Here is a 286,146-nt window from a genome sequence, read left to right as displayed (position 1 = left end):
AGATGACCTTATGATCTATCAATCCCACTTCTAGATATATATCCGAAAGAACTAAAAGCAGTGACTCAAACAAATATTGTTTGTATGTTTATTGCTATATGTTCATAGCATTATTCACAAGAGCTAAGAGGTGGAAGCAACCCAGATGTCCATCAACACATGAATGGATAAACAAAATATGGTATAAAAATACAAAGGAATATTACTCAGCCTCAAAAAAGAAAGTCAGACACGTGCCACAACTTGGATGAATCTTGAGGACATTACGCTAAGTGTAATGAGCCAGTCATGAAAAGATAAATACTGTATGATTCCACTTATATGTGATATCCTAAATAATCAAATTCTTAGAAACAGAAAGTAGAATGGTGGTTGCCAGGGGCTGGGGTAGGGGCAGGGGGGACGAGAGAGGAACAGTGAGCTGATGTTCAATGGATACAGACTTTGACTTGCAAGATGTAAAAGTTCTGGAGCTCTATTTCATAACAATGTAAATATACTTAACACTGCTCAACTGTACACTTAAAAACGGTTAAGACGGTAAAATTTACGTGTTTTATGCCACAATAAAAAATCTATGAATGTACAACTGAAACTAATACAACATTGTAAATCAACTATACTTCAAGAAAAAGTTGTTTGTTTTGAAAAAAAATTTGTTAATGCTTTAAAAGAGAAAGAAAGAAATCTCTGGGATATCTTTAAAATGTTCATGCTCTGTGACTCAGCTACTCCACTTCTTAGCAAGTAGGGGGAAAACCTATACAATTATTTAAGCATCAACAGTTCAAGGTGGATTTATTTATATTTATATTAGCATAAAATTGAAAACAACCCCAATGTCTAGAAATGGAAGCGTAGTTGAAGAACTATGGCATCCCCAGTCATAGAAAAATAATGAAGACATTTTAAAAATGCACAAGAAAAAATGCTTACAGAGAATTTATGAACACGGAGAAAGCAAACTTATAATTAATGAAAAAAGAGGAATCAAAATGTTAGGTACCATGCTACGTCAAACCAAAAAAGATCTTCGTAGACACACACACACGGAGGAAATGACAGCAAAGTGCTCACAGCATAATCTTCAGGCATAAGATTACAGGGGATTGTTTTTCTTCCTTTCCTCTTGGTCTTTCTCAGTTTCCAAAAGTTAGCATACAATTTTTTATCATGAAAAATCCCCCACTTGTGGGTAAACAAACTATGGTGCCTCCAGACAGTGGAATATTATTCAGCTCTACCCATTATGCCCTCAAATGACAGGGAGGATTCTGAAAGGCGTATGCTGAGTGAAAGAACCCAGTCTGAAAAGGCCACACTTTTTTAGTTGTATGATTCCAACTACAGGACATTCTGGAAAAGGCAAAAAAATGATGGAGACAATAAAACGATGATCAGTTGCCAGAGGTTAGGAGGGAAGGGAAGAATGAATAGGTGGGATGTTTAGGGCAGTGAAACTACTCTGTATGACCCTGTGATGGAGGCTACATGTCAATGCATTTGTCCAAACCCACAGAGTGTGCAGCACCTGTGAGCTCTATGGGGAGTCGCTGTGTAACGGGTACAGAGTTTCTGATTGAGAGATGGATAGTGGTGATGGTTGCAGAAGAGCATGAAAGCATTTTATGTCACTGAGCTGTACACTTGAAAATGGTTAGAATAGTGAATTCTGTGTTATGTGTATTTTACCACAACTAAAAAAAAATCGTGAACCCTGTAAACTCTAGACTTTAGGAATAATAATTCACTGATTGTGACAAATGTGCCACACGAATGCAAGGGGTTTGTAGGGGAAACTGAGAGGTGGGGAGGCAGGGGCTCTATGAGAGCTCTCTGTACTTTCTGCTAAATTTTTCTGTAAACTTAAAATTGCTCTAAAAAAAATAAAGTCTATTCATTAAAAAAAAAAATCCTCACTTTGCTTTTCATTAAAACCACAGCCTGGATTTTGTCAACAGCCGTCTTGCAGGCTGTATGTCTTCCCGGTGGATCTGGACAGGCTCTTGTGCCGGGAGAGAGGGGTCAGCTATGAATCACTCCTTGAATTGGAGAGGTGACCAGTCTCAGCCTGGCCTTGAGAGCAGCCATTTGTCATCCTGGTGGGACACTGCTCTCTCCAGGGACGCTCACGGGACGGGGGACACTTGTGAGTGTCGCCTCCCCTGGGGAGGTCAGTTCTCAGGCAGTGTCAGAGCGTGGTGGGGGGCGTGTGAGGGTGAGGGGATGTTCCTGGCCGTCAGGTGCAGGGGTGGAGGGACAGAGACCATGAAGCCACCCCTCCCCCTGCACTGGGGTTCCAATTCCAGCCTCCGGACCTCAGTCACCTCGTCTGCAAATGGGACAATAAACTTCCTTTGCTCCCCACTCCTGCCAAACCTCCTGGGTCTCTGGGGCACCTAGAGGGGTACAGCCCTGTGCTGGATGCTACATACATCCTTGCCCCAATCCACAGGGGAGAAGGCAGAGGCCACGCAGAGGGCCAGTGATCTGCTTCAGGGCACGGCCTCCATCCGCTTTGGTGGGACTGGGCTTTGGGCATACTGATGTACTCTGACGATTGCCTGGAGTGATTTATTGGGGCTTAAGGTAACCTTGAACCTTTTTCCAGAATGATCCTGTACCCAAGGGCCCTGAGATAAAGGCTGCTCTTTTCCTGCTTTGTATTTATTGTTTTTAAATAATTTACCATTGTTTTTAAGTAATTGCATTTGTTGTAAATAATTTACCAGAAAACGAATCAATGTTCTGTGTGGAACATTTAGACCATACAGATAGAGAGAAGAAAATTAAGATTGCTTCTATTCACACCACCCAGAAATACGGCTCTGGACATTGTGAAGGACACCCTTTTGGTCCCTTTTCCTAGGGCTCTTTACTCGTTCATTATGCAAACTCTTATTACCACTTCCTGGTTGTCAGGCACTGTCCTAGGCTCTAGGAACACAGTATGACAAATAAGATTTGGTTTCTGACCTCAAGGAGATTTAAATGGAGACACACACGCGTGCAACACGCACACACACACTCTCTCTCTCTCTCTCTCAGTTGGTTTGGCTTTGGTACTCAACATAATGATCATCAGGAACAGGATGTCTTGGGACCATTTTTCCCCACTTAATTTATTATGAACACTTTCCCAAGTGATTAAATATGGTTCCACAGAATCATCTAAATGGCTACATAGTGTTTCATTCTGTGGATGTGCCATCGTTTATTTAACCTGTCTATTGTTGAACGTTTAATGCTTCAGTGAAAAGCTTTTATAGCTGTATCTTTGTGCACAGCAATGGTTCTTTCTTTAGGCTAACTACCTAGAAGAGGAATTGCTGGGTCAAGTCATGTTGCTATTTATTGTCTAACTCTCCTCCAGAACACGGAACTGGCTTTCTCTCCCTTTGGCAGGACAATAGTTCTCATGTCCTCCTGCCGGCACTGAGCATTGTCAAGCCTTCTAAGCTTTTTTTTTTCACTTTTTGGTATAATTTCAGGTTTACAGAAAGATTGTAAGAATAGTGCAAAGAACTTCCCCCTTACCCAGATTTACCAAGTGCTAACATTACCCCCATTTGCTCGTCTTCTCCCTTTTTTCTGAACAATTTGAGACTACGTTGCAGGTATCATGACTCTTTACCCCAAGTATTTCACTGTGTTTCCTAACAACCTCTTACGTAATCACTGGACAATGATAAAAAAATCAGTAATTTAGCCTTGATACAATACTACTATTTTCTAATCCATAGTCCATATTCAAAATTTACCAATTATTCTAATAATGTCCCTCCTGTCCAGGATCCAAATGCAGGATTGATTATACACTGGGTTTAGTTGTCACTTCTCTATGGTCACCTATAACCTGGAGCATTATACATTTTTAATACCTTTGCCAACGTGACAGGTCCAAATAGTATCCTGTTGTAATAATGTTCATGTCCTTGATTTCTGGTGAATTGTTCATTTGTCTATCTCCTTTTATGCACTGCCTGCTGGTATCTCTGTGTCCCCCCGTAGGGGGGGATGTCCTCTTTCTCTCATGGATTTATACCAGTACTTTAGGAATCAGACGTGGTTCCTGGAAAAAGGGCTGACCGGTTACCGCCCCCGCCCCCGGATCCTCCCGGTGTCCTGTCTCCAGGTCGGCCTTTGGCCAGGGTTTTGAAAGAGCACAGTTGTCTGATCGGACCAAGGACACCCATCCTTCCTTCTAAACTCTGGGGAGGATGAATGTGATTCCTGTTGGGTTTGACATTTCCTGTGGGATCTGACCCTCTGCCAAGCTGGGCTCTGTTTCCGAGAGGCCACCTGCTGAGTTTCAGCGGCCCCCAAGGTTGCTACTGATCAATGGCTCCTGGCAACCAAGGCCGGTCTGTGTCCTGGGAGGAGGGATTGTGCGCAATGGAAAGCCCCCCAGGGCGCACCGCAGGGCTGCACCTGGGCCAGCACGGGCCTGCACCTGCCTAAGATGGACAAGCCCTTAACCCATCTGAGCCCTTTTGTCTTCCAGGAAGATGGAAAATGCCAAGGTTCACAGACTCTGAGACACCAGCTGGGATGCAACTGTCAATGCCGGCACCACTCCGCATTATCTTATCACTTATAAGTGTTATTTTGTATATAGATTTTATTAAATCAGTTATCACTCTTTTGTGCAATCATAAAAAGCAAACTATAAAAAAAGGAAACTTCAGTAGTCACAATCTGACTCTTCTGAATCACATTTTTTTTCCTTCTCTCATGTCTTAATTTTTTCTAATAAGGGAAAATTTAAATACACAAAAGTTAGTGGAAATAGGGTAATGAATTCCCAGGTAATTGTCATCATCTCTGGTCTTATCCACAACCCCCTTCCCGGATTAGTATACAGTAGACTTCAAGACATCATATAATTTCCCCTGTGAACAGTTCAGGTTTTGTCTGCAAAATATAAGGTCCTTTTGTTTTCAGCATCATCCTAATATCACATCACGCCTAAAAAATAACGTGGGCTTCCTTGGTGGCGCAGCGGTTAAGAATCCGCCTGCCAATGCAGGGAACACGGGTTCGAGCCCTGATCTGGGAAGATCACACATGCTGCGGAGCAACTAAGCCCGTGTACCACAACTACTGAGCCACTGAGCCTGTGCTCTAGAGCCCGTGAGCCACAACTACTGAGCCCATGTGCCACAACTACTGAGCCTGCACTCTAGAGCCCGTGCTCCATAACAAGAGAAGCCACCACAATGAGAAGCCCGCACACCACAACGAAGAGTTGCCCCTGCTGGCCACAACTAGAGAAAGCCCACGTGCAGCAACGAAGACCCAACCCAGAAAGAGAGAAAGGAAGAAAGAAAGAAAGGAAGGAAGGAAGAAAGAAAAAGGTAGATGTTAAAAAAAAGAAATCACGTTATTATTTTTTTAATTTATTTTATTTATTTATTTTTGGCTGTGTTGGGTCTCTGTTGCCGTGCATGGGCTTTTTCTAGTTGCGGTGAGCAGGGGCTACTCTTCGTTACGGTACGCGGGCTTCTCTTTGTTGTGGCTTCTCTTGTTGCGGAGCACGGGATCTAGGTGTGCAGGCTTCAGTAGCTGTGGCACGCGGGCTCAGTAGTTGTGGCTCATGGGCTCTAGAGCACAGGCTCAGTAATTGTGGCGCACAGGCTTAGTTGCTCCGTGGCTTGTGGGATCTTCCCGGACCAGGGCTCGAACCCATGTTCCCTGCATTGGCAGGTGGATTCTTAACCACTGTGCCACCAGGGAAGTCCCTATAATGTGATTTCTTAATACCATGAAAAAATCAAGTCCATGTTAAATGTTCTTATTTTTCTATAGTTGGTTTGTAATGGCCTTCGTGTAAGTCTCTATTTTGTTGATACACCTCTTAAGTCTCTCTGTTATCCCTCCCTCATTTTTCTCCCCTTACAATTTGTTTGTGGAAGAAACTGGGTCATTTGTTCTGCAGAGATTTTCCATTTTGGATTTTTCTGATTGCATTTTACAGTGTCATTTAGCATTCCTCTGTCCCCTGTATTTCCTGCAAGCTGGCAGTTAGAGGGTTTTTTAGACAATCAAGAGGAGAAATTATCCCAGGTGCCTCTCTTGGTCAATGTGAATTTCCCTTAAAGGGGGTTTGGAAAAGCGTTAGAAATGACTGAAGATGTTGGGACGGTGGGAATGGGACCCGCTGGGTAAGCAGTTTGGGGTGGGACACGTCCCCCTCTGGGTCTCCTCTCGGCCGAGGAGCTGAGCGTTGCCTCACTGCCCCTCCCTGGTGCTGACTTTCTGGAATCATTTGGGTAAGAAGGCCTCCGGGGTGCATCACTGATTGGCAACAATGAGCTTGGCCCCAGCTTCTCCAGCCTGAGAACTGAAGGCAGCTGATTCACCTGGTACCAGGCGACCTCAGCTTCCTGTGCAGGCACCGTCAGACCCTTGAACGTGGTGCCCAGGAGTGGGGGCTGGGAAGCCGGCCTGCTTGCAGACGTCCCAGTGGTGTCTAGAGCCACGCTCCTCCTGGTCACATTTACTGGAACATTTACTTCCAAGGTCCCCTGAGTGCTGCTCCTTCCTTAAATAACCCAGAGGGGGCGCCAGTGGGTCTCCTCGTGCACAAGTCACAGTTCCTAGAAACAGTTCCAAAGGTTTCTTCCCTTCTGTTTTCTTTTCTTTTTTTTTCCTTTTCTTCCTTCCTTCTCTCCCCCTACCTCCTTCCTACTCTCTCTGGTTTTTTTCCCTCCTCTTTTTTTTTTGTTGTTAATTGTTATTGGACTACAGTTGATTTACAATGTTGTCTTAGTTTCTGCTGTACAGCAAAGTGAATCAGTTATACACGTATACACGTTATTTTTTAGATTCTATTCCCATATAGGCCATTACAGAGTATTGAGTAGAGTTCCCTGTGCTATACAGTAGGTTCTTATTAGTTATCTATTTTATATACAGCAGTGTGTACACGTCAATCCCAACCTCCCAATTTATCCCTCCCCCCACCTTTCCCCCTCTTTAATGACCAACTCAGTCATTTTTCAGTGCCCTAAGGGGAGCTGCTATTTAACAAAACCTGCAGCAGGTAGGGGATTGCGTGAAGCTGAGTTGCATGAAGCAGGGCCGGCCCCATGGAATTGGCCTTAGTACCCACACAACACAGATGAGGGGTCGGGAGGTCCGGGTTCAAGTCCTGCTTCTGCCGTCAGCTGTGGAAGACCTCCCTTCCCTCCTCCTCCAATGGTCCTACATCCCGACCCTGCCACTTAGCCGCTGTGTGAACTTGGGCAAGTTGCCTGACCTCTCTGAGCTTTCCTCACAAGTAATATAAGGCAGGTAGTGGATCCCTACATCACGGGATTAAATAAGGTGACGGTCTGAACACAGAGCCTGGTGCACAGTAAGCGCTCCATAGCGTTATTACTTATAAAGACAAGGTCAGGCTCAGGAACTGCTTTCCCTCTCGGGTCTGAGAAATGCTAGTCTATTCATGATTACAACCTGTGAGCCTACACGGTTGGGGGATGTCGTTTCATTGTGGGTTGAAGTTTTACTTTCCCCCATAAAGTGGCCTCCTCCTCCCCAGGTGATGCAGACCCCAACTGGCCCCTGCAAGGTGGCTCTGATCTTCTGCTAGGGCAGGATTATCCCGGGGCCTGCTCCCCACGTGGCTCCATGGGCCACACTGGGTCCCTGGCTGGTCCTTTCAGCAGTGGAGGGAGGCAGTGAGCAGACTAAGTGATGGCCTCTAAGTTGAGGCCCGACCCCAAGTGTCTGATGGAAACAGGGTCTGGTTTCCAGGCAGGCTCGGAGTGCCTGGATGTAGGGGTCCCTGTGGGCTCCTGTGGGTGGGGCCCTAGGCCACAAGTTTGGGGGAACAGCAGTGACAGCAAACAGGCCTGAGTGCCCGGCCCTAACTTGAGTAAACCAAGAGGAACCGGTCTGTGTGGCAGGGCCTGTGCTTCCCTCGGCCTCACGCCAATGGGTTCTGATGTTTCCATCAGCATAGGAAGAATGGGGCTCAGGTGGCCTTTGTCACGCCTCCAGAGGAACATTTTGCCTCAGTCTCCCTTGGGGCTGGGACCTTCTGAGTCCACCCCATAGGCCAGGTTTGAGGCAGCTTGGAAGAAGAGGTCTCATCTCCTGCTTCTGGAGTCTTCCCTTGAACCCAGAGCAGGATCCGGGCTTCTCAGGAGCTGCTGGCATATCAGGGCTGGGCTTGGAGACCTCACCCTGCCTGAGGGGAGTGACTGGCGAAGGCAGTTTGTGGGCAGGGAGGATGCTCATCTTCATACAATGGGAATATCTTCTCCATCAGGAAAAGACGATGATGGGGGAGACGTAACGGTGGAAGAAATAACAGCTGAGAATTTTCCATCATAGATGAAAGCTATAAATCCTTAAGTTGAAGAAGCACAAGGAGTCTTGAGCAGGGTTAAAATAAATGACTCCACAAATGGACACACTGCAGATAAACTTCAGGACCCTAAAGTAGAAGAAAAGATCTTAGAAGCTCAGAGAGAAAAGACAAACTGCTTACAAAGGAACAACAGACTATTAACCACAGCAATGGAATCTAGAAGATAATGACATGCTATTTTAATAATAGTTTGAAGTGCTGGGGGAAATACAAGCATCAATTTAAGAATGAGGGAGATACAGAGACTGAGAGAGTTATCACTACCGTGTGTTGAAGGCTCCTAAAGAAAGAATAAAACCCAGTCACAGAGGAAGAATGCATTATAAGAAGGAACCTTGATCAAATCAGTTCGGAAACACGGATACATTTAAACAAATATTCACTGTAGGAAACAACAATCATAAAAATGACTAATTTGAGGAAGCTAAAAAATAAAAATACTGATCAATAAAGACATGTAAGGCAACATGTAGGGCAGAATTGGAGAAAAATACTTGAAGGTTTTTTTATTATTTGGGATAAAAGAGAGATCCTGACAAACCTTAGAATTTATTATATCAAGTGGGTTAAAAATTTAAGAGTAACCTCTAAAGGAAGGAAAATAGAATGTATGACTTCATACCAGTAGAAGAGCAAAGGGGATAAAGAAAATTTCATCAATCCAATGAAAGACACCAAAGAAGGAAAAAAGATGAAATAGACAGGTAAATAGAAAACTGGAAATAAAGGGTTATATATAAGTCTAAACCATCACTATTCACAATAAATGTAAATGAACTAAATTGCCATTTAAAAGGTAAGGATTTTCAGACTGTATTTCAGAGAAATCCACTGCCTGCTGGTAATAAGAACTCAGACTCTTCTTAATTTCACAGACTCAGACCCTGACTCCAAGATATTTGTCATTTGTTATGAGCACTTTTTTCTTTTCCAACATTTAAAATGCTTTTGTCATCTTCCAACAATCAGATATGATTATACCATTTATACAGTTGAGGAAATCAAGGCTGTGATAAATTTCATAACATCCCAGTTTCCTCAGCTAGTGTGTTGTAGGATTTCAACCCAGGTCAAGAGGACTCCAAGTTTAATGCCCTTTAAAGCCCTAAATCTGCACTTCCTTCTTCTTCCCCTGTTCAAGTGTCTCCCTTGGGTCCCTTATAGCTACAGATCATCCATTAGAGTCACTTCAGTAACATCTGTTCAGGCCATTGATCTGTTTACTCCCTTGCACGGTACAACATTGTCTTAATTCTTGTCCTTTTATACTTTCATACTAGGTAAGGCTCATTTCTCTTTCAACTTTTTTAAACTGTATTTTTACATTAATTTTCCTATGCTAACTTTAAAATAATTATGCCAAAATTTAAAGACACAGAACTTTACTGGTATTCCATTCAATTTGTTCAATATTCACATTTTCTTGTATTTCCCTCTTTCATCAATCTTAAATGACATTTATTCTCCAGAGGTTCTGCAATAATTTTCTAAGGAGGTCCCACCCTCACAGAGATTCACTGAACTTGGGTTTTCTAAGTAATTAAATTATACCTTCTTCAGATAATGTTACTGTGTTTATTCCTTTCTGGGAGTTATAATTCTTATTCCTGTTTTCTGTCTTTTTGCATTGGTCAGAACCTCCAAAGCACTATCAAATAATAATGGTGACTGTGGCAGACCTTGTGAATTGTCTACCCCAACCTCCATTCTCTCTTTCCTATTTAATTACAGAATCCTGATTTTTAGCTGGGTACATTGCTATTCAGCATTCTTTGCAGCTACATGGGGCTACATGTCTAAATTCTGATCAATGAGATATAAGTGTTAGTGTTATGTGGGACTTCTTCAAAGTTCCTGTCCTCTGCTCCCTTCTACCTCCTGCTGTCTGGAAAAGTTGATATGATGGCTAGGACTTTAGGTGCCATCTTGGATCACTTGTTAGACAGAATATTGACCCTCAAAGATGTCCATGTCCTAATCCTTAGAACTTGTGAATTTGTTAGTTACTTGGCAAAAAGAATTTTGCTTGTGTGATTAATTTAAAGATCTTGAGATGGGAAGATTATCCTGGTTTATCAAGATGCACTCAATCATAATTACCAGGGTGCTTATAAAGAAAAGAGGAAGGGCACTTCCCTGGCGGTCCAGTGGTTAAGACTCCGCACTTCCACTGCAGGGGGCTCCAGTTCGATCACCGGTCAGGGAACTAAGATCCCACATGCTGCGTGGCATGGCCAAAAAAGACAAAAAAGAAAAAGAAAAGAGGAAAGCTGGAGAGTCAGATGAAAGAAAGCAATGTGGAAAAGGCAAGGAAATGGATTCTCCCCTAAAGCCTCCAGAGGGAACACAGCTCTGCCGACACATTGATTTGTGCCCAGTGAGACTCTTTAGGACTTCTGACCTCCAGAACCACAAGATCATAAATTTGTGTTGTAAGGGTGGAAGGCAAGCACTAGGATGGTGGGAAATATAGCAGAAATTTTGTTCCACAATGACAAGGGAGTTGCCCTGGATTTCCTACCTCCAGATTTCTTTTGCCTGATGGAAAATTTTTTTTCTTGTATGAGACATTATTTTTCAGGTCTTTGTTAATTCATAATATTAATATTTGATACAGGGATAGAGACCACCTCATTTTAATCTTGATTTTAATGAGAATTAGTCTAGTCTTCCATCATAAAATGTGATACAAACACGTAAGTTGAGATACTTATTCTTTATTGTGTTAAGACAATCTCCTTATACTTTTAATTTTTAGTTTCTAAAATAAAGATGAATTTTTATTGAATGCTTTTGGAGAATCTACTGAGATAATTGTATGCTTTTTCTTGTATGAATTTAATACTTATAAACTTTATTTGTAGCTTTCCATTCTTTTTTTTTTTTAAATCTTATTAATTACAAGTGAATTTTTTTTTAATTTTTATTTATTTATTCATTTATTTATTTATGGCTGTGTTGGATCTTCGTTTCTGTGCGAGGGCTTTCTCTAGTTGTGGCAAGCGGGGGCCACTCTTCATCGCGGTGCGCAGGCCTCTCACTATCACGGCCTCTCTTGTTGCAGAGCACAGGCTCCAGACGCGCAGGCTCAGTAGTTGTGGCTCACGGGCCCAGCTGCTCTGCGGCATGTGGGATCTTCCCAGATCAGGGCTCGAACCCGTGTCCCCTGCATTGGCAGGCAGATTCTCAACCACTGCGCCACCAGGGAAGCCCCCCATTCTTGAAATAAATCCTACTTGGTTATGTCATAGTATTCTTTTAATATATAATTGAATCCTAACTACTGAGAAATGTAGACATTTATTCCAGACATCAATGTGATCAACTAGAAATCTGTTATGAAGAGGGGAGGAAAAATGAATATAGTTCTCTCTGTATTCATGACCAGTCTATAGGGTTTGCTCTGTCAACTTCAGATATCATCTAGGGTTATGTTAGATTTGTAAAATAAATTGTGTAGCTCTCTCTATTTTTCTATGTCTCCAACAAGTGTAAATATTTCTTGGGATTATTTGTTCCTTGAAAGTTTGAAAGAATTCATCCATAAAAACATCTGAGTTGAAAGCATTTTTAAAAAATAATAACTTGGCCAGTTTCTTTCATGGCCATTACTCCACTCAAATTCTCTATTTCTTGAGTGGAAAGTGTTGAGCTTGGAGTCCTGAATTTGGGTACGGACTTTACCACTTACTGGCTGTCTCTGTTCATTCATTCATTCATTCATTCCATTACTGCCTTTCAACACTAATGCCAAGAGCTGTGCTGAGCACTGGAGATAACAGTGGTAGACAAAATAGTTAGGGTCTCTGCCCTCAAGGCCCTCAAGGTCTTCAGGGGGAGAGAGACCACAAATAGGCAAAGAAAAAGAAAATAAAATGCAAGTGGTTATTGAAAGAAAGAGAGAAAGAGAGAAAGAAAGAAAGAAAGAAAGAAAGAAAGAAAGAAAGAAAGAAAGAAAGAAAGAAAGAAAGAAAGAAGAAAGAAAGAAAGAAAGAAAGAAAAAGAAAGAAAGAAAGAAAAGGAAGGAAGGAAGGAAGGAAAGAAGGAAAGAAGGAAGAAAGAAAGAAAGAAAGAAAGGGAGAGAGAGAGGGAGAGAGAGAGGGAGGGAGGGAGGAAGGTAGGAAAAAAAGGGGCTGAGACTATGAATAAGGGGAAAGCCTCTGAGTGGATGGGTGGTTGAAGATGACCTCTTGGGCAGACACTGTGCCCAGATGCCCTCAGATCCCATCAGCTGGTTCTGTGGCCCATCCCCCTGCGTCAGCTCTTCTTCTCAGGGCTCACACCTGCTTCCTTTAGTGAACTGCTCTTGGGTTATTGGAGTGGGAAGTGCCTGAGGTTTAGGTTCCTCCCCCCGGGGACCGGTAGCCACAACTGACCAATGCAGGGGTACAAAGCCCCGGCAGGCCCCTTGCCTGGAGTCAAGGAAAACTCCAAGCAATAAATTACTCTCCAGTGCTCCCCGTGGGGTCAGGCCTGAGATCACACACTTGCTCAGTGTCTCCCCTTTGCCTGTCCTGCATCCCAGCTCCCTTCAGTCTCCCTTCCCCACTCCAGCATTGCTTAGTTAATCACTCAATCATGCCTCCCTGTCTCAGGGTTTGCTTTATGTGAACCTGACCTATGATAACCTCTGTGAGGAGATGATCCTAAAGCTGAGATGTAAAGTATGAGAAGTAGCCAGTTAGGGGAAGAGCCAGAGAGGGTCCGGGCGAGAGAAGCTGGATTTGGTGGAAAAGAGAATAACATGTGCAAAGACCCTGAGGTAGAAAGGGGCTTGCTAAATTTGAGACTTGAAAGTGAGTGTTTTGTTTGGGAAATGGTGAGTAGGTGGGAGGGAAGACAGGGCAGCGTCCTGCACCAACATCCTTAGATTTTATCCTGCAGATGGTGGGGGCCAAAGAAAAATTCTGAGCCAGGGAGAGGCAGGACGAGGGCTATGTGCTACGCTGTGAACCTGGGAGCTGAGTAATGCAGCAGAAACGTAGAGGACATCAAGACTTGGGACAGAGAGATCATAGGGGCGGGTGGGGGTTGGCAATGATTTTGGCACAAAGTTATGTGGGCCTGAACTTGGTGGCTGGGGGCTGGGGGAGGGGAGCAAATTGTGGAGAGAGATTAGGAGATAAAATGGAAGAAACTCAGTAGGCTGAGTAGTATAATGGAAAAAATTTCAATTACAAAAGTAATACGTGAAGATATAGTTATTAAGAAATGATTCCAATAAATAAGAAGCGACGGCTTGGGAATAAAGCATTCTTGGATTTGAACTCAAGTGAGGAAGTTCACCTCTCTGGGCGGCAGTTTCAGCATCTGGGAGATGAAGGTGTGCCTAGGCCCCAAGGATTGTTGGGAGGAATAGATGAGAAACATAGAATTCATCACTTACCCCCTCTCTCATCCCTTCAAAACGAAAGGGCTGAACCAGAAAGACATTACCGGAGCTGCCTTTCAGCTCTGACATTCTGTAGTTTTTAACATTCTACAAAACAGGAGCTGAGAGTACAAAAGCCCTGTGTTTGAAGAAGTGTGCTTTCCAAGTAAGCAGAGCACGATGGCAGTCAAAGGCGTTAAGTGGTTTCTGAACGGCTTCAGTGTGATTAAATTCACCACTTAACCAAATTGCTTTCTATTGCCTTGATGGATGCAATTGCAAGGAGGTGAAGGGGCTTAAAGTGCAAAGCTCGGCTTGCCTGCCTGACTAATGAATTAACTGTTCCCTCCCCCTGCAGCCTCCTGCCTGCTGGCACCCAGCTTGCTTGCCTGCCCCAGCCATTCCCCTGGGCAGAGGTCTCTGGTGTCATAGATCACCACGAGGATGGCCAGCATGGTGTCATCATTGTGTGAAGTCCTGGCCCTGGCATTCCCCCCCATTAGCATTTTCTCCCCAGAGCTGACAATGGTCACAGTAGTCTTTCAGAAAAGAGACAGCATGGTAGGGTAAGAAGACTACTTACTCAAAGGTAGGCTCTGGGACCAGCTCCCCTACTTACTAGTGTGGGACCTCCAGCAAGTTACCTAATCATCGAGAGCGCCAGGTCCTAAGCACTTACATGCAACAAGAGCCTTGCTGGATGCTTTCCCACACTATCCCTTTACACTTCCCCTTCCTCAAGGCTATCAGCAGCTCCAAGCGTGGATGTTCTGTTGATCTCTGCATCCCCAGCTCCAAGTCCAGGGTCTGGTGTACAGCAGAGTCTCAGGAAATGATCTGTGTAAAGTGATGAATGTAAGAAAGAATGAATAATTGAGGAAATGATTGGATGAATGAAGGGATGGAGGATAAATGAGTGGAAAGGTGGATGGATTGACAGATGGAAAGAAGAAAGGATAAGTGGATAGAGAGTGAAAAGATGGATGGATAATGGATAGAAGGATGCATGATGGCTGGGTGGAAGGATAGATGGATGGAAGGAAGAATGAAAGTATGGATGCATGGATGGATGGATGGATGAACGAAAGGATGGATGGGTGGATGGATAGAAGGATGCATGATGGTTGGGTGGAAGGAAGGATGGATGGATGGAAGGAAGAATGAAAGGATGGATGAAAGGATGGAAGAATTAAAGGGTGGGTGGAAGGATGACAGGGTTGAAAGATGGATGGATGCCTGCGGACTGTTCCTCAGAGGGAGGTACCAATCTGAGAGGTCAGACCCCAATTTTTTTGTCCAAAGCCATTCAACATGTGCCTAGAAGTGACCAGGAGTCTTGAACTTAAGTATCTCTCATCCCCACCTATAAAATAACGGGTTAGACTAGCTGATCTCTAAGGTCTTCATTTTAATTCCTGCCCTTGGGAACTTAATTCTTAAGAGAAGTGGGAAAATGATAATATTCAACATTTACAGTTTGAAAGAACATTCACTCACAAACATCATTTCGTGATGATGCCTCAAACAACCTGTGAGAAGGGCAGGGCGGCTATAGTATAATATTATCTTCCCCATTTGACAGACGGAGACACTGAGGTTCAGAATAGTAGCACCTGGTATTTAGAACACATACTCTGGAGTCAGACAGCCTAGATTCAAATCTAGGACCGGAGTGACCAGGGATGACTTAATTAACCTCTCTGTGTTTCTGCGTCCTCATCCAAAAAATAATGGGGAGGGCATGGCAAGGATTAATAAAATCATTCATTCATTCATACACACTTATAAGGACACATGTGCTGTGTCCTGTTCTAGGCACTGAAGATGCAGCAGGGAACAAAAGTTCCCAACCTCTACCCTTATGGAGCTAATATGCTAACGGATGGAGAAAACAACAAATAAACATGTGAGTAAGTTATAAAGTGAGGCAGCTGCAGTAAGTGATGTGGAGAACAGTGGCGCAGGGAAGGGGGAGCGAGTGTTGTCAGTGGGGCCGGGGCTGCAGTTTTAAATTGGGTGACCAGGAAAGGCCTCACTAAGAAGGTGACATTCGGGTGCAGACATAAGGAGGCGAAGGAATGAGCCAGGTGGTACCTGGAGCCCTGCACTCCAGGCAGAAGGAGCCGTACACGCAAATCCTGTGATCGGGAGCAGACCTGGCATGTTTGAGGAGTAGCATGGAGGCAACAAGGGAGGACTAGTTGGGATGAGGTCAGAGAAGTAAGCGGGGAAGGTGCACAGATCCCACAGAGCCTTGGGGCCATTGTGGAGACCTCAACCCTCAGAAGCCCCTGGGAGTTTCTGCACAGAGAAGTGACATGATCTGAACTAAGTTTTCAACGGATCGCTCTGGCTGCTGGGTCAAGAGTAGACAGAAAGGGATTAAGGGCAATAGTGGGAGGAATTGTTAGAGGGCAAGGGCTGGGAGGGGGGACTTGAGTCAGAGGGGTAGCTGTGGAGGAGGTGAGAAGTGGCTGGATGCTGAACACGTGTTGAAGGCAGAGCCAGCAGGGTACTGACAAGCTGGGTGTGGGTGAAAAAGGAGTCGTGGGGATGGACCTAGAGAAGATTCTGCTTAGTGAAATAAGTCAGAGAGACAAATGTTGTATGACATCACATATGTGGAATCTAAAAAATAATACAAATGAGTGTATATGCAAAACAGAAACAGACTCACAGATATTGTGGTTACCAAAGGGGAGGGGGACAAATTAGGGGTATGGGATTAAGAGATACAAACTATTATGTATAAAATAGATAAGCAACAAGGAAATACTATAGTGGAGAGAATTATAGCCATTATCTTGTAATAACCCATAATGGAGTATAATCTGCAAAAACACTGAAACGTTGCTGTTTCAGCTGTACAACTGTGCAGCTGAAACGAACACAATATTGAAAAGCAGCTATAGTTTAATTAAAAAAAAAGATCTTTGGCCTGAGCACCTGGAAGGACGTCATTGCCGTTTCTTCAGATGGGGAGGTTGCAAAAGGATCACATGTGGTCAGGGAATTTGCCATGAAAATAATGAGATCATCAAGGGAGTTATACTAGATGGAGGGAGTCCAAGGCCTAAGGTGGGGGAGACAGAGGAGCCAGCAGTTGAGACTGGGAAGGAGAAGTCAGTGGAGTAAGAGGAAAACCAGGAGAGTAAGGTTCCTGGAAGCCAAGAGAAGAACGTGTTTAAAAGAAAGAAGGTGTGTCGAATGTTGTGAAAGGTCAATAAGCTGATGACTGAGAACTGACCGCTAGATTTAGCAATGTGGAGGTCATCGGCGACTGTGTCCAACAATAGAGCAGTGAAAGCCTGATTGAGTGGGTGCATGAGAGTATAAGAGGTGAAGAAATGGAGGCTGGTGTGGTGGACAAGTCTAAAGGAACTTTGATATAAAAGGAAGGAGGGGTGTGGGATTGAGGGGGCTTTTTGTTCTGTTCTTAAGAGGGAGAAATTACATGTTCATATATTGAAAGGAACAATCCTTCATCCATCATCCACCCCCCCATCCATCCATCCACCCACTCATCCATCCATCCATCCATCCATCCATCCATCCATCCATCCATCCACTCATCCATCTATCCACCTTCCACCCACCCATCCATCCCACCAGCACTTCCTGAGTGCCTCCATGTGCTGGCCCTGAGCTGGGAGCTGGGATACATAAGCCATCTGCCCTCAAGAGCTCACAAGCTGAGAACGGGGGACACAGTCAAAATTGGTAACTGTGGAGTGTAACAAATGCTGTGAACAGGAATATAAAAAAGATAATGGGAGCAAAAAAATATGGAATGCCTGGAGTATTTAGAAGGCTTCACCATGGAGATTGATCTTTGGGCTGGATCTTAAAGGAAACATAGGAGTTTGTCATGTAGACAAAGGAAGGGTAGCTTTGTAGACACACACAGAGAGAGGAACCCCGTGCAAGGAAGTGGGGAGGGCTTGGGTTGGAGCCAGGTTTGAAGGGCTTTGCATGTTCTTTGCAGACACAAGGGAGCCCATGAAAGATCTTGGGCGAGGGAGTGACATGTTGAAGCATAGCTTTTAGGAAGGGGGGGGCAGCCTGGCGGGTGGGCTCAGGTGTGGATAGGACGGCAAGGTCCGTGTCCAGGAGGGGGTCGAAGGCACGGGTGTGAATGAGACCACCAAGAAGGGCGTAGAGTGCAAAGCTAAGAGGGCCCCGAGGCGATGCCAGCCTGGAGAGGGGATGAGGGAGAGGAGTGGTTAAAGGAGGCTGGACCCTCTGCTACCCTTGATCTCGGTCCAGCTGGTCTCAGTTTGATGTCCACACCCTGCCTGTCCCAAGTGAATTGCTTCTATCTCCCCACTTCCTGGAACCCAGGAAGTATCTGGCTCACCCTCCATCACTGCAGGGACCCCCGCACCTCCAGCATCCAGCTTCAGCCTGGACCATCTCCCCCGACCCCCAAACCCTGCCGGGAGATCAGAAAGGGGAACTGACTACCTGGGAGGGTCTCATTGCCCTGGGGGGAGTGTCGGTCTCCTTTCCCCTCCTGCTCCCCTGCTCTGCCCCGGCCTCGCCCTTGCTGACCAAGGATTCTCTACCCCCTTGGGCCTTCGAGGGCCCCTGGGCCCCAGAGTCGGAATTCTCCATTTGCAAAAAGAAATGACGTTCATCATTTTTGTTTTTCAGATTGAAAAAGGAACAAATGCTTGTTTTATTTTTTAAATCAGATAATCCAGAAAGATAGAAAGGAAATTTAAATTATATACAATTCTATTTCCCAGAGAAAATCACTGTTACCATTTTGCTGTGTATCCTACCAGAATGTTTTCTTTGATAGGCCCAAGTGGGTGTCCACACACACCTTTTTGTGAAACAATAACAGCAGCGCACTCTACACTGTTCTGTGACCTGCTTGTTATTTTTCACTTACATGGTGAGACCAGTCAGCACACCTAGATCTCCAACATTGTTTCTTCTTAGCTGAAGAATATTCTGTGGTGAGAAAGGGCCTTGACTGAATCCCATCCCTCTGCATTTAGGGTCACCTCCTCCAAAACACGTTTCCCGTATAAACAATGCTCTGTGTACATCTTTGTCCATAAAGCTTTGAGCAAGAAAATGGGGCTGTTCAAACTTGGGGGTTAATATGGCCCCTCCTACTCACATCATGGAGGAAATTGATTTTTATTTTCAAAGTCTGTGGCGATTAAATGAACAATGGTTGCCAGGCAACCCGTGAGTGGGGCCTCAGAGTGGAGGCCAGAGCAAACAGCAGCCTCCACCCTGCCCCCGGGGCTCAGAGCATCTCAGGCTCGCTTCTAGGTAATAAGCCCCCTCCCACCCTGTCCAGAGCCCCCAGCCCCAGCCATGGCCCCCATCCCATCATTTCCCCTCCCAAACCGACTCCAGTGGGTCACCAAACATTTGCTTAAAACAACCCATGTGCAGGGCGGTGTCGGGTGAGGCTGCTGGGATGCACATAATACCCCATGTCTTGGTCAGAGGTAAGCCTCACGCACTCTTGAGAGGCTTAGGAATTTGGGGGTGTCATCCTACAGAGTCTACAGTGTACACCAGCCATTTTCAAGGTATTTCTTTTTTCTTGTTCTGCCTCGGGTTACCCGGTGGGTAGGACCCACTCCCATCAGTAATGAGGTATCCAAAGGGCAGGGGTGGGGTGGGAATATCAGTCTCTGAGGAGCCAAGTGGAGTCTGAAAAAGGCCCCTCCCCCACGCCCACAGCTGGGGGACCTGGTGTAGCTTCCCAGGGCAGGGGGCACGCCTTTGACCAGGAGGAGCCTGAAGGATTCTGCGCAGGGCCGGGGAACAGAAAAAAATCAATAATGTTGTACTTCTCCCTCCATGAAGTAGGATTGTTGGTGGGTCTGGAGGCCCAGCCTCCATCACGAAGAGGGACCGCTGGGCCCGCCTGGGCTCTGGGAGTGGCGTGGAAAAGAGCAGAGAGAGGCAGGAGGCCGCAGGGACGGCACCCAGGGAAGGGGGTGGGGTGCTGAGGGAGGAGGAAAGGACCCCCCCCTGCAGCCCCAGGGGACCGTGTGGGAGAGGGAAGGAAGCGGGTCAGCAGAAGCGACTTCCAGTCCTGTCCCTCTTACTCCATCCCTCCCTGCTGTGTAGGAACCCCTGCCCTTCCTCACCCAGACAGAAGCTTAACAGCCATAGGTACAAGGAAGGCACCTTCAGTGTCAGTGTGCGCTGGGACATCACCCACGTTTTCTTCTTCAGCACTAGAGTTGGGCACTCTTATTTCCTCCATTTCACAGATGCAGAAATTGAGGATGAGAACATTTGGTTGTCTTGGCCAAGGGAGAAGAGCCAGTATCAGAACCTGTCTGGCCCACAGCCCCTGCTCCCTCCTACACCACTTTCTTTAAATATGATTTTTTAAAAACAGCTCTTGTTCCTGCACATTTGCTGTTAGAAGTCGCTTTGTGCTAGAAAGAGTAGCTTTGGCCCATGTCCCATCACATGTGGCTCCAACCCTGCCCCTCTGGTCTAACACCTGTCATGGCTCATGACACCCATGACAGAGAAGAAAACCAAAGAATCCACCACAGTTATAATCATACCCTCCAGTGGGCTATCACTGTGCCTTCTGCACTCAAGGCGAAGGGAGAAGCAGATGAGCCCACTGCCATGGTGTTAACCTTGGGCCTGAGGCTGTTCTCAGGGTCCTCCTGGCCATGGTTCTGGGGTGGGGTGGGGGGTGGAGCCACCTACAGGGGTGGGAGAGATGGTGCTACTTTCCTTCTGGATGAGATTCTCTCATGCAGGGTTTCTCTCCAGAATGGCAGGGGTGCTTAGGAAGGTGCCTTAGTCGCAGCCACTAGGTGGTCCAGTTCGGCACCCCCCCAAAGTGGCCCCCAATAATCCTCACCTGCATTTGTAGACCTCCCTACGCTGAGTAGGGCTGACCTACATGAACCACAGGACATTGCAGAAGGGACAGTGAATGGCTTCTGAGGCCAGGTCATGATGGGAAGCCAGCTGTGTGTCATGAGCACACTCAAGCAGCCCTGTGAGAAGCCCGTGGAGTGAGGAATTGAGGCCTCCTACCAACAGCCAGCACCAGTTTTCCATTCGTGTGAAGGAGCCACCTTGGAAGCAGATCCTTCAACTCCCATTAAGCCTTCAGATAAGACTGCTGCCCTGGTCGCCATCTTGTCTGCAACCTCACGAGACCCTGAGCCAGAACCATTCTGGGATTCCTAACCCTCAGACACTGTGGGACAATAAAGGTTTATTGTTGTTTTAAGCCAGCTACATGTTGAGGTAATTAGTTACACAGTAATAGATGACTAATACTAACAGAATACCTTAGGGAAACTGGTGAAGCCTGAGGACTGTGTCTGGGTGATTCTGGAAAAATCTTTATTTATTTATTAATTAAAGATGATTTATTTGTTTGTTTTTAATTTTTTGGCCATGCCAGGCAGAATGTGGGATCCTAGTTCCCTGACCAGGAATTGTACCCGCACCCCTTGCACTGGAAGCGTGGAGTCTCAACCACTGGACCACCAGGGAGGTCCCTGGAAAAATCTTTGAAACAAAGTTTTCACATCAGGATTCAAGAATGGCGCCCAAGAGACGTTCGCCACGGTAGATGTATTAGTGAGAATTCTTTCTGTTACAAAAGACAGAAACTTAACTCATGAGCTTAAGCAAATAAAAAAATGTAAGGGAGGACTTATCCTATCACTAGACTGTGTAACTTGGAAGGATGGGGTGGAGTTAGCTGTAGGCATGGTGGGATTTGGGTTTACATAATTCCAGGCTCCCAGAAGTGCAAGGGCATGCGCTGGGAGTGGGCTGAGGAGAGGGCTGAGGGTCAGCAGGACTGGAATCCCCAGCATCCTCTGCGCTCTGAATAGGATGGAACGCTGGTGTCAGAGGCTCATCTCCAAGGTCAGGAGAGCAGAGGGTTCCAACATCCCTGTGGGCTGTTCCCCACCTGTTCCCTATATCTCAGTGTCCCCAAGCTTCCGCTCTCCACCCTCCCAGGCCTCACTCCACCCCTCCCCCTTCAGCATCAATACCTCCCGGGTCCAGTACCTCTGGACATTGCCACCTGGCCCAGGGCCACTGGCCCTTACCCTCGCCACGGCCAACACTGCCCTCAGTTACCCCAGCCTTCTGGATTGCAGCAGCAGGCTGCACCATCCACCTGACCACCTGAGTCTGAATCTTCACTTCATCCCCACTCCTCCCTCTCCCTCCATCCCCACCCCCACTGCCCTCTAACAAGCCCCCAGATCCGTCCACAACTGTCTGTCCCACCACCTCCATCCTGCTCCAAGCCATCACCACTTCTCCCCCGGATTACAGTAACCATCTCCCAATTGGTCTCCCTGCTGCCTGTCTTACCTCCCCACCTCTTCCCTCTCCCCACCACCCACCACTCTGCCGTCTCTTACTTCTACCTCGGCATCACTTGGCCAGGGCTGTGCACTCCACCTGAAGTTTAATTTCCCACTCTCATCTGCCAGCTGAACTCCCCTTTATCCTTTAGATCTCCGCTCTGGTGTCCCCTCCTCCAAGAAGCCGTCCTGGATGCCCCAGAGCTCATCATTCCCTCCTCGGTGCTGTTGTTGAACCTACCACACTCTGGTTTGTAGAGTGGTTATAAATATGGGGTCCTGAGTCAGAAATGGGATGTTAGCGTTGCCACTCACCAGCTGTAGGACAACCTGGACAGGGACAGAGTGGGGCCAGCAGCCAGGGAAAGCTCTGGCAATAGGAAAAAGAAGGAGTTCCCCACTTTAGGCAACAGAGAGGGAGAGAAGTGCAGGCAGGGTGTGGGTGGAGAGTAAGGCTGGCCCGGAGTGGAGGGCTGGGGCAGGGATCGGACACTCGTGGGGCACCTGCCTGTGCCTCTCTACATCACCTCGCTTAATCTTTGTAACAAGAGGTGAGTACTATTGTGCACATTTTTACACATTTAGAAAGTGAAGCTCAGGGAGTTTGTGACTTGCTCAGTGTCACGTAGTTATGAAGAACAGAGACAGAATCCAAACTCCAGGTCTGTCGGACTCCAAAGCCTTTCAGCTCTGACACAGAGTCTGTGTAGACCTGGTTGGAGGGTCCTGGGCTTCTCAAGAGGGGAACAAAATGAGAGCTTAGTCAGCCTGGCCCATGGTGGAATATCCCCTCCATTGTGTTGGGTGATAGACTTCTAGTAATACACTCAACGATGGCCCTGGCTTTGAGGTTTCCTCTTCCCAGTTGTTGAATCAGTACAATCCTGCTAACCTCTAGGTCAAAACAGGACACCTTCCCTCATCCAGAGCCTACTCTCCATATCATACCTTGAAATTATCTTGTAATTGCAACATAAGTCCCAATTTATCCCGCCCACCCCTCCACTTCCGCTGGTGCAACATGAGGATGGCCATGGCCAACAGCTCACAGCTCCTGGTGTTGGGTGAAGGGTGTGAAACGGGATGGGGGTAGTCTTCCCTTTCTGGGGATAATTTCGTTTTGTTTCTCTGCTCAGCTCATCTCAGCAGCCAGCCACCTTCAGCCTCCCCAGCTAATTAACCCTTCACTTTCCATCAGCTCTGATTAGATTTTTCTGAGCCGCCAGTCTGAGCAACAGGAAGTCTGGCTTGGACTCCACCTAGGAGGGGAAGTGGCTGACTCAAGGAGGTGGAGGAGGTGTAGAGCTATTGGCAGCGGGAAATCGATGGACTCCCTGGAACTTTCATCCCTTGGAAGCCACATAGGACAAGTTTAATCATTCAATAAATATTTAGTGAGCACCTACCGTGTCCCACCTCTGTTCTCAACATGGCGGTGAACAAGACAGATGAGGTCCCCACCTGTCCTCATGGAGCTGATGTTCTAGATAAACAAATAGAAAACATTGTTTGCTGTGATAAACGCAGTGATGGAAAATAATGTCTGATCCATCTCCTTGTTAGAGTCTCACGGAGTTTTGAAGCCGGCTCTCATCCCCACTCTGAATTTCTCCTGCAGGCAAAAGCCCCCACCCTTCCCTCTTCCACTCCTCACGTGGCACATTTTTTATTATGGCCTGTCACCTGCTTAGCACGGTGCTGGCCTGGCTCTCAACTGTTTGCTATTATTCTTTTACAGAAAAGGAAGCTGAGCCACACAGTGAGAGAGTGATGGAGCTGAGATTAGAGACCATGTTCTTCACCCTGCCCGTGGAGAGGGGATGAAACTGACAGCTAAAGGGGAGGCTCTGTGTTTCGCTGACCCATCAGGAGCCACGTGGGGATCTGGTGGCTCACACACCCTGGACACACAGGCCATGTCCACAGAAAGTGTCCTCTTTGTACCGTTCTCACTGGAGATCTGAGGATGGCTGGGAGTCAGGAATGTGGGCCCTGGAATTTTACACTTGGACAGAGTTGGGCGGAGATAGATCAATTAAGGTGTCTGCAGGTAAAGTGCCCTCATCCTGAAGGCACAGATCATCCAGCCTGCATTTATCAAACTGCTATCAATGGATCCTCTCTAATGTGAAAACCTCCAAAAGCAAAACAGACACCAGAGGAGCTGCTTTGTTTGAAGCAGGAAGACAGAGCATGGCCAGTGTCCACCAGCCCCAACCCATGACACGTCTGTGCAGCCAGGGCCTCTGCAGAGTACAGTTTCAGAACCACTGAGCTCGTCCAACCTCTTCTTTGGAGAAATGGGTGACCCGAGGCCAGATGGTGGATTAGGGACAGAACCTTTAAGGAGCTCACTTGAGATTGGCCAAGTGGAATATAATGGAAATGGCCACCCTTTTGGCCACACCGCCCTGCTTTCAAACATAGGGAAGTGAGTAGAGGCCTCTATCAGGGACAAGAGTTACCTGGACTGAGAAGAAATGCCTGGATTCCAGGCTTCCAGCCCAGTTCTGGGCTTGGTTTGTGTATCAGTCAGGATGACTGCAGGTTATGCTGCAGTAACAAGCATCCCCCCAAATCTCTGCTTGAAACAACAAAAGTTTCTCTCTCTCTCTTTCTCTCTCTCTCTCTCTCTCCCTCTCTCTCTCTCTCTCTCACACACACACACACACACACACACACACACACACACACACAAATTCACTGCCAGTCTGGGCAACTCCAGGGTCACCATCCCCTGTGAGCTGACCCAGCAACCAAGCTAACCAAGCTGCTTTAATCTTCTGGCACTTACTTCTCAACACTCAGCTTCAGGGTTGGCCAGGGCGGGGAAGGGAACAGGGAGTATCTGGTCCCATACTGCTTTCATCCAGAAGTAAAACACATCACTTCTGCTCACATTTCTTTGGCCAAAGAAAGTCACACGGTCACACAATTCAAGAAGGGGGGCTGGGATCATTGGTAGATGACAGTGCATGTCCAGAAATGGTTGGCAAGCCCTAAACCTGCCAATCACTGTTTCCAAATCAGCAAAATAGGCAAAGTAATGTCTACCATCATGCCTTCACTCATTCATACATTTACGTATTCAACACACTAATTTTTACTGGGAAAGGTGCTGGCGAAACAGTGACGTAGGGTTGGAACTCGGGTCTCCTGGTTTCTGAGCCAGGGCTTCACCCTCCTCCTACTCATGCTCTCTGCCAGCCTGGCTCACATTTTGGTCTTAGTTTGGCTTCTCCCTAAGGCAGAGCCTGAGACAAGGATTTGGGGGCAGGGAGTTTACTTGGGAGGTGAGCCTGGGAGGCTACAGTGAGGGAGCGAGAAAGAGAGAGACAGGGCAGGAGGGATGCCAACCACGTGCACATGAGTGAGCTGGTCACTGACATGGGCAACCGGGGCTCCATCCCACCAGGGATCCTCTGAGGAACTGTGTAAAACACACCTCAGAACCGTCCTGAGTGAGGGGAGGCTTGGGCTTGGAGACCCACTGACCACCACCGCCCCGCTGACAGAGGGAGGGCTGTTCCTGCGGAAGTGAATCCCCCAGTTCACTGGGGACAGTGCTGCTGCTGAGGTCCAATGGGGGCTGTGGGATGAGGTGCAGGGCACCAATAGCATCCACTATAGATGCTGACGGAAAAGCCATGTCCGTCACGAAGCCATATGGAAACCCAACACAAAACAGCCCTGCATTGGCCAAACAATGTGGGCGAGCATGTCTCGGGCCAGCTGCTGAGATATTTTCTTCTAACCTCCTTTCCCAATTTGGAAGGAGGTAACTCCTCCACATGACAACAACGAGGGGAAACAGCAGCACTGTGGTGCCAACTGACTCGGGCGCGGGGAAAGGAGGGCGGGCAGCCACAGGTGCCCCAGGGACAGGTTTCATGCTGGCCTGGACACAGCCTGTCCAGAGGTCAGAAAAATGTGAATGGGACACAACAAGGACACAGAGACCGGTCTATCGGGGCACCTCCTGCGGTCAGCATGTCCGGGAGTCAGAAGACACCACCCCCGTGTTTGGAGCCTCCAGCCCCTTCGAGAACCTTCCATGGTAAGAGGCAGCACGGTGCAGATGGAAGAGTTCCAGCCAAGGAAGCAGATGCTCTGGGTTCAAGTCTTGACACCGCCACTAACTGCACACCCACCAAGGCTGATAGATCAGGAGGTTGTGTGTGAAGCACACAGTGGGAGCGGTCACTGATCCTCACGGCCAGAGCAAGGCTCGGTCCCCACTGTACAGAGGAGGCAACTGAGATCAGAAAGCCCCAGATCTCGTCCTTCAGAGCATCAGAGCAGGCCCCCCTGCGTCCCTCTGAATCCAAAGCTCCTCTGATCCCACGTTTCTGGAACGAACCCAAAGTCAGCTCTCCAGGTGGGGACACCACAGGAAGACCTCTGCACTGGCGATATGACCCCAGGACGAGGTGAGGCAGGAGGGATGATCACATGACCAGGCCATGTTCCTGGAAAAGTGCAGGAGACTCGCAGGGTCTCAGAAGGAGCCAGGGAGTGAGTTGGGGTCACAAAGGGCACAAGGAGTCTTGTTCTTTGGCTGGTCTTGATTTTTCCATCAAGGTGGGCTTTAGGGCCCTTTTGGAGTCAATGATCTTATTGTCAACGAGTTCTGACAGGTCAGTGAGGGCGGGAGAGTCAGGGGAGGTTCCAAGGGGAGCTGACATTTGGGGTTGGACGGGTCGGGGGGAGGGAAGGCATCCTTGTCCCCCGGGCTCTCACGAAACTAGAACAAATGAATAGAGTCCAGGCTTATTTCAGAAGCGAGGACCCACTGGCTCCTTCCTCTCACTCCCACCACATCTGGATGAGAAGTAGGATTTCCTGGCACCCCGTCCTGCTCACTTCCCATGACCAACTCAGCATCTACCTTCCATACGATGTGTAGGAGGGAAGGGGTGTGGTGGGTGATGGGACAAGGCTGGAGGGGAAAGGCGTCGCATGTCTACCCTGAATGTTTCTCAGGGACCTCCTCCCGTCCTGGGGCTGCTGGGCGGTCCCATAGTCCCATGCACCTCGATCCTGAGCATTTAGTCCAGATAGGCCTATGCCTTGGAGCCAACCTGTGAGCCCTGGGCCAAGGGACCCATGCTTGTTCTCATGGAGCCTTATATAAAGCACACAAGGATGTGAAAGATTGATGCTGGAGCCAGGGACCAGGGAGAGCAAGAGGTGACCTGCCCTGGGGGGAGGGTCTTAACTCTCAGATCAGGTCATATCTGGATCACCCAGAGATCCAGTGATGACTGATAGCTGTCCAGTACCATCTTCAGTGCACAAAACCCTCATCCTTCCTCTGTCTCCGTTTCCTCATCCTATACAGGGAACAATAACAGTACCTTCCTCGCAAGGCTGTCGTGGGGTGAATGAATGAATAATGTGGCGTGCTTAGAACAGTGCCTAGCACATAATAAATTCTCAATGAATGTCAGCTATTTTTTGGTGGTTGTTGTTATGATGATGATTATTCATACATTCATTCAAGTCCAGAACCTTATAGGTAAGGGTTTGTGTTGGATGAATGATTGAAATAAATGCAAGTGGATAAAATGTTGGCAGCAAATGACATCAAAGATTGAAATAGACACTTGATTTGCACTTGATTTGGTCGGATTAGTTATTATGATCTGGTATCCTGGGAAACTGCTGAATAGTGCGGCTCAGAATAGACAGTTTTCCTCTGTACTGAGTACACCAAGGTACACATGGGGCTTCTGCACTTTGCAACCCACAAAGTGGGCAGATTCCCTACCCATTTTGCTCATGTCTCTCCTTACTAGACAGTAAACTCTTCCAAGGCAAGGACCATGACTTACGGGCACTCCGAAACCAAGTGTCAACATGGCTGCGGGGACAGAGCATGTGCTTACAAATTTGTATTGAATGAATGAATGAATGAATGAATATTGTCTGATTGACTCAGAAAATGACAGGACTGATCGTTCGATAAAGGACCTCAGAGCCTTGGCCTGTGAGGGGCTGGGGAATCGGGGGTTAATTATTACCCCTTGAATTGGATTAGATTAGATGTTCACCATTCACTGAAATCGGATTAGGCTGTGTCCAGTTCCAAAGGGGTGAAGAGCTTGGACTTTGGGGTCCATCAAGTCTGGGAGGAAATGTTGTCTCAGCCATGCCCCAGCTTTGTAAACTTAGGCAAGTTATTTAATTTCTCTGGGCCTCAGTTTCAGCATCTATAAACTAGACTTGATGATATTTGCTTCTCAGGGATGCTGTGTAAACAAAATTGTCCAAGGTGTGTAAAGCCATTTGCCCCCCAGGGAGGGAGCCATATATTTTTTTTCCCCTTTAAAATTGTTTTATTCAATACAAATTATGTCAGTAGTATAAACTGTTAAAAGAAACGAGTTTTGAGTGAATTGGTCAATTTGCCAAATTGGCTATTTGGCAAAATGATTGTTAGCAAGTTGATTTTTGGCAAAGTAGACCTAGTGTTATCTTACCCCCATCACCATCTCTGCCAGGGCTGGAGGCAATGAAACTTCATCATAGATTCTATGAAGTGGGGATGATAGCAGCCCTCTCCTCTCTCAAGGGATTTGGAACCACTTATGGTGGTGTAAGTGATGGAAGAGTTCTTTGTAAACTGTAGAGTGAGGTGCACATGTGAGGATCATGAGGACGGCTGGAGTAGCAGAGAGAACTCGAACCTGGAGCCCAGCTGGAGTAAACCTCTCAGCCGGGGGGACAGGACTCGGAAAAGACCCAGAAACCCAGTGGCGAGCTTCATCCACAAGGCCGTGGACTCAGGAGTCAGACTGCCTGGGTTCAAGGCCTGCCTCTGCCTCTCGCTACTGTCTGTATCCCTGGGCAGTGACTTAATGTCACAAGGCCTGAATGCCCTTGCTGGTGAGGTAGCATTACAGTGAGTACTTGGTGGGGCTGGGGGTTAGGACAAGCCTGTGAAGTGCTCAGTCCGGCTCCTGAGACACATTAGCACCCAGTAAATGCGGCTGCTCCCGGTTCTCCACAACCTCACTCTCCCACCCACTCTCAAGGGGCAGCAAGACCTCCTGCCTCAGCTGGTCCAGTCTTGGGTTTGCACAGTATGAGGAGAAAATAAACCAGAAGGACAGCAAGGGAAGGGGAAGCAGGGTGACCCACCTTACAGGGGAGGTCATTATCGTAGGAGGCAGGGACCATCATGACCCCCATTTCACAGGTGGGGTCACTGAGGCGCTGCTGGCACCAGGCCTCACATCCAGGCCTGTTCGTGCTCAAGGCCGGTGCTCATTCAGCTCAACCAGGATCCCTCTGTGGCGCTGACTCCAGACACCGTGTGGGGCCCTGGGGCCGGAGGAGAACACACGGACAGAAACCAAGCGGGTGCTTGGCCCAGCCCAGCACCCCATCCCCACCCCGACTCCGACTCCTCCCTCGTCGCTTCCACCCCCTAACTATGCCCTCGTGCCCCGGGGTGCTCTCCTGGGCTGGTGTCCCTGTCGGCCTCTCCAGGATGCTGGGACAGGGTCAGGAATCACCAGCTTGGCCTGTGTCCTTCTCTGCCACAGATAACAGGTAATTGCTTTTGTCCCTTATCTCACTCTTTATTACTTCCCTGGGGAGATGCTATAACCATGGCCTCTCTGCAAATTAGGCCAGTCTCCCGGCTGCAAGCACGAGCCGAGGGGCCACTGTCAGGGAGGAGTGAGCTGTGGAGGGGAGATTATATCTTCCGGTGGCAGGGACACACTGTCCCTTGGCTCAGGACGTGCCGACAGGCCATGGACGACCCCTGGGAGCATAGCCAGCGCCCTGCTGAAGAAGTGCTGGGTCCAGAGGTAGAAGTGTGAATCTTGTCGTGGGCTCTGCCCTAGGCTTGTTGTACGACCTCAGGCCCAGCACTTAACCTCTCTGGGTTCTAGGTTTTTCTTGGGTCAGAGGGGGACGATAACTCTTTCCCATGATAATCGAGCCAGCTTGGAACTGGGAGACATCAATTCTGTGTATTCTCAGTGTGTTCTAGATTCTTGCGGCAGCTTCTTTCTTTAAAATAGCTTTATTCACATACATTTGCACATATTTAAAATGTACAATTTGGTAAGTTTTGACATATGTGTACCCCTGGGATGCCATCACCACAATCAAGATAGTGAACACAGGGCTTCCCTGGTAGCACAGTGCTTAAGAATCCGCCTGCCAATGCAGGGGACACGGGTTCCAGCCCTGGTCCAGGAAGATCCCATATGCCGCAGAGCAACTAAGCCCGTGCGCCACAACTACTGAGCCTGCGCTCTAGAGCCCGTGCCCTACAACAAGAGAAGCCACCGCAATGAGAAGCCCGCGCACCGCAACAAAGAGTAGCCCCCTCTCTCCGCAACTAGAGAAAGCCCGCGTGCAGCAACGAAGACCCAATGCAGCCAAAAATAAATAAATAAAATTAATTAATTAAAAAAAAAAAAAAGATAGTGAACACATCCATTCCCTCCCCACATTTCCTCTTGGTCCTTTGTGATCCCTCCTTCCCCTCCCCACCTCCACATTCCAGGCAACCCACCGCTCATCTGCCTCCTGCCACTATAGATTCATTTGCATGTCCTAGAATTTTATACAAACGGAATTATACACTATGTATTTTTTTTGTCTGGCTTCTATTTTGAGATTCATCCATATTGTGTATTTCAACAGTACATTTCTCTTTATTGCTAAGTCAGCGCCCATTAATGGATATGCTACAACATTTTTATTCATTTATCTGTTGATAGATACTTGAGTTGTTTCCAGTTTGGGGTGATTACAAATAAAGCTGCTATGAATATTCATGTACAAGTATTGGATGCTTTCATTTCTCTTTGGTAAATACCTAGGAGTGGAATGGCTAGGCATATGGTATAGGTGTTTGTTTAATTTTTCAAGAAATGAAAAATTGTTTTCCAAAATAGTTGTACCATTTTACATTCCCACCAACAGTGTATGAGTTCAAGTTCCTCCACATCTTCACAAACACTTGACACAATCAGTCTTTTTAATTTTAGATGTTCCAATAGGCACGTGGTGGTATCTCTTTGCAGTGCTTCTTCAGAGAAGCACGTGGGTGTCCACACCCCCTGCCCAAGGCCAGGTTGTCTTTCTTAATTAGGAGTTGAGGCAGGGCATAGGGACCCCTGGAGTTCTCTGGGTGCATCTTTCACTCTTTCCTTCTGCTACTGGAGAGGCTGTTGGGGACACAAGGTGACCTCCCAAGTACCTTTCCTGCCTTGGGATTTTGGGACAAATGCACTTGAGACCAAGCTTTCACCTTTGGTAAAAATTCTCTTGCCTCTCAATATCATTGCCCTATGTCCACTTGGGCATTTAATATTTACTGGCATTCAATGCCTTGGGAATAAGATCTCTCTCTGGGATCCCAGGGTAAGGTGGTGGAGTAGCCTGAACCACCTGGCCTGGAGCTGGGAGCCAAGAGGACTGGGTCTGGGGTGGGACCCATGGCTTCTTCAGAGCACCATCATCAGGGGAATGACAGCAGCTGAAGGCCTCAGAGGCCCTCCAAGCTGGGAGGCTCCCTGGTTCTGAGGCCAAGTCATTGGGCTTTTGCCCCCCAAACCTTCTGTCCAGTCACAGATCTTCTCCAGAAGAGCTGGCACGCACGGAAAAAAATTCGTTGTTTACATTTAGGACCAAATGCTTCTCACCATGTGTCTTCCGCCAGAGAAAGCTGAGATACGGTTAAAGTCACCTGGAAGTAAGAGTGGAAGAATGGGTGTTTCAAATGTCCTTCTAAGATGCAGTGGGTATCACAGGCTGAGCCCTCCCATTATCGGAAGTGAGGCCACCCACAAAAAAACTGTCTTGAGTTTCATGTGGGAAATGTCCTAGATTTTTTTGTTTATCTTAAAGAGCTTGGGAGGAAGGATTCATGGAGATGTGGGAGACATGGCCAGTGACTCAGGAGGCATGATTTCAGCAAAGAAAGGGACCGCTCAGAAAATCAAGTCCAAAGCCCTTCTTCCATCATTTCAACCATTTCTAAAGGAAAAAATTCAGGTCCAGAAAGGTGAACAGACCTGCCCCAGGTCATCCAGTCATTATGAGATAGAGCTGGGACAATGTCTCTAAAATGAGGCAAGACATGGGGCTGCACTAGTTCCCATGAAGGAAGGAGGGTCCTTAACCACAAAAATATCATTGTGAGGGACTTGATGGAGTAGGCACACGACTCCCCTACCATCCAACTTCTCAGAGGTGGAACATGTCTAACTCTTTGGAAATAAGATGCCATGAAATAAAACAGCTACATCAACTTAGAAACAAAACCACAATTCTAATTATTCTATAATTATCTTAAAATTTCAAAAGTTTGAACAAGCTTGGGGGAAAAAAAAAAGATATTAAAAACTATGGCCCCTGGGACCTGTCAGACAAAAATCACTAACCAGTGTCCTGGGTTCCCTGGAGGGAGGTGACGGTTCAGAACCGTAGACAGCGGCCCATGAAGCCGCCCTTAATCTTGTTTCATCTGTGCCTCTAGGGGAGCACTGCCTTCCCCTACAGCCACAGAGTAAATCAGAGAGTTTGTGGAGCGTCATTTGAGCTCAATTGCCTCTACACGAAGAGCCAGGGCGAGTATATTCACAGGGTGACATAACATCTATAGGGTTCTGAAAGCACCCAGGTCCCCCAGACATCTCCCCGACCAGTATCCCACCTTGTGAGAAATTCCACCATCGTTCTTGTATTTGGGTTAAGCTATTTTCATCTCCGTGAAAAAACACAGGTCATGTTCCTATGACTGTAGGGTTGAGGATGATTTGAAGCAATGTCCTTCTCCCCCAAAGGCTTGAAATCTAGTTGAGCAGATAGAATATTTACATATGAGGTCAATGCCCAGGCTAATATGGTAGCTGATGATGGTCAAATAGTTAAGGGCTAAAAGATCTCTGAGGATAGTGAGATCTGAGTGGTGTGGGCTGGTCAGAAAGCCTTTCTGCAGTGGAAGGTGTCGAGAGGAGTTGATCTGAGCCTTAAAGTTTGAGGGAAACAAGCAAAAGCAGAAGGCATTCTTGGCAGGGGGCACATGAGAAAGGTTTGGGGGCAGGAGTGTGTGCGACAATATGTATGACACAGGGGAGGCGGGGAGGGGTGAGGACAGTAATTAGTGTGGTATGGCTGATGGGGGCGGGAGTGGAATAATAGGAGAGGAGGCCAAAGAAATAGGAGGGGACCGTTCTGAGGGGGCGAATTCCTCCCTTTGCTGGAGGGTGAACCTGTGGCACACCCTCACACTCTAGCTCCTCTTGCCCCTGAGTAATACTTCCCCACCTCCCTGTGCCTGGTGCCCCGTCACCCCACTCCCGTGGGTCCCCCATACTGTAGAGTAAACGCCTGACAGAGCCGAGACTGTGGCACCTCCTCCTGGGGGTGCAGGTGGGAGAGCAGAGCCTTGACCTCAGCAAAGAAGCACGGAAGCAGAGTCCAGTCCGAGAAGGAAGAGGAACATTCTGGGGCAGGTGGACAAAGCCGAGGACACCAGGGTGGCACCTGGACTTAGGTCTCGGTAGGAGGGAAGGTCCATGATTAAACCCCGCCCAGTCCAGGATTTTCTGCCGGCTCCTGCAGGGCGGGGACACAGGAGGAGAAGGGTAGCCCACGTGGCTCGTGGTCTCTGAGCCCGGGGGCTGGGGGAGGAGGGGAGAGAACAGCCTGTTCTTCGGGGGAGAAGGCTGCCCAGCTAACTGGCTCTGAAAGCATTTGGCAGGAGAGAAGATGCTCGAGTGGCCTGCAGGCCCCTGCCGGCTAGGAGCTCCCCGTGCATCCATCCAGGCCGGCGCTCCCCAGAGCCCTTCTACCTGTGCCCCCGGCCCCCAGCTGGGCTGCCTGGGGAGGGGCAGGGCCTGGCGCTGGAAGAATTGCTCACCACCTGCCCATCTGTGGAGAGCAGATCAGCACCACTCGGGTCTCCAGCGCCCCACCCCTAACATCCCTTTTCCGGGCCCCCACTTTGCAGGGCACTAGATGCAGCTGTGAGGAGCTTGAACATCAGAGATACTCAGTCACCTGAAGGAAAACCACATCCCAAAGTTACTACAATGACAGGCAGAGTGACTTGCCACTCACTGTGGGCAGGCCCTGTGTCAAAGCACCCAACTGTACAGCAACTCCTTTTTTTTAAAAATTAATTAATTTATTTTTGGGACTGTGTTGTGTCTTCGTTGCTGCGTGTGGGCTTTCTCTAGTTGCGGCGAGCAGGGGCGCAGGCTTCTCATTGCGGTGGCCTCTCTTGTTGCGGAGCACAGGCTCTAGGCACACAGGCTCAGTAGTTGTGGCTCGCGGGCTCTAGAGTGCAGGCTCAGTAGCTGTGGCGCATGGGCTTAGTTGCTCCACGGCCTGTGGGATCTTCCCGGACCAGGGCTCGAACCCATGTCCCCTGCACTGGCAGGCAGATTCTTAACCACTGCGCCAACAGGGAAGTAGCCCCAGGAGGTAAGTAGTATCATCAACACCCCCCATTTTACAGATGAGAAAACGGAGGCACTCCCAGACATTGAGCTGCCCAGCCCTGCTGATGCTGAAGAGTGAAGGACGTGGCTCGTTAGTCAGTCCAATACAAGATGGACCACACGAGCCAAATGCTCCACCAGGGGACAGAGCCTGAGGGAGAGAGGGCAGGGAGAGAGCTACGACAGCCACCTGGGACACCCAGGAACTGTGCTGGAGCTTTCCCTCCTGTTATCAGCTCCCGAGACGCCCCAGACATACTTGGAACTGACAGATGATGGTGACTGAATTCTCTCAGTTCAATTCATAGAAATCATGCAAAAAATTATTTTGGCCATTTCGTAGAATAGGAACAGAGGCTCAGAAAGGTTCAGTGACTTTTGCAAGGTGACACAGTAGTACCAGGAAGAGCCAGGATTCAAACCCAGGCCAGACTCCAAAGTGCAGCCCTTTTCACCATCCTAAGTGGCTTCTGCCAGCTGGTCGGGGGCTCTGGGGACCAGGATCGCCCTGAAATCACCTGAAGACTCTTCCCTGGGAGGCTCTGGAGGCCAGCCTTTTGGGGGCCCGTAGAACTGAGAGGCTGGGGTCCGGGTCGGGTGTGGGGTCCCGTCTCCCTCGGAGTCCTGGCCGCGGGGCCCCATTCCAGAAGCCCCCTGCGTTGCTTTGACCCTGTTGGGAGGGCAGGGGTGCCTCCCGCCTCTCTCCCTACCGCAGTGCCTCGGCCAAACAGTCAGGCCAGCTCCTCTACTCTCCTCTGCCCTGAGCCTGCCTCTCACCCATCCTCTCTCCCCCAGACCCCTGGTTTCCCGCGTCTGGTCTCCTTGGCCTGACTTTGGGGTTGCACGCCACAAAGCAGTTCTTCCACAGTATTGTCTCTATGGAGCTTCTGCAGATCCACCACCCAGGTGATCTCCTCCTTGGATCCAGAAGTTTCTGACCCAGAGGTGTCTCCCTAGAAAAGACATCCTGCTTGGGAGTGAAGAGCCGCTGTGGCCCCCTGTGGGAATCTGGCTGCAGGAAGGAGGAAGAGAGGTGGGTTATGGGGAAGACCTCTCATGTCGCAGTTTGGCCCAGGCCGGGTCCTTCTTTCCAATCTGCTGTGCCTCGAGCCCCCGTGAGCTCGCCTCTGCGTCCAGGACTTGGCACCCATGGCAACCTCCCCCTACCTCTCCCGCCACCCTCCTGGGCTGGGGCCCACCGAAGCCCTTGTCCGCCCACTGAGGCCTGTAAACCGCTTTATTAGATTAAAGCAAACATCTGCGAAAGAAGAAAAGCAAAACCTTAATTGGAGGCCCCTGGGGATGTTTGCAGAGACAGATGGGAGAGGATCTAATGAAATCACCTCGTACAACCTCTGTGCAGACCTCGCAGATAAAACACCATTGCCCAGCAACGGAGCTTTGCTACCTGGAGGCCCGATAAGGGGCTTAGAGGAGCTGTGTGTTTGGAAAACGTGATTTTGCAGGCAGGGCCAAGGGTATGTTGACTCTGCCCGGTGCCCTGGGCTCCCCCATCACATGAGCAGCTGCCACTTTCTCTGGGGTACAGGCACAAAGCTGCTGCGAAGGACCCCCCTGGCAGGGACTCCCCACGTGGAGGTGTCCTGAGCCCCACAGCCAGAGGAGCAGCGGTTCACTCCCTGGGATCTGGTGCTCCCCAAAGGGGACATTTCAGGGCACCTGGGGCAGTGGTGGCAAAGGCTTCCTCTTCTCTCCCTGGCTCCTGGTTCAGAAGCATCTCTGCAGGCCCTCTGGAATGAAGTGGGGTGTTCGGGCTGCTGGGAGCTAGCTAGGCCTGATGGGCACATCTATACAACACCTTGTAGCCTCTGGGTTCCTCCCACCTTCTGCTGCCCGTCTTCTCCCAGTGATTCCTGTTTTCTTCAAAGTAAAAGCCAAAGTCCTCACCAAGGCCCACGAGGCCCTACCTGGTCTGGCCCAATATTGTCTTATCCCCGACTAATCTCTGCCTCACTCACTCTTTTCCAGCCACCTTGGTCTTTTTAATCTGCCTCAAATCTGCCAGGTGTAGTCCTGTCCCACGGCCTTTGCACTGACTGTTCATTCTGCCTGGAATGTTCTCCCAGATGTCCACATGGCTCTCTCCCTTGACCCTTCTCAATGGGGCCCTACCCTGACCACCTGTTTGATGAGGTCACAACTTCCCACCCAGCTATTCTCAGGCCCCTCACTCTGTTCTGCTCCTTCTTTTTTCCCAACATCACCACCTTCTGACCTACTGTATAATGTGCTTATTTATTAGGTTTTATTGGGTTTTTTAACCATTTTTAAAATTGAAGTATAGTTAATTTACAGTGTGTTAGCTTCAGGTGTACAGCAAAGTGATTCAATGATCTATCTACCTATCTATCATCTATTTTTCAGATTCTTTTCCGTTATAGGTTATTATAAGATATTGAATAGAGTTCCCTGTGCTATACAGTAGTTCCTTGTTGTTTATCTATTTTATACATAGTAGTGTGTATATGTAAAACTCCTAATTTATCTCTCTCCCTGCCCCCACTACCTGCTTTGATAACCATAAGTTTGTTTTCTATGTCTGTGAGTCTATTTCTGTTTTGTAAATAAGTTCATTTGTATCATTTTTTTAGATTCCACATATAAGTGATACCATATGATATTTGTCTTTCTCTGTCTTATGTTTTATTGTTTATTGCCTGTCTCCTCAGCCTCCAAGAAGGCAGGGGTCTTGCTTCTTTTCTTCACAAGCATACTCCAAGCATTGAGAACAAAGTCTGGAACACAGTAGGTGCTCAATAAATGTTTGTTGAATGAAGGTCTCCCCTTCCCTGTCCCCTAACAGCTTTGGTAGAACTGGGGAGAAAGAGGCTGGGTCCAGAGAGGCCAGAGTGCACCTCCCGAGGTAACTGTGCACCCCTGGGGAAGGCCTGGGGCAGCCCTCCCCGCATAGCCCCACTACTAGCAACCTCAGGGGGAGGGGAAGGCGGTCTTGTCCAGGAAGGAAAACCCAAGGCTGGGCACCAGGAGCACTTGGCTCCCATTACAGCCCTGTGTGACTCGGGACAAGGCGCTGCCCATCTCTGAGTCTCAATTTACTGTCAGATGATATTAACATTTACCTTCTTTATCTAAAAGCAGTAAACTTCCACATTACGGCTTTCCACACGACAGCCTGAGGTCGACTCCTGCCTCTGCCACTCACCAGGCTGTGTGGTATTAGGCAGGTTTGTGACCTCTCTGAACCTCCACCTCCTGATATTAATGAGGATAATGATAGGGTTTCATCACAGGTGTGTGAAGCAGTCACTACGTGCTAAAGGGTCAGGTGCTGCGGTTCAGATCTCATTTACACTCAGCACAACTGTGTGTCCTGCATCTTCACAGCCATGTTTCAGGTGGGGACGCTGAGGCAGAGAGTAGGAAACGAACCAGGGTCACTTGGCGACTCGCTGGTAGCTCCTGGGTAGACTTTGCATCTGGCTCCAGGGCTCTTTCCACCCCCTCATTCCAGCGCTGTAGCTTGCCTGATGCAACGTCCGCTCCCCAACCCAGTGGATTCTGGCCTTGGCCCTTCCTCACCATCGGGACCTCACCTTGGTCAGAGGCCTGGAAGTGGTCTAGCGCTGACAAGATACTTCCTGGGTAGGACAGGAGTCTAAAGAGCCACCCTCCAAATTAATGCGAAGAACAATAAAGCTCCAGAGCCAGGGATGGAAGGAAATCTGTCAGGGTCCAGAAGGGCTGGAGTCTTAGGCACTGAGCTCCACGTGGCTCAGGACGGAGGACCATCAAGGGATCGAGAGATGGATGCTGTCAGACCACCCACACCCCACACAGAGCACGGGGGGAGCGGGGGAAGGGGCAGTCAGCATCTTGGCGTGGGTTCTGCAAGTGAAGGGTCAAGGATTCGCGGAATCGTGGTGGAGGGGTGGGAAGGAAGCGGGGGTGGAGGGTAGGGGGCGAGGAGAGGAAAGGAAATCAATAAAGAGTGTGCTAGCAATAGTGTGTGCAGGCAAGCCCGACCCCAGGGTGAGGAACCAGCTGAATTCCTCAGGGAGCCAATGAGAAGCTGTACAAAAAACCCCTCCTTGGAATAGCGCCCAGGGGTGAGGAAGGTGGGGTGCTTCTAAATGAACCTCTGACACTTGTCTTCCATTGGCTTCCCCCCAAATATTTACCTTCCCATATTTTGACACCCCTGGAAGCCTAAAATCCTTTTCCTTTCTCTTGTCACTTCTCTACAAACTTATTTGTTAAGATGCTATATAAGCCCAAGTTCTAACCATCCCTTTGAGTTACTCATCACCGAGATTTCTCCTGTGTGAGGTGCACCACATGCATTAATAAACTATTTTTCTCTTGTTGAAAACATAAATAAATGAACATCTGAGGGCAAGTCCCTGAGCTTTCAGCTTCCGGTGAATGCGAGCAGAGCAGACTTCTGGGTTTCTGTGAAAACCCTGTGGGCACCAAGGGGTAGATCCTGGCAGTGGGAGGTGGCCCAGGACCCTGAGAGGCCCAAGAGACATGGGCAGGGCTTGGACTGCATCTGGTAGAGTTAGGCTCACCGGCTTGAGGGGAGCAACTGGGGCTGCAGCCAGCCCTGAGCCTGCCGCGCCCCATGGGCACAGAGAGGCAGCCTCTGGGGTCTCCCTTGGTGGTGTATAGTGAGGGACTGCACTTCTGTGAGAACCACCTCCGAAGTCCTGGGAGACCAGCTCTGGTGGGGGCTCTGGTGCCCCTCCCCAGTGGGCGCCCCCAGCAGGACGCCCACTCCCCCAGCTTAGAGCCCGGAGCGCTCCCAGGGACGCTAGCTGGGGGGCAGCTTCTGCCCCACAGAGGGACTAGGATGCTGATTCTGGCCCCCTGCTCTCACCCCTCAGAGTAGAAGGCAGCCACCTTCATGCAGCCAGCGCCCTCCCACAGCAGTGGCCATAGAGAGTGCCTTCAAACTTTTCATCGTGGTAAAATACACAGAACATAAAGTTTACCATTTTAGCCATTTTTAGGTGCACAGCTCAGTGGCATTAAGTACCTTCACATTGTTGCACAACCATCACCATCTATCCCCATAATTTTTTATCTTCTCCAACAGAAATGCTGCTCCCATAATGCAAGCCCCCCCATCCCCCCCTCCCCAGCCCCTGCTCCTGGCAACCTCCATTCTATTTTCTGTCTCTGAATTTGACTAAAGAGTGATTTTTTAAAAAGCATTTCAGTGTAGTTCTCACTGCCCAAATCTGCTTTCTGGTCTCTCCTCCTCCCCACCAACCCCAGGTTGGCCCTTGGACTCTGGAGTTAGGGGGTAGCATTTTGGCTGCCAGTCCCATACCTCTTTCATCCATTTCTTCACTCTTTTCAGTCACTGAAGCAGTGGAACAATTGAGGGCCAGGAGAACCAGTTCTGGCTCTTACAACTTGCTGTGTGATCTTAGGTAAGTGCCTTTCCATCTCTGAACCGCAGGAATGGGACTAGAATCTTGGCAATACCAGTGTCACTCACTGAGTTTCTTATAGACCTGGAAACTGATCATTTTAAGGCATTAGTTCAGACAACTGCCCATTAACCAGGAGATTTCTATGCCCGTGATCAAACCCTGAAGTGTTGACATCCTATATAAAGCCTGCATGGTTTGAATGAATTTGAATGGTGTTGTCTGTGATACGGAAATAAATAGTGCCTGGCATTGAGTAGTCCTTTTCCTTTGACATAGTGACAAGGGGTCTATAAACACTCCGACCATCAGCACCCTATTCACCTGGACACCCTCCACCCCAGTGTTGCTGTTTGCTGTCAGAACTGTTCACTGTCCTTACTGGCTATTTCCTTGTTTCATTTGGGGTTCAAGTGCAGAAAGCAGGATAGTAAACGATTTACAGAATCACTGGGAGGACTGAAGAAGTTGACTGTAGTGTGTTTCCAGAAACAGCTCACAAAGCCACACACCAGAACTGAGCTGCCACGGGAGCTGCCCATGCCAGGATCAGGAAACTTCTTGCCAAGTCAGAACGCTGCCACCACAGCCGCTGACTCCGGAGCCACCCACCTCTGCCATGTCCACAGGAGCAACATATTGGCTCTGCACCCTGTCTCGCTCCACACAGTTCCTGAGCAAGTACCTCTGATTGGTGGAACCTAAATCACATCCAAGTCTTCAGCTGCAAGGGATTCTGGGAAATGTAGTTTTTAGTTTTCCTACTTCTGCCCACCTGGAGAGGGTTGGAATGGAGGTTGAACAATCAAATCCACAGTGTCCTCCATATACTCACAAGGTAAAGAGCTCCTGACTTTGCTTTGCCCCCTGCCTCCTGCTCTTGGTGAGCTATGCTATAGCTCCCACCACCTACTCAGCTCAATGCTTCATCTAACATACAAAACCAAGGCAGTATATATACTTAGCTATAATCATAACACATTCTGTGCGTGGATCAAAATTTGGCAGTAGATCTGGGAAACTGTCAGGGGGAGCCATGAGGAGTGGGTAGACTGAGAAATACTGGTTCCCTAGTACTCTAACATGATCCTAAGATGGGCTGCTAAGCCCACCTTCAGAGCAGACCGTCCTTCTCTCTGATTCCTCTTACTGCATAATTGATGGAGAGCTAACCACATCTTGGCCTTAGGATTTTGCATTTCGGCAGGAGTGATTCACAGAAAGAACATTTGTCTGGGAGGAAAAAAAACCCAACCAAACAAACAAAAAAGAAACAAGGACCTGACCATGGGCACCAGATGAGAGGTATTTGCTTTAAGCAGAAGTGGCTCCAGAATGTCAAGACAAGAGGAGCTTAGGGGCAGTGACCTGATTAGAAATGGGGGTTAGAGAACTTTTTCAAAACTTTATATATAAAGCCAGGACATGGCTTTTTATGAAGATTGCCTGTATAGACTTGGAGCAATAAATAGAGCCTTTCACCATGTTTCATCCACCTAAAGCTGGAAAAACATCAATTGTCTTTCTCAGAGATGAGAAACCTTAGAAAGCCTGAAGGCAGTAGTTTTGGATGGGCGTTGATGATGAAGATCAGTTAAACATAAGGCTGGTGGAGGACGTAAGGCATGGGAAACGGAGGGGGGTGACACAGACATGACTGGTCCCCCACTCCACCGTTTCCTAGCTGTGTGACCTTGGAAGAGTTCCTCCATCTCTCTGAGCTTTGGCTTCTGCATATGAGAAACAGAGATGTTGCTATCTTAGGCACAGGTTTATTGTAAAGATGAAATAAAACAACATGTATAAAGCCCTGTAGCAGAGGTCAGTGTTCCACCTATGTCCCCTTGCACCACCTCGGAGGTTACCTGTAGACAGTTCCCATACATGCCAACAGCTTCCAGTGTTTCTCTGTCTGAGGGTACTCTCTGGCAGTGGGAGTTTGCTTGGCCCTTTCACAGAGCAGACAGGAAGTGCGGGGAAATCAACTTCTTCAGGTGAGACCCTCAATGAGGGAAAGGAATCGACAGGTAAGTATCCCAGCATCCTCGCTCCAGTAGAAAAATCCCGAGGTGTGTCCTACACAGTTTCTCAGTAAGTCCCAGCTAGACTGAGTCTCCACTGCCCTCAGTGGTAACTTGCTTATCAATACACATTTCGTTGGTTCTTTTCTTTTCCTTGTCTCACTTTCCTACTCCCTTGCTGATGGAATAACTTCCAAATGAAGCACTCCCAAATCCTCGCTTAGGGTCTGCTTTTGGGGAAACCCAATCACAGACAAGCATCTGGGGCTTCCCTGGTGGCGCAGTGGTTAAGAATCCGCCTGCCAGTGCAGGGGACACGGGTTCGAGCCCTGGTCCGGGAAGATCCCACATGCCGCGGAGCAACTAAGCCCGTGCACCACAACTACTGAGCCTGCGCTCTAGAGCCTGCGAGCCACAACTACTGAAGTCCGCACGCCTAGAACCTGTGCTCTGCAACAAGGGAAGCCACCGCAATGAGAAGCCCGCGCACTGCAACGAAGAGTAGCTGCCGCTCGCCACAACTAGAGAAAGCCCGTGCACAGCAACGAAGACCCAACACAGCCAAAAATAAATAAATAAAATGAATAAATTTATTAAAAACAAGACAAGCATCTAACCCAATGCCTGGCTCCTTAAAAGGGACCCATCAACAGCACCATACAGGGTTCCTCATCAGAACCATAACGCAGAAATTATTTGAGTGGCTAGTTTTTCAGTTCTCCCAAGAATGGTGCATAATTCGTACCATTCTAGATGCATGCAAGAGACACTCATTCATGATGAATGCCTTAGGGTATTGGGCTTCATTCTCTTGTAAAACTGCATCCGTAAACAAGTATAATAATTGTGTCTACCTCATAGGGCTGTATTGTAACTCTTAGAACAGTGCCTGGTTCTTAGCAAGTTTTCCACAAGGGTTAGTTGTGGCATCACCCCCATGGGTTGTGTGGTACAGAATGCACATCGTCCTCCAGTATCCCGTCTTCCTTTAGTAATCAGAACCTCCCCGTGGCTGCCCAGTCTCCCTTACAGCTAGGTGTGTCCATGTGCTTAAGTCCTAGCCAGTGGGCTGTGAGAAGTGTTGCAGGCAAGGTCTGCATCAGAACCTTACAGAGAAGCTGCTTGGTCTCCATCTACCCTTTGCCCCCTTTGAGATGGTTGAGAAATGGTGGCAACCAGAATAGCTGCCTTGATATCAAAGGTGGAGAATGTTTGTTGGGGATGACAGAGCCGCCCCATGAATCCAAACTGTTCACTCTGGGACTGTTGTGGAAGAGATAAATAAGACCCCATCTTATTTCCCTGTATTTTAGGGTCTTTCGTTCCAGTGGCTTATCCTTACCTAACCTATCCAGCCCAAAGCCAAAGATGGGATCAATGGATGTGAGTTTTCTCCTTCTTTCAATTTTCCATTGTGCCGACCACGTGCCCAGCACTATGCCAGAAACTGAAGTCGAAAGATGAGCAGGATGCAGACCAAATCCCAAGGAGCTCAAAGTGTAACGAGATAGAACGATCTAGAGGCAAAAAATTCCAACCACGTGTGATAAATGCTCACACAAATGTTGTGGAGGCAGAGAGGAGGGAGCAATTACCTCAGGTCCTAAAAAGGATGGAAGCATTTGCCAGGCTATAGGGGAGGGAGTGGTATGATAATGAGAGGCATTCCAGGGAGCGGTAACAGCATGTGAGAAATCATGAGATGGGGGGAACCATGGACATTTGAGCAAAACAAGCTCTAGGTCCAACTTTACCATTCACTGGCCATGTGGCATCTTGGAAGCTCATGTTAACATCCTGGGTCTCAGTTTCCAAATCTGCAAAGTAGAATAAGACAATCCTGCTCTAATTTAGGCTGAGGATTACCGTAAGGGCTCAGTGATGGAACATTCTGAAGAGCCGTACAGCGTGGTGTAAGTGCTAGTTACTGGCATCGTCACTTGTAAAGCCTAGTCTGGGACATTTTTGCCGGTTGGTTAAGCTCAGTTTCACGGAGCAAACAGGATCAGGCTTCTGGAGAACTAGTGCTCCCGGGAAGGTGGCAGGCGCTCTGAAACTTCCCAGGAGAAAAATCCACTCGGCTTGGAAAGTGGTTCAACTTTCTTCACGGCAGTTGGGCAATGCACAAGTGTCTTAAAATGTCCATTTTCTTCGACTGAGGAGTTCACCTACTGTTATATGAAATGACATGAAAGAATTGCAAATGCTACAGAGGTTTGCGTACAAGGCTGTACGTTGCAAACCTTTGCACCACGTTCAGGATGACCCACATCAGAAGGGCGCTTATGTTTTCAGTGTTTGGCTGAAGTTTTTCACTGGGAACTGTCCTTTACTAAGGGAGCCACCTCCACAAAGACTATAGAACATACACTTTAAAATGATCAGTACTTCTCTCTGGGTTGTGTGAGTACAGGTGATGTTCTGCATTTCTGTGCATTTCCAAGTTTTTCAGACAGACTCCATGTTACTGTTCAGCTCTATTCTCCAGGCCGTTTTCCCTCTACCTCCTTACTGAACACGCCAGGCACATTCCTCCCTCTGGGCGTCTGCACTTGCCGTCCCTCTGCCCCTGGACACATGCAACCCCCTCCCCCAGCAACTTCAGGTGACTTGCTAAAATGTCACTTCCTTCGTGAGGCCTCCTTAGATCCACCCTCTTTACAATATAACCCAACCCCTTCCCCCAGCACACCCATCCCCCTTCCCTGCTTCATTTTTGTCCGTAGCACTTGTCCCCACCTGACATACCGTGCACACCTACAGCAGCTAAGTGCTGTCCTAAGCACATAGTAGGTGATTAACAAACAGTGGTTAAATGAATGAATACCTGCATGAACAGGACCTTTTTAGTCTCTTCTGAGCCTCTGCCAGCTTTTCCTTTAGGGGCGGGAAGTGGGAAGTAGCAGCAGCAGATGGGAGGGGACGGTTACAGGAAGAAGGAGGGGCTCTTGGACGATGCCAGCTGATGCCAAACTGTTGCCCAGATACCCGCTTCACTATGACAGCGGGGTCAGGTGGCAAAGGGTGAGAGCAGTAATGTGGCCGGAGCATAAGGGCCTCAGGGCAGAGAGAAACAAACCAGGAAACCAGCCTTACACACAAACCATCCAGGTTTTGAGAACACTCAAGAGGAGGTGAGAGCTGTTCTCAAACACACAAATGGGTTATCAGCCACAAGAAGGTGATCCTAGGGGCTGAACGAGGTCTAATACGTACAAGTTACAAGGACCTCTATTTCGGTTTGATATCAAGAACTGTCCCCTGCTCCTCCCTCCCCACCCCCCATGAGCGCTGTCCAACAATGGCCAAGGCCCAGGATTCACTCATCTGTGGGTTGAACTTTCAATCAGTACATTCAACAGTTATCAGTTAAGGGCATTTACTCTGTCAGGTGCCCTGCTCAGGACCGTGAAAGCAATGAAGACTAAACGTTATTCAAATAAGTAAATGCATATTAGAAATCGTGAAAGCACAAAGCTCGGTTCAGAGAGAGAGGCCTGATTCAGACAAGGGCTCGGGGACCTCTAGACGGCCTCCTAGATATTTGAGGGAGCCCTGAATGGTGAGCATGCCTCCAGCCAGTGGGATCAAGGAAGCAAGACCCCCTCAAGAGGGACCGTCAGGAGCAAGGAGTGGTGCGCTAGAATTGGCAGGGACCTCAGCGCACTTTGGCGGCACACGAGGTCCAGAGACTGGAGGTGACTTGCCCACGGACACACAGCAAATCGGTGGAGCCGTCGAGGGGTGGACGGTCAGCTGGGTCCCCCGTGCCACCTCCTGGAAGCCAGATATCCGCCTCGCTGCCTCACCCAAGAGCTGTGTGAGGCGGTGGCCATCGGCAACAGCCGTGAGGCTGGGGGTGGAGCGAACTGCGGCCAGACCCCCGGAGGGATGGGAAAAGGGGGTAGGGGCGGGTCCGATGACGTCATTTCCGGGGTCCGGGGTGTATATAAGTGGGGCGCGAGGGTACCGCTGCTGCAGTGCCCGAGCCCAGTGGGGAAAGGCGGTGGGCGGGTCGACAGGCGGACGCACACAGAGACCTTGCGACCCCCCATCCCCGCGCCTGCGTCGCCGGGGCCGCCCGGAGCGACCAGTCCAGCCACCCCTCGCCCCAGTGCGCGCCGCGCCCGGCCCCAGACCGCCAGCTGCTCGGCGCCCCGGGTTCGCCATGCGCTCCGCCGCGGTCCTGGCGCTGCTACTCTGCGCCGGGCAAGGTGAGCGAGCGCGGGGCCTTGGGGGAGAGGGTCCCGGGCGCCCCTGCCTGCTCTTGCCCTGCCTGCCCTGAGGTCTGGGCCCCGCGCAGCGCCGTGCGCTCCTCCATGCCTTCCCTCCGGCGCGGCGAGTTTTCAGCGCCACGGACAGCGCCTCGCCTCCCACCCGACCTCGCAAAGGGGCCCGGGAGCTGATCCCGCAGGCCTGGCTCTTTGACTCGGACTCCCGACCCCGCGGGGCAGGGTCCCCTGACGTCCCCCACCCCGTGTCTGGGCTGCTTCGGGGCCGGCGCCGGCTCTGCGTCGTGGCTGGCCAAGGTCATCGGGGTAGGTGGGAGGACGGCTGCGGGCTCCCCACTGGCCTGCCTCCCCCTGCATCCTCCCTCTCCCCGCGTCTGGCTGCCCTTGACTTCTGCCTCTCCCTCCCCTGTCGCAGTCCTGCTCTTCCATCTCTTCCGCTCACCTCACCCTCTTTTTTGTCACCTCTGGGGTCTCTCTGCCTCTCCCTCATCCTCCCCCACCCCAATCCCACTCAGCCGTTGGCCTGTTTTCACCGCTCTTGCTTTCAGCTCACACACCCCCACCAGAGCACGAGCTTTCCCACGGGGAAGGGTTAGGGCTCTCAGCGCAGCCTCTGGGAGCCACCTCCGTGCGGGCAGCAGCTGGGGAAGGGAAATAAAATCAGTTCAGCGTCTCATTTGGGTGGAGGTGGTCTTAAGAGGGAGCGCCCCTGATGGAACCAGTCTGGAAGGACCGCGTTCTCCCCTCGGAGCAGAGGAGTGACCCCAGCTCTCTCTTTCTCTTCCTAGTCATTGCCCTCCCTGTGAACAGCCCTATGAATAAAGGGGACACTGAGGTAAGAGGGGGTGCGGGGATGCCCCGGGATGGGGGGCCGGAGCAGAAAGCCAAGAGCCAGCACTGCGGCTGCTGAGCCTGGGGACAGCTTCGCCAGAAGAAGACATCGAAGTCTGCTAGATTTCCCTGCTCTCCTCCTGTGGGGCCTTCCCCGGCCTCCTCTGAGTTGGGTGTGCAGCCCGATGGGGCCTGTGTCTTACCCGCGGGGCCCAGGTGCCAGGCCCACTGTCCTGAACACTCCGAATCTCACAGGCCCACCACGGGCTGGCGGGGGTGACTTCTCTGAGGCTGTGGTTGTCCACCGACCTGCGGGAACAGTCTTCATCTGCCTGGCTCTGGCCTCCCGCTTTGCTCTTCCCCAGAGCCCTGCCAGCAACACACCCGCCCCGTCCCCCAGTCACTAAAGCCCTGGCTGTCTCTCCCAAAGGGCCACAGTGAAAACACTCTTGATCATGGCTCCTGCACCCAGGGTCCCAGCCAGTTGGGGCTGCTGGTGGAGGTCACCCAGGAAAGGGCCTTAGAAGACACTGGTGGGGGCTTCTGTGGCCAGCAAAAGACACTCTATGTTGGGTGTACGCTCGAAATTTATTCATGTCTGAGTTGGGGCTGTTTTTCCAGTCTCTGATGTTCACAGATACCTCCACTTGGGAGTCAGAAATTTCTACTCCCTGCCTTTTCAGGAGCTGTTTTCTTCTATTCCAGAGAGGCTGTAGTTGAAACCCAAAACATCAAAGAGATTTCAACCTCAGTTTGCTCATTTATATTTCCTATTCATTAGTTATAGACAGGCCTAAATTTAAACCTGTACCACTCATTGTAGCTGTGTGATGTTGGGAAGATTCCTTAACTTTTCTGAGCTTCCCCTTTTCCTGTCTATAATATTTCCTTTGAGGGGAGTTGTAAGGAATTGGAATCGTGTGAAGTACCTGGCACATAGTTGGTCCTCAGTAAATAAGCATTTTTATTCCTAGAGCTTCCTTTCATGACCTCCCCATCACTCTTGGGACCCATACCCAATTCCTCTCTCCCAGAATCTGTCCTCATGGAGTGGTGGTTATCTGATATTCCCAGTGCAAGACTTTTGGTTGCAGGGAGATATAGGGTGCAGGCTATAAGCTCCTCCCTGCCAGGTCCCTTATGGGAGACACTTTGTATTCAGCAGCCTGGGGTCAGAGACACCGGAGCAGCTGGTGAAGACCTGCATGTTTTAACCTAGGATGCCATGACTACCGCAGAGCCTGTTTGCCGGTTTGCCATCCTGGATCTTTGGATGGGTTGCCTTGGCATCCCGTAAACACAGCCTTCCACCCCCTCACTCCCCACCAGTGTTGCCTATTGCCTGTCTGATACCTCCTGCTCCTCTGCCCAGCTCTAGGCAGCTGAAGCAGGTTGGGAGTCGTGAATCCCTCCCTGGGTGTGTGTGGCACTTCATGCATTATAGAGTATTTTCCCATCTGTGCCTCATCACCCTGGGAGGGGAGTTGGGAAGGTCTTCTCACTCCCATTTTACAAATGAGGAAATTGAGGCTCACAGAGGTCAAGTCGCTTGCCCAAGATCACACAGCTAGGATATCACACTACAGTTGGCACCATCTTCAGATATCATTCACTTATTGGCTGCCTGATTATCCATAGCACCTTGCTGGGCGCTAGATAAGACTTTCAGAGATATGGCTGCTGTCGGCCTGGGATGGACACCCAGATGTAGCAGATAGATGTGTGCCCACATCCAGCCAGGGGATTCACCTGGTGGGTGACTATGGAGCCAGACTGTGAGGCTGTCACTCCCCGCATGTGACAACACCATGGATATCTAGAGACAGTTTTCCAAGTCTTGTTTCCAGACAGGGTAGAGCCAGGAAAGGTCTTTGCTCTCCACTGGGTGGTCCAGAAAGGCTTCCTGGAGATAGCTGACCTTTTGGGCATCTGCAAGACTAAAGTACTTTTGCAAGACACACCTCTAATGCCCAGGAGCATTCCCCATCTTCAGAGAAACACTTGGGATGAGAGGGTACAGGGTACCCACCCCCACCTTAGAGGGGCTCCTGCCGGCCTGGTGATTGGAGCGCCTGGCACTTGGTAAGCACTGTGTAAGGTTTTTTGGTTTTGTTTTTAATTATTACTATTGCTGTGACTATGTAGCTAAGAAAGCAGAGCTGTGCCCCTGAGCTAGGCGTCCCTGGACTCCTAAAGACACAAGAGAATGTCCTTATGTCCTCCGTAGAAATTTACCCTGGAACTTCAGGGAACTGAGCCCCACGCCCAAACCAGCCCCAGCCTGCCCCGCTCTCTTCCCAGGTGATGAAGTGCATCGTGGAGGTCATTTCTGACACGCTCTCCAAGCCCAGCCCCATGCCTGTCAGCCAGGAGTGTTTCGAGACACTCCGAGGAGGTATGAACCAGGCTTGGGGTGAGGGGCTGCTGCCTGCTGGGCTGGGGGGCAAGGACATGGGTGTGTGGTTTTTGATGGAATTCAGTGACTTAGTTCAGTAGTCACTGACCAAGTGCCTGCCTTAGCCAGGCCTGTGCTGGGTGGTATAGAGAGATGAAGGGCTCACAGCCCCTGTGAGCCCAGAGCTTACAGACTAGCAGAAGGGACAGATATGAACACAATTAACCAGAATTCTGGGCAGAATGAAACCAGGGTTGGAACAGCAAGCCACCAGAATGTGAGCTCCCTGTGGACAAAGACTTTGTGTGCTGTATCCCCAGTGCCGAGAACAGCCACTGGCACCTGGTAGATACCCTATAGATGTATGATGACTAAAAGAACACTATGGGTGGGTGGGCATGAGAAGGACAGAGCTTTCCAAGCAGGCAGTCAATGTTGGATAGATCCAACATTAGCATTGGGGTTGGGCTTTAAGATAAAAGTTGAAAATCAGTAAGTAGAAAAATGAAAAAAGAGTACCCCAGGTGGCATGGACAACACAGGCAAAGGCGTGGAGATGAGAAAACATGTTGTGTTTAGAGACACCCCTGCATCACCTCATGGGCTGCCATCTCTTGGCGAAGGTCTGGGTGCAGGGACTGTGGCTGACCTTTCTGATATAATGGCAAATGGAGTGATACCTTGGAAAGGAGGTCATTTCAGAAGTGTTATCTCAAGACCCAATCTTGCTGCTACCACCCAGCTTTTGAGTTTCCAGAATAAATTCCTTGTGCTCAGCTGAAAATATTGATGGCAATCTCTTTCTGGGCTGTTCTCTGGAAACCACCCGTAACGACTCTTCTTCATTGCAGATGAACGGATCCTCTCAATCCTGCGACATCAGAATTTGCTGAAAGAGCTCCAAGACCTCGCTCTCCAAGGTATTTTCCAACCGCTGCACGCGAATCTGAGTAAATTCCAGTAACTGAGAGTCAGAAAATCATGGTGGAAGGTTGAGCAAGGTCTTGTTTCTGATAGTTATTGCCTTTCAATTATAGGGTGGCAAGGTGGGGTCCTCTGTACCACCTGGTCCGGTCTATAATTAATGTAATTAAAGAGATCAAGGCCCAGAGAGGTTGAGTGACTTGTCCAAGGTCACATAGTAAGTTAAGGACATCCCAAGACCAGATGCAGCTCTTCTAATACCCTATGGTCTCTGGAGTTCAGCCATTTTAGAGGGGACACTTTCAAGACTAGGTTGCAGAGAGGATCCCTTTTCTCTGTTAACGGAAAAGAAAACTGGTCTCCAGGAGAGAGGAGGGGCCCCTTTGCCCTTGTGAGCTTCTGCTCAAGGGGGAGATGGGAGAAGCAGGGTCTTGCTTGCCCCAAAACACAGACCAGACGTGCAGTGTGCTTTCAGAGCGAGACATGGCTTTCTCCAAGAGGTTAAGAAAATCGACTGATGCTCTTGGGAATGGAGTGATTTTGTGAGGTAGTGAGCTCCTTGTCACTGAGGATGTTCAAGCAGAGCCTGGATAGGATGCTGGGAACGAGGGTTAGGCTGATGTCATCCCACAGAGTTAGCTGCTCTGCCCAACCCCAGGCTCCCCCTTGGGTTCATGTGAGGCACAGAGGACTCCCTGGCAAATTGGAAACAACGGGTTCTGGCCCTGCATCTGCCCCAGGCTGACTCCCTGTGGGAAGTGGCTTTTATTTGGGGCAGAGCCATAGGCACCCTTGTGCCTCTCCCTGAGAATGGCCCTCAAGCATGAATCTTGCGTCTCCCTCCAAAGAAAGTGAGAGCCCATCTTTAGGGCTGGGCTTGTGTCTTGGATGGGGTAGGGTGGAGGGCATGAAAGCTGCTGGGGCTCAGGGCAGGCCCCCACTCTGAGGCTTCTGGGGCAGACTGGGCCACGTGTGAGAATGGAGAGCGATTTGGGGAGGTGGCAAGTGAAAATAACCACAGCAGGAGGGCTCCCTGAGACCCTCCCCAAGTTAGCGTGCCATTCTTTCTCTCACTCGCTCGTGCTCCTGGAAGACAAACATCCACTGCATATCGTTGCTAGGAGGGCAATATGATAATTTTTAAATTAAGTATTGAATGACTGACTTACTGCATTTAAATAATTAAATATAATGTCAATGGAGACTACTATAGGGGATGTGTCCTGAAACATCTGTTTACACACACACACACACATATATGTGTGTGTATCTAATATAAACAGTGTCCAATATACAGGTACATTATTATTTTCTATTAAAAGAGTATGGGATAGATCTATATGTCTGTCTTTCCATCCATCCATCCATCCATCCATCCATCCATCCATCCACTCATCCGCCCACTCCCTCTTCTGTACTCTCATGTCTTCTGCACGCCTCTAACCTAGCATTTACCATGCAGCAACCCTGTTTTATAGATGAGCAACCAGGTCTTGGATCGCCCAAGTCACCCAAGGTCACAGAGCAAGGAATTAACCAGGAAGTGTGAACCCCAGTCGGCCGGGGGCCAGATCTGGACATACCCCCGGCCCACAGCCCCCATGTCAGCCTGCTCTGGCCACCCCAGAAATTCTCATCATGGGAAAAAATCACCACCAGCTGCAGAGTTGGCCTGGCCCGGGCCACCATCAAGAACCAGGGATGGGTGGAGACAGAGCAGACAGCATAGCCTGGGGCTGATGCAGGGAGAAGGGTCTCTGGTGCTGACCCTGGGCTTGGATGCAGACAAGAGCTCAGCCTGGGCTTATGGGGTCCAGGGGGAACAGGGGTTGCCTGAATCAAGAGCCCCCATGAGGGGACAAGCAGTCACTATTACCTCTTGCTGCAGGATCCCCTAGCTACCAGCCAGGTCCTGAGGGCCCTCCACTCTCTGCTTCTGCCCCTGGGACCATCTGCTCCATCTGCGCCTTTATTGCTCCATGAGCCGGCAGGCAGGGCTTGTTCTTATTTCCTAGGTGAGAAATGGAGTCTGGAGAGGTGATGGGGCCGGGAGGGGGCAGCCAGCCCTCACCACCCCCCACCAGCTCCTGCCCCCTCAGTCTCTCACTGGGCAAGCCCAGAACATGATGTGCCCACTTTACAGATGAGGAAACAGAGGCCTTCCCTCTCATAGACAAATATGCAGAGCTCAGACCAAATGGGACTTTTTTCTCCATTTTTCATACAGGAGCCAAGGAGAGGGCACATCAGCAGAAGAAACACAGCAGTTATGAGGATGAACTCTCAGAGGTTCTTGAGAAGCAGAATGACCAGGCCGAGCTGAAGGGTCAGTGCCGACCAGCCTGGCCAGAGACCAGGGGAGGGAGGATGAAAATAACAGTAGTTATGATAGATCGAGGGTTCCTGGGAGTCAGAAGCCCCTCCTTTAGGCCCTGTAAGGTAGCTCATATTTCCTTCTCTTTACAAATGGGGAAACTGAGTCCCAGGGAGGTTGAAGTACCTTCCCAAGGCATAATTGGAGATGTGAATCTGGATCTGTCTCACTCCAAAGCCCTTGATCGGTCCCATCTGCCCACTGCAGGGACTGACACTCCCGGGCAGGAAGTCTCTGGCCTGGCAGATGGGCAGCTTCGACTCTTCCCAGTGGCCACCGCAGCAGGGTCCCCACCCCTAGCGCCTGCCCTCCCGGGAATTAGTGGTGCCTTAGCATAGCCTAGTGGCAGCAGGATCCCAGCAGGGGTAGGTTTGAAACACTAAATGAACCTGGATCATCTTTCTGGAAACCAGAGAGCTTTTAGGGGTCACGGATCATGGCTTAGGTCAAGGGGATGCTCTGTTACTCACCTTTCTGCCTAGAAACAGCCACACACTTGCCCCTGCAGCCCTGCTCTTTGCATGTGGAAGGTGAGTGAATAGGGCCAGTTCCTAAGAGCGGGGATCTCGGTGGTCTTCCGTCGGGGCTGAGAGGGGAAGCCTGCTGGTGTGGCCGAGGTGCCCTCGCATTGGCCAGGGCTGTCACCCTAGTGGCTGCTTGGGGCACAGCAGGGACTCCCACATTTTGGCTCCATGGAAATGAGTGTCTGGTTGACTCTGGATGTCTGCCATGGGCTGTAGGAGGGGAATAGTGTAGCATTAATGGGGGTGGCAGCCACATGTCAGTGCAAAGAGCACCCGGTACTTGGCATTTGGAAGCTTGGGTTCGAGGCTCAGCTCTGCTGACTGTGAGCACAGACAGGTCACCTTACCTTTCTGAGGATCGGTTTGAGTTTCTGTCAAATGGGCATGGGAGCTCTTCCACCTGGAGTCCTGGAGTCAAATGATGGAATGTACTTGGTAGTGTCTTGTTCAACAGTGATCATTCTAGCAGTGGGAGGGATTTTTACTAGTTAGAAGGCTGTCTTCAAAGCAGCTACAAGAAAATACCTTTTAATGAAACCTGACAAACATTGAGGAATTGAGCACTTTCACAGGATGCTCAAGACAGAATACCTGCACAGAGGGGAGAATGCAGTTGCGGTCATGGTGCCTCTTACACAGAGAGGTTAAGGAACTTGCCCAAGATCACACAGCAATTCAACTGCTGTCTTAATTTTAAATTCAGGGCTCTATCTTCTGGGGTCATTTTCAAGGTCTTTTTAGAAAAAAAAAAAATCACATCCTGCTTCGAGAGGTAGAATTACAGAGAAAGAAGCATAATCCAGTTGTGCTCAGGTCAAACCCAGACATGGAGAGGGCAACCCTAATTCTCTCATGGGTGTCTTGGGCTGGGCTTACTGGAAGCCAAGAGATACAGTGACTAAGATATGAAATTGGGCCCTGGGGAGATCCCACGTGCAGCCTGGTCCTCAGGGCCTGACTTTGCTCTGTTGTTTCTGTAGAGGGGACAGAAGAGGCGTCCTCCAAGGATGCTACGGAAAAAAGAGGAGATTCTAAAGAGGTGGAGAGGAATGGTGAAGATGCGGACGGAGCCAGGCCTCAGGCCGCCCCGGAGCTTGGGCAGGGGTCCAAGGTTGAGGAGGACAACCAGGCCCCAGGGGAGGAGGAGGCCTCCTCCAATACCCACCCCCTAGCCAGCCTCTCCAGCCAGAAACACCCAGGCCCACAGGCCGAGGAGGACAGCGAGGGCCCCTCCCAGGGTCCAGTGGGCAGAGAGAAGGGCCTGAGTGCCGAGCAAGGGCAGCAGGCAAAGAGAGAAGAGGAGGAGGAGGAGGAGGAGGAGGCAGAGGCTGGAGAGAAGGCTGTCCCGGAGGAAGAAAGCCCCCCCACCGCAGCATTTAACCCCCACCCGAGCCTCGGCTACAAGGAGATGCAGAGGGGTGAGAGTATGTATGATGTCTGAGACGTCAACAAATGTGTCGGGGAGAGGGGGATGGGATGGAGGGGGGGCCTCATCCATAATCTCATTCCACCTTCACAACAGCCCTGAAAGGTAGGTATTCTCTCCATTTGCCTGATGGGAAACCAAGGCTCAGAGAGGTTAAGTAATTTGCCCATGGTCACACAGCTAATTTGTGTAAAAGCTGAGATTCCAACCCAGGCTCGTCTGATTCCAAAACCCTGCATCTCCCACTGTCCCACATAGCCCCTCCCCAGCCCCACCCCTCCTGAGGGGAGAGGGACTTTGCAGCGTGGGTGGGTGGGCTTTGGGAATAGAGGGACAGCATGACAGGTGGGAACAGGCTGGTCTGGGGACACTGTTAGCTTCACCCAGGGTTTAGGAAAGCCCCTGGCTCCTCGTGAGGCCCTGGTCAGGGTCTTTCCTCCCTCCCCAGCTGGGTGACCCCCAGGTCAGGGCTTCTGGGGTGAGAGGGCCGAAGGAAGAGGCAGGCTCTGGCCAACCCACCCCTCAGAGCTTTAGTGGGTCTTGTAAAGCATGGCGTCAAGATGGCTTTTCCCTCCAAGTGGAATCCGTTGTGAGGGGCTGAGCTGGACCCCGCATACGGGGTCTGTGGTCCCAACCGTGGCCACAGAGAGGCCCCGGGGCGTGGCAGGGACCGGGGAAAGTGGCAGTCCCTCCCTCATTCTCCTGCTCTTGTCCACCACCTGCTCCAGGTTGGCCCGAGGCTGTGGCTGTGGATGGAGCCGGGAAGACTGGGGCTGAGGAGGCTCAGTCCCCCAAGGGGAAGGGGGAGCGGGAGCACCCCCAGCAGCAGGAGGAGGAGGAGGAGGAGGTGGCAGGGGCCCCTCAAGGCCTCTTCCGGGGCGGGAAGAGCGGGGCGCCGGAGCAGGAGGAGGAGGAGGAGCGGCTCTCCACGGAGTGGGAGGACGCCAAGCGATGGAGCAAGATGGACCAGCTGGCCACGGAGCTGACAGCCGAGAAGCGGCTGGAGGGGCAGGAGGACGAGGGAGACCCGGACCGTGCCACGAAGCTCTCCTTCCGGGCCCGGGGCTACGACTTCGGGGGTCCTGGGCTGCAGCTGCGACGAGGCTGGAGGCCATCCTCCCGGGAGGACAGCGTCGAGGCGGGCCTGCCCCTCCAGGTGCGTGGCTACCCGGAGGAGAAGAAAGAGGAGGAGGGCAGCGCCAACCGCAGACCAGAGGTTGGTATGGGGTGGGAGCCGGCCCTGGGCCAGGCCCCGGGAGCATGGGCCCAGCTGGGGGTCAGCTGCAGCCAGACATGTGGCCCCTGCACCACTGAGGGGACACTGTCCCCCTCGGAGTCTGGGGCTGGAGGGGCACTCAGACAGGGGGCTCTTGGGAAACCGGGAAGGGACAGGGGAAAGGGTGTGTCAGGCAGGGGGGCAAGTGAACCCCAGCTCATGGAGGGGGGCACCCAGGAAAGCTGGCGGACAGGAGACAGAAGCGTTCAGGTCAGCGCGCAGAAGCTGGAGGGCTGGTGAGTTAAGCCCGTTCCCAGAGGTGCTGGGCGGGGACTTTGTCCTGAAGGCAATAGGGAACCTCTGCAGGTTTGGGAGCAGGACAAAGGAGTGACCGGTGGAGCTTGGAGCTTTGGATGGAGAGAGCTTGGAAACTAAAAACACCTGGCAGGGACCGGCCTGGGGAGGGCTACTTGCTGCCTGGGGGATCCAGGCTCAGGGCAGCATTGGCCTTGAGAGCTGGGAGGGCACGGCAGGAGGGGACACTGAGGCATCCTGGGGAGGCCCTACTGTTGGTCCAGCCATGTCCTCTCCTGGCCCCCGTGCAGCCCAACCACACCCTCCTCCCAGGTTCAGGCCCTGCCTCCCACCCCGATGGCAAAGGCAGCAGGGGCAGGGCCAGCTGGACCTCAGGGCCTGGTGGTGATGGGTGGGGAAGGCACGGACATGTGCCAGAAGACCTGGGCCCTGCCTCCTAGCTGGGTGACCTTGGGCCAGTCACTCCCCTTCTCTGAGCCTCATCGGTTCCCCCATTTGTGAAATGGGGGTAAGAAGTCCTTTCTGCTCACCTCATTATCATGATCAGAATGCACACGAGCTTTGAAAACCTGGCCATGCCCAGGGCTACTTGGGAAGCTCAGTGGGGTGCAGGGACATGGTCCCATAGGAGGGGATGGGATGGGACTTTGGGGCAGGCTGGCGACACCACCTTGGGGCTGGAGGAGGCCTTGGGGGGTCTGCAGGCCTCAGTGCCCAGGTGGGAATCGGGGCCTTATGGGGGGTGGGACATGTTCAAGGCTCTGGCCCCAGTGCTCTTCTCTGCCCACCCAGAAGAGGATGTGGTCCCTTCCTTGGGTCCCCAAGCCATTCTCTGGGCCTGGGACCAGGGTCCCAGCAGCCTGAGAGGAAGAAGCCTCGTTCCTGGGAGCTGGCGCTAAGAGAGGTCACCTGCCTATGTCTCCAAGGACTGAGGGGACGGGGCTGCAGGAAGCAGCAGCCTGCCCCCCACCCCTCCCCAAGGCTGGGCACCTTTGATCGTTGCCTTCCCCACCCACAGAAGCTGGACAGAGCCAGGTGCCCTGGGGCACCCTCCAGCTTCCCTTCTCCACAGGCAGAGGGAGCCTTGGACCGCAGGGCGGAGAAACGGGGACCCCTGAGTCCTGTGGACAGGACAGAGCAGGGCCCCGTCCACTCAGCCCAAAGATCTTAGAAACGGCCCCAGAATCACAGAACTCCTGCCCGGGGGCTACTCCAAGATGGGGGCCTCTGGGGTCCCTGTTTCCATGGCAACCATCATCCGTCTGTTCTGACGGGGCCCCAGGTGGGTGCCCTCTGCTTGGCATCAGGCAGGGACCCCAGGAAGACCACCCTTCTCAGGTCAAAGCTGGGGCATGGCCTTCCCTGACTCCTGCTCTGAGTCTGAGGGCATGCTCTTGTGGGTGTCAGTCCCAGAGGGTCCCCTGCTGCCCTGGACCACCCTGGCAGCTGGAGCTCGGGGACCCAGTGACTGGGACTGAGGATGCAAGCCCAGCCCTAGGCAGCTCTCACGTCCTGAAACCTGGGCCACAGACCGCTGACCCCTCAGGTAGGAAGGCCTGTGGCAGACAGGAAACCCAGGCACGGCCTCACCCAGGAAGCCATCGTCACAGTCTAGGCCTTGGGGTTGGGGCAGTGGAAGGAGCTCTGAAGGGCACCCGGGGCTTCGTTTTCCACGTGCCCGCGCAGAGCCATTCAGGAGGCGGCGGGCCTGAGTCCCCCTGGCACATTTCTGCACCCAGTGCTCCTGAGAGCAGCCCGGCAGGGTGGCACCACTGTCCCCATGGAACAGATGAGGCCCTTGAGACTCAGAAAGGCAAAGCCACCTGTCCAAGGCCACACAGCTAACCCGGGCACAACCAGTCTGTCTGCACGCCCCATGCTGCTGGCACAGGCTCCCTGGGCCAGTCCCTGTGTGACTCTTCACATTCTCTCCCAGGACCAGGAGCTGGAGAGCCTGTCGGCCATCGAGGCGGAGTTGGAGAAGGTGGCCCACGAGCTGCAGGAGCTGCGGCGGGGCTGAGGCGCCGGCTGGCCCCACCAGCCAGGGCCCCGAGGCACCCTGTGGTCCTGGCTCTGTTGTCCCCTTTGCAGGTCTTGGCCAGATGGCCCGGGCGCTGCTTCCGGTAGGGAGGCCGCCCCCAGCCTGCCCAAGCCCAAGCCACCCTGTTGCCCCTACGCTCCTTTCCTCCTGCTCCTGACCCCTGCCCCAGTGCGGCCCCCTGCAGGGCGGACCCCTGACTTTAAACAATTTTCCTCTCTCTGAACACGGGCAGCTTTCTCGAAGTTTCCCTTCCACCATTAGAGCCACTGGGCACAACTGCAATAACTTCTGACTTTTTGGTGAAAGCTGAGAACTCCTGACTCTAACATATTCTGTACAAAATTTATCTAAGGATAAATAAATCTGCTCTGGGCTCTTTCCTGTTTCTTTGAACCTTCCCCCGCCTTGACTCCAAGTGGGGTGGGATGGACTGGATTTCAGGCAAAAGGACAAGGGGAGGTTCACTTCCCCTGGGGTGGCTCTGGGCCACTTTCCAGTCAGGGGATCGTGGGTAAGTGACATTGCTGCTTGAAGCATCAGTTTCCTCATCTGTAAAATGGTGCTGACACCTGCCCCAAAGCATGTGTGGGATTAAATAACACTCTTCCCCTATCTCCCAGCCACACATGAACTGGGCCATGCAGGGGCGGGGCCACTTTGGGAAACAGCCTCTGTTCTCTCTCTGCTGGGTAGAAGCCCCGACAGCCCTGGTTTAGTGCCTGTCACCAAGGCCACAGGCCCCAGCCAGCTCTGGGCTTCCTGACCTGGGCCTCTGAGCTGCAGGCCCCCCTCGGCATCAATCTGTCATCCCCTCTGACCTGATACGTGCACAGGACTCGGGGGCGTCTGACGTTCTTGAACTTAATGGTTCACTATAGCATGGCAGTCTTAGTCGCAGTTTTGAGAACGAGGAAACTGAGGCTCACAGGGTGAGATGACTCATCGACGTCACCGGCAGGAGTGATGCCCAAAACATTTAACCACGGGGGCTGCAGGATTACGCAACCAGAACAGACAGGCTGGTGTGCTGGACCAGTGTGGACCAGTTGAATATCAGGGCCGATCATTCAGTCATTCAACAAACACCCGTGTGCAGCTGCTATGGGCCCGGCAGGCCTGGGCACACAGAAATGGCCCGGACAAGCCCTGACTTCAAGAAACACACTGCCCAGAGAATGTGGGCCTGGAATCCCCAGCCTAGCTGTAGAGCTTGGACAAGCATTCCTGGTGCTCTTGGAGCCTCACCTATAAGATGGGGGCAATACTTATGACCTCCTCACCAGATCATGGTGAGGATTCGAGGGTCTAGACAGCCTGGACCAGAAAACCATTACAATGGCGATACAAGTCGCTTGAGGGGCCTTGGCAAGTCTGGGCCTCTCCTGAGTCTGGCGAGGGGGCTGCTGCCGCCGCTCATCCCCTGAAGCACAGAGGGACACCCTCCAAAGAGCTGGCGCCATAAGGTGTTCATTCACATGTTTCAAAGGGACAGGTTTACACCCCATCCCCAACAATTACCGAAATAACAAACACAGCACTAACTGTATTCCACTAGTCAGCTATCAGGACACCCACCACCAAGACCACTTAGCAAATAAAGAACACGGGACACCCTGTCCCTGAGATACCCCATCCCAGAGATGGGCCACCTGTGTTGCCATAAACACACGGGGCAGAAGTGCAACCAAGTCAAAAGAGCCAGGGGTTCTTGGTTTTTACAGAAGCCGTGATTTTACATATAGCACATATAGATTCATATAAACATTATATACATGTATGCACACAAATTAAGTACAAGCCAGCTTGGGGTTCTGGCAAACGTGGCTCGTGAACAGGATTGAAACAAACATTTGTCACAAAGCACAGGTGCCAGCGCCGAAACTGGAACTGCCAACGTCTTGGTGAAATCACTGTGGGAGAAGCTTTTCGAAAGAGAAAGCAAGCTTCAAAGAAGTGGGATCCACACCCAGCCCCAGAAGCCGAGGTTGGTCTGGCTGTGGGAAAGAGAGTCCCTCCAAGTCGCCAGGTCATGGGCAACTCTGGAAGTAGAGGGGAAATGCAGCCATTTCTGGAAAAGGCCCCAGGTGGTGTGGGTGGGGCCTGGTGGTCGGAACCAGAAGGAAAAGGGCCCGGGTGCTTCCATGCCAACAGTCGGCTCTCCAGTAAACAGCATGTGGGTGGAGGGCCATTCCAAGATCACACTGGCAAGGCTGTGCAGAGAAGGGGCAGAGGCACAGAGCCTTGCTCACGGAGGGTAGGACCGACAGGAGAACCGCCTGTCTGGAGGCCTCAGCCACAGCATCTCACACTCAGGCTCTGGCACGGGCAGGGCGGTGTGTGCGGCATCAGGGCGTGGCCAGGCTCACCGAGGAGGCCAGAACCTTCGTCAAGGGTGGATGCACTCCTCTACCTCGTGGTAAGCCACGTGCAGGGGCCATGCTCCTTCAAGACGGCCAGCATGCCGCTCAAGGTCTCTGGAGCTCAGGGGCCCTTGAGCCATGGCCCGGGAAGGGAGATGAGGTGTCGGGGATCCCGCTGGGTGAAGGGTCAGTTTCTAGGGGGGGAGAGGGGAGCGCAGATGCAAACCCCAGGGGCACCAGTGAAGCCATTCAACGGTCCTCTGTGGCCAGCGGCGTGCGAGTCCCTGAGCTGAGGACCAGTCTTCCAGCAAGGACAGGGCGCCGCAGTGTCCCTCGGTCCTAGAGGGGCTGCATGGCAGACAACAGCTGCTCTTCCCAGTTGGCTTAAAGGACGGCTTTCTGCCAGGGTCCTTCAACCTTCCATACAGCGCACTTGGCAGTTCTCTGGGTAAAGAGGAATCCTTTCTCAAGTTTGTTTTCTCTCTCACTGATGGCATTAACTCAGACAATGCCCCATATAAACTCTCCGGGGACTCCAGCTGCGTCCGTCTCCTGCAGGTGATGCTGCAGGATCTCTGGTCCAGCCCGACCCACCCGGCGCTGCAAACCCACGCTGCCAAGGGCAACCCCCCCGCCCCCAGGCTCTCGTGGGGAGGAGGCATCCAGCTCCTATACTCAGTTGGGGCTTAGTGCTTGTGGAACCACATCATGATATAACCTGCAAGCAGAGGCCGGCCCGCAGCCTCTGCTCCAGGCTGCCCAGGGCAGAGACTTTGCAAGTGACCCTCAGAACCTACCCAAGGCCTCAGGCAAAACGTGGCCCCGCCACTTGCTCCTGGAGCCCTTCGGCAGCCCCAGCCACTGACCACCACCCAGATGCTGCAGGGCACGGCCCCCAACAGGCAAAACAGCTTGGGGAGGAGAGTCCCAACTGCCCCCGGGATGCCAGCAGGGCCGGCTCCAGGCACCACACGTGTACACCACAGCAGGCCCTTCCCACGGGCCCTCGACGGTGCTGAGTGACCAGAGGCAGCAGCACCAAGCCCTGGGGAAGAAGAGACCGCAAAGGCTGAGGGCCTTGCGGGGGTCTGTCTTCCCCTGATGCGGAAGCCCCAGGGCCAGGGACACGGAGACCTAAGAGGAGACCGACTCCATGGCCAGTGTCCGGGGACCCGGTCAGCATGCACCAGGTGACACTGAGGGTGGGGGTCGCTCGGTGAGGCCTCATTGCTGCTCACAACCCCCTGCCCGTCTACGCTCCTGGACATGGCTCCCTCCGCCCCTGCAAAGACGGCCGCTGTCTGCTGGGCCCGGGGAGAGGCCCGCACACCCTCAAGCACGGCCTGTCCCTTCCCCACCGCCGCGCAGCTCCTGGGCCTTTATGAAGCCTAACCCCACCCCTCGGTTTCCCCACCCTGCTGGCCACCCGCATCGAGGCTGGTGGAAAGTGCCACGTCGCTGCAAAACAGTTACTTGATATCTGGGCCCTTGGACGCTAACGTGTGAGACCCGGAGGGGAGGCATCGATTAAACAGGACACGACGTGGCCAGGGGCCCCACCTGGCACCGGGTCACCCTGCACTCCCGACCTGTCCTGACTCGGATCAGGACTGGAATTTTACTCAAAAAGGTAAAGCTGTTTTATTAAAAGACTGGAGGACGGCATAAGCTTTGAGCAACATTTTGTAAACACGTGTGAAATGCAGTTTGATTTCAGTAGTTTATTCTGGAGACAAAGCAGTGCAAGAGGCCGGCCACGCTTTCCTGTTCCCCCGGCGCTTGGGGTTAGGCTAGGAAAGGTGACGTACAGACATTATAATCAGGGTTCAACACTCAAGTCGTGTAAACACGGTGGTCGGAGGGCCCGTGGTTTCTAGGACAGCTGGGCAGTTCTGACGGCAGCCGCCCCCCACGCCAGCCCTTCCTTTCCCAAAGTGGACGACCGCCACGCCCCTGCTGACCAGGCCTGAAGGTGTCTCTGAGCGCCCAGCTCCGCAGCCGCTCTCAATCCATCCTCCCTGGACCACGCAGGATGGCCCAGAGGCCTGTTCCTCTTCCTCAAGAGTGACGGATAGCTGAAGACACAAGGCCATGCTCAGGGGGTCCTATGCATCCCGCCGGACGGTCACACCGTCCGAGGATTGACAAAGCCCCTCACTGATCCCCTTCTCTGCAAAGGGGGCTGCCGGCCTGCCTGGACCTCGGGATTGGACTGACCAGCTGGTGGTCTGTCGGCTGCCATCAGGGGCTGGGGTGACCCTAATAGGAGAAGCGGGTAATGTGCTTTCTCACCTCTGGGGCTGCAAGCCCCCTCGCACCTGGCTGGCTGAGTGCTTGGGGCTGGCAGTGAGCACGAAAGGGGCGGATCAGGCCTTCTGGGCAGGCGTGGAGCAACGCGCAGCCTCCTTCTGCCTGGAGGGAGAGCCCCAAATCGCCTCGATGCCAAGGAGACGCTCATCTGCGTTGACGTCACGGAGACGCAGGCCGCACTGTAGGAGCCAGGGCGTCAAGCCTGCCCTTGAGTTTCCTGGTCATGGCCGCCCGGCGACTCTTGGAATGATTGGCCCAAAGTCACAGCACAAATCCTTGGCACAAGCAGGATCAGCCCGGAGGCTCCCAACCAGGCAGGCTCCTCCCGGGTCCAGGGAGCAGCGGCGCGTGGTCAGGGAAGGAGGCCCCGTTGCAGGGCTGCGTGGGACACGTGCTGACGGGCCGAGCGGACTCCAGGGAGCTGGACGTGGAGAGAGGCAGCCGACCCAGGGCTGTGGCCTTCCCGGGGAAGCCTCCTCCTCCTCTGCTTTCGTGAGTGGGCAGCAGGTGGACCACAGCCCAGACTCCCTGCGTGGAATCCCCGAGGAAGTGGTAGCTGGGGCCTCCTGCTGCCCCTGGCTCCTGCTTTCGGGAGGGGCAGCTGCACACCGGATGGGGCTTTAAGCCAGCGGTAAGAGAAACGGGGCCGGGCCCGGCGTGGCGGCTCGGAGAGAAGAGAGACGGGCAACCGTTTGCTGGCTCTGCTCAGCCGCCGACAGCCTGACCAGGGATGGCCTGCTCCAGGGTCCCCGAGGCCTGGGCCACAGCAGCCATTGAGAAGAACAGACGTGGACGTGCTCGGACACTCACACACGCATGGCGACCACGCACACGCACACACACGCACACACGCACGCACACCCCACCTCACATTCAGACCTAGTGTTGAAAACACAAGCGTGTGTAAACTCAGTGGAGAGATCTGCACAGCAGGAATCAGGCGGGATTGTCCCTCTTCCGCGAGGCTGGACCACTTGGGGTTCTCTTCCGTCCCCACCCCCACCCCTCATGTAGATCATGACATCAGAGAATCAGGTTAAAAATTAAAAAAAAAAAAAAAAAAAAGGAGGAGGAGAAGGAGAATCAGATCCTTGGGAATTCTTAGTAGTAGCGTCACGGTCGGGAGCTGCTCGCCCAGCGTGTGTGTTCTGCATCCCGCGCCGCCCCTCAGGGTCCCGGGCCCCGTGGCTACTGGGAGGAGGCCTTGGTGGCCAGCGAGGCCACGCAGTGCTGCTGGAAGCTGGGCGACACGGCGGCGGTGCAGCCGAGTCTCTGGTGCGGCAGCTTGGAGGCACTGCCCGCGCCCACGCCGCCCACGTCGGCCTCGGCCGTCCAGGGCGGCTCCTGGCCCATCATGCTGCTGCAGCAGCCGGGGCTGGCGCTGCACGTCCGCTCGGCCGCCAGGCCGCCCGCCTGCTCCGCCAGGAGCCTGCTGTGCCTCAGCGGGGCCACGTCCCCCGTGCCTGCCGCGGCCGCGCTCTGGCCCTGCAGCACGGTGGTGATGTGGTTCAGGAGGTCCGTGAAGAACTCGCTCACGCCCTCGTAGCCTGGGGGTGGGAGAGACAGACAGCACGCTGAGCTAGGTGGGTGCGGGGGGCGCGAAGGGGCTCCCGGACCCACGAGGGCTGGTCGAGCGCACACAGCCTGGACTCCAAGCCCGGTGCGTGTGGCCCCAAGGGGCCAGTCCTTGAATTCGGCTGCCCCCGGAGGGTGAGAAGCCGCTGAGAAAGCGCCCTGTCCCTGCTGAGCACAGCTTCGGCATCTCATTTAATCACCCCCCCCTCCCCACGTGGTCGGATGCCATCATGCGGGGGAGGTGGAGTGGCCAGAGGTGGCAGCACAGAAGGCCCGCTCCTCCAGCTCTGAATCAGAAACACCCCTCCCCTCCACGTGGCCCGGCTCCAGCTTCCCTGTGTGTAAGCTGAGGACGGGGGAAGGGGGGCTCCTGTGGGCAGGACTGGGAGGGGCTGGAACGTGGGTGAGGCCTGATCAACAGCAGCTGCTCCTGGAACTGAGTCCATTTCCCTCTCAGCCCTCAAAGTGTCAATACCTGCAAGGAGGCCCGCCATGCTGCGTACTCTGCGCAGCAAAGCCAAGAGATGGAGACTGGGCACCCCCCCAGCAAGGCCACCACGCTAACACCGCTTCCCTAACAAGCGGGCCCAGATCTCCGGAACAGAAACCACCGGTACCCACCTGGGGCCTGCGTTTCCCATCACAGATGCAATTGCGAATGTCAGCAAACAGTCCTCGGAGCCACCCATCGAGCAAATTTCGGATCTAGCTCGAGGATTTTGCTGACTTCTGAAAGCTGCTTCGAAAGAAATTCGACACGGGGTGGGTGCCCCCGCCCCCGCCCCCGCCTGCCTGAACCAATTTACAGCGATGAGAACCGGGCACACGGCTGCAAGAACAATGACCGGGACAGGAGGCAGGTCCCCAAAAAGGCACAGTGTGCCTGCATCGGGAGGGGGCCCAGGTACCACCCCCTGCCCCGGGATGTGACCCCATCGCTGACACCAGGCCTGGTGCTGAGAGGTACCGACCCCTCGCACGTCCTCTGGGATGGTCTTCACAGCCGTTGGCACGAGCTGCAGGAGAATGAAGGTTCGGACTTGGGCAGGTGCGTTAGCGCGTACAGAAAAGTATGCCCAGGGGCCAGGCAGATGGGGCTGCCCCACTGTCCGCGCTCTTATGTGTCCACCAAACAGTGCTGTGGTTTTGAGGGAGCCCGAGGCTGAGAGGGGCAAGCGGAGGTGCCCAGAGTAAAAACAAAACTGGGTATATATTGGCATGCACAGCACTTGCCCTGCTCAACACTCCCTCTCTTGATCATCGCAACCCTCTGTCCCCATTTTCCAGATGAGGAAATGGAGGCACAGAGTTAAGCAACCAGCCCCAAACACCAAAAGAGCTATCAGCAGGTGGACACGTGTTCACTGTGAGGGTGAGTATGGTGACAATGTCCACGGCTAGCGTTCATCCAGGCTCACCAAGTGCTGGCCCCCGGCTACATGCTTCACATTCCTCGCTCGTGGCATCCTTATAGCCCCCGGGGAGTGGGACCTGAGGGTCATCTCCACTGTACAGATGAGGACACGAAGCTCTAAGCAGCAGCACTGGCATCTGAACCAGGCCCTTCGGTGCCACCCGTGCCTTGAATACATGTGGTGCGGGGTGCCCCACTCTAGGCCTGGGGGCTTCCTCGGCCCTGGGGCTGGGGGTGAAGGGCAGGGCAGTCACGGGCCATCGGCAGACGTGCTGCTGGGTTTCCAGGGCAGAGATGCAAGCAGGGGAGAAGAGCTGAGATCCGCTGACGGGCCACCAAGGAACATAAGCTGTTCCCTCAGCGACAGCGCTGCCGTCCCCAGACGAGGCCCGGCCCACGGCTCCACGCGGCCTGGGGAGGGCGGGCTGAGGCGTGAAGGAGCAGTGCAGGGCAGGCACTGAGCACACGCCATCTCCTCTGCTAGGACGGGAGAAGTGCTCCCACTGTGCACGAGCGAACACTGAGGCTGCCCCCTCAGGAGGTTCGCCTCAGCAGACGGTGAGGGCAGCCAGGATCTGAACCCACGACTCAGGCTAAGAAGCAGGCAGCCTCAGGTCAGGGGCCCAGGGCCCAGGCGCAGCCCCACTACCTGGTAGCCATATGACCTTGGACGTGTCACCCAGCCCCCTGGCCCCACGTGCCCGGCAGTAAATGGACATCCTGATGGTCCCTTGCACGCTGTGTGGTTGTGAGGATGAAATGAAACCCTGGGGGTAAAGGTCCCCAGGCAGGCTGGGCACCACTGGTGGCCACTGCTGTCACCGCTGCCCAGAGCCCAGCACACAGGCTGTCTGGTGGGGCTGCTACCGGACACCCATGGCCCGAGGTACAGGGTGAGGGGGCCCAGGACCATGAGCACTCCAGATCCAGGCCCGTAAATCAAGCAGGGAGAGAACGGGGCCCCAGGCGGCCGTCTCCTGGACACCGCCTCCTCTGGGGCCCCAAGCCCCATGCGCTCCCGGGGCCTAACTCAGCACCGGGTTCCCTCACAGTCTCCTCGGGGCTCAGCTCCATCACTCAGGCTTGGCCCGCCGGGGGCCTCCTCTTGGCTTCCCCCGTCCACGCTGGCTCACAGTGGCCGTCCCTTCTCTGAACACCCGGGACGCCCTCAGAATGCCCGGCCTGAGTCGCACAGGTGCTGGCTGGGCGGGGCCAACTCAGGACCCAGCACAAATCCGTAGCTCAGTTGCAGAGTTCCTCCCCCTCTCCATCCTTCTAGAACCTCCACCCCAACAGCCGGGCATTGCCCTGCCCGGTCCCCCCAACCCACTGACTCGGCCACCTTTTCGCTGTCGCTCCCTCCACGTCCTCCCTGATTTAGATCCTCTGATTTATTATAATTGTTCCCCTGATGCAGCCTCAATTCCCCTGTGCTCTCTCATTCCGTCACCCTCGCTCATCAAAAACCCACCTCTCCGTCCAGGCTGCACCCACGGTGACTACAGAAAAATAGGCCATTGTCCCAAAGGGTCTCAATTTCTATTCACGAACACAGACCTCAGATGGCCGCGCCACCTTGCTCAGAGTGAACGGCAACACGGTGGGCTCCCCTCTGACCTCTGACCTCCCTGCTGCACGAGGCCTCGGGCCACAGGCCCCCCTCCGCAGGCCCTGCCCGGGATCCTTAGAGGTGGCTCCCTCCCTTCTTGCCAGGCCCTGCTCCCACTCCCGCTTCACAGAGGAGCCCCTGGCACCCCCGTCCCCCGAGGGCAGGGCCCCCGCCGCCCCCACTGTCTGCAGCAGCTGGGGAATGCAGTGGGCCTTCGACAAACTGCATGACAGAGACAGGAGGGGCCTCCCCCGAACCTGGGTTTCCTTGGCTGTGAATCGTGGTGCTGGCCGGGCCTGGCCCGCATGCTCTCAGTGCAGGGGACACGCGTCAAGCATCCAGCCTGGTGCCCCATGAGTGCTCCCCAAGCACAGGGGCTTCCTGCTCCCTGCGCACGCCCACTGAGCAGTGCCCTCCTGCAAGCAGGGCTCTCACGTGAGATGCTAGCCTCCCCGAGGGTGGGAACCGCTTCCTCTCTTCATATCCACTGAGCAGTGACGATGGCTCTACCTCCAGGGCAGGTGCTTAATAAAGGCAAGAGCCACGGCCTTGAGACGGAGATGCCCACCGAGAGGGTAAGCGCCCAGGCTGCTCTGGGCCACAGGGAGCGACGCAGCACTCTGTCCCTGACCTGCCGTGAAGATGGGGAGTCGCTTGGCCTCAGCACGTGTCTCTGTGAAGTAGCTCAGCCCAGGGCCACCACCACCATCACTGCTGAAGTTAACGGTCCCCTTGAGGGTTCTTTGGTGATGTCTCCCGCTGAGCCCCTCCCTGAGTTGGGATCCGAGGGGTGCAGGGCAGAGCCTGGTGGGGCAGCAGGCCCGGCGGTGCTTCCCGCCTCAGGGCTGCCGCAGACAGCACGGAGCAGGCACCCCAGCTGCGGGGAGCTGGCTGGATCCGAGCGTGTCCCCAGCATGGTGGCTCAGGGCGGGGGAAGGAGCACGGCCTTGCCACCACCCTGCAGTATGACCTGGGACAACTTCTCCCTCCCTCCCTGCGTGTAAACTAGGGTTTATATGCCCTCCAGTGTCCTTTCAGCTCTCTAAACCTACAAGGGCCCAAGAGGTCAGCTGAGATTTGGCCCAGAAAGGCTACTACTGATGGCACCGGGCCAGGAGAGGCAGGGGAAAGAACACGCGTTTAGCTGCAGGCCCACTACGCGCCCTGTAAACCCACTGGCTGGTGGGGCTGAGGCTGAGCGGGGGGCTGCTCTGACTCCGGGCCCCAGACAGTGAGGGATGGAGCTGGTCAGCCCGACTCTCCGGTCCCTGCCATCCGCCCAAGGCCGCCAGTCTACAGACTGGTGAAGGCGGCGCCCGGCCCCACCGCTCACCTGGGAAGGCGTTGATGTCGATGACAGCGTGCTGCCCTGTCTGGTTGTTGATGATGATGTCGATCCCGAAGAGCGACACGCCCAGCGCCTGCCGCAGGGCCCGGGACAGCTCCCGGATGACCTCGTCACTCGGCCGCTCGAAGACACCCTCGATCTTGTCCAGCTGCCAACACACACACACACACACACACACACACACACACACACACACACACACGAGTCAGGCCTTGGGTGGGGAGGCTCCACACCTCGTCACACACAGAGACCCCCCCAGTGAGGTGGCACAAGCCGGGCCTTACCTGCAGGCAAGAGGCAGGACAGACCCACCAGAGTTGGCACGAGGATGGCCATTTCCAAGTCCTGCCACGGGCTGGGCAGGTGCTGGGTATACAGCGTACGTGACCTCCAGTCCTCATAACCACCAGGGAGGCGAGCGAGCACCATTATCAGCATTTTATACACAGGGGAGCTGAAGCTCAGAGAGGGTCAGGGGCCGGTCCAGGGCCACACAGCTCAGGGCTGGATTTGCACCCAGGCATTTAAGCCTGTAAAACCCAAGCCTCTTAGCAAGGAGGAAGGGGATGGAGAGTCTGTTGTGAACCCAGGAAGACTGTGTGGTTCAGGGAGCCTGTGAGCTGGACCTTGAAGATGGGGAGGATTGAGGGGGGCGGGGGGAAGGGACCCAGGTGAGAGCACAGTGGAAGCAAAGGTGCAGAGGCAGGAACCCACAGGAGAGAGCTGGGAGCAGCTGGAACGGTTAGGGCAGAGGCGGGCAGCGGGGGGAATTTCTGTCAGCATCACCGCACTGGCCCACCATTGCCGGAGCCTCAAGGCTGTGAGGTGATGGGTTCCGTGGACCGGCCTTCATTTACTGGCCAGAACTGGGCAGGGGCGGGTGGTGGTCACAGGGCTCCTGGGTGGGGCTCACAATTCTCCCCTTCCGGATGAGTCGCTAACTCTGGCGTGTCCACACTAACTCATGCTCAGTGGGCTTCCCCAAAGAGTCTACTCTGCTGCGCCTGCGCAACTCCTGGGTCCAAGTTCAGCTTCTGGCGAAGCTCCCACAGGGCTTGTGGGGCCGTCCCCTGGACTCCCGCTGACACCGCTCACTTTCTGCTCTAATCACAGCTGGCCTAGGACAGGCACACAAGTCTTCATGGGCTCAAGCGTGGCCCCTGGCCCGGGCCTCCAAGGAAGTAGAACACCGCCCTGGGAAGGACTGAAGTCCGAGGGATCTGGATTTGAATCCTGACTGTGACTTCCTAGCTCTGTGGTCTTAGGGGGAAGTACTTGGCCTCTGTGTGCGTCAGCCTGCTCATCTGCAAAACAGGGCCAACGAGGCCTCCATCGCAGACTACTGGGAGGAATCACAAGGTCATTGATGTGATGGGGACAGCACATGCCTGGCTGGAGGAGCCGCTCCACTTGCATTTCAGGGCATGGACGGCAGCATGTCAGCCGGAACAGGGCTCACGTGTGGTGCTCAGGAGATACCAGAGTCCTGTGGACTGTGGGCTCGGGGCCAAAGGGGAAGCACAGGAGCTCATCCATCAGAAATAGAAAAGAAGCTGGGTCAAAAAGCTAAATGGAGAATTACCATGTGACCCAGCAATTCCACCCCAGGTGTGTAACTTGTATGCCACTGCTCAGAGCTGCATTATGCACAATAGGCAAAAGGTAGAAACAACCCAAATGTCCATCAACAGATGACTGGATGAACAAAATGGGTTACCCACACAATGGAATATTGTTCTCACAATGCTACCACGTGGATGAACCTTGAAAATATCAGGCTATGTGAAAAAAGCCAGACACAATAGGTCACATACTGTACGGTTCCATTAATATGAAAGGTCCAGAATAGGTAAATCCACAGAGGCAAAAAAGCAGATTAGTTGGGAGGAGGGGGAATGAGGAGTGACACTTAATGGGTACAGGATTCTCTTTTGGGTGATGCAAATGCTTTGGAACTAGACAGAGGTGGCAGTTGCACGACATTGTGAATGTACTTAACGCCACTGAACAGTTCACATTAAAACGACTAATGTTAACAAGAAGTGAGGCTGGGTCAGGTGGGCTGGGGACAGAGCCCTGGGCACCCAGGACACATGGTGCTTACCCCCAGCTCAGGAAGCCGAATGGCTGATGGGGAACTTCCAGACACGTGCAGTGCAGGGACCCCACAACCGGGCACCGTCGTGCGCTACTGTGAAAGCCACCTCCACCGGCTCTGCATAGCAGGTGGCGACCCCCAAAAGCGCCCATGACCCCACTGCCTCGGCGTCTCGTCCAGGGGAGACGCTTTCTAAGCGGCTGCGTTAGCTTCGCCGTGACAGGCACCTGCCTGAGCCCAGGTCAGCATCCTGGCCACTGGTCCTGCGGCCCGGGTCCCTCACCGAGTCAGAGCCCTGGGAGGACGCCTGGCATTGCCCAGTCCCTGCTGCGTGCCCTGAGCCATAGCGGGCCCTGCCGTGTCTTGTTTTCTCACCCCAGGAAACGGGGTAATAAAAACACCCCCGCCGCCACGGGCCTGTGGCTCAGGCCTGGCAGCAAGGGGACCAATGGCCGCTGCTTTGTTACAAAGCCTCGTGACCCCGCTGTTTATAAAAGCACTTTCTCGGCTCAGCTAAGGAATCTCAGAAGTCCTTCTGGAGCCCTTTGATTGTCTGAAACAAGGAGGCGATGGAGGCGGTAAGAGGTGCTCAGGTGGACCCCCCGGGTCCCCCGTCACCAGTCACAGCTGACACTGACTGAGCACCTACAGCACACCCGGCACTGCCATGGTGCTTTTCATCTAGGGACTCCCTGAACACCACCACCACCCTACAGGGTGGGACAGGGAACCCGAGGCTCAGAGAGGCAATGTGACTTGCCCGAGGCCACACAGCTGGAAGGTTGTGGAGCTTTGGTCTGACCCCAGGCAGTCTCGTCAGTGTCACACTCTTAACCAATACCCTGTACCCGTGTCTGCGGGGGCTGCCAGTTGGGTGTGGGAGCTGCGTCCACCCTTGGGAGCATCCGGCCAGGGAGGGAGGAGGGGCTTCAAGGCCAGGGCAGGGCTCCCGACACCTGCACGAGGCCGAGATGGAGACTGGAGGGACCCCAGCGAGCAGGAGGTTGCTAAGGGGCTTGTCTGGACACCCAGGTCTGGGAATGGACTTGTCTGTGCAGGTGGGCCTGACATCCCGAGTGGAAAGGGGACGGCTGACTGCATTTCCCTTTTCTCTTTCCCACGTTGCCAGCCCTGGGGGAATCCCCACACAGCAGTCATGAGCTGAGGGGAAGGGGGAGACGGCAGCGAGGACTAAAGGTGGAGAGAAGGCCCCGCAGTGTCTCCAGGCCGACCTTTCCCACGTGGCAGATGGAGACGCAGGCTGAATGGTAGGTGGGTGATTAGCCAGGAAGGTGACTTTGCTTCTGGCCCTCACAGTGACCCTCTGGCATCAGTTAACAGCCCAGTGGTGACTAGAGCTGCGCTGTGCCAGGGGAGTGGCAGGGACAGCCTCTTGGCAAGTCCGCGGAATGCCAACCCCCTCCAAGAGTCACAGGCCGAATAAGGTCTGAGAGCCTCGCAGGGAAGACGCCCTGCGGAGCTGGGCCAGCCTGAAGTTTCTACAGCTTTTATGAGACCAGAACGTTTTCTAGCACAGAACGCCTATTTACGTCTTATAATGTGCACAGCCAGGCGCTGAGGGGTTCTGTTTAAAATCTGGTTGTTCTCCAAGCATCCTTGACCGCAAAGCTTGTTCCCGGGGAATGTCTATTAACATCTGGAGGGACGCTGGTGTTCCTTCCAGGTCCCTTCCACGCCTGTGCTCTGTCGAACCCTCAGCACACAGCTGGCTCCTCAAAGGAACCAGAAACAAACAAGAAAAGCACAGGCGGCCTCGGTCGGGGGACAGGAGGCCCGAACCTGGAACGAGGTGGGGTGAGGCCCAGAGGTGGGGGTCTGCTGTGGAGGGGACACTGGCAAACCCTCCGAGCATGGCCAGGAGGGGAGCAGGAGAGCTGGCAGAGGGCTCATTTCCGCGGCAGTGGCGGCAGAGACCCCTGGCTCTCAGGACACACGGAGGAACAGCAGAGGGTGGCCCAGTGCTGACTTCTAACTGCTCAGCAGTTGCCAGGGAGATAAGAAATCCCAAATTCCCGGAAGACCCAGCTTCGGCATCAGACTAATCTGGGGTCAAATCTCATCTCTGTCCCTGAGTGAGGAGCCCTGTGAATCTGGCTGAGCACAGCCCTCCCGCCTCAGGAAAGTGGGGATGTCTGGCCACCCCTGCAAGGCTGTTTTGGGCCGCAGGGCATCGAGGATGGAGCCTGACACACAGCGATATTCGCTGAACAGCAGTCCCGAGCCCATTACCCACCGTGAACTACCCCAGCAGCCCCAGATGTACACGGCAGGCTCTTAACAAACGCTCACTGGACTCACATGGGCAAGGAAAGAAAAAGGAAAATTGAGGTGGTGCTGTCTCCTGCTCCCTTTTCTTAAATCAGGCAAAAGGCAGATTAGAAAGCAGGGCTTCAAATTCCTCACGGCTGGGGGGATTTCCTCATGTAGGAGGAGAGTTCGAAAATCATCCACTTGGAGTAGCCTAGCGACGAGCGGGCGTGGCTGTGATGACCACTGGCGCGAAGGCCCGAGGCAAGCAAGGAAGAGGGGTCTCTGGAACCTCCCTGGGCCCCTGGCCTGCGGGGAAGGTCCTGCCACCCTGCCCCGCTGGAGAGCCAAAAGCACCCCACACCCAGCGCTCGGCGGGAGGGACATACCGCGGTCAGGACCGATGACGACTCTGGCTTGGACACGTTGTGGCTGTTGAAGAAGATGGACTCACGGTCTGAAAAAGCAAAGACAGGAAGAAGCCGGAGTTAGAAGCTCGAGGCGGGGACGGTGATTCCAGCACCCGACACCAGGGGACAGCACCACCCCAGCCATAGGCCACAGTGGCCTTCAGGCTCAGCATCCAGCGGCAGCCACCTGGGCCTCCCTACCCAGCCCAAGAAGACATGACGCCACGGAGGGACGCACGCCCAGGCAGGGCCCCTGTTTCCATTTTTCTTCCTGTATAAGAATGAATGGCTTGATGAGCGCACCTCTGCCTCTGCTCTCGTCTTACAGAACCATACCTGATTTTCCCCAATACCTGAGGCCCCCCTCCCCAAAGTGTGTCTAGAGTGTCTTACGGACATGGCACCAGAAAGGGGGCTAAGTGAGTGGGAAATGCTGCATATGTGAATATCAAAGGTCCAGAGTAAAGAGGTCAACTGATGCCATTTAATCCAGCATTCCCCTCCCGGTTCTGCCCACGGAACGCCTTTTCAGGGTAGCAGTTGAGAAACGGCTAGGCTGCCACTTGGCACGTGAGTATTTAAAATACAAAGGGTTTTACTGTTTCCCCACTATTTAAGGAAAAAATAGGAAATCAGAGCATGGGCTTCTGTAGGACCCATCCAAGAAAGCATACAGAATAACTTCTGTTTGGCTTTGGAAGTTAGCACAGCCCCATGAAATACCCTCCACATCTCCCACCCCCTCCCTCCCTGCTCCCACTGCCCCCTGGGCCCCCTCGGTCCCATGGGGGCGCCCGAGAGGCAGATCAATCCCAAGGTCATTGAGAGTGGTGAGCAGGTGGTTTGTTCATTCAGCCCCAGGAGAGTAAAGGCAGGTCAGTCGGTCAGAAACATGTTCTCCAGCAGCTGGAAGTGTGGCGCACAATTGCACGAATCACAAAACCATGAGCCTCGGGATTGAGATCTAGTAAAGGCCATCATCACACTATGATCCCCCCACCCCAAGAATGGCCCGGGCCACGAGCCCCGACGTGGCCCCAGCACCCTCTGCTTTAGTCCTTCCTGGCAGGGCGTTATGGCTCCCGTCCCCCAGGACACATTGCTCATCCCTGGGACCCAGGCCCCTAAGCGCCGGCCAGGAAGGGCCCTGGCTGAGCACCGCTGTGTGCCAGGGGCCAGACCGAGAAGGCACCTGCTCTGGCTGCCAACGCCCGCCCTCCCACCTCCAGGATTACAGCGCTGCAACAATCATGCATGAGGAAGTGATTCGGGCGGAGGCTGAGCAGGCAGGCGCTGAGATGTACCTGGCATCTTTCCCGCTAGCGGGGCATGCAGGCCCCTTGCCGCCCCGGTGTGCCCGACAGTCCTCCTACCGCTCCGACCAGAGCCAGTCCAGACGGGGGGCACGAGAGACAGTCCTGGGGAGGAGCCTGGGGAAAATAAACACCCTGCAGGACTGGTGCCAAGCAGCCCCACCGACCTTGACTCCTGGGCGCCGACAGCCAAGAAGAGTGAGCCTTCGGAGGGTGGCAAGCCCCACGGGCCAGAGCCCGGAGCAGGGCTCGAGCAGCTGGGATGGGCGTTCCGGCCTTCTGCAGGCACTGCCCACCTTCTCAGCCTGTAGCCCAGCCTGGCCCAGTCCTACTGAGCTCAGGGCGCCTCCCACCCACCCTGCAGGACCCAAGGGCAACCGCCAGGATGGCAGAGCAGGCCTGGGGAGAGAAAGGCCACCCAGAGCAGGTGCACACAGCCAAGTTCAGGGAGGCTGGGAAGCCTGCAAGAGCCACAGGGAACACCATGGGTGCTTAGCTATGCCAGGAAGGGAAGGAAGTGGGTGCTCGGAGGGGTGTACCCAGTGCCCACTGAATGGGACAGACCATGTCACCCAACAGCTTCTTGTGGCAAGATCGAAAGTGTGGACCATTTCAAAGGAGACTCGTTTCTCCTCCTGGCTAACGCTGACCTGGGAGCCCTGGCCAGAGGACTGTTCAGCAGGGAGGGGAGAGCTGCTCTTTACTCAGATCCTCCCCATGTGCGGCCTGAGCAGGGGCCGGACAGAGTGGGAGCGGCTTCCGGCCATTTGATGAACCAGGAGACTGTGGAAGCCGAGACGGGTCAGAAAGGGTCAGAGCATCCCTTGGTGCCAGTTTCCTTGGGCAGCTTCAGGATACCGAGTTCCCTAAAGATAAGCCTGGCTGGGCCCTTGCACCTTGATCACAGGTGCACCCTGGATTGGGGGGGCCCATCCCCTCTCTGTTCCTGGACTAGTCCCGAGTCACACGGAGCCCCATGAAGAACCACCAAGAACGCCCAAAGGAGAGGGGAGGCAATAAGAGGAATATGGGTATTTTTGTCCCCAATTTACAGACAAGAAAAAGAGGTTCAAAAGAAGCAGAGTAAGTGACAAGTTTAGCATCCAAATATCCCAGTGAGTCTGAGGTGCAGCTGTGAGCTGTGGCCACACCTTCTTCAGCTTCATTTGCTTAATCTTCACATCTCTGGCGGGGGGGGGGGGGGAGATGTGAAGATTTCTTCACATGTCATGGCGCTGCAGACGGTGGCCCAGGTCTCCTCCCAGATCCCATGCAAGCATCAGCTCTGCAGAGGGGCCAGCCCTGGCTGCCCTGCCCGAGTGGCTCCCCTCACCCAGCGGTGTCCCAGGACCCACTGTTTCCTCTGGGGTCCCTCATCTGTGCTGCTACAATTCGTCCTTTCCTTACTTCTTCCCTGGTGTGTAGTTTCTCCCACTAGAAGATGAGCACACGAGGGCAGGACACTTGGCTGATTATCTAGTTCCCTGCTGGATCCCAGGGCTGAGCGCCTGGCAGGTTCAAGGAAACAGGGCATTTGTTACACCTGAGGGCCTCTCGATGCAAGATCACCAAATCTGGCCCACCACCTGTGTTTGTAAATAAAGGTTTATTGGAACGCAGCCACGCCCATTCGCTTACATGTTGTCTACAGCTGCTCTCAGGCAACAACAGCAGCATTAAATAATTATGACAGAGCTGGAAACATTTACTCTGGACTTTTGCAGAAAAAGCCTGCTGACCCTTGCTCTATGTGGTAAGTGGTGTCGTTCCTTTATATACATACCCCTAAGGAAAAAAAGGCCCACGTGCAGAGTATAACAAAGGCGCTGTGCCCACAGAGGAAAAGAAACAGAAATAAACCCACTGCACAGAAAGGGGAGCAGAGAAACACGCCCACTGCGACTCTGGAACTAGTGGGGAGAGGGAAGCAGTCTCCCCAAGACCGTGGACCAAGGGCAGAGAACATGTCTTCCTGGGGCTGGCACAGGCCAACCTCAACCCTCTCCGTAAAAACGTGACTTCAGTTCCAGCAGAGGCAACTGCAAGAGGCCTGTGGCCGTAAGACACACCTGACTTCAGAGATGCTTAACAGGTGAAAACCGAAAGTACATCTGAGAATCAAAAGAACACAGTAGTTGTGGAGGGAAAGCTGGTGTCCTCATCGCCACTGCAGGTCAAAAGAATCCCACTCAAGGAGCCCCCATCTCCCTGCATGGACAGGGGAGGCCGGGGGGCCCGCCACGCAGGGCCATGGGAACCAGAAGGCTGGGAGGGGGCTGGAAAGACGCCAGAGCCCTGAAGTCCCCTGCTCAATTGGTCCAGCTTAAAGAGCCGCTGTCACACTGCGCTTCTCATCCAGAAAGAGAACACACGTGTGAAAAGAACGATGAGCTGGTGTGATGCCCTGAAGACAGTGGACACAGAATCAGTTTCGGAGATGGAGGGACGGACACAGTGAAAATCACTCAGCTCGCCTGGGCATAATAAACACTTCTCCGTTAGCTCTGTGTTTCTCCACTGATTCACTCGGCCCCAGCCTGCATATTATGGTAAACTGGCAACCTGGAATGGCCATGAGAAGACACAGATGCGGAGCCCTTGTCCTCAGACACAGGACACAGAGCCCACGCCCAGCCACTAGTGGTTCCCAGATGGAAACTGGCCCAGGCCTTTGCAACCAGGAGAAAAAGGGGAGGAAAAGAGGGACACTTCTCATGTGGAAAGGAAGGAAACCAGGTGGTATATTTCTTTTAGAGATGGAGTGATTGTTGGTAAAATAAATAAAAAGCTATACCTACTCTTCCCTTAATACATTTCGCGTAGACTTAAAGAACATATTTTTAAAAATCAGGAAACAATATAAACAGGCTTAGAAAAATATCAGCCCCATCCTGCCCACAATTGATAAGAATGCCTCTTGCCAGTACACAGTCACATACAAAAAGACCCCTCCTGACATCGGTCCCCCACCCCCAGATCATTCCATCAGCCCAGTGGGTAGAGGCAAGGACAAGTGTGAGGACCGGATGCCCTGCAAGCCCCGCCAGCACTCAGAAGGGCAGTGGAAAGAGACACAATTTCCACAGTGTCTGCTCTCTGGGTTGTGTTAATGGGAAGAACGGCTGAGAGAGGACGGGAACAGCTGGACTTCATTCAAGAGGCGTGGCCTGGGGCTTCCCTGGTGGCGCAGTGGTTAAGAATCCGCCTGCCAATGCAGGGGACACGGGTTCCAGCCCTGGTCCGGGAAGATCCCACATGCCGCGGAGCAACTGGGCCCGTGAGCCACAACTACTGAGTCTGCGCTCTAGAGCCCGCGAGCCACAACTACTGACCCCGCATGCCACAACTACTGAAGCCCGGGCACCTAGAGCCTGTGCTCCGCTACAAGAGAAGCCACTGCAATGAGAAGCCCGTGCACCACAACGAAGAGTAGCCCCTGCTCGCCTCAACTAGAGAAAGCCCGCGCGCAGCAACGAAGACCCAATACAGCCATAAATAAATAAATAAATTTATTTAAAAAAAAAAAAAAAAAAAAGAGGAGTGGCTTGAAGCCATGAGGAGCGGATGGTGAGAGGCAGTCCCAGCAGACGGATTTTAGGAAGACACATCTGTTTGCTCAGAGGGAAATAACGCAGCCTGGGCATTTCATCTGGTGATGGCGGGTTTCCCGTCCAGAGAGAAACACACAGTGAGTGAGAGCAAACCACACAAGGGCAACCAGACATCCTCTGAGGGGTCCTCTTGGAAGACCGTGCTTATTCCAGAGACACTGCCACTGTTCCAAAGGTTTCCGGAACTTGCCTTAGAGATGCCTCCAGAACCACTAGAACAGTCTTTTAAGCAGCCCCAATACCAGCAAATCCTTGTCTTAGTGTCAGTTTTTGAAACGGCCAAGGGTCACCTGGAGCTGGTGAGCAGCTGAAGAAAAGCTGAGCGCGTGGAGCCCCTCAGCCTCCCTAGAGGACCCCCTCAGATGCCCCGATGCTGGCAGAACCCTGCAAATGCCACCACTGTGTGACATCTGAGGGACACGGAGGACCATCATCCACTGATCCAAAACACGCTCACCGATGCGTTCCTCAGCCCTGTGGGGGACCCGGCAGGCTGACTGTGCCCACTCCTGACCTGCCCGGGGTCCCGCAGCTGGGAAGTCCTGTGCCCTGTGCGCTAACTCCGAAGAGAGCATGCGTCCACCTCAGCGGCTGCAGAAGCAGCAGGGAACTCAGTGTTTCCCAGTTGGAAAAAGGAGACGTGATAAAGCAGCCAGCACTCTGGTCCTCAAAGTATGAGGGGCCCCTCCCTCCCTATCCCTCCCTGGCTTCGCTGAAGGGACCATCATCCATTCCAGCGTGTTCCCTGTGAGCCTCATTATCGCATGGGGCCCCGGGAAGCGGCCTGGGTGCAGAAAGCTTTCAGGTTCTTCCTGGAATTTATGGCAGTTGAGACAGACGGAGCCCTTACAATGACCTGGCGTGCCCCAAGACCTCTTTACCTACTGGACACAACTCTTCCAACCTTCAGATCACCTCTCCCCACTCCAGAAACTGGCGGCTAGTGCCGTGCTCCAGCCGTGCCCCTGAGCTCAGGGCATCCAGAGATGGCGCGAGGCTCAGTTACCTGATGTGCCCGCAGAGAAGTTCTTCAGCGAGGGCCTCTGGACCACGGTATAGGACTCGCCGACCACAAACACCTTGTACAGGACGGCGTTGTGGTTGATGAAATTCTGGACCACGCAGGGCAGCTGGATGGCGCTCAGGCCCTCCTGGTTGAACACGATGGCCATCTGGGGAGACAGGGGGCCAAGGGCTTGGTCAGAGTGCACTACCTCCTCAGCCCCAGACACGGGGTGTGTCACCTGTCCGGAGCACTGCCACCAAGGCCCACCCCTGGTCCTGTAGCACAAGGGTTCCCCAAGAAGAGTCTCAAGCAGGGTGAGTGGAGTGGGACTTGAGAAGAACACCTGGGGATCAATCCACTCCTGCTATGGGGGTTTGGACATCCTGTACCATCAGGCCCGCCATGTAAGGCTGAGCTGGCTGTGCACTGCACAATTCCACTACTCACACTGCATCCAGGGAATAGGACCCCCTGGGTTGTGTACTACTTAACCCTTATGACCTCCTAGAGGTTCCTCCACAAAGTCTTTGGTCAGGGGTGGGGGGGGGGGGCGCGGGTGGCACAGCCAGGAAGTGGAAGACAATGGATCAGGGTTTGGGAGGCCTTGGGTCCAAGCCTGCATAACGACAAGCGCTGACTTTTGAGCACTCATGACACACCTGGCCCTGTTCTAACCACTTTACATGAATCACCTGGTGTTTCCCTCACAATGTACCCCCGAGGTGGGCACTGACACCACGCCCCTTTTACAGATGAGGAAACTGAGGCCCTGCGGCACTTAGTGGCTGCTGGAAAGTGACAGAGCCCAGAATGGGCTGGGGTCCAACAGCCCCCAGCCTTGCCGTCTTGGACACTGAGTGAGCCACACGAGCACTTGAGGAATGGGAACATGCCGCTCCCCGTCCCTGAATCCTCTGGGGACAAAGGCCTCCAACAGGAGGGTCTGGCAGGGGACTGAGGTCGAGATGGGAAGAGGGGCGGCGGGAGAAAGCCTGCCCGCTTTGGCTGAGGCAGGGCCCACTGCAGCCAGCTGCCAGTGCCGGGGCCATGGCTAATGCTTTGTTCAAGGCTACGGGGCCCCAGGAAGGAGCCACCAGATGCCCAGAGCTGCTGGGAGAGGTAACGGGGCTGGAAAGCTGGCCACCACACTGGCTGTTGCCTCCCACATCAACTGTCACAGAGCACGACCACAACGTGCCTGGTGCTCAGCCGGGTGGGGCAGACGTAGAGATCCAGGTCACACGGGGAAACAAAAGGTGGGGGGGGGGTGTGTGTGTTTGTGTGTGTGTGTGTGTGTGTGTGCGTGCGTGCGTGTGTGCGCGCGCGCGCGCGCCGCAGTGAGTTATCTCCTTAGCCATCTGATGAAAGTAAGAGAGCCATACATGGGTTCAAGACCCAGCCCTGGCGCTTGCTGCATAAGCCCTGTTTAAGCTCCATTTTCCTCACCTGTAAAATACCATCAGTAACCACCATGGTGGGGCTTCCCTGGCGGTCCAGTGGTTAAGACTCCGCACTTCCACTGCAGGGGGCAGGGGTTCGATCCCTGGTCAGGGAACTAAGATCCCGCATGTCGTGCAGTGTGGCCAAAAAAATTAAAAATAAATAAATAAAATAACCACCATGGGGTAGCTTCGGGGTCCTCCGAGCTTTTGACTCAGTGGGGGTTTTTTTTGCCTTTTTTTTTAAAGGAGGGGACGTGGTATTCCACTGTGGAGCAAATTTGTGTGCTTACACCAGCTTAAAGCCAAGACAGGAGCCCAAACCATCGTGTGAACATAAGATGAAAACAAACTAGTCCCGACTTCAGTTGAGGGAGGGACCAGGGAATCAGAGGTAGGGCTCGGGCAGACTGGGGTACAGGTGAGGACCCCGGTCAGAAAGCCCCCTTTCCTGTGTAAAGCTAATCACGTGCACAGAGATGCCCTCCCTCCTCGCTGCACTCAGCATCCCCGGGCACCCCTGAGGGGGGTGACGAGCCTCGGCGTCCCACCCCCAGGCTCAGGCCACGGAGGGCACCCCGCCAGAGGGGGCGTCCCTCTGATGCTAACAGCCTCCCAGGAGGCAGACGGCCCGCGGCACACAAGCCCCCTGGGAATCTGCAACAGCCCAGACCCCAATCTCAGGGCTCTGTCCCTGACCCCCACCCAGCAGAGGAGCCCCTCCCGGAAACAGTGCACGGCAGGCTGGGGGAGCCCCAGGGGTGGGGAAGTGGGGGGGGACGTGGCTCACACCTTGGAGCCAGACTTGGATAACTGGACTGAGGAGTGAAGTAGCCTCCCCTGAAGGCGCTTGACCCCATGGAGTCAAGACTCCCCCGGAGGAGGGTGGCCACCTCGATCCGGAACCCCTGCCCCGTCAGCAATGACCCAGCGGGCTCCAGGGCAACTGGTTCCACGACAGCGTATCAAACACTCCCTGGGCCAGGCCCCATGGCACCACATGCAGCAACTCCCTTATCCTTACAACAGCCACCATATCCCCAGTTACAAGTGTGGGACGGAAACTCAGAGAGGCTGGGTAATCTGCCCGAAGTCACACAGCTGGTGGTGCTCAGAACCAGACCTGGTCCCAGGCTGGTGTGATTCCAAAGTTCTTACATCAACAGCAGAAGCGGTTCCTTCCTGGCAGGCTGACCTATTCTGCATTAGGCTGGTCTAATTACACTAACGACTGCAGTTGCCTTTCTGTCCTGAAAACCCCGAGGCACTGACCAACAGAGGAACCGTTTGGTGGTGAAAAGGGCCAGGTGGAAGGTCGGGGAGCAGGTGCTGGTGCCAGCGAGGGGAGCGTGGGTTCCAGGGACACGATTCTGGCTGCTCTGAAGCCTTCCTGCTCCCTCCCGGGGCCCAGCCCAGGCGCACACCCCTGGCCCGGAGCCCAGGCAGGCCTGGACAGGGAAGGTTCCATGAGGGCTCCTGACCTTAGGAGACAGCTGACCTTTGCTACAGGCCAGGATTTCCTGCCCTCACGTTCCCTCCCACAAGCAAAGGGACCCCCTCAGCCTTGCAGCCCCATCATGGCATGTACCACACCACAGGGACACATCTGTTCACAGACATTTCCCCATAAATGCATGCCAGGGATAAAGACACTACATACATCTTCTCCAGGGCGCACTGCCGGGGTTGTCCATGTTTAGTCATAGGCCTTGGGGGAGCATTTCTGACGGCGGGGCTGCCCGGGACAGACTCTCTCACAGGGCCTTCTGGGTGGGTCAAATGTCTACAGCCCAGGGTGTCCTCCCATGCACCTAATGAGGGGGTCCCCAGGCTGGGCTGTGCCCCTGAAGACAATATCCCAGGCATGGTTCTTAAGGACGGCGACAGACCCAGCAGAGCCCCTGCCTGGCCATTAGCTCCTCTTGCCCCCAAAAGGCTTCCTCCGCTCAGTCTCCCAACCACACCCCGCTGGTGCCCTCCGCCTCCGGGACTCTGTGCTCCCCGCCAGGGCAGGACTCACATCTTACGCATCCTTCCCGCGGCACCCAAGGCCGGGAATGACCACTGGGTGAACACAGGAATGAATGAGAGGGTGGGGCAATCACGTACACGGCAGGTAGGGTACTCCTTCCGCCTCTCACCCCCTTCCCAAATTCAGCAGGACTGGCAGATCGCTGTGGGCAGCGATGGCATCTTTTCAGCGGGGCCCAGGCCAGTGCCCGGCACAGAGCAGGAAGTGACTGACACCGACGGGCCAAAGGACTGGTCAGACGGAGGCCTGGCTCGCCCGGGCACAAAGGGGGCAGGCACAGACATCGCGGCCTCGGGGACAGGACAGGCACAGGGTGTGGGTGTGGGTGGAGACAGCGTACAAAGCCGCGACCATCAGGAGCAGGACACGGAGCGGGATCCAGCAGCAGGCCTGGCGGGCTCCCAGAGAGACACCGCGAGCTGAAGGGATCGGGGGCAGGGGGACGGCAGGGGTGGGGAGGCGGGGCACAGGGCAGTCAAGTCGTCACATCTCCCACTCACCTCGTGAGAGCTGGTGCCATGAGCCACTCTGGTTTTGCAAACTGTGGGTGGGGGAGAGAAAAACAGAGGGGTTAGCGAGGTTATTCACCCACAAAGCCCAGCCTTGCAGGTACAGGAAGAAACTCCTGACAACTCCCGCAGCCCCTCAGGGGAGGGGCAGGTGGGAGCCGGAGGGCGGCGCGGACTCGACCAGGGCCAGCACCTGCCCACGGGTGAGCTGGACGGACGCCGCCGGGCCAGGCCCTCACCACCCAGGAACCCAGGGACCCGGGGCCATGCCCTCCCCGGCGGCCGAGGCCTGCCTGCACCCTCGGGAAGTTGAAGGCCCACCCGGCCCCCACGCGGCACGCTCAGGGCGCGGTACGCACTGAACGGGAAGGCCAGGCCATTCTCCTCCAGGAGCCGCATGGTGTCATCTCCGCCCAGGCTCGTGAGCTCCATGAAGGGTGGTGAGCAGATCCTGTCATCTGGGGGTGGAGGAGAAGCCCAAGTCAGCACCGCCCTCTCCTCGGGGCGCCCTCAGCGCCCCTGCCCACCCCATCTGACGGCCCATACGCTGCAGTCACCCACACGCCCCAGGAATGAGAGCACAGACTTTCATTACATTTTCTAATAGCATTTCTGTAATGACGGAACCAATACATGATAACGGCAAAGGCTGAAGATCAACTAAAAGTGAAAACCAGACCCAGTCACAGATACGACTGCGATTACCTCCTAGCCCGCACTTGGGCATGTGACACACACACACAGCTCCCCAACGAGGTACTCAACAAAACTCAATTTGAGTTTTGTAACTCAAATTTTCACTCAATCAACTATGAACTCTGTTCTGGGGCAATGAAGACTTCCCCCTCCAAAGGGTAAGCTGGGACGAAGTGAGAGAGTGGCATGGACTTATATACACTACCAAATGTAAAATAGATAGCTAGCGGGAAGCAGCCGCATAGCACAGGGAGATCAGCTCAGTGCTTTGTGACCACGTAGAGGGGTGGGATAGGGAGGGTGGGAGGGAGACGCAAGAGGGAGGAGATATGGGGATGTATGTATATGTATAGCTGATTCACTTTGTTACACAGCAGAAACTAACACACCATTGCAAAGCAATTATACTCCAATAAAGATGTTAAAAAAAAAAAAAGACTTCCCCCTCCATATGCAGTATCAGCTTAATGATAATCACAGGAACGACACCAGCCCTTCAGCTCTTACCCCGGGTCTAGCGCTGCCAAGGGCTTTACGTACATCACCTCTGAAGTCTGCAAATAATCCCGTGGGGAGGATGCTGAGGCTGGGGTGGGGGGATTAAAGAGCGGCTCGCAGTCACACAGGGACCCCTGGCATGCAGCCTCTCGCCATCTAACAGAGGCGGCTCCCGACCCCTCTGTCACCCCGACGGGCCACACGCAAGCACAGGCACCGCCCTCCTCCTGCCACCACACTCCAGCCCCGGCCCCACCCCCCACGCCGCTGCTTTCCTGAGTCCCCGCTCTTGCAGGGGTGCGCGCTCACCCTGTGGGTTCCAGGCGTGTTTGGTTTTCTGAGAAGCTCTGGGAGCTGGGTGTGCTCTGTTCGTCAGGACGCTCCTGGTGCCAGACACCGAGTGAGGGCAAAACAGATTATTCGTGGGAAAACAAAGTGTATTCTGAATCTCTCTACTGATTGTTAAATTGCATGACTGGTTTGTTATTACTACTCAGTCTACCTCCATCCCCACTCAGGGCACCAGCTCCCAGGAGGTAAGACCACCCTGTATTTCTGGGCACAGGAGCTGGGAAAGGCTGAGCATCAGTGGGATGGGGGTGACACCCCCATCCCTGCCACAAACTTGGAAACCAAACCGAAAGCAAACAATAAAGCAGCTTGTCTCCAACAGCTTCTACTACTTGGCTGGCTAAGAGGTCAGTACATTAAAACGTTGAAACCAAGGTAAGATCCAGCTTCACATATCTCATAAAAGCCAGTGCCAAGAATTACACAGGGAACATTAAAAGTGTTCTAATTTCCCTCCCCGCCCCCCGCCCCCACCAGCAAAGTCCAAACTCCAAAGAGGCGCAGAGTGATGGCAGGTTCTCGGGGACCCAGGGAGGGTGGAGCCCTGGCAGACGGCGAGGCAGGCCCTCTGCACGGAGCACTCATATTCCTCAGGGACAGATGCTGAAACAGAGGCCCAAAGAGGCAGTCTTTGCCCAAGATCACTTGACAGCCACGTACAGAGCCAGGACAAGGAGCCAGGCTCACATGGCAGGCCAGGAGAAGAGAAGCCAGGGACATCAGAGCAGGGAGGTAGGGTTGGGGCGGGGGGAGGGTGTCCTGGCTCTCAGCTGTAAGCCATTGTCTAAACAGGGCCCCATTTCTGCACCCCCTGCCCAGGGTCAGAGCCGGGGTGGAAACACGGGTGAGGGGCTGGCAGGCTGTGGAAGGAGGAAGCGCCCTGCGCAAAGGCTCCTTGCTGCAGCCCCTCCAGCCCAGCCCTAACAGGGCGTGACACTCCAGGCCAAACAAACTGGAGAGTGTGGCAGCAGGCCGGCTTGCAGCAGTTGCCCACCTGGCCTGGCAGGGGGTCCACCCTGGACCCAGCCCTCCCATGGGAAGACTCGGAGATCCCTGGAGTCAAACAGACCACCTCCGGTCAGAGCTTCCGGAGTTTTCGGAGCAGGTGAATCTGCCTGGCTTTTAGATCCGCCTTCAATGCCCTTCCCACCACCCCAGCCCAAAGCTTTCAAGTCATGTCACGGCTAACGGCCAACAGTCAATAAACCCCACTTGTTATGTGCCAGACACTGTTCCACACAGCCTGCAAAGCAATCATCTACCCTCACAAGAACCCCACAAAGAGGTGCTGTCACCCCCATTTTACAGATAAAGAAAATGGGGCACAGAGAGGTGAAGTGCCCTGTCCAGAGTCACACAGTGAGTAAGGGGTGCAGCTGGGGGCTCATCCCCGGGCAGCTGGCTCCCAAGTCCATGCTACTGACCACGGCCTCCCTAGTAGAAAAAGTGCCCGCTCCATATCAACAGAATAAAGGACAAAACCCACACGATCCTATCAATAGATGCAGAAAAAGCATTTGAGCTAAAACTATAAAATGCTTAGAAGAACACACAGGTGTAAATCTTTATGACCTTGGATTAGACATGGTTTCTTAGATACCAAAAGCACAAGCAACCGAAGTAAAAACAGACACATCTGAAGTCATCAAAATTTAAAACTTGTGTGCTTCAAAGGACACTATCAAGAAAGTGAAAGAAAACCCACAGAATGGGGGGAAATATTTGCAAATCATATATCTGATAAGGGTCTAGTATCCAAAATATATGAAGAACTATTAACAACCAAACAATTAAAAGACCAGTAACCCAATTTAAAAAATGGGCAAAGGATCTGAAACGGACAGTTCTCAAAATAGGACGTACGAATAGCCAATAAGCATGGGAAAGGATGCTCAACATCATTAGCCATCAGAGGAATGAAGATCAAAACCACACCTATTAGGTTGGCTACAACCAAAAAGACAGACAATAACAAGTGTCCTGACATTGCCGGTGGGAATGTAAAATGGTCCAGCTGCTTTGAGAAACGGTCTGGCAGTTCTTCAAACAGTCAAACATAGTTCCAGTGTGACCCAGCAGTCCACTCCTAGCTATACAACCAAGAGGACAGAAACATATGTCCACAAAAAAACCTGTCCAGGAATGTTCATAACAGCGTTATTCATCACAGCCAAAGTGTGGCAACAACCCAAATGTCAATCAACTGATGAGTGGGTAAACAAAACGTGATATATCCATGCAGTGGAATATATCCAGCCATAAAAAGCTCTGATTCATGCTACAACGTAGATAAACCTTGAAAACATTCTGCTAAGTGAAGGAAGCCAGTTAGAAAAGCCACCAAATATATGACTTTATCCCAAATGTCCAGAATGGGCCGATCCATAGAGACAGAAAGGAGACTGGTGGTTGCCAGGGCCTGGGGGGCAGGTGGAATGCGGAGTGAGTGCAAATGGGTACATTCCTTTTTGGGGTGATGAAAATGTTCTGGGATTAGATAATGGTGATGGTTGTACAACTCTGTGAAAATATTCAAACCTACTGAACTGTATCTACACTTTAAAAAGGTGGATTTTATGGTATGTGGTGGCTTATACCAATTGAAAAAGAAAAATAAGGAAAAAACCCCAGCGGCAGCAGCTGCCATCCAGCGAGCACTCGCTCTCTGTGGGAAACTGGGCTAAATAAATGCTTCGGGTACAGTGTCTCCTTCGATCCTCCAGAAAACCTGCAGAGACCCATCCCCCAGCCCCGCCCCTGCCAAGGCCAGGGTGAACCAGAGAAGGATGAGGAGTGCTCTCCCGGAGATATCTGGGGTCCAGATGAAATGCAGAGACGAGACACTTCCAACGAACAGGCCGCATCCAGCATTAGGCCAGACACCCACACCTTTCCGAAATCTCAGGCTCTGGTGTCTGAGGTGGTAGCCTGGGTGGTGGCAGGACCCAGCAGAGGTGGCCAAGGACCGAGTGTGACAAGAAAGAGGGGCCCAGGCACAGCGTCATGCTCTTCTTCCTTTATCCTAACTTGGAGCTTGTTGACCATACCCTGAGAAACAGGCACTACCAGCTGCAAACCCCGCGCCCTCTCCAGGGTGGGCCTGGGACCGAGACCTCCCTGATCATGCGGCCTGAAAGGCCCACAGACCAAGCTCAGTCTGTGGGGGTCAGCCTTGGGGGAAGGCAGTCCTGTGCCCGCAGGGCAGAGGCTGGAAAGGAACCTGTGTCCCTCACTGGGCTGCAGGCTGCCCCACGCCCGGGGCCTGTCCCAACGCTGGACTCGGGTACAGCAGACCACCATGACTCTACTGCTTGTAGCCAAAATCATCCTGCCACGCCTGTGAAATCACAGTAAATTAGAAACTACTACTGTTTCTATTTTGGTTTCAACAACCGGTCACCAACAAAAAAATGTGTTGTATCCCTGGAGCCAGACACCCAGCAATGAAGGAACACAGGCAACGCTGCCTCGTGGAGCTGACATTCCAGGTGCAGGGACCGGACAATAAGCCCGATGGATGAGTAAAAGGGACAGCTAGATGGTGCTGGTGGGTGACACGGGGAGCGCGAGGGGGCTGCCAGTGGAGGTGGAGGTGTGATCGGGATATGCCTCGCTGAGCGAAGGCACAGGAAGGCGAGCAGTCAGCCTGGGCATCTGGGGGAAACGCGCTCCTGGCAGACGGAACGGCCAGTGCAAAGGCCTTGCTTGAGGACACGCTGCCGTCTGGTCATACAAACGGACCCAGCCTTTGAGATGAAGACGGTGACATCAGTCTAGCTCGTGGACACAAAGGTCACCTGAGTGGGAGGGTCGAGGAAGCAGCCGCGCCCTGCAGCGGTGGAGCCAGCGCCTTGGTGGCAGCAGACAGGCCGGCCCCGCCCCATGTGAGGGACAGCGACAGCAGAGTTCCCTCCAGCTCCGCCCTGGGAAAATCACAACAGTGCCAACAGCTCTTCTCCCCCAAATAGAATAAGACTCTTTCTATCAGTCAGCACTGGGCGCTATTTCTGGTTCCCGGAAAAAGGCTACTGCTGCTTATTTATCTGTCGTCTTTATTTCTGGATGGGAGTTGGAAAGAGGGTTTTTTTTAGTCAGATGGTGGGTTGTGTTCTGTTAAGAGCTGAAATATTAGCCCCTGGGAACCTGAAACACCCGCTCTTCCCTCTCTGCTACCCTCATCAGAGAACGTGAAGCCAGAGGTCCTCGGAGATGGCAAGTCCTATCAAGTCCAGAGAGGGGAAGAGAATAGTTCAAGACCATACACAAGTCACAGGCAGGCCCAGGGTGAGAATCCAGGTGTCCAAGTCACATCACTGCCCTGTCCACTCTGGCAGGAGGCCATGCTCCCATGCAACTGGTGGCAGCTGATACACAACTAGCAAGAGGACAAAAGACAATGACAAACAGGTGTTACAAGAGGACAACTAGGGGTAGGGGAGAGGTGGAGACAGCACTTTGAAGGTGCAGATTTGAAGCCTGACTTTGAACCTGGGGTAAACTAGCTGTAACCTTTGGCAAATGACTGAACAATGCTGGGCCTTGCTCTTTTCATCTGTAAAATGGGAGCGATGCCTCCCTAGAGGGTTGTTGGGAGGCCTTGGCACCTAACAGGCACATAGCGGTGGCTGCTATTTCTATTACTACACTGGGCAAGGCCACCTGGGCTGCCCACAGGAGAGTGGGTAGGTTCTGAATCGTGGCCACCGGTCCATGTCCAGCTACCGGGGATGTTGGGCCCTGGGCCTCACCCTCCTTGGCTCCCTGGCTGTGCCCAGCATGGTGCCAGCAGAGCAGGCCCTCTGCACACAGATGCGAAGGAAGCCTTGGCAGGGCTCCGGTGAAGCGGGGCCTGGGGAGAGCTGTGACAAGACTCTGCTTCAGTTCTTTTCTCCCAGACAGGTATAACTTCTTCACCCAGATGATACCCAGTGGAAACAAAACCTGGGGCAGGGACAGTCCCCAAGAACATGCAGAGTGGGAATCCTTTGCAGGGCCGGGCCCCAGAGAATGACACCCACGAGTGAGGGCTGTACTGAGGCGAGAGGAGCTGCAGACAGACCAGAGAAGTGGCTCCGAGGGCCTGGAGCCCGCTGCGTGCTCCTAGGCAACGGGGAGGACTCACCTGGGACGTGCCAGGGGGAGGAGTTACTACATTCGAGGGCTCTGTCTCCCTCTCTAGAACATTGATTCCATGAGGGCAGGGGCTGGTGGGTTTATTCACTGCTGTGGGCCCAGTGCCTAGAACACTGAGGTACACAGTAGGTGCTCAACAAGTCCTTGTTGAGTGAAGGGACTGATCTTCGACAGCGCCCTACGCACAAGGCCGGCTCCTCGGGCATCTAGGCCACATCCGGACAGACGCAGAGCCTATGGTCAGTGTGCTTGGGCGCCGATGTCCCACATTCCAGGCCGCCTGCCTGCTACCCGCGCCCTCGGGCCACCGCTGCACCCTCACACTCCGCTCCCCCGAGGCCTGCCCACCCAGGTCTGTTCCGTCTGAAAAGACGACAGCTGTCACAGCTGTGCCCTCTCAGCCTGGCCGCTGGCTTCTCTGGAGGACTTTCCCCTGCAGAAGCATCTTGTTTATCTACTTTGCTACGACTCTGACTGGACTTTCCTTTTTAATTGTTTTTACTGAATGCTGTTGCCACCAGTATTTTCCTGTGATTTTGCATTTCCTGGTCACCCGACTGGTGACATTTCCCCTCAGGTCAGACATTCATGTTTGTGCCAATCTTCCTCCGCCATGGGCTGAACACCTCTCATGCATGATAAGGCTCTGGGCTTGTGATGAGTCATTTCCACAGGCCGCATTCCCAGGAGGGGGTCCGCGCTCCACCGCCATCAACGTTTCTATGTTTCTTGCCACAGGGTCATGCTGCTTCCCAAAGGGACGGCGGCAGTTTCCTGGGGCACCAGCAATGCAGGGTCTTGACCGTGCCTTCCCAGCCCCAGGCAGTCCCTTTTTCAGAAATCTGGGCAGTACTTTCATGAGGGAGGATGACGGGTGACACAGTGAATGGTCCAACCCCCGCATACAGGGTCACTCAGGGTCGAGCAGGCCCCGCAGCACAGGGAGCGAGGCCCGGAGACACCGGCTGGCGTGGGGGGCTGGGGGCAAGGCCCGTGCATGACCCAGTGAGTGAAAGCCCTGGACGGGGGCCCGGAGACCTGCATGCAAGTTCCGGCAGCTCCCCTGGGCCCAGGCGAGCCACGTGGCCTTTCAGGTCTTGGGCTCCTATCAGTAGACCGGGGATCATAATTAATCACTCCTGTCTACTTGCTGGAGTTGAAAGGATGAGGAAAAAGTGCTGCGAAATGCCAGCTGAAGAAGCCAGCTCCCCCTTGGCGGGGATGGGGGTGCAGGGAGTGCGGTGGGCAAGGGCCTGGAGTTGCCATCTGTTCACACGCCCCACCCCCCAACGACACGACAGGGGAGCCTCTGGGCTCACAGGTGCCACCGGGAGGCGGGTGGTGGCGAAGGGCCCCTCACCCGGCTCCCAACAGGTGCACCCCAAGCCCTGCGTGCTGAAGGCAGCGCCGAGGGAGCGTGTGACTCAGGTACGAGCCAGCAGACCGACCCCCAGGAGAGCAGGGCTGCGCTAGGGAGCACGTGCAGACTTCTAACTGCATCCTGGAGAGACCAGGGAGGGCTCCTCGGGGGGAGGCGACATCCCGGTGGGCCTCGGTGAAGGCCGGAAATTTCAGTCCATGCAAACCCTCCCTCCTCCGTCAGAGAGCTGCTGCCTCGACTTGGGGCTCCACCTTTCAGGCAGAATGTGGGCTCCGTGAAGGCAGGGGCCTTGTCTACCGTGTTCATGGCTGCATTCCCAACAAACAAGTGCATGAGTGAATGAACGAAGCACCGGCCTGGGCTCCCACCTCACCTGGCCGGAGGGAGGTGGCCCTTATCAAAAGGCAGGTTCCCTCACACCTCGGCCCAGGACCCCCCAGCTGGGGGCACCAGATGCTGCCTCTAAGAGCCGGTCTCGGCCCTGCTTCCCTGGGCCACTCCCCATTCCCCGGGGCCTGGGCTGTATGGCAGGACAGAGCCTTATTCAGGAGGGGACAGTGAGGAGATCCACTGTGTCACTGACAGCAGGCACGGGAGCGGGGAGGCGTGGGCAGGGTCCGGGCTGTCACTCAATCTTCTGAGAGTTGAGAAAACTAACACCCTGATTTCACAGGCCCTGGAGCCTCTGCACATGCTGGTCCCTCGGCCCTGCAAGCCCCTTCTTGCAGCTCCTTCCTGGCCTGGGAAGCTCCTGCTCGTGCCCCAAGCCCTGGGTCAGGCCACCTCCCTCCTCTGAGCACCCGCTTCTCCCACGCCTCGGGGAGGCCTCTCCTGTGGGCTCACCAGGGCCCGGTGTGCCTGGCTTTGAATCCCGGCTCCACCTCGTATCAGCTGTGCCACGCTGGCCAAGTAACTTCACTTCGGCCTCAGCTTCCTCGCGGGAAAGAGGACAACAAAAACAGTACCGACTTCACAGGGTTGTCTCCCACTCCCCCACGTTTACAAAACGTATTTTAAAATTATGAAACAGTTCCCTCCAGGAAGGGCAGCTGCACCCCAGCATCTGGGTAGCTGTAGTGGCCCCAGCCTGCCCAGCACGACCCATCCCAGGTTCAACCCTTGGATGATCCGCCGGGACAGACAGAACAAGTGTGGTGGCCCAGGGCTGGGGCTTCTTCCCAGCTGCTGGCATTTGTTAACCAAGGAACCCCCTTCTTGGTACCCTCACCCCAGAACCATCTTCTCCCCACTGTGGCTGCAATACCCACAAACCACTGGATTCCTGGCATCCTGACCGCCTCAGCTACCATCCAGCGCAAACTACACACAGCGGCTGGATCCCGGATCACCTTCCTAAAGCTCCGACCTAGATATTGAAGCAGCTCTCAGCTCAATAATTGTCCAAGGCTGATGTGCGTGAAGAGCCTTTCCAGGCTCCTGCAACATGATTCTGTTTGCCTTCCCATTATGGGCTGCAATGTGTCCCCCCAAATTCATATGCTGAAGGCCCAACCCTCAGGACCTCAGAATGTGGCTATTATTTGGAGATAGGGCCTTTAAAGAGGGGATTAAGTTAAAACGAGGTCACATGGGGGCCCTAATCCAACTGACTCATGTCCTTAAGAAGAGGAGACAGGAGACAGAGGGAAGACCATGACAAGACACAGGGAGAAGACAGCCACCTACAAGCCAAGGAGAGAAGCCTCAGAGGAAACCAGCCCTGCCAGCACCTTGATCTTGGACTTCCAGTCTCCAGAAATGTGAGAAAATTAACTTCTGTGATTTAAGCCGCCCAGTCTGTGGCGCTTTGTTGTAGCAGCGCTGGCAATCTAACTCACTTCCCAGCTGCTCTCAGATGCAGAACCAAGATCATTCCCAGCCAAAGCCCGGCTCCACGCGGAGTGGTCTCCTCATCATTCCCCACACACGCCTCTGGACTCCCCTCCTCCCACCAGTCGGCAACAACCCGCTCAGCCGGTGTCACTCAATTTCCCCTAAGCCCCTGGGAACAAGCTGTCTCCTAACAATGACACCTCCCCTGCATCTTCTACTGGCAGTCTCACCTGTTCCACTACCATCTGTCTCCTGCATCGCTACCTTGTTTGCTTGCTCACTTCTGGTCCCCTAGTAAATTTCCACACATTTGGGTTCTGACTGTGCAACCAGGCGGTACGTTCCTTGGGGTTAGGACCTGGCCTGACCCCTAGCCCAGTGCTGCTCAGAGAAGGCAGCCGTCAGTAAAAACTCTCTGACAAGTGCACATGTGTGAGATGAACTGAATAAGTGTGAGCTGTGAGCCCGGAAACAAAAGGAGAAAGGGGAGCATGGAGGAGCACAACTGACCAGCACAGGGAAAGACAGGAGGCGGCCTGCAACTCCTTGACTGGCCACCAGGCAGCGCTGTTGCTCTGGCGCAGCCCTAGTGACTGCGGCCATGGGGCTTGAGTGCTGGCCTGGCCTGCCAACCTGCAGACTCCAGTGTTCATGACTCGTCTGGTGCCTGATCGTCCAAAGTCACCTGCCCCCTGCCGTCATCCTGTTAGGGGGCAGGAGCCATGTGTTCTCGAATCCTAGACAGGGAAAGACGTTCTGTGTATCCTGGGCAAACCAAGTCTTAGCCTGACAGCCCCTCTGAAGACAACTGAGTGGCTTTTTGGCTCGTGGTGATGGTAGCCACCCAGTAATTCAGAACAGACAAGTTGGGGAGGGACAGCAGCCGCAGGCCTGGATCAGGAGGAGGCAGCCAGGAAGGGCTCGGATGACAAGCCCACGGGACAAGAAGAGATGCAAGTGGGAAGCGGTCTCTGAAGTGGAGCCGGGCCTGGGCGTGAGGAGGGCGCTTCCCGTCCGCACCTTGACTCTCCTGCTCCCCCTGTCCACAGTATAATGTCCCGCCCACCAGCCTGGCCACGGAAGGGCTCCCCAAGGCAGTGCTCCGCCCTCGCCTCCCCACTCTCCTCAGGAGGCACCTTCCTGGGATGCCCCCAAGCCGCCCCGCCCCACCTCGATGAGTCAGAATCTCTGCTGGTTCCCCCCAGCGACACTCAGGAACTGTCCCCTGCTCTGACCCCGCACGCCCCCTAGCACCAGCTTCCAGTTCACTCTGCATTCCCTTTATGGAAGGTGACTCATCTCTCCCTATAGCCCGAGGCCCCCTGGAGGCAGAGGCTGGATTTGTGGGGGGATTTGTGTCGGGCTTCAAAAGGGCGGAAACGATTGGAAGACGGTGACATCATCCTGTCTCTTCAGACCCATTCACAGCCCCAGATGACATGAAACTGAAATAATATGTTTTGTTTTGTTTAAGTCATTAAAGTTCCAGCCCTTGAAGCTGCATGCCCTGGAGATGTGGGGACTGGGGAGCCTGACTCATGGGAACCACCTGGAAATCTGCCAGGGCTTTGGGTTGATCCCGGGAGAGGCCGATCCTCATCCTCGTAGCCTCTCGTAGGCCATGGGTGTACGTAGTGGTGGGCTGGGTGCCTGGGTTCCGATCCCAGGTCCACTGTCTCACCCTGGGCTGGCCGCCTCTCTCTGTGCCTCTGTTTCCACATCTGCAAGATGGGGGTAACACCGGCTCCTACACCCTAGGCTCCTTGTGAGGATGTGAGGACTAGATGAGTCACCGTGAGTGGCCGTGCAGGGGGAAGCACCACGTAAGGCTTGGCTGCCTTCAGTTGGCATTGGGTCTGCTCCTCCTTGCGCGCTGAGGCCCAGTCTACAACCTGGGCATCCATTCTGAACCCACGATGGGGTGGAGGGCTCCCCAGGAGCTAGGACTGTCTCATGAGTATCAGGCTTAGGACACAGGGGGCCCTTGAGGTACTCCCTCCGGGAAAAGGGAGGAGAGAAGGCCCTGCCCGCTGCTCAGGTACCAAGGGGCTCAGACGGAGTCAGAGGCTGAGAGAGGCCGAAAGTGAAGGGTGTACGGGAGCTGGGTGCTGAGGCAACCTGGGGCGAGCCTTCCCCAGGCACGACTGGGCACTCACTGCTCACCGTCCAGTTCACCCACGGCGTCTGAGGGGAAGAAGGGCCTGACACCTCAGAAGGTCACGTGAGGACAGTGGATGTGAGGAGAGGCCAGGGTTCCATCCACCCAGGCCCACGGCCACACAGACCAGGCGGTGAACCTGGAGGCCTCAGGGCCCAGGAGCCAGCCTGGATGGTGCTCCTCCCCAGGACCCCGAGGGGAGGCAGAGAGAAGTGGCACTTCCTGAGTGCCGACAGGCTCACGCTGTGTCCCTGCCGCTCACATGGTGAGGGAGGGCTCGGCAGGGGTGCCGTGCAGAGGCCCAGCCTGGTGCTGCCTGAGGCACAGGGAGGGCCGGACAGCCTTTGCTGGCTTGAAGATGGAGGGGCCCATGAGAAGAATATGGGGGCTCTAAGAGCAGAGGGTGGCCCCTTGCTGACAGCCAGCAGGGAAACTGGGACCTCAGTCCTACAGCCACAAGGAAGTGATTCCTGCCAATAAGCATGAGCCTGGGAGCGGGTTCTTCCTCGGGGCCTTCGGATGAGAACTCAGCCCAGCTGACACCTTGATTCCCATCTGAGACACCCTGAGACCAGAAACCAGCCACGCCAGGTAGACTTCTGACCTACTGAACTGTGAGATAACAAAGGGGGGATGTTGAAAGCCACTCAGTTTGTAGTTACCTGTTATGCAGCAATAGGAAACTAATAGGCTTGGTTATTATGAGTTTTCAAAGGGGGACCGTGACTCTGTTATTTGGGGACACTGGGTAGGGGGGTGGGGACATTTCAGCAGTGGCTGCAGCCCCTACCCTGCTCCCTGGAGGCTTCTGAGGGGCCCCCCTAAGGCCCTGCTACCAGCCTGATCCTCAGCTCCCCAGCTACAGGCGTGCTGTTGGGGAAAATACTGGAAGGTGGGGAACCAGCCTGAAATTGGGGGAGGGGTGGCTTCTGGGCAGGAACAGAGGGGAACAAAGGCCACAGGTCTGACAGTCCCCAGTCTGACATGGCCCTGGTCAGCTGGACCAGCTTCCATCCAGTCTGACTCAGCTAAGGACCTGTTTCTTCTCGAGGGGACAGAGTACTATCTGCACCCAGTGTGCTCGAGGCCAGGAGCGTGGAAGTCAGACACTGGCCCCGGTGGAGACAGGGACATTTCTGAGTCCCATTCCAGCTTATGGAAACGGCTGCTGGAAACGCGGATTAACTCTGTGGCTGCTGTTTGCACTGATTTATGGCCCCTTCCGGACCCAAAGGCTCACTGCTCCACTCGGCTCCAACTCCCAAAACGCAGCAGCCTTTGCTGTTTTCAAGACGTTTTAAAAAATAATATTTGAAGTGCTCTCTCTGGTCATACATATTCTACAAGCAGAATAGAAAACGTTAGCTTGGTCCAGTGCAAAGATGAAGCTTCCAGCAACGAAACAGTCCATATTTGTAAACAATACGACAATCTCCTTAACCCCAAAAGGGGCTCTAACCAATCAATAAGAAAAAGACCAACAACCCAAGAGAAAAATGGGCAACTAACATGAAAAAATTCATACACAGAAGAAATGCAAAGGGGCAACAGACACAAGAAGAAATGCGTAATCTTGTCAATAATGGAAGAAATACAAATGAAGGTAAGTCAGTTATCATTTCTCCAGCAGCCATGTACTCTAAGGAGTAAAATTTGTTCAAACCTTTTGAAGAACAATCCAGCAATACCTGCAAAGTGAGAAACGTTTATAATGGTCTTTGGGCAATTCCACTTCTAGGGATTAATTTTACAGACCTATGCAAAGACCTGTGTTTACTGCAGCTTAGTTATAAGAAAAAATCCAGATCAAACTGGAATGACTTTATGAGCCCCATATAATTGAGTAAATTATGGGTTTTTTTTCATTCACATGCTGAAATCTTATGTTGTCATCAAAAAGGGCAGATCAGACCTAGTCTTCCTCATCTTCGTGGGCTGACATGGAAAGAAGCCAAGACATATGTTCAGTGGAGAAAAAGCAAGTTATAGGAGAACACAAGTAGTAGGACACTGTTTCCTTTCTTTCTTTTTTTTTTTTTAAGCCCACATGTATTTGTACATGTACGAGAAGAGCCTGGAAGGATGGATTCCATACTTAAGAGCGGCTGCCTCTGGGAAGAGAGGTGCGGGCTAAACAGATTTGAGCCACTGGCAATCAGGGCCCTGCCTGCTGACAGAGGGACTTCAGGACCAGATCTGAGCAGGGCTGGGGGTGAGCGGCCCTCAGGAGGCATCCAGTCCAGCAATTCCTGAGGTGTGCTGGGTGGACCAGGCCTCTTACCATAAGCGCAACAAAAACGAGAGGGGGGACCCATAACTGATTAGGTGGAAAAGGCTAAATATTGCTGTATTTCATCAATTCTAGGGCGTGGGTTTTGTTTTGTTTTGTTTTCTTCATTTTCCATCTCTGAAGTTGAGATGTGGCTCATCATTTATGGTGTGCCACAATTTAATTAGCATTTTTTTCTTTATTTGTAAATATAAGCTATCAGCGCAACTTCCACCAGTGGTAAAATTCAGTTTGCCTGCCTCTGAGAGACTGAAGATTCATATTAGCACATAAAGGCTCTGAAAAGTCCTGCAGCAAAGAAACGTGTCTACTCCCGATTTCTCCACCACATCTGACACAACCCCCAACTTTTCCTTTTCCTTCTTAATTCTCATCTTTGCCTTTCCCTTTGTTTACAAATGAGATCATGCTGGGACTCCATGGAGGCCCCTCCCCACCATGGATGTCTGAGAAGGCAGAGAAGTCCCTGTCACTTTCCAGTGCAACTGGGGCGAAGGGAGGCACACTCACTCTTTAAAACTCTGTATAGGGACTTCCCTGGTGGCGCAGTGGTTAAGAATCCGCCTGCCAATACAGGGGACACGGGTTCAAGCCCTGGTCCAGGAAGATCCCACATGCCGCGGAGCAACTAAGCCCGTGCGCCACAACTACTGAGGCTGCACTCTAGAGCCTGCGAACCACAACTACTGAGCCCATGTGCCACAACTACTGAAGCCCGCGCGCCTAGAGCCCGTGCTCCACAAGAGAAGCCACTGCAATGAGAAGCAGGTGCACTGCAACGAAGAGTAGCCCCCGCTAGCCGCAACTAGAGAAAGCCCGCGTGCAGCAACAAAGACCCAACACAGCCAAAAATAAATAAATAAATAAATTTATTTAAAAACCCCCAAAAAACTCTGTATAAAGACCATTGGGCAAAAACCGCAACAGCAACAATTGTCATCAAGAACCATCAATGGATGCTTTAAAAAAAAAAAAAGTGGGTAAAAGTCTGACAAGAAACAGGATGACTGCAAAGTGTCTCCTTATGAGATAACTGCCAACACAAAGGGAAAAACAGAAATTTGCAGAGGAGAACCGTGGCAGACACAACTCTGACCAAATAATCTATTAGCCAGAGGGAAGACACACTGATGTCATGTCCTCCTGGTCGGAGCGGGGAACAGTATTGCTGGTGTGGCACTCCTGCCCCAAATGCAGAATCTCCACCTACTCAGGGGAAAACATCAGATACACCCAAATTGAGGGACACGCGGCAAAATAAACAGTCAAGGCTCCTCCAAAGTGTCAAGGTCATGAAAGACAAACAACCTGCGGCCCCACTCTAGGTGGACGGAGTCCACAGATGGACAACCAGACTGGATCCTGAGCCAGGAACAGGGTAGCAGTGGGAGAGCTGTGAAATTGTTTAATAACCGTATTGCTATTGATGTGAATTTCCTGGCCTAGAGAACTATAAACTGTCACACAAGATGTTAACACTGGACGCAGCTGTGCAAAGGGTATACAGACGGGCATTTTGTGTAGCATTTTTTGCACCTTTTTTGGGTAAGTTTAAAATTACTTAAAAATAAAAATTATACTAAAAAGTTGTATACAGTCAGCCCTCTTTATCCACGGAGTTCAACCAACCACGAATAGAAAATATTCAGGAAAAAAAATTCCATTAAGTTCCAAAAAGCAAAACTTGTATTTGTCATGTGCCAGCAAATATTTACATAGCATTTTATTGTATTTACAACTATTTACATAGAATTTGCATTGCATTGGGTATTAGAAGTAATTTAGAGATGATTTAAAGTATATAGGATGGGACTTCCCTGGTGGCGCAGTGGTTAAGAATCCGCCTGCCAATGCAGGGGACACGGGTTCGAGCCCTGGCCTGGGAAGATACCACATGCCGTGGAGCAACTAAGCCTGTGCGCCACAACTACTGAGCCTGCGCTCTAGAGCCCCCATGCCACAACTACTGAAACCCGCGCACCTAGAGCCCGTGCTCCGCAACAAGAGAAGCCACCGCAACAAGAGGCCCACGCACCGCAATGAAGAGTAGACCCCGCTAGCCGCAACTAGAGAAAGCCCACGCACAGCAACGAAGACCCAATGCAGCCAAAAATAAATACATACATACATACATACATAAATTTATAAAATGCTATAAAAAAATTAAGTATACAGGAGGATGTGCGTAGATTCTGTGCAAACACTATGCCGTCTTATATAAGGGACTCCAGCACCCTCTGAGTTTGGTATCCGTGGGGGGTCCTGGAACCAATCCCTCACAGATATGAGGAATGCTAATGTGAACTTTACAATAAATCCATAAAACTGATATAATTAAAAATAAACCCACATGATGCATTTCAAACATGGGTGTGGGTGCTCAGGAAGGACGGATGGAGAGGGGAGTGCTGTCCAAGGGGCCTGGTCACAGGGTCGCAGAGGTCACGATCAAGGACGCCAGCATGCATTTGGTGCTAAAAAGAATCTCAGGAACCCAGGACTCATAGGGTCACAACACACTGCGTGTGGTCTGAAACACCACAACCCAGTGTCACCCAGGAGAATTACCATCTATTGAGTATTTATGCCTTAAATGCATAACCACGTTTAATCCTTATAATGACACTGTGAGGAAGGGGCTGCTATCATTATTCCCATTTTACAGGTAGGAAAGCTGAGGCTCCATGGTGCAGTTAAATAACTTGCCTAAATGCACACAGCCAGGCCATCTGAGTCCAGATTCACCACAGCACTGCTTCTGAAAAGACTGCTGCGGAGACGTGCGTCCCCTGGACTGAGCTGGAGGCACAGAGTGGCCCATGGTCAGTCCTCCCACCTCTCTGGGCCTCTCTCCTCATCTTTAAGATACGGAGAACAGTTTGGGGGCATCAAGAGCTCAAGATCTCTTTCAGCTAGAAAGACACTAGGTGGGTCTTATATTCACACTGAAGTATAAATGACTGGTGTCTAGTACTTTCTGATCAACCTTGACCAACAGGTGTGTTTGAGCATCCGTCTGCCCTACCATGTCCCGGGGAAGAGATGTTGAGATTTCTCACCTGGGCACCGGGAGACTGAGTGTGAAGGGGGAAGAAGGCTCTGGGGATCTCGAGTCTGCAGGGGTCAGTCATCTCAACAAGGGGAAAGGGAGCCAGAGGTCCCAAAGACAGCTTCTGGCTCACCTACTGGCCCAGGTCAGCCTTGCACAGGCAGGGGCTGCAGGGACAGGCCTGAAGGAGCCATCAGGGCCGGGGTTGGTGCGGGGGGTCACTCGGGAGTGCCTCCTGAGAGGGCGGGTCTGTGGGTCAGGAGGAAACAGGGGTTCCCAGCAGGGTCTGTGTAAGGCGCCGGACAGGCCCGAGCATCTCCGTGTGCCGGTAGATGAGCAGGAAGCCTGGCATCTCGTCCAGAGCCTCCCTTTTCTCAACTGAAAAAGGGGATCATTACAGCCCCCTCGGGAGGGTTAGCACCAAGGGGAGGAGAAGCCGCCCACCCAGGGCCAGGCCGGCCCTACGTGCTCTCCTCACGACTCCCTGGGCGAAGGCGTTTACCTCCTCTGGGCAGGTGACAGATGGGAGACTCGCCAGGGCTCAGGACTGACTCGGGCCCCGGGGCGGGGCCAGCTGCCTCCTAATGCGGACACGGGGCCCACCTCGGCCTGGCCGACAGGCGGTGCGCCACCACCACCCTGCGCTGCAGACCCCGCACCTCCATCCGAACGCGGGGTCTCTGCCTGCACGGCTGGAAGTGGCTGCCGTGGGAACGAGGACAATGTTTCTCCCAAATGCCCCAAAGTCCTGGAGTGGAATCAGGCACCGAGCACCCCACGCCAAGGCCCCCGCCTCCCTGTCAGCCCATGGGGCCCGAGCCTCTTCCGTGGCCACCCGCTCTGGCGGTGTGTCCAGGCCTGGCCTGGCGCCGGTCCTCCCTCACACCAGACCCCTCGGCCCCGTGACGTGGGCAGGCTGACACCCGGGGAGCCCCAGGCAGGTAGGTGCCATGGGGCCAACTCCTCACAGGCCCACCCGACAGGTGTGCGAAGCATCGTCCTGGTGGGTTAATCCAAAACTCCAGCCTCCTGCACAAAATCGGGGCTGGAAGCTAATCCTGACTCGGGAGTAACAGTCCTCGGGGGGCTACACCCCTCTCCTCTTTGTCCTCCGAGACTCCAGGCCCTGCTACTAACTACCAGCTTCTGCCACGTGCCTCCCACCCAAACCCCGGGCACCCTGTGGGACCAAGGGGAGGAGCTGAGAGCACCTGGGCGCCCACCTCTGGGCCACACCTGCTGCAGTGGACAGGGCCAGACTTCCCCACACCTCCCCCCCGAGGTGATGACAACCGCGCGTCATAGACGAGCAGAGGACTCTGAGAGGGCCAGTGACCAGCCAGGCCGCACCAGTGGGGCTGAGATTTCAGCCCAGGCTTGTCAGTGCCGAAGCCTGTTCTTTTCCATTACAATGTATGGCTGTTCTCAAAAGGGACAGGACTTTTGTTTCCTCAATAACCACATGGGGCAGAGACTCCATGACCGAAGCAGGGATCTTGGCTGGACAATGCCATCGCCTGGACACCAGAGGGCACCCGGGGGCAGTGCCAGCTGGCGGTGCAAGAGCAGCAGGGCCAGAGCCCACACTGCATCCATCGTGGCCTCGACCCCTCCTCGTCAGGCCGGGAGCCAGATTCGGGAGCCACTGGCTAAGAGGACACCCAGATGGCGTGGGTTCAAACCCCAGCTCTGCCCCTAGTAGCTCTGCGGCCTTAACCAACTAGATTTGACGGGTATCAGTATCCTCACCGCTACGGGGTGGTAACAGTAGTGCCTTCCTCACAGGGTCATCGTGAGGATTAAATCAGCTAATACAGTGCTTGGCGTGCAGCTAGTGCTGCCGGGGTGCCATCTGAGCGCTGACAAAGCGGCCCTAGAGGAACGGTGACCTGCAGGCACCACTGGGGACACAGGGGGACCTGGGGCCCAGGCCTTGACTCCAAGGCTCCTCCCGCTCTCTCCTCTCCCACCCACGGCCCTCCGGCCCCCTCTTCTGAGTGAGACCCCCCGACTCGACCACACCCCCCCACCCCGAGGCGGCTGCCCTGCAGGAATCATGTCTCCCAGGCTCTACAGAATGTCATTTTCTCTTTGCTTGGTGTCTACATTACTCCATTTCAATCCAGCCTCCAAACGGCCTGCAAGATGAGCCCTGATTAAATTCCCATAAAACCACAGGCAGAGACGCTCGATCTGCGGTGTGCACCCCCCGTCCCCAGGGAGGCCCGGCGTCCGGATGGCCATCTGTCACCCCCAGAGCGCATGTGTGGGAGCTGCCGGGGCAGCCACACCTCATCGGCAGCCGTCTCGGAAGGGCTTCTGAGCCCTTTGCCCTGTGGCCTGAGACCCTCCACCACCTGCTGCCCCCAGGGCCAAGGACACAAACCCACAATCTCCAATCACAGCCCAGCTTTCTCGCCCATCGCTCCGGCCAGCTCAGGAGCCGGCTAGAGCCTTGCCCAGGAACACTTGGCCTAGGGCGGCAGAGCCAGGCCTTGGTCTCGGGGCTTCCACCTCTAAACCCCGGCCCTATGCGGCAAAGCAGGTGCCCACGAGAGAAGAGGCCTGCAGATGCGTGTCCAGCAATCTTGGCAGGTGACGCAGCCTCCCGCTCCCTGCAAGCCGGCAGCAGGCAGCGTTCAACTTCTGGGAGGCTCCTGTACTTGGTTTGGATTGGATCCAGGTTCAGTGCCATCTCTGCCTCTGGCTAAAGGGTGTGGGTGCAGCCCCGCCCAGAGGCAATCACCTGTTAGGGAAACCTGTGGCCCAGGCACTCTGGGGTGGATCACTCCGTCAGCCTACTGACCTCATGTTGTATGACTTATGTGGAAGGAACATGCTGCTGAGGCCACCCCTGGCCAGCTGGAAGGGGAAAGGTCATTCCAAGAGCCATTCACCCATGGCTGCCACAGGCAGGAACCCACCTCCCGGAGGGGAAGGCGGACAACCAGTTGTGCCCCAAACTCATCCTCCCCGTTCTGCCATGGTGACGGAGCTCCCAAATGTTAGCTGGCCACATGGTTGCCCAGAATAAAGACCACTTTCCCCGATTCCCTTGCAGCTCAGTTTGTAACTCGGTTCTGACCACTGAGGTATGAAAGAGCGTCTCTGTAGCTGCCAGAATTTTTCCTTAAAAGATACCCAGGGCTGTTTCCTTTTGCTTCCTTTTTCTTAGTCCCCTCTCCATCTTAACGTCTAGACTGTAGATGTGGTGGTTGGAGTTTCAGCACCACCTTGGACCAAGAGGGCCACACCAGAAGAACAATGAGCTGGGGGAAGCCTAGGTCCCCGCCATCACTCGCCAGCACCAGCCAGCCTTCCTCTGGGCTTACGTGAGAGAGAAATGAAGTCCATCTCATTTAATCCACCCTCCAGGTCTCTGCTATGGCAGCAACTTTGTCAGCGGGTTTCAGACTGACACGTCTGCAGCCGGAAGGACCCTGCCTCCCCTCCAGGCTCTGAACTAGGAAAAGATAAGCTCTGGGAGTGTGGAACTGAGACGGGGCCAACCACACGGAACCACCCAGGTCCTCAGACAGGTGAGGCTGGGCGCTCCGGGCAGCAGGCCTCACCTGTCCCCCACAGCTGATGCTCTGTACAGAGACGGATGGCCCGCCTGAGCGTGGACCCTCGGTCCGAGGGCTCCGCCTGTTAGCCCCGGGAGACCCTCCCCCTGTGCCACAGCCCACCAGCCCACCCCCAGTGCCGAGCAGGGAGCCCTGTCACCTCCCTGCAGCAGCCTCACCCACTGCCCTGTCTTCTGTGCAGGCACCAAGGCTCTCTGAGGACAGGGAGAGCCACGCTGGCACAGGGGTGGCGACAACTCCAGGAGTTTCTGCCAAGCCCCTTCTCCCAACACAAAAGCGGTGTCACCTGGACTGCTGTACTTGAGGAACTGAAAGGGTAATTACGGCCCTTTACAGCAGGCCTAACAGGGCTGCGAGCCTCCAGGAATCGCAGGAGTGCGGCAGGGGAGCGCCAGGGATGCGCTTCCCAGAGCAGGTTCTCTGCATCCGTGCCAGGGGCAGCCTCGCCTCTGGGAGGATGGGAGGTGGGAGCCAGCAGTGCTTCCGCATGTACCGCCCCGGGTGGGCAGGAAAAGGCTCCAGGAAGTCCCAGCCTCTGCCTGCCCTCCTGGAAGAATACCAGCCCGGCTCGGCGTGCACGATAAGGAAAATCCAGGGTGCAGCGGTCACGGCCCACCCACACAATTCCTGCTGGCCCAGGACCAAGCCGGTCTTGAGAGTTTGGTCAACAAGTTCTCACTGGGCCCCCTAGCAGGCAGCCCCTGAGCTGACCTCACCTGGGCTGGAGCTGAGCGGGGTCTGTCTGTGTCCCCGCTGGGGGCCGGTCACCGGCACCTCACACCTGTGGCTGGGTGGGAGGTCACCCTCCCAACAGTAACGACCATCAAACTCTACCTCTAGGCCGCATCTGCACCGCCTGTCTAAAATGTATTCTCATCTCCTCACTCACCAGCTCGCATACCTTCAAAGGCTGCTCTCGAATGGAGTTTCCCAACTGCCCAAGGTGTCCGAAGCCCCCCTCTGACCGATGGTCTGCAAGTCCACACAATCACCCCACTTCAGCTCCCTCCCTGCTTCGCTCACACCCCTGCCCTGTCTGGGAGGCTTTCGCCCCCTCAGTACTCACGCCCCAGGGACAGCCCTGCTTCCTGTGCGCCCTGCGGTCCAGCCCGCTGAACACGCACGCTCACACTCTAGGCCTGGGCTCACCCTTGACCCCAGCCCTGATTCTCTACCCATGAAAATGGAGACAGACTCCAAGATCCAATCCAGATGTCTCGGCGCTTTCCAGTGTAACAGGAGCAGGAACAGTGGCTCCCATTCCTGGGTGACCCCATTCTGTCATCTCCTGTCCCTTCGCAAATAGTTGGCATCTAACACACACATTTCCTGGGAAAAGGTGGATTTCCTTTCCAGAACCAACGTTCAGCCAAAGCATCACTATAGATCTTCCTTCTCATCTGGGGGTTCTGGTTCAACCCAGGGAAGGAATGCAAAGGGAACGGAAGTTGACACGGTCACTGACCACTCCAGACCCAAGGATGGGAGGATGATAGCATGTTGAAAAACCCTGCCTGCTCTGGGGCCCCCCAGGATGTCATGTCCACGTTGTCTCCTGGTGACGGCCAGGCACCCAGGGCAAAATGCCTCAAGACCTCTTCCAGGACAGCCAGGTCCACCAGCCAGCTCTTGCACAGAGCAGGTTCCTTAGAGAACTAAGCACTCAGCAATTCTCCTGACCAGGGTCCATGACTGCATCCATGCCAGGTGCTTGCTAGATCCAGGGCCCTCTGACTATGGACATGAGAGTCAAGCTTAGGGGTTAGGAGCTGGGGAGCCTGAGTCAGAGAGACGTGGCCAGATTCTAGCTCTGCAGCTTACAGGTTTGTGTGATGTTGGCACACCTGTTAACCTCTCAGAGCCTCCTCTGCAAAGCAGGGAGGATGGATGATCTGGCCCACCTTCAGAAGCACCAGAAGAGAGAATGTAAGAAGAAGGCTTAGCCCAGTGCTGGGCACACAGCATGTACCCAATAAATCCTGCTCCTATTATTCCCATGCTGGTCCCGTGAGCCAAAGCACCCACTGGTCCAACCATCACATGAACAACACCTGGGGCCAAGTCACCATCCAGGTCAGGGTTCAAGGCAGCCCCTTTAGGTCACACACATGTGGCCTGGATGGCAGGAACAAGGGCTGCCTCTCCTGCCTCTAAGATGGATTCTCACGCAGCCCCAAGGCCCAGGCGAAGCACTTTCTCTTAAAGGTAAACAAGAACCCTCAGCAGGGAACGCCTGGACCAGGGGGAGAACTAGGAGGTTACTGTTAACGTGAATCTTTCCAGAAAGCCCTTCTCACGTAAACAATCACCTTGGAAAGGCAGTCTGACTTCTCTGGAGCTGCCCTGCCCTGGGACGTGGGGAGCATGAGTCCTCGGGGGCAGAGGCCGCAGCTGGCAGGAGACGCTCCCGCCTGCGAGAACAGAGCGTACCCCGCAAGGTCCAGCCACCACATTACATATCTCCGTGTGTTTGATTAAAGGCCCTTCAATTTCTCTGTTTGTCTCTTTTGCCCGGTTACATAACTCCACTCGCCCGCCTGCCGCTGAGCTATTCTACACACACTTCTGCTCTCTAACCACTGTGTTATCTGGATACTTCATCACCACTCGTGGGTTTAAGACAACAAAACTTGAAGTGGTTGGAGCCACTCTCCCAAAGAGAGCACCCTAGGGCTTTTACTTCCCAACTCCGCTGGTCACAGAGGGAGAAGGAAAGGCCCTCCCCAGAACGTACAGCTGCTTCCTGGGTCAAAGTGTTTAGAAAGACCGGACCCCGGTCCCTCCTCCCACCGCAGGCAATGACCACCTTGTGTCCACGAGGTGGGCCGACTGCCACGGATGCTGAGCCACTCACGTCCGTACCTTTCATGTAGGCCTCGATCTTCCGGATGAGCTCATAGGACTTGGACCGGTCAAGCAGGGTTCTGATGGCGGGAAGGGGGTCCAGGACAATGGTCTCAGGGTGGGCATCAATGTATTCCTGAGAGGAAAAAACACTCCGGTTAGAGAGGGAAGACTGATGCTGAAACGAGGGTGACAAGCAAGATTTCATCCCGCGTGCCATCCCCACATCCATCTCTCTGTTCTCCATCCCCCCACCAGCCCTGACTTCTGGTTGAGGCATCACCTGGTCTCAGGAAACTGCCTCCACCCACTCAGTCCCACTGGGATCACGTGACTTTGGTCAGACCAATCAGCATGTTCCACCTCCTGGGGCTGCTGGCTCAGGAGAGGACATGTGACCCGAGTCCATTCAATCAGAGGCAGGCTCAGTGCTGTTGCTGGGAATGCCGGGACAGGAGCATTCTCCCTCCCTGAGGACAAGAGGAAGCTGGGAGACCGGGCAGCTGGGAGCAGTCATCCTGGGATCTGAAGGAGAGAGAGCTGATGGAGCCCAAACTCAAAGTGGAGCCCAAACTGAGAAAACAGAGCCGAGAAAAGGAGAACAACTCGGTTCTGGTCAGCTTGTTCAACTCCTGGATAAAGCCTCACCTGAAACCCGATCTGCTCCATGGGTGGATTATGCTCAATGAGTGGCCAGCACCCTGCACTGATAAGGGTTCTGAGGCAGGGCTGGGGAGAGTGGGATGCCAGGATTCAGTAGGTCTGTGGGAAGGTGATGAGACACTCGCCATGGGGCAGCAACCCGGCCCGCAGGTGCTCACTCCAGTAAGTGCTTATTAATACCCATTAGCTTCATGGTAGACCATGGAAATGCAAGCAGAACTATGATAAGATTAGTCTTTAAGGAAGTTACAATCTTCTTGGGGAAATAACATTAAGGCACAGGAGGAACAAGAAACCATTATTTGCAATGTAATTCAACAGGAGACAGAGCAAGATGTTTCCAGGAAAAGAACTCAGGGATCTTGGGCCGCCATGAGACACCTCTGTGACTCCAAGAGCTCCAAGTCACAACAGGGGGCTGGAGCAGCTTGTCAGGAAGACAAAGTAAATGAGAACCCCTCTGGCTCTAAAACTCCATGATTCTATGGACACAAATGGGGGATGCTGGAGTAACAGGAGAGGGGCTCAGAGACAAGGCTGGGTGTAAGGAAGGCCATTCACTAGCTGTTGTTGTTACTGTGGGTTGAATTGTGCACACCCACCCCCGGATCTGTTCAAGTCCTAACCCCCGGTCCCTGTGAACGTGACCTTATTTGGAAATGTCTTTACAGATGGAATCGAGTTAACATGCGGTTATACAGGATTAGGAGGGACCCTCATCCACTGACTGGTATCTTCAAGACGAGGAAAATTTGGACACAGAGACACACAGGGAGAAGGCTGTGTGAAGATGAAGACAGTGACCGAGCTCAGCTACAAGGCAAGGATGGCCAAGGACCACCGGCCACCAGCAGATTCCCCCTCAGTCTCCAGAAGGAACCAATCCTGCAGACACCTTGATTTTAGACTTCCAGCCTCCTTAACTGTGAGAGAATGAATGTCTGTTGTTTTAGGCCACTTAGTTTGTGGTACTTTGTTACGGGAGCCCCAGGGAATAAATACACCAGCTTAATTCACCCCTCCCCGCCCATTCCACAAGATCTGTTTGTGAGGTCAGCAGAGGCCAGGAGGAAAAGCCATAATGCTTCTCTTCTAGTAAACCTTATCAGAAAAAAGAACGCTCCATTTGGGACTTTTTTTTCCCCTGGTGAACCTATTTTGGTTCCTAGTAATCATTTTTAAGAGCTCTCAACACAAAAGCAGAGATTCATATCAACCTCTCTGAAATCTGTTCCCGCCTTGTGTTTCATACCAAAGTAGCTGGTTATGAGCTCATTGGTGTCTTTTTCTCTGGATGTTTAAGAGAAGTCTCCGTCCCTGAGGGGTGGCCAGTGCACGCATTTGGGGAGGCCTTCTTCCCGTCCTCACACCTGTGAACTCCACAGGGCCTACACGCTCTCGCCGCAGAAGGTCCTCTCCCAGCACGTGCATCTGCAGACCCAAATGCAGAACAGAAGCTGCCTTCGCGACTTCCTCCTCCTCCTGAGAGCCTGGCCCGCTGCCCTGCTCATACAGAACAAGCAGGCAGCTGACGCAGGAGGGCCCACGTCTGGCACCCACAGGGGACGTGGGAACGAGGTGAGAGATGTCTGTAAGGAAGGTCTATCCAAGGATATACCTTGGATAGGTTCTCTCTCCTACAGCCTCACTTCGGGGTACTGAACCTCTCTGCTGCAGGCTCCCCAAAGGGAACTCTCCCCATCAGCACTGTTCCTTTACCGGAGCTTGTTCCTTTGAACCAGATCTACGCTGCCACAAGAGCATGTCATTCGTGAGACACCAAGATCGACATATACGACCGAAATCATGTTAATGTCCTCGTGTTAAAAAGTCATCCACTCAACAAACTTCACGACATCCACGGCGCTCAGGGCATCGTGCAGGGTGCAAACAACACTGGACAAATGACAGCCTTCTAGGTTTTCCCCTACCGCATCTGGCCAATGAATTCACGTTCTGGGCTATGAACTGAAAGCACTGCAATGCTCTCACCACCCCCTGCCAGGAAGCAGTGCAGTACAGAGGGGAGAGCAAGGGACCGAGAGTCAAGAAACCCAGTCTCCCGCTGTGATCACCTGCCGCTGTCACCCTGGGCGAGCCATTTGGTTTCTCTCGTCTCAGTTTCCTCTCGGTCTGTGAGTTGCGAGTATAAGTTGGAGAAACCTAGGAGTAGTGTTTAGGAGGCACACTTCAAGGCCACACACGGGGCTGTTCTAGAACAGGACGGGCAGCCACTGGTAGAGGCATTACAGGTAACGGCAGGGACACACACAAGCTCACTGCTTTCCTTCAAAAGGAAGGCGACATCAGAGACGTTGCTTCGACGGGCTGGCCCAATTCTCCCCCAACCACCGAGGTCCAGTAAACCGTGACCCGCCCTCAAATATCCCCACCACAGTACCGAGAAGAATGTCCACATGGTTGCCAGATAACACAAAGCTGGTTCTGGTTCCACTTTTGTGCATTAGGGCAGCGGCCTTTATAGAGAGAACTCAGACTCATTAAGACGTGAATTGAAGCCAAAGAAGCTAGAAGAAACCAAAGGGGGGAAGATGTGACAAGCAGGCACCAACAAGCTTTTGAGCCAGGATGAAAGCATCAGAATTAACAGAAGAATTATTCCTAAACATGATCTCTGTTGGGACGAGGACAGAGAGGGCAAAGAAAGAGTTTTTCCAATCACCCCATTATCCACAAGCGGATTTTCTTCCAAGCCTTTCAGTTTATCTATTGTATCGCAGGCTTCATGCATTTTTCACAGGTCTCTTAGAATTACCAAACAAATTGCTAGAAGGGTGAGCGCCCTATTACTGTTTTATCACCACTCGGAGGAAGAAAGGCCCAAACCGTCTCCACAGCAAATGGTAAACACATGTTCTGTTAGACAGCCTGCCTCGAAACACCTAGAAAGGGATCCTGGAAGTTAACAGGGAAGAGCCTGGCTTTAAGCAGCTAAAGCAAGGGAAACGCAGAGATATATAGCTGCTCGGGGTCAGCAGGGCCAGGAAGAAGTCTAGAGAATACTGACAAAGGGGCACAGATGGGCCAGATGCCCCCCCCGCCCCCCCACCGAGGCCCATGGGGTGATGACGCCAAGAGGGGCACCGGGCCCTCTGCTGGGCTGGGGAGGAGTGGGCAGGGGTCAAGTTTTCCCCACTGAGAGTCTGAGCCGAATGAGAGATGAACCGAGATGAACATGAGAGATACCATTTCCTCTGCAGTTCCATCTATGGCCAGGAAAGGAGCAGGAGTGGGACACAAGGATTTGCTCTCAGCTAATAGAAAATGCAGGTGGGAGTCCCAAGTTCAAATCCTGCCTCTGCCACCTTGTGTCTGTGAAGAAGAAACTGGAATTAATCGCTGACATTCCATTTCCTGTGTGTAAACGTACATTTTGAATAAAACCTATCTCAGGGAGCTGCCATGGACGACGAGGAGATGACAATGACAGATATGAAAAGAGTTGGTAGGGGGAGTTCCCTGGTGGTCTAATGGTTAGGACTCAGCTCTTTCACTGCCGTGGCCCAGGTTCAATCCCTGGTTGGGGAACTGAGATCCTGAAAGCTGCACGGTGCAGCCAAAATAAATTTTAAAAAAAGAAAGAAAGAAAAAAAAAAAAGAAAGAAAGAAAAGAGTTGGTAGATACAAAAACAAAAAGGATTCTCATGGTTCTGCAGCACATGGACTCAGGGCCCAACCCGACCTAAGATCTCTGAGCCCGTTGTACCCTGCTCTGCCTGGCAGATGGGGGGGGGGGGCGGGCCACCTCTGCACTTGGGGTGAGCAACCAGAGCATGACACGCTCCCCGGCCCAGGGCAGCCGAGGCTGCAGGGAGCAACCCTCTGCAGACAGCTCAGGTCCTGACAGAGCCCAGCTGCAGTTGGCCAGGCTGCTCCTCAAAGGGAAGCAGGAAAGGCACCCAGTATCCACCCCCTGGATCCTCAGGAGGTAATAGGGCTCTGACCCACTCCCCCAAAACACCGCAGGTCTCTTTCTAGGAAGTGGTAGCACAGGGAGCTATATTCAATATCCTGTGATAGACCATAATGGAAAAGAATACTAAAGAATGTATATATATATATGTGTAACTGAATCACTATGCTGTACATCAGAGATCAACACAACATTGTAAATCAACTTATACTTCAATTAAAAAAAAAACAGTGGTGACTCATTTTTCAGAGATGTGTACTAAAACAATTTACAGATTGAATATGATGTCTAGCATCTGCTTCACAATAACCGGGCACAGGGAGAGAAGTAGGTGAGGCACAGGTGAAAGCACAGCAGCCACAAGCCGCTGACTCGTGAAGCTGGGTGAAGTACGGGGGAGTGCATTGCAGCACCCTCTCAAGCATTTTTAAATTTTCCAAAACGAAAAGTTTGGGGGGAAATGGGGGGAGTGGGGGAAGTAACGAGGTCCTCCCTTTCTTCAACTCCCTGCACCCACAATTGTGCCAGAAATGAATTCAAACAGCAACACTATCTTTCAGGAAGGAGCAGGAGGCCGCCACCCAGATGGGAAACACAATGAGAGATTACTCATGGTAAAGATGATAATAAATAATCATAATTGATAATAATTTAGAATAATAGCAGCTACCATTTACCCAGGACTGGCTACATGCACGCCACTGGGTAAAGCGGTTTGCAAGTACTATTTCTTTTAACATAAAAATCCTATGAGGTAAGAGCTAAAACTATAAATCTCTTAGAAGAACACACTGGTGTAAATCTTTGTGACCTTCGATTAGACGATGGTTTCTTAGGTATGATACCAAAAGTACAAGCAAGAAAAAATGATAAACCGGACATCATCAACAGCAGGAGCTTATGTGGGTCCAGGATGCCACCTGCCTTGGACCTGGAGTGAGGGAGTGCCCGGGCACGGCCTCACCTCATCACGCTCGGGACCCAGCAGCTGGAAGGCTGCCTGCTGGGCCGTGTGCCCCTGAGAGCCCAGCTGGGCACAGCCTAGCCTCTAACCCCGACGGCAGGACTGGGAATTCAGGCTTGATGGACGGCTCTGGAAATCTACGCTTCTGGGGGAAGGCGAGCTAGGATGGAGGAAGGGCCACCACACAGAGTGCTGGGAGCCCCATCTCCTCTCTGGGCCTCGGCTTCCTCTTCTGCCAAGTGAAGGCCAATGCTGGGAAGAGGTTACACGCGTAGGAAGGAGCTGGAGGCCGCCAGACCCGCGTCAAATCCTGCTTTCCCCACTTGCTGTGTGGGGCCTCTGTAAGCCTCAGTCCTCATCTGTCCACAACTCAGTAGGGCAGGTCTAGAATAGGAAACAGAGGACCGAAGCCTGGGGCCAGCGGTGGGAGGAGAATGGAGAGGCTGGGAGCTGCCTGGACCTCCCACGAACAAGCAGAGTCTCCTACTGGGTCTCTGGGTGGCCGGCTGTTTGAAAGATGGCTTCGTGGGTTCACATCCAGCAGGCGCTTATGCAAGCCCCACAGCGGGAGCGAGCCTGATGCCCTGTTCTTGGGGCGCTGTCAACCTCCGGCGAAGGCAGGGCAGGGAACAGCACGGTGAATGCTAACAAGGGGCACGCGCAGGGCTGGGTGAGCTAAGCACCGGCCCCCCGCCAAGCATTCTGTGCATTAACCTGCAGCCTGGAGGGAGAATTTCACAAAAATCCTGCGGGCCGGGACCAGTGGCGGGGGGCGGGGACCAGGTTGGAAGCCATTCATGGAACAGGGGATTGACAGCACCCGGTTTGTTGGAGAAAGTCCGTCTCTTGGTTTGGTAACTGGCCTCCTTCCCTCCAGTGGCCCTGTTCCCCACCCTGGGAAGAGACTGTCACGGGGCAGGACGGGGGCTCTGCACTGGGAGTAGGAAGTGAGCCCACTGCCCAAGGCTGAAGAAGGAGCGGAGAAGGGCAGGGCGGAGCCAGGCAGGGCTGGGCCTGGCCAGGCGCAGGGGAGCGGCGCTGCTCTACTGCTTCATCAGGTGCTCGGTACGCGGTGTATCTGTGTGTAGCAAAAATTCATCAAGCCAGTCACAAAATGCACACTTTTCTCTGTGTATATTATACTTCAATTTAAAAAAAAAAAAAAAGGTGGGCAGGGAGAGAAAGCAAGCACTGGCCTAAACAGCAAGTCCCTGCTCTGCAGTGTGGCCTGCCTTGCACTTACCCGGTCTGGGACTCCAGCCTCCCATGCGGAGTGGATCAAAAGTGGAAAACGGGGGCCCAATTCCACCATGACCACCTCCACGGCCCTGGGAGCCATCACCACTGACCACGGCGGCGATCACTTGGGAATTACAACCACCTTTTGTGCTAAATACTCCCAATGGGACTTCAGAATCCTGATTATCACTTGGTTCTAGAAGTAGAGAAGCATCGGCACTCAAGACGAACCCCACACACCACGCACAGGAGAAACTCTCCAAGAAGATTCCCAGGAGCCCACGAATCAGGGTCTGTGTTTCAGTTAACACTCAGCCACCAAACGCATGCTGAGGAAGAACGCAAATGACTTCCTTGTAGCTGTGAAAAATTACTCGTGGGGGCTTTTACAGGAAAGGGGGTGACCTTGGGCTTACTCAGCATAATCTCACTCCTTCTGGCTCCTCCTGAGAGCATGACCGGAACCAAACTGTTCAGCTGATGGCACAAAGGCTGGCCTTTTAACGAGCTCCTTCCACACCAAGTGGTAGGTGAAAGCCAGGAAGCTTCTAGTTCCTCAAGTCTTGACAGCATGATGGAGGTCCTGGCAAGATGCTAGGATGTGTTACTATTATTGATAATTACAACAGTAATAATGATAGCAGCTAACTTTTCCTAAACGCTCACCAAGTGCAGGACAATGTCCTACGCCTTGCAGCAACTGACATTTTATTCCTCACAACAACCCTATACAGTAAGTCCTATTAGCAGCCCCATTTGATAGACAGAGAAACTCAGGCTCAGAGAACCTCAGTACCTTGCCCAGGCTCCCCCAGCTAGGAGGTAGCCAAGATGGGACCTGAACCCACACCATTTGGCTCCAGAGCCCTCTAGTTTCTAGTCAGTGAAACAGGCATAGCAAACCTGGGTACAAAAAAAGCATCTCAATTCTAGCTATAGCCAGGATCACTCAGGTTCATTCTTTAAAAAAAAAAACATTTTTTTAAAATTTTCCATTATTTATTTATTTACATAAAACAAAAAAGACTGGGTACTTTTACGTGGGCACACTGTTCCCATGTGGTGATGTTGAACCTTTCCTTAAGCACCAAGTCATGGAGGTTTAGTGGAATGAAAACTATACTGGGAATCAGAAGCCTTAGAATCTTAGACTCTTGGTGTCACTAAATAATTTTGTGACGTGAAAAAAATTTACATTTTCTCAGATCTAAAAACCTTCTTTTAAAACTTAATGTTAAAAGGAAAAAAAGTAAGCCTTTCTCATGTTCTGCCAGGCCAAGTCTTTAGCCTAGAGGCCTTTAGCCTGGTGGTTCAGCCCGTGAGGCCGGGCACACTGCGTCTGGTGGCAGCACAAGGAAAAGCAAAAAAAAGGAAAGGCTGCAGGCCCACTTGCTCCTCCCATCACCCCAGGGTCTGCATCCTGCTTCACTCTTCACTCAAAGGCCCCCAGGGACCACCACACTGGGCCAGAGTCTGCATCTGTCCCCAACCCTGGCTCAAGACAAACTAACACAACTGAAGACAGACACTTCTTAGGAGAGCAAACAAATGGCACGGCCGGACGCCGAGTCCACAGCGGCCTCTGGGAAGAGGATCCGCATGGCACCAAGGGAAGAACGCATGTCCGACGCACAGAAGGGCCGCTGTGGACACTGCTGGGTGAAGGAATGGGCCCCGTGGAGGGAGGATTAACACTGCAGTGTCACCGGCAATCCCACCTTCAGAGGCACAGTATATGCTTCTGCAGAGAGCGAGACCGGTCGCTGGGAGGGCAGCCGCCAGTGAGGATGAGGTCACGGGCCGGGCTGAGCAGAGTCTTCTGGGAGGACAACTAACAAATCCTCTGGGCAGACCACCGAAGCCTGTAATCAACTGAGGCCAGGACCCAATGTCTCTGAGTCAAAGCCTTCCTGGCACCACTCAGAATACCTGCCTGTTCATTAGCGCTTACAAAAAACCACACACCATGGACAGTCCTGAGGAATCCACACTAGGCCCCAGTGCCTTGATGTAACAGTGTGCCAGGCAGCCACGGCCCTAGCTAAACCCTGGCACCCATGGTTGTTCAAGAATCATAGGCCGAGGGTCTAAAGAGGCAGCCGGATCTGGCATAGGGCTGCGCCTGGAGATTCCTGCAGCTAAACCTTGAGAGTAGGCTCCCAGGAGCCAAGAAAAGGTTGTGGCACCAGCCAGTACACACTAGGGGCAGGACCGCTGAGTCCAGCCACACAGGGAGCCATCTGCAGCCTACTGAGCTGTTCAGTGCGCAACCTGTGTAACTGTCCCTGACAGCCAGCCAGCCAAGGCTTTTGCCTTCCAATCACTGGCAGACCACCCCTTTCAGGCCAGCTGCGGCACCGGGGCAGTCCCGACCCCAGCACCAGGACCCTGAGGCACTGTGAAAGTTAAGGCAAAGGCAGAGTCTAGAAATCTGGGTTCAAGTCCTGGAATCCCCATTAACTTTATGTGTGCTTCTGAAGGTCACAAGTTATTTGTATCTCAGTTTTCTCGTCTATAAACAAGAGAGCCGGAATAATGTATTTTTAACATCCTTTCTGACTTTAAAGTTCTAGGATTCTTCGATTCTGTGACATGACGAACAGAGAAAGAAAGCTCTTTCGGCCTGATGGAGCCAGGCTGCTACATGGGAGCCCAGGGCCTGCTGCCCTCGAGCAGGTGCACAGCACTGTGACTGCACAGGACAACCTTGGCAGGGCGGCAGGACACAGCAGAGGGAAGAAGGCCAGCAGGACGGGCTCACGAGTGACAGATAACGGCTCCACGTCGGCGACAGACACCCACTCCCTAGCTCAACCAAGCCCATACACACCCTGAGACTGTCCTCTGCAGTCACCAGATGACTCTCCAGCCCTCACAGACTCAGCCTGGCGTGTAGACGGCATGTCCTCACCTACTACCGCTTCTCTAACTCTCCTCAAATGGCTCCCGGCGAGAGCTGGGCTTCCCCACCCAGCAGACGCCTTGGCCTTTATCAACCCTCGTTTGTATTCCAGAGAGATCTCAGGTGTCTGTGCGCCTAGCCTGAGGCCTCCCAGACAGCATGAGACCAGGGAGGGTGAGAGCCCCTGACGGACGTGTGTGTGTTTGGGAGGGAGGGGGTCACCTCTTCGGCCTCAGAGGGGCCATTTCCCACCCACCCTCACTGGGGGCTCGTAAGTGGACAGAGATGCGGGGGTGACTGGTGATAACAGAGTAGGGCAGGGCTGCCACATGGGGGAGCGGGTGGGGGAGCGGGTGGGGGAGCGGGGAAGAGGAGAGGAGAGAGGGTTCCTGGAAGCCAATGACGTTGAGCCACAAAGGGTCACAGGCATGGCACACGTGAAAAGACATTCCAAAAGCAGAGGCATGGGGTGAGGGGCCCGCGTGGCTAGGTGGACGTAGGTGAAGACAGGCGGGAGGAGCAGCTGGAGACAGACCAGCCAAGGGGCTTGGACTCGATCCTAAAGCAATAGGGTCCTGAGGCGGGGAGTGACGAGCCAGCTCTGAGTTTGGCGGTGACCCACCTAGCGGTGTGCAAGGCCAAGGGACCGAGCTCGGAAGGGACGAGGCCTGGGCAGTGTGTCAGGCGCAGTGCTGGCCTTGGGGGCACGTGCGCCGGGCTTCGCCGTTCAGGAAGGACTGAGATGCTGCCTGACCTTTGGCACAACACTGTCTCCGATCTGGCAGAGCTGCTGAAAGGAAAATGACGATGCAGTTTGCCCCTCAGCCTATTTTGCTCTTCAGACCCGTTATTTAAGCCCACGAGCTCAGGCCCGGGTGGTCAGGCCCTTCCAGCACAGGGAGTACAGAGGAGAAAGGTAGGGCGTGCACGAGCACCAGACAGGAGCAAGGTGGCCCAGACACTGCCCCTCCCAGGGCCCTGAGTGCCCCGCAGAAAAAAACAACAGGATGAGGAGGGGACTGCTACGGTCCCGGCACTCTCCGATTCTCTGCAACTTGGCCAAATGCAGCTGATTAGAAACACCTCCCAAAGTGGTGGGACATGGGCCAGCACTTGCTTGGAGGGAGTGTTATTGGCCCAACTTCTATGGAGAGAAATTGGGCAACAACCAAAATTAAGGCTACATAAATTCAGCATTTCTATATCTAGGTATTTATCCCACATAATTCCATACATGTGCACACAAAGATATACGTACAAAGATATTTAATCACTGCAGCATGTATCCAAAACATGATCAGAAATGTCCTAAGTGTCTATCAGTAGAGAAATGGTTAAGAAAAGGATTTAAGGCCATTTAATGGAATACTATGCAGCCATTAAAAAGAATAAGGCAGCCTGAAGGAAGGACTGATATGAAATCATTTCCAAGAAAGATCACACAGAACGATGGCTTTGTGTGAGGACGGGAAGACCGTCTTTGCTCACGTACACGGAACTCCCCTAAAAAGGCTCCAGGCTGCTGCAACCATGGCTGCCCCCAGGACGGGGATGGGCTGGCTGGGCAGCAGGGGTGGGAAAAGACTCCTTGAATTTGCTGCATGTGCACGTGTTACCTACGTCAGATGGCAGAGAGCCAGACAGAGGGGACATAGGCCAGGCCATGCCTACGGAATCCACCAGAACCACAGTGCATGAATAGGCTGGTAAAACTCACTGTCCCGGGGGCAGGAGGCGGGAGAAATACTGGAGCGTTTGGGAAGCTTCCTGGGAGCAGAACGCCAGCAATAACCCCCCACTGTCCCTGCTGGTGAACAAAAGGCACAGAACCAGGGGTTCAGAAAAGACAAGAAGAGATTGGAGCACCCAGGCGCCAGGCTCTAGAATGAACTGGATGTGACCTGCGCCACGGACGGAGCAGAGGGAAACCCCTTCCAGATGAGGGGTGGGGGGAAGCAGAGCAACTGTGGAGGCGGGGCTGGGCCCGAGCATCCTGGGTGTGTGACCTGCACACCCGCCCCAGTGTGCCCGCCAGTGGCATCCAGGTCACAGGCACCCCCATCCCATCCCCAGGCCGGATGCCACCCACGACTGTCCATCCGCCTGAGTCATCTTCCCGGACGGTCTGCGGTGACACGCGCCTCGCTCAGCCATCTGGGAGAGAAAACCGGGGTCCCCGTGGAGACGACACACTGTTGTTGACAGAGCTCACAGCAAGTCCATGAAGAAAAGCAATCCCATCAAAGTGTAACCCCGAACGCTGAGGAAGAGGGGGCGGGGAGGAAACGGAACACTTTACCATCTGAGACAACAAACACCTTCGCCCCCGCTTCCAGACCCCCGACTGGAACAATACCTTCCTTTCTGTCCCCAGACCGCAGCACCAAACTTCTGTGTTCTCCACCTCCCGTCAGCAGGAGGCTGGCAAGGTGCCCGGCCAGGCTGCGCACCTGACAAATGTCACATGCCATGTCACATGCCCTGTCACAGTGCCAGGGCACTACTCAGGTCCTCAGGCAAACAGAGAGAGACCTCGGCCACACACCGCCTCCGGGACTGGGGAGGGATCTGCAGGGCTGGGTGCCAGCCAGGAGAAGGCATCTCCTCACGGCTGACACTAAACCCAGACAGGCTGGCCTTGCCACTCAGGGGTCACTGTCGGGACCGGAGGGGGTCCCAGTGGTTATGTGACCAGGTGTCACAGCTGCCAGCTGAGCGAAGTGAGAACCGGACAGGGCCTGCCTGGTCCCAGGAGCTCGGCTCCACCCCGGCTCAGCAGCAGCCCCCTCACTCCTTAAGCACCTGTCTTAACCCCGCGCGCCTTCTCCACACACCTGTTCAGGTGAGCCCGTGGAGCAGCCCCTGCCTTCAGGCCACTTCCCAGGATCCCGGCCACAGGCCGGCTCTGCCCGCCCACCCGGGGCCACAGCCCTCCAGCCAGGGTCCGACTTTCAGTTCCCAGAGCAAGCGCAGGTCTCGCCGAGGCCTGCAGGCTCCCTCTCCTGCTCTGCTGGGTGAGCAAGGTTACAGCCAGGACTTGGGGCACCCCAGCGCTGTTGGCGGGGAGAGAGGAATCGTCTGGAACCAGAGCAGAGTTCGCAGTGTGCCGCTGAACTCTGGGACCCGGGGCCACTTGGGCCGGGGGAGGCCTGGGCCCCTCACCCCTGCACGAAGCCACCCCACCTTCCCAGCCTCTGGCTGCAGGAGAACAGAGAACAGAGACAGCTACTGCTGCCGGCCGTGACCCTGGCAATGACCCCTAGTGCTGCGACAACTGTCTCACTTCCTGCTGCACACCTCAGCCCTCTTCTAAGTGGCAGCCATTGCACCCTCGGTCCGCACATTCTCCCGCCGCTGCTGCGCTCAGCTGCACCAGCCTATTCCAGGTCCGCAGGCCTCTGTGCCCGTCTTGCCAAGGGGCCTGGCAGACGTAGCCCCCTCGGCCTGCTCCCCTCCCTCCCCCTGCTCACTAGGCCTTTTAGGCCTCGGCTCAAGTGTCACCTCCTCAGAGAGGTGATAACACCTTCCCTGTTATCACAGGTCTTGATTTTTCTTCTTCCTAGAACTTACCATAAATGGAGACTATGTTGTTTTTCCTCCATTTACTTGTGTTTTGTTAGCATCAACCCTGCCTCCCCTATAGCAACACACACACACACACTCACTCACATACACACACACCCTCACACACACACTCATACCCTCACACACCCACTCACTCACACTCACACACACACACTCCGTGGGGACAGGGGCTGCGTCCACCTGATCTGTCCTAGTTTTTGTATCTGCGATGTCTTTTAGGATTTCTGGCACACAGCAAGTGCTCAATTAAGACTTGTGGAATGAATGCCACAGTGGTTATTTGATGAATGATCTCATGGATCAATGGAGAGACTGAGAGATACCGGCCAGGTCAGGGGCTGGAAGTCAGGGAGTGTGTGAGGCCTGAGGCAGGGGGCACGGACCCCAGCCAGCGTAGGAGGGGCTCACAGAAGGTCCTCGTGGCTCACTCTGTCCGTCTCCAGAGGATGGAGGTCAGCGGAGGCCCAGCCCGTGGCCCACCAGAGCAGCTTTACTCTTGGCTGGTGAGAGACTTTGTGATTTATTACACAAAGTCGAAAGAAACCACATGGGCCTTTATCGTGGGCACAAAGACCACATGGGTGGCACAGAAGCAAGTCAGGAAGTCATGGCCCCAAAGAGGCCAAGAGGAGAGTGAAAGAGATGTTCCTGCCGTAGATGTTCCTGAAATAAAGAACCCACAGGACTACAGACCTCTTGGCGGGAGTTCCCAATCTCCAAAACCCAGATACTGGTACTCGAGGAGCCCAACACGTCCACAGGGCCGAACTAAGGAACCCTGAAATGATGTGTATACACAAGTTTTCCCTATGACTTTGGGAAAATGTATTATTAGCAAACGTTAGTATTTCTAAAACCCAGCAGACCTCCAACCCTGAGCTGTGAAATGGTGAGTGTCCACGCGCACACAGAGGGACCACGGCCAGCGCGCCGGGTGAGCGCAGGCTTCCGTGTGGCTGTCCCTCCCACCGCCCCACCTAGTGCTGTACAAAGTCCATCTCTGCTCTGGGCAGGTAACAGGCAGGGCCATAAAGCTGTGCATCTTCCTGGGGGGCTGGCCTCCCCCTCCACAGGGAAAGGCCCTGCAGACACTCAATGGCCCTAAATGGCCCCAAGCTCCCTGGGGCAGAATGAGAGATTCACAGCCACTGCCTGCTGGCCTGGCCTGGGCGCACAATGGGCAGATTGTGCGGCCACTTCCGCCATGGGAGGAGGGGCCTCGTGACCCAGGGCAGCAGTCATGGGGAGGCTGACCTCACGGCCTCCCCGGGACAGGATCTGTCCTTGGGCCAGGGCCACCAGATCTACCCAGCTCTGCCTCCCCTGGCCTCTGCCGGCCAACATTTTATCATCGTGTGGCACCAAAGATGTCAGAGCAATGCTAGACAGTGACCGGGAATCACTGGCTCTCAACCCTCCAGGGGTCCGTCCGCTGCCGGCCAAAGCCCCTCTGAAGCATATCTGAAAAGAGCACAAGCCGCCGTCTTATTGATTGGCTGTAGGCAAGTGATTTAAACTTCCTTGGGCCTCAGTTTTGTCACCTAAAAAAATGGGGAAGTAATTCCATTTTTTCCATGGATTGATGTAAGTACCAAATGAGATACAAGATGTGGAGTGCCCAAGGCAGAGAGGGCCACCTGGGATGTGCTCGGGAAACAGTGGCCTCTCCCGCGGCTCCATGGTGACGGCCTGAATCACTCCCTGGTGCTCTGGGCTCTGACCCCCGTCCAGAAGGCCCACATGCCACCAGGCACTGCCCCCAAAACAGACAGAAACTCACTTAACTTTTGATACGTTTAGACGTCATCTTCTTAATCAGATTAGAAAGCCTCCAACAACAAAAACTGTTGTTCCTTCTACTTCCCCTCGGTGCCTACAGCACACAGTACAGAGCCCCGTGCTGGCAGCTGCTCAATAAACATCTGAGGTCGACAGGGTTTGAGTCAACATAGCTGTGAAATCATTTCGGAGCCAGAGGGGTCTCGGAGTAAAACGGAGCTGTGGTCTTGGAGGTGATCACTGCTGTTCACGGCAATGGCCTTTTGGATTGGGTACCACTGCTCTCAATGCCACCGTCTTCTGCTGGCATCCTGGCATGTTCCTGGCATGGCAGGCGGGGAAACCGAGGCCCAGGTGGGTGAGCTGGTGAGGGGTGGAGCCAGGCACAGTATCCAAAGTCCCCCTGAAGGCCACCCGGCCCTGCCTCTAAGGACAGTCCATATTTCCACCCCCCGTCCCAGAGCACAACTCTCACTTGGGGACACTTTCATAATCACTGTCTCACTGACTTCTCTAAGCGCTCTCAAGTTGGCTGCAACCGACAGTCACAGATAAGGCTGCTAGACTATCGTCAGGGTATGATAACAAGCCGACACAACTGAGTGGTCACTAAGTGCTCCAGCCGGGCAGAGTGTTTTACATGTGTTCTCACACGCCAGGCGCTAACAGTAAGAGTGGTGAACGCTTACACGCACTTGGGGCCGAGGGCATCATGCATGTTAACTTGTTGAAGCGTCTTTTTTATTTTTTACAAGAAAAGGGCCCTGTGTATTGTTGTTCACCACGTTCGGCTCCCCGGCCTGCAGGCGGCTCCTACGTCCCTGATCCCTGCCTGGAGGACCCGTGTGGCCACTGAAATGTTAGGAGTCCCCAGCTTGTGTCACTCTGGGGCAGAAACTAAGAGCCAGGACGAGCTTCACTGAGGTCTCTTCCCTCGGCCACCACGACCCGTCAGCAGCTGCCCGTCATCCGGGTCCCAGACGTGCAGCAGAGCTCAGCCAGCCCTCGGAGGGTGTGCAGTACAGGGTAGAAGGAGGCCTGTGCTGGGTCCCAGGAGCTGCTCGTTACTGCAGCGCGGCTGAGCCAATCCCCACAGAATGGAGAGGGAGAGGTCTTGAAAGTCACCCCCTCCGATGTCCTCCAGCATCTCAGGAGGACACTGGAGCCTGCAGCTACACTGCCAGGGAGCGGCGGGCCACATGCGGGCCCGCTTCCTGCCCCGGGGCCGGGCCCCAGCAGATTCTCAACTCTCGCCTCGAGGATCATCAGTGCTCTGAGGGCTGGACACGTGTTAACATACTCAGTCCCCCCACAGTCCTGGGAGGTGTGGACGACGGCTGTCCACTTTTTATAGACGAGGGAACTGAGCACATGCCAAAGGCCAGCCGGCAAGCAGTGGGGAGGCCGGCTCTGAATCCAGGCAAGGGCTCGAGTTATCAGCGCTCCTAACCACCCTGCTGTGGGCGCCCAACAGTCTGGAGGAGGAAAAAGGCAAATCTGAGGGCTCTAGACATTTGCACACAGAGTATAAGGAGGGCTCCAAGGAAGATATACAAGTGTTCAACAGACACGCAGAAAGATGCTTGACATCATTAGCTGCCAGGGAAATTTTAAACCAATTCAAAACTACAAGATACCATTGTACGCCCACTAGGATGGCCAAAATCAAAGTCAGATAAGTGTTGGCAAGGATGTAGAGAGACTGGAACCTTAATATGCGGTGGGGATCTAAAATGGCACAGCCACCAGGGAAAATAGTCTGGCGGTTCCTCAACTGACCACCTGCCCCAGCAATTCCACTCCTGGGTGTATACTCCAGAGAAATGAAAACACACGTACGCATAAAAACATGCGCACGAATGCTTCCGACAGTGTTCTTCATAACAGGCAAAAGATGGAAACCACCAACTGTCCACCAGCTGATGACTGGACAGACACAATGTGGTCTAGCCATACACTGGAATATTATTCAGCCATGAAAAGGAAAGCAGCACAGATTCACGGTACAACATGGATGAACCTTAAAAACATTATGCTATGGGAAAGAAACCAGTCACAAAAGATGGTATTGTCTTTTTTTTTTGGCCTCTACACGTGACCTGTGGGATCTTAAGTTTCCCAACCAAGGATTGAACCCGCACCCTCAGCAGTGCAAGCGTGGAGTCCTAACCACTAGATCACCAGGGAATTCCGAAAGACGGTGTATTATATGATTCTATGCATATTAAAGTCCAGAACAGGGAAATCTATAGAGACAGAAAATGGTGGTTGTCTACGGCTGGGGTGGGCAGCGGGTGACAGTTAAAGGGTACAGCATTTCTTTCTGAGGTGATGAAAATGTTCTAAAACTGACTGTAGTGATGGTTGTACACATCTGTGGATACATTAAAAACCATTGGATGGTACACTTTGAAAGAGTGAATTGTATGGTATGTGCATCATATCTCAATAAACTTGTTTCTTAAAAGGATAAGGGGTAGGGGGTAGGGAGTTGGACTACTGAAATGCTACTTCCTTTCAGGTAATGATGACAAAGAACCAACGTGCAAAGTGTGCGTTCTCTGCCGACATCCCCGCGGCAAGGGAAGAGCGCCCTCCCAGATCCACTTCATACAACCAAACAGCTGACGGGACCCGAGAGGTGAGGGGGGCGGGGCATCGTCCTGCACGGGCCCAGGAGGGCCAGGCCAGACCGTTCAGAGGCTGGCCTGTCACGGCTGAGCAAGGAACGCTCAGGACCACAGAGGCCCTGGAGTGAGGAGGGGTCACTGCTGAGCCTCTGATGGCATGAGTCCCTCTCCATCTCAGAAAACTGCCAGGTTCCAATGACCACGGTGTCCCCACTGCTTGGAGTTCAACCTGCACTGGCAATTCCCCCTCCTAAGCAGGGCCTCTCGTTCCAGTCAAATCTGATCTTATCGCTCCCACCCCGAGCCTTCAGGATAAAGTCCAAGCCCCACAGCCTGGTGTGAAAAGCACTCTCTCCACTCTTATGGTCCTGCAGGTCCCCACATCCGAAGGGAGGTCCACGTGTACCCAAAAGGCGGCGCTGTCTGCCTCGTGAGCCCGCCCCGCCCCCTCCCAGCTACCTACTGGAGCCACTTTCTCCCTCCCCTGACCCGCCTGGGCGCCCTGCACCAGCCCCGCACCTACGACACTCTTCCACTTCACAGACACGTAGGCGTGTCTCCTACGTACCAGGCACTGTGTGCGGCAAAGGAGATACCCGGGGAGCTTGAAGCAGACGTGATCCCTGCCCCTGCGGAGCTAACCCCCAAATGGAGAGACTGGCAGAAGCAACCAGTAGAGAATGACAAACTTCCAAATGGAGGGAAGGAAAGGTGCAAAGTTTTAAGGGCCTGGGACAGGGAACGTATCCTAGGTCAGGTAATCAGAGAGACATCCCTGAGGAAGGGACACCTGAGCTGAGAGCTGGGGGTGGGGACGAATTCCAATTAAGGGAACATCCTGTGCAAAGGCACTGAGGTGGAAAAGAGCTCAGAGCTTGAGCAGCTGCTGCAGGAGGGCCAGCAAGGCAAGGAAGGGGCGGGTGGGACAAGGTGAGGCTGGGGAGGCGGGGAAGGAGGCCGCGGCCAGACTGCAGGCCTCACGGGCCATGTCAGAGGCTACAGTCTTCACTATCATCACAATGAAAAGGTGTGAAAGAGTTTTTAGTCAGGACGAGCGGGGATCAGGTCTGCGTGTCTCCTAGTTCATCACTCCGGGGTCCGCAAGTGCAGTTCCTGTTTCGCGAGGCCTCCCCTCCGGGCTGGGAGCTCCTGTGGATGGTGCTCAGCAAGCAGTGTGCCGCCGCAGAGGGAGCTGTCCCTGTGGCCACACAGGGGGTCCAGGGGCCATCTGGGGGACACTTAACATCCTTCCAGCTAATGAAGATGGGGAGGAGAGGTGACAGTTTAGACTCATACCTCCTCCTTCCGAGCTCATTCAGGGAAACCCCAGGAAGATCCACCTAGACGGCACCACCTGACTCATGGAATACAGTCACCATAACGCTTCTAGCAATTCTGGGGCAGCAGCAGAAGGGCCACCCCCCTCACCCTCTGGGCCACACCTGACAGCTGGCCCTGGATGCCACAGTGAGAAGGCTCTCGTTGCTCCCCTGAAGAAGCAGCTCTAGAGGCCAGGAGACCCTCCCACCACCCCAGCGCCACTCACCCCCATGGACTCGGCCCCCAGGGGACCTCTGTCCAGGTCTGTTCCCTGATAACTGAATCTTGGGCAGAGCCTCGGCGGCACCAGGCTGTCGGCTCCACAAGAACCTTGGCGCAGAAAAACAACTGAATCATCCTGACGATTCTCCAAGCCAAGCCCTCTTGAGGACAATATTTCTTTTGGGGTGGGGGGAGGGAGGTGGCAGCTTGGGAGTTGATTTCTATGGCAACCAGCTTTAGTGATCTGCATAAGCTCCAGACACACAACCCCCAACCTGTCCACAAGGGCAGCCAGAAAAAAAGCATAACCTCTCAGCTCTGAGAATTCCTGTCCATCCCTGGGTCCTGGAGGTTTAACGGAAGCATCCCATGGGCGGAATGCTCTAGGGCTGTCAGAAACATCTCAGAAACTCATCTATCTTGACCCACACAGCCCCAAGCCACTTCCCCAGGGACCCGAATATTGGCTTTGGTGAAGGCCCTTCGAGCTGAGCCCCTTCTGGGGCAAACCACCTTTCTCCGTTTTCTTACAACAAAATGCAGAAAGGCCAGCTTTGCAAACCCAAGCCTGGGGCCCCGCTTCCCAGTCTCTGAAATCTGAACGTCCCTCTGCCTCTCCTGACCCTGGGCCCCTCCCCACACCTAAGCCCGTGCCTCCCTGTTCATGTCCCGAGAATAAATATTAAAACAGGAATCTGAAAACAACGGCACGGTCAAGGTCAAGTGTCAGTCTATGGCCTGGCTCTGAACTTGAATCTCGTATCTCGCGCAGGGTGGAAAGACCAGGTCAGCGCCGACAGCCCGGGGCCCCGTGGCGGGAGGATGGCCTGCGTGCTGCTGAGCAGGCCTCACCTGGCACCTCTCAGTCCCTCTCTCCACCGGCCCCTGCCCTTCTCCTCTCTTCTCGGGGGCCTGTGCAAAGTGCAGCCTGTCACCCTTCTCCCCAAAGGATTGTGCTCTTCGCAAAAGAGGAAACGTCCCGGCCTTAGCAGATATCCGCTTCATGCTCAAGCACAGACGGCAGTGAAAATTTATCCCGGAGATACTGAGGCTGGAAGGTTATCCTGAGGTCACCTCAGGCATCTGAGGGCCGGCTGCTGTGTGTGCCCTGGGTGGGACAGACTCCTGGGACCCAGCCGAGACCTCCCTGGGAAATGCAGCCGGAGGCTGAAACCCTTGAAGCTGCACGTCCCCACGTCCTGCCTGACACGCTCTCCAACCTTCTCTGCACAAGAACAGGAACACAGGGGACCAAGTTCCCCTTCAGTGCTCAGCCACCGCCTGCCTGCGCCGTGGGCTGTGGGTGTGCGTGCGGGGAGCAGGGGATGGGAGGCCCCCCAGGGTTGGTTGTTCCCTAACTCCCCGTCCTTTATCTAAGAAAGTAATGACACAGGCAGTAGCGGTGGGAGCAGCTGTAAGAACTCAGCAAATATTAGACACTTCTACATACTCCAAGACATTTACTTCTCATAGCAACCTGCCCACCCTAAGAAGTAGGACCTAGCGGCAACCCCATTTTACAGAAGAGGAAACTAAGGCTCGAGGGGGTCATGTGATCACACTGGTTATCGACCACCAACTAAGCACTCGCTGGGGCCTGAGCACCGGGTGAAGCACTTCTTACGCATCGTGTTGTTTACTCCTCCCAACACGGTATGAGGTTTTCCTGGTACTAACACCATTTTACAAATAAGAAAACTGAGGCTTGGTGAGCTCACAGAGGAGCCCAAACACGCCTTTCCCCACGGCCCCCCAGCCCCATGGAAGCGGAAGAGACTTCAGGTTGCTGGCCAGGCAAAGGCCCTGCAGGGCACCACGTGTGGACAGCACACCTCCCCAGTTGCGTGGGGGAGTGGGAGGGGACACCAGCAGGGCCACAAACGGGCCACCAGGGCTCATGGAGCCACTTGCTCACGGGAAGCGGGAATCTGGCAGAGTCGGTCAAGGAGGGGGCGAGAGCCACAGGGAAGTGAGGGAGGCTGAGGTCACCGACCCTGGACACATGGGGGAAAGAAAATGCTGTCAGCAGGAGGGCTACTATGTGGCGATGAGAGTCCCCTTTGTCCTGATAAAGAAAGACAGGACGTCAACCCTCCAGTTATCACACACTGCAAAGTGCTGGCTCGAGCATCCCTCCCACAGGGAGGCCCTCTCTCTCGGCTGCATTTTCACTGATAACATGACCTTGTTTTTCATGACCCCTGAGCCGCTTTCCTGAGGAATGAATCACACACTTGTCCACAACACAGAAAACACAGGGCAAGTCAGCGGCGGCAATGGCAGCACCCCCTAAGGTGGCGGGCGGGTTACCGTGGGGTCAGGACCCAGGCTACTGGGGAAACGGGGAAGGGAGAAGGGAAAAGCCAAGAAGACTTGGTCCCAGCTCAGAGATGGGCACACAGAGTCAAAGCCGTGAGCTCGGAGAGGGGTTCTCCACCAAGGCAGGACTCAGGGGCCAAGGGCAGCCGCTCCAGTTCAAAGGCCCTCGGGGGTCCCTTTCTCCAGGGGTGGCAAGAGGGTTCCGCCCCTGTACCAACTCAACACCTGTGGCTGCGGCTGTGTGTCGCTGAGGACGCAAAGGCACGTGTGGACTCTGCAGTGCTCAGATCGGTAAATCAGGTCTCTAAGCGTAGAGGGCAGAGAGGGTTCCAACCGTGCCCTGGTTCAATCCCGTCTCGCCTCCGACGAGACGAAGGCCCCGGCAGGGAAGTGCCCGACCACAAGCCCATGTCTTCTTGCCAGTGGCAGAGCCGTGTGTACACAGTACGCGGCAAGACAGCTCCACGGCTTTAGAAATGCACAGAACCACTCCCGGCCTTCCGCCTCACCCCTCCACGCACCTGGAACCTGTGCACCAGCTCCAGGGACTGGCTGTCGTTCTGGTCGGCTTCGAGGATGACATCGGTCAGTTTGTGGATGATGACGTCCAGGGGGCCCTGCTCCTCAACTGGCCGGCTAAGGTTCAGCTGCAAGCGGGAGACACAGAGAAGAAGAACAACTTCAGCTCCTGGGCCCGCTGCCCCGTCTACCCCGTCCCCTCTGCACGTCCCCGCAGCACGGCGAGGGGGCAGGAGGGGGCTGGCACTCGTGGGACAGGACGGGACGAATGGGATGAACTCGCTGAGGGCCTGGAGCCCTTCCGGGGCAGGCCCTGTGTTTACACTTCTGTCCCCGAGCCCCAAGCGGCCCGGGACACAGAAAATACACATGTGGAATCAGGGTGATGAAGTATCTGTGGGTCAGGGGAGAGTCACTGTGAAAGCATGTACTGGCCACACTGCAGCTGCCCTACCACCCAGGTTTTTCAGGTGGGCACACCAGGGTTCAGGGAGGTCAAGTCCAACGACTGAAGTCACACGGCCAGACCTGAACTGAGATCCAAGCGGACGCTCTCTCCACAAAACTACACACAGTCTCGGCAAAGCTGTGATCTGCGCGAATCTAAGAGCTGCTGCTTTGAGACACCAGAAGCTGGCACTTCACACTGAGATCAGGGCCTATGATGACAAAGTCAGGGGGCACTGGGCTGCCTGGGGTCCCTGAGGCACGGCTCGCCCTGCTCCACTGGGGGACGTGTTTGTTTTTTCAAGAGCATGGGGTTGGGAAGATCGGGCCCCGAGGGAGCCAGAGCTGCTGGCTGACAGACAGTCGGCATCACCTGACCCCCAAGACAGGAGCACCTGCCAACAGCCGGGGCCGCCTGACACCGAGCTTCCTGACTGGCCAGATGTCTGCCGCCCGGCACGCGGCCGCCACCAGCTGCACGGCCCGCTCCCTTGGAGGTGACGGCGCCAGCCCGGCACCTGGCTGACCCCCCGGGTGGCCTCAGCAGAGGCCGGAGACGGCCACCAGCCCCATCCCTGCCCTCAGCCCCACCCCCAGGGGGGCCTCCCTCCGGGATTCCTGGCTGTTTGTTTCAAAGTCATTCATAAAGAAATCACGGTGACAGCTCTGGGCAGACACTGTGCTAAAAACGTATGTCCGTTCGTTTCTTTTCATTTTCAAACCACACAGTGAGAAGCAATCCCACAAACACAGACTTCTGAGACCTGCCTAGGACCTCACGGTGAGAAGGCAGAGCCAGAGCTGAAGCCGGGCCTGTCGTTCAGCGCCTGTCCCACGCCCCATGCCTGCTCTGTGCCATGGGAGGCTGTCCTCTACAGCCACGACCACCGGCTGCCTTGTCCTCTGGCTGCTGGCCGAGTCCGGCCATTTGGAGGCACCAGCAGAAGATGGGAGAGGAGGAGGGGAGAGGAGTCTGGCTGTTTGCTCCCACCGTCCCCATTGCGCAGGGCAGCCCCTCTCCCAAGACCACCACTGTCTCTAAGCTCTTCCTTCCCCTAGTCCCCTGAGGCCTGCGGTGGTGACAGCCCGCCATTCTCGGGGTACCTCACCACCTCCCGCTGGCTCCTTTGACCCTGCCCACACCTTGCCATCCTCCCTTATTTAAACTCTTTTTCCGTTAAGGCTTCGGAATGTGCCAGCTCTTTTCTGCTGATATCCTTAACTCCTCTTTTTTATTGTCTGCCAGGAAAGATGTTAAGGGATTTTACCTATTTGGAAAAAAAAAAAAAAAAAATCCCATGGACTTCACCAAAAGAAAATACTGAAGAACACCGATCCTTCCCCGTGGTGACTAGCCTGTGTACAAAACAGCAAAAATGAGACCAGCTGAGAAGCTGCCCATCTTCTGGGACTCCTGGACGGGGAAGGGAAATGGCATTTGTCCTCACAGCACAGCCAGGAGCTGGGGGTGACGGTCCCCCTTCAAAGACCAGGACACCTAGAGCCCAGGAGGAAAAATGACTGGGCAAGGCCTCGCAGGTGGGAGATGGCCCGGCTGGGGCCTGGACAAACAGTGACACCAATGGGCTCAGCCCGCAGCCAAGCTGCTAGGTGTCCTGGGGCCTGTGCAAAAGCCTAGCAGCATCCCTGGGCCTCAGTTTCCCCTTGGATAAAAAAACAGGAAACTCCAAGGACCTTTCCGGTTCTGTCCGCGGATTCATTATTACATTCCCATCCAACTCCACTTCCCAGAATAAAACAGAATTGGAAGGAAGGCAGAGCAGCCAGGGGGAAGTGGGAACAGGGGCAAAGAACACCTCATTCTCAGAGGTGCCACAGACACAAGCCCATTTGTGTTGTAACCGCGGCTCCACTGTGACAGGCACCAAAACAAGAGGCCAATATTTTCAGACCAAGACAGCCACGGATGGAAGAGAACTGGGTCACATGGTGATGCTGGGCAGGGCGCCCCGGGCCTCAGAAACCCCATCCCAGAGGGAACATTTCCCATGCAGCAAGAGGGGACAGAGTCAGCCCCTGAGAGGAACCTGGCGTCCCAGTGCGTTTGAGGAAGGAGGTGGGCAGGAAATGCCCTCAGCTCAGGCTCGCCTGGCATCACCCAAGGCCTGTAGACCTGACAACCGTGGGCTGTTTGGAAAATAAGCTCCCCGCGTTCCCAGCCGCCCCACTGAAGGTAAACAGTTGAGTTTTGGAAGCCGGCCACCTTCCTTTGTGTATTTTCCAAGCATTTTTGTGCCAGTGAAACCCTTTCACGAGAACAGCAATCAGGACACACGTCAGGCCTGGACGGTCTCCGCTCAGCATCGCTGCAGCCTCCTTGCTGGGGCCCAAGCAGAGCTGCCAGTGGCTCTAAAAGGCCCTCCAGCACCGCCTTTCCTCAAGGGACCAGACAAGCCTTGGTCATCCTGAGGGGGTCTACCCCAAGGAGCCGGCAGTCTCTCCCCACTGGCTGGGAAGGGGGAGAAGGCCCTCTGGGGCTGCATCCTCAGGAGTGGTACTCAGTAGGCTCTGGGCGCACGTGGGACAGAACCCAGGACCCTGCAGAGGGGGGGACCCTCAGAGGGGGGATGACACAGGAGGGACCCTCAGGAGGGGGAGGCAGTGCCACAGAGGAGGGGACACTGCAGAGAAGGGGGACCGCAGAAGACAGGACCCTCAGGAGGGGGATACTGCAGAAGAGGGGACCCTCAGAGAGGGAGGGTGTCAGAGACGAGGGGCCCTCAGATGGAGGGTGCTGCACAGAAGGGAACCCTGGGACCGGGGGAGGCACCTCAGAGGATTCATTCCCCACATGCAGTGGGGGTGGGGGCTCGGGTGGAAGTGAACTCACTTCAGTTGTGTCATTTTGTTTTTCTGACCACACTCTGTTCGCAGAAAAGGGCACTTTCCCAGGGACCTGTTCTCTTCCTCAGAAAGGGTCCCTCTCAGCCAGTCACAAGGTGTCCCGATGAAAGGGCCGCCTGCCGTGGCCAGAGGAGGTCTGCAGGCGCCACGTTTCCAATTCATGCCATCCTGTGAGGCCAACGCTGGATGCTGTTCTGTGAGCGCTCAGAACTCGGAGCAAACAAGGGCCCCCTGTTTCCTCAGCGAAGAAGGCAGTGAGGCGGACTAGGGTGGAGGGAGGGCTGGGAGGAGATGGGACAAAGGCCCGCGGACCCCGGTGGCCTAACAGTCACCTCTGGCCTCCGAAACAAGCAACCCCATCGTGCCCAGGCCCGGACCCAAGGTGAGCTGGGCTCCGCCTACCCCTACCTTCCCCACCACCTGGTGCAGGAAGACAGGATGGGATAATGGGCACAGCAGACGCCTGGAAACCCCTCCCGGCTCAGATGCTTCTGGGCTGGAGCAGGTCACTTAATTGCTCTGTGCCTCGGTTTCCCTATTCATAAAATGAGGATGTCGTAACTACACCTCCCAGGGCTGGATGAGAACATTCCGTTTAGAGATGTGGCACATGAGCCCTCCAGACAAGTTCCTGCTTCTGCTTGGTCACTTGTTAATTCGACAAGTATTTTCTGGACCCCTCCTGTGTGCCAGGCACAGACGACGACCCCTGCCCTCTCAACTCCGGGCCTCAGGCGGCCGTAGGAACATCTCTGTTCACTTTGGATGCAGCCCCAGCTGCCCCAGACCTTGCACAGGGCAGTGCTCTGCTCCTCTGCCAGAGCGAGCCCTCTGCCTGGAATGTCCCCCACCCCACATCCCCCTGCCCACATGTGAGCTCTTACTCATCTTCCAAGTCCCAGCTCAGAAGGTCAATCCTTTTCCAGACTTCTGAACTCACCCCTCCCCAAACAGGAAGAATTAATGGCTCCCTCGTCTCACCCGTGTCCCCAGGACCCTCTGCACATCCCTCCAGGATTGCACTGTAACTTCCAAGTATAAAGGCATTTCATTAACCCTCTGTCTCCTCCACACGACCGTGAGATCCCCAAAGACCAGGGCTGGGGCTTGGCATCCCCAGGACCTAGAACCGGGGCTCCAGGCAAGAGCTCGGTAAACGTTTGCTAAATGCGCTGGCAGTTTTAAAGAACAGAGTGAACAACGCAGACCAAGAAGGAGGGACTTTCCATAGAGCAGGGTGACTCTTTTCTGCTAAGAGGGTTGAAATAGCCTCCCAGAGGAGGAGGTGTCCAGATCAAGCCATGGAGGGGAGAAGGAAGAATGGGACCCCCAGAGATGGGCGGCGGAAGGGAGGTGTAATCCAGGTAGAGGGGGCAGCTGCAAAGATGCAGGACTCACCTGCATTAAATCCTCTCCTGTATCTATCAATTCCAAATGCCTCAGGTGCCCTAAGCTACCACCTCAGCAAAAAGAGCTTTTCCTACAGCACTGGCCCCTGAATGGCACCTTGGGCAGGGGGGATAGGGTGAGGGGTGGCCCATAACCACCCCTCTCTCATGCCTGATCTGCAGGCTGGAAGCCGAGGACCCAGCGGAAGACTCTAACGCCTAGGGGACCAGAATTCGGCTGTGGTATGAACAACTAATAAATCTTCAGTGCATTAAGCCACTAAGAATTTGGGGTTGCCGGCTTTGGCAGTTAGTCTACCCTAATACAGTCCCCAGAGGGGAGAGTGTGGATGGGGGAAGGGCGGGGGGGTGCCAAGATGAGATCAAAGGCAGAGGGTTTCAGCTCTCTGGAGGGTTCTCTGGGCTGTACTTCCAGCTCTCCCTTTGCTCCCAAACTCCCGCACGTGCTTCCCTGACGTGATCAATAACCAGCCAGATACAAAAGAAGCAGGTTCATCGGGGAGGCTGGGGACTCGGGAGAACTGGCTCCCACCCCTGCTCACGCTCGGGGCCATTCATCCTCTCTGGATGCAACATGCAAGGTGTTCTACCCAGAGGCCTGGGCTGCTAAAAAAAGTCTACACTTCTCTGAACACCCAGACAGGCTGTAACTGACCTCTCAACTGCAAAGGCTGCAAGTGAAGCCAGTGAGGACATCAGGCAGGTGTGGTTACCATTTCACAACCATGCTCGGCAGCCGGGTCTTGTTAGGAGTGGCTGTGAAGCTATGAGGCCTGGCACATTATTTAAGCTCTGTGTCGCTCTCACGGGTCCCCAGCTCAGGCTGTTGTGAGAATTGAACGAGTTAATGTGTGTAAATTACTTAGGACGGAGCCCAACACAGGGCAAGTGTGCAAGAGCCGTGCACCGGTGCCCGGACGAGGCTTCTGGCCTGAAAACTCAGGTTCCGAGGGGGGTGACCACACAGGCCTGTCCTCAAATGGGGTTTTCCTGGATGATAGGAGTGTCTTTTATTCTGATGGGGCAACACTTGGTGGGCTGGATAGGGGTGGGTCACCAGCAAGATTAAGGCATGATTAGATCAAGCCATGACTGCAACTTTCAGCTCTGCTCCCTATCCTTTGGCGGGGGGGCGGGGGGGGGGGCGGGTGCTGGAAAATGAAATCGTGACAAATCATGCCTTTGTGATGAAGCTTTCACAGAAAATTCCACAGGTACAGGGTTCAGGCAGCGTCCTGGCTGGTGAGCACGTGGAGGGGCTGGGAGAATGGGTTGCTCAGAGGGCACGGAAGCCTCTTCCCACGCACCTTGCCTGACGCACCTCTTCCATCTGGATGTTCAACTGTATCCTTTCCCATAACCCTTTATAATAAGCTGGTAAATAGTAAGTCCACTGTTTTCCTGAATTCTGGAAGCCACTCCAGCAAATTAATCAAACTAGAGGAGGGGGTCATGAGAACCTGTGACTCACAGCTTGAGGGGTCAGGAGCACGGGTAACAACCTAAACTTGCAATCAGCATCTGATAAGTCCACAAGGATTCATCTTGTGGGACTGAGTCCTTACCCTGTGGCATCCGACACTCATCTCCAGGTGGTTGGGGTCGAAACTGAGTTAAACCGTGGGACACCCAGCTGGTGTCGCAGGATTGCGTGGTGTGGGAAAAGCCCCCTGACACCTGCTATCAGACGTGGTGAGTGTGTAAAATTGTGACAGTAAAGGAGAATTGCAGGAGGTATGCTTTTCCTATTCAGTTGTGCACTCGAAAAAGATCAGCTATTCCATTTCCCTATTCTTAGTCTTCACATTACTACTGACCAGTGGAAATTTCCCCCACGTACTGTTAACAAGAGCTCAGGTGCAGGCGAGAATTTGAATTCTGCAAAGCTAGGTCACTTGTCCTAGCTCATATTAGACTCCTCAATGTGTTCACGCTGCCACATTAAAATGGACCATCATTGTTAATGATGATAAGTAACACAGAGTCCTGACTTTGGGCCACAGACGAGCTAACAAGCACTGACCGCAGGAGATGCAGGTGAGGACACTGGGTCACAGACAGGTTAAGTAGCCTGCCCAAGGTCATCCCATTACAGCTGCATGGGAACCTGGTCTCTCTCCTGCCAAAGCCAGACAATTAGCCACTAAGCCAAAGGGTGCCCCGGGCACCTGGGCTTTCCTTCCATCCCTTTTCTGCCCCTCAATTCACCCCTGCGGATGGCGTGTTTTCAGCTGTGACTTTCAATGCAAGTCACTAGATGAAAAGTTTTTGACTCAGCCAAGGTCCAGACTCAATGGCCGTGATGAACAGCAAGTGGGCAGAAGTCTGATTTATTCCTCTGGACTCTCCACAGGTCTGAGAAGCGGGGACAGAACTGCCATATGCAACATGGAAAGGCCCCGCCAGGCAGAAGCAGGGCTCTCCCGAGAGAAAAGTCAGGTCTGGTGCCTCAGGGACAGACTGCAAAAGGGTGCCTGGCCTCGGAGGATGCAGCCCCAGTCCCGTGTTTCTTGGTGGGGTTGGTTCCAAAAGATGACAGGGGAGAGCAGCCCGAAGGCCCTTCCCAGCAAGAGCGACTCTCCCTCCCAAAGGAGCTCAAAGTGGCCCTCAGAGACCTCAGGAGCTGGGGGTCACGTGGGACTGGCCACCAAGACCTGCAGGCTGAGCCAAGCACGACGCTGGTCACCCCGGCAGCCTCTGCCCCAACACTCCCTGACCCACTGCCCCAATCTCTCAGCAACTGGTCTCCAATTACTAGCATAACAAACAACAATCTGGTTAAGGCAGAAGCGTGGATAACCTTTCTCCCCAGAAGAGGAAGGGCCAACTCGCTTCAACGGCCTAATGATGAAGGTCCCTTGCGTGCAGCTCCAAAGTTCTGGGAATCTGCAAGCCAACTTTATCTCAAAGAGCCGGAGAAGTCATTGCCTCTAGCACTTAAGACAGTGTTGGCAAAGCCTTAGTGCCAGGCTGAGCCCTCAGCAGGCCGTCCGGCAGGCACGGTGCCGAGGAACAGTGTCATCTCTGCCTTCCTGGAGACTTCTCTGCTCTCGGACCCTCCAAACCCTCAGCAGTCACAGTGCTTGCTGGATCCGCTTCCTCCGAGACCAACCAGTAACTGCCCTTCGGGTTCAGATCGGACTTTTCTGGGGCCCAGGCATGATGCTTACACCACTGGTGAGTTTTAGAAAAAAGAGTTCTCCTTGGCCTGTGTGCCCTCGCTGAGGTCCAGGACTGTGTCCTGTTCCTCCCTGTGACCCCTGCATAGCCTGGCACAGTGCCCGGCTGTGCCAGAGACCAGCTAACATGTGCTGAAATGCTTCCCTGAGGCTAGAGACTCAGACCATCCACCCATCAACCTACCCATCCGTTCACACAACGTTTATTGAGCACTTACACAGCCACCCCTCCAAGTAAATGTTATCCCCATTGTGCACTGAGAAAATGAAGACAGAGGACAAGGTAACTTGCCCAAGGGCACTGCCAGTGGGGGGCAGGCCCAAGGGATTTCTGACCCCAGTCTCTTACCTGCTCCTTTCCCCACAGCCATCACCCTCATTCTGTTTTCAGCATGCTGTCCCGGCTCCCAGGGGCCGGGACCCCCAAGGTGCCCTAGCTTAGTATGCCTACACCGTGCTCAGGGAGGGGGGTTCCACAGGGCCCATTGGAACCCCCAATCAAAGTCTTCTGCAGAAGTCCAAGTGGTCCCAGGAACAAGCTGCAGACACCCTGAGCCTGGCAGGGTGAGAAAGTCGAGGGTGCCTTGGGGCCACAGAGCAAACAAGGATACATGCCCAGGGGACAAGCAGGGTGCTGTGCACGCCCCAGTTCCAGCACTAGGTCGTGCACCCTGCAGAGAGGCGGCCTGGCCTCCACAGGGAGCCCGAGACGCCCAAGGCCTTACAGTAGCTCCGTTCTCAGCCAAGCTAGCAGGCCATGAACTTCCGGGGGCTAGAAAGGCCGGGCTCCAACCACAGCACAGAAGAGCAAAGGATGAGCCACCCCTCGGTCACCCACATGGCTTCCTGGGCTTGAGTCTTGCCCTCCCAAGCAGAACATGAGCGTCTTGAGGGCCCCTGCCTCTGGGTGTCTGTCTACAACCAAGTATAATGCAGGATCGGAGAGTCACCAGACACTGACCCTCAAGGACCCAAGAGGGTGGATGAGGAAGAGAGGCAAAGGGACAACAGTCCCCCCACAGAGAGGCTTCCGTTCACCTCAGCTGACCATCCCAAAGCTAAAAGCCTGGGCTGAGACGGGGTGAGGCTCTCCATCCGAGCTCTCAGCCAGCTCAATTCAAATGCCACCATCCCTCTTCCAGAGCCCCCCGACCCCAACCCTGCACCGGCTCTCACCTTTCTCCCTGCACTTCCCACCGAGGATTTCAGATCAAGCACTGACTGACCTGGATGCCAACTTCCCTCCCAGATGGTAAACTTGAAGTTGGTACCCAACGCATGCTGCATCCTCCACCCGAACGACACGCGCGGCCAACGAGGTGATGGAGGTGTGAGAGATCGGCACTCCGCGGGCCACAGGGGTGAGTGTCTGCAGGGAGCAGAACATGACTGCAGGATGTGCAAAAGCACATGGGGTGAGACGTGTCTCATTTGACAAACTCTCAAAACATCAAGAACGCAATAACAGCAATCCTTGCTTCTGCTCTTTAAGATTTAAATAAAAGAGAAACCGCCACTGCTTCACGAATCAGACACAAAAGACTGTTCTTCAGTCTGGCCTTGTTTTCTCGGAATCTCAGTGTGTGGGGATGATGAGAGTACCTGCTTTGTAGGGCCGCTCTTTCAGCCGTTCGCTCATCCTTTCACCCACCCGTGCACCCAGCCGTGCATTCGTTCACTCACTCAGCAGTTCCTGTGAGTGAACACTATGTGCCTGGCTTTGCTTGAGTGCTGAAGATACAACAGTGGACAGCACGGCCAAGGTCCCTGTCTCAGGACCTCATACTCTAGTGGAGGAAGATGGACAATAAACAAATAAATAAAATAATTTCAGGTGCCATCAAGCGTCACAACATGAAGAAAATCAGTGTAGAGAGCATACTGGGGCGGAAGGGGGTGGGACGGACTCAACAGAGAAGGCCTGTTAGGAGTTGAATTCTGTCCCCCCCCAAAAACGTTAGATTGAAGTCCTAACCGTCAGTACCGTAGAAGGTGACCTTATTTAGGAACTGGCGCATTGCAGATGTAATTCGTTAAGCTGAGGTCATACTGGAGTAGGGTGGGCCCCTAACTCCATATGACTGGTGTCCTTATAAAAAGGAGGAATTTGGGTGCTGACACACATCAGGGAGAATGTCACGTGAAGATGAAGGTGGAGATCAGGGTGATGCATCCACAAGCCAAGGACACCAAAGATCACCAGTAACACCAGAAGTTAGGAGAGAGGCCTGGCAGGTCCTCCCTCACAGCCTCAGAAGGAACCCACCCAGCTGACACCCTGATCTCGACTGCCAGCCTCCGGAGCTGTGAGACAATACATTTGTTGTTTAAGCCGCACAATCTTGAATTCGTTACAGGGCAGCCCAGGGAACTAACGTGAGGCCTCCCCAAGGACCCACCATCTGAGCTGAGACCTGAACAAGGAGAAGGACCCAGGAATGATGGAGGAGGAACGGGGAAAGCCAGGTGGGGCACCGAGCACAGGCTGCATTGGGGGTGGGGGGTCTCAGGGGGAGGGGGACAAGGACATGGGGCAGGTTGTGTAGAGCTGCCAGGGACGGGAGTGGGAGTTGGGAAGGTGGTGTCCGCAGTGGGAGGGGAAGCCCCCGGAGGGCGCTGGGCAGGGAGTTACCTCTCAGTTCTCTCTGAAGAGACCACTCTGGAAGTTAACACCTGTGAGGTGTCGGCAACCGGCCTCGAACACACTGGAAGCACTTAACATGCACAGTTGTCAATTTTATGGCCTCACAGAACAGAGGGCTTAAGAAAGAACTTCAAAAACCAGGATACTCTGAAGAGGGCAGGTCAGGAGCCTGCACTGACCGGCCGAGTAACGGGGGGCCATCACTTTCCTTGTCTGTAATATGAGGCCCCCGGGGCTGGTACCCAGAGCTGGTGGGATGAGAATAGCTGACCACCCCCAGCTGGGATTCCCAAACCATGCCCCCTTGCTCCCTGCCCAGCCCTGGCTCCCGGCCCAGGGTGGTTTTTTTCCTGCTGACAACAGAAAACACATCTCAATGTTGCCTTTATCTCCACGATCTTTGCAGAACGGCAACTGGCAGCTCGGGTCACAAGCGGCTAAGAATTCTCCAGGCCAAAAATACATACTCTTTGTGCCTCCTCTTTAACAATAAGAAAGGAAAACTTTGAGTCAAACTTCTACAAAGCCTGCAAAGATTATTTTTCAAGCCCCAAAGCAGTACCCTTTCTATAGTCATTTATTTCCAGTCCAAAGAGAGCATCCCTTGAGGCAGTTTCCAAACTGGTATTTGATATAATGTTAATGAAAGCATTTTTTAAAAAGTAAACACATCCCATGAAAAAGAGAAGTTCAGTACTCTCCAAATCGCTTGAAAAGGCGCTGGGTAGTATCAAGTCAAACTGGCATCTTTAGCGCAAGGCTCAAGTATTTTAAAATGCTCGTGTGCACTGGCCACTGACAAAGGGAGAAAGTTGGCGCTAGAACCCTTCCCGAACTCACTTGGGAGAATTCTAGAGAATGCCGGGTCCCAGAAATGTAGAAACTTGACCAAACCACCACGGAAAATCCTAGACAATGTATGTGCCCACCCCTGCCCTGCAATGGGAGGAAGTCCCCAAGGATCACCACACACCACACGGGAGGGGGCAGCTTGATGCACTTCTGATCAGCAACTTCCCGGAGTGGCACGTGGTGACCCTGATAAGTTGCTAAGACTCGTGACGGGGAGACTGCAATGCCCTCAACGGCTCTGAGCAGCTGGCTTTAAGCTCAGCTTTTAAGCTCAGGTCAACGGGTGACAGTGGTGACAGGACAGCTCACGCACCCTGCGAAGCCAGCCCTTCTGGCCGGGGGTGGGCCTGCGTCCAGGCCTTCTGCAAAGGGCCTGGCAGTTCCATCTCACTGCGGCAAGAGCTGCTTAGAGGCGCTTAGGAGGCCTCGACAAGGAGACGCCGGGAAGAGACTCAGAGTGAAAGCAGAGAGCTGAAAACGCCCGCGAGCACGGCAAAGGCTCCACTTCCTAAAGCAGGGCGGAGGAATGAAATCAGTCGCGGGTTTTTCCCAGGGTCTACAAATAAAATCAGCAAGTCCATTCTCTACGTCTGCATCTTTATTCCTGTCCTGCCCCTAGGTTCTTCATAACCGTTTTATTTTCTTTTTTTTTTTAAGATTCCATATATATGTGTTAGCATACAGTATTTGTTTTTCTCTTTCTGGCTTACTTCACCCTGTATGACAGACTCTAGGTCCATCCACCTCACTATAAATAACTCAATTTCGTTTCTCTTTATGGCTGAGTAATATTCCACTGTATATATGTGCCACATCTTCTTTACCCATTCATCTGTCGATGGACACTTAGTTTGCTTCCATGTCCTGGCTACTGTAAATAGAGCTGCAATGAACACTGTGGTACACGACTTTTTGAATTATGGTTTTCTCAGGGTATATGCCCAGTAGTGGGATTGCTGGGTCGTATGGTAGTTCTATTTGTAGTTTTTTAAGGAACCTCCATACTGTTCTCCATAGTGGCTGTATCAATTTACATTCCCACCAACAGTATAAGAGGGTTCCCTTTTCTCTACACCCTCTCCAGCATTTATTGTTTGTAGATTTTTTGATGATGGCCATTCTGACTGGTGTGAGGTGATACCTCACTGTAGTTTTGAGGACACGGGGAGGGGGAAAGGGAAGCTGGGACGAAGTGAGAGAGTGGCATGGACATATATACACTACCAAATGTAAAATAGATAGCTAGTGGGAAGCAGCCGCATAGCACAGGGAGATCAGCTCAGCGCCTTGTGACCACGTAGAGGGGTGGGATAGGGAGGGAGGGAGGGAGACGCAAGAGGGAGGAGATATGGGGATGTATGTATATGCATAGCTGATTCACTTTGTTATAAAGCAGAAACTAACACACCATTGTAAAGCAATTATACTCCAATAAAGATGTTTAAAAAAAATTAAATCAGCAAATGCAAAAGTGTTGTCATAGATTCTGCTCAGAGGCCTGTGACTCAGTGGAATTTGGTATTAACTGCAGTCCTACAGGTGAGAGGAAGACCCGAGGGTCACCCAAACTAAGCCTGGGGGGCGAGGGGACCAGGTTCAGGAAGGTCCTGGAGGGGGTGACATTGAGTTTAAACTAACTGCACTAGCACAGCTGCACCTCAGAGGAACTCGAAGAAACAGCCACTGTATCAACGCACAGGGTTGCCAAGCCTAGCGCGTAGGTACTTTTTCTCGTCTAGCAGGAGCCTTTATCAATGTTGCACACAGGGGACACTCTTCCCATCATACATCCCCCAGCACCTCCTCTGGGCCTGGCCCCTTGCTGGGCACAGGCATAAGGACCAGGGCCGAAGGCAGAGAGAAAACCAACCAGGAATCAGTACACAGTGACCACGGGGGTGGCCAGGGCAGGAGTGGAGGACCGTGCAAGGGGTTAGGACAGCCAGAGTCGGGGGTGAGGGGTGTAACCGAAAGAGAGCGAGCTTCGTCAGGGAAGAGGCCACACTGGAACTGATCCTGAGCAGGGGGCCATGGGGCCAGCACGTGTGAAGGGGCTCAGGTCAGAGAAGAGGTGGGAGTCTGGGGACAGAGGAGAAGCCAGAAAGAGGGTCACACAGATACCTCAGGGCCTCAGGAGCCAGGGAGGGTTTGTAATGGGAGAGAATGGCCGTGTGTGTGTGTGTGTGTGTGTGTGTGTCTAGCAGGATAAGACCACGGCACAGGAGGGCTCCTGGGCAGCAAGGGGGCAAAGAGAAAGGTGTAGAACCAGGGCAGCAATGGGGGTAGGGAGGGAAGAAGCAGGAATATACAGGGGCCGAGTGGCTGGGGACTGAGGATGGGGTGGGGTGTGCACACAGGACATATGCCTGTCAAGCAGTAGGGGTATGGGGTGCTGGCCACAGCCTTTCTCCAAAGCCACGAGTGGAAGAAAAGAGTGGGCTCTCACAGCTACTGAAGCCCGCGCACCTAGAGCCCGGGCTCCGCAACGAGAGAAGCCATCGCGATGAGAAGCCCACGCACCACAACGAAGAGTAGCCCCCCACTCGCTGCAACTAGAGAAAGCCTGCGCACAGCAACGAAGACCCAACGCAGCCAAAAAAAAAAAAAAAAGAGTGGGCTCTGACGCCGGGGTCCCAGACCCCCAAAGTGTGAGCCCCCAAAAGCGATCTAATATTTTCCCCATTGGTCCTGCCTAAGCTCTGATCCGACACCCTGGTCGCAGTGCCCTCCCTCAGCATCCTGCCCCAGCCAGGCCCTCAGAGGCTGGCTGACTTAGGAGGGAGATCCCGCAGCATCCAGCAGTTCCTATGGCAACCACCCCTTCCTGTCTCTGCAGGAGGGGGAGACTCTGGAAAACCCAAAGGTAAAGCAGCGGGATTTGCTGGAAGGCAAGGAGACCCTTGAGTTCCTTGAGCCTGACCCAGAAAACTCTCCTTCTCTCTGGGGAGCCTACAAGCGTCCTCAGAAGGTGACTCCAGTCCCTCTGCCCGGTTATGCCTATACTCTTTTATTTGTGTGCATTTCCAGAACCTTCTGCCAGGAACGGACATGGGAGGTGGGCTCTGCCATAGCTCTGACCGTCCTGGGTTGAGATGATCTGTCTGCTCTGCTTCCCCCGCTCAGAGGGCGGGGCGCGTCCTAGTCACCCGTGCAAGGTGGGGACTCGGCAAATGTCCCTGCTGGCTGAATGGATGCGCGCCGACCCGCCCAGCAAGGTCAAGTCAGAAACTGAGATGAGAGCCGCGGCAGTGAACTCACCGGGTGGAGAGGACAGGTCACAGCTGCAGCAGAGCAGGCTGCAGAGCTCCAGCACACGGGGCAGCGGGCCCTTACCGCCAGGCCCAGGCTTCGGTGGGCCCCTCCGCCCGGACGTCCCCACCCTCCTGCAAACCCCTCACCTCTCAGGCCTGGCGGTTCCTCCGCAGGCCTTTCCCTCCCCGCCCCACCCCAGGCAGCACCGAGGGGCCGGTTCTCTGGGCACCCCTGGCCTACGTGCCGGCCTGCTGGTGAGCACACGCCTCTCTCCCTGGAATCTCCCAGGACAGTGCCCTGCTCCCCCCGCGCACCGTCCCTTGTCTCATTCCCTCGCTGATCCCGGGGACCTGGTCAGGCCACTTCACAGTCATTCACTCAACACACAGGAACCAAGCTCTCGCTGTGTATGCACCCGACCCCAGGCCAGGGTGGCAGGGAAGGCTCTCGGGGGCAGACGCAGGCACCATGGGGCAGTGAGGCATAAGAGAACAGCAGCTCTTCCAGAATGACCAAGAGTGCGGCAGGGACACAAATGAAGGTGCAGTTATTCAAGCAGGCGGTCAGGAAGTCCACTCAGAGGAGGTGGCCAGTGAGCTGAGCCGTGAAGGTATGTCTGGGGGCGCACATCTGCACCCATTTACCAGGGAGTCCCAAATCAGCATTGCAGACCAAATCGCCATGGAAATCCTGCATCTGGAATCCAGGGAGAATGGGAGGTCAGCAGATGGCCAAAGAGGCAGCGTTGCCTCGGACATAGGGCTCGGAGAGCAGGGTTGCTGGAAGGGGCAGCAGAAACCGGCATGGCTGATCCTGACACCAGGAATGGGAAGGAGTGGTCCACGAGGCACCACCGAGGCCGTCCAGGACAGCAATAACCATAGGCTGAGCGGTGACTAGTGCCCTGCAGCGCCGCACCCGTCTAACCCTCCTTGGTACTAGAAGACAGCAAAGCCAGGGTTCAACCAAACCTGAGTCAGCCTGGGACCTGAAGGCCGGGACCCTGAGCGTGGCCCGGCCAGGGGTCCGTAACGGTCTGGGGCCCATGGTGTTGAACCGTGGGCCTGGATGTCCCAGACAAAACTTGGTGGGAAGAAGTATGTGGTGCCAGGTGGCTACCCCTTCCCAGCCTTGACCTGAGCACTTTGATGACTAGTTCATGGTTCTCTAATTCCCAAAGAGCACCCTAAGAGAGGATGGAAACAGGCGGGAGGGCGTGTTCACCAAGGCCACCCCTTCCCCAAGCCTCAATTACGAAATCAGTGAAATCTGCCCCCTTCCCAAGGAGCTCACGATCGGCAACCTGGAGGGCCACAGGGAGCAGACGAGGACACGAGACAGACACTGTCCCCATCCTGCTGGGAGCCCTGCCCCAGGATGCCTGCAGGGTGCAGAGGACTGCAATGTCCGAAGGGCATATGGTCAAGGCCACAGTGAGAAAAACTGCAAACGTCTCGTGGAGGTTTAAGATAAACTCAAAGACAGGGAGAGAACACAGAGAAATGGGACTTAGGCTCCTCTTATAAGCAGCTGATTACACGTTCTTCTGACGTCACCAACGATTAATAAACACGGCTTTCTCCGAGACGCTGCCGGGGGCACACAGCCCATCTGACCCCCCAGACTTGTTCCGTTGGCTGGTGGCCCCTCCCCACTGCTCCCCCCACAGGTCTCTGGGGCAGAGGGCTCCCCTGTCCGGCTCCATATTTTCTCCCCGCTGCCCCCACCCCCCAAGCTCGGACCCATCGCCTGGGAACACTGACCCTATTCTCTCTGCTCTGGGATCATGACCCAGAACACGAGCTGCCTTCTCTCCCACTCATCTCAGTACCAGGGGGCAGGGAGAGAGGATGGCTCTCAGAGCTGGGAAATGCTAAGACAAATCTCCCTGGAGCAGAGCCAGGAGGGGCCGGAAGGATGGACAGCTACCAAAGCGAGGCGACCTGGAAGGAAGAAAACGGCCGTACCTGCCAGCGGTGCAGCCCAGACCACAGGGGGGTCGCTGGGGGCCGTACCAGCCAGCGGTGCAGCCCAGACCACAGGGGGGTCGCTGGGGGCCGTGCCTGTCAGCGGTGCAGCCCAGACCCCAGGGGGGTCGCTGGGGGCCGTACCTGCCAGCGGTGCAGCCCAGACCACAGGGGGGTCGCTGGGGGCCGTACCTGCCAGCGGTGCAGCCCAGACCACAGGGGGGTCGCTGGGGGCCGTACCTGCCAGCGGTGCAGCCCAGACCACAGGGGGGTCGCTGGGGAGCGGGGAAAACCCCAGAACAGAGCCTCCAGCTAGCAAAAACCCCGATATTCTCCCCACCCTCATCCACTCAACAATGCTCCTTTTGTCTTGGGCAGTGACCCCACTTGTCAGGGCTGTTCCTGGACAAGGCTGGCCCTGAGGGCTGTCCCCTGCTCCCTGGGTGGCTCCCTGCTCTGGGACAGAGCCTGGCTGACTCAGTCCCAATCCCTGGGGGCCACAAAGCAACCCCCCAACCACAGCACACCTCCCTGCCAAGCCCCTGGCCCCAGGACAAAGCCACCTCCATGTCCCTCGCATGGTCAGCAGGGCAAGAATGACAGGAAAAGAGATGGAGAGCACTTCTTCACCCAGGAGGTCAGACCCCACCTGCTTGCAAGGGCGGGGAGGGGGCATCTGCCTTTATTTCAGAGAGGCCCAGGGGTCAAACTCACACTGAGTTTGAAAACTCTTAACAAAAATTCAAAACTTAGCAAGGATTCTTTAAGGTATTTCAAGAAGCATGAAGGCTGGGTCTCACTGTTGGAGTGAAATGGCAACCACAGATGAAGGCCCAGCTCAGGCTTCGATCTAACCCCAGGCTGGAGCAGCCTGACCTTCACAGCCACCTGCAGGCTCGGTCCCTTCACACAGGGGAGCCGGGCCTGGGACTCAAGAAGAGCAACTAGAGATGGCGGGGCTGGAACACAAACACAGCTTCCAGAAGGGTGCGGTCTGAAAGCCCAAGACAGTAATGCCACTTGGCGCCCCACGAAGCCCAAATGGGACTCGGGCTCCTCTGCTTGCCAGGAGCTCAGATTCTAGAGTGTTCCACAGCGGAGACAAAGAAAATCAGGCTGACTGGAAAGATATCAGATGTGGCTATGAAGTAATGAGACTTCCTGATCAAATTAATAGCTGCTCCTTGTAAGAGATGTTTAAATTCCAAGTTAATTATTCACACCAGATAATTCTTCCTGGATTTCAGAGGTAACCAATACTATCTTGGTATACATCCCTCCAATTTTTAGGTATATTTTCCCCAAATTGGAGTCATACTACATAAACAGATTTGGATCCTACTTTTTAAGTAAGTGTGCTATAATGGACATTTTCCTATGGCATTACATGTTCTTCTAAATCACTGACATTTAAAGACCAATAAAGCATCATTTATTTCACCAACTCCCTACCGTTTAACATTTGGTTGTTTCTAATTGTACAATAACATAAGAAAAAGGATTAAATTGTATCCCATATACTCTTTTCTTAAAAGGGAAAGAAGAGTGGGATATACAGTTAAACCTGTAAAACCACTTTTCAGAAGACAAAGAGGTAAGCTCCAAGCAACTACCTAAAACAATGCATTTAGAGGAAAACCTCATTTCTTGATCCTGCCAGAAAATAAGATGTTCGACAACTACTCCTAATACCTGTGCCCTGTTTCTTGCTCAATTCTCCTCTGAACTGAGCCCCAAAAGATGTTTCCCAAGTTCTGCAGTAAGTTCCCTGTGCTACTGCCACTGACTGCCCCCCTCGGCTGCTAGGGCATCCTCCTGCACCCAGCTCCCGAGGGGGCCCAGCCACGACAAAAGCCCACCCATGACTCCCCTTATGCTACCAAACGAAGCCCAAGCCCAGAGTTCCTGAGTGCCTGCCTCCAGCTGGGATCCGGCCGCAATCTGCCTTCCCCGGGGCTCCTGTCGGCCAAGCAAGACTCCTGCTCACTGCTCCCCAGGAACCCTGCATCCCCACCTCCTTGTTTGGAATAGGATTTCCTCAATTAATCGGCCCATCAACTCCTATAAGAATCCTCCTTCGCTCTGTGCCTACTTCTTTATAAACCTAAGACCCACAGACCCTGCCTGGGTGGCCACTCAACCCCTCCGTGCTTCAGCTACCACTGAAGGGGGGAAGGGAGGCACCAGCCCCTGAAAGGGTCACTTGAAGTGGCTGCTGACACTTGGAGGCCTCTCGGGATCAACATGCCCTCCCCACTCGGCACCTCCAGCAGGCCAGTAGTGCCCGGGCCGGTGTGTGGCCTCGATACCACTGGATGGGCTGACCCCAGCAGGTGAACACTACCGTCATTTACATCTCATTGATGAGGAAAGAGATTCTAAGAGGCTATGAGGCCAGGGCCAGGCTGTACTGGCAAGTGGCAGAGCTGGGCTTTGAATGAGGCAGGCTGACCAGAAGGAAGGGAGGAAGAGGAAGGGGAAGGGGAAGGGGAAGGGGAAGGGGAGCGAGAGGGAAGAGAGCGAGAGGGAGAGGGAAGGGAAGGAAAGGAAGAAGGGAAGGAAAGGAAAGGAAGAAGGGAAGGAAGGAAGGGAGGAAGGAAGGAAGGAAAGAGGAGGGAGGGAGGGAGGAACCCCCTGCATAACTGAATTCTATGTTCTCTCCTCACAGTCACACTTTGTCCAAACCTTGCCCACAACCTCCTCCCTGCAGGCCTTTTATCCCACAAAGTTCCCTCTGAATGCCCCCTCCTCCAAGAAGTCTTCCTTGACCCTTCCCTGCAGGTAGGCATGGCAATCCTTCTCCCCTTCCCTGCTCTCAGCATGTGTCACTCCCGAGTCCCAGAGACCAGTGGGTTCTGGGGTGTGAGCGCAGAACTGCCCCAGGGCTGCCATGAACAGCGCCACACTAAGAAGGCCAGCGTGCAGCCCAGAGTCAGCAGGAAGCCAGGAGAGCCACGCCCGGAAACCGGACCCCAGGAAGGGAGGCTGCACCCTGAAGCACAAGGAAAGTGGGCCCTGCAGCCATCAGAAGAGGACGCACTGCACAGCCCAAACCCAGGCACGTGCGCTGCCTCCGGCCGGCTGGCACCTGCCTCCGCAGCCATGAATGCTCCTGTCCCTGCTTCCTGGACAGCAGGGCCAGGAGGTGGTCTGGCATGTGCCCACACCCAGCATGTGTCCACGTCCAAGTGCAGGGTGGCCTGGCCTCCACGATCCATGGGAAGACATGTAAATTGAGAAGTACAGATGCTGGAAACCCCCAAAACACAGCAAAGCTCTACTGTGGCCCCATGCTGACCCTCTCTGACCATGAGCTCCGGTAGCAAGGACCCCATCTCACCCGGCCTGTGCCCCCCACGGTGTCTAATACCGCACGCCATCTACAAAATGACAACAGCGGTGACGATCTACCGCGCACCTGCCATGTGCGGGCACCTTCACGCCCATCTCAACCCTCAGGACGCCCCCCGCAGTGGGGGGCAGCTCAAGTCATTTAAGTTAAGGACATTAACCTTCTAGAGTACAAATAACATAAATGTCCCAGGTCTCAGAGGAACAGAGCCAGGACTGAAACACAGATCTAACACATGTGAAACACGTTTTTCCTACTGCTGCCCCGATATTCTAATAAACATCCACTGAATGAATGACAGCCATAAATGAACAGAAAGTATAGCTAAGAATGAAAACAGTACCTCTCTCCTTAGCTAGGTACCTTCAATGCCAGTCCCTGGGTGGGCCTTGATGCTGGAGGTTTTGGAAAACGCCTGATACTTTTTCAGGTCACCAACCCCCTGCAACATGTAGCCATTTGGCAAAAGGATTTGTTTGAGGCTGCGATCTCACTGTTTTGAGGTTGTTGATCAAACACCCTTTCCACGGACATGGCTGGAACTGGGCCAGGCAGAGCTGGGCCCTAACAGGGCTTTGAAGAAAAGTCCCTTTTCTGTCTGCCTCGTCTTCATTTCAGGGGGAACTGGGGCTGGTGGGGTGACCCAGGTCCTGGCTTCAGGATGTTGGGGGGCTCAGGAACACAGGGATATGCTAGTGGGCAGAGAAAGGGAAAGGAGCCTCAGACAAGGAGAAGAAAATTAAAGTTTCAGCCCTATCCCTAAAACCTTTCTCACCCAGCTACTCCCAGGATAAGAAAGCCAGGCTGCCCATCGAGGCCCACACTTTGAGTAAAGTCTTAAAAAGAGCTTGGTATTGGCACAAAATACTGACCCAGGTCAGCCACCTGGGCCACGGGTGGCTTCAGGGCACACACAGCTGTAAAGCTGGGGCTCAGAGAGGTAAAATGACTTGCCCAAGATCACACAGCTAAGAGAGGCCAGGATTCAAATCCACCCCAGTGTGTGCAGAGAGGCGAGAGGAAAGGGGAGAGGTAAGGAAGGGTTCCCTGTGGGAGGCAGGTAAAAGGCCAGGTGGGCTTCTGAAGGCAGGAATACCAGCGGGAAAGCACAGTGGGGATGGAGGTGACAAAAGCCCACATGCTCTCTGGGGTCACTGCAGGAAACATTTAACACACGCGTGGGTCAACCCACTGACCATTCTTCCCTTTGGGGCTGTTACCAACAGGAAACCTGCGACCCTGTCAAGCAGGGGCAGTGCCATCTTGGGTCCACACCAACAGGCAGCTCCATCTGCCCAGCCCTACCCACCTGGAAGAGCAAAGTACAAAATACACCGGTGGGGACTGTGCACCCCGGCTTGGACCGGCCCCAGCCAGGCTGGGAGGAGGCTAGTTCTTATCTGTAGCCTGATTAAAGCCAGACTGAATTTCCAAGATCTTTAAGCCCTAAGGCCAGGAGCGCTATAATCAGGTGCCTCTCCCTGGAGTGTATCAGGGTTCTGGGGGCCACGCTCAAACCACAATCTCTTCATGACCTGTCAGGGGCAGGCCTGGCACCTGCCCAGCATCCTGCAGGGAGCTGCCCACGGCCATTCCCACACCACACCCCTGACCCTTGACGGCCCACCCACGCCTTCCTGCAGCTCTGGTCTCAACTCTGTCCCTGACACAGTTGCTGCCTGAGAGACCAGTATGCAGGCACCATCCCCACCCTGAGTTCTGAGCCCACGGAGAACCTTCTCCCCTCCCCCAGAGCTCTCTGCTCCCATCATTCCGGAATCTGGCTTGCAAAGGACCAGCCCCTCGCCGCTCTCCCCTTTGGCCCCAACACCCAGGAAGGCCAGAGCCAGCAGCCGCAGGGGAATTCCATGAGGACAAGCCTATGAGCAAATGGAGGAGCACAGAAGAAATGCCCAACAGCAGAAATGTAAACAACGAGGCGGCGGGTGCGGGATAACAGGGAGCGGCGGGGACCCTGGGCAAGCGGTAACGAATTCAAAGAGAAGAACGTAAATGTCCTGTGTGGGCCAAGTGTGTCACTTGCAGGCCAGGTACTGTCCAAGTCCCCAGGTCCACCCCCTCTACACAGATGGGGAGGCTGAGGCCCAGCCGCGAGGCGGGGGGAACAGAACGAAGGTCAGGCAGTAATTACTGAGAGTCCAGGATAACATTGAGCTTGAAGCCTAGGCCAGCGCTAATTAACCACCTTCCCCCACCTGCTGAGCTATGGCCCTGGTGAGTGATGCTGCACGAGGCTGGCAGCAGGTGGAAACTCTGCGACGACGTGGATAACCCACAGGGCCTCCTGATAAAGGACTGAAAGCTGCCCACATAATGAACCCCCAGGGCCTGGGGTTCATTATAAGCGATAACAGATCAATGCTGACCATCCCCCAACTCCATGGGGATCTCAGATTCTGGAGGAGGAAAAGCGGGGGTGTGGGGTCGGTGCGGGGTCGGGGGTGGGGGGCGGCCAGCACTGCGGGGTGGGAAGAGGGGCATTGTCTCACACCAGCTGGAAGGGCCGCCTTAGGTACCCAGGCTGGTTAGGAAGGAAGGAGGAAGAAAATCCACACTGTGCCAACTGGGTCCAGCCCCGGGGACCCCAGCCGGGGGCAGGCTCCGGGGCTCCAGGGCCAGAACCAGTCCAGCTATGGAGCCAGAGAGGTGGGGGGAAGGCACATTTAAGGGCCCCATCCCCGTAAGTTGTCCCCTGAAGAACCCTGACTTCACAGCCCAGGCCAGTGGCCTTTCAGCCTGAGATGAAAGTCTGCGTCTGAAGTTCCAGGTCTGATGACGATGATTCACCAGGCCCCGGGTCCTCACCACGGCACGCACAGCGCACAGCGTTTCAAGATCAGATCAAATCTTCAAGCCTCACCTCTCAGAAATAAGCAGAGGGGCCAGGTATGTCTCTGGGCAAACCCTCAGGCTCCTCTGGCAGCCTTTGAATTCAACTCCTCTAATGTGTGTGTGTGTGTGTGCTGGGGGGCGGACTTCAGTGCAGCCTTTGAATTCAACTCCTCTAATGACCCCAAAGAGCCTGCTGCAGAGCACAAGGCCTGAAGTATGCTGTGCTGCCTCATAACAAAGGCTCTTCAACAAATCACCAGGATGGGGGCAAAGGTTAGAGGAAGGGAGATGGTGTGTCTTCTTGAAAGGTATTACAGCACTCAAGAGCCAATTAGAGACCCTGGTTACAGGCAAATCAGGGAACTGATTAACAAGAACCAGTTATTAAAATTAAGTTATGTTTTCACTACATTTCACTGAACTCTCTAATTCAGACTTTTCACTGCTTTGGAACTAATTTCTGAGTCCAGTCTCTAGCCTGGGAGAAACCCAGTCCACCCTGGGCCAGAACTGCCAGAGCATCCTTCCTGAACTGCTCTCCTCACCCATTCAAAAACCTTCCATGGCTCCCCAGTGCCCCTACACAAAGGCCCGCGCTGCCCCCGGCTTCCTTCCCCACTCCCAGCTCAATGCCTCCCAAAGCGGCTCCCTACTCTGGCCCCTCCTGGTCCTTGAACCTGGCCCCACGCCCTGTGGCCTGCACATCCCCAGTTTCCCTGCCACCCCCTCCCCGACCAGGCTCTTTTCTGCCTGTGTGTGGTCTGAACACAACTCAAATCTTAACTCTCAGGCCATCTTGATCTTGCCTCCCAGGCTGACCTGACCATAAACTCAACTTCAGACCGTTTTGTGGGCTGTGCTCAGGGTCCCAGACACGCACAAACTTGCTTACAGGAAGTCGCTTACAGGAAAGTCACAACCACTGAGCAAGCCTCAGGCTAGTTCCTTTCCTATTTTGTAGAGGAGGAATTGTGCTAACCCAGGGCCCCAGGGCAGGGGCACCAGGATCTGTGCTGCGTCCGCCTGGCTCGAATTTCCTCCCCCACGTGTCCCCCACCGGGTGCTCTTGATAAAAGGAAACCATGAACCATTTCCCTGTCATAAAAGAGATAAGACCTGCGTACAGGAAGTGGTGAAACGGCTGGACACAATTTAGTGCCCAGAGGCTCCCGGGTGCTCTGCAGCTTCGGGACCCATGGGGAAGGGCCAGGTAGGGAGGGACAGCCCAAAAGACTAGGGGAAAAGAACACAAAACAAAATACCTCCAAGTGAGTGGTCACCAGGAAAGCAAGGGGCAGAATCAGGGAATCAGTACTTTTCCATTTCTCCGTGGACGGAACACGCCAACCACCTTCTCCTGCCCCATGTGACACTGCCTTTCACGGCAGCTGAGAAACTCTCCAGCAAACAAGAACAGCAAACGGATCGTTCGTTATCGTCAAAGCTCGACTGCTGAGGAACCTACGCAGACGGGTCCCCACATCAGTAGCAGTCAACGGAACCACCCAAAGCGTGGACGGGCAAGCAGTGTACACGACCTGGCGTCCAGCCATCCGCCACCAACGGATGCCCACCATAAGCCTCGGTCCAGGGTGAACAGCAAGTAGGGAAATCACTACGGCCTCTGCCTTCTCTCTCCATCCTCCTCCCAACTCAACTAACCGTCCCCTCCCCAAAGTCCGAAAATGGAAGGGCAGGGGCGGGTACTGAAGTGGGCGAGAAGACACAAACGAAAAAGTCTGGGTCCTCGAGCGAGGCAGGCTGCTGGTGAACCACCGACTGCTTTTGCCAGCCTTGCACCCATGGCCCACCCTCCATATAGTCCCAGGGGAGAACCTTTCTCGCCTACTTTTAAGCCACATAATTCCCAGGGGTTTACCCCTTCCTCACTGTCCAGATGGGCATGGGACTCAGGCCTGGCCAATTAGAACATCGCATCATCCAGACCTGTGTCTGATTCAAGAACAGGTGTTACAGGTTGAACTATGTCCCTCAACAAAATAAGTTAAGCTCTAACTCCCACAGCTGTGAATGTGGCCTTATTTGGAAACAGGGTCTCTGTAGACGTAATCAAGTTGGAATGAGGCCATTAGGGTGGGCCCCGATCCAATACAATGGTATTCTGATAAGAAGAGGAAAAGTGCCATGCGAAGACACAGACACACAGGGAGAGGAAGGCCAGGTGGAGATGGAGGCAGAGATTGGAGTGGTGCAGCCGTATATCAGGGGCCGCCAGAATCTGGAAGAGGCAAGGAGAAGCCAGAGGGAGTGTGGCCCTACCAATGCCTCGATTTCCAACTCCTTGCCTCCAGAACTGAGAATAAATTTCTGCTGTTTGAATTTGTTATGGTAGCCCCGGGTAACTAATATAACAGGTATGTAACCCAAGTCAGACCAATCAGAAGCAGCAAGCATCAGCCAGCCGAGGGACTTTTGCTGGAACTCAGGGCAAAAGGAAAGTCATACTTGCTTCCTATGAAGTTGTTAAACTTATGGGATGGAGTTGCTGGCAACCTTTTTCACACGACCCGGCAAAGCCTGCCCCAACGGAACCCACATAAGGAGCCTGAAAAGTGAAGAAATACTTCCGATGACATAAATTTGAGTCCTTGATGGCCTAAAACCCATCAACCTAGACTTTTTGAGACATACGTGCTAATAAATTCTATTTATTCACATTTCCTTAAGTCTCCTTTCAAGTTGAAAATCTGCCACTTAACTACCGAAAGAGTTTTTAAGTTTTATCATACACGAAGTACAATTTGTTGTTTTTTTTTTAACATAACGTATGTCCAAATAAACATGAGCCCCAATAGTCAACCCCTTGGGCATCTAAACTTTCAACACTAACAGCACTGGTGTCCTTCTCCTTGGCACATGCCTTCCACCTTCAAAGTTTTGTTTCTGTGATGGCCAGGACTTATCCCAAAGGTACACTTGATCTTTGATAACAAAAAACAGCTCAGCCAAGTTCAGAATAAACAGTGAAGATATGCTTGATTTTAAGAAATGTTGACTGAAAATGGCTTGAACCTGAGGACAGAAAGTTTAGAGGGAGGTGGGTCTCTAGAGGGTTTCAACAGCTTGATGTCAGCAAGAACCCAGGCTCTTTTCAGGTTTTTATTCTGCCATGCTTCCTATGATACATTTCTGTCCTCATGCCTTTCGCCTCATGGTCACAAAACAGCTGCCATAGCTCCAGGTACCCTGTCCCCAGAGGGCATCTGGAAGGCAAGAAAAGGGGGACAAGGTCAAACTGCTACCTTTTTGTAACACAGGAAATACTCTTCTCCCTTACATCTTACTGGTCAGAACCGCAAGACATGGGTGCCTCTAACTGTAAGGGAGGCTTGAGATGCAAGTCTTGGACAAAGGGAACTATGTTGTCATGACAGGCCTAGGTCAATCACCAATGCCACCTGGAGCAAAAGAGAAATGGTGGAAGACGGAGAGTGAAGATGTGCCAGGAAGGCAACTTCCCAGATGCTAAAGAAAAATGGAGTCCACGTGTGCCTTACAAATCCTAAAAAACCACTTCTGTGGCATCTACGTGACCTTAGGGTGAAGTCAACAAATAGGAAGAATCAATTATCAAGCCCCCCCACCCCCGCACGTGCCAGGTTCTTTGCTAAGTACTTAGATGAATGCCCTCATGGACCTCACGGGTAAGGGGGATTGGGGGGCAGGAGCTGGTCAACCTTAGACGGCAGAGCGTCTGGAGGGAGACCAGGGATCCTGGGCCAGGCCCGCGGCAGCCCCCAGGAGTGAGCGGTCTCCTGGTGGGGGGGGGGGCACATATGGGAAGTCAGGGAAGGCTGCCAATAGGAAGTGACACCTGACCTGCATCTTTAGGATGAAAACGGTGTGACAAGGTGGGTCACGACAGGCATGTGCAGGCACACAGATGGGGCAGTTAAGGGTTCGCTGTGTCTGACTTGGGGAGTGGCAGAGCCCAAACTGGGAGGAGCATGGTAAGCGGTTCTCGGGGGCTAGACTTTCACCTGAAGACAAGGAAAGCAGGGGAGTGACTCAGGTAGTCTCGATGAGACGATGCCACAAGGTGGGAGCTGGGCCAAGAGGCAGGGACGCCAGTCAGAGGTGTGGCCGTGCTGGGTAAGGGGCGACGGGGGACCTACGACCGAAGGAGGGAGGTAGGGATTGGCAAGGAAACATCCAAAGGGAGAACCACCAGGGCCCGAAACTGATGAGCTGGGGATGTGGAGGGACAGAGGGACGTGGGCTGGCTGCCTGGGTGGAAGATGGGAGGCACTGCTTCTTTATGACTCAAGAAAACAGGAGAGGAAACAAGTCTGGAGAGGATGGAGGTGAGTCAAGATACAGAACACGGTGCCTCCAGGCAGAGATGCTTCCCAGACATTCGAGGCCTGACGAGGGTAGGGGCAGACAAGTACACCTCCACTCAGCTTCACCCGGCTGCAAAAGACCATGTGAGGATCAGACTTCCTGGGGCAAAGCAAAAGCCCGGGGAACAGCAGGCTGCAGGAGAGCTTCTCACTGCCTTAAATAGAAGCAAACTGATCTGCAAGTTTACACAAGGAGGGCTGGGTTGCCCTGGGGAACCCCCACAAAGCACATTTTAAAGAAAGCCCAGTGGTTATGCTCCTTCTCTCGTCCGTGTTGCCAGTGTGTAAAATCAAAACTGAGCTGCGTTTGTAAAAGGCTTGTCTTCCAAGAGCCCCGAGCGGGCAGGACACAGCCCCTCTTATCTTGTCCACATCTGTGCCGTGGAGAGGTAGGTCCTTCCACTCCAGCTTGCCCCGTGATCCACCAGGTCCCTGTCCTGCACACGGAGCCCTGCACTCTTGAGCATCACTTGTTCCAAATGGTTCTCCAAGATTCCCGATTAGCGACTTCTGCCAAGTCCACCGCAAGAGAGAAGGGAACAAAGGCTGACACCAGGAGTCAGGGGTCTCAAGGGGGCGTCTCTTGCAGCTGGTCTCTGAGAGCTTCCCCTCCATCCGCGCTGCGAGGTCCTTCTTGGCTCCCGCTCCTCTCTTCGCATGACTAACGCTTCCTCCTTTTATTCCCTCACCCACTCAGAAAGGTGGCAAACCACAGTCCTGGAGAGGTTTGGCAAGCGTAATTCTTGAAAGATGGGGTCAGGTGGGGACAGGTCAGACCTCACAGCCGACCCACTGCAGAGCCCGCCATGACCAGCAGTGTCCAGTAGGTGGCGCCACCACGGCCTTGGGAGGAAGTGAGTGTTGCCGACGAGTCAGCAGACACGCAGACACCAGACGTGCACAGTACCTGCGCAGGAGATTAAAATGCTACGCTCTCCAATAATGGTGACCAGGGGGTACCGAAAGAGATTCAGAGTCTCCCCAAAGCCAGGTTCTGTCTTCTCACTGATGGGAAGCTCCTGGGAGACTGGGGCAGTTCTGCTCTCAACTATATCCCAGTGCTGGGCACAGAACCCAGCTGGCCTGGCACACAGATGAATGAATGCCTGATGAATGGATCAAGCCAATGACGGCCAGACTCCACTCCCAGGGCTTCAGCGCCCTGGCCATCCCGCTCACCTCACTGCTCAACAGCACTCTGCACACACAGTACCTTGAATGACTGAGGCCTGGGAGGAGTGGGCTGCTGGGGTCCAGGGCCCCGGCTCTGTTGGACCCCGACCTCCATCTCCCGACTCTGCTCCCTGTACCAGTGATGTTCAAACCTTCTCTGACCTGTGGTGTCTTGCTTGAAAGGAAATTCTCCCACAAATCAAACACAGATGAAAGAGCTGCAGCTACGGTTGAAGGGAGCCTGTCGTATGCGGGGGTCAGCAACGCCACCCTCAGAAAGCAGGTGCTCCTCCCTCAAGGAACCCTCAGGTTCTTGAGGGTTCTGCTCAAACTGTGCTAGCCCTTCTTGCCAGCCCTAATCCAATGAGCTTGGGAAACCACGCTGTGCCTCGCAGTTCCTTAGCGTGGGAAATGGAAAACAGCAGATGTAGCGGAAGTCTTTCAATCTGAAAGCTGAGTAACTTGCCAATCCCTGCCACTGTAGCACATACGGGGTGGTGGTTTCTATTCCTTCTGAGTGAGGACTGTCAAGAACAACTCTGTCATGAGAAATTCCAGCACATTCCACTCCTGAGAGCACCAGTATCTTCAGTTCACCCTTTTGGTCACCAGAGCTTGCTTGGGAGGAGCCTTAATCTCTGCCTGAGGGTTCACATGGGGGTAGGGGAGAACTGAGAGAACAGAAAGCACCATGGGTTCAAATCCCAGCTCTGCCAATTAGGAGCTCTGTGACCCTAAAATTTACACATCTAAAAGACAGGGTAATTAATCATCTCTACAGCTCATAGGACTGTCTTGGGGTTTACATGGGGATTTTTTCAAGTGCTTTATAAACCACTCCCAAATGTTAGCTATATTTACACTGATTTTATTGCTGGGCTTCTAAAGGCCAAGCAGAGCAGACTGAGTTTCTCCTGAAGGTCTTTTATTACAGATGCCAGGCAGATTTATGGCAGCCTGCTTCTCCCACCAGGATCCCAGGATCCTGGACTCTGTACAAAGTCTACGTCTTGGTGTCAGACACTGGCTGACACCCCCCACCCAGGGAGGCTTAGTCTGGGCTGTCCTTATCCTGGGGGTCCCATCTGTCCCGGTGGGAGTGCAAAAAGAAATGCCCAGAGCCTGCCTGAGAGTGATCCAGGGGGCTGGACGTCACCAGCCTCCCGGCTTGTGAGCAACCCACCCCTTGCCCTGGTCCACCCTGCACTCACGTAATACCTGCCTGCCTCACCACCCTCCTCCCAAACCCAGGATCCCCAGGGGCCGATGACTGGAGCACATGAGCTCAGGCACAGAGGAAAGGTGCCGCATCTCCCTTCCCAGGTTCAGTCCCCCACTCTGACAGCAGGCAGTGCAATCTCGGGAAGGACCCCTGGGCACAATCCCCCAGATGCCCCCAAAGGACTCAGAAGGAGCTTCCATGGCCCCGCCACGTCCTTCACCACCACTGCTTAAACCCAGTGGTCCTCAGACGGGGGTCCTCGACCAGCAGCGACGACATCACCCGGAAGCTTATCAGAGATGCAAATTCTCGGCCCCCTCAGACCTGCTGGCTCAGAGACTCTGGAGTGCGGCTGGCCACCAGGTGGAAGACGCTCTCCTGGGAATTCTAGTGACACTCAAGTTTGAGAACCACGGCTTTAATCCAGTGAGCCTCACCCTGGTTGCCTATTAGAATCGCCTGGGGAACTTTAACATAAACCAATGCTCAGGACCCAACCCCCGAGATTTTGATTTAGTTAATGCTGCCCCCCAATAGTAAGTGTGCAAATTTTTTTCCTCAAATACTTTAAAAAGAATACAAGGAACACAGAGGGTTCTTAGGGCAGTGAAACGACATGATACTATATGGTGTCTGATACTGTGATACGACACTATAATGGTGGACACGTGTCATTACACTGTTGTCAAAACCCACAGAATGTGCCACATCAAGAGCAGACCCCAGTGAAAACTATGGACTTCGGGAGACGATGACATGTCCGTGTAGGTTCATTAGCTGTAACAAATGCAGCACTCTGGTGGGAGATGGTAATGGGGGAGGCTGTGTGTGTGTGTGTGTGTGTGTGTGTGTGTGTGTGTGTGGACAGAGAGTACACGGGAACGCTGTACCCTCGCCTTAATTTTGCTGTGAACCTAAAACCACTCTAAATAAAAAAATCTTGGGAATCCCCTGGCGGTCCAGTGGTTAGGACTCCACGTTCTCACTGCTGAGGGTCCAGGTTCAATCCCAGGTTGGGGAACTAAGATCCCACAAGCTGCACGGCAGAAAAAAAAAAAAAGTAGTCCATAAAATAAATACAATATAAAAAAAAAAAAAGAAGAAGAAGAAGGTGATTGTGATTCAGGTGGTCTGTGGAGCCTGGGGTGCTGCTTGGGAGGTGGGCAGGACAGCCAGGTTTCAGAGTCGGCAGGTTAGACCACACAGCTCTGGCGCTCAGAGAAGACACCGAGAGGAGGGAATTAACAGTCACAACTGACGGAGGGAAAGTTGGGGTGGGGACAGGCGGGCTTTCTTGAAAGCACTTTCTTGTAGCCCATCCAATGGCTCATTCATTCCAACTGAGCTTTCACCATCTTCCCTCCCCACATCCGCCTTAACCCCTCCCTCTGGTGCAGTCAATACATCAAGCGCTGGCCTGAGTCACTCCACTCGGAGTCAACCACAGTCCCCACTTTCTAGGTGGTGAACTGGAGCAAGTCACCACGTGTACCTGCTTTGACCTCCGTTTCCTCATCTGCATATGGAGGGTATTGAGAGGCTGGAGTGGGATACGGCACAGGGCACAGGGTAAGCACACAACACAGTGAATGCAGGTTGTAATACGCAGCTGCTACAGCCTGGAGCCCATGTCCGAACACCCTTCACTCCATAAATGCTCACTAGTGCCTACTCTGGCCCAGAGGCTGGGGGTACAGAATTTGCACCCCTTTGACTCCAGGGAGGCTCAAGTCCCTCCATGAAGGGCAAGGAGGACGTCCCTGAGGCTGCTGGCTTCCCACCAGGTGGTCTCTCCTTGGAGCCTGTCACCCGTGGCGAGGGGAGCCTCTTCCCCACAGGGAGCCTCCGGAGGGACGCCCGTGTCCCGACAGGCACTGCTGCTTAAGAATCAATGTTCTAGAGAGAGCCCAAGGGTACGTGTTACAGAAAACAGCACACCCTCTGCTTCCCATTGCTTTTTTTTTTTTTTTTTTTGCCTTTTATGTTTTATAAGCCTTTTACTGAAGTATAACATACGATAACAGAAAAAGCATGTATCACAAGCGAGCAGTGTGATGGAGATTCACAGAAGGATGCCCAAGATCAAGACTGAGAAGAGAACGTTTGCAGGACCCCAGCAAGCCCCGTCAGGTCCCCCGGGTCCCTGTCCCCAGAGGTAACCACTAGCCTGCCTTCCAGCTCCCCCTACCCCCGCCCCAGAGTAGTTTCACCTGTTCAGGAACTTTACTATCAGTGCTCTTCCAGGTCTGAGCAGCATGTCAACGGGACATCCGTGTTTTGCGTGTGGTGGTCTTTGGTTCATTGTCATCGCTGCGTACGCGACTATGACACCCTGATGTACCCATTCTCCAGCAGATGGACATTTGGGCTGTTTCCACGCGGAGGCTATTATGACTACTGCTGCTTGGAACATTCTATGCCTGTCTTCTGGTGGACACAGCGCTCCTTTCTCTTGGGTAGACACCTGGGGTGGAACTGTGGGGTCAAAGGGCAGGGATAGCTCAGCTTTAATCAAGCCATGGTCCAAAACCCCACACCAGTCCCCAGTGCTTTACCCTGCTTTATTTCTCTCCCTATCGCTCCGCACCATCTCACTCACTTCAGACGTGTATCTCTTTTTAGTCTCTTGCCCTTCTAGACGTGGACGCTCCATGAGGACAGGGATTTTTGTTCACCGCTAAGTCCCCAGAGCCTCTGGGGACACTGCCTGGCCCAGAGAAGAAACTCAACAAACGCCTGTAGGCCAGCCTCTGAGCTTTTCTGCATTCTCACCTGCACACAAGAGTCGGGACACCTCTCAGCCGTCCCTCTGTCCTTCCTCCCGCAGGTGCCTTTCTATTCATCCAGTCCCCAGTCCCAGATGCCGATCAGGACTTGACTGAAGGCCGAGAGCTCCCGGGAATTCATGCCATGCCACATCCCTTCCCCAGGACGGAGCATCCAGCCTCCTGGGAAAAGTCCAGCCTCAAGTCTCGGTCCTGTGAAGGCCAGCTGACTGCAGTGCATTCCTGAGTGCTGGCTGCAGGCCAAGCCCGCAGGAGTCAGGAGGGGCAGCCAGAGCACCCAGTAGTGAGGGGAGAGAGCCGGGAAAGTGGGTCAGGCAGCCCCATGGGGCTGAGGCAGGTGAGGCCTTTGGATCACAGGGGCGCTCCGGAGAAGCTGGACCTGACCCAGTCCAGGGAAAGCAGAGAGGGCTTCAAGGAGGAGGTTTCTCAGGCGCTGCCTGTTCCGAGATGCCTATAATTCCCCAGAGAGAGAAGGCTGGGGCAGGCATGGCAAGCAGAGATGGGCATGTGCAGAGCTGGGGGGGTGGAGGGATAGATGCAGCACGGCCAAGGGGAATGGGGGAGATGAAGTTGGAAAGATCTCAGGGTAAGATGGTGGTGGAGACAAAGAACTGCCAGGCCAAGGCCACTGGGCTCTGTCCTAAGGACCAGGAGCCCCAGGGGTGTCCTGAAGTGGTCACCCGATGGCAGTGTGTCGGGAACAGGCGAGAGGGCACCTGCCATCTTGCTGAACCGCAAGCTGCGAGCCGGCAAGCCTGGGGAGTGTGTGCATTTCCCACAGGCGCCCCGCGGTGCAGGCGCTGCCCGTCCCCAGACCCACTCGGAGCAGCAAGGGCTTGGAGGGGCAGAGCTAGGAGGCTGGAGCAGTGCACCCCCCATGGGAAGGCGGGGGCCAGCAGGAAGGAGGTAAAGTTGGCACGGAATCCACAGTGTTGAACACCTTGCCTGACCCAAGGCTGGCCCTCCGTGCAACAGCCGTGGCTCTCTCTACCTCACACTGCCAGCCCTTCCAGAACCTTCCATGCCACCTTGGGGCAGGGCCTCCCCTCCGGAGTCTCAGACCCTGGCGTCACCAGGGCAACAGCCCACAAACAAGGGAGCCCAGGCCTCAGCACCATAAACAACCCTGACAGATTCAATAAATAGAGATGTACTACAGCAATTTGTGGGGAATTTATAAGAAATGAAAAATCCAATGTGGACAATAAACAACCCATTGCAGAATCTGCCCCTGCTTAAAGCTGAACAAACCACGTGCGAGCATTTTTCGAGCATGACATTGCGAGCCTGAAAACTGGGCTTTGCCAGGAATGCTTCCTGAGCCTCTGAAGCTGGGTGCTGCTGGGGAGAGGGCATCCGCACGTCTGCTCACCTCATAGGGCGCTTTACAGTTTATACAGCGCCTGCACCTGCGCTCGCCCACCTGGTCCTCCCAAAGGGGTGAGTTTGATTAACACTATTACGATGATGAGCCTTGCAGTCAGCACAGAGCCTGAAGCACAGTGACTTGCCCAAGGTCACACGGCTGGTCAAAGTCAGAGAGGATGCAAACCCCGGTCAGCTGACTCCAAACCACTGTGCGCACAGAGGCAGCCATGTGTGCATTTGCTACACCCACAGCAAGTGCACCCGAGTGAGGTCTGATGTGGGGACCTGGCTGAATTCTCTAGAAATCTGCCTTATTTAAAGAGCATCAAAGGGGCCTGTTTCAAACGGATCAACGCAATCTCACTCACACTCATGCGCCACCCAGGAGGGCGGGCGGGAGGGCTCAGATCTCCGACTCTGCAGTGCAAGCGTGGCAACCTCACCAGGCTGTCTTCAAGATGAAAGGCTAAGAAATAAGGAGGCACAGATGGAGAGAATGACTGGGAGGTTTTCTACCCCTGCTTTCTGAAGAGTCAGAGATTCACAGGAGGGGAGGGCGAGATGAAACCCCAGAGATCGCATCAGGGCCAGCAGCCTGTTCCACAGAGAAGGAACCAAAGCCGGCCCGGCTGCACGAGGGCAATGAGCCCGGGGAACACAACTTGGGAACACCCGCGGGTGCCGCCTGGTCAGACTCTCCAGGTCACCGAACATTACAGGATTAGAACAACGGGAACAAACTTGGGTGGGAGAGATGAGTGCAGAACCACCAAGCAGGGCGGGCAGGTGTGGGCCTTCTCCCAACAAGGGGTCACAGGCTACAACAGGCGAGCATCAGCGGGGGTGGGGAGGGGGGGGACAGTGTACCGAGCTCAGGAATGGGGGTGACTCTGCTCTGCCGCAAAGGCCCATGCAAGACAACAGGGCTGGGTGTGTGGCATCCTCGGAAAAGTCTCGAAGGCACAATAGGTTTTTATGGGAAACCAGGGACGTCCAGTTAGCACTGGGGCAGGTGGGGAGTATGGCAAGAGTAGCAAGAGCCCAGGCCTATGGGAGTCAGGTCTCTCTGGTTCAAAGACCCCAGTGGTTGGTACTTGCTAGCTCTGTGGCCTTAGATACGTCCTTAAGCAAGTGACCTATCTGAGCCTCAGATTCCTCATCTGCACAATAGGGAGAATGAGAAATAGATTCCCACCTCCCAGAACTACCAAGATAAAAGTATAAACGTCCAAGAAAGATGGGGACCCAGGCTCAGCAATGACAAGGAACTGGTTCGAAGTCATGTGGTCAGGATTCTGTAGGATAGTGACCCATATCCACACTGGAAATTCTCCTCCAAAGTCTGGGCTGGGCCCTTTCCGGCACAGAAGCACCGCAGGGTTTGACTCCGGGCTGTACCCAACTCTCCCACCCTGAAGGGAACCTGACATGCAAGCTGGTGTTTGATACTCTTTTTTCAAAAACTAACTTTCCAGTCCTCAGTTCCCCGAAAACAACCTGGCAGCCGAAGGACAGGGGTGAATCCTGACACACCACCACCAGCCACAGATTTCTGAACACGGTTTTCGTGCCAGGCTTTGTGGTAGATGTCCTGACTCTATCTCAATGAATCTTCTCCACCTCAGAGGTAGGTGCCATGAAAATCCCCTTCCACATGAGGAGGCTGGGACCAGAAGGCAAATGACTCGCCCACCGGCACTTGTGAGGATAAGGCTGGTCCCTTGACGGAGATGCTCGCCACCTCTGCCGGGGGGCGGCGGGGGGAGGGGGGGTTGGTGTTAGGGAGACGGGAGCTCTCCACTCTCAGAAGTGGTCTGAACTTCAGCTTGGCTAGCGAACCGCAGGTATGTGCAAAGAAGGGCAAAGCACCTGGGAGCAGGAGGGGTCGCAGAGAGGGCGGGAAGACCATGGTGGATGGGCCCAGGGAAGCAGCCTGCAGCCTGGCGGTGCTGGAGACCACCCACCCAGGGGCCAACACCTCAGCATGGGTCCAAACTCTCCGTCCCTTTCCCCAGGTCAGGAACACACACGGGCAACAGCCTCCAGCCATGAAGGACAGAGAGGGGAGCTCCGGGGCGTGGGTGAGAACTGAAGGAGGGGAGAGAGGACGCATGAGAGAGAAAGAGAACCTGGGTGTATCCAAAAGTCCAGCAGGACAAACTCCAAAACCAATGTCCCTTTCTACAATTCCCTGTAATGTTTGGCTTTTTTTTCCCCAAGAAGTACATACTACTTTTCATAAACTGTGAAAACAACAAATATGATTTATTATTCACATAGCCCACAGAAATAATCACCAACTTGCCCCAACAATAAAAGAACCAGATGTTCATCACAGCAGTATTTACAAGTGACAAACCAGAACCACAGCCAACATCCACCAAGAGAATTCAGTAACTTTTGCTGACAGAGAGAACATTATGCAGCCATTAAGAAAACAAGTCTGTGGGACTTCCCTGGCGGTCCAGTGGCTAAGACTCTGCACTCCCAGTGCAGGGGGCCCGGGTTCGATCCCTGCTCAGGGATCCCGCATGCATGCTGCAACCAAGAGCCCGCATGCCGCAGTGAAGATCCCGTGTGCTGCAACTAAGACCCGGTGCAGCCAAATAAATAAATTAAATATTTTTTTAAAAAAAGAAGAAAGAAAGAAAAAGAAAACAAGCCTGAGTGGAGCCTTTAACAAAAGGGGAAACTTGATCAACAATATGTTAAGTGTGTTTGAGGGGAGCAGGTACAAACAGAAAACAATTTTGTTTAAAATATATAAACATGTTCCATTTCTACACAGAGAGAAAAAACTCAAAGGACATTCGTGACGGGCGACTGCTGGTTATCTCTGGGCCACAGGTAAACACATTTTGCTCCTACCAGCCACAAAGGAGGCTCTCCTGGACCATTTTGAAAGACATTTTCAAACTGCTTCTGGAGGGTCAGAGAATCAAGCGGGACGGAGGTGCCACCTTGGCAGGTGGCCCGGGTCCCAAGGCAGCACCATACCGTTTGAGGCAGCAAACGGGTCCAGAACGGCCCGGCTAGAGAGTCCCTGGGTTCTGCGGACAGACGGGCCTGGCCTCAACACACCTCAGGGTGTTTCATCTTCTCCCCATCAGAGGTCCTTGTCCCTATCAGGCAAATGATGGCACTGAGGCCTCAGACAGCAAAGTAAGAAGGCTGAGGCCCAAAGCTGGCTTGGGGACACCCTTGTCCTTATTGAAGTGGGAGCCGGGAATGGTCAGCCTGGGATATTCACTCGGTACATACTCTTATTAAGCCCTGGGCTTAGGGGAGGGCTGGGCCTCACATTTATCAAGTTCAATAAATGGGTACCCCCAGCCCCCCACTGTGTATCTCCCCCTCCTCTTGTGCCAGGCTCCCTTCCCCTCAGGCCACACTCCTAGGACATTAGCTCAGTCCCAAAGTCATCCTTTCTCAGCCAGGCTTTTGATGCTCCTGTCAAAACACTGTAAATAACGTATTTCCACTTGGCAGGGCCTGCAGCAAAAATATTGCCCGGGCAGGGAGAAAGCAGTGAGGCAAGGGCTGCTTCCACGCCAGGAAACCCACACCCTGCATGCCCAGGGATCCAGGGGCCCTACCCACCAGGGATGGGAGAGACTCCAAGTCGAGGCCAAATTTCTGACCCATCAGACAAAGGGATGGGCTTCAAAAGACCCTTCAAGTGATCTCAGGAGCAAGAAAACCAGTGAGCTGCTGGCAGGTCCTTACCAGCCCCCAACCTGACCTCAGGCTACTCACGGCTCTCCTTTAGGAAGGCCTTCCCACCTGCCCTGGTCTCATCACATTCATCAGTCCTGTCACTATCTGGTAGATGAGCCTCAGAGAGGTTTTGCCACTTGCCTAGGGTTGCACAGCTACGAAGGGGAAAAGCTGGGCCAGGGGCCAGTCACTGAGTTCTCAGTCCAGGGGGAGGTGGGAAGGGGCAGAGCAAGCACTGGCTTCATGGTTGCACAGCCTGGAATCCAACCCCAGCTCTGCTGCTCACCTTCTGGGCAGCACAGGGCAAAGACACTCCACCCGCCTGAACCTCAGTGCTCTCGCCTGGAAAGTGGGAACGTGGCCAAGGCCCAGACTATCACTGCTGCCACCTGGGCTGGTTCACAGAAGCGCAGCCCAAAGACATCACAGCACTGTGGAATCATTACGTGGGCATTTCAGAGCTCTGAAGCAATATCACTAGGTAATCGCTGCCCAGGTGCCCAGGCTGGTCACCTTCTTTTGAGAACCGGGGAGCCCTAAATGTTCCCCCAGGACACCTGATGAAAGCACCCCCCCAACTCCCATTGGACCTCTGAGCGCCTCCCAAGTGGCTTCTGTGTAAGTGATGAGTGAGCCCCGCTCCAGGCCAAGTTCTCGGGACACAGTGTGAGCCGGGATCTCCTTATAGGGTATGCTCTGAGGGCACTGCAGAATGTTCAAAACGAGAAAGACTCAGACTGCTGGTCCGTCTGGAAAACCGGCCTGCGGGGAAGGGGGACAAGGCAGCCAGGCCGACTGGGTCCCTGAAAGGTCTGCCCCTCCCTGTCACTCATACAGGACATCAGAGAACCTGGGAGAAAGGCGAAGGGGGGCGGACTGCGGGGGTTCCCGGGGGAGTTCTCAAGGTGGGGATGGCTGAAGGGGAGCCAAGCTGCAGCTCTGGGTTCACAAACTTTTGGAAAAGCCATGAAATCGCAGCTATGCACATGCCTCCTGGGGCTTCCCCCAGCCAAGGGGACGCTAGCATGCCGGGTTGCGGAGGAGGGCTTATGTGGCCAGGGTCAGGGGTCAACACCCTCAGAGGTGATGCCTTTACCCGATTATGGCTGGGCGCAGGGAGATCTAGAAACAGGAGGTAAATCAGCCTGCCCCCAGCCAGGGCAAACTCGGCTCCAACCCCAGAGGGCACCACAAACCAGGCTGCCCACATCCCAGCCTAGGAGAGGCCTCGGGCTGCCACGTCCAGGAGGGCGCCCCTGAGTGGGGACCCCACGGGACCACAGCAGGAGCAAGGTCCCTGTCAGCCCTGCTCTAAGCAAACCAGACAGGTGTAACTGACACTGTAGACATTTCTGGCTTCTTTTCTTTCCTTGTGATAACAAATCAAACAAGAGAGATCCTTTTACTTTGGCTCATCTACCAACCCAATGGTTCACCTGCACAACACTTTAGAATCATATGAATTTCCATGGGCCGCAAGGACGACGAGCATAATGGCTCCCGTAAATAATAACAAACAGCTGCTTCTGAGGACGGCTACGTACCAGGCTCTGCGCCGTTCCTTCGCTGCACTGGCTCAATCTCATGACAACTCTGCAAGGCCGGTTCCAGTATTATTGCCTTTTTGTCAATGGCTCTTTGGGGGTAACTTGTCCAGTTGTAAGTCCAGAGCCCGAGTGTGCTGGCAGAGTCAGCTGCAGCCCAACACCCATGCCCACTCTCTTCTCCAAGTTCATGTGAGGTGACAGCATGCCCAGCCAAAAGACCGCACTTCCAGCCTGCTGGCCGCCAGGATCGAGTGCCTATTAGAACACTCGTGACCAAGGCAAGGTAGGCAGCAGTGTAACGTGGGACTTCTGGGGAGGCCACCTAGGGAGAACAGACTCAGGTGCGAGGCGGGGTGCCCTACTCCCTGACCACTTTCCTACGGCCTGGAATGTCAACACGATGGCTGAAGCCCCAGCAGCCATCTTCAGCAAGGAGGTGATCTGGAGCCTAGAAGCCAGAGCGGAGGATGGTGTGGCACAGAGAGAAAAGGGTTCCGTGCAACTTTATGGAGCCCACACACCAGCTCTAAGTTCCTGCATCCAGCTTCTTTCACATGGAGAGAAATAAACATGGTAATTCTTTTAAGCCACCATTATTTCCAATCTGCCGCTGGCAGATGAATGCAAATCCCGATGGCTCCAGAGTGAAGCTGCAGGCGGACGGGGTGTTGGAGAATGAGAGCTGGCCAGGCAGAGGGGCTGGGGGTGGGGGTGGTCCAGGAGAGCTCCCCCTCCCCCCGCCAAAAGGACAATGTCCCTGCACCACAGACTCATGGAGGATGTGCTCAGGCCACCATACTTCTGCTTCTCTTGAAAGTCTCCCTTTTTGTCCAGGTCAAGAGAAGAATTTCCGATTTGTGACACTGACGAGGTTCTTCAACATTTGAGGAAGGAAGGTTCAATCTTCTCCATGGTTTTTACTCCCCCTCCTGGGAACTCAGAGTTCTTCTCCTCCACGGCAGCTAATCTCATTTCCCTGCACGCTTTGGCTACCAGGAAGCTCAGAACTACCCTGCCGTACCCTCACAGCAGCGGGCCTGACAGGTAATATTAATCCTCCTCTGTTCCTCAGCCTCGACTTAATCCTATCTTACTAACCTTGCCTTCAGGGAAAGAGATAAGAGTGTAAACACTAGAGTTTAGAGCAGAACACTAAAAGGCAGGAATATCCCTAGACTATGAAAGTAATGAAAGTAACGCAGTTTTCTCTTCCTGGGAATAGCTAAAATGACAAACTAACAAGTTAGCACTTCGTAAGTACAAGGGAAATTCTCCGGTTTACGTATACTTTCTGACCTTTCAAAGTGGTGCTACATGACGCATCACCCTAGTGCTGGGGAAAAAAAAAAAAAAGAAATTCCAAGACCCTTCACCCGGCCTCAGCCTTCACACACCGTCAAGCACAGGTTAAGAACCCTCCACAATATACAAATATGTTATTCCTCTACTTCCTCCACTCAAAGGCTCATTAGATCTTCACATACCAGTTTTGAAAGTATTAAAAGATTTTTAAATAGGTGTTAGAAAACCAAAAGAGAAAAAAAAAGGGTATATTAGCACAGGCATAGGAAAAAAAATGGAAAACTTAGCAGTGGTTATTTCTGGAGAATAAAATGAATAGGGAACTTTTCTAATTCATATATTTCTACAATATTTAATTATTTTTCCACTGATTTCCAAAGATTCAGTGATAAGATGCGCCTATAAGTCAGAAGGCACGCCAGGCTGGCACAGCCCCCAGAAGAAGACATGGTCCACAGCCTTAAGGAGCTTCCAGAGAAGAGGAGAAGCTGCCAGAATATGTGATTATGCCATGGAATGGGAGCTTCTGTGCCTAGGAGGTTGGGGGCACAGGGTGGAGGGGGCCCAGATGATGGAGAGGCTCCCTGGGCCTGGGGGGTCCAGGAAGGCTTTGAGGAGCTAGTGGCAGTGAGCTTGGCCACACAGATGAATGAGTGTCCACCAGATGGAACAGGACGAGGGCCGTGGCAGGCTGCCGGGACAGGATACATGCAGCAGCAGGCTGAGGCCCTGCAGACGGTGCTCTGGTGTGCACGTGAGGGCGTGGCCCGGGCTGGGCTCCTCAGAGTGAGAACCAACTGCTAAAGGCTTTGTGGATCCCTCCAAGGAAGGGTCTTCACCCTGTACGCTGGGCCCTGCAGCCACGCTGTGACGAGATGGAGCTTGTCTGGGAAAGAGCACTTGGGCAGCAGATGGGCCAGTCCAGGAGAGAGGTCAAGACACCCGGGCAAAGGAACTGCAAGCAAGTGCTGGTTTCTGAGATGATGCACAAGCAGCAGTGGGGTGTAGAGGTTATGAGGTGGACCAGAGCCTGCGTGCTGGGCTCGGCTCTGCCTCACGCCGGCTCAGAGGCTGGGGCAAGCTCTCTCTGACTCAGTTTCCTCATCCGTAAAGCAGGGATAATAAGAGTGTATCCACTGGGACCTCCCTGGTGGTCCAGTGGTTAGGACTCAGCGCTCTCACTGCCGAGGGCCCAGGTTCAATCCCTGGTCAGGGAACTAAGATCCCGCAAGCCAAGCGGCACAGCCAAAAACAAAAACCAAACAAACAAAAAGTCTATCCATCAAACAGAGCTAATAATTGCGCTAAATGACAGTCCTTCTCTGGATTGTTGTGGGGATTAAATTATTTAACGCACATAAGCGCTTAGAGAAGTTCCCAGAACACAGTAAGGCTGTGTCCACATTGCTTTGATCATCTCCCCAACACCGTTATAATGACCACTCCTAGGGAGGGACCAACGTGAACCCAATCAATTCACGCACATCCCGGGTTTCTAACAGCCACCAGCGGCCCTGAAGTCAGCAGGAAGATAGCAGGGCCCCAAGGACCTGCCCCAGCACTGCCTCTCATTCGCCTCTCAGGGGCCAGGAACTGCTACAGTGCAGGGGCCGGACCCAGAATCTGGGCCCATCACCTGGCAGCACCCCAACCCACCTCTGAATGGCCCACCGAGAAGTTAAGAACAAGGGCTGGGGCTTCCCTGGTGGCGCAGTGGTTGAGAGTCTGCCTGCCAATGCAGGGGACACGGGTTCGAGCCCTGGTCTGGGAAGATCCCACATGCCGCGGAGCAACTAGGCCCGTGAGCCACGACTACTGAGCCTGCGCGTCTGGAGCCCGTGCTCCGCAACAAGAGAGGCCGCGACAGTGAGAGGCCCGCGCACCGCGATGAAGACTGGACCCCGCTCGCTGGAACTGGAGAAAGCCCTCGCACAGAAACGAAGACCCAACACGCCCACAAATAAATAAATTAATTAATTAAAAAAAAAAAAAAAAAAGAACAAGGGCTGGTCCTTACCTTACAGAGACATGTAGTGACACATTCATGGATGAACTAACGGAATGGTGAAGCCTGGCCTCAAACTGTCCAGTGGGGAACGAGGTCTCCAGGAAGTGATACTGGCCAGGTGGTCACGGACACCAAGCTGAGCGATGGGCACACAGCGTGCCCTATACTGCCCTCCCTAATCTGCTATGTCACGTGAGTCTTCCATAATAGAAAGTTCTTGGCTCAGTCCTTCATTCATTCACCCAGCAAACACAGAGCACACACAGGGCCAGGTGCTGCCCTCCTCAGAGACAGGAGGGTTCACTGCAGCATTATTTACAATAGCCAGGACATGAAAGCAACCTAAATGTCCATCAGCAGATGAATGGATAAAGAAGATGTGGTACATATATACAATGGAATATTAGCCATAAAAAGGAACGAAATTGGGTCATCTGTAGAGATGTGGATGGACCTGGAGTCTGTCATACAGAGTGAAGTAAGTCAGAAAGAGAAAAACAAATATCGTATATTAATGCATATATGTGGAATCTAGAAAAATGGTACAGATGAACCTATTTGTAGGGCAGCAATAGAGACACAGACGTAGAGAACGGACGTGTGGACATGTGAATTGGGAGGTTGGGACTGACATATATACACTACCACGTGTGAAACAGATAGCTAGTGGGAGCCTGCTGTATCGCACAGCGAGCTCAGCTCGGTGCTCTGTGATGACCTAGATGGGTGGGATGGGTGGGGGGCGAGGTTCAAGAGGGAGGGGATATATGTATACGTATAGCTGATTCACTTCGTTGTACAGCAGAAACTAACACAACATTGTAAAGAAACTATACCCAAATAAATAAATAAATAAAATGAGATATACCATGAAAAAAAAAAAAAGACAGAGGAGGGTTCTGGCCCAGGAGCACGCGTCCTCAGGCAGCTCCAGTTTGGGGGGAGGTCTGCTGGGGGAGCAGGGAAGGTGTCACTGGCAAGGTGACATCTGAACAGGTCTAACAGCACAAATAGAAACACGAGAGTGGGGAGGGGGCTGGAGAGGGAGATGCCAGCTTCTTAGCCCCCGAAAGATTTAAGGACGTTTCGTGGTCCGCGAAACAGCAGAAGGCAACGCCCGTGTCCACTCCTGCTTTCCCGGTGCCAGCTGTGCCGCCGGGGTCCTCAAGTCAATTCACCATTTCACACAGAGTCTCAGCCCCAGAAGGTGCACCCTCCCCAACTCCAATGGGCACCAACTATTTGCAATGGAGCTTCTGCAACTGGAAACGTGCTGCCAGCTCACCTGGGGACGTGGATTCGGCAGCTCTGGGCTGGCCCTCTAACCTGCTCCCAGGCAATGGCTGGGGCACCACACTTTGAGTAACACTCTAGACAACTTCAGCCCAGAACAACCTCAAAACAGGTGGCTACTTTCAAAGCGGAACCTTTGCTTCTGGCTCTTTCTATCCCTTTTAAGCCCTTCCTATTTCGCCACGCTTCTTCTTCCTTTTGCTTTTACGTGCTTACTTGTTGTAACCCCCAAGGTGGCCAGTGAAATCGGAAGGCCCGCCAACGGCAGAGGGACGAGGAGATGGAACCCTGACTCGTGGTGTGGACCAGTGCTGCAGCCGGGGTGGGGGTGGGCTGGGGGTGGGTACCTGGCTCCCGCAGAGCCCACCCAGGCACCCGGATTCCAGCTTCCCTGGCCGGAGTGCTTTCTGTTCAAGGATTTACTCAAGTTGACTCAGCGAGTCAAAGGCCAGGAAAGAACACCCCAGAACTGAGCTTCACAGCCCTCTGAAGCCACGCAGGACTGCACTGACGCCGGAGATGGTTGCTATTTGTAACAGCAAGCCTAAAAAGCTCAAGAATAAAAATAAAACAGGCAGAACTGAAACCATTCAGTAGACGTCGACAGCACTTACATCGTCATTTTCCCACGCTGCCCTCCAAAATATGATCTCTTCTGAACAGCTACTATGAACAGCTGGTACGCTCCCCAACATATAATACTTCCCCAGCCCCATGTATCACTATTATAAAAATACTTTGATGATCATGCTTACAGATAAATGTGACTAACTCCATTCATTAAATATATGTTAAGTAAATGAGAATAAAAACAACTTTCAAAGTTTTGAAAATGATACAAATATCTGTGTTTCAAATTTTAAAAAATAAAATCTATCTTTTAAAAAGGAATTAAGTTAAAATCCACAACAGTTAGAAACCGAAAAGTGTTACTTTCGCAGGGGGACAGAAAGATCACATTCTTTGCACAACATATTTTTCTAAGCAGCACAGTTTCACCTGCAGCTGTATCCCCCGCCCTACACACATATAAACCACACCATTCATAACAAAGGATCAGGGAAAATAAGCCCACAATCCTTGAGCTTCTATTAGGCGTCTTCGGTCCTGCGTGCTAAGTGTCATCGCAATTTAAAGATGAGGAAAGTGAGATCACACACAGTCAGAAAACAGACTAACGGAAACTCAAACCCAGACCTCTGGATTCCATGTGGAGGCTGAACTCAGCCAAGAACAATCTATATCCCAATTATGGTCCCAAACGGCCACGTGGAAACATTCTGTGCAGAGCCAACTTCCCAGTCCCATGACCACCCTCCCTGGAGGTACTGGGGTCTGCTGCCAGAGGTCAGCATCAGAGTCATACTCAGGTGGCCTTCAGAAAGCCCCTGCCCATAAGGAAGTGGCCAGCTGGCTGCCCTGGGCTCTTCCAGCTGCAAGGATGTCAGGGGCCCAAGAAACACCAAGGCAACCGATATTCCCCAAGCCCCTTACACTGGGCTCCAGAGCACCCAGCAGAGGGAGCAGATGGAAGGAAGAATGTTCACAGCTGTCCAACCCTACCTGGGCCCCAATTACCTGGAAATAAAATCCAGGAGGCACCAAGGTCAGCCAGCTGGGCCACTCTGGAGGGAGAGTGGGTGGCAGAGGGAACCCAGCTGGGGATTAATCATTTGACACCTTTAACAACGTACTTCTTAAAACAATTTTTGAATCGTGAAAATATTAACTAAATAACATACATTTTTTAAAGGTGAATGGAGAATCCAGCACCTATAATCCTTGGAGGAAGGCATACCACTCACTCAGCCATGTGACTCTCCTTCCGGCTCTCAATGAGGAAGCAGCTACTGAACTCAGCTGCCTGCCTTCAACACACCTGTCTGAACCAGCGTTCGCTCCCCGCTGCTCCCCCTCCTGCACCCCCTAGTCTGAGGACTGACTCCTCACTCTCTGTCGCCCGCCCCCCAACCCAGGCACCACACCCCGCCCTCTGTCTCCCCTGCCATCCACTACTGCGTCCATTCCAGCCAGACCCCAGGGTCCCCGTTAGGCTCCAGCCCCAGCCCCCAACCAGAAGACCCAGCTCTTCACCCTCCAGCCCGGCTTGTCTAATCCCCCACCGTGTGCCCTCCCACTGGGACCCTCCCCCATCACCTCTAACTGGCGTGCACACCTCTCCCACGGAGAAGCCCTTTGATGCCCCCAGCATCCCACGGTCAGCTCACCCGGCCCTCCTGTGGGCTGGCCCTGCCGCCCTCTTGACCTGGCTGCTTCCTGACTCCTTCACGGCCGGCCGAGGCCTCGGCACTTCCAAACCATTCCACTGGCAGTCAAAAGACCCCCTTTCCCAGCCCCTGGGTCCTCGTACAGGCTGTGCTCCCTGCCCGAAATGACATTCAAATACCTCACCTCCCCACCCACACGTACGCCTCGTTTATCCTGTATCAAGAGGCATCAACTTCCCCGTAAGGCCTTCCCCGCCCCCCGCCCACTCCCTGCTTTCATGCCTGCTGCCCCTGTGTCCTCGCAGGGCCCACAAAGGCACAGACAAGCCCTCCCACCCTCCAGGCTTGCCCACGTGCTCGGGGCCCCTGTCACTGCACCCCTCCAACTCCAGATGCCCAGCACCCAGTCCTCCGTCAGCCCTGGGCATGTGGCCTGCTCTCGGCGTCTTTCTGTCTGTCTCTCTTTCTTAGCCTTTCCTCTTCTGCTTTATCCTCTGCCACCCAACCTCCTGCCCTGAATGCTCCGTGCAGAAAGGGGGAGACGAACACACAAAGAACTCCAACATCTCAAGTGGGCAACAACTCTGCAGTAACCCCCAGGAAAAGCCTGCAGCCCACCCTTCACTCTTTTGCAAGCTGGGGAAATGTATTTACTTCCTCACCGGCTTGAGAAACAGTGGCTGCTCCAGAGACTGGGGTTTCGTAATGTCTGAATTCTCAAGGAATTTGTAAGGAGGACAATGAATCTCGAACCAGCAACTGTGCTTCTCACACTTACAGCTTGCTCACTTGCATTTTAAACTAAGACTCCAACCCCTCTCGTGCTAACAGCCATCTCCCTCTCCCCTGGCGCTTTGAAGATAACTGGTGAAAGACAGCCCTCGGAACCTGGCGGGCAGGGGGTGGGATGCGATATACATGTTCCTGAGGATGCCAAGGCTGGAGGTGGGCAGGGCAGTAGGCACGTTGTTCTCTCCGGATCTTCTTCCACGAAATTCAGGGTTGCCCTAGAAAGGGGCGATGGGGTCCAGGGACGGAGAACTCACAGGCTTCCCTCCCAAGCCTTCCCCACAGATCAGGTCAGAGTGGAAAATGCTCCCAGGGGAAGGCGTCCTGCAAGGCTGACGCAAGCCTCCTGCCCAGCCCTCAGCAGAGCCCCGGGCCACAGATGACCCAAGTGGCCAAGGAATGTTTTCTCCCAACAAAGGTTCACTGGGTGGAAGGGCCGTGACGGCTGTGCCGTGCTCAGCACTTGGTCACCTTAGCACCTAGTTGTTTCGGGAGGAGAAGGGCCTCGGGAGCAGGTCCAGCCCTGAGCGGGGTTGTGGGCTCGAACCTACCTCTCAGCCGGGCTCTGTCAGGTGGACGAGGCTCATCGCCACTAGCCAGGCTCACCCTGCCCTCCTCCAGGAAGGAAGCCTTCCTGACTTACCAGGTGGGGTCAGGACCCTCCTCCGTGCCTGTGCCCATGATCCCCAGCACTTTGGCCCCTGGCTGCCAACTGCAGACTTCAGAGAGCTGCAGGGATGGGGCCTGGGCCCGTGTGAGTCCCCAGCACCTGCAGCCTGGTACACAGCAGGCACCCAGTAAAGGTTTGCTGAATCCTGCTGCAAGGGGGGGCCCAGTCTTCCCAATCGGTACCTGCCGGCTATGAGGAGCCCTCACCTCATTGGCTCAGCAAGGCCAATTGGTAACACCTGAAATGGAGGAGTCAAGGGGCCCGGTGCGTCCAGCACCCTCATCACAATAGTACAGATGAGACAACTGAGGCAAACAGGTACCTGCGACCATCACTGTCATGACAGGTGGCCCCTGAGGACACAGGGGTGGAGGGCATCTTGTCCCACTCTCCCCCTCTGCTCTAGTCGAGTCCCAGCCCTGATCACAGAGCAGGGCTTCCACTCCTCCCAGCCCTGCTGGACTCGGGCTCACCTGGGGCTTCTCACGCCACCTGAGCAGGTAACGGCAGGTGTTTATTATTATCAAGCATCACTTGGCCTAACAGACCCATGTTAGGGGAGGTCAGCTGGCCTGCAGACGAGCCCACTGTCAAAGCCTTTCTGAGTCTCAGCAGACACACAGGCCCCAGAGGCCGAGTGGCCCAGTCCCAGCGGGGCCTCTGATGGCCTGAGAGCCGGCCTGCTGTCCCCCCTCTCCGAGGTGGTGTCTGCCTCAGAGCCTGGTTCTGGGAAGCAAACGGGGTAACGCTCTAAAGCAGTGGCCTTCAAACCAAACCCCCCAAAATAAATGTTTAAAACTGTATATCAATTTGCACATTTTCAAGTTGACATCTAAAATTTCTCATCGTAAGTTTAAATACTTGTAGAGGATGTAATTTCCAACATACTGTAAATATTAACATTTCAAAATAAAACTGTTACTGTTTCTCTTTTAAATGGATCTAGTGGAATCTAAATACCATAGCGATTTGAGATCCACCATCATCCATCTTAAAATTACAGAATCGGACGCTTCTTAAACACGTGGAAAGATAGCAAGGCTCCTTCTGCCTCCTCAAACTCCAATTTCCAATCCACATCCCTCAGAGATGTTTCCACTATCAATGTATTTCATGTTTGAAGGCCTTTCATTGATTAGTCTATCGTAGTACAAGGCCAAAAAAAAAGGATATAAATGTCTTAATTTTTTAATTTCATTTGACCATAAAGCTCTAAGTGTCAAAATTTTTCTTCTGGATTGAATTATTATTACAATTACTATTAGTACATAATTGATCAATATAACAGAAATATATTATAAATTTGTATAAGTAATAATCATAAAAATTAAACCTTATTAGAAATACATCTCAGAAGAGATGAAAGGTAATTTTTTAAAATTATTTCACATATCCAGAGATGACTATTACCGACTGCTAGAATAAAGCAGTGTTTATTATCAATTCTATCTCCATTTTTCAATTTTTATAGTGCTGAAACCACCTATTCAAATAAGTTTTAAAAGTGGAAAGGAAACAGATTTACCATAGCGAATTCTCTGAATTCCTTTAGAATTATATGGCAAGAATTACAGTAATTTATTATCAAAACTCATTTTTAATGTTCTATCAGCTGACAACTCAATCAGGCCCTCTTTCAATTCTGTTGCAAGCAAAGAACTGGAACTACCTCACCTGCCCAGCATCCTAACAACGAGTCACATGGCGCCCAAGAAGGATGTATGCCCCAGGGTCACACACCACGTTCAGATCTGCCTGTGGGTAATGAGAGTGTGTGCTTCTCCTGTAGACAACCAGCTTCCAGTGTGCCAGGCACGGTGCCAACTGCTTTACCCAAATTAATGCAATTCGTCCTCACAACCATCCCAGGGGACAGGCACCACTATTATCCCCATTTTACAGACAGGGAGCCTGAGGCACCTGGGGGTTAGGAAACTGGCCCGAGGTCAGACGGTCAGAAACATGAACCCAGGCCATCTGGCTCCCACCCCCACTACGTGCACTGCCTCTGTAGAGATGGATGGAGGGCCGATGGGAGAGTTTACAAGCTCCTTCCCAAGCAGATCAGCTGTGGGAACTAACACATGAGGAGGCTGAGGATCTGCAAGAGTCACTTTCTTAAATGTGCTCCCACCCCCTCCTTGGAGAGGTTACACACAAATGCTTCCTTCCATTAAATGGCATCATTGCCTGGTATACAGTAGTGCCCAATAGATGTTAGCACCCATAGTGTTACTACTGCCATTCAATAGCTGGAAGAACAACTCTCGTGACCAAGACAAACACTGCAGGTCTTACCATCATTTTACAGTCTTGGTTCCTGACCCTAGGTCCCAGCATGCTTTTTTTAAATAGTAGCCAAAGCCCAGGTAATAACAGGTATGGAAGCATGTACTAAACCGAGCCATCTATTAACATGCAGGGGAGACTGAGTTATCAGAAAAACCATGGGCTTTACAGACAAACCAACTGCACTCAAATCCAACTCGACCGCTTACCAGCTGAGTTCCCTGAGGGAAGTCACAACATTCTGAACCTGTTTCCTAATCTCTAAAATGGATGTGAAAACACCACTCACATTACCAGGTGGCTGCACAAAATGGGACAATGTCCTTCAGAGCACCTGACACAGGAAATACTGGGTGGAGGCTGGTGGCATGCTTACTCTCAACCTCTTCAGTCACTGCCACCCAGTGACTTGGCAAACCCCCATCTCCAGCAGCCAGTGGCCCACCAGCCTGTGGTCTGGTGCACAGAGGCTCAGCTGATTTTGAAAAAAACCAGCCAAGTGGCTTGGTTTCCAATTTTTGCAAAGAGCCTTTTCTCTATGTCTTGAAATTTCAAGTTCTCCAAACACGCGGGGATGCCAGGAGGAGGTGAAGAGAGAGGTGTCGTGGTGGGTTTTATTTTTAGATGTCGGCATGGAAAGCTTCCAGCCTGCCTTCACACTGGTCCCCAGCCACTACTTCCTCCCTCAAGTCATCACCAAAATGAACAGTAGGCCCATCAAAAAAGATTTCATAACTCTTTTTCTGCCTGGTACATTCTAAAACAATGGCTTCAGTTTCTCATTCCACCCACAAAGTGGATTAAAGGTTTTCATCTTCCCAGGAAGCCATGTAAAGCGAACACACTGACCCCTCGGTTGTCCCTCACATCCTGAAGCTCCAAGGCACCCCCCCCCGTCCCCCCTCCTCTCCCCTCCCGTGGGAGGGGTGGCATCCCACTGTGCTATAGTCCGGGATCTGGTGTGAACAGAAATCAGGTATTGGGGGTAGAGCATATTTCTTCACCTTTTAAGCAGTGGTTGTTCGTGAGCACATGAATTCATTTCCTCTAAAAACAGTTCCCAACAGAAATTTCCTCATGGACCCTGATGGGAGGCTGTAGCTAACCTCAGGGAAGCACTTGGCCCTTCACACAGTAACCTCCAACGATCGCTCCAACTACGGGTCTAGGCCTTGGTGGTGGGTATAGGAGCATCTACAAAGGATCTGGGGGCTTCCAAGGTAACCGTTAAAAAGGACTGAGAGACAAAACTAAGCCAAAGCATCCTGGAGCAGGAAACACCTAAGCTCCAGAATGACACCTAGCTAGGAGACACCTAGCTCCAGAATGACACAAATACAACTGCACCTCCTCTGCCCACTATTGGACCCCTAGCAGGCATTACCAATCAATCCCTGTCCTCAGCCATTCACGGATTTTAGAATCCTCCAGGTACCCACTACTAATCAATCAGAAATGGCACTGAAAGCATACTTTTTAGTATGCTTCAGACCTCCCCCTTTTGATGGATGGAGAAACTGAGGTCCACAGAAAAGTTCAGTGCAGATCATGAAACTGCAGAGCCAAGAAGAGGCAGGATGAAAAATACACAGCTGCTCAGAGGCTTCTAGAAACTACCTCCTCTCCCAAAACAAACCTCAGCCTTGGGGTGACAAGTTCAACCCACAAGCTATGAAGAGCGAGGCCAGGAGGAAGAACTCAGCAGCCGGCCACTCTGGCAGCCAGACAGAGGCACCCAGCCTCACCCCACCAACCAGCCCCACCCTCGTCCCAGAAGCAGAGCAGCTTGAGACCAACACCCACCGAACCTGCTAGGTGTGGGGAGGGGGACTGGGGCCGGAGTTAACACGGAGGGCTCCGAAAGCTTCTCAGCAGGCTTTTATGAAAACCTACCGCAGATATTCTATCGGAGGGCCAGGCTCCCCATCGGTCCTGAGGTAGCCCCGGCCGGGGTTACCCTCTCTGCAGCTACAGCTGGAAGAAGGGCTGCCAGCCGAGCTGCACAGACAGGCAGACTCACCCTGGACGGGGACAGAGAGGGCGACAGCAAGCACAGCCAGGCCACCCTCGGGTCTCACCAAGACCCACTGCTACCTGCTAGGGAGCAGGCAAAACCTCCGGAGCAAATGTCACAGCCTGCCCCTGACGAAGAGCTGAGGGAACCTTCATGCCGACACAGAGAGCAGTGGCCCCCTTCCCATCCCCCGTGAGTCGGCACTGCCAGGACAAGTGCAGCTGGCCAGAGGGATCCCCTGGCGTGACCCCCCGTCCCTCCCCACTCTCAGGCAGATCCAACCTCCCGGCATTACTGCTGCGGTCCGAGCCTGTCATCTATTTTGAGCCCACAGGGCAAGCCCCACCCCACCCCCCGGGAGAGCTCCTCTCTCCAACCATCCTTCCTTCCCCAGTGAGCTCCTGACCCCAGTCCAACTCAGGGTGAGGCAACACAGGGGTCAGGAGCCCCCACTGACTCAGTCCACACTCCAGGGGCCAGGGGCACATCGGGAAGATCAGATGTGGCCACTGAGAGCAGAAAAGGGGTGACGAGGGGGAGGGGGACGAACCCTGGGGCCGGGGGAGGAGCATCGGTGGAGAAGATGATACCACGTCAGCCATAATACAAGAATGGTCCAGACTTCCCTGGTGGTCCAGTGGTAAAGAATCCACCTTCCAATGCAGGGCACGCAGGTTCGATCCCTGGTCGGGGAACTAAGATCCCACATGCTGCGGGACAACTAAGCCCTCGCACCACAACTACTGAGCTCGCGCACCACAACGGAAGATCCCGCATGTCACAACTAAGATCCGACACAGCAAAAAAAATAAATAAATAAATAAATAAATAAATAAATAAATAAATAAATAGGGCTTCCCTGGTGGCACAGTGGTTGAGAATCTGCCTGCCAATGCAGGGGACACGGGTTCGAGCCCTGGTCTGGGAGGATCCCACATGCTGCAGAGCAACTGGGCCCGTGAGCCACAACTACTGAGCCTGCGCATCTGGAGCCTGTGCTCCCCAACAAGAGAGGCCACGACAGTGAGAGGCCCGCGCACCGCAATGAAGAGTGGCCCCTGCTCTCTGCAACTAGAGAAAGCCCTCGCACAGAAATGAAGACCCAACACAGCCAAATAAATAAATAAAATAAATTTTAAAAACTTGCTATCACTACACATTTTAAAAAAAAAAAAAAAGAATGGCCCAGTGCAGGAGAAGGCTCCTCCCCGGAGCTCTAACAGCCGAAGCAGAGGCCCTGGGGGCTGCAGCTCCCGCAGCAGAGCCGGGCAAGCATCTGGAAGCAGGACGAGTGGCTGGGTGGCTACGCCCCTCACCCTGCCCATCCCCACGCCCGCCAAGGGTGCCACCACTCCCGCACCAGCAAAGCAGAGCAGTTCCTCAACCCCGACACACCGCCAGCTCCAGCTCGGTCCCGCTGGAGCGGCAATCGCGTCGACTGCACAGGGAGAGAAGTTAAAAACGAGAGCACGTAAGGAGAGGCCAAGCGCCCAGACTCTTCAGGGAGGGAGGAACAGTGAACGCTGAAGGCCCCCCCAGCTGAACAACGGCAAGGGTGTGGTCTGTACTCACCTGCACGACTTCTATCCCTCGCTTCCTGTGGAAAAAAACAAAGAAGACACAGGTTACTCCAGCAGGCAGGAAGCATCCTTCCAGAAACTTCACTACGGCCAGCTGGAGGCAGAGCAGCGAGGAGACTGCAGCTGCACCTCTCAGGCCATGGTCCCCAGAACGGCCTTGTTTTCAAGGGGGAGGTTTATGAACTCCTAGCCAGTCCTCAAAGCCACCTTCCGGCTGAAAGAGAGGGCTGGGTGCCCAGAGGAAGCTGGCTGGAGGCCGCTCACGGCCAGCCGTCCCGTACGCCAATCCCGGGGCCAAGGCTTCGTGGGCGCAGCTCCAGCCTGGACCACCCCAAGACCCCACCACCACCGATGGCCTTAACCCAAGCCCCCAACCCCACTCCCTCCCGGGTCAGGTCGGACCCCTTGGCCCAGTCCCTCAGGCCGGCCTCAGCCCATCCCACCGCAGCCCATCCACATTCCCACGTGCAAGAGGCCCCAGGCCCTTCAGTCCTGCCTGGCTGCTCGTCCGCTGCTGGCCATCTCTGCCCCACTGACACCCTGCCCGCCCTCTGAGCCTGGTTCAACCACCACGGTCCTCGCCAATATCCTTCCAGGCCTGGACCTCCCCGTGTCTCCCCACACAATCCCAGGGCCGCTGTGCTCCCACATGCGTGCCTTCACACACCCCACCCCGTGGAGCCTGGGTTGGGGTCCGCGTCTCTAGAGCAGCACACAAAGGCTCCCTGCCGACTCCCCTACCCACAGCCCTTACTGCAAGCGGTTCAGGACACACAGGGCGGCGTGGCATCTCCAAGCCTCGGTCTCCACCCTCCATCCCAGCCTTCAGGACTCAGCTCCGACAGACGCTCTCCCAGGAAGCCTTCCCTGACTCACGATGTCCTCTCCCGGCCTGCACACACCGGGTGAACTTGGGGCACCGCTTCCCAGCCCGTGGTTCCGGAGCACCGACGGGCTGTCCCCTGGGGGCGGAGCGCGTGTGGACCGCAGACAGCACGCCAACAGCCCGGGCCGTGCGCGCTTTCCTGAGAACAGAGGCTGAGTCCCCACAGACGCTCAGAGGAGGCTGTGATCAGGCGAGGTCAGGGCCTGGGGCCCTCTCGCTCTCAATCCCTCCTTGGAGCAGGGTCTGGGCAAGTTCGCTGTGCGCCCGCCTGGCATCCAGACGCCCCTGAACATAGATGCAGGAGCCGCAGCTCGGTTCCTGTGCCCGGCTTGGCCCTTGGGGGATAATACAGATGAAACAGCCATGGCTCAGGCCCCCGAGAGGCTCACAGCCTAAGGGAGGAGACGACACAAAGCCCCAGGGGAACCTCCAGGCCACGGTGAGCAGGCGCGGCACCTCACACGGCACAGCGGGGGTGACGCCCGCCAACCCTCACGGCTGTCACTGAGCTCCTCCAACGAGCATTTCCCAGCACCTTCCGAGCGCCGGGGCACAGAGCGGAAACTCACAAGGAGGCCACCACGTAAGACAGCAAGACGCAGCAGGGGGTGACCAGGTCACACTGCAGGGCGTGCCCGGCTGCCCGGCCCTCCACACCCAACACCTCCCAGGACCCCGGGCCCCGAGGAACCCAATCTGAAAACCACAGTAGTTGATGCTTTCAGGGTCCTCGCCGTCACTCAGCTTTCTCTGCAGTTCTGGAAGGAATGGCAGCCGATATGCATCTGCTTCCATGATTTCATGAGGGGACGGGCTGGACACGACAGCACCGCCCTGGGCCACCAGAGCCCACGGCAGGGGGACAGACAGCGTCACTTGGAACCCATGTCACATCCAGGCGTCGGCTCACAACCCACACCATTCATTTCTGAGCCCTGTGGACACCCCAGAGCCCCTGCCTCATTCCCAGACCGTCCTGGCCCCCAGGGAGCATCGGTGACAGTAACTTGCCACGGTCACTTGGCCTGTGACTGTGACTGGCTAGGTTGGGCTCAGCGTGCCTCCTCACCCTGCCCGTCCCCATCCGCAGCCCTGGATGGGGATCTTCAACAGCTGAGGGGGGAGCCTCAGGTGACGAGTCTCGGGGACAGACAGACGGCCTGCAGGAGACAGGCCCGTGTGTACGTGACCCACACCAGGTGGAGAGGGCTTCTGCCAGGCGCCGGGCCCGGCCTGGCTTCTCCTTCTGAGTTAATTCTCTCGGCATCCAGATTATCCCGGCGCGTGGCTCTCATGTCCTTAGGAAGGCAGCTGCGGTCACTTCCGATCCATCCACATCAGACATCAGCCCAGACAGTTCCCACCCTCCTTACCCCTGTCCTAAAAAACAAACAGGACTCTCCCTTTGAAAACAGACGGGACACGTGAAATAAAAGAAACAAAAAAAGTGGTCTCGAGGACAGACTGACAACCTCAAGTGGGGCTGAGCTCCCAGGAGCCAGTGCAGTTTCTCTGCAGCTCAGAGCACCAAGAACAGGATAAACTGCGCCTCTGGCAGAAAAGAGAGGGCTCGGGTCCCCTTTCCACACACATCCGGCCACACGTACACCAGACACCCTCGTGGTGAGAGGAGCTAAGGCCCACTGAGCGCTCGCGGCACCTTCCGCGGTGACTGCCCATTACTCTGACCGGCAAGCTGAGGCCCGGCTGCCTCAGGAGAGTGGGTGCTGGCTCTGCAGCTGGGCTCCCCACACCACGCAGTCATGGCGCAGCTGGCTCAGGAGGTGCCAAGAGCGCAAGCCTGGTCTCCATGCGCCAGGGCCTCGGTGTAATGGAGCCTAGGGACGCAAGTGGAAAACCACGTTCCCTAGGGTGGTGGGATGCCACGCTCCCCATCACCGCCCGCTCAGGAAAATAAGGTATAAGCCTGCCGGGGCTCCCTTCTGCGCCTGAAACTTCTGCAGAACAAAGGTACCAAGAATGTTCATTTCCCGAGCAGCGGGCTCCTGAAACCCAGCCCTAACCAGAAAGTTCAGAAATTGAATCATGACACCAAAGGAGAAGCGGGAGGAGGGGGCGAAGGAGGGAGGGAGACGGGAGGGGGAGAAGGGAAGAGAAACCAAACCTGTCGTCAACTGAGTAAACTGCTCCTCCTGAAAACCCCAGCTCCTCGACCTCACCCCACAGACACACTTGAACGGGCAAAGCGTTTCAGGCTGCGGATGTTAACTGCCACACTGCCCGAGACAGCAAAAGCCTGCCAGCGCCTAAACCCCCCAAGAGGGGCCACTAACAAACTACATGCAGTCAAAGGAATACTATGCAGCAGTTAAAAGAACAAGGAAGTGCTCCAGGCCCCATACTGCGTTCGCTATCTCCAAGACACTGCTACGGGAAAGCAACATGCAAACCCTGTGGGCCGCAGACAGTTATCTGGGTTAAGCACAACATCCAGGACAAAAAAGGCATGCTTGCATATATGCAGAACGAATCTGAAAGTACTACCAGAAAATAGTTGTGGTCCAGCCTCCAGTCAAGGGCAAGGGCAAAGGTGGCTGGGAGGTGATGTGAGGAGACTTCCTTTTCACTGTGCACCCTCGTGCATTTCTTGAATTTTGTGCCAGGTGCCTCTAACGCATGCCCCAAAACTAGGGAAATTTATATTTTTTTATTTTTTACAAAATAACAGTTGCCAGCATTCCCAGGGTCTGGCATAAAGTAGATGCCTGATGAAGGCATGGGTCAATCGACCAGTTGATGATGTGAAGAAGAGGAGCTCAGGATTTATCTAGAAAAGCTCCCCTGTGCTGCTCAGAGAGGAGCTGCCATGACACCCCTTCCAGGGCCACTGGACTGTCACGCATCAGAGCATCCAGTTTGGATTCTAAGCCCATTTAAATACTCGGGCACCGGGGAAACAGATGGGGAGGGAACACACTGCAGTGTTAACTGTGGCTGCAGCAGTAAAGTGATGTGTGGTTCTTTTCATTTTCTGGTAGTTTCTAAGTTTTCGACAATGAGCATAGATACTACTTCTAAAATTATAGAAAAAGTAACAATAAAAGTTAAATAATTAAAGAATTTTACTTAAAACCTGCACCTCAAGAAAATACAGGCTCTAAAATTGTCATTTCCTTGATAAATATTGGATTAGTAAGTTTTGGACAGAGGTCTACCTCACAACTCATAATATAAACGTGCTTTTCCAAAAGCTGGATATCCCATAAGGGAGGATCCATTTTGCAAAAGGGACCTCCCTCTCCAGACGACCAAGGAGAGCATACCCTTGGGGAATTTAAAATACTTACAAAACGGAGTCTCTTTTCAGGGGAGAAGACAGAGCAATCAGAGAAGGCTTCAAGGAGGAGGCAGCATTTGCCATTCGAACAAAAACTGAAGGGCAACTACAGACAGACACTGGGGAGAAGAAGTTAAAGAGGAATAACACAAGGAGTGTCCCCCCCTTCCCAAAAGTCATCTGGGAGTGTGGAAGCATAAGCCCCACTGAGAGGGCAGGCGGGGGCCATGAGAAGTGGATAGAAGATGCAGGCTGGGCACAGCCCAGGGGCCCAGAGTGTCACCCCATGGGCCAGTGGCTTCCAAATGCCAGGATAGATGACTAAGAATGACCCTTGGAACTTGTCAAAAATACTAAATTCAAGGTCCGGTCCCAAAGCCTCTGATTCAGGAGGCGAAGGGCAGGGTCTGAGAGGAACTCGGGGCTCGTGCAGCTCCCAGGTGTCCTCAGGAGCTGCCAGGTGTGGAACAGCCGCTCGTCCACGAGGAGCAACTCCTGCCGCTTGAGGAGCAGCAGGACCAGACATGCCCGGGAAGGGGCGGGGGCTTGTTCGTTCAGGGGCAGCCCCTCCAGGCCTTGGGGACAGGAGTAAAGGTCATGAAAGAACCAGAGCCAGCTGTGATGCTCACAGTCTGGGTGCAGCAGGCTGAGAACACACGCCAGCACCGGGAGGGAGCGTCGCAGGAAGATGGCAACTTCTCCATTTTTTGACCACGGTGGTGCCAGGAGGTGGTCAGAAGCCCCCACTGAGCTGAGCAAACAGTTCAGGCCTGTCTGGGAGGCAGGCAGACGTGAAAGAGGTGGGAGGCGTCCCCACGAGGAGAACGCGGAACCAGACACAACTGTACCTCGTGCCTCACTTTCCTCACCTGTCAAGCGAGGAGAATCCTGGACCCCACCGCACAGGACTGCTGGGCCCACGCTGGGGCTGGGGGCCTGTTACTTCTGTTCTGCCCGGCCTTCCTGCCCTCTCAGAACTGCCCCTCCTCTATCCATGTGATTCTGGTGGGCAAACAGAAAACTGAGGGGCTGCAGCCCCTCCGGGGGTAGGCACGTGGCCTGGCACCTCACTTAGCTGCAGGATGAGTGCGGGACCCAAGCCAGACCAGCCCGGGGCCTTTCCAGGACGGGTCCTGGGGCACTGCCAGCAGCACGAAGGGCACGTCCTGGAAACGTCAGAGGACGCCGTGGGCAGGCTCTCAAGAAGGAGGCTACGCCAGGAGAAAAGGCCAGCACTCCCTTGCCAGAGGGCAAGGCCCCAATCCAGCCGGCCTAGAGCCTGCCCTCTTTGGACTTTCAGTTGTGGATTTTGAGTTTCTGTCACTGGCCACTGTCTTGCTTAATATAGCAGAGCTTAGTAAGAGCAGCACCCACTTCCTGAAGACGACAAAAATTACCCCAAATGACACGGCGTAGAGAGGGGGGACAATACAGGACAGGAGTCCAGCGAAGAGGACCAAAAGCAAGAGGACTAGAAAAGAGCAAGGTCCCAGAAGCCAGGGAGGCAGGACCATCCAGAGGCACCAGCCCAAACCACTCAGAGGCCACCATAAGGCCTGAGGCTCAGCCGCTGGGTGTGGCATCAGGAAGGGTAACAAGGTACACATTGGGACACCAGCAGGCCTGCCTCACAGCAGAGCGGGGCCTGCGAAAACCAGCAGCAAGCACAGGACGTGTTGCTGAGCAGCCCCGGGTCTCAGCTTTCATATCTGTTAAATGGGTCTGACCTTTCCAGACCTTCCAGGGCAAGTATGAGAACCGAGGGCTGCGGGAAAGCGAAGCACATGCAATGGTGAGTCAGCAGGGAAGAGGGGATTAGGCCGAGACAGCGGTACCCTCTGACCAACAAGGAAAGAAAAGTCCCGTGACAGCTGGGAGAATTCCAGGTGCTCTGAGAGAGCAGAGCAGCGACCAAATAAGAGTGAAGTCTGCCAAAAAGGGGGCCCTTGGGTTCATCAAGAATCGCTTTCTTGGGACTTCCCTAGTGGTCCAGTGGTTAAGACTTCGCCTTCCAATGCAGGGGGTAGGGGTTCGATCCCTGGTTGGGGAGCTAAGATCCCACATGCCTCGCGGTCAGAAAACCAAAACATAAAAAAAACCAGAAGCAATATTGTAACAAATTCAATAAAAGACTTTAAAAATGGTCCACATCAAAAAAAAAAAAACTTTAGGGACTCCCCTGGTAGTGCAGTGGTTAAGAATCTGCCTGCCAATGCAGGGGACACGGGTTCGAGCCCTGGTCCGGGAAGATCCCACACACCGCGGAGCAACTAAGCCCGTGCGCCACAACTACTGAGCCCGCATGCCACAACTACTGAAGCCCACGCGCCTAGAGCCCATGCTCAGCAACAAGACAAGCCACCGCAATGAGAAGCCCGCGCACTGCAATGAGGAGTAGCCCCCGCTCTCCGCAACTAGGGAAAGCCCCCCCGCGCAGCGACGAAGATGAAACGCAGCCAAAAATAAATTAATTAATTTAAAAAAAAAAAAAAAAAAAAGAATTGCTTTCTCACGATATGCAAAGCCACAGCCACCTGCCTCCCACCCAGAGCAGAGGGCTGGCCACAGCGGACAGCAGAGGAAGGATAACCCCGCTGGGGAGGGAGGCTGGCCAGGCTGCCTCGGAGCAATTTCACAGCAGAGGGGATCAACCCGGAAACACAGGTTTCCCCCATGCCAACGGGCAGGGAGAAAGAAGCTGCACCTGCACCAGAGCTAAAAACCACTTAGAGACGGGAAGTGTATAATTATATAAGTGGAAAGCCAGGCACATTCACATCCCAGCCATTTGTATGTAGCACAGCTTGGTAATTACCAGATTTCAGGAGCCCCGAATAACAGGCCCTTTAGCACCACGAGGCCTGCAGGCAAACCCCCTGCCCCCTCCTCTCCCCAGCCTGCAGAAGGCAGGGCCCTTGAAATGTCTCCCGAGGACTCAGGGTTCCCCGAATAGGCGGCTGGGCCTTCTCCTTCACCCGAGTGCGCAGAGGGACACGCTGTCCCCACCGCCCCAATGCCACACCGGCATCACCACCTAACCCACGCTCGAGGACAGCTCCTTAGGAGCCCTCCTTGGCTCCCGTCCTCCTCAGAGACCCCACACCACAGCACAGAGCATGGATGTGAAGGACGCCTGGCTCCGTGCCGCTGACCCCTGCTAGGCTAAGAGCTAGTAAAGTGGACATTAATGGTGACCACCAATATGACAGCTCTCCTCCTCCTGGGCACTCCCCTGGACATACATACACACACACACACACACACACACACACACACACACACACACTCACTCACTCACCAGGCTAGGCACAGCCATGTGGCTTGCTTTGGCCAAGGAAATGTGCACAGAAGTGACCCGTGTCACTCCTGAGTAGAAGCATCCGATGGCCAGTGGTCGGCTCTCCAGCCAGTCCTCCTGGCCCTCAGCAACTGTGGGAGCACGGGGGCACAGACGGCCCCCAAAGCAATCCCAGACCCACTCCTGGAAAGAAACATGGCTGGGCAGCTATGAAGCCAGGCTGGGAACCAGAAAAAACTCTATTAAGAGCAACTTCAGCTTAGCAGTGGTTCTCAACCGGGGCAATTTTGCCCCAAGGGGAGATTTAGCAACATCCAAAGACATTTTTGATGGTCACACGTGGGGGAAGTGCTCCTGACATCCAGAGGGTAGAGGCCCTACAAGGCACAGAACAGCCCTTAAACAGAGAATGATCTGCAACACAGTGCCGAGAATGAGAAATGCCGAGATGCAGAGGACCAGCACTGAGCCACCCCAGGGAGGCCGCCAGCCCTGGAGAGTCACGCAGGCCCAGAGGGCACTCTGAATGAGCTATAAATAAACCTGTTGTTGCAAACCTCTCAGGGATGCCTGTTATTGTAGCCTAACCGGGCCTAACCTGACTGATCAACGCTCCTTGAGGAAACGGGGCTTGTGCCCTCTGTCTACACCCCAGATTCCTAGCACAATACCTAGCACAAGGCATTTGGAGGCGCAGCACACAAGGCATCGGGGGTGGGGGGAGTAGCGCAAGTCCCTCCTTTCATCAAACTCCCCCAAGAGAGACCCTATGCTACAAAAACACGCAGGCCTGACCTAACTCTGTGCCTTTGCGCAAGCTGTTCCCTCTGCTGGAATGCCCCTCCTCCTCCGGCAAACTCCTGCTCATCCATCAGGGGAAGCTCAAACATCATACTTGCCAAGAGGCTGTTCCCTGCCCCTTCCCTGGGCAGAAATAATGGCTCTTTAGCCACACAGCCATGGACACTTTATAAAAGACTGCTCTGTGCTCAGTTTTGGGCCGTGAGCCCCTGAGGTCTGAGAGTTTGTTCTTTACTCCAGTGCCCCGTGCCCACCACCGACACCCCCCACCTGGCAGGTACTCTGCAAGCACTTCCTGAATGAGACTGACAGCCTCCAGTTCATCCCTCAGTGCCCCTGCCGGTCAGCGTCCTCGGCAGCCTGGTTCACTTGTCAGCCTGGTTCACTTGTCGATGGTTTCGTAATTTGGATTTGTCTTCTCTTAGCAGCGCCAGAAAGCGAAATGGCCCAATACAAAGGCAACATACGAAGAGAATTTTAAAGCCAGTGCAAACATTTGAATTGTTTGGACAGCTCCAAGAAAGAACCAGATAAACTGGAAGCTAGCATGTCTTTTTTTCTCGGGGGGGGGGGGGGCAGGTGGGAGGTCAGGGGGAATGTAAAACCCTTCCCCTGATTGGACAGTCCCCACCTCCGGTAACTGAAGACCTTCCCCCTGACTAGGTGCCCCACCTGCAGGAGGTGGGCCAGAGGGTCCCCGCCGTGGCATGAGTCAGCGTGTCCCTTCCAACCTAGAACGAGCCCATGGGATGCCTGGAATTGGCTTTTCCTCATGAACCCAGGATGTGGGCAAGAGGCAGAGCTAGTGACTCACCTTCCCGGCATCTCCAGGAGGAAAACAGAACCACCAGGGCCAAAAGGCCTTTGCTATGGAGGCACATGGCGGCACAGGGGCTGAGGCACTTTAAAACCCCACCCCCTCAACTTTCAGGGTGGGGAAACTGAGGCAGGGGTGGAGATTACCCAAGAATGTGTTCTGCTGCATTCAAAGTGTCACATTTCAGATTAGAAATCGCCCTGACTTTTTATCTGAAAATAAATGTTGAAATTCCCTTAACGCCTCCGCTTTTCAATATAAAAATTCTCTACTTGAAATTCTTTTTAGGTCTTTCACTACCCCCTTGCAGGTGCTAAAATTTTTTCCTTCTCGTAATTAAGGATGGGCCCTAGGAGCGGGAGACCCACAGGGGCATCAGGCAGGGCTGGTTCCAGCGCTTTCCCCCACCCCCAGCCCCAGCAGTCAGTCGGCCTGCCTCAGGGCTAATGACTCAGTCGGTTCTCTTCAGAGCAGTTTCTTATTCCCAGGAATGCGAAGTCACTTTAACATCAGCCCAGTGAACAAGGTAAGCTCCAGCAGGAAGGGAGACAGGAATCCCTGTGCTGATATTTCTGCCCTTTGGACCCACTGGGGGAGGGAGAAGCCTGCCCAAGAAGTTCTGAATTGTTTTTAGCACCTATCCTCAAGGTACCACACGCTCTCAAAATAACTGCACAAGTGTGCGTCCCAGGACTGCTTCTGGGATGCTGACACTCTTTTACAGGCTGCATTCCAGAGCAGATCAAATATCTCCATCCACCCAGATCCTGCTGCTAGCACTCCCTTACAATTGAAAGCTCCCTCCTGCCCGAGGGCTGGAATCCAAGACCAAGAGAAGGGTTCTTTGAGCCACCATGGTTGGGGGGCGGGGGGGAATCTCTGCCCAGCCGCTGTGCTGGACTGCAAGCACAGCAGCACAGAGTTCCCTGTCTGACTGCCATCAAACATTTGCTGGCCTTCTCCATCCAGCTCTGGGCTGGCCTGGGAACAGAGGGACCCCCAAGCCACAAGCCCTGCCTAGAGGTGCCGGTGGCCACGGGGCCCTTGAACACAGCAAGCCCCTGGGGGATGGCGGTGAGCACGGGAAGGTTTCTGAAGACTGCTGCTTGAGCTGAGCCCCAGGGGTGGCCAGGAGGGGGGCTGCCAAGGCGTGCCGGGAGAAGGCTGCCAAGCACCAGCTACAGCTGGGGCAATGCCAGGGCCCCTGGGCACTGGGGTTCCCTGGGCCCCTCTGCCACAGCACCAAGGCTGCTGTCACATCAAAGCAAAGGTGAGGTTAGCCCCAACCCCAATCTCTGAAAACTTAAACCACAAGCACCTTATTCAAATACTTCCCCAACCCCCAACTACTTGCAGGATGAGGGAGAGGTGGGAAGGCAGACCCAGGGAGTCAAGTAACAACCTTACCCATTGGTCTGTGACTAAGGGCAGGGAGTCAGAGCCTGGCTCTGACCTTGACCTAGTCCCTTCTGACCGGTTCTGAAAAAGGCAGTGCATCAGAACAGTATATTCATTTCCTATTGCTGTTGTAACAAATTACTACAAAGTAGGGCTGAAAATAACACAAATGTATTCTCTTGCAGCTCTGGAGGTCAGGAGTCTAAAATGGGTCAGCAGGGCTGTGCTCCTTCTGGAGGCTCTGGGGAGAAATCATGCCTTTGCCGTTTCCAGTTCTAGAAGCTGCCTGCATTCCTTGGCTTGTGGCCACATCATTCTGACCTCTGCTTCCACTGTCACATCTCCCTCCGACCCTCCTCTTATAAGGACCCCTGTGATGACACTGGGCCCTCCCAGATAATCCAGAATAGTCTCCCCATCTCAAGATCCTTGACCTTAATCACATCTGCAAAGTCCCTTTGCTACGTAAGGGACCATATTCACAGGTTCTGAGGACAACTGGGCGGAGGGGGACATTATTCTGTCTATCCCAACAACAAGGCTCTCGCAGCTCTGCCACCCCCGGAATCTCAGACACTCCCTCAAAGTGCCCACGTGTGGGCTGGTGGCAGATTAAGATTTGTCCAGAGGTTCTTTGGGGATCTCGACAGTCACCAAGGAGGAGGCTGGGGCTCAGCGCGCACAGTGCCCGCAGGACTCCAAAGGGGCAATGGATATAACCAAACACTGACATGGGTCCCTGATGGGAAGAGGCGCCCAGGGCCTGGGTGGCGAAGACCTAAGGCCCCAGGCCTGGAAGGCTTGGTTGTAAATTGGGGGAAGGGGTGATATTCCTGACCCTTGGGTCCACCTCAAGGTCTATGAGAAATGCCCAGACCACCTAGGCCTCCCCACCCTCCGCTCCAAGGCCACCTGGCTCCAGCAAAGGCCACGGCTCCAAGCTGCCAAGTGGATGCAAGAGACACTCCCCAAACTGAGGCGTTTGGGGCCTGAGCCCAGCACCTAGGCACACTGGGGCCAGAGAGGGCCTGCAGAGCCCCCATTTACAGGCCCGGGATGTCAGGCCCTGGCCCCTGCCCACTTCAGATACACTGAGCAGCAAATTCTAGAAACAAGCAGTGGCTTCATCTGGTGCCTCTGAGACCCTCAAATTTCAGGGAAGGTTCCAAAGGCCTGGATACAACCCAAACAAATGATTGGCAACACCTGTAATTCCTGAGCCCCTCACTCCCCACTCAGGGAAAAAGGGGATGGAGGAAGAGGCAGGGGTAGGAGGCGGGGGCCAGGAGGGGCCTATGAGATGTGCAACAATGGCCACTTAGCATTCATTTCAAAGGCTGCATTAGGGGGTGTGACTGTCCTATTTTTTCAAGAGAGGACATTTAGCGAGGTTAAGAAACTCACCCAAACATTATGCTAAGTGAAAAAAGCCAGAGAGCGAAGGACAAATACTCCATGGTATCACTCCTAAGCAGAATCTTAAAAAAAAAAAAAAAAATCAAACTCAAAGAAACAGAGAACAGAATGGTGGTTTCCAGGGGCTGGGGATGGGGCTGGGGGCAGGAGGAAATGGGGAGAGGTTGGTAAAGAGACAAACTTTCAGTTATCAGAAGAATATGGTCTGAGGATCTAATGAATAATACAGTGACTATAGTTGACAATACTGTATTATATAACTGAAATTTGCTGACAGTAGAACTTAACTGTTTTCACCAAAAAAAGGAAGGGGAGTAAATATGTGAGGGGATAGATGTGTTAATTAACTCAATTAATCCTTCCACAATGTGGAATATCGAATCATCACATCATATACTCTAAATATATTACAATTTTGTCAACTATACCTCAATAAAGATGGAAAAAATACATATGTATTGAAAAAAAAGAAAGAAAGAAAAAAAAGGAAAGAAAAGAAAAGGAACTCACCCAAAGACTCACAGCAAACAAGCCACAGCAGAACCACAGTCTAAGGTCTGGTCTGTCAGCAAAGACCATCCTTGTCCAGTGATCTATGAGGGTGCAGGTCCAGCCAGGTTTGCTAGGGGTGAAGTTTCTGGGATTTCTGGAGGAGGATTTGTTCTGGACAGACCTGCCTCTCCTCCCCCCGGCCCAGCCACTGCCCCAAGTCTGGGCTGAAATCCTTCCTCAGACCCCTGACCCCCAGGAGCCTGGAGGAGGAGTGTCATGGCCCCTGGGAGGCCTGAGGGTCAACAGCCCAGAAGGGGCTTCCTGAGGAGCTGTGACTGGCCACAGGCATCCCGAGACCACTGTGCAGTGGGGACAGGACACGCCTGGGTCACCCAAGGCCCAGAGGGAAGGGGAGCCAGCACGCCTGTTTTCCCCTCTCCAAGGGGCTGACAGCTCCTTCAGGCCACTGTGTCACCTGAAATCCACACTTTCCAAGCAGGAGGAACCCTTCCTACAAAGCAGAGGGACAAGGAAGCAGATTTCGGCTCAACTGTAGAAGAGGCTGCCGGCTCCCCAAGCAAGGCTGTCCAGGCAGGTGGTGACCGCCTCGTGGTAGGATGGATTCAAGCCAAGGCTGGCTGCCCGTGTCACAGAAGGGAGACAGGTACATGGGGAAGGGGATGGGGCTAACGTCTTAGGAGGCCTTCCCCATCTCTAAAGGTTTCTGACCCCCAAGGAGAAGGAGCAATCGGCCCTCTGGGCCCCCCGAGGAGGAGAGAACGAGCCCGGGGCCTCAGAGGGCCCCACCACCAAAAGCTGAAGCCCCAGAGCCTCCTCCCTGCAGGCAGGCACGTGCCCCACCTCCTTCCTGCCCGGCCTCCCACCCTGCCAGGCTCTGCAGCTGGGAGCCATGGCAACAGGCCCCAAACAGCCGAAGAAATCCCTCCGAGAGCCCCACGCAGGGTGTCACAGCAGCCGCCAACCCGAAGCCAAGAGCCGGTGCCCTGGGCAGAAGTGAGAAACACCAAAAAGAGGAAGCCCCGAGTCCAGCCAGAGGAGAAGAACGCTTCAGTACCAGCAAAGGGCAGCCTCCCCGCCCCAAGAGACACAGGCCTCCGTCCCGAGGGCCACCAGGACCATAGGCCACCATCCTGCCGACCCTGCCCACCTCCCAGGGGTCCAGCCTGTGACCCTCTACATCTAAGACGTGACTCATCCCCTCCCTGCCCCCCAACTCCTTCAGCTGCCCTCGCCACCCCCCCAGCATTCAAGACCTCTGCAGCAGGTGCCCACCTCCTCACGCACCCCGTCTGCCCCAGCACACCTGGCTCCGTGCCCTCCCCCACCTGCCCACGCTGGAACATCACCACCCCTGCCCACCATCCACAGCACTGGAAGCCTCTTCCTCACACAGAGGGCAGCCCAAGAAGAAGGTGGCCGAGGAGCCCAAGGAGATAAACCCCAACTGGAAGGGCCAGTAAAGAGTGCCTTCTCCTGACCTAGGTGCCCCCTTACCTAAGGACAATGCACACAACCCACTCTGTTCCAGTCCTTGTTGGGGAGTGGGGGGCCCACTTCCCTGAGTCAGGATGTTAACCTGCTGGACAGTTCTCCAGGAATGACCTTAATTGCCAGGATAAGAACTCAAGATAGAGAAGAATGGGTCCAATTTGCAGGAGGTGGGGAGAGGAGACTGTCTTTTTTCTTTTTTTTTTTTTTGGCCAAGGTTTTCTTAAACCAGATTCCTCCTGATGGCTTGCTTTCCATCCAAGGCATTCTTTTACTCATTCATTTATTTCATGCCTATTTCTTGAGCACCTACTACATGCCCAGCATGGTGGACACACACAGTCCTCAAGGAGCTTACAGCATAGAGGGGAGGGTGAACAAGCAAACAACTGAAGTAAGTACAACAAGCTGTGACATGTTCTGAAAGGAACACTCGAGGAACTGACAGAGAAGGGGGGACTGTGCTGAGATCAAAAGGCTGAGGAGCAGCCAGATGTGTGGTGGGGGGAAGAGCCTGCAAAGCAGCAGGAACAGCATGTGCAAAGGTCCTGAGGTAGAAGGAGCTTAGGGCAGCTGAAGAACTCAGAAAAGATCATGGAGGCTGATCCATGGTGAGGATCAAGAGGGGCAGGAGGTATGTCTGGGGCCCTGAAGGGCTGTTTTTGTACCATTTGCATCCCTGAGCAAAAAATTTTCTTTTTGCTTAAGCTCATCTGAATTGGGTTTTCTGTCACTTGCATCCACAGAATCCTACAACATCCTACAACAATGCATCATATTCTATCACCTTCTCCACCAACCTGGGCCTCAATCTGGAAAGCAAACACTCCCACCCATCCAGTCGCCCAAGCCAGAGCCTGCACCACCCTCCACTTCTCTCCCGCTGCCCCATCAGTCACCAAAGAAAGGTTTCATCTGGGCCTCTAGACAGCCAAGGGTTGGTGGTCCCTCTCCCACGGAGGTGGCCTACTACTGCATGCTGGGAGGAGGGGCAGGAAGAGAAAAGCAGATGGTCTCTTGGCTGAGGGAAAAAGAGAACCCCCAATAACACTGGCTGGCTGATTGCATATAATTATGAAAGAAAAACGTTATTTAAAATTAGCTTCCCAAATGCGAATATAATTTCAAGCGTCCCTTGCAGTGTGATTACAATGTCAGCCCAAGGAATGTTTTACCACCAGCACAGGTCATTCAGGCCCCTGCAGGCAAAAAATAACGAAGCCAACAGGGGCACCACTGCTCCCCGAGAAGCACTCCCAGCTGCCCAGGGGAAGCACCAGCCCAGGAAACCCAGCCCAGAACCAGCCCGGCTCCCCTCCACATCTGGCTCAGGGCCTTCCCCAAGAAGGCAAGAGGCACGTCTTTCTTCTTTTTTTCTCTATCTTTAGGGTCTTTGATGTTCAGACTCAAACCCCAAGAGCAGCCAGTTAATAATAACAAGGACAGCTTCAGTCTCTGTATGCCTCCTACACCCAGGTGCTCTACTCTGTGCCTCAGTTTTCCCATCTGTAAACTGGGCATGACAATGGAGTGTAATTCACAGCGTGCTGAAGACTGAATGACGCCCGGGCAGCCAGTCAACAAGCCTCCCTCTCCCACTGAAGCCTCAGAACAGCACTGCCGGCTCTACAGACGTGGAACCTGACCCTCAGAAAGGCTACACGAGCTCTTCGGCTAGTGGCTGAGGAGCAGGGATGCAAACCCAGTTCGGCCTGAGTCCAAACTCCACACTCTTGTCACCTGAGTGCTTGTTGGGCTCAGGGGGTGGTGGAGAAGGGGCCACTCCAAGCTCCTCAGTGTGCCCCTCCTGGCAGAGCTGCCAGGCCAGCGTGCACTCTGACCTCAGCCCGCAGCCCGGCTCTCCCCAACCTTGGCACACAACCCTCTTCGGGACTCTGGGTTTTAAAACGCCACAGGCTCTGGCTGGGCGGCTGACTTCCACTATTCCCCTCTCTCCCCAGGGGATGTCTTTTAGCTCTGGGCCCTCTGCCTCCTAGGGTCCCCCCATTTTATACACAAGAACCAAGGCCCAGAACTGAGAGGGACTTGAGGTCACAGGGAGGTCACACCCAGGATGAGCCTGGAACTCAGGAGGTGGGGGGCACCACACTGGCATCCCCAGTCTGCACCAGCACCCAAGGAAGGGAAAGGCTATAAGAGCCCCATTTCAAAGATGAGAAAATCGAGGTTTGGAGAAGTATAAAGGGATAGGTTCAGGGTCTCCAACAAGGGAACAGGAGAGCCATGACCCCAAGGCCAGAGAACCAGCCACACGGAGTGCCCACAAGCACACTGCCACGCGGGCCTCGACGGATGTGTGAGGACAGTGAGCCACCAGAGCGGCCACCAGAGCAGGCCACACCCACACCTGGTGGCTGGGTGGCAACAAAGCCAGCCTAGCGGTGGTTCTCACTGGAAGCGATTTTGCCTCAGGGGACATGTGGCAATGCGTGGAGACATTTTTGGTTGTCACAATGGGGGAAGGGGTGGCACCCAGTGGCTGGAGGCTACATCCCGCAATCCACAGGACAGCCCCTAACAAGCAGAAGGATCCAGCCCGAAATGTCAATCGTACCAAGGCTGAGCTACAGAAATCTGTGAACAAGGATTTGGATCTTCCTGGACATGGAGTTGGTTCAAAACAACAAGACTTTCAAATAAATAAATATGCATATGTGTGTGTGTGTATGTGTATTTATGTAAATATGGATATAGGTACGCACACGTGTTTGCTTGCATTTGCTACAATATCCTGGAAGCATAAAAAATTAGGAACAATTCCAAGGGGGAAGCTAGGGGTGAAGGGGCACAGCTAGACCCTTTGCACTCTAAGTCCCTTCTTGCCTTTTGATTTGAATTGTGTGACTATATTGTCTATTTCAATACATTTATATTCTCTGAAAATAAAAAAATAACACTTCCCTGCATGTAGAGTCTCTTTCAACTACCCAGCTTCTGGTTTGAAAGCCTCTGGAGCAGGACGACCTGAGGTCAGCCTTCCCAAACGTCTTCCTGACAACGCCGTGATTAGATCCTGGATTTGGATGCCCACAGAGGCACAAGGACAAACCCCAGAGAGTTCCACACACCCCCTGATCTGCCCCTCCGAGCCTGTCCCCACAGGGCAGGGCTCCCCACCCCCAGCTGTCTCCTCTTCACACTCGCCACCACCTGTGCCCCCAAAATGACGCTCATAAAAGCAGGACTCTCTTTACTTCTTTTTTTTTTTAATTAATTAATTTATTTATTTATTTATGGCTGCATTGGGTCTTCGTTGCTGCATGCGGGCTTTCTCTAGTTGCAGTGAGCAGGGGCTACTCTTCGTTGCAGTGCGCAGGCTTCTCAATGCGGTGGCTTCTCTTGTTGCGGAGCATGGGCTCTAGGCACACGGGCTTCAGTAGTTGTGGCACGCAGGCTCAGTAGTTGTGGCATGTGGGCTTCAGTAGTTGTGGCACGCGGGCTCAGTAGTTGTGGCTCACGGGCTCTGGAGCGCAGGCTCAGTAGCTGTGGCGCACGGGCTTAGCTGCTCCGCGGCATGTGGGATCTTCCCAGACCAGGGCTCGAACCTGTGTCCCCTGAATTGGCAGGTGGATTCTTAACCACTGCGCCACCAGGGAAGTCCCAGGACTCTCTTTACTTCTACGACCCACAGCCGTGCACCTATGGACTCAATGCCCACTTCCTGACCGGGTAGGCAGATGAACAAGCACCCAAGTCTGGGGGGCAGGCCCGACCTCATTCACAGAGGACAGGCCCCCCCGGTTCTGGAGCCCCAAGAGCAGAGCTGCGCACTGCTCTCAGCGCTTCGCAGAAAGTCCGCTAGGCCTTCAACTACCCCAGTGAGGAACCTGAGTGCAATGAACACCCCAAATCCAACACAACTCCCTCCCCCGCTGCCCCTACGTGGTCGGGCCTTGGCCTCATTCTCCCTTCCCTCCCCCAGCCCCACACCCAGGGGTCAGCAGGTGTCCACCCAGTGCTTCTCAGACGTGAGTGTGTAACGTGCACAGGCACCTCCCGAGGATCCCGCCACAACGCAGATTCTGCTCAGCGGGCCTGGGGCAGGCGGGCTCCTGCCTTTCTCTCGAGCTCCAGGGGTGCGGCGGCCGCCTGCCACACCCTGAGCATGAGGTCCTCACGTGTCCCCAGCCACCAGCCCAGTTCACCTCCATCTGCCACCGCACCCTCTGGACCCCCGTAACCTCTCGCCTGGACAACCATGGGTGCCTTCCCCTCCCCCCCCCAGAGCCCACCTCTGATCTGTCCTCCACGGGAGCTGGCCAGTGGCCCAGCTCACATGCCTGCTGGGGCTCCCACAGCCTTCGGGACAGGCCCAGACTCCCGCAGGGATGGCTCACGGGGTAAAGGCCACCTGACCTTGACTCAAGCCTGCCCCAAATGCCAAGGTCCAGACGGACTGGACTGCACTGGGCTCCTGGGACGCTCCCTCCAGCGTTCATGGCCTCGCTCCACCCCTCTCAGGAGGGAGGCTCTGGGGGTCACCCAGCTCTAACCCTGAGGGGTCCAGTAGAAGTCACTTAGCCTCGGCAAGAGCCTCCAGCCTCCGTTTCCTCCTTGGTTCAGGCCTGAGGGCCTGTGGGGTCTCCTCCTCCCTCCCTCCCGGAGGCTGGGGTGGGGGGAGGGGGAGAGGGGGAGGGGGCAGGGGGCGGGGCTGCCAGGCAGGGGAGGGAGGCAGACAGAGGAAGGTAGCTGCTCTGCGCTGCTTCGCAATGAGAAAGAAAGGAAACAAGCAGCAGGGTTGTATCTGTCGGTCTGCTCTGGAAACTCATCTGTGCCCACAGCTCAGAGGAGGCTAAGAGGGACGTCCCCCCACCCCTGCACACCACCCCTCGCCTAAATCAACAAGAGGCTGTCAGACGGGCTCGGCCTCCAGGACCCAGTTTAAAAGCCACCATTTCATCATCAAGTGCTTGCCGTGTGCTAAGTGCCATCCGTGGACCTCTCGTCCACCCACCGGCGCTGCAAGGGGTGGGGACTGTCACCATCCCCAAGAGAAGCTTAGAGACTTGCAAGGACCTCCCAGCAGGGCAGCCAGAATCTGAGCCGGGGGCAGGGCGGGGGCGGGGGGGGGGGGGACCCTCCAGGCTCCAGGCTCCTCACCACACCTGTTCACCTGCACAGCCGTACCTGCCGCTCACAGAGTGGGGAAGAGCATCAGAGGTGCTCCCTCCCCTGGACCCCACCTCACTGCTCTCTAGATGCTCATCAGCCCAGGCTTCCAGTGGCTCTCGGCAGCCCCCATCTGCCCCTGACCCGACACGTCCAGAGTCGCTGTTTGAGGACCCCTGACCTCACAGATCACAGCTTCCCATATGCCGGCTCACTACGTGGACTTTCTTAAATCCACACTCCTCTGTCCAGTGATCTCCTGCCGGCCGACCCTCAAAGACCCAGCGGAAGCCTTCCTGGATCCTCTAGACGGAGAAAGCTGCCCCAGCCCCCGACTACTACCGCTGTTCCGAACATGAGCTAACTAGCCTAACCCTTCAGCGCTTCTATCTCCCGCACCCAACTTCGCTCCTGGGTGCTCCCAGCTTAGTACCGGCTCTAACCCACACCCACAGCACCAGCCGATAACACCACCTCCACAACTTCAATATCATCTGCCTCCCGTTTACCAAGGAACCTGGGATGGGGTACTTCTAACATTTATAAATAAATAAATGCGGCAGGCGGTGGACGACAGGGCTTTACATTCGTTATTTCAACTGACGCATCAACTGTGAATGTTAAAAAGTGCTTTGCTTATCCTACAGATGTAGGAACTGAGGCTCAAGAGAAGCTCAACAACTTGCCCCAAACGACAGAGCTAGAAAGTGGCAGAAGCAAGGTTGAAACCCAGGTCCCTCCTTCCAAAGCCGGTTGTGGGCACTTTGTTATTCAGTTGGAGGGAGGGGAGCCCAGGCTGCCCCAAGTGTACAGAAGTGTCCCTGTGACCGCCCAGCCAGGAGGACAGCCTGCTCCAGGACACAGTCACACACACAGGTCCTCACCCACCTGAGGGCTGAGCACGGCCCCAGGGGCGCAAGGAGCCAATGCTTTTCAGCTGACATTTAACATCCTCAAGGAGAATACGAACAAACAGCCTCAACACCTTGCCCTGGAGCTCTGAACACCGCCCAAAGCTTTTAAAGGGGTCATCGATGTTCAAGGACTATCTTGTGGGGTGATTTGATGGGAGTCTTTGCTGTCCCCTCTCACATAAATAAAACTCAAGCTGCACGCCACGGCCTGGGCAGACCTGAAGAATCTGGCTTCACCTCTGTCTCTATTGCTCCCTCCCTCACACCTCACAAGCCTGGCTCCAGCCAAGCCCTCCTCCCTGCTGCTCCACAAACACACCAAGCTCCTTGGCCCTAAGGCACCCCAGGGCCTTTGCACTTGCTCCTCGCCCTGCCTGAGATGCTCCAGACTCTCCACAGCTTGCTTCTTTCTGACCAGTCAGGTCACAGAAGGAGTCTCTCCTTTAGAAAGGCCTTCTCTGACCACCCTGGGGACAGTCCCCAGACGGCTTCACATCACTGCTATCACTTCATTTCCTGTTCCCTCCGGAAATCACCCCTTTAACTCACTGGTTGACATGTCTGTCACCCACACACACCTCCCCCCATGGACCAGAGCTCCAAAGGATGGGGCCTTTTCCATCCTGGCCATCCGCACCCTTTGCAATGACTTTGCCGCTGCGACCAAGCCAACAGAGTGGCATTAGTATCATTGCCCCAATTTCACAGACGAGAAAACCGAGGTTCACACAGTTAAGCTCTCTGCTGAAGGTCACAGAGCTAATAAGTCACGGAGTGGATACTGGACCAAGCTGTGTCTCCCAAAATGTCTTCTCTGAGATGCTAACATGTCGAACGCAAAACGCTAAGTCAAAGACAGTAAGGTTTCTTTCTGGCAAAGTGTCTTAGGATTTCTAATATGCTATTGTGTGTTTTAAATCTCCAGGTATGCACTGCTCCCCAAACTTATGTGACCATGGAATTGCTCGTTGGCGGATTATCTTGTAGAAATCTTACAAGATAATTGTTCTAAAGAATGCTTACACATCGTCCTTCCTGAAAATCCAAGCCAAGTGTGTCAAACAAGCAGCTTTCACCTGGGATCCATAGAACCTTTGCTTCAGAGAGACTGTGGCGTTCTCTGTGTTTTGGTATATGTGTATTATTACATGTCATTTCTTCAGAATAGGATCTATAGCTTTCATCAGAATCTCAAAGATCTCCACAACCTCTAAGAAAGGTTAAGAAGCAACTGTTCTACAGAAACAGGTGATTTATGTGACAGCCTCAATATTTCCCTGAGTAAATTCCATTTATGCACTAAAAAAAAAAAAAGAAAAGAAAGAGGTGAAGTTCATTTTTCTCACCCCCTGAATCCGGGTGGGCCTTGAACCTTGTTTGGCCAACAGACTGTGGTGGAGAGACCAGGCCTCCAGAGGCCTTGGAAACGCCCACTGTCTTGGACCCCTGCGCCCTGGATATGAGCACACACCCAGGCAGCCTGCTCGGCGATGAGACACCCATGGCCGGGTCACCCCCATCACCCTGGCTGAGCAGAGGCCAAGCCGCAGAAGTAGAGATCCTGACTGACCGGCCGCTGACTGCAGATACACAAGGGAGCCCAGCCCGAACCGCCGCGCCGCAGAGCAGTGAGCTTACAAGTGGTTACTGTTTAAAGGCACTACGCTGGGGATGGTTTGTTATTCAACAATAACTGATAAAGCTCTTACTTACACGTAATGGAATCAGAAAGAGAAGGAAGGCAATTATATTCACAATGATATCCAATACAGCATTATTCACACGAGCAAGAAAACTGGAAATAATCTAAATATTCAATCATAAGATTATAGCTCAATATATCACAGTGTAGACACCCAACAGAGATATCGCGTAGCAATGAAGAGGGACCATCCTCTATTGTACTTTATTTTCAGGTGGGATAACATCATTGGGAATATGTTTTAAGTCCTTAGCTTTTTTGCCAGCAGGCGGGGGACAAGGGGAGGGAATGATGACACTTTTATTATCTCTTAAGATATTTGGTTTATGAAAAGGAAAATTAAACTATAAATACATGATCATATTGATTATGTAAGTCCTTAGCTTTTAAGGATCATACTAAATTATTTACATATGAACTATGGCTGAGATTTTCTTCAAAATAATACGAGGGAAATAAATAAAACAAGATGAGCCGTAAGTTAATAATGGTTAATACTTGGTATGGGGGGAGGGAGTTCATTTTATTATTCTTTCTTTTATACATGTTGGAAATGTTCATAATCAAAGTTCATAGAAATTTTTAAAAGTTCACTCTAAAGACTGTAGCAGGACTTCCCTGGTGGCGCAGTGGTTAAGAATCCACCTGCCAATGCAGGGGACACGGGTTTGAGCCCTGGTCCGGGAAGATCCCACATGCCGCGGAGCAACTAAGCCCGTGAGCCACAGGTACTGAGCCTGAGCTCTAGAGTCGGCGAGCCACAACTACTGAGCCCGTGTGCCACAACTACTGAAGCCCACGCGCCTAGGGCCCGTGCTCCACAACAAGAGAAGCCACCGGAATGAGAAGCCCGCGCACCGCAACGAAGAGTAGCCCCCGCTCGCTGCAACTAGAAAGCCCGCGCACAGCAACGGAGACTCAATGCAGCCAAAAATAAATAAATAAATAAATAAGTAAGTGAGTGAGTTTATTTATTTATTTAATTTTTAAAAAGACTGTAGCAACATGGAATTAGTTTACACTACAAGGCTGTGTGCAGAAAGCAAAAATCAAAAAGCTACCCATACGATGTTTCCAACTCTGCAACTTTAGATACAAAAAAGGAACTAGACGTGGTGGGGTGAGGAGTAGAGGAATGATTTGTCTCTTCAAATTTTGCTTTCATGATGTTACACTGTCTTTACAGAGGAACAAAAATGCCAAGAAAAAAGATGACGTTCTTTCATTTCCTTCGGCAGGGGCTCAGCATGAGTGGGGGGCTGGCTGGTGGGGGACCGCACCCAGAAGCACGTGGGGCTGGGAAGGAGGAAGACTCTGACGGAAGCAGCTGAGGAAATCCAGACTTGGCGGAGCTAGAGAGGACCCCCTCCCCCGCCCTCAACCGGCCCCAGCAAGAGTGCTGGGTTAGGAGGCTATCAACCAAGATTGGTCCTTCCCAGTTTAAGGGGCCACACCAGCTACCCCTTCCTTTGACCAGTTTTGAGATCACAGATGATATTCAGCTCTCTAAATATTTATCTCTAGGCAGAAAAAAAAATTATTTGGGGAAGAGCGTAAATTATAATCAGCTCCCCCATCATGTGTCAGAGACCACCTCCACCAGTTCAGCCATCACCTCCTCTGATCCCCCGAACTTCCCAACTGGGTGCTAATGTCCCCATTTTACAGACGAGGAAAAGGAGGCCCATCACCTGCCCCAGGTCAGTCATGCCCTGGGCACTGGGGCTGGGTTCAGGAGCCAGTGGAGGGCCTGGGCCAGCACACCTGTTGGCTTCCTTCCAGGCAGCACCTCCAGTAAGGGCCACATGCATGTGGGGCAGGAGGTAGACACCCACACGCACTGAGGACCCCCAGCCTTAGATGGACGGCAACCCCTGTACAACCCCTGCCAGGTGAGATGCTACTGACTGAATGTTTGTGTCCCCCCAAAATTCATGTTAAAGCCCTAACCCCCAATGCGATGGTATTGGGATGGGGGGGCTTTTGGGAGGTACTTAATGTTAGATGAGGTCATGCAGGCAGAGACCCCACAGTGGGGTTACTGCCCTTACAAGATGAAAAGACCAGAGCTCTCTCCCCACCACGTGAGGACACAAAGAGAAGGTGGCCATCTATGAACCAGGAAGTGGACCCTCATTGGGAACCAAACTGGCAGGCACCTTGATCTCGGACTTCCCAGCCTCCAGAACTGTGAGAAATAAACGCCTATTGTTTACGGTGCCCAGCCTATGACATTTGTTACGGCAGCCCAGGCAGACTAAGGGAGAAGGTAAACCATGAGCCCCGGGGCAAGCCTAGAACCCCCAAGAGAAACTGACAAGGGGTCTTTTTCAAGCCTGAGGTTGTACTAGAACAGAAGAGTAAAGCTATGTTCATATATTATTTCCTAGACAATGACAGTTCAACATCTGTACAAGTATAGAACCACCCATAAGCTATATTAAAGGGAAAAAAAAGTTAATTGTGCGAGAGCATGGATAATGGCCATCACTGTTTCAGAAACAAAAAAGGGGGCTGTGCATGTGTGTGTGTGTGGGTACACAAGGGCTTACACAGACACAACACGTGTCTGAGAGAACAGGCGAGAACGTGGTAACACGGCGGCCTCCAGGGCCTGGGGTGAAGTGTAAGGGGAGGCCGACTTTTCACTGCACGCTCTTAGGTGTGGTTTAAATTTTGATCACGTACATTATTCTTTTTTAACAGAAGTTTTTTAGTGCTATTCACAAGTCAGATGTAAACCTGCCCACAAGAAACTATGGAATTTCGTGCAGACAAGTCACTGACCTTCTCCAGCTTGGTTTCTGTTTTCAAGTGCTGTTTTTAATCAGCTGATAAACTGAAATGACCCCTCCTCGCAGCCTCACATAACAGACCTGATGAGCTGACAACTCGGGCCCAAACAGCAGTCCGACCAGCTAAGCCAGAAGTATTCGCTCCCCAGGACCTCTGAGTTGGGGACCCTCAAATAGGGACTCTGATGAAGGCCACACAGCTCGACAGTGAGAATGAATGAGACGTGAGCTTCGTGACCCGGCTGCTTGATCACACAGCCCCAGGAAGCTACCGGGGGGCTGACAGATGTCAGGCCAGGCCTGCAGTCCACGGTGGCCACAGCAAAGAGGAGGGCCCGGGACAGCCTTCCCTTCCACTGTTTTCCCACCACCACTACCTCTATCTACCTGCCACCAAAGGCCACACCACTAAGAAGAACCGCTGGCCTATGAGAATTCGGGAACACCCAAGTCGAGGCACCCGGCAGGCAGGGCAAGGGCACTGAGCAGGGCAGCCACCGGCTTCTCAAGGGGTCCTTGCTCTCCCACTGGTTCCAGAAAGGAACCATGAGGGACCAAAACCCCTCACCAGGCCCCACCACGCTGAGCCTTCTCCCGGCCTCCAGCCTTGCCCCTTCGCCAGGGGCCCTCAGGACTGGGGCCCTGAGGAGTGCAGGGCCCGGGTGTGAGGCCACCGGCCGTCAGCAGTCACTTCCTCCCCTTCCAGGTAGAACCACTCCCCGCAGGCCTGCTCGGATGTGGGAGAGCTGGCAGCAGAGCCCGCGTCCCACACTAATGCCCCCCTCTGCAGGAGGACCGAGCCCCCAGGCCAAAAGCTCACAGCTGCGAAATCCCGCAGGCTCCCGGGGGAAAGGCACCTAAACATTCCCCAGCCTGCATGGGACAGGGCCAGACGGCAACAGGGCGACGGCGTGTTTACGTAACACAAGACTGTTTCACCCCAAACACTCGGTGTCAAAACCCCACAGTTCCACGCGGCAGGGCCGGGAAGACATCGGCTTTCACCCTGGACTCCAGGCAGCCTCTGCCCAAGGCCCCAGACCCCATCCCTCAAGGCAGGGTTACAGAAGCCTTTCCTCCAGGATGCCGCTGCGTGACCACTGGGCCCAGGGCCCTCAGAATCTGCCTGCGTCCGACCCGCCGTGGGAATGAACCAGCTCGGGTTTGTCTGAGGGGAAAGAGGAAGCCAGGGGCCCAGCCTCAGGCTCTCACTTGTGGAGGTGGCCGTCCCTCCCCCCTGGGAACAGCGCCCTGGCCCCGGAGCCCAGAACCACAGAGGATCCCCACCTCCCCTGGCTGCCCAGCGGCCAATCCCACTGTCTTCAGGGAAGTCCCCAGCTTCCCGCGTGGGGTCCACCCAGCCCACACGCAGATCACGTGGTAGGGAACGGGGCACTCCCCGGCCCCAGCACCTGGCTGTGGCCCAGGCTCACCTACGTCCCAGGTGCAGGGAGGCCCCGAAGCCACCAGCCCGGGTCTGCATCCCAGCCCTGCCACCGACTAGCTGTGACCCTGGACTAGTTATTTAACCTCTCTGTGCCTTTATTCTTGTTAGGAAACAGGGGTACTAAAAGCCCACACCCTGATGGGGTGTAACGCAGATCAAAGGAGGAACACAAGGGTGTAACACAAGGAACTCGGCACTCAGAATAAAGGTCAGTTGTGAGGACTCACCTTGTATCACATGGGCCTGAGAATGAAGCCACACGAGGGAGGCCAGGGACACAGAGAGACCGGGTCCCGAGGACACCATGAGAGTCCCTGAATCCACCTATACCTGAAGCCAGACCTCTGCATGGAGTTAACACTTACAGGAGCCCCTTTATTACTGAACCCAGTTGGCACTGAGGCTTCTACCGAAACGAAGACACTGCTGCCACTTGTAGAAATCAGTCAGACAATCGCTCTTCTACTCAGATCTTTAACTTCATCCCAGCAACTCTCCACGTCTGTTGGCTGATTGAGAGAGAGAAGCCTGGAGGACACGGCTGCCCCGGCTGCCCCACTGTGTCCTCCAGCAGTGAAGACAGATTTGCAGGCACCTGGCCAGTCCTCAGGTCTCACTCCCAGGGGAGTCCCCATTCCCCCCACCCCAGAACTGTCCATGTCCCAAACGGCTACCCGCCCACTCCCCCGCCCTGCCCAGGGCAGCATTCCAAATCCAAAGAGCTTGCCCTTTCGGCATTCCTGGCAAAGTTGGAGGAAAGACAGGAAAGACCACCAGCCTGGGGGTCCTACCCCCAACTGCCTGGGCCCATGAACCAAAAGAACTCATCCTGGACGAGGCGGGGTCTGCCAACAGTGGCTCAGAACGGAACAGAATAGACCCCGGCCTCACATTCGACCTGCGGTTCCCCGGAAGCCAAAGGAGGAGCATCTGTGGGCTCCAGGGCTCAGGCCCAGCACATCGGGTTGATTCCCTGTGTGCATGAACCATCAAGGCCGGACACTCTGAGCTGCAAATCCTCACCTGCAAGGACCCCTTCTGGCTCCAAGATTTGGGGAAATTCCTCCTCTCAGACGGCGGACCTCCACATCTCACCAGCAGGGGAGGTTTACTCTCCATCACCCATCGACACAGAGGGCGTGACTACAGGTTGGGGGAGTGAAGGGCAGCCCTCCCCTGCTTCTGTCAGAGATGGCCTCTGGCCTGAACAAGAAAGGAGCAGGTTTGTGTGCTGAGCCCCTCCTGTGCGCACGCACGAGGCTGACTCTTATCAAGGAGGAAATTAAGGACCAGAGAGGGGTCCAAAACACACCCGGGTCACCCATCCAGTAAGAGGCTGAGTCAGCCTTCATATCCCACCACTGACCAAGATACACACTGTCCCCGGGACATCACAAGGAATCCAGCACAGCCCTACCTAAGAGGCTTCCGAAACTCAGCTTGCCCATCTTCTTCCCAGATATGAGGGCTGCTCAAACATAAGCTCCAGGGTCAACAGCTCCATCACCCTTTAATGGCTGACTCTGAATAACAGAGTTACCATTTGCCCACCAAGGGCCAGGCTCTGCGCTAAAAAAGACTCAAGCTGCCTCAGCTCACCCAATCTGCAGAACTATTCTGCTGCAGGTTGGTAGAAAATTCCCAATTCAGGTATAGAAACGAAAGTCTCGGAGAGGTTAGGTGGCTTGGCCCAAAGCCACACAGCCAGAACCCAGCACCCCTGACTCCAAGTTCCTGCTCCTGATCTTGAAGCTCTTTCACAAGCATCCCCCCCACTTCTGAAGCCGAGGAATGGCTCCAATGAGAATGTTCCCAAGAGCCTTCCAGGTTTTTGGGGTCTTTCCAAGGTGCTTCCAAAACCCTCTACCTTCAGCAGAAAAAGCACCAAGGTTCCCCAAGGTGACCCCAAAGAGGGACACGCATGGCAATTTAAACAGAAGAGTAGGCCATGGGGCCTCATCCACATAGGCTCAGAGGATTTCAAGGAAGGAGCGTGTGAGGCGGGAGTGGCAGGATCCTGGGAATCTGAACGATGCTGTCTGGACAGAGCACGTCGCAAACTGGGCGGCCCGGACTCGGCATCCACAGGACGGATGGCGATGTTGCTGAAAGGTGACTCAGCTGATACCCAGCCTGAGTGGACACCAACGGAGCCAGCACCTAAACTTCCTGACTCCAGACAAGCCATACATCCAATTGAAATTGAAAATGAAAAAGAGAAAAGTTAAAAACTAAAGGGCACCAAGGACGGGTCATCAGAAAAGAGCTCAGACAAAAGGAAAGCCATCCTCTCATCCTCTGCCTTCGTTTACAAAGAAAAAAACTGTTAATGGTCAAGGGTTGGAGCTTTAGACTCACAGAAAGTGCTGTTCAGATCGCGCCCCCAGGAGTGACCAGCTATGAAACCCGGGGAAGGTCCCTCACCCTCTCTGAGCCTGTTTCAGTGTGTGGACTGAGAGCCTTCAAGCACAGGGTCAGGCCCGTGGCTGGAGCTCCAGAATCGGGAGCCACTGTTATTCCCAGGGCTCAGCTGTTCTCGTAACACTGGAAATGATGCCACGACATCCACGGCCTCAAGCCACGGACCCCACTGCCCCCTCCGTGCCAGGGCAGCCACAGCAGCTCCCCCAAGGGAGTAAGCACATCCCTCACCAGCAGGGGCACGGAGGCCCAGAGGCTCAGGCAGCGAGGCTCTGAGCAACCGAACCTCCTTAGGCACAGGCCACAACGTGCTGCACCCGGGTCAAAGTGCAGGCAGGGGGCTTGGGGGCTGATTCCACAAGAAGCAGAACTCCTTCCCGACAGGACCCTGGAGCCCCTGCCCAGACCTGCCCACAGGGAGGCGGGAACAGATCTCTGACAGAATGGCCAGAATTCCTTTGCTCTTCAAGGATCCCACAATGAATGTTAGGACTTTTAGAATAAAATCTTAAAGAATATAAGCTTTAGTGTCAGCAAGGCCAGGTTCAAATCCAAGCTGCCCCACCTACTAGCTCTGCAACTTGGGGCTACCTCTGCATCTTCCTTCTGGGCCTCCGTACCATAGGCTGGGGAACAAAGAGGAAACCCCATCCAGAGAGAAACCAAGAGTCCCACAGCACTGAACATTCCTCAGAAAGACGCCCAGGAACCCGGGAGGGCAGGAGACAGCACAACAGCCCCTGGGGACTCACAAATACCCCTCCCCCACATGCCCCCTTCTCTCCTCTCCAAGGGTCCCCCCCATCCCCCGTAGAGAACAGAAAGCCACACACAACCTGCACCCCCCTGCTACCACCCTCCCCTCCATGGGACCCAGCCCAATGCACGGCAAGGAAGAGCCTTCCGCAGCCCCAGGCCGCCCCCGGGGTGCTCACTGCTGCACGGGTCCACAGCACCCAAACTCATCCACCAGGAAGGGGGGTGCCTAGCAACCTGCGCTGGGACGAGGGCCCCAGGGAGGGGTCCGGAGGTTTCCACACCACAGCCCTCAATTGTTGGATGGATAAAGGGTGTGAGGCAGAAATGAAAGCAAAACTCCCACAGGGGCCTCCACTCTGCAGCCACCTACCACGCACAGCCCCTCCCAGGAAGCAGTGAGCTGAGAGGCTGGGGGCATGTCCTGGGCACTGGCGCTGGAGGTCTCCCACACCAGAAAAGGATAGGGGAGCCGGAAAGGGAGGCTCTCTGCCTGCCCTGGGCTGGGGGCTCCCACCAGAGATGTGTCAAAGGCCCCAGACCCTGGCCTGGTCGGGTAGGAGGGCGTGGGAGGTGGCCCACAGGGAGGGGGAGTCCTGTCACGTCCGAAGCACCTGCCATGCTCAGCAGCCCTAGAGGTGGGTGTCCTATGCCCACTTTACAGATGGAGGAGCAGAGGCCTGGGGAGGCGGAATGGCTTGTCAGTCATCTACAGTTAATCAGGCAAGTCTTGTGCTCCGAGTTTACAGCCATCTCACCACCCACCACCCCTCTGGGCCCCGTAACTGCACACAGAGGATGCTCAGAAAAGAATGCCTTGATTTTCTTCTGAAACTGGGTATCAGTCCAACGGTACCAAGATGTCACATTCAAGACGGAGATAAAAGCCACCTGGCAGCGTAGAAACAGCAGGGTTCCAAGAGTCAGTGAGCCCCGAGGGTGAATCCAAGCTCTGCCACTCACAGCTGAGTGAGTAGGCAAGTCATCTCGCCTCTCCCCAAGCCTCGGTGTTCTCATCTAGCAAATGGAGATACACCGCCTTGGAGAGTAGATTCCCGACCTACAATAGTGCCCGGCCCGTGGTAAGTTCTCCCTGTGCTCTGAAATCTGGGATGAGCCACTGATCCAGGAGGGAACAGGAGGGAACTTCAACACAGCCCTTCTGAAGCATGGAGGGCCTCCTGGACAAGCCCCCCGGTTCTGGTTTCATGGCTCAGAGGCTCTAAGACCCGAGCAGGCAGAAGGCTGATGAGGAGCCAACGGGTTTGCAGACTCAACTGCAGAATAAGGCACCGCAGGCTGTGCTCCGGCCTCTGCTCCCGGCCCTGGCCTGATAACCAGCGTGCACCTGGCTGGGCCGGTCCCCAGGAACGTCTCCTGTGCAAAAGCTAGCTCCTCCCCAGCCTCAGGACCCACCTCTAAGTAACTTCAGTGCAAACCAGCAGCCAGAGGCGAGACATTTTTAAAAGGGGAAACAGGACTGCCCAAAAGGTAGCAACCGGCAGGCAGGGAAGCTGGGTGGGCAGCCTGATGCCCCTGCCTTGCCCCCCTCCCGTGTGATGAGCCTCAAACGAGGCAGCAGATGGCAAGTGCCTCACCAGAGTTTCCCAGGGTGGGCTCCGGGGAACATGAGTCCCGCACAGGGACTCCGGGAACAGACCAGCCTGGGAACCTCTACATCCCAGATGCCCTCCTGGAAAGCCCCTGTCCCAGAGAAGCCCCACAGTAAAGAAGCTGCTTTAGCCTGTTTAACTCAGCGTCAAACGTGCCTGATGGTTCGGGCGTGAGGCCTAGTAACACTGTTGGGGAAATGACAGTGTCCATTTCCCAGAAGAATCAGCAGGGCACTTGTTAGGAGGAGGCTCCCAGACCCTTTCCCTGGAGAATTTTAAGCGTGAGGGGGTGGACTCAAGGATACGTTTTTCACTGGTGCCCCCAGTGCTTCTTCTGTTGGGCGAGTTCAGCAAACACTGGCCTGGAGGAAGGTAAATGAGTGTAAAAGAGAGCAAGCATCCTTCCCCCCACTCCCTGGGCACCTGAGGCCTAACCTGAGCTTTAGGAAGGGTCAGCTGGCCTAGGGCCTACCAGGGCCATAGGGTCCCCCACCCATCCCCGCCCCAGGCCCCCAAAGCCCAGAACTGCTCATTCCTGAACACAAAGGCTGGACTGAACAAGGCCAGAGGGGAGCATCTGTCCTCCTGTCTGGCCCCCAGAGCACAGCTGCAGCCTCATGTGGAGGAAGGTTCCAGGGCCACCCCCCTGGTCCCCTTTCACACTGTCAGGGAACAACGCTACTGCAGGACACCCTGCTGCCTCCTTTGACCACCGCCTGTCTAATGTGGAAACCAGCCTGCTCTTCCCTAGACGGCTGCCCTCAGTCCTCAGGGAACCCAGGGCCACAGCAGAGGCAGGCCAGGGCGTATGACCTCCGGGCAGCAGACCCCACCCGTCCTGAAGCTCTTTAGCTCCTAGAGAAACAGGCACTCGCCCCTCATTAAACGTCACCTCCTCAGACAGGCCTTCTCTGACCACATAGTGCTGAAGTGGCTGCAGCTGCTCCTGTCGTGGCTTTCCCATCTGCAGGCTTCCTGGCTCTAGTTCCACCTTGCAGCGTTTTAATCTCCTTACCAGGCGCAGGGGGGCAGGGACCAGCACAAGGCAAGCCAGGGTGGATGCTCGGGCCTTGCTGAGGGAATGAAGGAATGAAGCCGACGGTCTCCTCCCCGACCTGGGACCTACCACCTTCACCCTGGGTCTTCCTTCCTGGCCCAGAGCACTCCAGAGTCACAAGTAGCTTTGGCTGAGTCACAGGGACACAGAAAAGGCTTCCAAAACCCGCCAGTCAGTTCCTTCATCCACTAACACATGCTCTCTTGAGCCCCTACTGTGTGCCCTGGTACAAGCACTGGGGCTTCAGCAGGGAGCAGAACTGTCAAAGTCTCGACTTTTATGGAACCAACTTTCCAAAGGAGAGACAGACAATGAGCAGAGAGAAAGAACAAGGGCAGCCAGGGGGCACTAAGGGTTTAGGATCCTGAGCAAAAGGAAAGAAAAAAAAGGCATCTCCCGGAAGCTATCTTTGGGAGGGACTTTGGCCTGTGTGTCCTGCTTCTCCCTCTGGGGCAGCTGGCGGCTTAGCAGAGTCTACCCAGCGGGCTCTGACGGCAGGGCTGCTGGGAACACCAAGGGCAGTTAACAGGGTGGGCGCCCCGCACCCACGGGCCTGGGAGGGAAGGGGGCAGGAGTCCGGGGATCCTTCACGGAATGATTCCCAAATCTGCACAGCCAGTGACAGACCCACCCCCCTGAGCCCTAAAAATGGGGCACCCCCAGGAGCTGTCAGCCCGACAGGCTGAGGCAATCCTGCCCATGAGGCCCAGCTGGGGAGGCACAGGCCACAAGGGCAGCTGCTTTCTGAGGGCAGCTGGGAGCAGGCAAGACAAAGCAGCAGGCGGAATTCAAACAGCCCAATGGGAACGGCCTCATTCACAGCTCCAGAGGAAGCACTGTTTGAAAAGAGGCTTCAGCAGGCAGCGGGGAGGGCGCGCTGGTCTTGGAGTGGGGCGAGTGCCCCCTCCCCCGACCCCTACCACGTCCCGCTGTGTCCCCTTGGACAAGCCACCGCACCCTGCCTGGGCTTCCCTGGGGAGCACGGCACTCTGCCCTAAGCAGGCCACACACCCAGGCCGGGTCCCCGAGGGCCAGCGGAGGGGGAAAGGTCGGGATGGGCCCGATTCATGCACCAAGAGGGAAGGGGGTTAAGACTCTGGCTTTGCCAGGGAGGGAGTAGGTGCTCAGTTCCTGAATGATGATTTGCTTTCTAAATGAATCTTACTTTCTATAAAGGAGGTACCAGAACATTCCCTCAAAAAGCTAGCTTACCAGCTGAATTCAAAATACAAGTAGGAACAGAAACCCTATTTACATCCAACTGTTCAGGAACTGCACTCATGCGGCACTTCACTAAGCATTTACTGAATGCCCCAAACCTGCTAAATCACGAGGGAGAAATAACCCGTGGAGGCAGGAGGGCCCAGCGGTTAGGATGGGAGGCCCCGGCCTGATGCACAAGTGGGCCCAGCTCTGCCCCACGCCTGCCCAAGCACAGCCAGCGCCGCCTACGTGAACTCAATCTCACCGTCATAAGAGAAATGCAAACCAAAAGTGCCATTTCTCACCCATGTGTGTGGCCAAGATCAGAAATATCTGTCCACGAGCTGTGCTGGGGAGGGTGTGCGTGACAGGCCCTCCCACGCGCTGTCATCTGTGAGCAGTGCCCCGTCCTGGCAGTGGTTTCAGAACTGCCACGAAAAAGTAAAATGCCTACGCCCTTTCACCCAGGGCTCACTCACCTAGCAATGAGCACTCAGGCGATGGGGCAGAGCACTCCCTGCCCCATCATCTACACCGGCAGAAGCCAACCACAGGGCAAGAAATACGGTCCACTGTTCTAAGATCTGGACCCCAGAGCCGTTAAAGAAACGGGGCAAGTGATACAGAACTGTCTCCAAAGAAGCAGTGATGTTCAATTTCTCTAAGACACGGTGTTCCGTGAAAGGAGCCGAGGGCAAAGCGATATGGGCGGAAGAGACCCACACACACGCACCGTGTGTGTTTTGCACAAAACACCTCGAGAGAGGGGGGAGGGGCAATATAGGAGTAGGGGATTTTTTGAAAAAAAGGTTAGTATGGGATTATATAAAATCATATGTGTGAAACTTGTGAAAGTTGTAAAGCACTACAGAATTTCAAGAATCTTTCATTCAATTAAAAAAAAAAAAAGTTAAAAAGGAAAAAAAAAAAAACACCTCCAGAGAAAGAGACTGCCAACAGCACATGTCCCTGAGTGACCGGAACTCAAGAACAAGAAGGAAACGGACTGACTTTTCATTGTGTATTTTGAGTCCTTTTCATTGTGTATTTTGAATCCTCTGGGTTTTATTTTAACACGTGCATGTATTTAATATTCAAAAAGATAAAGCAATACATGTTAGTGAATAACAGCATCATGATTGCTCATGGAGACTCTTGGCATTTTCAGGAAACCCAGCACAAACTCCTCCTGAATCTCAGAACTTAAAAAAATGAAAGTATCATGTGGCATGAACGTAATTTTCTCAAGCTCCCCATCCATAAAACAGGTGAGGACGGCAGCCCCACCCCAAAGGGGGCTGTAAGAGTCCCACAGGCCGGGTGTGAAGGGAGATGCTGGGAGGCACCGGGCAGGGTAGCCCCCCCCTCCTTAGCCATGCCCACCGGCCCCCCACACACCTCACACCCAGGCAGGATGAGCAGTTAGCAATCCCTCCCGGACTCCAGGGTCACTCAAAAACTGCCCAGGCCGGGGACACTCGATCTGCAAATGCCAAAGATCTGGGAATAAAAAGGCATCCGTGGGCGGAAGCGCACTCACCCACTCACCAAGGACCGCAACCGCCGCTCACAGGGTTCCAGGCACAGTACGCATCCGCACGCTGACATTTTTAAGGCTCATAACCCTGAGCTAATACTGTCATCATCCTCACTTTAAAGATGAGGACACTGAGGCACATGCCCAGGGTCACATAGGTGGCCTGTTGTAGACCCAGGCCTGGGACCCAGGCAGGCTCATCAACAGACAGCAGAGCCCAGATGGCCGTCTTCTCCTGTGGGAAGCCCAGTTTGCTCCCTCGGAGGCTGTTGGAAAGTGTTTACTTGCAAGGCCGGGTATGGACAGTCCTGGTGCACAGCTGCAAAGAAACCCTAAGTCAGCACCTCTTCCCACCTCCACGCCCCCAAAATGGTGCCAGATCCAGACACTAAGACAAACAGAAAAATACCCACTCACAGACCAGCACCACTTAATCTAGGAAAAGATTCTCCTTCCTCCCCATTATGAATCTCCCAAAAGAATCCCAGCACAGAATAATGCTAAACCATCCCAGCAAAAACGAACCTTCTGGATTCCTTCATTTAAAAAAAGGAATGGGGACTTCCCTGGCAGTCCAATGGTTAAGACTCCACGCTTCCACTGCAGGGGGTGCGGGTTCGATCCCTGGTCGGGGAACTAAGATCCCACATGCCGCGCAGCAAAAAAGTAAAAAATAAAAAAATTTAAAAATAAAAATAAAGACAGGAATGTAGGCCCTGAGGGGCCCTGAGGGGAAGGGACGGCCTGGGGGTACCCTGGAGGCCAGGTTACTGTTAACACCAAACTCCCAGCTCCCTCCTTCTGGAGCCTCCAAGAGCCCAGGCCTAAGCTGGGCAAAGAACTTCTTAATAAACAAGGCAGCCACATCCTCAGGTGTAGAGACCTGGGGTCTGGGCTCAGGGAAGCCCTCCACTCTGAATGCAAGTCCCTCGTATGCCCCAAGCCTCAGTTTCCCCATTCTGCCACCCTGAGCTACAGGGAGGATGATGTGAGATGAGGTTCCAGCATTAAAAAGTCAGGTAACACGACAGTAAAGACAGACAGAGGTTCACCCACGTTCTACACCAAAATGCTTCGTGATGTCCTGTGCCTTTCCACCACCTCCTGCAACACAAGTTCAGCCGCAGGAAAGAGGAGTGGGGGGGTGAGGCGTTGGAGGGTTGACACAGAAAACACGGACAAAGGGAACCAGGTCAGCCAGGCTTTCCACACAGGGCACTGTGGAGAACTAAGAGAATTAAAAATTAAAAAATCACCCAACATGCACTTCCCTGGTGGCGCAGTGGTTAAGAATCTGCCTGCCAATGCAGGGGACACGGGTTCGAGCCCTGGTCCAGGAGGATCCCATATACCGCAGAGCAACTAAGCCCGTGCGCCACAACTGCTGAGCTCGCGTGCCACAACTACTGAAGCCCGCGGGCCTAGAGCCCCTGCTCCACAACAAGAGAAAGCCGCCACAATGAGAAGCCCGTGCACAGCAACCAAGAGTAGCCCCTGCTCACCGCAACTAGAGAAAGCCCGCGCACAGCAATGAAGGCCCAACACAGCCAAAAAAAAAAATTACAAGACATTTCCAACTAACAGCTTTCCTTCTCTACTCCCCGCCTGAAGTTCCTTCTGAACTTCTCGAAAAGGCACCAAGGGAGGTGTGAGGGAGATGCGAGGGTGCTCCAGTGTGAGGGGAAGGGGAAGGCAGGTAGGAGGGTAAGAGAACACCAGAGCCGTCCCCGTGGAGGAGGGAAGACATGCAGGAGAGGGGCGGGAACAAACAGTGCCGCGAAAAACAAGCTGAGCCAAGGCCCATCTGTTGAGGAGCCAGAAAGCCCATCCCATCGAGGTGCACCAGGGTCCGAAGGGTTGGCCCTCACGCCTGCTAAGGTGTCCCAGCAGGACCTGCTCCAACGGCCCACGGACGCCTGCAGCGGGTGATGCCCCTCAGAGAGCAGACATTACACCTGCTGAGGCCACAGCTCAGCCTCGCAAGGAAGTGTCTCCAAGACAAAACGGCAGCAGCTGGACCCCCGTGAAGATAATGAGGGGGTCCGCCCAACTGTCGGAGATGCCCAAGGAGAAAGGACTTGCTTTCCGTATGGGTCTCAAGGTGCCCAGGTTGGACCCATTCTAGAAATTGCACAAAAGGAACAAAAGTATGGAGGCTGCTCTGTCTCATGTCATATCCCCGTCTGTAAAACAAAGGGGCTGGGGGGACTTCCCTGGCGGTCCAGTGGTTAAGACTCGGCGCTTCCATTGCAGGGGGCACGGGTTTGATCCCTGATTGGGTAACTAAGATCCCGCAAGCCGGGCGGTGCGGCCAAGAAAAACAGGGGCATGGGAGTGGTGGGGGTCAGGGCGGGGGGGGGGACTGGTGAGATGATCTCCCACATCCCTTCCTGCTCTAAGGTTTTTACAAGGCCTGACTGACGTTCGACTAAACAAACAACTCACCCCGATCCACTCAGGTCATCCTCTCTGCCACTGACACTGCCCCAAACATTCGGAGCAGAGCCTCAAGCCATTTTCAAACATCTCTGGACTTCTTAACTATGGAACTCACAGACAATTCATCACCCATCCAAATGGGAGCGCTGCACCCACGGATTGTGAAAGTCAAAAACATGACAATGCCCATCTACACCCCCTTCTCGGCCACTGAAACTTGCACCAGCATTCACATCAAACGCGAGAGCAGCAAAGGACTCTGGCCACTCTCGAGGGTGGGAGTGTTTTGCACCCAGTACAGAAATGCGGCCACCAGGGGGCGCTGCCCTGAAAGTAATAAAGGAGAGAAGAAACAGAAAAATTCTTTTTGGTGTTTTCTTTTCCTTCCTAAGCTTAAGTGACAAAATATCTAAAGCACCCCTGATGAAAACACAAAGTGGGTTTCCTGAGGTTCTAGAATGACCCAGATGTTTCCCTTCCTCTCTTTGAAGCCCATTTGGCCAGAAGAACGCAACTAGACTCTGAACACAATAACCCCTTCAGAGAAATCAACACTCTGTGCTGGATTTCCCCCAGAATGGTTGACATCACAGCTTGCCCTGAAGCCCCCTCTTTAAAGACAGGAGGGTCCACGGGGAGGGAAAGCCAATCGGCAAGCCCAGCCTGAGGACCCAGCCACAAGTCTCGGCTGGAACTGTTTTGCGAGAGCCTCCTAATTACCAAGCAAAACATACCAACCAGATGACAAGCCTCATGCTTTAGCTGCAGACACAGGATGACACAAATACAGAGGGACCTCAGGAAAAAGGGTGCAAGGTATCAGTGGGGATTTCCCAAGTCTTAAATGACTGCAGGGGGAGCTCGGGCGCCTACCATAACAGCAGCACCAGACTTCGAGACCACGTCAAAGGGGCTTCTCCACATTTCTTCAGTGTCTAGGGCACATTTTCCACAAGTGTGCGTATCTGCGGTGCAATGTTCAAGTGCCCCTTTTTAACGCTGCAAAAGTCTTCAGACCCACTTTCAAAGCTCTGGCTGCAAGTTCCTCCTGGTTTCCTTGTGAATTCCCCGGCCACTCGGCATGCCCTACTGACCACGAAAAGCTTGCTTTCTCCTGGGGAAGCCAGCATGAGAGAAGGCAGCCAACTCCATCCCCAGACCAAGGGATGCAGAGCCAGGAGCTGTTTTATACAAGGTGCGCCCCTCTGGCCGTGGGGAGAAGAGCTCCTGGCGGGCTGGAACAAGGCAAAGGAGCAACAGGCCCAGGGGACAGGCATGAGGGGCACAGAGGTACTGCCAGGCCAGCCTGCGCGGGCCAGCTCAGACTGGCCACTTGCTCCGCGCACCAGGAGATAAGGAAACCCAATTGTTCAATTCATCATTATGTTTGGTGACCCAACAGGGACAAAAATGCAAGTGGGACCCATTTTCGAGAATCAAACCTACCAAGTGGAGACACTGCATAACAAAAGGGTTTTCCACCTAGAGTTTGCAAAAGGCGTGAGGAGCTTGATTCTCTCAGGCTTTCACTGAGAACAGGATTTAACTAACAGCTTCTCAGAGGCAAAGCCACCGTGGTGGAACAAGGTGAGGCATACCTGACCCAAGACTGGAGGCATCTGTAATGGACTAAGAATGTGATCTTAGTAAAACACCCGGAGTCTCCCCCACTGTGACCAGCATGGGGAGGTGGGGCGGGGGGGTGGAGCCCAGAGGGACGAAAGCCATTCTACACCGCAAGCATCTACCCAGCACCTCCTCTGCACCAGCCACTCCGTAGCTGTGGGACCCCGGGCCGGGTACCCCATTTCTCTGCGGATGGATTCCCCTTCTTAGACACGTGGCCCTGAATCACCAACCCAGCCAATTCCCAAGGCTGGTGCGAGGCTCTAATGAGACAGCAAATCACATACATGCCAAGTATTGCTACTCGCTTCAAAGAGGCTTAATCCAGTGACATGCAATGACAGCTTCTTGCAAAGAGAGCTGCACCGGCGGGGCACATAGTAGGTGGTCCGCAAACACACAAACATTGGTGCCCTTCTCCATGAAGGGAAGCGGACGAGAGAAGAAAAACACTCCAGTTCAAAAGTAACCTCCAGCCACAGGCAGACAGCGTGGATACCCCGATTTCCCAGGTCCCTCTGCCACCTTTAGCAGCGTTCCCACCGTGCCCTGGGGAGCCAGGGGTCTCCCCACCCGGGGTCCCAGTGCACCTGAGAGCCCTGGTCCGTGCCACACCGCCCATACTGGCCACTGCTTCTCTCGAACACAGCCGGCGGCCACCACCGCCACCTGGCTACTCGGACTCAGTGTCCCCGCGCACCGCTCCTTTCCGTTTCGCTCTAACCTCCCAAAACAGCCGCTGAGGCTAAACTGGGCTCAGGCCGGGGGTCCCCGGACGCCGGAGCCCCGTCCCTCCATACCTGCACAGCTCGGCGAAGGCCTGGAAATTCAGCTTCTTGATTTTCTTCTCGCTCAGCCAGTAGCCAACTCTCTTCCCTTTCAGAAAGGTCTGCATCTTCCTTTTCGGGCGGGGAGCTGGGGTCCGGAGGAAATCGCCCACAGGCCGAGTCTGGGGGCCCGGCGCGCGCCGCGAGCTTGCGGGCACCTCCTCCCGGCGGCGGGGACGCGGAACGGGGCTCCGGGCGCGCAGTCCTGCCGGGAGGGGCGGGCCGGGGCGGGCCGGGGCGGGGCGGGCGCCCAGGCGGAGGGAGCGGCGCTCAGCGCAGCATTCCACTGGCTGCCGCCGCGTCGGGGCCGCCTGCGCCGCCGCCGCCCACGCCCCCGCCGCCCGCCGGGCTCCCGGCGCGCAAGTTCGCGAGCGCCAGGCCGGGCCGGGAAGGAGAGGAGGGAGGCCCTCCCTCGCCGGCGCCGCCCAGCCCACCGCCCTCCCGGCGCTCGGGACTGAGCAACACGCCCTCCAGCGGCGGCCACGGCGGATCGCCCCCGCGCTCGGGCTGCGCGCCGCCCCCGAGTTCCTCCTCCTCGCCCTCCCTCTCGCTCTCGCCCGCGGTCCCCACTCCGAGTCCCCGGCGGCGCGTTCGGCCCATCCGACCCGGGCGCGTGCCCTTCCCGGCGCGCTCGGACCCCGGCGTGGCGCACGCAGCCGCCCGCTCCCCCCGCCCAGCCGTCCTCACCCGCCGCCGCCGCCACTTCCTCCTCGTCCCCGTCCTCGGCCTAGCCCGCAGCCCGCCGCCGCCGCCGCCGTGCTGACCCGGCCGGGCGGCCCGCTGGACCCCGCCGGGGCGGAGGAAGCGCGGCCGCGCCGGCCGCTAGGGGGCAGCACCGCCCGCCGCCTCTTAAAGGCGCCGCGCCTTCCCCCGCCTGGTCCTTTGGTGCGTGTTTGTGTCGAGGCTCTGGCTGTTGAGCTTGGGGACTGAGGGCGCGGGACTGAATTTAGGGCAGCCCTTGCCAAGTGCTTTTACTTTTTAAAGGAACGAGAGGAGTCGTGGTGTGGGCATTTTCTGCTTGTCCTTTGGGAGTGATCGAGCCACTGAGTTTCATTCATCAAAAGCATCTCTGTACCCCCAGCACTATTCAGTCCCAACTGCTGCAGAGGGCGCGGGAGGAGGGGGGCGGGGGGGGGGGGGCGCGGCGGATGCAGACACTCAATGAGATCATCTGTCTTCCCCGGAGGAGACAGACCCAGGCCCAGGATGGGGGCCCCTAGGGTGGGGACATGAACACCCAGGGGCCGTCTCAGGCTTAGGAAGTTAACCACCAGTCACACTCTGGGTCCCCTCCAACGGAGGGGGGGGGAGGGGAGAGACTAGAAGTATCAAGGATCAGGGTGGGACACTCCCAGAAGACACTTTCCTTTCAGGGTGCAGGGCGGCCGCAGTCTCAGCGCTCTTGATTCATTAACCCCACCCTGGCCTGCCCAAGCCCTGTGGGGCGGTAGGGGAGCATCCTGCCTTCAAAGAGTCTGGGAGAAGTGGGCATCTCTCCCCAGGCCCCGGCAGAGAAAATGAATGGGAGGTGGGAGGGGTCTCAGATTTTCAGGGAAGACATTTAAGCTGACCTTGGAAAATAAGGAGGATGTTGACGGGCCTGAGAAGGGGGAATAGCTTGAATAGAGGCAGGGAGAAATGGAAGAACAAAGTTGTTAGGGGTGACAGACTCTCCTTGACCAAACTGGAGCTCATTCTTTAAGGCCCAGCCCTAGGCGCCTGCCTTCTTCCCCTAATTACAGCTTCCCCCATCCTTCTTCCTGCAGGGCTTCCCAGTTGCAACCAGGTGAAGCTTGTCCACACCTGACTCTGGGAGTGAGCACACAGGTCCTCTGTGTCCACCTCTCAGCTAGCTCCACCCTTCACCCATCTCCCCCCCCCCCTTGCACCCCTGCTGGGTGACCTTGCAGTCCACTTACCCTCTCTGGGCCTCAGGTCCTCCCTCTTACCTTAGGAGGTAAGCCCTGCCTCACGAGAGCACTTCAGGCTGCAAAAGACCAGTGGCTATGAGGTCTAAAATGTGTGGTGTTATGAGGGGGCGTGGTGCAGAGTGGGGACAGAAGGAGAGGAGAGAGATGTCTCTCATTGAAATGGGAAGAACAGTCTTTGGCTTTAGAAAGACCTGGCTTGGGGGGGTCCTAGTTCAGTTCCTCCCAGCTTGGACAAGTCACTTAAGTTCTGCCTCTGAGCTCTGGGTGGAGAAAGTAATGCTTGCCTTAAAGGATTATGGTGAATCTGAGAAATATTTGGGGAGGATTAAGACAGGGTATTCGACTGGTCCTCAGCAGGTCATCAGAAATGGGGCTTGTTACTGTCTCACCCAAGGACTCTTCTTTTTAAACTGAAGTATAATTGGCTTGCAATATTATATTAGCTTCAGGTGTATAACATAATGATTCAATACATTATGAATTGATCACCACGATAAGTCTAGTTACCATCTGTCACCATACAAAGTGATTACAATATGATTGACTATATTATTGACTATATTCCCTGTGCTGTTATTTATTTTGGAGCTGGAAGTTTGTCCCTCTTAATCTCCGTCACCTATTTTGCCCATTCCCCGCCCCCTCCCTGCAACCACAACTTTGTTCTCTGTATCTATTAGTCTGTTTCCATTTTATTATGTTTGTTCATTTCTTTTCTTAGATTCAACATATAAGTAAAATCATGGTGTTTGCCTTTCTCTGTCTGACTTATTTCACTTACATAATAACCTCTAGGTTCATCCATGTTGTCACAGACAGTAAGATTCTTCTTTATGGCTGAGTAATATTCGTGTGTGTGTGTGTGTGTGTGTGTGTGTGTGTGTGTACCACATCTTTATCCATTCATCTATGAATGGACACTTAAGTTGCTTCTATACAAGGATTCTTTTTTTTTCATTTTTATTTTATATTAGAGTATAATGGATTTATAATATTGTGTTAGTTTCAGGTGTACAGCAAAGTGATTCATTTATAGTATACATATATCCATTCTTTTTCAGATTCTTTTCCCATATAGGTTATTACAGAATATTGAGTAGCGTTCCCTGTGTTATACAGTAGGTCCTTGCTGATTATCTATTTTTATATATAGTAGTGTGTATATGTAAGGATTCTTAACTTGAGGCCCAATTAAGTCCCCTCCTTACCCCACCCCAGGACTTCAGGAACCCCTGCAGCTGCCAGAAATTATACGTATAATGACCGTAGCTTTCAACAAACTCTCAGAGTCTGAGTCACTGATTACTCCAACTTCCTGTCTTAGCAATGAAGCAATGGACCCAGAGAGGGAAAAGGATTTGCCCAAGATCACAGAGCAGAAAAGAGGGAAAGCTAGAACCAGCATCGCAAGGTCAAGAGGCCCCTCACCCCCATGGCTTACCATCATTCTGGAGATGGGAGGGATGTGAGAGGAGAGGGACAGGTTCTGAGGGCCAGGACCCCTGCCCAGGGCAAATCAGGATCCTCCCATGCATTGATAAGACCGGGGACCTACCAACACTTCTCTGGAACCCTGGGCAGTTCATGGCCTCAAACCTCCTCTCCATTGAGAATGGGAAACTATATATTTTTACTTCTGTTTTAAGTTGTTGGTCATCCCCCAGGGAGCTCCAGGGCTAGAACCACCCTTCAGAGCTGTCCCACCTTGACCGAGGGAGTGGGCCTTTCTGCCTGCCCCATCCTTGCTCAATCAACCAGACTTTGAATATGGGCTGACCTAAGGAAGGGGCACAATCTGGGGCCATATATTTCTGAGATTCACCACTTCCTCCTTTCTTTCAGTGCCACAGAGCCCATCAACCCTTCCCCACAACCCTTGACCACTTCTCTGTGCCCACTAGTTCAGCTAGTCTGTTCTCCACCCTTCAGCCAGAGCAGTCTTCAGAATGCAAGTCAGATTTGATCAGTCCAGCCAGACTGCACCATTGCCCTCCCCGCACGCCACGCTGCTGAGGTGGCTTTCTACTGTACTTGGGGTAAAACCAAAACTCCCTGATAACGTCAAGGCCTCCCACCCTCATCTCCCACCACCTTCCTCTCACCCTGCCGCCTCCATCCTGGCCTCTTGTGGTCCTTGCTGTCCCTAGAGCCTTTAGTATGCAGCCCTTTTTTTTCTGGAATGTTCTTCCCTCTCTTTGCTTATTAACTCATCCACCAGCTCTTAGCCCAGGTGTCCCTTCCTGGCATCTCAGCCATCTAGCTCTCTGCACCTCCAGTGAGGATGGTCAGCCCACTTGCCCCTTTGAGTGGTGTACTTGACTAATGTTTGTCTCACCACTAGACTGTAAGCCCCTTGAGGGCAGGGACTGTGCTTTTCTCTGCTCACCAATTTTCCCATAACACAACAGTAGATAATACTTGGGACTTCCCTGGTGGCGCAGTGGTTAAGAATCCACCTGCCAATGCAGGGGACACGGGTTCGATCCTTGCTCCGGGAAGATCCCACAGGCCACAGAGCAACTAAGCCCGTGGGCCACAACTACTGAGCCCGCGTGCCACAGCTACTGAAGCCCATGCCCCTAGAGCCCGTGCTCCGCAACAAGAGAAGCCACCACAGTGAGAAGCCCGCGCACCGCAACAAAGAGAAGCCCCTGCTCACCGCAACTAGAGAAAGCCCGTGCCCAGCAAGGAAGACCCAACGCAGCCAAAAATTTTTTAATTAATTAATTAATAGTTTTTAAAAAAACAGTAGATAATACTGGCTGGGCGCTATCTGGATTCTAGAGGAAGCCAAACTGCCTCTAACAGTTCCCTACCCTCAGAAGTGCTCATTAAAAGTGACTGATTAAATGAACCTCAGGTAAGTCCCTCCAGGTGGTCCCTGACCTCTCTGAGGTGGGAGACTCCAGAAGGGGAGTCTGGAGACATCTACATTCCCTTTGGGAGGCAGATGAACCATTAAGGGATTAAATGGGGTAGTGTGTGTGTCCATGGCCTAGGGCCATCTGGGAGAGGATTCCGGAGCGGGAGTGGGGAGAGGAACAGTAAAGAGAGGGCCTTGGGGAGGAAGGGCACCTCCTACTTGGGAAGTAGGGAAGGCCTCCTAACCCCAATCCTTCCCCTGGGGGAGGAGGCTTTGGGAGGTGAGACAATGTAGTGATTGAGAATTTAGACCTAGGGTTCAGCCGATAGACCAGAATTCTAGCTGTGTGACCTTATGCAAGCTTCTTAACCTCTCTGAGCCTTGCCTCATCTGAGAACCATAAGATGGTGTCCATTTGTAGGAGACTGGTTAAGTAAACCCATTCTGCAACAGTCTGACACAAAGTTAAATGTGCTAGCTCAAGATAGCTAGACCGGCATGAACATTTATTATCTGTGTGACCAGGGGCAAGTTACTACATCTGTCTAAACCTCAGTTTGATCATCTATTACGTGGGAGTGATTATCAAATGTAGCTCACAAGGTTAGCGAGAAGTTTGAATGAGTCTAAATTCATAAAGGACTGTATCAGACACGGCTTATGAGTGTTAGCCAGCATCATCCATAAGTGGACCCCTACGGCCATTTAAACAATCAAATAGGATAATATCTGTTCATTCACTCAATCAGTAAATATTTCTTAAGTATCTGCTACGTGCCAGGAACTATTCTAGGCACTAGGGCTACTGCAGTGATGAAAACAGTGCAAAAATAGGAGGCAGATGGACCTTCCCCCCCAGCCCCCCTGTCCTTGTGGAGCTTATATTCTCATAAATGACCTAGTATATTAGTAAGTGATACATGTTACAAAAAAATAATAAAGCGTACAAGGAAGATGGGAAATGGCGGATCGCCATCTTAATCCAGTAGTCAGGGTAAATCCCACTGGAAGGTGACGTTTAGCCAAAATGCAACAAAGGTGAGCAAGCAAGTCATGCAGATATCTGGGGTAAGAGCCCTCAGGCAGAGGAAGAGCAAATGCTCTAAGATAGCCTTGGTGTTGACAAGGGGCAGTCAGGAGGCTAGACGGGCTGCAGCAGAATGAGCAACGGCGGAGGAATAGGAGGTGAGTCCACAGAGGGACCACACACGGCTCCTGGGCCACTGCAAGGACGTTGCCTTTTACTCTGAGCGAGATAGGATTCCTTGGAGGAATACAGGACCTCGTCTTGTTTAACCAGGATCACTCTGCTACTGTGTGGAGGAGAGACTGGGCGGGGGAGCAAGGATGGAGGAGAGAGGGACCAGTTAGTGTTCTCTTGCAATAATCTAGGCAATGAATGATGGTGGCTCAGACCCAGGTAGCAGCGAAGATGGTGAGAATTGGTCAGATATTGACTCAGTGGGATTTGTTGGTGGGTGGGATATAGGGTTTGAGAGCAAGAGAAAACTCACGGATGTCTGAGGTTTAGAGTCCGAGCAATTGGAAAAATGGAGTTGAAATGGGGAAGACGGCAGGAGGTGAAGGGTTAGGGGCTTAAGTCAGGAGTTCTGTTTTAGACAGTTTCGGTTTGAGACATCGGTCAAACATCTGATGGAGATGTCAAGCAAGCAATTTGATAAGAAATCTGGAGTTCAAGGGCATGACTCAGGCTAGAGATATAAAATCGGGAGTTGTCAGTATAGGGGTGGTATAAAGCCTGGATGAGATCACCCAGGGTGTGAGTGTAGACAGAGAAAAGTTCAAGGACAAGGCCAGGGACATTACAATATTCAGAGGTCAGGGAGGAGAGGAGGAGACAACAAAAGAGCTGAAGAGATAGGAGGAAACCCAGGAGAGTACTAGCCCCGGAAGCCTCGTGCAGGATGCCTGCCTGGGGGACAGAGCAATCAGCTGGTGGCGTAACGGGACTACTGACAGGTGGCCTTGGATCTGAACACAGGGAGACCATCGGTGGCCTTCATAAGAGCAAATATGGAAGACTGTCTCATATATGTTAAATCAAAACACCCAGGTGTAATACAGTGTGGATGGTAGGCTGCCACTGAGTAAAAAACTTAGGGGACCACATATCCATGTATATATTTGCGTGGACAGAGAATATCTGTTTTCTGAAAAGATACACAAAAAACAGTGGCTGCTTTTAGGGAGAGGAACTTGGAAAAGGAGTTTCCTGCAGTGAGAAGAATCATATTTCATCGCATATTTGTTAAGTGATTAAAATATTTTTCATCAAATTTATGTCGCTTTTTCAACTAAACATAGTTATAAAAAGGAAAAACACATGAATATTATGAAATGAGAAATATATATAAAATGCTGACCTATAACCGAAGCCCAGTAAATGTCCATTTCCTGTTGAAAGGTTTGTTTACAGAAAGGGAAACTTCCAAGGCAGTCCTGTGGGTTGGCTTGTCTTCACCAAGATGAAAATGAATCGGAATTTTTTGCCAGTATGCATCTTTTGAAAATAACATTTTCCAATAATTAGTGTTATCATACTTTAAAACATGAAAAACAAAAAAATAAATCAAAACTAAACAAAAACAGGAAAAACAATTCCTTAATGACATCTAAAACTTGATCCATATTTAAGTATCCCTATTTGCCTCTACGAGTTTTTTTATGACTGGTTTGTCCAAACCAGGATCCAGACCAAGGCCTTGCGTTGTCTTTGGTTGTGATGTCTCTTGAGCTCTTCTGACCTCAACCAACTCCCCTCGTGAAAGACACTGCGTTGATTGTCCTACAGAAGGACCAACCTTCTGGGATTGTTCGGCGTCTTCTTCGTGGTACCGTTTAGCTTGTCCGTCTATCTCTCCATTTCTTGGAAACTAGAAGTTAGATCTAAAATCTTGATTAGATTCAAGTTAAAAGCTTTTGGCTGAAATACGTTATAGATGGTGTTATGTTTACCAGAAAATGCATAAGGTCCTCTTGTGCTGAGATGCTTACATATGTTTCCACCCACATAACCACAGCCCAAATCAAGACTGAGAACATTCCTAGCTCCCCAACGGGCTCCCTCGCATGCCCCCTCCCAGATAACAGCCCACACACAAAGGAAACCTCTATTCTGACTTTCTTCACACAGATGAGTTTGGCCTGCTTCAGTACTCCATATAAGTAACCTTATAATATGAACTCTTGCACTCAACATTGTCTGTGATATGCACACATATTTTTGTGGGTATCAAGGTTTTTCCCCTGTTATTGTCTTATTTCATTAGATGAATATGCCACAATTTTGTTGTCCATTCCCTTGCTGATAGACTTCCTAATAGTTTTAACACCAATGGATAATTTTGCCAGAATTGTTGATTTCCTTGAAGATTGCAGAACTGATCAGACTCTAAATCAGCTGTCATTGTCAGAAAAAAGTGGCATAGGAGAGATTTAAACTGACATTGCAGGTCTAGTGGGAGAGAGATGATTCAATTCAAGAGATGTTCATTTAGAGTATACACAGCTACTGAGACCACGAACCTGGTCTTCAAAGAACTCTTCAGTACATTGCTTTACAGACTTCTACAGCCACCTGCAAAGAACAGTGTGTTCTCCCCATCTTGATACTGAATGAGGACCCTGATGGACAAAGTGCCCAGCTGAAGGCCACACAGTGATGGCAGAGTGGGACCTGCCGCCTCCTGCTGGGTTTTCCCCACCATTCCCTGTTGCTGTGGGAAGAAGCAGAGAGGTCTAGGACAGGAACCCTCTTCTCAAGACCGCTGGTGGAAAGAAGGAAGGAAACACTCAGAGAAACAAGGAAGTGCAATTGAGTTTTGCAACGAGGCTGGCTGCAGCAACGTGCCCTTTGTACAGGCCAATAAACCGAGGCAGAGGGAGAAAGCCAGCAGCATCCAGTTCTGCCTGTGACCTGAGCAAGGCCAAGTTCCAAGGATTGCGAGGCCAAAGTCTCCTTGGGCGATGCCAGCTCTCTGCTCACACCATTATATTCATGCCCAAAGCCAAAGTGGTGAAAAAGCAGGGACCAGGCCTGTGCATGGGGATTTGTCTCCATGATGCCCCCCTTCTATGACATCTGTTCTCCTTCCACGGCCTGGGAAACGTCCCTCTCAAAGCCATCAGTAACCTCCATGCCAAACATTTAGCGACATTCCTTTAGTCCTCTGTGGCACTTAGAAAACACAGCTATTGACTAACTATATTAAGCAATGCCACCCGCAGCCCACCCCTGGCAGCCCCGTGAGCCCCAGTGACATCCACCCTCTGGGGTCATGGGGAAAGAGGCCCCTGGTGGCCTCTCGGGTCCTAAATTGCTTTTCCTGGCACCGTCCTGCCCTCTGCGCTCTGCCAGAGGACTGCAAAGGGACCTCACTTTACGAGAACCCAAGATTTAAAAGGAAAAGTATAAACAAGCTCACAACCCATGTGCCTCAGCAGTTGACGCTTTCCCAGGCCAACCTTGGGTCTAGAACATGAGTCCATCTACAGCAGCGAGTCTCAAACACCACTTCCAAGCACACATCGATTGCAGAAAGGGAAGCATACACACACGACCCAAGAGCTGTGTGCTTCTTCAACCCCAATGAGCACACGATCACCTGGATTTTGTTCGAGTGCATGTTCTGATGCACTGGGCCTGGGGCAGGGCCTAAGACCCTGCATTTCCAGCCAGCAGTGCTGTTGCTGCTGGTGTACGTGCCACTCTGAGCAGCAAGACACTAGAAACTGTAGTGAAACACAGACGGCTGTACTTAGAATCACTGAAGAGATTTTAACAATACGTACCTCTGCCTGCGCCCCACCCCAGACCAATGGATCAGAATTCTTGATGAGGGGAAGGGAACGTGGAGAGAAAGTGAGACTCAAAAATAAATGAGTGGCACCTAGCATGGACCATGATGATAGTGTACAGTGAAACGAAGAGTATAATTTTAAAACCCTGTGCCTCTAAGACCAGCATAAAGAAATGCCAGAAATTAGAGTCAGAGAGAGAGAGAGAGAGAAAGGGAGAAAAGAGTCTTCCCCAAGATATTTGGATGCACGTGGGGATTGAGCACCACACCAAGATACAGAAAGAAGTGAATCACAAAATTATCGTCATCGTTTATAATCAGGTGCCCAATAGTCTTTACAGTTTAAAAGAATAATAGCCACTATGCATACATTTATGAGGGTCCTGCAGTGTGCATGCGGGAGCACTGTCAGTCCCCGTAACAGCCCTACGCTGGGTTCACACTTATTTCCTCCCATTTCACACCCGAGGAAGCTGAGGGGCAGAGAGATTAAGGAATTGCCCCGAGGTCGGTGTGACTGGTGAGGCTGGAGCTGAACTCGGCCTCATGCTGTAAACCCACCACTGGTTTTTGTACAGCCCATGAGCTGAGAATGGTTCTTCCATGTTTACATGGTTGGGGAAAACAGTCCAAAGAAGAAGAATTCATGTCATGTGAAAATTACACAAAATTCAGATTTCAGCGTGTACAAATCAAGGTTTATTGGCACGCAGCCACACCCATTCTTTCCTGTCTTGTCCATGGCTGCTTTCCTGTAGCAACAGAGTTGAATGATTGTGACAGAGACCGTATGGCCAGCAAAGCTGAAAATGTTTACATCTGGCCTTTTCCAGAAAAGCTTTGCTGACCCCTGCTCTGAATGGTTACCCCGTTTATAAATTCTCCACTTTTCTTTTTTTATACTTAAATGAGCGCTGTTTTTATCCTAAAACTACTAAATTTGAGCATATGTAAAGTAGCTTTTATAGGGTCATATAACAAACTTAACTGAGATTTCTGGAGGCTGAATTCAAGCCCATGAATACAAACATATTCAGTGCTCAGATGTGTGAGGCCATAAAAATATTTACAACAAAAGGAAATCTTAGGGGCTTCCCTGGTGGCGCAGTGGTTGAGAGTCTGCCTGCCGATGCGGGGGACACGGGTTCGAGCCCTGGTCTGGGAAGATCCCACATGCCGCGGAGCAACTAGGCCCGTGAGCCACAACTACTGAGCCTGCGCGTCTGGAGCCTGTGCTCCGCAACAAGAGAGGCCGCGATGGTGAGAGGCCCGCGCACCGCGATGAAGAGTGGCCCCCGCTTGCCGCAACTAGAGAAAGCCCTCGCACAGAAACGAAGACCCAACACAGCCATAAAAAAAATTAAAAAAATTAAAAAAAAAAAAAAAAAAAAGGAAATCTTAACCTTTCTCATATATGGATATGTAGCAACTGGAGGCTAGACCAGGCCTGGAAGAGGCTAGACCAGGCCTGGAAGAGGCAAGCAGCTGACTAAGAAAATCAAAATGACAAACTAAAGAGGGTGAAGTACCCGCCAAGTTATTTCCATATGTTTGTAGGATATATGAAACATTCATTTAGCAAATATCTCTTGAGGCCAATTACATACTCTGGGGAGTCAGACGAAAGAAACACAGACTTTGGCCTCAAGAAGCTCATGATCTAGTGGGAAAATCAGGCGAGTATGTACAGAGCTGTATGAGACCATGAGAAGAGGATATCCTGGCAGGCATCCTGGAGGAGGTGAGTCTAGAATGGTGAATTAGCAGGTACTACATAGAAGTGTGGCTGTAAGACACGCAAGGGCAGGCTTTGTGTGTTTCTCGGCTCTGTATTCCAACTGCTCTGTTGCAGGGCTGTGCCTGGCACCTGAGAGGCATTTCTTAAATATTTTTAATTCATGAGAAGGTAAGGAGGGAAGATGAGAGAATCACAGTGTAGGTCTCTGGGAGATAACCTTGGGTAGATTCTGGATTCTGCCTGGCTACCTGGGAAGACGGGGAGGATCCTGGAAGACTTTTCAGCTTTGTTTTGTTTTGTTTTAACGATAAAATGAATATACGTTTATTAAAGGACATTTGGAAAAAAGAAACTATGGAAGAAAAAATTACCTGACAATCAGGATTAGCATTTATTTCCTTCCAGTGTCTTTTCTCTCAACAGGTAACAAGTTTTTATTTTAATTTCGTGTCCTGCTTTTGCCTCTCTCATTGTCAGACTTTAAGCATCCTCTATGTTGTAACAGCCTTAAGAATCATTGGTTTTAATGACTGCCTAGTTGTCTGATGACTAGACCATCAACTCATGTAACTAATCCCCTGATATTGGACCTGAGTTATTCTCTGGTTTTCAATCTTATTGTGAGGATTCAGCAATTCCCTTACGTACAGCACTGCCATGAACGTGTTAGCAATTATTATAGATAGTTCTGGATGAATGTCTTTATCCCTAAAGCTTACTTATGATTTTGTCCTTGGAAATGAGGGGAATAATGGGTTCAAACTCCTTCAGTATCAAAAAGTCAAAAGTATTTCCCAAAGGCTGAAACTGACTTCAAACTTCCTGGGCAGCTTTTTAAATGGTGATACCTACTCAGAAGCAGCCTTCTCAGTTTTTCAGCTGTTTTTAGTGCAAAGGGGCTGAGTTTTCATATGTAAATGACATCAGGTACTAAGTCTCTGAGTTACCTGCACGAAGTCCTTCTTTGACAGGTGCTGACTCCCTTTTAAGACACCAGTCAGACCCCAGTTGTTTACCATATTTACGTGCAGCCCCCAAATGTTGCCGGATCAAGCAAATAAAAATACTGGAGGTCAGTTACATTGGAATCTCGGATAAACAATGAATAATTTTTTGGTATAAGTATGTCCCAAATGGGCTGTGAGGTACACTTATACTTTAAAAAAGTATTTGTTGTTGAGATTCAAATTTAACTAGGCCTCCTGTATTTTACCCAGGTGTATCTAACCCTACCCATGAAGAGCCCATCCAAACTTTGAAGCCCCCTCATTGTGAATGTGACCTTCATCTGCCCCCTGGGGTTAGTTCCTTCTGTTCTCCTGGGAGTGGGACTAGCCATGTTGATTGGATGCCAAGGGTCCTATCCCCGATGTCATATTAAGAAAGCTGGGCATGGCCTAGAGGAGCTGGCTTTGTTTGTTTTGTTGGGTAAAGATTTTGCCTGCTTATATTAGTGGGTAAATGTTTGTTTTCTTTTGGGAGAGCCAGAAATATCCAGGCAGGCCTGGCCCCAGAAGGCTTGATGGAATAGGTCAGAGCAGCTTCTTCCATGGTGTCCTTGAGGAAAGTCCCTCATGGATTTTCAAGGCCAGTGGAAAGAGAAAAGAGCATTTTAGCCTTAAGAAGCAGACAGTCGGGGGCCGAGGGATGGGGGGTGGTCAAGCTTAAAGAGATGTCAGGGACCATCTCCCCAACATGTTGGTGTGAAAGGACTCTAAAAGCCTGCTGGGGGCTTCCCTGGTGGCGCAGTGGTTAAGAGTCCGCCTGCCAATGCAGGGGACACGGGTTCGAGCCCTGGTCTGGGAAGATCCACATGCCGTGGAGCAATTAAGCCCGTGCGCCACAGCTACGGAGCCCGTGAGCCACAACTACTGAAGCCCGCGTGCCTAGAGCCTGGGCTCCGCAACAAGAGAAGCCACCGCAATGAGAAGCCTGCACACCGCAACGAAGAGTAGCCCCTGCTCGCCGCAGCTAGAGAAGGTCGGCACGCAGCAACGAAGACCCAACGCAGCCATAAATAAATAAATAAATAAATAAATAAAATTTAAAAAAAAAAAAAAAAAACGCCTGCTGGAAGCTCTCTGGACCCCTTTCCTGACAGGCCTCTGTTCACCCAGAGTGCTCTCCTCCATTTTGCATCCACACTCCGACTTCCAGAAAGCTCTTCTGTCTTTTGTACCCAACCTGAGACTCCCTCTGACTCCCTCTTTAGAACTTTTCATCTTCTAACCTAAGACTGAGGTCACCCCGTGGAGTCCTTCTCTTCCAGCTTCTGCAGTGTGAGCACTGACCTCCCTCTGGGCTCTGACCCGCGGTCACCCAACAAGACTCTCTGTCCTCTGATTGCCCTTCAGAGAGGAGCAGATAGTCATCCCACCCGTACCCACTGGCTGGTCTTCTATCTCCAGGCCAGAATGGCCCCATTTCCTCCAGCTGGATGCTCTCTTCTCAGCCTGCTCCAGGCTCACCTGAGCCCACCTGGGTCTGCCTGGCTGCCTTAAGGCAGAGTCAAAATCTCTTCCCTTGAGAGAGATATGTCTGTTTACGTGGCCTCGTATCAAATTAGCTTTTTGGACTGGTTCTACCGCCTCCCTTCATGGATAAGGAGGCTGAGGCCAAGTAGCCTGCCCAAAGTCACACAGCAAATGGGTGGCGGAACAACACCTTGAACCCGGGTCTCTGGCTCCTAAGCCGGACTTCTTTCTGCTGTCACACACAGTCCTGCCCAGAGTGTATCAGGAGGGCTATATAGCCTGGAGGCTCTGCGTGTGGATAGTGAGGGCCTGGTATTCAAAACCCAGGCCTTACGCCTGGTGGATGCATGACACTGAGAACCTTTCGCAGCCTCTCTACTGAGATGATTCTGCACACACTCTTTTTTTTTTTTTTTTTTTAATTTATTTATTTATTTTTGGCTGTGTTGGGTCTTCGTTTCTGTGTGAGGGCTTTCTCTCGTTGTGGCAAGCGGGGGCCACTCTTCATCGCGGTGCGCAGGCCTCTCACTGTCGCAGCCTCTCTTGTTGTGGAGCACAGGCTCCAGACGCGCAGGCGCAGTAGTTGTGGCGCACGGGCCTAGCTGCTCCGCGGCATGTGGGATCTTCCCAGACCAGGGCTCGAACCCGTGTCCCCTGCATCGGCAGGCAGACTCTCAACCACTGCGCCACCAGGGAAGCCCTGCACACACTTTAATGTTGAGTTCTAGGGATGGAAATTAGGGTGCTCTTGGACACCACTCATGGATCCACTCCCTCACTGAGCGCCCTCCATGTGCCAGGTGTTGTTCTGGGCACTGGAGATGTGGCATCGAAAGAAACAAAGCCCTGCCCTCCTGCAGCTCATATTCTAGTCTCAGACACAAGCAACGCAAACAAAAAATGTAGACCACTGTACAAGGTCAGGGAGTGGTGTGTGCGGAGAGGAAAAATCAAAACGGGGGCCCACCTATGGTTCTCACCCTGGACTCTCGTGCCAACTAGCGGACATTGTGACAATTTCCAGGGCTTTTTCTGCTTGTCACAATAAGGGCGGGCAGGTGCATACCAGCTGTTTAGCTGGCTGGTGCAGGCACACCAGACATCCTGCAATGCACAAGACACATGAAGCAATGAGGGGCTGAAAACTGACCTCCTTCGTGAAACTCTGGAATATCCCAGCAGACATCTATGTAGGTGAAAAATCTGCTTGTAATTATATGAGCCTAGAACTTAACTTGGTTTTATAAATAAGCAGCAAGTATTTTATACACAGATTTATCACTCACTGCATCTTCAGGAATTCAAGAACTATGTATACAGAGGGAAGGTTACACTATGTTTTGTTTGGGATTCCACCAAGAGTTAGTTGTTCACTGTTTTAGGAAATCACATCTCTGTAGAATCTGAGTCAACACGTTGTATCTTTGTGGCTGTCACATTTATAAGAACTCTAGGTATAAGTGCAGAGAGCTGCCAGAACATCTATTTGTTAAAATACATATTAAATTATTAAACATTCATTTCCTTTTATTTTTCCCTTAAATTATTGTACATCCTATTGATTTTTTTAAAAGTATGTGCTTAGGTAGGTTTTATTTTATGCTTATGTGAATTTATTTTATGCTTATAAAATGTGATAAAAGGGGGCAAATGTGCTAATGAGCAGAGGCCCTACAGGGGGAAGGAAGGAGCCATGAGCATATCTGGGGAAGAATGTTCCAGGCAGAAGGAACAGGGTCTGTGATTGGGGGCGGGAGGTTAGTGGAGAGAAGACCCATGGAAGGGAGCCTTGTCAGCCATGGCAAAGACCATGGACTCTGTCCCTGGCCCTAGGTCAGCGCTGAGGATTCAGGGTTGAGCTGGCAGGACAAACATGTCCCAGGGGCCAGGACCAAGCAGGAAAGGGACATAATTTAACTCCTCTTTTTTTAAAGCTCACTGTGGTTGCCTGATGGGCAGCGGCTAGGAGGCTACTGCAGGGGTCCCGCCTTGACAGTGGCTTGGATTAGGGGAGGAGGCCAGGGTGGTCAGACTTGTGATGTATTTTGAAGGTAAAAACCCACAGAATTTGTTGACGGAAATGTGATTGAAAAAAAACACACACACAGTAGTCAAGGACTCACTCCTCAGAGAAAGGGTGACAAAAGGAGGGAGCTGGCTAATCTACACGGGATATTCAGCTTTCCAGTTAGGAGATTAAATTGAGAGAGGTTTTGCACTTTGAAAATACAAAGGATCTCTAAAAATGTAAAAAATTAAGCCTAATTAAAAAGCACTTGTTAGCGTATGTTTAAGCTGGGCGGTAGGTCTGGGGGCTGGGGATTATTTTATTACTATGTCTTATGACTTGCATATGTATGTTACATTTTTTTTTTTTTGGCACCTGTTAAATATCACACAGTGGTACTTTTTAAAAAGCTTGGCACTGACATCTTTTGTGCGCCCAGGACTCTATTTCCTGGACAAAGACAGAACTAGCCAGAGCATGGGTAGCGTCAGACCAACAGGTGGAGGTCAAGTGAACACTGAAGTAAGAGGTCAAGGGCTCAGAGCAGGATAATGGAGCCAGTGGAGCTGGACTTCAAGGGCTCAAGTTCTGGCCTTGATGTTTGTCACGTGACCTTGGGCAGGTTCATTCACTTCTCTAAGATTATATGGGGTTTTTTTGGTTTTTTGTTTATTTATTTATTTATTTTTGGCTGTGTTGGGTCTTCGTTGCTGTGCGCGGGCTTTCTCTAGTTGCAGCGAGCAGGGGCTACACTTCGTTGCAGTGTGCGGGCTTCTCATTGCAGTGACTTCTCTTGTCGAGGAGCACGGGCTCTAGGTGCGCGGGCTTCAGTAGTTGCAGCACGCAGGCTCAGCAGTTGTGGCTCACAGGCTTAGCTGCTCTGCATCATGTGTGATCTTCCCGGACCAGGGCTCGAACTGATGTCCCCTGCATTGGCAGGTGGATTCTTAACCACTGTGCCACCAGGGAAGTCCTCACTCACGTCTCCAAAACTCAGTGTCCTCATCTGTAAAATAAGGACCATCACAGTGCCTCCCCCTAATATTACTGTGAGGACTAAAAAGAGATAATATATGCAAAGCCACCAGCACAATGCCTGGCAGGGATGCCGCTTTTGTGGTTGCTGTTGTACTTGAGGATGGGATCAGAAGACGAGAAGGGTGTTAGCTGGATGCTCTTGAAGAACAGCTACCTGGGCGCTGGGCTCCCCAGTAACTATAGGAGCCCCCACCCAGGGCTCTTGCTGGAGAAGCATCCAGTTTTTGTGCTTCCAGCATCCTCCTTCAAAGGCGTCCTGCAGTCCAGGCCCTTTGATTAGCACCTTCTTTCTTCAAGCAGAAGGCAAATCCAATCTCAGCTTCCCTGTGGCCCAGGGTTAAGGGGGAAATGTTTTCTCCAGAAGGTCACTTCGTTCTGTATCTATAAGCAAGCTAAACGGGAGGCCAAATTATAATGAGGAGGCTATTTGACGAGCAGGGGGAAGTAAAGGGATTGAGAATATCTTAAGATGTGCATCTGGTCTCTTCCCCCTTCCCTTGGTCAGGCTGGGGACATGGTAGGGCCAGGCTCGAGGAGGGACCTGAGTGGTCAAGGGATTGGTACATACAGGCGGACCAAGCAAACATGGAAGTAGCGTGGAAATAATGGCATCCAGTTTCTCACCATCAGAGAAGAGAGTAACGTCTGATGGAAAAGAGGGAGTGCTCACTTCGGCAGCACATACACTAAAATTGGAACAATACAGAGAAGATTAGCGTGGCCTCTGCGCAAGTATGACATGCAAATTCGTGAAGCGGTCCATATTAAAAAAAAAAAAAAAAAGGGGACTCCCCTGGCGGTCCAGTGGTTAAAACTCCAGGCTTCCAATGCTGGAGGCAGGGGTTCAATCCCTGGTCAGGGAACTAGGATCCCACATGCCGCATGGCGAAATAATTGAAGTATACAAAATGTAGCATTTAACTGTGCAATACAATTATTAAAAAAAAAAGAAAGAAAGAAAAAGAAAAGAAAAGAGGAAAAGACTAGAGTAAACCCTGAGTGTTGAATTGGAATTAGAAATGTTGATGTAAACTCATGGTTTTTAAATGGATGTATAGATGCAGGAGTTTGTATTAGATGCATGTATTAACCTATACACACACACACACACACATATATATACACATGTATTTCCTACTCCTATCTGCCGGAAAGCCTGGAAGCAGTGTCAGCTCGGTATCAATAAGCATACATAGCACACAGGTCATGGTGTTTTTCTTTTTGTTTTTTTTTTTGGCCTCACCACATGGTATGCGGGATCTTAGTTCCCTGACCAGGGATCGAACCCTCACCCCCTGCATTGGAAGCACGGAGTCTTAACCACTGGACAGCCAGGGAAGTCCCCAGATCATGGTTTCTAATCACCATTCTCCACCAAAACCACTAAAACTCATTATTCAAATGATTGAGTCCAAGGCTGAGGCATGGAAATTACAAGATGAGCCTGGAACATCTTGTGCCAAATGTAAGGAAATATTCAAAAATACAAAATGATGTGTGTATATCAAAGTAACACAAGAGTCAACCGAATAGTCAAATAGATAATTGTCAAACTGACAATAGTCAAAGTCAAAACAATGTAAACATTTGTCTGGCTCTTTTTTGGATACCATGAGCATCTTAATGGTTTATTAAGTATCTTAGTCTATTTGGCTGCTACAACAAAAATACCACAGACTGGGTGTCCTATAAACAACAGAAATTTCTCTCTCACAGTTTTGGAGGTCAGGAAGTCCAAGATCAAGATTCTGATAGATTCTGTTTCTGGCAAGAGCCTGCTTGCCGTCTTCTCCCTGTGTTCTCACATGATGGAAGGGACAAGGGAGCTCTCTGGGGTCTGTTTTATAAGGGCACTAATCCCATTCGTGAAAGCTCTGTCCTCTTGACCTCCCAGAGCCCCAACCTCCAAATGCCATCATATGGGAGATAGGATTTAACATACAAATTTTAGCGGTATACGGTCTATAGCACTGAGTACTTGATAGAGTATAGGTGTGGCTGCTATAACAAAACCCAAAGATTGACAATGGCTGAACAAATAGAAGTTTAATTCTCTTGCCTTTAAAAGTCTGAGCTGGTATGGTGCCTCTCCTCCACTAAGTCATTAGGAACCTAGGCTCCTTCTGTCTTCTTTCTCCGCATCCTCAACACTCAGCTTCTACCTCATGGGTCAATATGGCTGCTCCACCTCCTGCCAGCACATCCCTGTTCCAGCCAGAAGGACAGAAGAAAAGAGAGAAGAGGTGAATATGTACCCTCTCTTTTTTTTTTTTTTTTTGAAGAAACGTAACAGGACCTGTCGCCTTTTGCCCTCTTTAAGGACATGACCTAGAAGTTGTACATATCACTTCTGGTTACATCACACTCTCCAGAACATTGTTACCAGGTCGTGCCAATCTGTAAGGGAAGCTGGCGGAAAAAAAATGTAGTATTTAGCTAAGCAACTATGTACCTAGCTAAAAATTACTTTACCATGTTAGAAAGGGATAACAGGAACTGGGGGACAGTAGGCAGTCTCTGCCACTCTTACAAATAAATTCCTTGTTTTGCTTGAGTTAAACAGAGTTGATTTCTGTTGCATGTGACCAACATGAGAGGAGTACAGGAAAAGGGGACACTAACTTTTATTGACCAACTCCTGTGTCCCAGGCACATCACAGAAATCACCTCTTTTAATCTTAGCAGTGACTCAATAAAGTAGGGTTTGACAGGTGAGGAAACTGAGGCTCAGGGAGACAAAGTAATCTGCTCACAGTCACAAGCCATGAGTGACAGAGCTAGAATCTGAACCTAGATCTCTGAGACCCCGAGTTCAGGCTTTTCCCATGGTACCACACTTGGGGTGCTCTTCCTTTGCCCAAGACAGCCCCCAGGCCCCTAACCACCCCTCGCCCCACTGGTGCTGGGAATACACCAGCCATAGCAATGCCTGCTTCTCACTTTCTGCGTGTGTCTCAGTCTGTCTATGGTTGGCATCTTCTCCCTTTAGCAATGTTGACGCCAGCCTCAATGACGCACATTTGTGCTTAGACAGTAGGCTGTGTCTGTAGCTACACCCTGATCTCATGATTAGAACTTGGGTGTTAGGACACACCTCAGCCATCCCTCGGTCACTCATGTACTCTAAATAAGACAATGATAGATGCTACCCCAAGGAGCAGCCAGTGTAGCAAAAGACTCAAAAATAAACATAAGCTTAAGAGCACTGAAGGTGCTAAGAGAGAGGTATGTTTGGGGTAAAGCAGGGCACACGGGATGTAGGAGTTAGGAAGGGCTTCAGAGAAAAGAAGTTATTTGGTCCATGAATCCCCTGAAACTATATGCAAATCTTTGTGTGTCTGTATGTGTGTTTCCTCCAAGGTGAAGGTTCATGATCTTTATCATATTCTCCAAATGACTGACAACTCATGGGGTAGAGACTCTGGGCTAGAGACTGAGAAGGCTGAGGAGGCCAGGGTGTGGCGATGGGGTGGGGATGGTGTGGGCAGGAACGAGATGGAGGAGGGCATGGGTCACTGCTCAGAGGAACAGCCTGCCATGATAAGGAGCCTGGACTTCACTCCAAGGGCAATAGGCAATTATTGCCTAGGTGAGGTCTCTGTCTTATGCCTGGGCTATGTCACGTAGCCCTCAGCATTCTGGATTGTCTAATGGTGTCTCCTAAGTTATGTGAGTACACAGAGAATCAGCTTCCCACAAACACCAGATGAGGCTTCTCATGGGAGATGCACTGGGTCACGAAGCATGAGTAGGAGTTTGCCCCGATGTTTTAGTCAGAAAGACTATTTGGGCTGTATGTTACGGAAACCCCCTGGAATTGTTGTAAAACCATCGATGTGCTTGCTAATGTTTAATAACCAGTTTTTAGTGGGGGACACTGATTTGTAGCATTTGCCAATTCCTGTGGTGTAAATACTGCAGCTGTGGCCTATGTCAAGCTCCCAAAGTGACGTCATGGAGAAAGATGTACAATTAGCTTTCAGGAGCTAGTGTGAACCAGCTCCAGGACACCATTGCTTAAACCCCATTTACTATAAGAATATAAGTGAGGGGAAGGGGCAATATAGGGGTGGGGGAGTGGGAGGTACGAACTATTGGGTGTAAGACAGGTTCAAGGATATATTTACAACACGGGGACTAGAGCCAATATTTTGTAATAACTGTAAATGGAAAGTAACCTTTAAAAATTGTATAAAAATTTAAAAATACATATACATATATGTGTATCTCATGGGGACCAAGCTGGAGCTGCAGCCAGGTTTCCGACAGAACTGGAAGCAGGAACTGAGAGCTTCTGCAACCTCGGCTACCCTTCCCCTCTCTCCTCCTTCGCACTCTTCTATTTGCACTCTTGTCTCCTGTTGAGGCAGATTGGCTTTCTCTGCTCCCCAGTCCATGGATCAAAGAACTGCTACTGCCAACAGTTTCCAGATTTTCCCTCTTGACAAGAAACCAGCCAGACTGAAGCTTGGCCTCTCTTAGTCCAATTTCAAATTTCTTGGAGTCCATTGGCCCAGCTTGGGTCAGGTGCTCGGCCCTGGTCCAATCAGCTGTGATGAGAGGGCAGGCCATCATTATACCAAGATGGCGAGCAAGCCTTCTGATGCTACAAGTCTGGGGTGTTAGGGAAGGAGAAGTAACCAGAGGAAAAGGAAGCGAGCTCTGAGCCACCAACTCCTTAGGTATCTTGAGGCAGGAAACAGGGGAAATTAATCATATAATAGTTCATGCTGTCTCCTCTAGTCTTGAACTATCCACCTAGAGAATCACTAATTCATTCATTTATTTACTCATTTATTCATCCATTCAGCATTAATTTGAGGTTTATTGAATATATACTCTATATTAGAGGATATGTGGGGCTAAAAAGGAAGGGGAAGATGAACAAGATTTAGTAACCATCCTCCAGGAGTTTGCCATCTGGGAGTGAGACAAAACGTCCATGACGCAAGCTTCACAGAAGTACATTCGAAGTGCCCATCCCCTGAGGACCGCATGGGGGAGCGGTGGCCGGCAGCCTCTGAGACAGCCCCAGTGAGCCTTGCCTCCTGGTATTCACATCCCTGTGTAGTTCCCTTCCACACTGCACTAGGGTTGGTCTGTGTGGCCAACAGAATAAAGTAGAAGTGATAATAGGAAACTTCTGAGCACAGGTTATGAAAGACTGTGGCTTCCATGTTGGGTCCCCTCTGTCTTGCTCTCTTGGATCACTCACTCTGGAGGAAGCCAGCTGCCGGGTCATGAGCAGCCCTATGGAAAAAGCTCAGGGGGCCAGGAACTGAAGCCTTCTGCCAACAGCCATGCGAGTGAGGTGGGTAGTCAAGCCTTCAGAGGAAACCGCAGCCCTGTCAACAGCTTGACTACAATCTCATGAGACACCCTGAGCGAGAACCACTCAGCTAAGCCACTCTCAGATCCCTGACCCTCACAAATGATGGGAGATAATAAATATTTGTTGATTTAAGCTGCAAAGTTTTGGGGTGATTTGTTACACAGCGATAGATGACTAACACAGGAGGCGAAATTTGAAGTGGATCTTAAAGGATGAACTCACCAAGCGGAAACAAAGAAAGGCAAACAAAGAAAGTCGTTCTAGCAATGCCACGTGCAAAGCTGTAGACAAGAAAGTGCAGGACATGAATGGGGAACAGTAGCTTGGTGTGGCCAGAACTTGAGAATCAGGAAATTCTTAGATGGTTCCTGGTATGGTAAGTGCTCTGTGAGTGTTGACACTTCTCATTAGGAATTGGGGGCTGAGATCTAACTCCATGGGGCCCCAGGACCCATGAAACTGCAGACACTCCATACCACAGTGGGAATAAGAGTGTCAAGAGAAGCAGCACTGAGGCCCAGAAGGCCTGCAAAGTGTGGCGTGGTGACCCCATAACTGAGCAGGTGGCCCAGAGGGAGCCTCTGGTCCGGTCTCGGGGTAAGTCCTGGCTGACCTCTAGAAGGTGACTTCCCTAAGGTAGTGTCTCCCAGGGGGAGGGGGAGGATCTAGCTGGCTGAAAGCTTGTGGTGAATGAGGAACCTCCAGGCTGGGGTCCCCAGCTCTGTGTGAACCCAGTGCTTGGTATTGGTGTGTCTGGGTCCCTGGGAAGGCTCTGGCCTGGGAGCTCTAGGGTAGACAGGCCCTGATGGTGTTGTGGAGTAGAGAAGGCCAGTGCCACCTTGGACGTCAGGGTTGGAGGGGCCTGAGCTTTGCTCCTGGGCCTTGACTGCAGAGCCTGCTCTGGGGACAGCCCGTTGTGGAAGTGAGCCTGGCCAGCCCCAGCTCTGGCCTCCCACCCTGACTGCTTGGAGAGCTGACGGCCCAGATCTCTCCTCCTCCTGTCTGTACTGGACGGGGGGAGAGGGGGTCATAGACTCCCTGCCATCTGCATCTGTGTTGCTCCCCTACCCAACACCAAACCCAATTTGGCATTTCCTGGGCCTCATCTTGCCTCTTTGCCCACATCATCACTGCTCCTGAAATCTGAAAGAAGAGAATACCTGGAGATGGAGCTTGGTCCTCACCCGCCCCCAGTGATTGGGTCAGAGGAAAACATGTGACCCTACCTGGGCCGATCAGAGACCATGAGGGTCAGCTTCCGGACTCAAGGTGAAGCCAGGAGGTAAGAAGCATTCTTTTCATGAGAGCAAGCTGGAGTTGGGGGTAGCAACCTTGCCTGCATTCAGAGAAAGCTTGAATAAGAAGAAAACTGAGGAGTTCCCTGGCAATCCAGTGGTTAGGACACTGAACTTCCACTGCAGGGGACACGGGTTGGATCCCTGGTTGGGGAACTAAGATTCCACAAGCAGCGCAGCATGGGAAAAAAAAAAAGACAACTAAAGTGGAGAAAAGCAGAGCCTAGCAAGAGTGGGATTTCTGATCCATTGTTTAAGCACTGTGCTAAGCAAAAGCCAATACGCTTAATTTTTCATGTATGCCAGCTAGAGTTAGCAACCTGGCCTGGGTCCCCAGAAAGCAGAGCCTGAGGCAAAGGCTTTTGCTACTCGTTTATAAGGGAGTGCAGTTCCAGAGAGCAGAAATCCTTGTCCCTTGACAAGAGAGGTGGGTGAGAATGAGGCACTGGCAATATGAGGGTGCTTTGTCTTCCAGGACTGTCCTCTCAAAAGCTCATACATTTCATCTCAGGACAGTCCACTGAGGGAAAAAGGGTAAGAATTTATCCACTTCTCCCACCTCCCATTGGTCAAAGGTTTGCCTAGCGGGGCATTAACGCCCCTGCTGCCCCATATCCAAGTTGTAGGGCTGCCCTCTGGGCCGGGAGCTACTGGGGCCTCTGGGAACACTGGAACTTAGAGTCTTTGGGGGGAGAGAGGTGGGGAGGCAGGAATTAAACAAGTAACTGCAAGGTGCTGAGTGTTTTGAAGAAAGAGAGCAGGATATTCTGGGCGGGGTCAGGAAAGGCCATCTGATGAAGAGGTGGTGAATCCAAACGTAGATCCAGAGGAGGAGCTGGAGTTAGCCAGGCCACGGGGATGATGGCGAGGAAGAGCCATCCTGAAGCCTGAAGTCCAGAAAGAGCTCGGTGGGTTTGGGGAACTACAAGAAGGCCAATATTGTGCAGCACGTAGAGCCAGGCAGGTCGGTAAGCATTTACAGAGCACTAAGTATATACGAAGACAGACGAGGCCCCCTATAGTTTGAGCTGCCCCGCCCCTTCGCATTGTTTTCAGAGAACTGTGCTTTGTTCCTTCCTGCCCCACCGGTGCCCTACCTTAGGAACCACCTGGGTCCCAGATTGAACCACACCCCCTCTGGCCCCAGTTGATTGGGCTAGAGGTGAACACCTCACCGAGGCTGGACCAATCAGGGCCTTGACTCCTGGAGACTGGGGAGGTTGGGACAGAGAGAGTGATAAGGCTCTTGGCTCAGGGCTGGACAAGTTACATCTCCACTCAGGAGATGCTGGCAGCCAAGTTCTCAGCCGAGGCGACCAGAAAGGAGTGAAAGATACTTCTGCAGAGAGGAGGTGTTAATGAGGCAGATGCAAGAGATGAGGAATCGCCAGAGAGCCTGGTGTTCTGCCAAGCAGTGGCTGCACCCCTACCCTGGGGATCCTTGAAACAAAGCCCCTTTTTTTGCTTAAATTGCATCCAGTGGGTTTCTATCTTTTGCAACGAAACAAACCCTAACTTTAGTGCTCGAGCTTTATAGATGTATAAATCCGGCAGGATTTCTGCCCTGAAGAAGGTCATAAACCAGCGGGAGAGATGGACATATACACTGAACATTAACTACAGGGCCATAAGTGCTATAATAAAAGTTTGTTCAAGGCAGGGAGGTTGTGCAGAGATAAAGTAAGATTACAGATGTAAAAGCATTTCGAAAAGAAAAACGTGTTATGTATGTCCCCTATCATCATACTTAGGCAATTCAATTGCATTTCTACTTCGATTTAATCAGGAACACAGCCACCCGACTTCCAGAATAATGCTGATTTTATAAGGCAGATGCTGTTATCTGGCAATGAGTAAGTTATCCAGGGTCTCATGCTTTCTTTCTCCTCATCGGTGTTTGGTGAGTGGATGGAAAAAATAACATTACGATTTCCCAAAGAATTGGGAAGCACTTGCCGTTTCTGCCTTGCTGCTATGTCACAATTTTCTACCCTTTCTGCCCCGCCTACATCAACCTCTCCTTGACTCCAGGAAACTAAAAGGCTGCTGACTCAACTAAAATAAAATCTTGCAAGTGAATCACTGATTGAGAGGTTTGCTGATAGACATGCCACTGCTATGTGAACTACAGATAGTGGCATTATGTCTGGAGAAAAAGGAATGACTGCTTCCATCTAAACAATCTTCAGAATCATCCTGTGCAAGGACGCTTTGAACATTGAAATATGTTACGAAAGAGCAATTATATCTTATTGAGAAATACCTTCCCTCCACCTCCATCAAAGACAGATACCTGTTTATTCCTGATGAATTTTTTTAAAATATTTATTTATTTGGCTGCACCGGGTCTTCGTTGCCGCATGCGGGATCTAGATCGAACCCGGGCCCCTGCATTGGGAGCGTGGAGTCTTAGCCACTGGACCACCAGGGAAGTCCCCTCCTGCTGAATTTTTGATGGTGGAGCACAAGGATAGCTTAGAGTCACCCTGTTGCACAGGAACAAAGCAGGCTTTGGTATCACCTGACCTAGGTTCAAATTCCAGCTCTACTGATTGTCAGCTGTGGGGTCTTGGGCAAATTACTTAATCTCTCTGAGCCTTGGTTTCCTCATTATTGAAGGAAGGAAAAGACACTGACAAAAGATCAGCCATCGGGGTGGATGGGTGGGTACTAGAACCAGGTAGAGTTATAAGGATTAAATAAGAGAAGGAGGGTAAGCACAACCTAACATGAAATGGAGCAAAAAGTGTTTGTTTCTTCACTTGTGTCCTGGAGGGAATTGGGTTTTCTGGGACAGGTTGGGAGAGCAGAACTTCCTTTCTAGCTGAGCTGATCTACTCCTAGGGATCAGAATCTGATCAATCACATTTCATGAGAATGATGGGTTTCTAGAGATTTGCATTATTTAAAACTCAGTAGTTTAAGAATAATTTTCCCACACGAATAATTCTAAAGTTGGGGGCATGATCCTCAGAGCACAGATTTTACAACCATTGTAGTCTTGTGCTTTCATTGGACCTTTGCTCTCTGCACCATCTCTAATATTTTGCAGAGCTCTCACACATAAATTAATAGCAAGAGCTATCACAGTGACTGGCCTTCTTCATAGCACTTTATCTCAGCTAACCTACTGCAAAAGTGATCACAACATTAATGCATTGTTCAGCCTCAGCCCTTCCAAGACCACTTGAACTCAAAGTCCCAATACACCTTCACACCACTGTGGTTCCCACACTGTTGACGCAGCCTATGTATTTGTTTACCTGTTGAAGTGGCGCCGCCCTGTGGCAATGTCATGAACGGTGTACAATACCCAGTCTCACCACTTTTGAAATGAAGGGATTCTTGACTAATATTTTAATTCGGTGGGGTTCTGTATTGCAATTATGAGGCATAGTATCAGGCTTTCTTCATATTCTTCCATTATTTCGGATTTCCACAATTCAAATGAACATCACATGGAACTACACTATAATCGACTTACTTAAATCTTTTAACTCCAGAATCAGGAGTTTCTATTAAAGTTTTCCCATCCAGAACATTTTTAGGAGGGCTACTAAATTTGGGGATTAAAATAACAGTGTGTGCGTGTGTGTGTGTGATACACTTATCTTTCTGTGGGCATTGTGTCTATCTTACAGAAGCTCTAGGAGGAGGGCGCTGCGGGGGTCACTCCTATTTTATGATCAGGACCCTGAAGCCAATAGAGATGTAAAAGATTTCCCCAACATCGTACTGGAACAACGCCTGGATCTCCTGGATACTAATCCTCAGACACTGTTTAAGTTTTCAGTGTTTCAGCTGCCTTTAAAAATTTTTTGTCTCCTGATGCTCCTTCCACCCCTCAGAATAAGTGAGAAATATGCAGACTTCAAATCAGACAGACCTAGGTTTATATGCCCAGCTTCAGCAGCAGCGCAGCTCGGGCAGAGGCTAAAGCAATCTGAGCCTTAGGTTTCTCTACCTTTACAAATAAAATTGAGGTTAAAAGCATGAGCACAGGGACTTCCTTGGTGGTGCAGTGGATAAGAATCCGCCTGCCAATGCAGGGGACACGGGTTCAATCCCTGGTCCAGGAAGATCCCACCTGCCGCGGAGCAACTAAGCCCGTGCACCACAACTACTGAGCCTATGCTGTAGAGCCCGCGAGCCACAACTACTGAAGCCCGAGTGCCACAACGAACTACTGAAGCCTGCGCGCCTAGAGCCCGTGCTCTGCAACAAGAGAAGCCACCGCAATGAGAAGCCCGCGCACCGCAACAAAGAGTAGCCCCCACTTACCGCAGCTAGAGAAAGCCCACGCACAGCAACAAAGACCCAACACAGCCCAAAAAATTAAAATTAAATCTTTAAAAAAATAAAGAAAATAAAAACATGCGCACACACACAAGCGTGTGAAAAGGCTGGTGAAATCTGAATAAGTTCTGTAGATTGTACCAATGTCAATTTCCTGGTTTTGGTATTGTACTGTATTATGCAAGATGTCACCATTAGGGGAAGCTAATTAAGAGTACATGGAACTCTCTGTACTATTTTTCAACTTCCTGTGAGACTATGATTATCTTTCAATGAAAACATTTTTTTTTTAATTTAGGCAATGAATTGATAAAGACAGAATCTCCAGAATATATTTTCAAATGTTAGTGATCTCCTGGTCTTTACTGAACCATGGGAGAAATGCTTATGTCATAATATTGCTTGGGGGAAAAAAAGTCTACTGAATTGCCCTCACGGTGTGATTACAACTATATTCAAGGAAAGGAAATTTTTACCACAAAGAAGTGGAGGAAAATACTTTGAAAAGTTAGTGGTATCCACACACCTATGGTCAATTAATCTTTGACAAAGGAGGCAAGAATATACAATGGAGAAAAGACAGTCTCTTCAGCAAGTGGCATTGGGAAAGCTGGACAGCTACATGTAAATCAATGAAGTTAGAACACTCCCTCACATCATACACAAAAATAAACTCAAAATGGCTTAAAGACTTAAACGTGACACCATAAAACTCCTAGAAGAGAACATAGGCAAAACGTTCTCTGACATAAACCACAGTAATGTTTTCTTAGGTCAGTCTCCCAAGGCAATAGATATAAAAGCAAAAATAAACAAATGGGAGCTAATCAAACGTATAAACTTTTGCACAGCAAAGGAAACCGTAAACAAAATGAAAAGACGACCTACAGACTGGGAGAAAATATTTGCAAATGATGTGACGGACAAGGGCTTAATTACCAAAATATACAAACAGCTCATAGAACTCAATAACAAAAAAATAAACAACCCGATCGAAAAATGGGCAGAAGACCTAAGTAGAAATTTCTATGAAGAAAACATACAGATGGCCAACAGGCACATGAAAAGATACTCAACATCACTAATTATTAGAGAAATGCCAATCAAAACTACAATGAGGTATCACATCAGAATGGTCAGAATGGTCATCATCAAAAAGTCTACAAATAATAAATGCTGAAGAGGATGAGGAGAAAAGGGAACCCTCCTACACTGTTGGTGGGAATGTAAATTGGTGCAGCCACTGTGGAAAACGGTCTGGAGGTTCCTTAAAAAACTAAAAATAGAGCTACCATATGACCCAGCAATCCCACTCCTGGGCATATACCCAGAGAAAACTCTAATTTGAAAAGATACATATGCCCAATGTTCATTGCAGCACTATTTACAATAGCCAAGACATGGAAGCAACCTAAATGTCCATCAACAGAGGAATGGATAAAGAAGATGTGGTACATATATACAATGGAATATTACTCAGCCATAAAAAGAGAATGAAATAATGCCATTTGCAGCAACATGGATGGACCTAGAGATTATCATACTAAGTGAAGTAAGTCAGACAGAGAAAGACAAATATATGATATCACTTATATGTGGAATCTAAAAAATGATACAAATGAACTTATTTAAAAAACAGAAACAGACTCACAGATTTCGAAAACAAACTTATGGTTACCAAATGGGAAAGAGGGACAGGGAGGGATAAATTTGGAGTTTGGGATTAGCAGATACTAACTATTATATATAAAATAGATAAACAACAAGGGTCCTACTGTATAACATAAGGAACTATATTAAATATCTTATAATAACCTGTAATGGAAAAGAATCTGAAAAAGAATATATATATATAATATGTGTATATATTATATATATACATACATATATCTGTATGTATGTTTGTATAACTGAATCACTTGACTGTGCACCAGAAACTAACACAACATTGTAAATCAACTGTATTTCAATTTAAAAAAATGTTTTTAAGTTAGTAATGATTATCTCCGAGTAGTAGGAATTTGGTTCTTACCCACTTTACTGTATTTTCCAAATTTTCTATTATGAATCTGACTTGTATAATCAAGGAAAGTTACTTCATCGAAAGAAGAACAGACTGGAGCTGAGTCAGAAAATCCAAGATATGTGGTTGCCTGTCACTCTGGACAGTATTGGTCTTGGAGAGTTGAGGCACTCTTTATTATTTAATAAAATGAATTATAAAATAAATTATACATGCTTATGTGAAAAATGCATATAGTAGGGTGGAAAGGAAGTTCCTTAACTACTTCCTTCCTACTTTCCAGAGGTAAGCATTGTTAACTGTTTATTTTCCATTTTTTTTTTTCAGACCATACTCATGTCAGACTTCTTGGGGAAATTTGCAGCTCAAGTTTCAAAGAAGCACAGAGGAAAGGCAATCATATCTTATGTTGTTTACTTCCAGAAGGAACCTCACTCTGACCAGGATTGCATCAAGCCTCCTCCTTGAATGTATACGAGCTGTCTGCATTTGTCGTTGGAAACTCACCCCCAGGCCCTTCCATCTATTGAAGGCTTCCCAAGCTGTTTCTGCAGGTCAGCAGAGGACGCCTCCAGGGCCCATTCATGTGGCCACTGAGAAATCTCTCTTTTCTTCTCCCCATGAAACCCCGGGGGGTGCTTTTCTTTTTCTTTTTTTTTTTTCCCAGCTCCATCTTATGTTTTTATTTGTAAGACTTTGCAGAAATGAATGAATGCCAGAAATACGTACGGACGTTTTGTTACTGTTTGAAGGTTTTCTACAAGATGGCAAAATTTTCATTTTTATGAAAAGTATTTCTAATTTGCTCCCTCAAGCAAAGTTTTTTTGTTTTGTTTTACTGTACTTTTTTTTTTAAACATCTTTATTGGAGTATAATTGCTTTACAATGGTATGTTTCTGCTTTATAACAAAGTGAATCAGCTATACATATACATATATCCCCATATCTCCTCCCTCTTGCGTCTTCCTCCCTCCCACCCTCCCTATCCCACCCCTCTAGGTGGTCACAAAGCACCGAGCTGATCTCCCTGTGCTATGCGGCTGCTTCCCACTAGCTATCTATTTTCGGGTGGTGCTTTTCATCTTGGGGTCTGTAGGCATATTACTGGAGGTCTATGGGTTCTACCAAAAGTTTTGAAAGTTGTGATTTCATTTTTGGATCATCTAGATGACCACCCCAGAACCAAGCGCCACTTCACTATTTTAAACTTGCTTTTCCATTCGGATTAAGGTCACGTTCATGGCAGATGAATCAGTGTGCTGTATCATTGAAGGCAAATATTTCACTAGAGTTCAAAGAGAGAAAGATGGCAAGAGAATTGGGTGGTCCTGCGAGATGATGGATTTTGCAGCTCTCATCTCCTTTCCATCCAACTTGTGACGATATGCATTAGCAGTTAAGTGTGGTAGAAATAAACAATAAAAGAATTTCACTAAATGCTTTCAAAACATTTCCTGTATTATGTTTGGCAGGGTGCACAATTAAACTGATTGGCTCATTAAAATAATGGATAGGCAGTTAAAAAGGAGTTTATTATTCAACCCCCCCCCAAAATCAACAGTGATACTGTCAGTAACTCAAATAATAGTCCGTTACCTGCCCCCCCCAAAAAAAAGTCAAGTTGAAAATACATTCTTTCTCCCATTAAACCACACACCAGTGATTCACAGTGACCCAGTGTCGGTAAAACATCATCCATCACGCTGATTTAATGTTAATTTGAAGTTCATGAGTTTTTGTTTGTATTTTTTAAAATTTATTTTATTTTTGGCTGCGTTGGGTCTTTGTTGCTGTGCACCAATTTTCTCTAGTTGTGGCGAGCGGGGGCTACTCTTCGTTGCGGTGCGTGGGCTTCTCATTGTGGTGGCTTTTCTTGTTGTGGAGCACACGCTCTAGGCACACGGGCTTCAGTAGTTGTGGCACGCGGGCTCAGTAGTTGTGGCACGTGGGCTCAGTAGTTGTGGCGCACGGGCTTGTGGCATGTGGGATCTTCCCGGACCAGGGCTTGAACCCGTGTCCCCTGCATTGGCAGGTGGATTCTTAACCACTGTGCCACCAGGGAAGCCCTGTTTGTATTTTTAAGTTTATTTTCCTTTAAAAGCTGGGGAAGCACATGAACTTTCTAAATATGAAAATTTAACAGTTTTGTTTTTCTTCCCTGCCTTGGAAGGATTCAACACAGTCTAGGAAGGGAGTCTGTCCCCACCCCCAGCCCCAAGCACATACCCCGGGGGGCAAATATTTCTGAATATTTCCCTTCCCTTTCCCAGTAGTAGATGAAAAAATGAGTCCTTCCAGCCCTCGGGGCAAGGGAAACCAGTTTTTCAATGGGTAATGATTTAGTGTCCAGTTTTATTGGCCCATCAGGCTCTACCGGGAAAGAGAGAGAGAGACTAGGGCTTTTGTGTGAAGGGATTAAGCGGGGAGGGCTGCGTGTGAAGCACTGTTGAGTCCCGGCCCGGGGCCTTGCTGGAGCCTCACCAGCTTCTCCCGGGAGGCTCTGGATACAGACGCCTCTGTGGTCTGCACGCAGAATGGATCAGGTTCTGGCAGGGACAACACCCAGTGATGCCACAAGACTGTGTCCTGTCCCCGTGTGACTATGCACTGCAGATGCCGCCTTGAAATGCTCCAGGACCCCAGGGGCCCCAAGGGCACGCCTGGCCACCCAGAGAGAGGGATGGGAGGAGGCCCCATGGCTGTACTTAGTTGGGGAATGACAAACTCGAGCTGGAGGCCCCCAACCTGGGACAGTGATTGGAGACAATCCAGGCACCAATCAACCGCGTCAAAAGACATCCCTGAGGAGGGGGCCTGCCCCACTGCTGCTGGTACACGGGAGAGGGCACAAGGAAGCAGACTTGGAGGTGCTGAAGGAATCTGGAGGCTGGGACCAACCACAGTTCCAAGATGACGCAGACAAGAGCTTCAAGCAGCAGGAAAGATGTCCCTTCTCCATTCCTCCCTCCCAGCCTTTCTCTAGATGGGCTAGACCCATCAGAAAGCCATCTGGCAAGGTCTGGAATGTGGTTTTCAGAGTCTCATCCCCAAAGCAGGCAGATGGGTGGGCTTGGGATGGAGAGACACTAGGCCAGTGACCACCAAACCACATTTAAGGCCAGGGAGGAGTTAATATCCTGTGTTTCATTCAGGACCCTGAGCTACAAGCCCCAGAAGCCACTCCGGCTGATTGAAGCTGAAAAGGAACTGACCAAAGATTAGAAATTGGGCCAGAAACACCGGCAGGATCACAGCCCAGAACCAGATCAGAAAGGACTCTGCTGCCATCTAGCATCTGACGTTGCTGCCCTGGTGTGATAGATTCTGCTATTTTCCAGGACGGATTCCTTCTCCTCTCTTCTGGCCCATGCCTCCCTGCCCTGCTGACTCTGGGCTTGTCCGTGTGACCTGCACTGATCCATGGAATGTGGGCAACTTGACTGTGTGTCCTTTCTGAGCAGTGTTTCTGCCCTGCTCTTGACTACTCCAGGGAGCTGCTGTTCCTCCAGCACGAGCTCCAGAAAGATGTGGAGCACTCCTGATCCCAGCCGACAGCCTGGAGCCCAGCCCGTGGGCGCCCAGGAGAAACCAGTCAACGTGCAGTACACCAACGACCCATCCACAGAACCATGAATGAGAAACACACATTTGCTCTTGGAAGCTACTGAGATTTGGGGGCTATTTGCTAACACAGTAGAAGCTGACAAATACACATGACCAGCTGGCAGAATCTCTCCTCCCCTGCTTCTTTACAAAAGAGCTCCAGCTCCAGATACAAAATCCTCTGTGGAGGTGTCCACCGGCAAAGCCCAGGTCACACACCTGTGTGCACCTGACAGGAAGACTGGGAAAGTGCATATCAGGTGTTGCCTTTTTCTATAGAAGTAGGTGGGCTCCATATCTTTTGTATTCCAATCAGACTTGGCGTGGGGCCTCTGGGTTGAATAGTGTCCTCCAAGAATTAATGTCCACCCGGAACCTCAGAATGTGATCTTATTTGAAATAGGGATTTTGCAGATGTAAGTGGTTAGGATAAGGTCATACTGGGTTAGGGTGGGCCCTAATCCAATGACTGGTATCTTTATAAGAAGAGAAAACTGAGACAGAGAGATACACAGGGAGAAGGCCATGTGATGAAAGAGGCAGAGATTTGGTGATGTGTCTACAAGCAAGGAACACGGACGATTGCTGGCCACCACCAGAAGCAAAAAGAGAGCATGGAACTGATCCTTCCCTAAGGCCTTCAGAGAGAGCAGGGCACTGCTGACGCCTTGCTTTTGACTTTTAGCCTCCAGAATTGTGAGAGAACACATTTCTGTTGTTTTAAGCCACCCAGTTTGTGGTCCATTGTTACAGCAGCCCCAGGAAACTAATGCAGTGGGCAAATCCCCACATATAAGAAGGCGGTATAAAAGCTCCCCGCCCTCCCGCAACAAATTCCCTTTTCTCATACTTATTTCAGTAATATTCTGAAACAATAATTCAAGAGGAGGATTCTTCAATGTTCTTTCTTTCTTTCTTTGGCTGCACCAGGTCTTAGTTGTGGCAGGCAGAATCTAGTTCCCTGACCAGGGATCGAACCCGGGCCCCCTGCATTGGGAGCACTGAGTCTTAACCGCTGGACCACCAGGGAAGTCCCTGATTTTTCTTTAAAAGCAGTTTGCACATCAGCTCAAGGGAGTGTTGCAAGGGCGTCCCCTGGGCACCATGGCCCCTGAAGAAGGAATTTGGTGTTTTGGGTTCCTTCCTTCTCCTGGATCCCATTTGATCCAAAGATAACTTTGCCTGGATAGGGTTACTCCAGACCCTTGGAGGAAAAGAGATGCCTCTTCAAAAAGTCTGTATTTCAGGGTACAGGGGCTGCTGTAGGGACAAAATGTGTAGGGCTGGAGTCTGATATCTGAGGATGACCTCAGCTGATTCTGCTAGACTCCAAGTCACAGCCACAGCCTTTCTAGCAAACACTAGTGCCACCTGTTAGACTCTCTCCAAGTCACTCTGAAATAGTGTGGGGAGTATAAAGGTGTTACTTATGTGTCTTTTGAACATTGGAGATTCAACAAGGCCATGGCATGGAGAAAAGGGAGAGGGGCCGCTTTAATTAACAGAATTCAGAGGCATAACAACCAAGGGCCATGTGTGGTCTTGTTTGGGTCCTGATTCCCATAAATCAACTGTAAGAAGATCTTTTTTGAGCTAATCAGGGAAATTTGAATATGAACTGGGTATTAGAGGATATCAAGTCATTAGCGACACTTTTGTCAGATGTGATATTGGCATGATAAGTAAAGGTCTATTTTTTCAGAGGTACATACTGAAGTATGTAGGGACCAAATGCCATCATGTTTGGGATATGCTTTGAAAACATTATAATGGTGGACTCAAATTTTGACCATTGCTTTTAGGTAAGAGATGTGATTTCTAGCAGTCTGTCTACATGCCCTTAGTATGAGACCATTTTGAAAACAAACATATCATATTGTAACAAATGGAAGAAGCAATAAAGCTATTTGTAAAAATATTTAAAATCATCAGTGAAAGGGAACCCTCCTACACTGTTGGTGGGAATGTAAATTGGTACAACCACTATAGAGAACAGTATGGAGTTTCCTTAAAAAACTAAAAATGGAACTACCGTATGATTCAACCATCCCACTCCTGGACATATATCTGGAGAAAACCATAATTCCAAAAGATACATGCACCCCAATGTTCATTGCAGCACTATTTACAATATCCAAGACATGGAAGCAACCTAAATGTCCATCAACAGAGGAATGGATAAAGAAGATGTGGTACATATATACAATGGAATATTACTCAGCCATAAAAAGGAATGAAACTGGGTCATTCATAGAGATGTGGATGGACGTAGACAGTGTCATACAGAGTGAAGTAAGTCAGAAAGAGAAAAGCAAATATCGTATAATAACACATATATGTGGAATGTAGAAAAATGGTATAGATGATCTTATTTGCAAAGCAGAAATAGAGACACAGACGTCGAGAACAAATATATGGATACCAAGGGGGGAAGGGGTGGGGTGAGAGGAATTGGGAGACTGGGATTGACATATACACATTATTGGTACTATGTATAAAATAGACAACTTATGGGAACATACTGTATAGCACAGGGAACTCTACCTAATGCACTGTGGTAACTTAAATGGGAGGGAAGTCCAAAAGGGAGGGGATATCTGTATGTGTATGGCTGATTCATTTTGCTGTGCAGTGGAGGCTAACAAAACATCGTAAAGCAATCATACTCCAATAAAAATTAATTAAAAAAAGAAGATGTGGTATATACATATACACTGGAATATTACTCAGCCATAAAAAAGAATGAAATAATGTCATTTGCAGCAACATGGATGGACCTAGAGATTATCATACTAAGCGAAGTAAGTTAGACAGAGAAAGGCAGATATCATATGATTATCACTCATGTGAAATCTAATTTTAAAAAATGATATAAGTGAACTTATTTACAAAACAGAAACAGACACACAGATTTCGAAAACAAACTTCTGGTTACCAAAGGGGAAATGTGGGTGGGGGAGGGATAAATTAGGAGCTTGGGATTAACATACACACACTACTATATAGAAAATAGGTAATCAACAAGGACCTACTGTATAGCACAGGGAACTCTACTCAATATTCTGTGATAACCTATATGGGAAAAGAATCTGAAAAAGAATAAATATATGTATATGTATAACTGAATCACCATGTTGTACACCTGAAACTAACACAACATTGTAAATCAACTATACTCCAGTGAAACTTAAACATAAGTAAATAAATAATTAATTTAAAAAAAAACATTGGAGAGATATTAGGTTAAACCCTGTATATTAAACACACGTGTTTATTTACACCTGAAACTCATCCAAGGACTAAAACAAAGATGGACCTAGAGAACAAGGAGAAGGGGGTGTGTCTGCTGCCGGGGAGAGCTGTGTCTCAGTCCACTCGGGCAGGACGACAAAATAGCACAGACTGGGTGGCTTATAAACAGCAGACATTTATTTCTCAGAGTCTGGAGGCTGGAAGTCAGCAATCAGGGGGCCAGCATGGTCAGGTGTGGGTTTTCTTCTGGGTTGAAGACCTCTCATTGTATCCTCACGTGGTGAAGGGTTGAGGGAGCTCTCTGGAGCCTCTTTTTATAAAGGGCACTAATCCCACTCATGAGGGCTCCATCTGCACTACCTAATCATATCCCAGTGACCTCGTAATAATATCATCTTTGGGGGTTAGGATATCAACAAATACATTTTGGAGGGACACAAATATTCAGACCACAGCAAGACATCAACACATTTTTTGGAATAAGGACAAATATTGAAGGAATGGTACTGACCTACAAGAGCAGAGGAAGGTACAGAGGGAGAGGAAGTCCCTGCAGGGGGGGGCCAATGCAAAGCAAATCTTCACCCCTCCCAGAAATTCCAAAGACATTAAAGGCACCAGGGACAGAAGCAGGCACTGTAAGGACATGGGACTGAAGACACGGTGTAGCAGGTTGAATAATGGCCCCCAAAGATATCAGGTCCTAATCGCTGGAACCTGTGAATGTTGCCTTACTTGGAGAAAAGGGTCTTTGCAGATGTGACTAAATTAAGGATCTTGAGATGGAGAGATTATCCTGGATTATCCGGGTGGCCTTAAAGGTAATCACAGATGTAATTAAAGAGGAAGCAGAGAGGGATTTGACGCAGACACAGAGGAGAAGGCCATATGAAGACGGAGACATTTAATGATGGTGTCCTTAAAGACTGGAATGATGTGACCACAAGCCAAGGAATGCCAGCAACCAGCACACCTCAGGAGGCAAGGAATGGATTCTATCCTAGAGCCTCCAGAGGGAGGGTAGCCTGCTGACCCTTTGATTTTGGACCAGTGAAACTGATTTTGTACTTCTGGCCTCTAGGCTTGTGAGAGAATAAATTTCTGTTGTTTTAAGCCACCAAGTTTGTGGTAATTTGCTAGAGCAGCCACGGGAAACATTCAGACAATTTGGCTGAAAGTCAGATAAAGGAACAGTAGGACACCCGGAGCCCGACCTTAACCTGTGCTGCCCCACCTTGGCAGGAGATGGAGGTTTATTCTCTGGACAAGTTGAACTTGAACCAGAGATGCTCCTGACTCAGGGATGCCAGACACAATGTAGGGTGAAGTGAGGCTCTTGATGGAAAACCTGGAGAGTAATGAGGGTCCGCATTCCCAGCAGGAGATGCAGGGCCTCCGTATCCCATCTGACTCCTGCAATGTAAGTAGTCAGGCTCATCCCCCTTGGGCAGGAAATTTAAGAATCGTTCCCTGGAGAAACTGAACAGTCAGAGAGAAAAGGCCTTTAGCTACTGACATTTGGGGGTTCCCCCAACCAAGAAGCTGGCCTGCTATCCCAGCACGCTGTGGTGAAGCCTCGAGTCCCACCCATGAAAACAGCGCTTAAAATCAGGTTTTCAGTGCCCCACTTTGAGATGAGACTTGACAGCTAAGGAGCATTGCACAATTGAGAACCCACCACACATTTTCTCAGACTCATTTGAGAAAAGCTTCCAACACAAAAGAGAATAAAACAAACAGAGGAAAAAAACTAGGATGCAGGGCTGCCCATAAACATCATAAGATGCAGCCCCTGGTGGCTTCCACCCATGTGAGGGCCTCAGGACAGCATTTCCCAGGTCCTCACACAGGATGGATCTGACTGGGGGAAACAGGAATAAGGTAGGGAACAGTAGAAAACTAAAAATATAAACTCAAACTCAAACAAACCAAGCAAACTGGAATAAAAATCCTGAATGATAATGAAGGATAATGAGCCATTGAGACAGACTGTACTTTCCAATTATATATTTATCCCATTCCACATCCTCTTTTCACAATGGGAATGGAGTGAGATCTATGCCTTTTTCTTAAATCCTTCAATCTGGGTGGCGGAGGGGTCTTGACTGCCCAGCCAGTAACCGGTGAGTCCAGCAGAAGGGATGCTGTTGGACTTCTGGGGCTGGGTCATAAAAAGGATCCAGCCTCTGCCTGACAGCTGGGGATATTTCCCCTGCGAACCCAACCACTATGTTGTGAGGAAGCCCAGGCCACATGGAAAGGCCTGGCAGACAAAATCTTGTCTTCTGGCAGGCAACATCCACCCTTCCCCAGCTGGCCCTGAGCTGGCCCCAGCATCAATGGCCAGACAAGGGAGTGATAAGACTTCAGATGATTCTAGGTCCCCTGCCTCACAGTCTTCTAGCTGAGGCCCCAGACATCATGTAACAGAGACAAGCCATCCCTGCTCAGCCCTGTCTGAATTCCTGACCCAAGAAAACTGTGAGAGATAATAAGTGGTTTTTGTTGTCTAAGTTTTAAGGTAATTAGTTAGGCAGTAATAGATCATTGGTAGTAAAAGTAATACAGCCATGAAATTAGGACAGAAAATCAATAAAAATGGAATAATCACACAATATGGATGAGTGAGAAGTAACGCTATAACTGAATTTAAAATTCAACAGACACCACATTGCAAACCAACTAGAGGTCAATTTAAAAAATTAATTTTTAAAAGTAAAGAAAAGAAAAAGAAAAAGAAAAATTTCAACAGAAAGGCTGGCAGAGGGCGCTGAGGAGATGGAGTTCATCTTTCTGCGGCTTCGCTCAGGTCCCGTGCTCACCTTGCACGAATGTGACTCGCTGATTAGTTCAGGTCTGGGTCACGCATCCACCCCTAAACTACGGCTAAGCTACGGCGGAGAAAATCCCCAAACAAAACTGGGGCTACTGCTGGAAAAAGAGAGAGCAAACTCGGAGTCGAGCACAGAGGTCCTGGGGGACCTGCACATTTCTTCAGTCGCTCTGCTCTCAACTAAACCCAAATCCAAGTCACTGAGAGAAAAAGCCTGTCTTGAGCATCCCTTGCTTGGCCAGTCTCCCAGCACTAGAGGAATCCCCTCCGGCTGGCTGGGACTCGCACACCTGCTTGCTGCGGAGAAGTTGCTTAGCCTCTGCTTGGCTTAACGCATTATCAGTTACTATGAAAAATGAGAGAATAGGGTTGGCCTTTTGGAGTTTATCTCTTACGCTTTTTTGGGTTTTCTTTTACTTATTTAAGAATGTGTAAACATTACACCAATAGGAAGTATTCATTGGAACAAAGCAGAAACTTCATTTTTTAAGAAAAGGATAAAATTGCACATAATTCTGCCACCCAAAGATAACTACTGTTAACATTCTGATGTATGCTTTGCCAGATTTTTTCTTTACAAATATATTTATGTGTTTGTCAACACAGAAATAGATTGTTCCATAAATACCGTTGTACTCGACTTTTTTCACTCAATAGTAGGTTGTAGATCTATTTGTATACCAAAAAATATCCTTCTATTAGGCTGAACCATATGGAATTACCAAAATTCAGTTTTGAACTACAGAAACAGTGATTGCATATGGTTTCACCCAGCATAATTTTGTTTTAACCACTGCAGATTTTATAGCCGTTTGGGCATGGCATAATTTATTCAGCCTATCACTTATTATTGGGCACTTAGTTTCCAATTTTTTTTCACAATGATTAAAAAATATTGCAATGGAAAACTCTTTTAGCCCATTCTTTGTGGCCTTATTTTTTTTTTTTTTTTGGCTGCGTCGGGTCTTAGTTGCGACACGCGGAATCTTCGTTGCAGCACGTGGGCTTCTCTCTAGTTGTGGCACACGGGCTCCAGAGTGTGTGGGCTCAGTAGCTGCGGCTCCCGGGCTTAGTTGCCCTGCGGCATGTGGGATCTTAGTTCCCCGACCAGGGACTGAACCCCCGTCCCCTGCATTGGAAGTTGAATTCTTTACCACTGGACCACCAGGGAAGTCCCTTTGTGGCCATTCTTACTTAGTATCTTGGGATACATTTCTATAAATGGAATACATTAGATTAAAGGAATGTACATTTTATTTATTATTTTTAAATTAATTTTTATTGGAGTATAATTACTTTACAATGTTGTATTAGTTTCAGGTGTACAGCAAAGCGAATCAGTTATACATATACATGTATCCACTCTTTTTTAGATTATTTTCCCATATGGGTCATTACAGAGTATTGAGTAGAGTTCCCTGTGCTATACAGCAGGTTCTTATTAGTTATCTATTTTATATATAGTAGTGTGTATGTGTCAATCCCAACCACCCAATTTATCCCCCCGCCCCACAAAGGAATGCACAGTTTAAAAGCTTTTGTTGCATACTGAAGGAATAGTTTCTGAGAAGCCAGAGCTGGTTGGGACAAGGTAAGTCTTCTCCCCGCTCCCCAGAGGATGGGAGTGTCAGGGGCCCTGGGGGTTATTGCTTCTCCCTAAAGGGCAGTCAAAAGGGAAGGAGTTGAAATCAGAAGGGAATCAGAAACTAGGAAGCAGCTGGACATTTACTCCTTGGAGCAGAGAGAGACTGAGGAGGTAATTATGCCTGTAACTCTAAAAAGCTGAACATATGCTGGTTGTAAAACCTAAGAGGGCCCACGGCAGCCTTTAGAAGGGACAAAGAACAAATCTGTGTTTCTTACTCTGATCCATGAAAGAGTTAAATTAGAGAAAAGGAATGTAATGGAGGATTATTTTTCTTTTAACCTGGATCTAATAGAGGAATTTGATCATTTAAAGGGTAAATAGGGGCTTCCCTGGTGGCGCAGTGGTTGAGAATCTGCCTGCCAATGCAGGGGACACGGGTTCGAGCCCTGGTCTGGGAAGATCCCACGTGCCGCGGAGCAATTGGGCCCGTGAGCCACAATTACTGAGCCTGCGCATCTGGAGCCTGTGCTGCGCAACAAGAGAGGCCGCGATAGTGAGAGGCCCGCGCACCGCGATGAAGAGTGGCCCCCGCTTGCCACAACTAGAGAAAGCCCTCGCACAGAAACGAAGACCCAACACAGCCATAAATAAATAAATAAATAAATTTTTAAAAAAAAACAAAAAAGAGCCTCTTATCTAAAAAAAAAAAGGGTAAATACAAAGTAGAAGTAACAAAAATATAGACTTTGTAAAACAAACAAACAAACAACCAGTAGCTGCCATAGCCTATGCAATGGCCCCCAGTATTCTCACCTCCTGGAATTCACACTTTTGTGCAATCTCCTCTCCTTGAGAACGGGCTAGATTTATTGCCTTGCTGCTAATGAGTAGAATATGGCAGAAGTAATGGGATGTCACTTTTGATAAGATTATAAAAAGACTGTGGCTTCCATCTTGCGTGTTCTCTCAATCTCTCTTGGATTGCTTGCTTCTGGTGGAAATGGTGGAAGTCAGCTGCCGTATCACAATGCAGCCGTGTGGCGAGGCCTCCGTGGGTGAGCTTGGAAGACTTCCTAAGCGATGGCCACAGCCCTGGCTGACACCTCTGTCAGAGAGCCAGAACCTCCCAGTTAAGTCGCTCCCAGATTTTTGATCCAGGGATCAACTGTTGGTTTTCAGCCTCTAAATTTGGGGGCAATTAGTGGTGCAGGAACAGAGAACAAATACAATAGCTGTTTGTTGAGAACTTACTGTGCAGCAGGTACAGTTCTCTGCACTTTACATTATGAATTCATTTGGTCTTCACAATGACCCTGCAAGTGATGTAATCACTCCCATTTTCAGTTGAAGACACTGAAGTCCAGAAAGGGTTAATAAACTTTCCCAAAGCCATAGAGTTAGAAAATGGTGAAGCTGGAATCTTATTTGAGGTATTCTGGCACCAGAGTCATGCTCACATAAATAAAGATGAAAAAAGAGCTGCTCATATTTCAGTGGATAGAATTGCATTATTTGCCCACGCCCAAAACAAGCAGTTTGGCAAAGGGTACTGAATCATCTTAAACTAATCAGGATTTACCACCCCTACTCCCTGCAGGGGCCAGGGAAAGGCTAGGTTTCACCTGAAATTCACAGTTCTGTGAAGTGGGTGAACAAATCTGGCTTTGGATACAAAGGAGGGAGGGTTAATGGTTGCAGGGTGGTAGCTAACTATTGTCTCTTCTGCTAAGCTGGGTTGTATTATTATTATTTATTTTGGAGGAAGAGAGAAGGGAGTGGTGACGGATAGGGTTTCAGGTTATATAGTCAGAACCTGGTTTACCAGTGATTATATTCATGTTCTCATACCCACTCTTGAAGTCGTGCTAGTTTGGTTCAGAGCCAAGATACTCTTGGAGGCTGTCTGGCACAGTGGTTAAGGTACTAGCTCTAGGACAGACGGATCTTGGTAGCTTCTAGCTGTGTGACTCTGGGCAAGCCACTTTACCTATCCAAAAGTCTGGTTGCTTCTTTGAAATTAGTGATAGAAATATACCGACAAAGGTTGTGGTCAGAATTAAATAAGGTAATATATGTAAAGCATTCGGCACCATGCCTGGCACATAGGAAGAGCTTAACAAATGATAGCCATGATTATATATTATATATCATATAATATATAATAATTATATATCATAATTATTATATATCATTATATATTATATCTATACATATAATTATCATTATATATATTATTACATCACAGCACTACTGATTAATTAAGAAATATTTATTACCTTCCAAGTGAGAAACACCATGTTGGGCTTATATGGGGATAAAATACACCTTGATATCAGGGAAAACACAGAACCTAGTTAGGGAGTTAGTACACTTATCAAAAGATATTCTGATAATATTTGAGAACACATGTTAAGTGACAAATATTAGGCGTGTTAAGAATTTATAGAGTCAGGGACTTCCTGGGTGGTGCAGTGGTTAAGAATCCACCTGCCAATGCAGGGGACACGGGTTCGAGCCCCGGTCCGGAAGATCCCACATGCCATGGAGCAACTAAGCCTGTGCGCCACAACTACTGAGCCTGTGCTCTAGAGCCCGTGAGCCACAACTACTGAGCCTGCACTCTAGAGCCTGAGAGCCACAACTACTGAACCTGAGCTCTAGAGCCCGTGAGCCACAGCTCCTGAGGCCCTGTGCCACAACTACTGAAGCCCGCGTGCCTAGAGCTGGTGCTCCGCAACAAGAGAAGCCACCGCAATGAGAAGTCCGCGCACCACAACGAAGAGTCAGTTTTTACATTAAGGATATTCAAATAAAGATAATTAGAAGATCTTTTGAGTCACACAGTTTTAGAGTTATAAGGGATCATAGAGTTTGTAGGAAAGTAAACTGAAGTCCAAGAGGAATTAAGTGCCTTTACTTCAGGTCATAGTGCAAGCCAGAGGCAGGCTCAGATTTGGGTTCAAGTATGGGCTCTGCCACTAACTAGCTGTGTTCCCTGAGCAAACCAATCACCTCCTCTGAGCCTCATTTGCCTCATCGGCAATATTCTATCATTCTAGACCCCACCCCTGCGACTCCCAACCCACCCCTCAGGGTGGGGACTAAGAGACTTACAGCCCTACTTTACACTGAATTATTTAACATACTGGTCCAGTTTATATGGTAACCCACATGCACATAAGAAAACTAACACCTCTGAAAGCAGAGTTAGGCTTGCTTACCAGCAGAGGCAGGAGAGTGTATGGGAAACCTATGACAGCTAAAGATTAGTACTGTCAAGGGACTTCCCTGGTGGCGCAGTGGTTAAGACTCCATGCTCCCAATGCAGGGGGCCTGGGTTTGATCCCTGGTCAGGGAACTAGATCCCACATGCATGCTGCAACTAAGAGTTCACATGCCACAACTAAGGAGCCCGTGAGCCGCAACTAAGGAGCCTGCCTGCCACAACTAAGATGCGGCACAACCAAATAAATAAATTAAATAAATAATTTTTAAAAAGCAGGTTTTGGGGTTTCCCTGGTGGCACAGTGGTTGAGAATCCACCTGCCAATGCAGGGGACACAGGTTCGAGCCCTGGTCCGGTAGGATCCCACATGCCGCGGAGCAACTAAGCCCGTGCGCCACAACCTCTGAGCCTGCACTCTAGAGCTCACGTGCCACAACTACTGAAGCCCGCGTGCCTAGAGCCCGTGCTCCGCAACAAGAGAAGCCACCGCAATGAGAGTAGTCCCCGCTCGCCGCAACTAGAGAAAGCCCGTGCGTAGCAATGAAGACCCAACGCAGCCAAAAATAAATAAATTATTTTTTTTAAAAAAAGCAGGTTTGAAAAAGAAGCAATAGTACTTTAAAAAAATTAGTACTGTCGATCTAAATGTTATTCTCTTTAATTTTTAAAAAATAAATGTATTTATTTATTTATTTTTGGCTGCATTGGGTCTTTTGCTGCGCGTGGGCTTTCTCTAGTTGCAGTGAGCAGGGGGCTACTCGTCGTTGCGGTGCACAGCCTTCTCATCGCGGTGGCTTCTCTCGTTGCGGAACATGGGCTCTGGGCACACGGGCTTCAGTAGTTGTGGCTCTCGGGCTCTAGAGCACAGGCTCGGTAGTTGTGGCGCACGGGCTTAGTTGCTCTGCGGCATGTGGGATCTTCCCAGACCAGGGCTTGAACCTGTGTCCCCTGCACTGGCAGGCGGATTCTTAACCACTGCACCACCAGAGAAGTCCCTAAATGTCATTGTCTTTCAAATAAGACACTTCCAGTGACTTCTCTGGTGGTCCAGTGGGTAACACTCCACGCTCCCAATGCAGGGGGCCTGGGTTTGATCTCTGCTCAAGGAACTAGATCCCACATGCATGCCGCAACTAATAGCCCGCCTGCCACAACTAAGGATCCCGCCTGCTGCAACTAAGACCCGGCACAACCAAATAAATAAATAAATAAATATTTTTAAAAATAAAATAAAATAAGAGACTTCCAGAAGCTGATCTCTAAAACCATCTAGTTTCCAATTTTGTGAAATGCGCTGGGAGTGCAGTGGAATCGCTAAGGATGTTCTTCATTTGTACAGATGGAGCAGTCCCTTTGTCATGGCCAGGCCTCTCTGCCAAGGTAGTTAGAAGATTCTATAAACAATAAGGTCTTACCGTATAGCACAGGGAACTATATTCAATATTCTGTGATAGGGGATTCCCTGGCGGTCCAGTTGTTAGACTTGGCAATTTCACTGCGGTGGCCCAGGTTCAATCCCTGGTCAGGGAACTAAGATCCTGCAAGCCGCACGGCACAGCCAAAAAAAAAGAAAAAAGTCCTGTGATAAACCAAATGGAAAAGAATATTAAAAAAGAATGTGTATATATATATATATATATATATGTATATATATATGTATAAAACTGAATCACTTTGCTGTACAGCAGAAATTAACACAACATTGTAAATCAACTATACTTCAATTAAAAAAAAAAAAGATTCTAGAAGTGTCATGGACCTAGAGAGGAAGTCACTGTTTCAGATTGAGTATTTAAATATTTTTCCACATAAAGGCTTGAGAGGACTTGCGTGGTGGCGCAGTGGTTAAGAATCCGCCTGCCAATGCAGGAGACATGGTGTTCGAGCCCTGGTCCGGGAAGATCCCACACGCCGTGGAGCAACTAAGCCCATGCACCACAACTACTGAGCCTGTGCTCTAGAGCCCATGAGCCACAACTACTAAAGCTCGCGTGCCTACAGCCCATGCTCCACAAGAGAAGCCACTGCTTGCCGTGACTAGAGAAAGCCCGCGCACAGCAATGAAGACCCAATGCAGCCAAAAATAAATAAATAAATTTTTAAAAAGACTTGAGAAATTTTCCAGTCTTTGAGGGGGGCAGGTATGACGACACTTACATAAGAAATAATCCCTTTCCCCGCTTTGGTCTGGCTAAGGCCTAACCTGAGTGCTTACCGCCACCTGGTGGTGTTTAGATGAATAACCATTTTGGGGAAGGGCCGGCACTCCAGTTACTCACTCCCTAGTGACTTAATTCCCAGGCCATTTGTTAGCTGCTTGCGTATGCATGTATGTTTAAGTATCTGTGTATATATTTCAACGAACATCTTATTTTAGAATAGTTTTATACTTACAGAAAAGTTACAAAGATAGTGCAGAGAGTTTTTGTTTGTTCGTTTTTAGAATTTTATCATTTTTATTTGCATTTCTTTGATTACTAGAGCAGCCAAATAGCTGTTGATGTCTTTTGGCTATTGGTATTTTTTCCCCTGTGCTGCACAGTAGGTCCTTGTTGGTTATCCATTTTACATACAGCAGTGTGTACATATCAATCCCAAACTCCCTAACTATCCCTCCCCACCACCCTTCCCCTATGGTAACTGTAAATTCATTCTCTAAGTCTGTGAGTCTGTTTCAGTTTTGTAAATAAGTTCATTTGTATCATTTTTTTTAATTCTACATACAAGCAATATCATATGGTATTTGTATTTCTCAGTACAGAGTTTGTGTATACTCACGTAGTTTCCCCTATTAACATCTTTAAAGATTTTTTTTTAAAGTTTATTTATTAATTTATTCATTTTTGGCTGCGTTGGGTCTTCGTTGCTGCATGCAGGCTTTCTCTAGTTGTGGCGAGAGGAGGCTACTCTTTGTTGTGGTGCACAGGCTTCTCATTGCAGAGGCTTGTCTTGTTGCAGAGCATGGGCTCTAGGTGCATGGGCTTCAGTAGTTGTGGCACACGGGCTCAGTAGTTGTGGCTCGTGGGCTCTAGAGTGCAGGCTCAGTAGTTGTGGCTCATGGGCTTAGTTGCTCCGTGGCATGTGGGATCTTCCCGGACTAGGGCTCGAACCCGTGTCTCCTGCATTGGCAGGCGGATTCTTAACTACGCCACCAGGGAAGCCCCTAACATCTTTCATTACCTTAGTAATTTGTCACCTCCAAGAAGCTAACAATGATATGTTACTATTAACTAAACTCTAGACCATATTCGGATTTCATTTCTCTACTAAGATCTTTTGTTCCAAAATCCCTGCCAGAATACCACATTACATTTAGTTACCAGGTCTCCTTACTCTCCTCTGGTCTGTGACAGCTTCTCAGTCTTGTTTTTCATGATCTTGACAGTTTTGAGGAGTTTTGGTTAGGTATTTTGTAGAATGTCCCTCCATGTGGGTTTGCCTGGTGTTTTTCTCGTAACTAGACTGGGTTATGGGTTCTGAGGAAATAAAGTGCCCTTGTCATTTCATCGTTATCAGGAATACGTGCCATCAACTTGACTGATCACTGATATTAACCTTGTCTTAGCAAGGTAGTCCTTGCCACGTTTGTTCACTGAAAAGTTACTATTTTTCCTTTCCATATTCTATGTCTGAATTCAGCCCACACTTAAAGGGGGACAGGAATAAACTCCAACTCCTAAAGGGGGAAATAGCCACACTAATGATTTGAAATTCTTCTGTAAGGAAAACTGGACTCTTCTCCCACATTTACTTATATCATAATGAACTCATGGATACTTATTTTATACTTTGGGTTATAACCCAATACTACGCTATTTATTTTGTTCCTCAAATTAATTGTAGCTTTCGCCAGTGGGAGCTCTTTCAGGCTTGCTCCTGTGTTCCTTTGATGTGCCAACTGATTTTTGCTTTATGAGCACTTCTTTTGCATATTTATTTTTAATATAAAAAAAAACACATTTAGGAAATAAAAGAAAACTAAATTACCCTTATAGTCCCATCATCCCAACACAACTGGTATTTTAGTGATGTTTGTCATTTACATTTTTGAAACATAGCTTATAAAGAACATATGTTTTATTACTTCACCTGATTTCATAAACATAACTGCCATTTTTTTACAATTATGTTGTGTTTACCAGATGCATATGTCAGAACACCTTAAGAAAAGCTCTCTGGAGTCAGACTATGTGCCCCCCGCGCCCCCGGGGCACTGAATCTTTGCTCCTCAATCCTCTCATCCAGAAAAGGGAGGAAATGATGGTATGTTTTTCACAGAATTTAACAAAGCAGCATAGAGTAGATTAACAGCAAGGACTCTGGAAATAGATGGCCTGAGTATAAATCCTGACCCTGGAAGGATTTAGTTAGGAAACCCTGGGCAAGTAACTTAACATCTCTGTGCCACGGTTTCATCTGTAAAATGGGAGAACAAAAGGCCTTGCTTCTCACTATTGTTGGAGGACCAAATGCATTCAGTCGTGCTCAGCGCTTATTCCATAGCAAGTGCTCAGTGTCAGCTATTATTGTTGACTCTGGGTAGACCTCCATGGCAGGGCTTATAACCTAAATTTAATTATGCAATCTACTCCCCCTGGCCCCCCCCCCATCTCAGTGCCTCACACACAGGAGAGGTGCAACATTTTTTTTCTAATTAATTAATTAATTTTTTTTGGCTGCGTTGGGTTTTCGTTGCTGCGCACAGGCTTTCTCTAGTTGCGGTGAGCGGGGGTTACTCTTTGTTGCAGTGTGCGGGCTTCTCATTGCGGTGGCTTCTCTTGTTGTGGAGCACGGGCTCTCAGGCTCTAGGCGCGCGGGCTTCAGTAGTTGTGGGTCCCGGGCTCTAGAGCGCAAGCTCAGTAGTTGTGGTTCGCACGGGCTTAGTTGCTCCGAGGCATGTGGGATCTTCCCAGACCAGGGCTCAAACCCGTGTCCCCTGCACTGGCAGGCGGATTCTTAACCACTGTGCCACCAGGGAAGCCTCGAGGTGCAACATTTATTAACACCCATGTGTGCACACATTCACAGTGTCTGTTTATCAGCAAAATGCAGCTAAAAACACTTCTTACTACTAAGGTGGCAAATAAATGACTATACGCATATAAACAAGATCGGAATTACACCTTTGGATTTATCCATATGTCATCTAGTATTCAGCTTCTCTTTCCTCACCTTTATCGAAGTGTAACTGACAAGTTAAAATTATATACATTTAAGGGGTACAACATGATGGTTTGATGTGTATTTAACCTTCCATAGTGTGAGAACTTATGGGAACTTATAAATAACGAAACCATGACATTTAGTCTTAACAGAAACATTATACTATGCCTTCAAATCTAAACCAAAAACGTATATCCCAGAATTGGTTCTTTGGGGGTATTTTTTATTAAAGATAAAGACTTTCAGTCTGATCTTTCAGCAATTTTCATTTTTTCTTCATGCTTTCACTCTTTTTTTTAGAGACCAAATCACTAACCCATGTCCACTCTCCCTGCTGCCTGTGGGTCTTACAGGTTCTCATACTCCCCACTTCTTAGTGTCCAGTTTGCAGTAGTGATTAAGATGTAGTCCACACTAACGCATACTAACAGTTCATTTATTAAATGTTGTTAACAATCTGCCCTGCTTCCCTTGTGAGGCTGGGTCCAGACACCCTTAGGATTGCTTCTCTTTCTTAGCAATGGAAAGAACATTGGCCTTGCCGTAAGGCAGATGACAGAATTCTGAAACTAGTTGTTTTCTTATATTGCAGGATTTTTAAGAGGATTAAGTGAGGAAGTACATGGAACATTTAGTCCAGTCTGCCGTGCAGAGGTATGCAATGTTCCTGTCTTTCTTTTCACCCTCCAGATTCAACGCCCTGATGCCTTTGAACCTGCTACTTGCACTAATTTATACAGTCTCATTTCACTCTATTGTACTTCAGGAGAAGGTCCTGCCGGCACTCTCACTTAGAAAACTACTCCCTACCCACCTGGGCACCAGGAGGAAAGTGTCCAAGGGACTAAGACTGTGCAAGTTCAGTGGTTTTCAGATTCATGCTTTTGGAACCCTTTGTTCAAGTGAAATCTCCCTTGGAACCTTGATACAAACAAACTAGGTAAAAAGGTCATTTTATTCACATTTCTTTATTTTATAAGTTCACATCTATAATTTTGTAACCTATTAAAATGATATTCAGAACTAGATGCTTTGAGACACACATCAGAAATCTGGGGTTAGAGGTAGCAGCTGCAAACTGACCAGTGCTTTGAGACACACATCAGAAATCTGGGGTTAGAGGTAGCAGCTGCAAACTGACCAACTGCAGCATTTAATTCTGCCTCTTGTTTTGATGGCATAGAATCAATAAAATTCCGATTCCCACAGAAAATAACCTCTTAACCCCTGCTCACGATCTTCATGATTAATGTAGGGCCGTACACACCCCAGAACTATCTATGACACATTATCACATCTGACAGCTACACTTGCACCTATTATCACACAAGCTGACATCTGAACGAGATCGGATCAGCATGTGCACCTGAGCCTTTTGCCTGTCCTCTCAGAGTATCACACGTGCATAGTGATGAGACTTTTTGTACAACTGTGTGTGATAAAAAAAAAATTCACAGGGTGAATTTAAATATATAAATACCAGGGCAGAACTACATCCTTCTAGTCAATGACACATTTAGGAGACATTAAATGGGCACAGAAATGACAAAGGATTATACTGAGAACTGCACAAAAATGAGTTACTTGGCAACACAAGATAGGGATTGGTTAATGTCTGTCACTGAGCATATAGACTGTTCTACCTTATGCTCTGCTCACTGCCAGAGAGCCCTTCCTGATTTCCCAAGATTCAGGTGAAATGCCCCGCTAATCCTGCCTGGAGGAGGGCCTCCTCCTCCTCCTCAGCTGCCTCTTCATCCTTTATTAGTGTCAGTAACTGCAATAAGCCAGGGGCTGAGCCGTCCTCTGACACAGCAAACTTCCTGCGCGGTGTGCTGTGGACCGCTCCAGCAATGCCCTGCTCCAGGCGGGCCTGATTCACAACTTCTTGCTCAACTGCTCCTCTCTCTACCAGTTTCTGTAGTGAAGGCTCCAGCCTTAGTACATAAGCAGACAATTTTTTTTCATCTTTCTGGTAAGTGGTCAGATATTTGACCTGCAACACCCTAGGATTATCGGTAACCCCAAATACCTGCTCCAGAGCATGCAGGCATTCAGGGACTGTAATTAAAGGCTTGTTTATCTTGAGGACACGAATGATATCAGATGCCGGGCCTCTAAGGCTCTCTAGCAATCGCCTTCTTTTTTCGGCATCTGACACTTGCCATGTCTTCATCATTTGAGTGGCATGAAACAGCCAGGATTCAAACTCTTCTTCTTCTGGCTCTGGAGGATCACTGCCTGAGAATACTCTCAGCTTTTTGTATTTCAGGTGTTGCAGGGCAGGCTGAAGAGCCTCATCTAATGCCTGTGCCAACATAGGAGCCCGCACTTCTGGGATCATGTCCTGGTCTAGGTCAAAAAGGTCGTTTCCATACCCAAGAGCTCGATAAACTCACCCAATGTCACGCCCTCTCCCTCTAGGAATTCATGTAACCTGCTTAAAAATTCATTGTCTGGGTCAGGGGTCTTAAAGATCACTCTCCAGGCACCCCCGCTTCCGGGTATCTCTTTAGGGACCAGAGCATGACTCGTCTCCTCAGGAAGTCCTATTAAGGCTGCATTCCTGTTCTCTTCCCTCCGGAACATCCTCCCGAGCAGTCGGTACTCGCTCAAGGGAGCTAAACCAGATCGCAGAGCCTCCTCAATTTCTGCCTTTTACAGGTCTGGGGGATGCCGGCAATCAACAGCGCTTTCCGCGGGTTTACATCCATCCCCTACACCAGTCTTCTAAGAGCCTCAGCGTCATGATGCCCAAAACAACACATTTAAATTCCAATTTGTCCCGGCCACTGATGCCACTGCAATTCACAGTATTCCTCCGCGGTAACCGAGTTAAGTCTCGTCAACTTCTGCAGTTCCGACGGGCAGTGAAGATGAAGTAGTCACGTTAGTTCAAGTTGTAAATGAATAACCCGAGCCCGGAGAAGCCCCGCGCACCCGCGCCGGCGGCCGGCCGCACTGCGGCAAGCAGCCACCTTACCCTCTCCCAGTCTCGGGCGACCCGCAGCAGACAGCGGGGTCCCACTTCCCCGCGCAGTTATCTAGTAGTCATGTCTGGGTCCGTCGCCGGTGGCCGAGGCGCCAGGGCCTGCTTCCGACGCTTCCCGGGGGACCAGGTCCGAGGAGCGGGAGAGCGGCTTCTCCTGCACTCGGATGGACACTCGAGAGGGATACCCGAACTGCGCAGAGGCGCGCCGGGGGATGGCTGACCGCCCGTTGCTGCGGTGCTCTCCGCGGCGAGGAACGACGGGGGCGATCAGAGCCGCGAGCGCAGCGACGGGGAGAGGCTTTGAGGAGCGCTGAAGCGGCCAGGCCCAGACTGCCACCCACCTGAAGGGTAGCGCCACAACCGGCGCCTCCGTAGCCTCCCCCAGAGTCCCAGCTGAGCTGTTTCGGGCGCGTTTGGGGAGGCGGTGCCGCGGCGGAGGCTCCCTGACGTCATGAGTGGGCGGGCCTTTCGGGGGGCGGGGCAAGTGCGCTTCCGGCCCGAGCCGGAAGCCCCGACTGTGGCAGCATCCGGGACGGCGGGCGGGTGGGCCAACCGGCACAGGAGGGGAGATCCGGGAGCTGCCCAGCTCTGCAGGCTCGGACTGTGGCCGCTGCCGGGCCCTGGGCTCCCGGCGCTGCAAGGCGGAGAGGCCCGGGTCTGGCGCCGCCCGCGCAGCCCTGTCGCGGCGGCGGGCGCTGCAGCGCGACAGGGGGCGGGGCCGGCTGCAGGGGAGGCCAGAGTGGCTGGGGAGCCTCCCGGCTGGGCCGAGTGACACAGGCTGGGGCTCCGGCAACGGCGACAGGGGCCGGGCCGCCGCGTGACCGGCTGCAGTCACGCTGTGCTTAATCACAATTAGCTTTTGCTCCTGGCTGGCCGTGCTCACCATTCTCCCAGCCGGTGACCCCGGGGATTTCTTTTATGGTGGCTTTCTCTGAAATGCCAAAGCCACCCGATTATTCAGAGCTGAGTGACTCTTTAACGCTTGCCGTGGGAACAGGAAGATTTTCGGGACCACTGTAAGTGTTTAAGAGTTGCTGTCTTAACTTGGGGGCTCCGACATTGGTTTGACTTGTAGAACCAAGTTTTCATGTCTGAAGCAATACTGTTAATTCAGAAAGTATATGAAGTATAGAAGTGAAATGTTCCCTAGGAAACTAGTTTAATTACAATTTAAGGGAACGTGTGCTGGACCTATTTAAGCCAGATTTAGTGATTTATTTATCTGTGGGATTCAGTAAAAAGCACACTTCATACTGAAACTTTACTTCCGCATAACTATTACATAAAACAACCTGTAAGATGTTTATATTTCTTAATAGATGTAAATTTAACTTAGTTATTTTAAACCTCAAATGTGTTAGGGAGTATTTTAGAGCTCATTGGACAAAAAGTACGTACATTTGGGATAGTTGACATGACAGCATTACTAGAGCCTCACTGTGTTCTTATTGTTGTTTTAACTCAAAGGCACAGAGCATGGAGAATGATGAACTTCCGTCAGCGTATGGGATGGATTGGAGTGGGATTGTATCTGTTAGCAAGTGCAGCAGCATTTTACTATGTTTTTGAAATCAACGAGACTTACAATAGGCTGGCCTTGGAACACATTCAACAGCACCCAGAGGAGCCCCTTGAAGGAACCACATGGACACACTCCTTGAAAGCTCGGTTACTCTCCCTGCCTTTTTGGTTTTGGACAGTTATTTTTCTGATACCTTACTTGCAGATGTTTTTGTTCCTTTATTCTTGTACGAGAGCTGACCCCAAAACGGTGGGCTACTGTATTATTCCCATATGCTTGGCAGTTATATGCAATCGCCACCAGGCATTTGTCAAGGCTTCTAATCAGATCAGCAGACTACAACTGATTGACACATAAAATCAGTCACCATTTTTTCCTTACAAGTACAAAACTGCCAGTACCGTATGAAGCCTGATCACAAGACTGCAGTTTCTTCACAGATCTCAGGAAGCTGTGGTGGGGCAGAGGCTTTTTAAAGAATGGGACTAGGGGACTATCTTTATCTGAATATTGAATTTTTAGGTAAAGCCTGTGATACAGTACTACAAAATCATGTTGATGACTTCAGATTTTGGAAGTAAAATTTTATCTGTTATTTGCATTCTTTAGAAACTTGAATAAGTACCTGGATTCATATTTTTATTCTACTGTGCAACATAGTGATGATTCAGAAATTTTTCCTTTGGGGAAAAAATGAACATTTCCATTGCGTTTAATGTAAAAAGGTCCAAACATGGTCATAAAATTTAAATTTTATACAATTACTTGGCTTGCTTTAAAATTCTTCAGACTAAAACACCAGTTCTTCCTGTTGTAGCTAAGCCAACTATTTATGCTTGTTTGCTATCAGCTTGTGAGAAATTGGTATAAAATTATTGAGGTGATGGCTGTGTTGAGAAGCAAAATGTGTTCTTCGTTTGGTAATGCTACTGGCATTATTAATTAGCTAGAATTATTCATGCAACTTTTTTTTTTTTAAAACTACTTGGGAAGAGACTAAGTGTTTGAAAGTTGAGAAATCTAACAAACACATAGAAGATGGAAACAAGGTGTTCAATGAAAATACTTAAGCCAGTCCCTGTCAGATGTGTGACATCTAAAAGATGCTCTCAAGTCATCGTCCTGATTTTCATTTCTGCCTAAGGTCCAGTCTTCAGACGTTAGATTAATTGCATGAAGATGTGATCCCTGTACTGCCTCCTTTGCATCTGTACTTACTACCTCATGTCTGGTAACAATACAAGTAACTAAAACATGGAAAATTAGATATTAGGATTATTTTTCTTTTTTTCTGGGTGAGATCAAGATATATTTTTATACAGTGATGTCATCGATACCAGGGAAATGTTTACACTGACCGATTTGAATAAGAATCGTAACATTTTTTGGTGCTTACTCCGTTGGGCCCTGTCCTAAGAGCTTTACATGAATTAACTCATTTAGTCCTCCCAACAACCCTATGAGGTAACAGTTATTATTATCCAGATTTTACAGATAAGGACCGTGAGGTGGAGAAGTTAAGTAACTTGCCAAAGGTTACACAGCCAAGAAGCAGAGCCAGAGTTCTAACCTGGCATCTGATGCCTTTATTCCTAATCACTGAGCTGTGACAAATGTTTCAGCACTGGGTACTGTCTGCCTAACCATGCTAAAGATTGGAAAAGAACTGAGAAAGGTTTTTCTCAATTTGTGTGAGCTACTGAAAATCTAAAAGTTTTCAAGCAACCTCAACCTTCACCTTATATCAGGTTTGACCAGAATGGAAGGCTGAGCATTCCATAGCAAGCTTTTACTTGAAAGATAAAGCAGGTACTCTTGTAACTCAAAAGCAGTACCATCAGATTCTTCTCTTCTTCTCCAATTAATCTCATTTCTCTCCTTTACTACTTCCAAAGGTCTAGTTACTGAAATGATATATTTTTTGCTACAATACATTGAATCTTCAAATTAAGCAGCAGTTTGAAATATATGTTTCTGCAAGGGTCAGATAACCAAATCACTTGTATCTTTTGAATACTTACTAAAAGTATGCATGCTGCAGGCAGCTTCCTGAGTGATACACATTCATGCTGCACAAGAGTCCTATGAGGCAGGTATGTATTGGTACTAGTACCATTTTACAGAAGAGGAAAATGAGGAAACCTGAAGCACATACCAATTAATAACTTGCTCATGGTCACACAGCAAGTGGAAGAGCTAGGATTTGAACCCAGGATATCTGGTTTCAGATCTCCAGCTCTATCATTCCACTATACTGCTTATCAAAAAAAAGATTAAGGAAAGTCATTGAGCAGTTTCTTGTTTTGTCTTGAGGCAATGATAGTTTGGAAATGATTTAAGGAAATTATTTCCATTATTTTTTGTTTTATAAATGCTTGATGTAATGCAAGGTTTGTGAGTTTGCTATTTGTCTTGTAAGGTAGTAGTTCCTTTTTATTGAAGTAGACTTTCTTACACTTAAGATTCTAGTATTTTGGGATTTGGTGAGTAAATGCTCAGTCCATCTCTTTCTTTCAAGATATTGCCTTGATAGTAGAAATATTAAAATAATTAGAGTAGGAGTAATGTATTTCCAATGCAATCACAAAGGTTTAGACTGCAGGGTTAATTTGATTATTTGATTATTTAGGAATTAATTATCCAAGTTTTAGATTATTCCTATTTTCTCAATGGCTATTTAATAGTTCAAATCACTCTTTTGGTAAAGAGAGAAAGGTGAAATTAGTCTCTTAGCTCTATTAGATTGAGGTGGAGGTTGAAACCAATGGATAGGAGACCTGTGTATTATAACAGATCATCACTTATTTCATAGTCACATCACAATACAAAAAGCTGTGAATACAGGATTAGATAATGAGATAAATGGCAAATATAGACAGTGCTTCAGGGATTTTAGGGAAGGGACACATCCTAGGATCTAGAGCTTGTCAGTGATATTTGCTTCCAGATTGAGAAAAAGTTACAGCTCCTAGTGGGTTTTTTTGTTTTTTAATATTTATTTATTTATTTTATTTGGCTGCGTCGGGTCTTAGTTGCGGCATGCGGGCTCTTTGTTGTGGCACTGGGCTTCTCTCTAATTGTGGTGTGTGGGCTCTAGAGCGAGCGGGCTTAGTTGCCCTGCGGCATATGGGATCTTAGTTCCCCAACCAGGGATCGAACATGTGCTCCCTGCAGTGGCGGGGCGCGGAGTCCTAACCACTGGACGGCCAGGGAATTCCCAAATTTTCTGGTTTTAAAGAGGCTACCAGTTTCAAAGTAAAAAATGTGATTCCCCGAGTTTAGAATTTGATTCTACTTCAAACAAAGCTTTTATAATTAACAAGCTTTTCTTTGCAGAAGTGGAATCATCAGATAAAGTGCTACGAGAGTAACAGCACCCATAAAGTAATCAAACCTGTTTGATTACAAACCATGTTTGTTCACCATGGGTAGTGTTAAAGTCTGTGTTAAGATTATCTGGTGTTGATTTCCTTCTTGATGGATTTAACGTTCTCAATCTCCAAATCACTGGCAGAAAAGCTTACCGCAGTACCACATGACTCATTTTTGCATCAAATATGTGCCATCACTTTATAAATTCTCCAATATATTGATAAAGTTCCATATAACTCTGGACCGTGGCTGGGAATCATTATGCATTGGTATTTTTGTTTTGGTCTAAGGCAGTGAGTGGGTCTTGAACTGTGGCTGAATGTTAGAATCACTCAAGGTAATACAAAAACAAAGCAAAACTCCTCAGAAACAATGCCAGGGTCCCTCCCAACTATCAATCCCTGGGGGGAGGGGCCAAGGCAATCCTGTTTTAGGAGGTCTTCAAGCAAGTCTATTAGGGTTGAGAGTTACTGGGCCAGGGGTTTTTACGTACCATAAAGCTTCAACTGTTACTCGTGAGAACTGTGTTTGTCTGTCTTTGGAACAGTGTCAACAATTATTTCATGGTAGGCTTACCCCAGCTGTCTGAATTGTGGAAATCTTTAAAAAGGTGTCTATATATTCTTTCTTTTCTTTTTTTCCAAGGTTTAAATAGACTTTATTGTTAAATAGACTTATAAACTAATGTATATGGTCCCAGGATGTGAAGCATGGAGAAAGAGAGGTCATGAAGGTCAGCTGCAGAAGGTCACTAACTGAAGCCATGATCTAGGGGAGGCCAGCCAGGAATGCAGTAGACATGATCAGGACAGGCTGGGGGTGGTCATGTCACAGATAAGGGAGAAGACAGCCCTCTTTACTCCTGCTTCTTGTAGCTCTCCAGGTGTGACAAGACCCAGCCCCAGGCAGGAGGAAACAGGAAGCAGGAGGTGAGCCCAATGGCAACATCCATGGTCCTGAGCTGCTCCTGTGGTGGCTTGGAATGCATCTGGGCATGCAGCAACGGGAGCTGCAGGCCGGGCCTGTCAGGCCCCTCAGCAGCAGTGGCGGCGGAGTAGACATGACCATACCAGGTAGACTGCAGACAGCTGCCAGCCAGAGCCCAAGGTCGGGAATGAGATGTCTATATTTTGTTATTCTGATTCCTATCGTCCAATTTATCCTGAATACACTTCTGTCAGGCTTTTGCCTCCCACTCTACCAAAGCTGCTCTCTTGTCAAGAGGTTGCCAGTCATTTACACGTAACTAAACCCAATGGTCAAGTCTCAGTCCTCAAATTACTTTTTTTTTTTTTTTTTTGGCTGTGCCGTGCCTTGTGGGATCTTGGTTCCCTGACCAGTGATTGAACCTGGGCTCTTGGCAGTGAAAGCGTGGAGTCCTAAATACTGGACTGCCAGGGAATTCCCCCTCAAATTATTATTTTTTTAAATGGATTTTTTTTTAAACATTTATTTATTTATTTTGGTTGCGCCGGGTCTTAGTTGCGGCAGGCGGACTCTTAGTTGCGGCATGCATGTGAGATCTAGTTCCCCCATCAGGGATCGAACCCGGGCCCCCTTCATTGGGAGCACGGAGTCTTACCCACTGGACCAGAGAAGTCCCTCAAAGTACTTTTTGACACACTCCCTTGTCCTTGAGCTATTTTCTTCGGTTGGCTTCTGGATCAGTACTGCCCAATAGAATTTTAGTGATGTTGGAAATGTTCTGTATCTGTGCTGTCCCTATGAATAGCCAGGAGCCACATGAAATGAGCCCTTGAGATGTGGCCGGTGCGGCTGAGGAACTGAATTTTAAATTTTAATTAAACAGTCACATGTGGCTAGTAGCTACCATGTATTAGTCCAATTCTAGATACTCTTCTGATTTGCTTCCTTCCTCATCAGCTTCTCCTATCCCCTTTGCTGTTTCCTCTTTGAGGATCTGCCCAATTTCCAAGTGTTGGCATGCCCCAGTTCTCTTTTCTACACTTAATCCCTTGTCATCGCATCCAGGCTCATGGCTTTAAAACCCAAATTTCTATCACTTCCTTGATCTCTCTCCTGAGCTCCAGACTTGAATATCTAACTGCCTACTTGATATTTACTAAGATATCTTAGCAGGCACCTGAAACTTAACCTGTCTATAAAGATAAGCTGCTGATCTCTCCACCCACCAGAATCTGCTCCTCAAGTCCCCTACAAGTCTACTATCAAACAACAGGCGAGGGATCAGTTTAAAATGTTATTCCTCTCAAAAATCCTTCTATAGCTCCCCTTCTCAGAATAAAAGCCAAAGTCTTTAACATGGCACACAAAGTTCTAAGTAAGTGGCCCTCGACTTCGACTTCATTTTCTACGACCCCCTCCACCCCTTGCTCCACTCCAACCACACTAGTCTTCTTGCTGATTCTAGAACATGCCAGAAAAACATGTTTCAGGGCCTCTGGGCTCAGTGTACCTTCTGCCTGGATGCTCAGCCCTGACCGGCTCCATCATCTTCAGACCTTTGCTCAACTGTCAGCTTAGTGAGGCTGCCTCTGACCACCCTATTTAAAATTAAGCATCCGCCTCCCCCGTTTTTCCCCAGAGCACTTACTGTCATATGACATGTTATACATTTTGTCAGAATCTAAACCTCATGAGGGCAGGGATTTTGTCTGTTCATGCCATGTGCCCCATGCCCAGAACAGTGCCTGCCACATAGTAGGTGCTCAGTAATTATTTACTACATGAGTGATTTTTATTGCCACTCAACAACTCTCTCACGAGGCTGCAAAACAATCTAGAGAGAATAAAGTTACTAAATGCATAGCATAGTTTGTCATGTGTTCTAGGTAAGTTTGGTTACTAAGCTCTTTCCAGTTTCAGCATGTAGGGATATATTCTTTCCAAGGCCAAGATTTAAAATGAGTCTCTCAATTTATTTTTTCCAACAGTTCTTGTGATGTTGGCTGTCTTGGGATTTTCCTTATTCATGAGAGAACAACACAGACCACAGTCACAAACAAGGTTTTAAGTGGTGGTTAGTCTTGAGAAATTCTTAAGTTACAATCATGAAAACAATGGTTTCCTAAACCACCAAACATACGCAGCAAGTATCATGAGGACATCTTAGAGCTACAGCACACACTTTCAGTACTCTGGTATCAAGCGGCAATACCTTGGCCCTATAAAGCACTCATTTAAACTAGTAATGTGCTTCCAGAAGTTACTTCTATCCCCGGGAGAATTTTTGGCATAAGAGTAAATTTCTATTTAAAACTGTACCCCAATTGCCTTGTTGCTGCCCCAGCGTGAGCTGCTACTTTTTAAAAGATTTAAATAGAGGCTTACTGTCTAGCATTCACTGTTTCCTGGACCATGTCTTTATATTATATTATTTTTTTTTTTTTAATTATTTTTTTGGCTGCGTTTTGGCCTTTGCTGCTGCGCACGGGCTTTCTCTAGTTGTGGCGAGCAGGGGCCACTCTTCGCTGTGGTGCGCGGGCTTCTCATTGCAGTGGCTTCTCCTGTTGCAGGCAAGGGCTCTAGGCAGATGGGCTTCAGTAGTTGTGGCTCGCGGGCCCTAGAGCGCAGGCTTAGTAGCTGTGGCGCACGGGCTTAGTTGCTCCGCGGCATGTGGGATCTTCCCGGACCAGGGCTCAAACCCACGTCCCCTGCATTGGCAGGTGGATTCTTAACCACTGTGCCACCTGGGAAGTCTGGAACATGTCTTTAAATAGAGCAACTCTGATCCCAAAGGTCACCTGAGAACTGGAATAGTTACAGTAACATTGGGAAATTCTTTTTATACTTTGAGAATACTGCACTGGCTAGAGGGTTAAGGCTGGGCCCATCAGTTTTAGAAATACCTCCTCCCTTTCATTGATGGTACCCTATTCTCATATTTAGCCCAGCTCTCGTAAACCTCTTTAGAAGTTGCATACTCCCTCTTCTGACAAAGTAGTAGTCAGATGGGAAATGTGGACATTTTGTTTTGTTTAAGTCTGGATTCGTTAATTTTTGCCCTGAATTACGTACATGACAATGTTTTAAACTGTTAATATGGCTGATGTGCCCTTATTAAAAAAGCATGACTTTTTTGTTTTTCTGTTTGTGTAGAAAAATATGTAACATATGCTTTTTTAAAAAAGCAAAGAGAGGGCTTCCCTGGTGGCGCAGTGGTTGAGAGTCTGCCTGCCAATGCAGGGGACATGGTTTCGAGCCCTGGTCCGGGAAGATCCCACATGCCGCCAAGCAACTAAGCCCATGCGCCACAACTACTGAGGCTGTGCTCCAGAGCCCGCGAGCCACAACTACTGAGCCCATGTGCCACAACTACTGAAGCCCGCGTGCCTAGAGCCCGTGCTCTGCAACAAGAGGAGCCACCACAGTGAGAACCCCATGCACCGCAACCAAGAGTAGTTGCTCACAGCAACTAGAGAAAGCCCACGCAAAGCAATGAAGACCCAATGCAGCCAAAAATAAAATAAATTTAAAAAAAAAATCAAAGAGAACAAGAGCATACAATGAAAATTCTCGCTCTCACTCCCAACCCCAACTCCTTCTTCCAGGTGCAGTTTGACTATCCTTTCAGAGATAGTATATGCATATCTAGCCAATATTCTCCACTAGAAGCATTCTGCACTCTGTCCTACATCTTGCTAGTTTTCATTTAACATCATATACTGCATATTGATCTTAACAACACATAGAGCTATACCTTGGTCTTTTTTTAATGGCTGCACAGAATTATTGTACTAATGTGCTTCTTTTTTAATTTAATTAACTAGGGTCTTCTGCTGATGAACATTTAGGTTGTTTACGATCATTTGTTACCAAGAATAATGCTACAATGAATAGTTTTATATATTTATCTCTGCATATGTGTGCTATTAACCATAGGATAAATTTCTATTAGTGAAATTGCTGGGTCAAAGAGCACTCACATTTAACATTTTGACAGAATCGTCAACTTGACTTTTGAAGAGCTTATACCAATTTACACTCTTACCACCAATATATTATGGACTTCACACCCTTTCCAGCTCAATATTGCATCAAAACTTTTGCCCTTTCAGTCTGAGAAGTAAGAAAACTACTGCATTGTGGTTTTACTTTTCATTTCTTTGAATTGAAATTTTCTATTGTCTTTCTGACTGGTACACATGAGAGCTATAAAAGGAATTTTAGTTCTTAGTCATTTCTGTTGAAAATACTAAATACTTTTTCCCACTTTGTCTTTTAACCTCATTTACAAAATGTTCAGAAATTTTCATTATTATGTAATTGCATTTACTGATCTTTTCTATCACGGTGTCTGGATTTCTAAAAATCTTCCTTAGGTAACCTTCCTCACTCTGAGACTATAAAAACTCTTAGTCCATTTTCTTTTAGTACTTTTACAGGTTGTTTTTTTTTTTAATACTAAACACCTTGAATCTACCTGAAATTTATTATGCCCTAGGTAGTGAGAAAAGAACCCAACTTCATCACAAAAACTAACCAACTTGTTTCTCATTTGTTAAAACCGAAAGTGTTATTTTACAAATATTCTCCAATTTCTATAATAATTTTACACTCTAATCTTACTATATACTTAAATGTGCAAAATGACATCACAAGATGATTGTAGTATGATTAATTTCCCCAAACATGTTAATTTTATTTGGAACTATCACAGTTACAAAATTACATAACTCTAATACAGTTTTAACTCGGGGGTGCTCAGCTGCCCACCAGGGTAAGTTCAAACAGGAATTTCTTGTTAATGATTTTACCACAACATGAGTTAAAAAGCCTAGGTTTTTAAGATGTCTCATGTATGCATCTTACTGCAGTATGTTAGATAAGAAATGATAGTCTATGTTTGTAGATTGAACAGTTCTACTGAGAAATAGGTGTATCTTTAATAGGCTAAATAGGATCTAGGGAAAAGTACTACATAATAAATTGAGGGCCACAGATGTCTCTGATTTTCCCATTTGGAAGAAAACAAACTTTATTTCCTTAAAAATACAAGCCTTCTCAATAAAAGTTTAAAAAAAAATTTTGAGGGACTTCCCTGGTGGCACAGTGGTTAAGAATCCGCCTGCCAATGCAGGGGACACGGATTTGAGCCCTGGTCTGGGAAGATCCCACATGCTGCGGAGCAACTAAGCCCATGCGCCACAACTACTGAGCCTGCGTTCTAGAGCCCGCAAGCCACAACTACTGAAGCCTGCGCGCCTAGAGCCCGTGTTCCACAACAAAGAGAAGCCACCGCAATGAGAAGCCCACGCACTGCAACGAAGAGTAGCCCCTGCTCACCACAACTAGAGGAAGCCCGTGCACAGCAACAAAGACCCAACGCTGCCAAAAAATAAATTTATTTAAAAAAAAAAATTTGAGCAGCTTGAAGAAATAATTCTAATAAAATACATTTTATGAGGGGGTAAGTACAGGGGGCCAGATTCCATAGAAACATATAGTATGGGGACCTAACATTGTCTCAGAAGCTGAGAAAGTTCTGCTGAAGGAAATGTTTAAATGTTCAAACTTCCTAACTAATATTACAGCCAAGCAACAGCAACCTATTATAAAAGAGTAAAAGTTCTTGTCCTTGGCCACAGAACTCTATTAAAATAAGTATTTAATGCGACACAAAAGCACTTACATACGTACATATTTGCATATGTCCATATATTTCATATTTAGAACTCCATATGTTTCATATTTTAAAAGATTATCTAAGTCTAGCATCAAGCTTATTTTTAGGTAGGATTGTGGGGTTGACTTTCTTGT

General features: G+C 51.9%; 3 protein-coding genes and 2 non-coding genes across 7 annotated transcripts; 4 read left to right on the top strand and 1 right to left on the bottom strand.

Moving 5' to 3' along the window:
• Positions 1-46,015: 46,015 nt before the first annotated feature.
• Positions 46,016-58,617, top strand: CHGA (chromogranin A). 2 transcript variants are annotated; one of them, XM_068554323.1, is made up of 8 exons: positions 46,016-46,221; positions 47,028-47,074; positions 49,372-49,465; positions 50,317-50,385; positions 52,617-52,715; positions 54,268-54,705; positions 55,442-55,929; positions 58,181-58,617. In XM_068554323.1, exons 1-8 carry the CDS (start codon positions 46,176-46,178, stop codon positions 58,262-58,264), a joined length of 1,365 nt encoding a protein of 454 aa, XP_068410424.1. In that variant the 5' UTR covers positions 46,016-46,175; the 3' UTR covers positions 58,265-58,617. The 2 variants fall into 2 exon arrangements, with proteins under 2 accessions (XP_068410424.1, XP_068410328.1); XM_068554227.1 differs by having other exon boundaries at positions 54,268-54,711.
• Positions 58,618-62,353: 3,736 nt separating this feature from the next.
• On the bottom strand, positions 62,354-222,822 carry ITPK1 (inositol-tetrakisphosphate 1-kinase). 2 transcript variants are annotated; one of them, XM_068541316.1, is made up of 10 exons: positions 222,723-222,822; positions 182,646-182,670; positions 129,486-129,611; positions 107,426-107,543; positions 83,947-84,045; positions 83,579-83,619; positions 79,608-79,773; positions 73,657-73,724; positions 68,887-69,049; positions 62,354-64,502 (listed from the first exon to the last, which is right to left on the bottom strand). In XM_068541316.1, the coding sequence occupies exons 4-10, from the start codon at positions 107,430-107,432 to the stop codon at positions 64,144-64,146; spliced, it is 903 nt and encodes a 300-aa protein (XP_068397417.1). In that variant the 5' UTR covers positions 107,433-107,543; positions 129,486-129,611; positions 182,646-182,670; positions 222,723-222,822; the 3' UTR covers positions 62,354-64,143. The 2 variants fall into 2 exon arrangements, with proteins under 2 accessions (XP_068397417.1, XP_068397408.1); XM_068541307.1 differs by lacking the exon at positions 222,723-222,822 and adding an exon at positions 222,009-222,235.
• TRNAE-CUC (transfer RNA glutamic acid (anticodon CUC)) lies at positions 170,927-170,999 on the top strand. The gene has a single exon. It is a non-coding gene; the product is annotated as a tRNA-Glu (tRNA).
• A 16,747-nt stretch (positions 222,823-239,569) lies between the features above and the next one.
• On the top strand, positions 239,570-239,676 carry LOC137777572 (U6 spliceosomal RNA). The gene has a single exon (XR_011076562.1). It is a non-coding gene; the product is annotated as a U6 spliceosomal RNA (small nuclear RNA).
• A 35,364-nt stretch (positions 239,677-275,040) lies between these two features.
• On the top strand, positions 275,041-276,675 carry LYSET (lysosomal enzyme trafficking factor). Its single transcript, XM_068554086.1, has 2 exons — positions 275,041-275,527; positions 275,979-276,675. The coding sequence occupies exons 1-2, from the start codon at positions 275,430-275,432 to the stop codon at positions 276,388-276,390; spliced, it is 510 nt and encodes a 169-aa protein (XP_068410187.1). The 5' UTR covers positions 275,041-275,429; the 3' UTR covers positions 276,391-276,675.
• Positions 276,676-286,146: the final 9,471 nt, after the last annotated feature.

This window comes from Eschrichtius robustus, chromosome 1 (assembly GCF_028021215.1).
Source record: "Eschrichtius robustus isolate mEscRob2 chromosome 1, mEscRob2.pri, whole genome shotgun sequence".
Taxonomy (NCBI): Eukaryota; Metazoa; Chordata; class Mammalia; order Artiodactyla; family Eschrichtiidae; genus Eschrichtius; species Eschrichtius robustus.
Note: the sequence above shows the minus strand (reverse complement) of the source record. Positions and strands in the feature narration are given on the sequence as shown.

What these genes read in the sequence shown, in the direction of transcription:
- ITPK1 (XM_068541307.1), bottom strand. Translation starts at nt 222,103, where the DNA reads ATGCAGACCTTTCTGAAAGGGAAGAGAGTTGGCTACTGGCTGAGCGAG. An exon ending in CTTCTCTGCGGGCACATCAG is followed by an intron (nt 73,725 to 79,607) that starts GTAACTGAGCCT and finishes TTGCTTTTTCAG; the next exon opens with ACCGTGAGTCCATCTTCTTC. An exon ending in CGACATCAACGCCTTCCCAG is followed by an intron (nt 64,503 to 68,886) that starts GTGAGCGGTGGG and finishes TCCCACCCCCAG; the next exon opens with GCTACGAGGGCGTGAGCGAG.
- LYSET (XM_068554086.1), top strand. Translation starts at nt 275,430, where the DNA reads ATGGTGGCTTTCTCTGAAATGCCAAAGCCACCCGATTATTCAGAGCTG. An exon ending in GGAAGATTTTCGGGACCACT is followed by an intron (nt 275,528 to 275,978) that starts GTAAGTGTTTAA and finishes TTTAACTCAAAG; the next exon opens with GCACAGAGCATGGAGAATGA.
- CHGA (XM_068554227.1), top strand. Translation starts at nt 46,176, where the DNA reads ATGCGCTCCGCCGCGGTCCTGGCGCTGCTACTCTGCGCCGGGCAAG. An exon ending in TTTCGAGACACTCCGAGGAG is followed by an intron (nt 49,466 to 50,316) that starts GTATGAACCAGG and finishes TCTTCATTGCAG; the next exon opens with ATGAACGGATCCTCTCAATC. An exon ending in TGACCAGGCCGAGCTGAAGG is followed by an intron (nt 52,716 to 54,267) that starts GTCAGTGCCGAC and finishes TTGTTTCTGTAG; the next exon opens with AGGGGACAGAAGAGGCGTCC.